The following is a 288,358-nucleotide window of genomic DNA, read 5'->3' on the forward strand; positions in this document are numbered from 1 at the left end:
GATGTCTTTTCACAGTAAAATGTTCCTTTGGTCCACGACAGTGGACATGCTCTAAAAAATAAAAATAAAATTTAAAAAGACTAAATTGTAAGATGTTTTTTCAACCCTAAATAGATAAGAAATCACACACACACACACACACACACACACACACACACACACACAATGGAAGACACATTTTTTCCTTGGGTCCCAGGAGGATATGCATAATAAATGCTCTGACTAATGTGTGGAAATACTATACTTCACTTTCTCTACTTCCATGGTGTGTGTGAAATGGAGTCCCAGGCAGACTAATGACTACTTATCTATCCATGAGGGTTCCACCAGGTAGATTGACACTACTGTGGCAAGTACAGTGGGTACAGAAAGTATTCAGTTTTGACTATTCAAATTTCTCACTCTTTGTTTCATTGCAGCCATTTGCTAAAATCAAGAGTTAATTTTATTTCTCATTAATGTACACTCAGCACCCAATCTTGACAGAAAAAAAACAGAAATGTAGAATCTATTAAAAAAGAAAAACTGAAATATCACATTGTCACAAGTATTCAGACCCTTTGCTCAGTATTGAGTAGAAGCACCCTTTACAGCTAGTACAGCCATTAGTCTTCTTGGGAATGATGTAACAAGTTTTTCACACCTCAATTTGGGGATCCTCTGCCATTCTTTCTTGCATATCCTCTCCAGTTCTGTCAGGTTGGATGGTGAACATTGGTGGACAGCCATTTTCACATCTCTCCACAGATACTCAATTGGGTTTAGGTCAGGGCTCTGGCTGGGCCAGTCAAGAATGGTCACAGAGTTGTTCCGAAGCCACTCTTTGGGTCATTGTCTTTCTGGAAGGTGAACCTTCGGCCCAGTTTGAGCACTCTGGAAGAGGTTTTCTTCCAGGATATCTCTGTACTTGGCCACATTCAACTTTACTTCAATTACAACCAGTCGTCCTGTCCCTGCAGCTGAAAACACCTCCATAGCATGATGCTGCCACCACCATGTTTCTGTTGGGATTGTATTGGGCAGGTGATGAGCAGTGCCTGGTTTTCTCCACACATAGCGCTTAGAATTAACGCCAAAAAGTTCAGTCTCATCAGACCAGGGAATCTTCTTTGTCATAGTCTGGGAGGCCTTCATGTGTTTTGTTTTTTTTGGCAAAATCCATGCAGGCTTTCATATGTCTTGCACTGAGGAGAGGCTTCTGTCAGGCCACTCTGCCATAAAGCCCTGACTGGTGGAGGGCTGCAGTGATAGTTGACTTTGTGAAACTTTCTCCCATCTCCCCACTGCATCTCTGGAGCTCAGCGACGGTGATCTTTGGGTTCTTCTTTACCTCTCTCACCAAGGCTCTTCTCCTACGATGGCTCAGCTTGGCTGGAAGGCCAGGTCTAGGAAGAGTTCTGGTCGTCCCAAACTTCTTCCATTTAAGGATTATCGGCCGCTTGTCTTTGGAACCTGCTGCAGAAATTCTTTTGTAACCTTGGCCAAATCTGTGCCTTGCCACAGTTCTCTCTCTGAGCTCCTTGGGCAGTTCCTTTGACCTCATGATTCTCATTTGCTCTGACATGCACTGTGACTCCAATGAAGGAGCAGAACCATCTCAAGGAGGTTCAAAAGAAATGGACAGAATGTGAGTTAAATATGAGTGTCACAGCAAAGGGTCTGAATACGTGTGACCATGTGATATTTCAGTTTTTCTTTTTTAATACATTAAATAACATTTCTACATTTCTGTTTTTTTCTGTCAAGATGGGATGTTGAGTGTACAATAAAAAGAACTTTTTTGGTTCATGCAAATGGCTGCAATGAAACAAGGAGTGAACAATTTAAAGGGGTCTGAATACTTTATGTACCCATTGTATATTTGTTAACTACTCCTAAAAGTAACATTTCTTCAATTTATTAGTTCTGGGTTTTATTATTGAGTCAATAAACATACCCTTTGTCATCATGTGGGTCTTTGAATCAGATTGGGAGTATTCGGGGCCAAGTTTGGATTTCTTGAACTGGGGTGGCTCACCTGAGGAACTGAATTATGCAGGGGTGGTATGAAGTTTATGAGCGCACACATTTATTTTATTTATTTTTTTTTACATTTTCTATCCCCAATAATGATATTTAAGTAACACAATATGGCAACATTTAAATCTTCTGATATATGTGCAAATCCCTGAAGGTGCAGAGGATTTTCTGACACAAACACCAAGTGACAAGGTGCATGAAGCGTGAAAGGCTTAGAAGTTACCCTGATGAAGGCCACGAGCTGAAACACGTCTATCTAATTTGTTGATGAAGTTGATCGTCTAACTGCAAGTTTTGCCAGAGCTTTTTGACCTTTCGTATGTGCAAATTCCCAATTCCCAATTTAAAGCATCATAAGATAAGTTCAACACAAGCAAGGATCTAGAGGGGAGGAAACACTGTTGCAAGTGCAAACAAACAGCTTTAACTCTGATCAGACACAGATTTTCCTCTGGAAATATTATTGAAAGAGCAAGGTCGTTATTTACATCTGAAAGTACTACCATTTGCCTGCTAAAAACACAGCAACAAGTTGATTTGGACTGAAGTCCCACCTTTCTAACACAAGCAAATAGCCAAACGTAGATTTGAATGTTGGGGTGGCCATTTTTCAAGGGGGACCAATGCCACTCTTCTGGACAAACCTCTGGAGTATTATGCATGGCTTTTGTTTCATTATCGGCTGGACTGCGGCGGACTCAAATGAGAACCAGTCATTTCCCTGGAATGAGACTAAAGCCTGGTCCACACGGCAGGATAATTACGCCGATTTTGGCCCCGATTCTCCCCTTCCGATAATCTTAAGGAAGCCCCGATCATCACAAAATAATCTTATAAGATCATCCTGCCGTGTGTGGTGTGTTAAGACCGCTCTCGTCTGGTCGGAAGAATGTCGGGACCGCTCCGATCTCAAATCGGGGATATTCAACATGTTGGATTGTTTTGGCCCGATCTCTCATCATGTGTGGTGTTCCCCGAGGAGAAAACGAGCACGAGCCTGTTGACTGTGACGCATAGCCAATCAGAAAGCGAGGTGACGTAGTATCAAAAACACCGGTAGCAAAACAACAACTTCTCACCTCCATATCATGTAGCAAGTACAGTTCATGCTCCCGTTGTCTCCACTCCTTTGACCTTTTTTTCAGATAAAAACAGCACAAACGATCCCTGTTACATCCTCTTCGTCCGTTTGTTGACTCTGGAATCACGTTTGATCTCAAGAGGTTTTGCGAGATTTCCCGTCTGATCAGGGGACGTTCGCGAGTGAAATCGGTTGGTGCGTGGTGTTTTGATGTTGCCGTGTGGCCGCACACCACACACTGTATGACCAAAACTGTAAAACCTCCGATTATTTATCGCCATGTGTGTGGTCTCTCAAGTTTGGGAAATCGGCCGACAATTTTAAAATTCTGCCGTGTGAACCAGCCTTAAGTCTCTAAGAATATGTCCATATTCTCCATGAACTGCCTTGGAATCCCTATTTGATCTTGGCCACTCTTAAGGTCAGTCTCACACCAACCATCCCCTGTGACTACTACAACAAAAGGTCTTTTGAGCTCTTCACACAACCTGTTTGACTTAAAAAGGCACACCAAAAAACACGGTGGAGGACACATACAGAAATGAAGCTACTGAAGTATCTACAGCTTTGATTTTCAACGAGTCACACCACTGATCAGTGTGATGGACATAATGTGTTTGATGAATTGGGAGTGAGAATGGCTCAAAAATTGTACGTCTTGTTTAATTTGATTGACTTCATCATACAACACAGGTTTTATAAATCATTTGTTTTATGAGTCTCTCTCCACCTCTTGGCAATATTCCCACTGTAGATCCATGGATGGGCAAAAACTACTTTTATAATTAACAAGCATGATGGATAAGCACCTTAATGTTAGAAATATAGTGCAGCCTTTGTATAATGGGAACTCTACCTTCTGTCACTGATGCATTTAGATTTATATGTCAGGACATTTTCAGGAGTTTTAATTCATGGTCTTACAATAACTGTAGGCACTTAATGTACTTGGCATTTTCTGCTGAAATGCAACATTGCAAAGTGACTATGTCCAACTGTGATAATATAAAGGGATAACTTTTGAACAAATTTCCCACATAAAGGTGACTATTTACATAGTTGGGTGCAGTTCTCTTATTAGACTTTTCTCGCTGAAGCCCTGAGGTACAAAGTGGGAGGCTTGTAGATGTATATTTTTTTGTGTATGGCTAAAATCAAAAAGCTGTTTAAGATGTCAATAGATGAGTTTACAACTTTCAACCACTGAGAGAGTTGCCTTGAGTAATGCAATTGTTATAACTTAACTTTTGTAAGGTTCAACAAGGCTGGTAAATATCGGTTGCATTTGTCAAATATACTGTTTTATAAAATTGTATCTGAATTGTTGAAGGAACAACCAAAGACAACATAAAATAACTATATGGCACAAAAGAGGGGATCACTTGATCTGAATATAGAGCGACAAAGTTTTCAGAGGCAGGTTATTCAGTCGGATTGATGCATTAGACCAAAGCGGCAAAATCCCACAGTTCGTCCAGTATCAACTTGAGGCTGACAACATGATCTCCTTGGTGCGTCAGAGCCTTTAAAACCTGCCTCAGCTCGAGCTCTAAGTCTGGCATTAGGTTCACTGAAAGTTAGGTTGAGACATTTCCAGCATTGTGACCGCCATCAATGAGACTCCGAAGGCCCCCAGTATCAGATAGTTGACATCACTTATGTTCTGTCCATTAATATTTACAGTCTATGCAATTAAATTGGGTCATGGGTGATAGTGATTTGTGTAAACCTTTGTCTCTAAAGCTTTTACTCTTTGTGTAGTGAAAGGCAAAAGTAAGACTTTCATGTTAATTTGCACCTGTTGAAGGCTTCTTTTGTAAATCATTTGAGAAACATGAAGCTTTTGGAGAAACTTGTTAACTTGTATTCTGACTTTGTTAATTGAAAGTCAGAATACTAAATTTGCTACTTTATAAGGAAGAGTAATCGTCTCATGGAAATAAAAGCTTTGGAAATAAAATAATGTTTTTAAAGCCTTAAAGAATATAGTGTTTAAATAAGAAAAAAATACATTTTCTTCACATTTGTACATTGAAATGTTTTTTATGAGTATGTTTTGTGTCTTTTTGGCTGAACTTAATTGAATTTAAAAATATCTTTCTATTGCTGTTTGGATGGAGGGTTTTCCAGGACAGCCTTTTCCTTCCAATTTGCTCTCACTTAAAAAAATTAAAAACATATTCAAATTAATGTCAACAATCTTTCATCAATATTTAACTTGTCCCAGCTTGTTTGTGTTCATGTTGCTGATGTTACCAAACCAACAGCTCATCATGAACTTCAGTGATTCCTTGAGATTCCCTATCACCATGGTGACCATTGGTTTATATATCCTCTGACTTTCATTTTATTTTTCAATTGACCAACAGTGTGGTTAGTGATCGAATACCTGCAAATCTACTCACATTCCTGAGATTCAGAATGCCTGCTGGTGTGTAAAAAGGTAAAAAAGAATACCCTATAAAAACAGCGAGAAGGAAAAAACTGAATTTGAAAAGCAGAATTGTTGAATTTATTCCATAATCTCTGAGCACTGACTCCGCATTTTTTGACAGCTGAAATTCAGTGGGTAGGCAGACAGATTGTCAGTCTGAGACGATTTGTCACGCAGAGCCTGGCAGGTCTCCGCTGAGTTTTAGACACTCTGGCTCAATGTTTGCACCACTTGCAGGATTGTCAGAGCTATTTGTCACAGCTTTGTTTAGTGATCAGATTGTTGTAGCCGCTGTGGCCTTTTCTTCTGTAGTCTACAAAAAAATGACAGCAGTTGAATCTGAAGCTCTTAATCAAATTATCCGCTCTGTACGGGTGTATGTTCCCCCCCTCTCCTGCTTTAATGACATATGAATACAATTACATAGCATTTGACAATTAAACTGACCAAGTTGAGAGGCTATCTACGCATGTCAATGCAGAATCGTTACACTGATATAACTTACCCTTTAAAGCTTGCATCTAGACTTAAACTGTAGGTAATGATTTCACAATGGCTGCTGTCGGAAAGCTTTTACCTGTAAGTGTGCAATTACATTTAATTACAGAGGGACCTAAGAAATACGCATAAACTTTGTTTTCAGAGGGTGATCCAGAATTTGGCAGTCAACCCTCTGCATGCATGGGATGCCCATCCACTGACGGAGCACAAGCAGCATCCTGTAAGAACAAATCAATGACTTATTGGTGAATATGGAACAGTCTTCTTACTTGAACTTACGCAAAGTAATCGCAAACAAGTTTGTGCAATATGACAACGGGAAGCAAAGCTAGAGCGTTAGGGCAAATAGTCCAAGAGACATTGCAGATCTGATTTGGGTAATAACTCCCTCTTTTTACATTAAATGTAATGGCATTAATTGGACCAATGGTTGTAGTCAAAATATTAATTATTGCAACTTCCTTTGTGATTTGCATTCGATTTTGGTTTGGTTATTTAATTCATTTCAACACTAATACTTGTGGTTGAAATAAAGCATTTTATTACCAGAACTATCCAGGAAGTAAGTGAATAAACTAATGAAATATAGATTGCCACATTACTAATTTAAAATTGAAAATGGATTTGTTGCCCCTTTCAGTTCTTCACAGTCCCTCTGTGAGCTAGACAGTCGGGTAAATGGATTGAGCTGCTTGTTTGCTCAATAATATCATACTCTGTTTTTTTTTAGCCTTTTTGTAACTCCTGTCTGTATATCTAACAAATTACACATTCATCTTTTATGTATTCCCACCTTTGCAGTATTGAAGGTCTCAAACAAAACCAAAAAAGAAATGCTGGGTTAATGGTTATACACCCATTAGACTGCTCCCATGCCACACCAGAAATGACAGATTCGGTGGAATAATAATATGTTTGAAAGGTAGTCGGTATTATATCAAAGTAGCAGCAGCTGCCATCAAATGCACAGCGTGTTAATATAAAACTAATGGCAACCAACTTCTTTTTTTTTTCCTTTCCAACTTCCTTCATTTATTTCATGGTCTTTATCTTTCTTCCATTGGCTCTCACTTCAGAAAAAAATTAACTGTGTTGGCCTCCACAGGGAAATCAATAGACAAAAGAGCCAAGCTTGTATAACTTCACTGTATGTATATGTTCTTATTGAATGGGGGGAAAGACACCTTTCTTTTATGGATTTTCTACCTCTTGATATTTATTTATTAATCTTTTAAAAACAAATTAAACACATTGACCTCAAACTGATTAACAAGCGAATGGATGATACAAAAAAGGCACTCTTTCACCTTGAACAACCCAAGCACACATGCCAAAAACACTCCAAATTACTTTTCTCACTATTAGTTGGTTCTGAAATCTCTTTCCCCGAGGGGCTGCTCTTATAAATGGGCTAGCAGAGCTTAGCTCTCCCTTTCTGTTATAATGAAGATGAGAAAAATACTCTTCAGATTCTTAAACAGATTTTTTTGCATTTTGGTTGAATCTAAGAAACCATACCCAATAGTTAGAACAATTAGATGACATGATCATCAACCAATAGGAGCTGTCTTGCCAGTACCAAACAGGAAACTGCAAACTAGTAAACACAACTAGGAGGCAAAGGGACTTGCGAACCACCACCTAGATAGTGGAAAAGAATGAGAAACTGGTGGCGTTATGGGGAGAGCAAGGATACCTCGTTGGCACGTCCTCCTCTTTGTAGCATGATAAAACAAAAAAAGGAAAAAGGTTAACAGAAATTGCTTTGGCTTTTGAAATCCCCGGTGAGTATACTATAGTTATCTATAGCCAGTTAGCCAGTCAAAGCATTCCAGGGAAATGACTGGTTCTCATTTGAGATTTCAACCATCGACATCCCCGGTGACATCCACCATTCAAGCTCAATCATTATTGTCTGGAATTTCAAGGCCACAGCAATTCCTTTTCCCTTTTTTTCCCCTTCTGAACTCTTTCGTGGTACAAGGAGGAAGACATTTCATTTAGGCTTTTTTGCTCTCTCCACAACTCAACCAGTTTCTCATCCCCTTTGATAATCTGCTCAGAAGTGTTTTTAATGCATTATTATACGATACAAATTTACAAAACATTAAAACTGACATTAAAACTGACGAGTGTAAATTACAAATGAATGAGGTAAACTAAAAGTAATCCAACTAAACTATTATACATTTAAAAAAATCTGGAAAAATAAAAACATAAAGACATGTACACTATGTTTCTGCTTAAAATATGTTGTTAGCAAATCTCTACCAAATGCATGATGGGAAATCATTTAAAAAAGTTGTAGTCTTGCAATAAGTGACCCTGCAAGATCCAAAGTGTTTGTAAAATCTTAGTATGTGACTAAAATCTCTTTGAGATCATCGTCTTTACATGTGAGAGGTAGTCAGAGTTAGTCTTTAAAATGTCTTTGTTGTTGCAAAGTCTTCTATTTAAGGCATAACTCCACTTAGTGGACTGATGGGAAGCAAGAGCCATGACATCACTTGGTTTGGGTTAACCCTAACTCCTGTGGGGTTGTCAAGGTGAACCCCCTTGAGCGGCGTTTCTTCTAGTTAGTCCCACGACACCTCAGTAAGGTCAAGGGGAAACTTCCTTCATAGGTTTTTCATCTCGTTAGTCTCATGATACGTCAGAAAGGCTGGACTGTTAGGATGGGTGTCCCAGAGCGACCCCCCTCTTTCTAGCTCTTAACGCATACTAGACATACACACATTAACTTCTTTTTGATATTGGATTATTAGGTTAAAACTGAGGAGATAAAAAAAACATGCAGCATTACCTGTAGCAAATATGAAAAAAAAAAAAGCAGTGAAGTCAGATGAGAGACTTTTGAAAAGAGGACGACAAAGTAAAGCCAAAGGGGGTGGCCTGTCTGGGGCGAGCACTCATCCTTGCCAGATTGACTGTTGCTCTAACTCCCCATATTCCTTCTTTTAATAAGGCAAGAGGGTTGGGAAGACAGAAGAACAAAGCAGATCAATGGTTTTCTCTTACCTTTGATTTGGCCCCAAACTTTCATTTTTTTTCTTCATCTAAATCAGGTTTTTTTCAACAGTGTCTTTTGACATCCCTTTTACCACCTTTTGCAAACTCTGTCCTCTCTCTCTCCAGCTTTCCAAATAAGGAACCCCCTTCATCCCACTTCTACTGTACAAACCCTCACTCTCCCTCAAAACTGTGAACCGAAGCTTCTTCCTTTCATAATGCTTCCTCTACTGCATCCTCCCGGGGAATGGTCAGTTCTATAAAAAATAAACTGCCCTCTCGACTTGCAGCCCAAAAAAATTTGTCCGGCCTCAGGTTAGTGCACACTATTTCCTGTGGAGCAACGATTTATTCCTCTCAGAATTACCTACATTTACCAATAATTAACACCCTTTAGAGCTTGATTCTAGCCTGCTTAACAACCTACTGCCTTTAAATTTCTCTCCCTCACAGACACATTGAATGGCTGCATTCTTTTTCTGAACACATCCTGAGCTCACTGGTTCTTTTGTACTTTCAATACCTGCTGCTAAGCTTGTCAAGACCTGGTTATGTCGCCATGTTTTTCCACTGTGAGACAGACTAATCTTACAGCCTGAGAGAAAATGCCTCAGAGTTGGTGTCTCTACACAATGGGGACAATGGGTCTCCCTCTACCCACCGCCTTAGGATCTGGGGTGATGGCAGCGTTTATTTGCAGTGTGAATCATACAGAAGCTGCAGGGCTTATAAGTGGCACTGATTACTCCTTGAGTTTGGCAGTTTTGGATGCTTGTGAGGGAACCGCTGCAGGAAGACAAATGTAGGAGTCAATGATGTCACATCTGACATGATATAACATTTCTGAAGTCATATGATGATGGAGGGTCTGTTCAAGATGATTTGTGATTTCAGATGGTGCCCTGGAAAAGACGAAGGTTTTTAATAAAACCCTTGTGGATTAACATCATGGCCTCAGTTTTACCTCAGCATTAATGTTTCTAGAGCTTCTTCTTAAGGAAAAAAGTTCTTCTGTGATGTACAGTATACAGAGTATAGAGCGTCTTTTCATATAATTTATTTAGTGAAGTACTTTGAGCTAAGAACATGAAAGCAGTGGTGTGAGAGCTAAACAATACAATCATGAAAAAGTGCCAAGAAGTTCTTAATGAAGTCAACTAGAAGTCACAGTCCTTCTTAGAGCATGTAGCGATATAATCTCATAGTGGCCGTTGGATCAGGGGCTCCTCAGCTTCAACAAACTGACTGTTGACCCCCAGCGAGTGGGTTCAAAGCTCCACTATGTGCTTCCAGGATGTCTGCTGAAAATGTGACTGCCTACTTAGTGTCAGATGAAAATTAATAGACACAGATGTACTCCACGGATTAGGATAATCACGGAGCCCATGGGGCAGTGTGGAAAGAAAACCACAGTCTAAATATCTCATTAATTCAAATTCAGGGAGGTCACAGCAAGGTTTTTTCCCTTTCCTGGCACTGACATTTTAATCAGAAGTCCGCCCAAGTATCCATTAATAGAGCAATGTAGATTATGATAGCAGGTATTGTGTAATAATAGCTTTTCACATTTTGAGGGAGGTTTTTAACGCTGCTGTTCTCGTTGGAATCCACCTGTGAGGTATGCGAACAGTGATTGCTGCTGATAGGCTACTAAGGAGAGTTTGTTTTTTCCATTCTGCCTGGCACAGCAAGAGATGTACCTCCTGTAGATTTAAATACCCTTTCTGCAACATTGAATTTATAGCCCGGGGTCCTGCTAAATGAAACACTTGAAGAGATTTGAGCTGCAAAGGAGGTGTCAATTGATTCAAATATCCAGTGGAACATTTTTATTTTGATCTCTTCGTCTGAAGGTGTTTTTTTTTTCCTACACATCATGATTTCCAACCTGTCAAATATGGCAGCTTGGCTGTATGATAATCCTCTGTTGCACCAATGATGAAATGTGAAGAGCTCTGAGGTGAGGTTTCACTGGTAAAAGTACCATGTCCAGGTACTCTATGAACTGTACATACTAGACTAGGGGTCTCCAACTTTTCTTCATCTGAGAGCTACTTTGAAAAAATGAAAGTGGCCAAAAGCTACTTCACATCACATGGCTTGCAATTATATACACAGCACACATCAGCTAAATTAAGCTTTCGTTTGTACACGTGTGAAATTGCAATAAGCCAATGGTTATCAATAATCTTACATTCACATCAAGGTCCACGAAAATAAAACTTCAATATGTTATGCTTCCTATTGTGCCACATAGTCAACTGCTTTATGTTACTGAAAATTCACATCAATGTCCGAGAAAACATTTCTACTCTACACTTGTTTATATGACTAAATATATCTAAATATATGACTAGTGGGAAGAAGTGCATTTGTGGTCACAAAACGTGTTGAAAAGCAAAGCAGGAGGACCCAATTGCAGGAACAAAAAAGAAATGATTTATTTGAACAAAAAAGACAAACAAAAACTTACTTCAATAATAAATCAGAAAAAATATCCAAATAAGAAAACACAGGGAGCCAAGAGGAACAGGAAACATGCAACTGCAACATGCGACGGGTACAAAAGACAATGAACCAACACAGAGGGTAAAAAATCTATCTATCTGCCGTGAGCTACCAGCCCCATGTTGGAGACCCCTGTGCTGGAAAGTGTCATTCAGACTACTTGATGATGATAATGCCACAATATCATGGATGTAGTTAATTTGCAACCAGAGTCTGAACAGCAGGGTTCAGCTGGAAGAGCTGTTGTATTGATGTCACAGCGCTTCCATTAATTAAATAACACATTGAAGTTTACAATAAATACTGCAAAAGTTCATTAGGTAGGTACAGTCGACAGCAGAACATATTGACATGTTGGTTTGACACTCGAGATAATGAAAGTTCATTAACTCCTGTATTAGCTATGGAACTAATTATTGTGGTAAACTCATTTTAAAATCTGAACACAATTGTGTAAAAAGATTCACAAATGCTCACACAGTTGCACAAATGTGTGTGGAAAGAGGAGTATGTGACTGGAGTGGCAGCAAATGGTGGCGTAGTGCATGAAGCTGGCAGGCCGCTGTGACACGTTGATATACATTTGTTTGCATTAAAATGATGTTCCTATCAAATTTACATGAGCGTATTATCACATTTCCGATATAGTTGTTTCATCAACACAGTGCTTACTTTTCATTCCTGGCTGAGCTGCGATGCAAATCAGGGACCTCCTGGCTGCAAACGATAAGCTTCTTCATAATTATGTATTCTTAAATTATAAGGTCTCTCATTCACTCCTACTTTTAATATATATATTTTTGTAAGTTGTAAAACTTGTTATTGGTAAACTGAATTGAGACAATAAAAATACATAAAATATACAATATGAAGAGCATGCAACCTTCATGCAGTGCTACTTTCTGATAACAGCAAGTGGCTGATGATATAATGTGTTGCAACACAGAGCATGAGAGGAATGTGGGAAGACTTCAGTGAGATTGAGGTATTAATTTGTGGCATCCTCAACTTCTGTTTAATTTCACAGTCTCAAAGCTAATTAGCAAGGCCGGTGTAATGTAGGCAGCAACTAATGGGAACACATTCACATATGTGTCAAACTGTAACTGAAAGAGGCCACTAATGCATTCAGTCGTTCTCTACCATCTGCTACTGCATGATCAATACTTCAATACATAAATAAGTCCCTTCAACAGCTTGAAATCGATCAGAATCATGTGCAATTCTGCTTCACCGAGGATACACTGTGACAATAAATCTGTGGTGATAAATGCAAGGTGTGGTGTTGGTGTATGTGCTCACATGCATGCACAACGTGTGTTTTTAATTAACAACATTAAACACACTCATGTTGACTTTGTGAATTGAACCCTAATGTGCATAAAGGAGAAATCGTGTCCTGACACACACAAATGGAGCCAGCGCAGATAAGGAGGAGATTAGAATAAAATTCATTCCTTTTATCGGGGCTGGATTATCCCAGCAGGAGTCTTGGGGGGCAGACCCTCATACTGTGCTCAATCACCATCCCACACCTTGAATGAACCAGGAATGTTTACCTCATCAAGCTCACACTATACTGTCATTTTATCCGCCAGGACTTGTTCTGATATCCTCTAATCCATGATCACTTTGGTGCGCTTCACTCATTCTCATGCAATTATCTGATTCATTTTTAGGGACTTGTATTACCAAAGGTCATTATTTGAACATTGTAATTCCTAAAACTGTATCATGGAGACCTCATTTTGTATAAATGAGAGTCATATGATATACAACTGAACAGCATTTTATTTACTGGATTGTTATTTGAATAAATCAAATAGTTTATCCAATAAAATCACAATGAATGTGCATGTAGTTTGGCCTTCAGGTATGTTTCTATGTGAATGTGATAAACAAGAGAAAAAATATCGGATGCTAACAGATTTCTACCATAGAGCTTCATCCTGCAGTGGAAGGACACAACACATGAAGCACTCTGGCCCTGAATTAACAATAATAGTAATCGTATATAGTAGTAAGGTTACACTGAATTACTAACCAAGGACAAAAAAAACCAAGAGGGGTAGGAAACTCATGGCTCATCTTTTTTTTAGGAATTGTGAAAATTAATCTGTGACGTTCTTATATAAAACTAACAAATTGCAAACATCTTTATGTCAAACACAACCCTGGGATTATTGTTGTTTAGGGCTTCCAGGCGTCTTCTGCCCTTGGCCTAATTGCTTGCAGCGGCCGACTAACCCCCACTCGAGTCAATCAAGTGTTTCCACAGCGAGTGCCGCGGCCCGTCTCCGGAGTGAGCCACCAGCACCACTACGCTGTGCTCCATTTCAAACACGCTGCCAGTCTATTTTTAACGGCATATGCTGCAGGTTCGTGTCAAGCTGAACAGGATATGACAACTCCGGACAGGAAGTCAGACATGGAGACACACAGAGCGTCCGTTTCATTTTCAAATAAAAAACAACAGACTCATTCCAGGAACATATCCAGTGGGGCAGGGCATGCGCCATCCGACGCAGCAAAATCATGTCACTGACGAACCGCTGTACGCAAGGAGTATGTGCATGGGAATTAGGTAAGGGAGACAGACCTTACCTGTTGCAGCCTCATTTTGAACATCAACGCTCCACTCTCTGTACCAGCTCACTCTGCTCGGTTCCAAGCATTCTCCTCGGTGTCGGAGGACTGTGCATAATCATAACAGTCAACAGGTCATAATCTCAACAGACTTTGTTACAAAGAACAAAGGGAAGCAATAAACAGTCTCACAGCCCCAAACATTGAAGTCAAGACACGTGCAATAGGGATCTGGCCAGTGGACCATCATAATTAATGTTCCTCTCCTTTGACTAACCAAAGCACATATTATGTTAATAAAACAGAAAACATCCGACAAGTCCTTAGAGTCAACAGAACAAATTCCTGGGTATATTTGGAGCAGACTTATGGAAAACGTAATGTTTAGGCTCAGTGGTCGAGTCAGTTGTCTGTCATTAGGAAGTTCGGGGGTTTTTTTCCCAGCTCCTGCAGCAACCTGTCCGAAGTGTCCTTGGCCAGACACATAACCCCGTGTTGCTCCCGCTGCTTTAGCAGGGACATACTGCATATGTGTATATAATAATAATAATAATAATACATTTTATTTAATGGCGCCTTTCAAGCCACCCAAGGTCGCCTTACAGTGGATAAAAACAATACATTAGGTTAAAACCAAACATAAAAACAAACAAAAGACAGGTGTAGTGTGGAGTGAACAGTTACAGTGAGTATGCCAGTTTAAACAGGTGGGTTTTGAGTTGGGATTTAAAGGTGGAGATGGACTCTGACTGTCGTATGTGGGGGGGGAGGGAGTTCCAAAGTCTGGGTGCCGAGCAGCTGAAGGCTCTGGCACCCATGGTACTGAGGCGTGGTGTGGGGATGACTAGCAGTCCAGCAGAGGTTGAGCGGAGGGTGCGTGAGGGGCTGTAGTGATGGAGGAGGTCGCAGAGGTAAGTGGGGGCTAGCTGGTGAAGAACTTTGTAAGTGAGGAGGAGGTTTTTGTAGTTGATGCGAAATTGTACAGGGAGCCAGTGAAGTTGGATGAGAATGGGGGTGATGTGATCAGATGATGTGGTGCGAGTAATGATCCGGGCGGCAGAGTTCTGGATGAGTTGCAGTCTGTTGATGAGTTTGGCGGGGAGTCCAGTGAGGAGAGCATTGCAATAGTCGATGCGGGAAGTGACAAATGAGTGAACTAGGATTTCGGTGCTGGACTGGGACAGTGATGGGCGGAGTCTAGAAATGTTATGGAGGTGGAAGAGGGCAGTCCGGGTGATGTTTCTAATGTGGGGAGCAAATGAGAGGGTGCTGTCCAGAATGACGCCGAGGCTTTTGACTTGGGGGGAGAAGGGTACAGGGAAACCGTCGATGATGATGGGTGGTACTGGGGTGTGTTGTGAGTTGGTGAGGGTGGGTTTGGAACCGATGAGCAGGGCCTCGGTTTTGTTGCCGTTGAGTTTTAGGAAGTTCCTGCTCATCCAGTTCCGAATGTCTTCCATGCAGGTGATGAGGGAGGTGGGAGGGGTGGTGGCAGTGGGTTTGGAGGAGATGTAGACCTGTGTGTCGTCGGCGTAACAGTGAAAGTGGATCCCATGATGGCGGAGGATTGTGCCCAGAGGGAGGAGGTAGATGATGAAGAGTAATGGACCCAAGACTGACCCCTGGGGAACACCCAGTGAAACACCCGAACACCCAGACTTGTGGTCCCTTATTTGCACGAATTGTTGGCGGTCAGTGAGGTATGATGTGAACCAGCGGAGTGCAGCACCAGTGATCCCAATGCCAGCCAGGCGGTCCAGGAGTAATGTGTGGGAAATAGTGTCGAATGCTGCGCTGAGGTCGAGGAGGATGAGTATGGTCAGAAGTCCGGAGTCAGCTGCACAGAGGAGGTCATTGGTGATTTTGACTAGGGCTGTTTCAGTGCTGTGTTTTGGACGGAACCCGGATTGAAAGGGTTCATGGAGGTTGTTTGTGTTGAGGTGGGACTGTAGTTGAGCGGCAACCACCCTTTCAAGTGTTTTGGAGATGAAGGGGAGGTTGGAGATGGGCCGGTAGAGGTTGAGGTCAGTTGGGTCAGCGCCAGGTTTTTTCAGGATGGGAGTGATAGCAGCTAGTTTGAGAGTGGGGGGTACAATGCCAGTGGTGAGGGAGGAGTTAATTATATTGGTGATCATCGGAGAGATGGATGGCAGACAGGCTTTGACGAGGGAAGTGGGAAGAGGATCAAGCTGGCAGGTGGTGGTTTTAGCTTTGCGGATGAGTTCAGAGATGGTGTGATCCGATACTGGGGTGAAGTCAGAGAGGCAGCTGATGAGAGGTTGGCCAGCAGTGATCATCCAAGTTGGATCATTTGAGGAGGTGCAGGATGATGCCAGTTGTTGGTGAATGGTAATGATTTTTGAGTTGAAGAAGTCCAGGAAAGCAGTGCACTGATCGGTGGATGTGTCTGGTGGGAGGATTTTAGGAGGCTGAATTAGGTGGCTGACCGTTGCAAAGAGGGTTCTGTTGCTGCCAGTACCAGTGTTGATGAGGTTGGAATAATATGAAGATTTGGCAGTAGTAAGCGCATTCTTATAGTGATGCAGGTGGTCCGAGTACATTTGGCTGTGAACGGTGAGTCCGGTTTTTTTGTACAGTCGCTCCAGTTGACGACCTGTGGCTTTGAGCTGGCGTAGGGCAGGGGTGAACCAGGGAGCAGTGTGATTGAAGGAGACTGAGCGTGTTTTCAGAGGAGCCATGGTCTGAAGGGCAGTGGAGAGACAGTTGTTATAGTGGGTCACCAAGTCAGAAGGGGAAGATGCTAGGGGAGGGCTGGGGTAGGAGCTGATCAGGGTGGAGAGATTTGTCGTGTTGATATGATTGATGTTTCTGAAGGAGATGGTCCGTTGTTCTTTGACTTTGTGAAGTTGGGTGTGAATGTCAAAAAGTACAGCTTTGTGGTCAGTAATGGGGAAGTCCATGATGTCAAGGTTGGTGGGGGTGATGTCAGTGCAGCAGATTAAGTCCAGTATGTGGCCTTTGTTATGAGTTGGGAGCTTTACATGTTGTGTGATTCCGAGACAGTCCAGGAGTGATGTGAAGTCGTTAGCTAAGGTGTTGGACGGATTGTCAATGTGTATGTTGAAATCGCCGAGGAGGATTACAGTGGGGGACATGGCACAAACAGATGTTAGTAGTGATGCAAATTCACTGAGGAACACGGTGGAGGGTTTTGGTGGCCTGTAGATGGTGACAATGATGGTGGGTTTTGGAATGGCATTAGTTAATAATTAATTCTGATGGTCACTTTGCATAGCAGCCACCACATATTTTTACTGCCATGTTCTCTTGTAATGGACACAGCTTTTCAGATAGAAATGGAGAGAGTGATCCTGTGTTTTAGATAGTGTCATTGGTTTATTTGTGTCAATAAAATGTCATAATACGGTGTCCCAAGTTCACATAAAACTACTTAACTTGAATAAAACCTTAACTGGAGTGCTGCCAGTGTCTTAAGTTCTATTGGCATATAAGCACAGCGAGCTGATGAAATCCCTCTGGAGGTAAATTACATCTCAGATTTTTTTTTTTCTTCTATTGGCTGCCTCCTAGACACAAAACCCAGACTCATTGTTTCCAGCCTTGGCAGTGACTCTGTGCCTCTAACAACAGGTCACTGTCAAGGATTCTAACAGTTCATCTGCCAGAGGCTCTATTTAAGCTCTCTAAAGAAGATTATTGTTGCATTCAGCTGCAAAATGAATGACTCATTAAAGCTAAGCTGGAGACAGGAACCGAGAACATTTGTAAGTCATTGAATTGTCTAGGCTTATTGATTAAACGTGTCCAAATCTGAGAGAAGATAGTCATTTGCACAGTACATTCATATCAAAAGAACCTGATGCTATATTTAAGAGGTGAGCAGAAATAGAGATGAGAGATGATATGTCGTCTATTCATAGAGACGCGCTACAGTAGCCTGTCGGGATAAGAAATAAGGAATATAATAGCTCCTAAACTGAGAAGGCTATAAAATGTCACTCCCAAAAGTTGTAAATTATTGATGTCATGATGTACAATGTAATTTAGCAGCCCTCTGAAAAGCTATCTGTTCATGAAAAGGTGCAATGTCAAACAAAGTTAAGAGACAGGTGGGATTTAACTAAGAGATGACATACCAAGAAGAAAGGACGAGAACATGTCTGCTGTATGTACTGTACATGTCCTTCGCCTTTATTTATTATTGGTTAAGATGCCACAGAGATCAGGATGTGTCCCTGTGGTTATCATTTTCATTGTGCTGGAGTCACAAAAGGTGATCAGACTGAAAAGTTTTGGTTTGTTGTAAACCTCTCACCCACGGATTCCACAGCAAAACCAAGCTGTGTAGCGTTTCTTCTCCGCCTTGGTTTTGCTCTGTACAATAAGCAGTTACCTAACACTTAAGCTTTTATTATTATTATTGTTTTTTTTTCTGAAGCTCATACACAGCGTAGCCATGAATCACTGGACTCACGAGTATACAAGTTCACAGGATCACACAGGAATAAAGAGAACAATTTGCAAGCAACAGGCTACTTTGCCTTTTCAAGGTAGTCTTGTTAATTGCCTTCCTTTTATGCCTCAATTTAATAAAACAGGTGAGAGTAAATTAATTACTTTCTTTGATACTAAGTTCGGATGATCTTCTTGAAATGTACTTGTTTGATAAAATGATGGGCTGTACGTTTATTTTGAAATTGACCAGATGCTCTACATGTTTTCTTGTCTGACTGTACGGGTTGATCTACTCTGCTTTTGAAAAATATGAAGAGGTGAGCTGCATAGCTGAAACAATGAAGCTTCTGATTCAACAACATGGCAACCCATGTGTGTATCCATCCTAGAGAGGAGGGGGCAAGGGAGATGGCTCTTTCCAATGTTTTGAATTTGAACTCTACTACACAATTTATATTGCTACGTGTCAGGGTTTCATATTGCTTAGTTAAACTCATTTGTTTCATTTAAACACTTTGAATTGCCTTGTATACCTGAAATGTGCTACATTAATTAACTTGACTTATTTGCTTTTACCTGAGGGCAAGCCAACCACAAACAAACACATTTGATACAGTATTAGCCCTGGTACAGGTATGCTGTGCTTTTGTGGTGTATACTGATATCCTAAGTGGCCACATGGTGTGTCAGAATGGAGGGAAATTGCTCACTCCTAAGCAGGGAACATACTTTGATATTGATTGCAGCGTATCGTCACTTTTCAAGGAGATTAGCTAAATTACCCTCCCCGTAATTGGGACTTGCACTTAAGTAGAACTCCACTGTGAGGGAAGATTTAAAATTCCATTAGTGTCAGTGACAGCTCGGCAGTGGGTTTAAGACAGGTCTCGTCTGATCAGCGTCCAAAATGTTCAAGGTAATTAATGAGGAAAAAATTAGCCTGCCACAGCAGCGTGATTGATACCGGTGACTCTGATTAGAAAGCATTGCCCATTTGAGCGGACCATGCAGTTATGCATTGTTTGAAAATCTCTACTCCTTTTCTCTTTATTCAAAGAAATAAAGACAGCTATCATAATTTTCCTTAACAGTCTAATCGCATAATAGCACCTGAGTCATCATATGATTTTGACTTGTTCTCCCTTCTCTTCACTGGGATTTTTTTTAGTTTGAGCTGGTTGAATCAGGAATATAGTTGTGTTGGGGTTTTTTTTGTTTTGTTTTTTCCACACTGAGTTCTGCAGTAATTGGCAACATTTTTATTTCATTTATTTAATTTGTATTTACTACAGAAGTGACAGCATTTTTTAAATTTCAGACAAATCAGAATTAACTCTATAAATACATAAACAGCAGTGTTAGAAAATGGAACTCGTAATGCAGGATTTCGTATCAATTAATTTTAATACTTGTTTTTGACATTCTTCTTTTGACTTTTCTTTATTTTTTCTATCAGTTTGCATGCAGTAGAGAAATTGATTCATCCACACTACGCAGTTCACTGCCAGTGAAGTCAATGATTGTGTTCCATCTCTAGAGCATGCCAGCAGCACCACTACGCTCTTCAGAGTTTTAAAGACAGTGCCAGTCTATTTTCAGTATGCTGCAGGCACGCACCAAGGACAGAATATGACAACCTTGACAGGAAGTGAGATAAGTTTACGCACTGAGCGTCCAGTCAATTTCAAAATAAAACACAATATACAGACCTTCAGCTCACTGCTTCACATGCGTCAACACCCTCCCTAAGTGTTCTCACTGAGTGCAGACGTTTACTCGACCGATCTCCATTTTAGACTTGTTGTCCAAAGTGGATTTCATTATCATCAGTTTGAAGTTATTCACACACAAGTTAAATACAAGTCTTATCTTGTGTGGGGAGTTGCTTCTCCTTGAATTGTAGTCTTGCAATGCCTCTACCCACAGCGTCCCTGAGTCGGCAGGGCCATTTCTCATTCTCCATGTTGGGGCAGCACTAACAGGTAAACCAGGAGGTCTTATTGTAAATGAAACATGTTTGGATCTCATGAAATGTAAAAATTCTTTAGGTACCACCATCTCGTTAGTATGAGCACAGACCTGAGAACAAGCACAGAGGGAGTATGAATTGACTCTTATTTAAAAAGATATATTTTGTAAGAATATATTTGATATCATTCTCCATTCATGTTGAAAATGTTGCACACTGTAACAGACTGTGTGTTTGAGTTTGAGATGTTCCTTAAGAGTTACGTCAACTGTTTGTTGTTCTACTGCTTGCTGTACATGTGGGCTCAAAAAGCTCCCAGTTTTTGTGCTGTTTAATGTTTTCTTATCAAATCTAATTTTTCTGACGAACCCAGAAAGCTCAGTTACACATATAAAAAGTCAAATTTATAATTGACAGCATAAAAATACTTCTTAGAAAACATGAACATGAACATCTGCACTTGCATAAAAAAAAACTTAAGTTTACATTAAAGGGCAGATCTCCAAAAAGAAATAGTTCAAATTCAGGAGGGACAAAACAAAAGGGCTTTACAGCACAGTGTATGTCTGCTACACTGAACTGGAGCTGGAGGGCTGAGACAGTGGACATTGTGCAACTATCGATTGATTATGGACCATCTCTCTGCAAAAAGAAATTAAAAAAGGAAACCAACCCAAACACAAATCCTCCCATAGAAGATAAGGCCTCTAAGCTCCATGTTAAGGGAGGTGCAGTTTGTCCTCCAGTAGGTCAATGTTGCTTTGCCTCTACTGCCAATATGTTTTGTGTGTGTGTGTGTGTGTGTGTGTGTGTGTGTGTGTGTGTGTGTGTGTGTGTGTGTGTGTGTGTGTGCGCGCGCACGTGTATGTGTGTGTGTGGCTGTCGTGTTTGTGTCACAGCGCACAAGGCGTGATACCTGTGGCTTATGCATGTGTAAATCTAAGAATGACTCAGAATTGGATTTATTTGAGAGGACTAGCCGGTCACCACTGAACAAGCTGAATATTGGATGATTCTGGTCACTCATCGGCCGTTTGATGCGTCTCTATACCTTACTTTCAAACATTTAGCAATCGGCCTTCACACTTTTTTTAAAGGTATATTTTGGGGGCTTTTGTGCACATATTAAAGAGATAGGACAGTGAATAGAGGCAGAAATCAAGAGGGAGAGAGGGGAATGACATGCAGCAGTGGAGCCACAGGTGGGATTTGAACCCATTTTGAGGACTGTAGCATCTGAAAGTAATAATAATAATAATAATAATAATAATAATAATACATTTTATTTGGTAGCGTTTTTCATTAAAATAAAAAAAACACTGTACACTTGGTTATGGTATGTGCAAACTAGCTACTAGTCCACCAGAGTCTTTCTATTTAAAAAATAAATATAATGCAGAATCTTAAAGGATGCCTTGTTGAAAAGGAGAGAAGTACATAGTTTTAAAGAGAGAAGTTCATGCATTGAATTTACTCAATTTGTATCCAACGTATCTGTCACACCTGCCCCCCGGGGACAAATAAAGTTTTTTGAGTTGAATTGAAACACCATCAACAGTGACGAGATCTCCGTCCATCAGCCTTTTTCATTACAACAAGAGGACAAGATCTCATCTGCCGCTTTATTTCACACTTCACTTGCCATATTCTTCATTGAGCAGGACCTCTGACTCATCAGAGCCCCATACCAGCAAGAGAAATGTTATGCAAATGTTCCTTTGGTCTTTGAAAAGTGGGTAGGAGGAGAAGAATATAATAAGAGCACAGCTCCAATCTACTCGATGCACTAGTTCTCTTTTTAAAGGGCACAGTACTTCTTGGACAAGGTTAAAATAAAACATCTTTATCTAAATGGATATGAGTTTCAGTGGAGGGAAATACCAACAGAGCAAAAAGGTAAAGCAAAAAACAGAATAACTTTAATCAAACCCAGATATAAGGAATGTAAGACTCAAAAAGTGAAATACAGTATGACTGTTTCACTTTGTGTAGTAACAGTAATGAAGTTCATAAATAATAGATGATTTTTTTTCTTGAAAGGCTACTCAATGTCGCTGCTGGTGAACTCAGTTCACTCTACAGTGTCACTGGGTGACCCGTTTTAAGATTAACCCAAGTCACAACTCTCACCACTTTGTCATCAATAAAATAGTGACTGTAAAAGCAAACTACACGGTTAAATATTTACAGGTGGAGTGTTTAACATGGGACATGGTCCCTCTCCCCAGCAGCATCCTATAGCTCTACCTTGGGATCCCTAGAAGTTACATGGTTCACATGAGATACGGTAGGTATCGAGTTCTGGGTTCTCTGGGGACCCTGGGGACCCTGGGGTCTCCTTCCACCTTGATGTTTCCAGAAGAGCTCAAACAATGAGCCAATAAGATTTTATCATTAGAAACCTTGAACCACCATGTCACATTTCAAGAGAGAAGAGCAGCAGTACCAGGAGATCGCTCTGGATACAGTATGTTAGCTTCATACAATATCTCTAAGCATGACAAATGCCACCCTGCAGGGGACAGAGACGTATCCCTACCAATAATCACCAACTTCAGTTAACAGAGAAGATTGCATACACTTGTGTCCTGTGTTATTGTGGACTGCAGATGGAAAATAGCAAACTGCTATAATCTGGTACGAAGCATCTTTTCTCTGTGAGATTGATGTTAATTTTTGTACATGGTCCCTGAGACCTAAACTAATGCACTACACTTGATTATAGGTCCTCCAGGGGCCAATTGTTACTGTACCATCATGGGGTCAAGACTAACAACTTCAATCATCCATAAAGTAGTAGCTATAGTGACACTCCAGAAACTTGGCCTCTGATCCAGAGCCAAACCTTGGACAAAAAGCTCACTGGTATAAGCATCTTGTGGCCCTTGTCTTGACTAATTGGGCATGACAATAGACAATAGAGTAAAACTTGGATATAGTCTCAATGACATCACACATTGGATTCTGGAGAACTTTGATAACGCTTAATGTTGACTCTTCCTAACTTCTGATCAATAGTCCTTGCCTTCATAAAATCCTAATTGGGATGTATTAATAAAATAATCCCCCAAGCAGTTTTCACCAATAATGAAATTAGATATTGAGACCACCACAGATTTTGAGTCAGGCTGTTAGCACGTTTATTCCTGCTATATAAATAGGCAAATTATTATAGGATATTTTGAGGATTTTGTGGGGGCTTTTGCAGCCAGCTTTTAAGTGGACACTCGAGGAACTAGATTTGTGTACTTTCCACTTTGCCTTCACTTTTCAACACTGGAGGTTGGTGTTTGGGTTTGACTGAGCTGACTCCTTCATAAAGCCAGCAGGGATTACCATTGAGTTTGGTTCCTGCTGATGCAAACCATCACACCCAGACAAAGACCTGACACTGCAGACAGAACCTGGTTCAAGAAAAGTGGAACATTCTGTTATTTCTGCCTGGATATTTATTCAGAAGTGAAATAATAGGCTACAGATACAAATACTTAAGTTTTGTATTTACCATGCCATGTCATTTAACTGCATGCTGTCTAGTCCCAATATATATACTGCATATACAGTTTCTTGATTTCTTTTTTGTGCCATTGGCATCTTGGCACTCGAGCTAATTGACTCAGAGTGGTGAGTCACATCAGCCTTATGTTTTAGCTCTCTGCAGCCAAACTTGCAACAGGAAAATTGAGAAAAAGATGAGTCACAGGGGGCTTTTTAGTTTTTTTCTATGAATTCAAAATACATCATTTGGATGTGGACAGGTAATGCAATACAAAAAGCCTCAGATTTCTTTCACACATCCCACTGCTGACAACATACCTATTTTTCCTCAGTTAAAGAACCATAAAAGAACCATCTATCCACTGAAAAACTGCTCTCGACTTAGCTGATACAGTGACACTGGTACCCATCCGAAATTGGCATAAGAATTTGAGGGCAGCCGCAAGTCCAAGCCAAGTCTCAAAGGGCAGAGACTTGCAATTTCCAATAACCACCTTTTAATAATTAATGACATATTTCTGACATGACAGACAGACTATGCGAACATTTGTGTACTCACAGGAAGCGTTAATAAGGCGGTCCATTAATCCAGGCAAAGTTTGATTCTTAGGTTGGCAAAAAAACAAACAATCAAGAACAGATCCAGGGGTGAGGCAAAAGGAAGAGTCAAGAAGGCAGGTGAGATCATACGGTAGAGGAAGATTAAAAAATGCTGGAACAAGACACACAAGGAAAACGCAAAGATACAAACTGGCAAGAAGAGGGAAAACACAGAGGGATGAAACACGCAGACAATCAGGGGATAACAAGACACAGGTGAGAGTAATCCGGGAGGGGCTGACACACGAGGCAGGAACATGAAGAGCAGAATCTGAAAGACAGAGACAAGGCTAAATGCATAAACACAACATGTTTCTTATCTTATGTTCAACATATGAACACATCAGGTCACTGTCTATGTTTATAGTTGTTACAGATGCATATAAAGACAGTTTCTACTCATCTCTGTCTCAAATCCAGTCTGAATTCAGCTGATTTGACTGACCCAGATGGAAGTTAATTGTCATACCCTTGGTGGAATCACGGAACTTAAGATATATGTCCTATCAATGAGAATGACTTTGAAAGCTTATTCATCTATTGCGCTAACACATGTCCCTATAGATTATAGGGACCTATACAGAATACTTATATAGGTATAGGTATTAAAAGTAAACACATTCCTGGAAATATAAAATGAGTGAGAAGTGGAGGATAGGATGGAAAGGTCAGTTATTAATTCCTTTCTCCCTTGGGACACAACTGCCAAGGTCATACATCACCACAGCCGGGAGAATTTCTCACCTCTGAGGCAAATGACCACCGTGTCATCTTACATCTGGAAGTGATGCCTTTTATTTTCTGAAAAGCCCCAACCTGCTGTCAGAGGCTACACTCTTTGTAAAGCAATACATTGATGCAACTGTCTAAGGATTTGCCGTAAAACTGCGTAATCCATGTGTGTAAATACAAAAGGAAACTAAACATGGTGAACAAAGATCCATGCTCAAGAAATTATTTTTTTCAAATCAATCTTTAAAAGAAAGACCCGAAACGCTCGATGAACCCAGGAACATCACTGAAGATGTGGCCAGAAGCATCACTTCGATGTATTTCCTCACAGTAGAACCTGATTGTATCAGTGACAACCAGGAAAGACTGGTTGACAACCACGAACAGGGTGGTGACGACTGGAGAGTCAGTGGCAGCTCGGAGAGACGGCAACCGGGGCAGTAAGGGCTGGCAACCCGAGCTGTGTCCTCTGAGAAGAGGGCTCCCAAAGCAAGCTACAAAGAACCTAATGGAAAAATACCCCCAGGGGTGCCCGAGAAGGGGGGAGGATGAGCACCCCATTCGGACGGATACAACGGCATTTGACCAAGGCAACGGACAAACGGATTTGAGAAAGCAGTGTGAGTGTGGCAAGATCTGTAAAAACCAGCGAGGCCTCAAGATTCACCAGGCTAGGATGAAGTGCCTGGGGGTGAAGGGACCAGCACAATGCACAGGTGTACAACCTGGTGAGACGCAGGAGGAGCCAGGCCCGGAGTTACCCCACAGAGCCCAGAACCTCCAAGTGCCGGAAACATTACCCCCTTGCATTAAGTCAGAGCGGAGGTGGATCAAGTGGCCAGCAGCTAGTAAGTCTTCACAGTGGAGCCAGTTTGACGACGATGTTGACCAGATACTGGAGGCAACTGGGAAGGGAGATGTTGACAAGAAGCTGCAGGCTTTAACGACAATCATAGTCAGCATGGGCGCAGAGCGATTTGGAGAAGAGGATAAGGAAAAGAAGAGAGCCCCTGAAGCACACAACAAGAATAAGAGAGAGGTGAAAATTCATAACATCAGGCAGGAGATGAAGTCTTTAAGAAAAAGGCACAAACAGGCTGAAGAAGAAGAACGTCAAGGATTGGCCCATTTGCTGAGTATTTTAAGAAAGAAGATCAGGGTTCTCCGGCGCGCTGAGTGGCATCGGAAACGCCGCAGAGAACGAGCCCGGAAGCGGTCAGCCTTCATCTCAAATCCTTTTGGGTTTGCAAAGCAGCTGCTAGGACAAAAGCGAAATGGAAAGTTGGAATGCTCACAGGAGGATTTAGACAACTACCTCCAGCAGATGTACAGCGATCCTGCAAGAGAGCAGGAGTTAAGGGAGTGCGACACCCTAATTGAGCCCCCTCAACCCACAGAGTCCTTTGATCTGGCAGAGCTGTAGCTAAAGGAGGTCTGAGAGGTGATCAAGAAGACAAGAGCAAGATCTGCCCCAGGGCCAAGTGGTACGTCATACAAGGTATACAAACACTGCCCAAAACTCCTGGTGCGCTTGTGGAAGATCCTTCGAGTTATCTGGAGGAGGGGCAGGATACCAGAGCTCTGGAAAGTAGCCGAATGTGTCCCAATTCCGAAAGAAGAAAACTCCAAACAGATTAACCAGTTTCGGATTATCTCCCTCTTATGCGTGGAAGCCAAGATCTTCTTTAGCGTAGTTTCCAACCGGCTGTGTGTGTATCTGGCAAAGAACAGTTTCCTTGACACCTCAGTCCAGAAAGGGGGGGTCCCAGGAATATCGGGCTGTCTGGAGCACACTGGTGTGGTTACGCAACTCATCAGAGAGGCCAGAGAAAACCGAGGCAATCTGGCGGTGCTGTGGCTCGATTTGGCAAACGCATATGGATCGATGCCCCATAAGCTGGTGGAGCTCACTTTGGAAAAACATCACGTTCCCGGCAGAGTAAGAGACCTTGTTGCTGACTATTACACCAACTTCAGAATAAGAGTCTCAACAGGAGTGACAACATCCAGCTGGCACAAGATTCAACTTGGGATCATCACTGGATGCACCATTTCTGTCATCTTGTTCTCTTTGGCCATGAACATGTTAGTGAAATCAGCTGAGCCAGAGTGCAGGGGCCCCAAGACTAAGTCAGCTCAACGGCAGCCACCAATTCGAGCGTACATGGACGACCTTACGGTCACCACTGATTCTGTCCCAGGTTGTCGGTGGATCCTACAAGGTCTCCAGAAGCTTGTGGAGTGGGCGCGGATGTGCTTTAAACCTTCCAAGTCGAGGTCGATGGTGCTGAGAAAGGGAAAGGTGGACGATAAGTTTCGGTTCATTATCTCTGGAACAGCAATCCCCTCCATAACAGAGATGCCTGTTAAGAGCTTAGGCAAGATGTTTGACAGCTCATTAAGGGACACTGCATCCATTAAAACAACCTGCGCTGAGCTGGACAGCTGGCTGAAAGCAGTTGAGCGATCTGGGCTGCCGGGGAAGTTTAAAGCTTGGCTGTACCAACACGGAATCCTCCCCAGAATCCTGTGGCCACTGCTGGTCTATGAGGTGCCTCTATCAACGGTGGAGACTTTGGAGAGGAAGGTGAGCAGCCACCTCAGAAGATGGCTGGGGCTACCCAAGAGCCTCAGCAGCATTCCACTCTATGGCAACAGCAACAAACTGCAACTGCCATTCAAATCCCTTGAGGAAGAATTCAAGGTGACAAAAACCAGAGCGGTGCTGCAATACAGAGACTCAAGAGATCCAAAGGTATCCAACGCTGGTGTTGAGGTAAAGACCGGGAGGAAGTGGTGTGCTAAGAAGACAGTACAACAAGCAGAGTCCAGGCTGCATTTCAACAGGCTTGTGGGGGCAGTGACAAGAGGAAGAGCCGGCTTGGGATCTGTTCCGACCAAGAGCGCACCAAAAGGCACGGAAAAGTGGCAGCAAGTCCAGGAGGAAGTTCGAGCTGGCCTGGATGAGGAGAGATCATGCAGAGCAGTGGGAATGGGCAAACAAGGAGCGTGGTTAAGATGGGAGAGTGCGATCCAGAGACGAGTGATGTGGGCGGAGCTGTGGAAAGCGGAACCTCAGAGGATTAAATTCCTGGTCCAAGCAGTGTACGACGTGCTCCCAAGCCCTGCCAATCTCCACACTTGGGGCATTGTGGAATCTCCAGCATGTGCACTGTGCTCGAAGCATGGATCACTGGAGCACATCATGAGCAGTTGTGCAAAAGCTCTTGGGGAGGGCCGCTATAGGTGGATGCACGACCATGTCCTCAAAAGTATCGCAGAGGCCATCTCAGGGGGAGTTGAGAGGGCGAGGCGCTCCCACCCTGTCAAGAAAACCATTGCCTTTGTAAGAGCTGGAGAAAAGGGAACTCCTAAAGCAAGAACTTCAGCAGGTGTCCTGTCTTCAGCAAACGACTGGCAGATGTTGGTGGACCTGGAGCAACAACTGAAGTTCCCAAGCCAGATCGTAAACACCAGCTTGAGGCCGGACATCGTGCTCTTCTCTGACTCTACAAAGCAGGTGATCATGCTGGAGCTCACCGTCCCTTGGGAAGATCGTTTGGAAGAGGCCTTCGAAAGGAAGCTCACCAAGTACGAGGGATTGGTCAGTAGCTGCCGGCAAGCAGGGTGGAAAGCGAGGTGTCTCCCTGTGGAGGTGGGATGTAGAGGCTTCACTGCCAGGTCCTTGTCCAAAGCCTTCAGTATTCTGGGCATCGTGGGAAGAGGCAAAGAAGTTGCCCTCCGCAAAACCACAGAGGCAGCAGAGAAAGCCTCAAGATGGCTGTGGTTAAAAAGAGGGGAACCATGGGGAAAGAGTAGCTAGGTAGCCATCTGGTCACAAGTTGGGGCCTGATCAACCCCAGCTGGGTCGCCTGGAGGAGAGCGTATGATGTTGAAAGACCCGAAACGCTCGATGAACCCAGGAACATCACTGAAGATGTGGCCAGAAGCATCACTTCGATGTATTTCCTCACTTTAAACATTAAAGCTGCCAGCAAGCATGAAACAGGCCACTGTCTTCAACAACTATGGGAATTCTTCAGCTGAATTTTGGTGTGCTTTGGGCTCTTTATTAATTACGTTAAATGTCACTAGAAAACATGCAAATCATAAATAATGTTCTTGTATACAGTATTAAGTGCTGACCAAGCGACAACCTCCTATGTTAAAAAAAAAAAAAAAAAAGCCTGTCTGCAAAAGCCAAAGAATCCCCATTAGGTATACAATTTAACTGTTGACAGCAGAAGTAAACGTGTTTACAACCTGATTCAAACAGGAATTTTGTATTAGTATCTCACTCTTCAACAGTTAAGGGGACAGTACCTCTGCCAATAAAGCATGACACTGGGGTTTCTTTTTTGCACTTTATATAGCCTCATGAGGCTTTCACATTTACCAGTCCCTTCCCAGACTTCCTGGAGGGACTGACTTTACACCCCAGATTTTTTTTTTTCATTTTTTTTTTCTTCACAGCAGGTCTGAACTGATGAGAACACAGAAGGATATCATCAGGAGAATTCACCTCAGGCCAGTGGGAGGGGGTAGTGTCATTTATATCTGTTAATGGAGTCAGAGCAACTACACAATCACTACGATCTCTCCACCCTTAATGCAGCACTGTGTGAAGTGCTGCAAAATGTTTTTAGTTCTGCGCTGGTTTTTTAATTTTGTCCATCCTTAGGAGAAATCTGTATATGTGAAGACTGTTTAATGGTCCCATATTCTGTTTTGATGCCCAGGTTTCTTGTGCATGTTTAGACATCCTGTGCATCCTGTTAGCAGTAGCAACAGCCATATAAAACACTCGGTCCCTGGCCCCCCTGGTTGAAAATGGGCAGACACACACACACACACACATATATGTATATATATATATACATACATATATATATATATATATATATATACTTTTGGGGTGTGGTTAAGTTGGCTGACAGGTGGGCTCTGGTTAGACAGCATTTCAAATATAATGATCACCATTCATAACAGCTCTTCAGTAGCCAACAGGTGACGTCACTAACACTACGTCCAGTCTATAGTTTCAACATGCGGTCCCTTGTTTGGAGAAGCTAGCCAGAGTATGATGTGGATGCTAATATATGTTTTGCTATGAACGAGTGTTGCGGTAGGGTGTTTCTTCTGGAATTGAATCTTATGACAGGCTGTGAATAATTTTAGAATATATTCAGCCGAGGTCATGCAGAACAGCAACAGAGCACGAATGGCTGACAGACGTTTCATGTTAACCGTCTTGCTTATATTCTGCTAGCAGGTACAGCCTAAAAATTCCTTTCTTTTTGGGTACACGCCTAAAAGGCTATTAAGATTACATTGCCCATACTTGTATATGACAGAAAACCTTGTTTCCTTTCTCACAACATACAGCTGGCTCCTCTCCGAATATAGATCTGCTGATCTGAGCTGTCTTACACATACTGTTACATCTACACAGACATAAAAGCAGAATTCCCTTGGATGGAAGGCAGATTCAAAATAATATATCCACTAAAACTTCCACAATGAATAAATAAAAATATACAGTATGTTACCAACAAGGCAATGAGAGATATATTCTTCAGAAACTTTAAAAAAAAATCCATGATATAAAGAAATACCTGAAATATCCCATGAAGTTAAAAATATGTTCATGCTCCGACACTTTGGATCTCTTTTCTTTTACAACACACACACACACACACCTTGTGTGTCCTTGATTTTAGATTTGTTAAGGATATGCCAATAACCTTGGAAATTCTAATAACAGAACAACCTTACTTCATGTTCATACTTCCCCTTGGTTTTTAAAGGGACCAAACACAGCCTTTCACACACTGATGGCAGAGGCTGCAATGTAACGTGACCATCAGAAGTAACTTCATCAATTCAAACACTATTGACAAACTAACAGGAGTAAGTTTGGTTTAAATGTTATGCCCAAGGATCTGGGGATCGAACCCCCAAACCTTCTGATTGAAAGGCAAGCAGCTCTACCCCCCCCCCCCCCCCCCCCCCCCCCCCCCCAAACTAAGCACAGTGAGTCTATGCTAGTCATTTAAAATGTGGTGTATAAAAAAAATTCACTGTCTGGAGTCTCACAAAAAAAGGGACAAAAAGATCCCTCTGCTCCTGATGCATGCATGTTGAGGTGTCCTTGGGTGAGTCACTGAACCCCGAATTATTCTCTGAGGCATCGACTCCAGCGTATGAATTTGATGAGGTAGATCCTAATGGGGAGATTGGCACTCTGCAGAGCAGCCTCTGTCATAAGTGTATGAATGTGTGTGTAAAGGGTCAATGCCAAGTGCAGTGTAAAAAGCCTTTGAGTGGAACAAAGTCAAGAAAAGTTACTATATTTACTTGGCCATTTACACACGTGCACTTTCATGCTGTTTATCAGGGAGGTTGTAATAGTCTGATGAAACATTTCAGTGATGATTCACTCCACTTTTAAGCCAATAAGTAAGAAAATCTCCTCCGTTTTCAAGAGGCATGTTTATAAAAGGCTATGATAGAGAGGTTTATTTGTAAGTCATGGCACCATTTACTGGCCAACGGTATTCCAGAAACATATTTATCTTGTATGTGTCAGTGTACCTGTAAATAAGCAGAATGTGTGTCCTCTGCTAGTCACTAAGCCTGCACTGTAATCTTATTATAGCTGCAGTTAAAAAAGAAAAAAAAAGTATATTAATCCTACATGGGGAAATTCGGTTTACACTCTGTTTTTATTTGACATGAACACACACATACACGCTCATGCACAAACAGGATCCAAGTTCATTAATGGAGAGGTCTCAGAGAGAGGGGGCTGCCCACAGCGAGCACTCCAGAGCAGTTTTGGGGTTTGGTGCCTTGCTCAAGGGCACCTCTGCACTGCTCAGAAAGTGGACTGGCACCTCTCCAACTACAGTATATAAAACATTGGCTGCAAGATAAGTTCTCTGTAGACCTTTCCACGACCAGTGGCTCCGTTTCAGAGGAAAAACATCTCACAACAAACTTCAATGCTTTGATTCTACAAGCATTGATATTTCTACATTCAGCTTAAGCGAGAAATATGTAGCTCTGACACGCAGCGTTTAACATCGGTACTGCAGTCCAAATTAAAAAAATTGGAGAGAGCCGTCTCCCCAACTGCCTGGAGTCAATGCGCAGGCAGGTTGGCACGTAGGAAGCTTCAGTGTTTAGGCAGCTCGGCATCAGTCTTGAAACTTTTCTGCGTTAAACCTCTCTTCATTCGTCAGGCTTCTCCAATATTTATCCTTGTTAAAGGTCAGGTAGAATCAGTTTGCTGACCCTCTTCTATTGCTGCAACATCTGTTGGTTTGCTGTGATAACTGTTCTTATATCTGGAAAATGGAGGAGGGTACAAAACAGCCTTGTGAGGGTGCCTTAAAACCACCTACCTTCTCTGGCCAAAACAAATACACCATTCACCCAATCGAACAATTAGAATGACATACTGGCTCTTCATCTCTTTTCAGAGAAGCCAGCACTTAAACATAGCATGATGAAGGCAAGATGAAATGAGCCCAGATCCCCTCATCATTTGGATGTGAAAAACTGCAAGGTTTGTGATGCTATGAAGGCTCATCAGTAGGACTAAAATATCTGATATTTGATTTATTATAAAAATATTCAGTTTTAGAATTTGATTTTGAACATCTGTCTCAGTGGTAGACTGGGTCATGCCTGATTTCAAAGGTGTTTCAGAGTCTAAGCTTCATGCCGAGGTGTCCTTGGATACTGAACCAAAAGTGTCTCCCAAAGGCAAAGCAATGGAGTTTGAATGTGTTAGCATGTGATTAGTACAGATGGTCAGTGCACAATTTACGTACAGTAGTAGCCTTTACCATCAGTATGTGAATGTATGTGTGACATTCCGATCATAAATGTCATAGAATTTAGAGTGGTCGGAAGATGATAAAAGCACTTTTAAATGCAGTGCTACTACTTAATATTTTTCCTTTTTTTTCTGCCTGGAAGAAAAACATTTAATTTTAAGTGTATGAATGGGGTGAGTTACTTCTTATCGTCTCACTATATAGCAACCACTTTCATCAGTGTGTGAATGTGACGTAGTGTAAAAGCTTTTAGTAGTCAAAAGACTAGAAAGCGCTATACAAGCTCAAGTGCATTTACCATAAGGAAATATAAACTTCTTCTGAAGTGTTTATGTGGGATTTAATTTATGTTAGTTGATGGTGTTGTTTATATCTGAATGAGTGCTACCCACTGTTACATTTCCTACATTCCGCATAGACAAGAACTCCTCCTTGAACTGCTTTTTTTCAGTGTGCTTGACCTTATTGTCACGTGTGACGTTCTCCTGTTGTGTACCATTAAGCTTTTGTAAGTTGATTTGTCAACACATTGTAATGTGTCAGGTATAAAAAAGCATCGAGCCTGGGAGGACATGATAATAATAGAGCGCCAAGGGGGACATCAACTCACCCACAAAATTCATTGCACTGATGGTTGTTTGCAGCTTTACATCACAAAGGAAAAAGAGCTGCTGCGAAGTCGACCGCCAAGAAACAAACTTGAGTGGATTAAATAGAGGGAATTAGAAAATGTGCACAGGGGGAAACAACATGACCACATTTATTTACCTTCTCTGTGCAAAGTTTATTTTAACGTCTTAACCTTCACATGTGGGGATTCTTTTTTTTTTTGTGACCAACTTTAAAAATGAATAAGAATGGCTGTAGATGGAGAACTTTGACTTCACAGAGCTCAACAGTGCTCCAAATTTAAAGCTGCAGAAGTAAAAGATACCTACTTGTGGTCATCACCAGAATAAAGCACAGATAACCAGTCTTTATTGCTACAGATGTCATAGATCATTCATAATTATTAGGAATAAATCAACAATCTCAAATTTGCTTCAGTCAAATCGTTTCAATAACTACACATCATTTAATGGGAAATGATGGTTACAGTAGCATTTTAAATTGATCTCAAGACTCCAGTCAGTCAAATCATATCACACAGGATACATTTGTGGTGAATCATAAATGTTTTTTACATCTTTATTTCACAAGATGCACGTTTAGTCCGTTTCTGCTGATGCTATAGGTTTCATAATAGTAAATGTGTGCGCTTACATTGGCTCTGCTGCAATTCGTCTGCACACTGTTTTGCATGATTCTGAATTTCCCTGAGGGAAGCCTCCCAAGGGATTAATAAAGTTTCTTTCTATCTCTCTGATTTTGTAATAACCTCAGGAACTCCTCGGTCTTGCAACTCCAACAGTCAAACAGTTCTGCTCTGAATGGATGCTAAAGGACAAGTGAGGGCGGAGCCGTACCAAAGCAGCACTGACACGCAACACACAAATCTGGTGGAAGAACTGGGTTACATTTATACAGCTGCAAATCAGACTATAGCAGTTACACAGGGGGCCTCTGTGAAACACTTTTAAAAGATTCATGTCGAATTTTATCCTTTACTCTCTATTTACATAATTGATCCGACTGTCTGCAGGTTGTATTAATGCAAAGTGACAGTTATTAAGATTAGAGGTTCTGCAGGGTGAAGCAGCAGGTTCACAAAGCCCAGCAGCTGATTTAACGCGCCACTTTTCCCCCCATGGCCCCCAAGTTTGGATTTTGTTAAAACCATCGGAGGGACTTAATGAGCAAATCCAGTTAGATGAATAACCACCTGTTCCCCATCACACAAGATCATTTCAGTTTTGGACTGAGCGTTCTGCGGCATCATTTATCAGCGTCCCCTTTGGCTAGCCGAGGATTTAACCCATTATATATCATCAGTGACCAATGTAAGGTAAGTTTTCCTGTCTGCAGGAGACACTTTGATAAAGTCAAACTAAAAAGCAATATGTTTGACAGTAAATACCAATTCCAGATGAATAATTTGTGATTAAGAAAGTATCTTTGTTTAGTAAAATGACCAACACACCTGTCATGATTCGATGTGTAAGAGTTCTATTGTATTGTTAATATTTTTCTCTCTGACAGTACCACAGCTGTGCAGAATCGATGTTTTCTTTACCTACAATTTGCCAATGGTAAAGAGACTGCATAGTGACGAGCAAACATGCTCTGACAGCAGAAATGCTGCTGAACTGATGTTAGCTGTTGGTTGAAGAGGGAGACCTTTGATGGCTAATTAGTGCAGGCAGCTGTCAGAACAGTAAGAGCACAGATTTGAGAGTTTTGATATTACGGTTATATTTATGCTTTCACAGCTCTCTTTGTTCTCTCAGGGATTATTGGGTTACCAAAGGAAGGTGCTGGTGAGAAGGAGGAGGAGGAGAGAGGAACATCAGATTTCCTCTTCCCGAGGTGGATGTGACCACATTAATTATAGATCTGGTGAAGCAGCGTTTAAGTTCATTGGGCATATTTTTAGACTATAAGAGGCTGATTTATTTCTTTAATCGAAACGACAGATGTCAGCTCAGTTCAGAAAAAAATTATATGGGAAGCTGCTTAAAGTTGTCAGACTCTGACATTTTGAGCTATTTATGAAAATCTGTCTAGCCAAAGGTGCAGGTGAGGGCCTGTATACTGTATTAATGGGTTTTCAGTAGAAGCAAAATTAGAAGACCACCTTTGTGGTCACGGTAAAAGGGGTAGAGGAATTAAGCTTTCGTCAGGTAAAAATCACAGTGAGAGAGCTCATTCTGACATTCTGGGGGAAACAAAGTTCAATACAACTGTGTAAAAGATTAATTTAAGTGTCACTAAAAGTGTCTGTGTGTGTGTGTGTGTGGGGGGGGGGGGGGGGGGGGAAACATTAACTGTAGATCAAAAACTCAGAGTCACTGGGAATCACAGGTAAGTAGACAAAACCCACATGGAGCACAATCACAATTAAACACACAGGGGTAATCAAACACAGATGAGACTAACAACACAGGTGAAGACAATGAGGGCAATCAAAACAGGGTGCGTTTGAAGTGTCCCTCTTATCTATTTTCACTATCCTCTTTACCGTAACCCTGTGGAAAACGTCATGGGCAAATAAAAGGAATATAAATTACCAGGATACTTCCCTTTGTTTTACAACATCAGCATCACCTTCATAGTTCACCTCTGGGTTTAAGATTGTTAAAAGTTGCTCATGTCTAATTATTGCAATTGTAACTTACATGACCTGCATCCTTTCTTTATTTTCTGTTTTTAATCAACGTTTTATATTACAATTTCTTGAATTAATCAACATTAAATAACACCAACGCATCTACACTAAACATGATACAAGGATGTATAAAAGCAATGTTCACCTTCTTCACACACAAAAAGTCAAAGGAAATGCAGATTGTGTTCAAATTTTTCCTCCAATGGTAATGCTTGAAAGCGCGAGCCACTTTAGATGATGCGGCTGCAAGGAGTTGGGGTGGCATATCTCATCGTCTTTCCTAAAGGATGGTCCAGTGTTTCCTATGCTAAAGGAGGCTATAAAGGAAGCATTGACCCTCCTTTCCTGAGCTTTAAGAGAACTTAAAAGGCTCTTTTCTTGACTGCCCCTTATACGCTTCCAGGTCATTTCACTCAGTTAGGAACCTTCCTGAGCAAAAAAAGACAATTTGAATGCACACAGAGAGAGGCAGGAGGAAATACGTGACACAAACCACTGGCGAAAAGAACAACAAAATAAAACAAGAAACACTAAAGACACACATAGCTCAAGAATGTACGAATACATACTGGAACTGAAACACAAGGACAAGAAATTACAAAACAAATAACTCCTTAGAAGAATGAGACAAAACTAGACCAAATCATGGCAATAACAATAAATAACAGCAGGTATTTTATCTGCATTTTGGGAATTTGTTATAAATTTGGGGATCTATGAATAAAGATTAATTGATTTGACAGGGTTGATTGAAACCAGGGTTGTCTTTGAGGACCAGACCTATGGAAGGTCCACACCAAGTATGTTCCACCGGTGTCCCAAGTACATCATGTTAAACAAATACACTACTCACAATAAGTTAAGGATATAATTATTTGCACAAGTGCTTTTTTAATATGTAATATATCTGTTTGAAATTACTATTAATGAATGAGAAGAAGCACAATTTATTGCAATATTTATTACCCCAACATTTTAGACAATAACAAAGATAGCCCCAAATGACCAAAGTTGAGTCAGTAGCGGGTGTTTCTACAATTTGCAAGAATGACAACTTCACAGCAACGTCTCATGCTCCTAACTGGCCTCATGAAGTTTATCTGAGGAAATGCGTTCCACTCCTCAACAAGTGCTACATGCAGTTTTGCCAGGTCACGTGGGGCTGGGGTACGAACATCCAGTTGCTGCTTGAGCTGGTCCCAGACATGCTCCATGGGGTTCAGGCCAGGGGACATTGATGGCCATACCATATGAGGCACTCCGACTTCCTGAAGTCGAGCTGTGACAATTCTGGCACGATGTGGTGAAGCATTATCATCCATGAACAGAAAGATGGGGATGTGCTGGTGGATTTGGGGGATGAAGATGGGTTCTAGGATGTCTCTGAGGTAAGGACGTGCAGTGACTGAGCCATCGACAATCACCAAATCTGTTTTCCGCTGGCTGGTGATGCCTGCCCAGACTGTTGCACCTCCTCCACCAAAGCGAACCCTGGGGACCATGTTGACCTTGGCGTATCGCTCACCTTGCCTTCTCCAGCAATGCTGACGACCATCATTTCTGTGCAAGGTGACCCGACACTGTGAACAGGCCAGTAGACCACTGCTGCATTGTCCAGATCACATGGTCTTGTGCCCACTGCAAACTGTCACAGCGGTGTTTTGGTATCAGTGGAGTCACCTGCAATGGTTGTCTGACAACCACAGCGGTGGGGTCGGTTGCAAATGGTTAGTCTGGAAACCCTAGTGCCCCTCATTTCTCGTTAACAGGCCTGTAGCTGTGTGGCAGTAGCATAAGGATGTTTGAGTGCATCAGTCCTTTGGTACTGGTCATCATTGCGGTCCATCTCGTGGGGCTCCACTCCTGGTTCTGTCACAAACACTGCCAGTAGTTCTGTGTCTTGCTGCGAGTCTGCTGATGACACTGAGACACATCAAGTTAACAGACAAACAGTAAGGTCCTTTACCTGCTTTTGTAAAGTGTCTTGAGATAACGCCTGTTATGAATTGACGCTATATAAATAAAGATTGATTGATTGATTGATCAAGTTCACATGCAACATCTGACTGCCTGCTACCAACCTGAAGGCACGCTATAGCCGATTAAATTCCTTTAGTACTGTATTTGTATAGGTAAAGTTTGTATAGGGTATTCTCTGTTAAGACTACTATTTGGGGTCAAACCACAAATGTCAGGATGCATTTTTAGCCTGAGAAAAATAAGATAAATGTAATCTCTTTCAATCTAGCACAACTACATATTTGTATTGTACATTGCTCATGCTGCTGTACAGGATTGGTGCCAACAATGATATGACTACAAATTCTTAGCATGTCTTAGCTTGACAGCTCATTTTAGCTTACATGCATGATAGAAATTTAGTGGGAACATATGCTGAATAATAACAATGCAAAGTGGGGAATTCATTAAAAATGTACTGTTTCTGCAAATGGCACCAACAATTACAAGTCAATTTCTCCTGCTATCTGCCCTTAAGGTCTGATTCACAAACTATTTTTGCATTAATGATATTCAAGCACACACACACATGCCCATAAAGTTGTCCTCCTCTTTGCAGTTTTCTCTTGTTTTGCCACTGATTGTGGAGTCAAGCGGTCGGACCGTTTCCTCAGATTGGTTCTCTCATGCTCACAGAGCTAATTTCTATCAACATATACATGATGAGCTGGGAGGGAAGGGAAAGGGTACCCTAACTTTTTTTTCAGTATAATGTGAGGCTAGAGGAAAACTTGTGAAATGAGTTTCATCATTTAAGATATAGCATCCTGCCTTGATGGAGAAGGCAAGGGAATCTCTTACAGAATCCTAACATCCCCAGGACTAACTCTGCACATGTGGATGGACTGTGCCTAGTCACAGTATGTACCTAGTCAAGCCCCTGACAGCCATTACAGCAAAAGACCAGGTTTTATATATCGCCACACTTTTTAGAGTCAAATTAACACTTTTGAAATATTTAAACATTTAGAGAGAGAGAGTTCAATTTTTAATTTGCTAATCCCACGGTGTTAAAATAACACTGTGGGATTAGACAAGTAACTCTGCTATGACACTTTTTTAACTCCCTGGCTAGTGTTCCTTTCACTCCTTAAGTCTAAGGCTATCTGCACTACAAAGTGCTAAAAATAATTGTATGAATAAATTCCAATAAACAGACAAAGAATGACATTTTTTTCTTTTCAAAGAATGACATTTATGTTGGTCGGTTCTCAGCAAATTAAAACATTGTAAATGAAGATACAATCACAAGGATGTGGTGTTCAAATGTTTCTCTGACGAGGGATGGCAAGAGGAAATACCTGGCCCAAATAGATCCCTGCAATACAGAAAATAAAACAAGGATATTTCAGGGAAGCCATTTAGCCAATACAATGCCAAAGCCAAATTATAACCCAAATAAAGGTCAATAAATGTATCACACATGCTAAAGTGAGAGGGCAAAGACGACAGCCATAATGCTTTAAAAAAAAAAAAAACACACATTGCAACATTTACGTCTATCTCAAAATCTAAAAATATAAATGCATACTTTCATTGCTAAAAGCTTTAAAAGTTACATATTAGACTTAGACTTATTTTATTGTCATTCTGATTTGAACTTTGCAGTACAGATGAGAACGAAATTTCGTTGCATGTGCTCGATGTAGTGCAGGATAAAAGAGTACAAGTTCTCCACAAATATAATATTTTACAGTTGTAAAAAGAGTTAATTCACTTTATTTCATTAAATTATGCTATATTGACTTCCGGTTTTGAGATGTAGGGAGAGGACGCACTCAAGAGGGCTCCTGGCTCACCTTTTGCTACTTTCTTATCTTACCGAACTTTCTCTTAGAACCTCGATATAATAGTTATCGTGAGATTTTTGCATGGTTTTTCTTGTAAAAATGAGCAATTCTAAGAACCTTAAATCGACTAACACCGCCCAAACTCCGGCTACACGTGCTGCCACTAGCGCTGCAGGGAAGTTAGCATCGTTTGCAGCTAGCAACCCGCCGACACCGACCAAAGCTTCAACGACACCCGAAGAACCCTCAACTGCAGCGCCCATTATCATGGACCAACTGTCTGCAGAATCTGCCAAACAGAGGACTTCTCTCCGGGATGACGTCTCATTCTTGATCCAAGAAGCTATTAAACCGCTACAGGCCTCACTGGATTCACTACAAACAACAATGAACTCTTATCAAAAACGCCTTACCTCCGTGGAGTCTGTAGCCGGGGACAATTTTGAACGTATAGCAGCAGCAGAGTCGACCATCACGGAGCTTCAAACCCAAAACCAATCTCTTCTGGACAGACTGGACGACCTCGAGAACCGATCACGGAGAACCAATCTCCGTATAATAAATATCCCTGAAGGCAGCGAGGACGGTAAAGACCCAGTCAAGTTCATGTCAGAGTTATTGATGCAAGCCATGGGACCCGACGTCTTTCCTGCACCACCTGAACTGGAGAGAGCCCACCGGACCCCGACCTCTAAGATCGGTCACGGGAGATTCCCCCGCACGTTCCTGGTCTGTTTCTCCAAATTCCAACAGAAGGAGGCCGCCCTGCGCTGGGCCAGAAACCACGAGTTGAAATATCAAGACACCACTATACGGATGTATCAGGATGTCAGCATGGCACTTGCTAAGAAACGAGCCGCATTCAATGGCGTGAAACGAGCTCTGTACCAGAAGAACGTCAAGTTTCACCTGTTGTACCCGGCCCGGCTGCGTGTCATGTACCGGGACGACGTGCTGACTTTTGACTCGCCTGATGAAGCTCAGAAGTTCTACGATGAGAAGTTCGGTAAAGAGTAGAATTTTTTTTTTCTCTTTTTTTTTGGACCGGACTGCACTGCGCGGAGACGCCAAATCTCCTGAACTTAATAAATATCCTTATCGCTTGATCCTGTTCTATCAGCATCCCTCTGATTTAAGGTACGGACACTGACTGGTGTTACTGCTGGACTAATTTCAGGTACAAGCATTTATCGATAAAATCTCCGTTATACATGCAAACCATATGCGTTTTCAGTCGTATGTTCTAATACGTTTGATTATCTGTTCTAGAGATGTTATATTACTCAACTATTATATATAGTAATTATTGCTGTTGTTCAGTCTGTTTGTTTTTCAACCTAAGTGTAAGAAGGTTCTCAGATAGGTTATTTTAATATTACTAGGAGCCCTCTGGAGCACAAGGATTCAGAGGCTGTATCACCAGAAGGTTTTGGTTATAGTGTGTAGCCTGCAGCTTGCCTCAGGGAGATGGACAAGTATAGGCTTAGTTCTAGCTTTAGTTTTGTTGTTGATAATGTGGGATAGGGTTATGGGAAGGGACACTCCTAGATTTTTGCAAACTTTATTCTCATCTGCACTCAGAAATGATGTCCATGAAGGTGTATGCTTTGTCTCAACCAACTATATATTTTTGTGTTGTTACTATCATTTTACCCCTTTTAGCTAAACATGGCAGATAATACCAATACAAGACATGCTGCTGCACGATTCATTAGTTGGAATGTAAAGGGATTAAACGGGCCTGTAAAAAGAGCTAGAATATTCAACCACCTTAAATACTTAAAATGTGACATTGCGTTTCTCCAGGAAACTCATTTGCTGGTTAAAGATCAAAACAGACTAAAAAAAGGATGGGTAGGGCAAGTGTTCCACTCAAATTTAAACACTCGAACACGTGGAACAGCCATATTGATACATAAGAAAATTCAGTTTAACGCAACCGCTATCATTTCAGATCCACAAGGAAGATTTGTGATGGTACCTGGGCTCCTCTTCCACAGACCTGTCATTCTGGTTAATGTGTATGCCCCAAACTGGGACGATGAGGAATTTATAAAAAAAATTATCTCCCGATTACCAAATTTGTCCTCTCAACAATTAATTTTTGGTGGTGATCTGAACTGTGTAATTAATCCAGCACTGGACCGTTCTAACCCTAAAGTTATGAACACCTCAAAAATGTCTAAGTTGCTTGCAACATTTATGGATCAAATAGGGAGTGTTGACCCTTGGCGCTTTTTGTTTCCACAAAGTAAGTCCTTTTCTTTCTTTTCCCCTGTGCATCATTCATTTAGTAGAATAGATTATTTTTTTATTGATCGAATCCTTCTGCCCTATGTTAGGAAAGCTGAATATTCCGCCATAATTGAATCAGATCACGCCCCTGTGTTATTGGATCTTGAATTTCCTCTTTATAAATTGGAACGCCCTCCTTGGAAATTTGACAAACATTTACTGTCTGACAGTGCCTTCTGTGAACTGATATCCCAGAAAATTGATGACTTTATAGAATCAAACAAAAAGGATGATATTTCCCCTTCTCTTCTTTGGGAAACCCTGAAAGCTGTAATCAGAGGTGAGATTATATCATACTCTGCCAAAATGAACAAAATGAATAGAATTAAACAAGAAGAGCTTATTAAACTAATTAATGTGGTGGACACTCAATACTCTATTTCACCCTCCCCTGAACTGTATAAAAAAAAGTTGGACCTCCAAACACAATATAATTTGTTATCAACTGAAAAAATCGAACGACTTTTGTTAAAATCACGGGGATTTGTCTATGAATATGGCGACAAAGCCAGCCGTCTTCTAGCACATCAATTTAAGAGCCGCTCAGCTGCTCAGCATATCCCACAAATAAGGAAAATGAATGGTGAATTAACAATTGACCCAGGAGAAATTAATGACACATTTACCTTGTTTTACTCAAATCTGTATACATCACAAATGACAACTGACAGTAACGTAATGGAAAATTTCTTTAACAACCTCCAGGCCCCTTCCATAAGTGCAATGCATAGGACTGAGACTGAACTTCCACTAAAACTCACAGAAATCATTAACGCGATAATGTCAATGCAAAATGGTAAGACATCTGGGCCAGATGGGTACCCAATTGAGTTCTTTAAAAAATTCTCCAACAAATTATCTAAAATCTTACTCGACATGTTTAATGATTCTCTATCCCGTGGATTGCTGCCACAAACACTGACTGAAGCATCGATTACCCTCCTGCTAAAACCAGGCAAAGTTAACACTGAATGTGGTTCATATCGACCCATCTCTCTCCTAAACAGTGATCTGAAGATTTTGGCCAAGGCTCTAGCCTTACGTCTGGAAACCACAATGCATGATGTGATATCTGAAGATCAAACTGGTTTTATTTTAAGACGTCACTCATTTACAAATATCCGTCGACTCTTAAATATTATTCACTCTCCTGCGTCCAGTGCGGTACCAGAGGTGGCTATCGCGCTGGACGCAGAGAAAGCTTTTGATAGGGTCGAGTGGGAATATTTATTTGCATGCTTAAAAAAATTTGGATATGGCCCTAATTTTATCTCGTGGATAAATCTAATACTCTCCTCACCCAAAGCTTCTGTAATAACAAACGCTAAACAGTCACAATATTTCCACCTGTCAAGGGGGACACGTCAGGGTTGCCCCATCAGTCCACTACTGTTCGCTCTGGTCATAGAGCCCTTATCCATTGCACTTAAATCATCTCCATCAATAAACGGAATTCATAGAGGAGGAGAGGAGCATAAATTATCTCTATACGCGGATGATTTATTAATATATGTATCAGACCCTGTTTCGAGCGTACCTCATATTGTCTGTGTTTTGGAGGAATTCGGCACTTTTTCAGGATATAAACTGAACTTTAGTAAGAGTGAATGTTACCCTATTAACGACCTAGCTCTTAAAATACAAGACGGCGTCTTGCCGTTTCATATGTCCAGAAATGGCTTTAGATACTTGGGCATTAATATTACAAGAGATATGCAGAGCCTTTATCAGGAAAACTATAGTCCTCTATTTGAGAAAGTTAAATTAGATCTGACAAAATGGAAAATACTCAATTTGTCCTTAGCGGGAAAAGTGAACTCTATCAAAATGAGTGTGCTTCCCAAATTCCTATATCTATTTCAATGTATTCCTCTCTATCTTCCAAAATCTTTCTTTAAATCTATTGATAGGGCTTTCATTTCATTCATATGGAATGGCAGGAGACCTAGAATACGATTAAATCTACTACAGAAGCCCAAATTGCAGGGTGGCTTAGCTCTTCCAAATCTCCTCCACTACTATTGGGCCACAAATGTTCAAAAAATCCTTTATTGGCTCCACGCTCCTGATACAGACTGGTGCCGCTTTGAGGCCACATCCTGTATCTCAACATCCCTTAATGCCCTGGTTACGTCCAGTCTTCCCCTGTCTATTTTTAATTTTACTAACAATCCAATTGTCATAAATACAATCAAAATATGGGTCCAACTTAGACAGAGCTTCGGGTTCAATAATTTTCTCCACATCAGTCCTATATGTAATAATCATTCATTCCCCCCAGCTAGATTAGACTCAGAATTTTCTCTATGGCAAAGACAAGGCATTTTTAAATTTAAAGATATGTACCGTAAATTCCGGACTATAAGCCGCTACTTTTTTCTCACACTTCGAGCACTGCGGCTTCTACTCCGGTGCGGCTAATGCATGGATTTTTTATGGGGGACAATGAGCTTCTGCCGCAAAAACATTTGACTTCGTCACGTCGGATCTTAATATCAGTCATTTTGCGCTTCATGCACGCACCCTCATGATGGAAAACACACGGAGAAATACATATGATGCAGCTTTCAAGTTAAAGGCGATCGACCTGGCTGTCAAAGAAGCTAACAGAGCTGCTGCACGTTAAGATGACACTGACAGCGACAACAGAGACTGAGGAAGTGAGTAATGAAGTCATTCTGAGGCAGTGGATGGATGGACTTTTTCTTGTGAAATATATTACGGTCATCTTTTTCATCAGCCGTGTTACAGACACCGTCGGCTAGGCTTCGTATTGTAACGGTTCATGTTGTAAAGTCAGTAGTTGATAATGTGTTCATAATTCCGATTATGTGGAGAGTCAGTGAATGCACCAGCGAGAACGTGTTGAGTGGCTGTATGAGAGAACGCTGGGGGAGAGAGTTGGATTGTTACGGCAAGTTATGTGTTGCTCTCTGCTGTAAACGGCGTGGTCACGGCCGACAGTGATCGGGTTATTAAAAGTTATTATTTGAACGCTCTCGTCGTCCTTTAACGTCCGTACGGACGCTACAGTATTTGCGGATGTTACCGGTAGCCTACGTCTGTGTAAATAGCTCTTGTTATAGCGTGGACACCTGCGGCTTATAATCAAGTGCGGCTTATATATGTACAAATACATTTATTTACTTATTTTTAGCCGCTGCGGCTTATATCCAGGTGCGCTCAATAGTACGGAATTTACGGTATATAAATGGTCGATTTGCTAGTTTTTATGAATTATTACATAAGTTTGACCTTCCACGATCCAGCTTATTTCGGTATTTCCAAGTCCGCCACTTTCTCCAGCACAGTGACCCCAACTTTCCGGGATTACCTTCACTTCCAGGTTTAGACGATATGTTAGATTTTTCTTTTAACAAAAAAAGACTAATTTCAAGGATTACTGACTGTATAACTTCTCTTGTAAGCAAAACCCTTGTAAAAATCAGAGAAGATTGGGTGAGTGAACTGGGGGAAGACATAGAGGAGGACATGTGGAATAGCGCCCTACACAGAGTAAATGACAGCTCCTCATGTGCAAAGCTAAGCATAATACAGTTTAAGGTTGTGCACCGCGCTCACTTCTCCAAGGCAAGGCTGTCTAAAATATACCCTAATGTCACTGCAAGATGTGATAGATGTAATAACGCCCCAGCCGACTTAACCCACATGTTTTGGTCATGCCCTGTTTTAGCTCCCTATTGGTCCACTATCTTTGAAACACTTTCAAAGGCACTTAATATTGATATGCAACCCAGTGCAGCAGCAGCTATATTTGGTGTTATAGACAGTAGACATTATACAATACCAAAAGGACATGAAAATATAATCGCTTTTACAACGTTGCTTGCACGGAGGAGAATACTTCTGCATTGGAAATCCAGAAAACCGCCTAAAGTATCTATGTGGTTAAGTGACCTCATGCAGTTCATACAGTTGGAAAAGATAAAATACTCTCTCAGAGGTTCTAGAGATAAATTCTTCTCCATCTGGGATCAGGTGTTGACATATTTGGATAAACTTAAAGTTCTGCCCAATACAACCTAGCAGCAACTCCTGTACTCTTCTTCGTGCAAGTCACAGTATGTCCGCTCAATAACAACACTGGTTATGATATTAATTTATTTTTCTTTTATTATTCTGTATTTGATTTTTCACCTTAATGGATTTTATGTTTGTTGGATATGCAAGTGTCAGATGTTGTATTCTCTATGCTAATCTAGTTGAGTGTTCTCCATATTCTCCTTTTTTTTTTTTTTTTTTTTTTTTCTAGGTAGGCAGGAGGGTGGGGTGGGTGGGTGGTTGCTAAGTTCACTGTGTGTGTGTATATGTGGAAAAAAAAAGAAAATGGAAATGTCAGGGACGGTACATACTCATTATACTCTCGTCAACATTTCTAAATAAAAAGAATATTCAAAAAAAAAAATTATGCTATATTTTACTTACCATGTAGAACGTCACAAGAGCAAAACTTTCTCAACTCTTCTTCAGACTCTCCAACCGACAAAATGAAATGAGACCTGGGTAGAGCTAAGATTATTACACTCTGCAGAGTGAGACTAACACTGACCAACACCAAGAGATCAACTCTGTGAAAGAACTCCAACACTAAACACCATTTAATGAGTGAAAACAACACATTGGGAGTTAAAATCAACTCTGAAATGTTTAACCCTGAAATTCCAACTCTCCAATTTTTGCTGTGATCATGTCATCATTTGACTCTAACTGTGTGTTGCTAAATGCACTGCTGTTTTTTTGTTTTTTTCCCCAATTTTTGTCACTCATTTGTATCATGAGGAGCAATATTTTCCCCAAATCTAAGTAAAATGGTTTAAACCTCCGTGTCCCATGTGTCCTTGTACAAGATAATTAAACCCAAGTTGCTCCAACTACTTTATTATGGATGTTTAGTACTTCTGATGGTCACACTACATATAAACCACTCCCATCTGTGTGAGTAGATCTGAATGGGTAGGTGTGATATGCAGTGGAAAAGCTTTTTAAGTTTTCAGAAGGCGAGAAAAACGCTTTAGAAGCTGAAGTCCATTTGCCATTTACATTACAAACAGAATAAAACGCTGGAGCCAGTCTTCACTCAGAGTATTTTTCACCAAATTAACTTTTGTTATTTATGTAATTTAGGGAAAAAAAATATTAATGAAGATACACTTCAAGCCCATAATGTCAGTCTTCCTCAGCATACCTTCCATATTTACTGAAACAACTCCCAGGCTGCTCTTGAAAGCCGAAACATGGTGTTCCTTTTTTAGGTCTCAGCATCATAAAGCCGTTATCAGTGATTTTAGTTATCACTATAGTGGCTGTCTCTGAGTGCTCCCAAGTGTCTGAGTGCTTCAGAGTGCTACCTTATTTTATTTTCTAGAACTTGAGTAGCATTTTTGTATTATCCTTTTTTCTGTGGCTACCTTTGGGAAGGTTAAATACAACATCACTTTTCAGATGGAGGCTTTTATAACCACACATAAAGAGCTTAATAAATGCCCCCAAGAAGGCTGTACTGACGACAAAAATGTCATTATTTCCATGTCATTGATATAATCAATATGGATTTCATTCCTTTGACAAGTAGAAACGGTTTAGCACTTGGTTTGGACAAAACAACCGATTGTGTTTGGCCATTGGTTTGTTGCTGTCAATTTGAGTCTCATCTCAGCAATGCCCATTGTTGTTGCTGTTGTTGTTGTAGTTAGCTCTTTATTATTTTGTATTTGACAAGAATTGAAAAAAATCAATAAAGAGCATATATTCAGAAAAATTAATGCATGCCAGCCATAGAAATGAGGGTAGGTTAGGGTGTATTGACACCTACTATGTTTAGTTTGCTTGAAACGAACTAAAACCCTGGTGCGGACCTTTTGGGTAGGTGTGAATACCAATCATCAAACTCGGATGCGCACCAAACAGCCGGACCGAGACCCAACCAAAGAGGTGGTCTCGGTTCACACAGTGGTACAGTTCCTTTGAGGTGTGAAAGCGACTGGACCTCAGTCCGACCCTGTTCTTAAACTCATATACCTTTTTGGACATAACATGGCTCCCGTTGCCACGCTCATTAAGGGAAATAATTGTTTGGCTAGCAGCACAGTGTTGTTGTTTGCTTATATCGCCTACTTCTTAAGACGCAGAGGTAATCGTTGGTCTATCTTTCAGACACTTTCACTGGTGTTTCATTGCTCTGTTCTTTTTTTATCCAATACTTTTAAATCACACAGACTATGAACAGAACAGCAGCTGTAGCAACGTTTTTGGCACTTGTTGTTTCCCTCCTCCTCTCCCCTGTCCAATGTACTTCATTGACAACCTCGGCCATATTCCATATAACACTGGTTGATTGCCCACACATAGGCCTACATTTGTTTACACAATGGAATATTTTCGGACCTATAATAAATGGATTGTTGCTCAAAATGTTCAATACCAGGACAGCAAGTGCGGCACGCAAGGTCTCCATGATTGTTTACTTTCAATTTGCGATTATCGCTTTGCACCCTGACCTTTCTGTCCAATGATTGAATAAGCTTTGCATACACATGGTTTTGTTCACGAATTCTGGGCTTCTTGCGAAAAGTGCCAGAACAAAGAAAGCAAACTAAAGGACTTTTCTGGTAGGAATACATCCTTAGAGTCATTTTATTTTGGCTTGGCTCTTACTTTGATAAAAGAAAACAAAAATAAGTAAAAAAAAATAGACATGAAGCAATCTGAGAGAAACTGCTTTGAATATTTAGCGTTACATATATTTTCTTATGTGACTGTAGTATATACACAGTATATTACCAAATACTCATTAACAAATATGGGTCATCTAAGAGATGTAAGACATTTACATTCATATTATCCAGTAGCACTATTGCATATGAAAAATTACATCAAGTCGTCAGCCTGACTGTTAGTTTATTTTATTTTTTTTAAAGTTTCAATTGTCAGACCTCTGTAGTCACAATTTAGATGCTGCTGTCCCCCCTCCCTTCAGTATATAATAAACCCGAAACAAGATTTAGGAGGCCCCCAATATGACTAAGAATAAAAAAATTACAAATTAAACCTGTTCAATTGAGAATAGACTCATACTTATGAAAAGAAATGTACAGAACCTGAAAATGTTTGTGCTGTTTAATTGAGACCTCTAAACAGTTAAGGAACCTCAGAAACAAAGTTCTGACCTTCTAAAAGTATGTGTTGTTTATGCATGTACAGTGGTGTTTGAGGTGGGGGTAGTGCCAGGGGTGTGAAAACAGATATTAAACAGTCAATGCAGACATTAGGGATGAAGATTAAAGTGGTTGTCATTAAGGTGTCCAGATAATAAGGTGAAACCAGGCATAATTAAGGTGATTGTCATTAAAGTGTCCAAACATCAAAGGTCCGGACAGGTCCAGGACAGCAATGCAGGTGAGAAATGAGGAAAAAAGAAAGGCTCCTGTAATTCTCTTCCTGTCCATCCCTGACACAAGCAGTGTTGTCTGAGTATTTCTCCTTGTGGCAGAGTTATACCGGAAGTCAGAAGTATACAGGGTGAACAAGACGGGGGAGAGCACAGTCCCCTGTGGTGCTCCGTTGCTGCTGACCACAGTGTCAAATTTGTAGTCATTCAGTTTGAAGTACTGTGGTCTCTCTGTGAGGTAGACAGTGATCCATCTCACCAGGAGCAAGTCCAACATCATCTCTCTGTCAGCAATACTTTTTTTCTGAAGACATTCTGGAAGTAGTTGTTGAGTTAATCAAAAAAATCCCTGCACTTCAACAACAATGATGAGAGACAAGGAGAACCTGTTGATCCACTCCACAAGATCCAACCATTGCTTTCTTATCTTACCTCAAAGCTGCAGATGATTTAAATGGTTGAGAAGCTGGCTGTAGACGGGCAGATGATCGATTTCAAGGAAAGAAGTAGAGTAATGCAATTACTGCCAGCAAAACCAAAGAAATGGGGCTACAAGATACTAATGTTGGCTGGCTCTGATGGTGTCCCGCATAATTTTGAGATATACACTGGGAGAGTTGTGCAACCCCTTGAACTGCCAGACATAGGGTTAGTGGCAACGTTGTCCTCCACCTGGCCCAGCCAATTCCCAGGACTACAAGCTGTTCAACAGGACTACAAGCTGTTCTTTGACAACTGGTTCACAGGTGTCCCTCTCATTCTCACACTCCCTCAGCATAGGATTCACTGCACTGGTACTGTTCATAGCAACCGACTACCAGGTGTCAACTTCATGTGTGACAAGATGTTGAAACAGAAGATGGCCATCGTTGGTGAAACCACTGATAGAATATTAGGCCTTTTTCTGCTTATAATCAATGTGTTTACTGCAATAAAGTTTCATCACCCGGTCCAAAGCAAAGGTTTGATATTTACAGTTTGAATGATGTTCGCTTACATTTATGTTATACCAGTTATTTTGTCATGTTTTATTCCAGGTTTGTGTGTGTTAATAAAATTGTCATACTTTTCAGTAAGGTGTTTGTGTGAAGAGGGCTTGCAGAAGTGAGTGCACATTTCATGTGTTTTGGGCCCTTTAAACTGAATCACTCACCAAATCAAACATAGGTTTAGTTTAAGGCCCTGAACAGTTAATTACTCACCCACTTTTATAGGTTCAGTGGGCCTTGATAGTTAATCACTTCAATGGTTTGTTGCTTAAAAGGAATTGGTTACTAGACTAGACGTCTGCTTGTGATAAGAAACAGGCCAGGTAGGATGTGTCTTCCCCTACAGAAGGTGAGAGGATTCGGGAATATGATGCACCAATGAGAGAAGGGGAACCACTCACCGAAGACGCATAATTTGGAAGTTGCCCCAATCAGAGGATGGAAACCGCACATTCTTGAATGCATAATTTGGTTAGATAATCTCTGTCTGGTGGATAAAAGGGTTCAGGGAAGGATAGTCGGGGCTCAGACTTCGCGAACTGACCAGGTATCTGTCTGTGGTCAGGGACACGTAGTGTTGAACCCAGAGACTCTGTAACTTCTATTCTTGATTCACCGGGTTAATAAACTCTGTTAACCTGAAAGAGACGCCTCCAGTCATTCCTCTCATCCCATCAAAAGAATGCGCAGAGATTTGAGGTAATTATTTGGAGGAGTCAGATTTCTATAAACAACATAGGAAAAGTGTTAAATACCAACTTTTATCCTTCACCACCTTGCATGCTGTAAAGTGGTATGAGAACCACTCAGTCCATCTTCTCAGTAATTACATCGGAGAACACCCAGTCACCGAGGTTGACAGCTGAAATCGCAAGCGAAAGGAAATCATCAAAGTCACCTGCCCTGCTGTGGTGAGAGAGTACAATAAGAATATTGGCGTTGTGGATCTACTGGACTCTCTCATTGCACTGTACCGCAACACAATCCGGTCAAAGAAGTGGTACCACCGACTGATATTCCACTTTATCAACATGATCATTGTGACTGCCTGGCTTCTCTATAGGAGAGATTGTAAAAGCATTGGCATGAGAAAAGACAAACAGATGAGACTTTATCAAGTCATATATTGTGGAAAGCTTTAGCAAAAGTGGAAAGAATTTGGAGCATAAGAGAGATCGTCCCAGTTACATAATTGCTGGGGAGTATGAAGAGGAGAAGTGGAATCACTACACCTATTTCAGTCCCATATGTGCACCTGGACGCCACAGCCCACTGGATGGTCATGAATGTATAGAAGGGGAGATGCAAGGTACCAAAATGCAAAGGTACACCTAAAACCAAGTGCCAAAAATGGCGTATCCAACTCTGTTTCACATCTACCAGCAACTGTTTCCTGAGGAATAGGACAGAGTGAGCATTGCAAAAAAGAAAGACTGTTTCTGACTGTTTAATAAACCATTTGTGGTTGTTAGAAATAGTACCCTCATAGCACCTTGTTGCCCTGCAGGGGGGGCAGGGCACTGGCTGCAGCGACAGGGCAGTCAAACCTGTTAAAAACAGGTTGAGCTGGTTTGCTCTCTCAGGGTCCCCATCTTCTGTGTTGTTTGTCTTCTTACAGCCTGGGATGGTTTTCATGCCCTCTCAGACCTCCCTCCTTTCCCTTTCGGCTTCGGACCTTGAATTCCCCCTGCACGCGCTTCAGCTCTTCCTGTTAAGGATTTCCCTGACATTACTGGGAATCGAGGGTTTGTTGTTCGGGAAGCAGCGCACAGTTCATGTTCCCCATAACTATCGCTGGAACAGAGGCCGTGTACTTCCACCAGTTAGCCGCTAGCCTAGCCTTTACCTTAGCACCAGCTCTGCAGCCTCTGTACCTCCGCTTCAGCTCCTCAGGCATCGGGTGAACGATGATGGCTTGTCCCGCTGTTTGAAGTGAGAGCAGCTTCTCACTTGAATAAACAAGTTTTCCGCTGCTATTTTACTGGGGGGAAAAAATCTATAGGATATATAAAGTTCTACACCATAGGTGTTATTGTGAAAGAAATAAAGTTGGCATAAAGCCAATAAAATACTATTAACATACTAAAACGAGTACGAAATAGACGGTGCTACTGGAAATGCCGACGTGTTTGGTGTTTCTGGAACTAGTAAGTGACACAGAGGCAAAGAGGTTGCACTTTGGCCATCTACAGTGGCATGACCTCCATCCATCCACCCACCTCACAGAATAATACGGTTTCTATGACTTGATTGCAATAAACTAGTTACAAAGTTGCCCAATACACTGACATGTAATTAAGCACTCATACTTTGACAGGTCCAACAACTTTTTAAATGAAAGTCCGATCATTTTCTGTTTCTTATGCAATCCTTGGATGTCAGAAAATCTGTGTTAATTGCCTTTCACCTCCATGTTCAGGAGTCCCTTGCTCTGGTTTAAATACTGTAACATGGCAAGAGCACGTCAGACACTTGATTCACACAATTTAGTCCCCAGTGTGATTTGGCATCTTGTCACATACATTATTTAAACAAAATTGCCAAATGTTTGCTTTGCTTGCTCAATTAATCAATCTTTACTTGTATAGCACCAATTCATAACAAATGTTACCTTAACACACAGATCGAGACCCCACTCTTAGTCACAATACTGTATTTACAAAGACCCAACAGTAAAGCAAAAACTTTACGAGAAACACTGTATTCAAAAAATACAGTGTTTCTCGTGACACCACAGGCCGCTAGGCTAACTGCACCACTCTAACTGTTGTGCTTGTGCGTATTTTACTAGTCGCAGACTAATACCTTTTCAATAGAAGTGAAGCAATCTCTGGGTCGATTTTTTATCCCCAAAAGTGATCAAAGCTCCCTACATCAATAAAAAAATTGGAAGAATGAAAGATTGACAAATCTGAATGTGAATGTCTAATTTTTAACACAAGTTCTCCGTTCTCTTACTCACTGTAAAAAAGCCAACTTGTATTTTTTGGCCTAAAACAGTCATTTATGTTGGTGAAACTTGAAAATGTAAATTATTGACATTTCATTTAGTTTGTACAACGTAGCACAATAGTTGTATGCTCCAAAACGCTTTGGTGAGTTGATAATACTCAAATCTTTAAATTCGCCTATGGGATTTTTGCATTGGATTTTGGATCATTGCAGAAAATAAGCTCTGTTCTGACGCGTTGCTGTTTTGCTCAGCGGGATAATCTTTACAGATGAACATCATTTATATGTGGGGTCTTAGCGCACGTAGTTTATCTCGTCTAACAAAACATCAACATCTCTTCAGCTTGTGTTAACCACAGACCTTATTTCAGGCGTCTAAATACAAGTCTCACTGTGGCTGTGCTGCCTCGAGCCTCCAATTTTTAACTAAATTAAGTTAAAATGATATGGGAATTTTATTCTGAATTGTGTTGTGCAGTATGTTGTATGTCATTTAATGGAGAAAGTGACCTACACATTTTCAACATTTAAAACAAACGTGTTTTCAGTAATTAGCGAAAGCTAGTGGCTAAAGGATGCTAGCGGAGCAGCATGCCTTGGCAAATACTGTTCAAACAGGACAGTAATGTTATTTTCCGACTGGTTGTATTAATTCTCGCTAACTGCTACAAGAGTAGCCATTATGGTATTAATGCTAACTTAAAATGGTGGTCGCAACATTAGCTGACATTTCATGTCATTTTATAGAAGTGTTTGCGGTGTTAATACACTAGGTAATAACACTTATCCGTCTCTGCAGCAGGACGGCAGCAGGTGAGCAGGCTGGTTTAACAGTTGGGAGACAGAGAGAGCGGAGCCGGTTGACAGACTCGGGGTTGGTCCGCAGTGCAGTTAGTTTGCTGCCTCTCTCTCTACTCGGTTCTCTACCGTCTGCTGGTCTCAGTAATTGACTGTAATATAGGCCTATATTGTGCACAGTTATGACTATATGTTCAATGATTTCCTTATTAGCCAGGTCACCAAAGTAGCAGGAAATACCATTTTACCTATCAAATATTGTGTTGGTCAGAAGTTACTGCTTGTCCGTTGATTTAAAAAAAAGAAAGAAATATTTTCATGTAAGACCCATTCTCTCAACAATCATCATCCATTGGTTGCGTACACAGTGGGAAGTGCTGGTGACTCCAAAAGTGTGCCTGCTCTATTGAAGTCACACAGAATGGTAAGTGAACTCTATGTTATATACAAAACTGTTGCTCTGACTCTCATTTTCACCCTTTCTCCCATTCCTACAGGATGCAGTCCCAGCTTGTCTGTCATGTTGTTTGAAAAAAAATTCTGTATGCGTTTCTGTTTAACTTCCTGTGTTTTCCCTCGTGAGTTGATTTCCTGATTTGCTTCACCTGCGTCTTGTTTAATTCACATGTGAACTGTTTTCAAGCAGCCCTGGAGGATGAAAGACTGGCTCTGGCTGAGGAGTTTAAAAAGAAGAACAAGAATGTTGCACTCATCAGACAAAAGATGGAACTCACTTTCTCCTTGAGGCGAGTCAGAGGTAAGCAGGTGAAAAGAGTAGAAGAGTTGGTGAGATGGTGTTGAAATTGTTTTGACTTTGTATTGAGGATTTCAATTTCCTGTTACATTTTTTTTACATCAACAGATTAGGGAAGTTTTGTCGCATCACAAACAACAACCTAATGGACAACTTTAGAGCAGCCCGTCATCAGCACACCTGCGGGTTCCTGAGACCGTGACAGTCAGGAGAAGCTCTTCAGGAACTGTCTTGTGAGTGGTTATAAATCTAAATTGTAAATGTGTTATTTTACTGTATTTATAGTGCTGTATAGTGCTTAACGTTGACTTCAACCAATACATCTCTGTCCTCCTTGTTCTCTTCCTCTTTCCCAATGTCCTGAGTGTCCTCAATAGTTGTACTGCCCTGATTATGACTTGATGTAGCCTAATTGAAGCCAGTAGATGTGTAAAAAAATGTGTTCCATTTTTGGTTGTGGGGTATGGGAAGAAAATGTATGTCAAACTCAATTAAAGCTCTCAATTTACCGGGCGATCTTCATTCCTACCCTCACCGGGCTTTGGGTCATGACCAAAAGAACAAGATCGCGGATACAAGCAGCTAAAATGGGCTTCCTCCGTAGGGTGGCTGGGCGCAACCTTAGAGATAGGGTGAGGCGCTCGGTCACCAGGGAGGAGCTCGGAGTAGAGCCGCTACTCCTTCACATCCAGAGGAGTCAGTTGAGGTGGTTCGGGCATCTGGTCCGGATGCCCCCTGGACGCCTCCCTAGGGAGGTGTTCCGGCCATGTCCCTCCGGGAGAAGGCCTCAGGGTTGACCCAGGACATGCTGGAGAGACTATGTCTCTCGGCTGGCTTGGGAACGCCTCGGGGTCCCACCGGAAGAGCTGGATGAGGTGTCTGGGGTGAGGGAATTCTGGGCGTCTCTGCGTAGACTGCTGCCCCTGCGACCCGGCCCCGGATAAGTGGCAGAAAATGGATGGATGGACAATAATTTGATTTATTTTAGAGTAATAGCTTATTCTGATTCACAGTATTTAAATCCAATATCTTGCATTCACAGTATTTAAAGGATTCACAGTATTTAAATCCAATGTCTTGCAATCCATGTTTTGGTCTTTACTTGTCTGTCAACACCAGGACCCAGAAGAGGAGCAGACGAAGGGCCTCATTGTGGGTATCCTCTCTGTGCTGGAGGATAATAGCAACCCAGCTCCTCAAAATGTTGTGAGTGTTGCTGTTGTTGTGGAAGAAGAGATTGTTCTTTAAGATCTCCCTGACCTGCCGACTACTGTTGCTTACCTCTTTGGACTGATCTAAGCTTTAAACCTAAAGTACTCAAAAGATCTCAGGTACAAATTTGAAACTGTTCAGAAGGTTTTCATGGAACTTGGTACAGACATCTCTGCAAGGGTTAGATCCCTCAAAAACAAACTCCTTCAGTGAATCCACAAGTTAACTGGTATTGTTGGGTCTGAAATGTTGACCTAAAAGTTCAGTTTTTTTCCAGCCACCACCATTTACAGTTAATACTGCAATACTCTTTCTGTTACTCACTCTCAACTCTTATGTACACTCTCCAACTCTTACATTTATTTTGCACTTTTATTGGACTTTTCTTAAACATGTTACAGAGTTACAGCAGTGTAACAAAAAAGAATATGCTGGTTATTTTGAGACTGGAAGTAACGGCGCTTAGTATCCATGTTTACAGATTTGTTGGATTCATAGCTGTGTATCATACTAGGTCTGTATGGTCTTTATAAATGACTCATGTTTGATCTGTTATTTAATGTCAAAGTTTGAAAGTATACGATGTAGCACAAGTTGACTGCTAGGACTAGGACAATTGGGTCTCATCAGTTTACATTTACTTGGCCCTGTTGAAAGTGATTGGATGCTGATTCTGATGACAGATGTTTTGAATCTACTGGATATCTTGCATCTGTAATTATTCATATTTGATTTCATGTTTTTGTTAACATTATATTACATTATAAACTACTGCAGTGTGCAATTTTATATTCCTCTTAAAGTATTCTGCATTACTAATTTAAGTTGATTCTGTGTAAGGATTAAAAGTTATTACAATGTAAAATATAAGTTAGTACAACTTACAGCTGAGTTAACAAAAATCAGAATTCAGAGTTGAGCAAACTCAAAAGCAAAACTTAAAATATTTGGTTTAGTTGCCCAATTTAAAATTTTATCGAGGTTTGTTGCATTGAAATTTTGAGTTCACCCAACTTTTCTTTTTTTTACAGTAGGCAATAAAACATGATTTAATGATGTGAAAAAGTTACATGTTGCTCCATTAATTTGACATGAGCACAGCACTGAGCAACATTTTGCAAAGTTGCATTGGCATAGGGAAAGTTGGCTCCAAGACGCAGAAACCAGAACCAGACTCAGGTCTGGACCAGGGTCTGAGAGAGGGCTAGAGGGCGATTGACACACCTACATCTCCAACTATTTGGAAGTTGTGTTCGTAAATCTAATAAATCAAACTTTTTTAGCTTTTACAATGTTATTTTGCCTATTTGACCATTACACATTAATGCACCATTTCATAAGGCAGTTGTACTTTCAAGCAGTGTTTGGATAGATGAGCCAAATAAGATATTTCTTTAGAAAACACACTTTTATTTGAGCTCATCTTGGGTATGGTTAAATTCTAACCAACTGCTTTTTTAGAAGAGAGACAAGTTAGCCTGTAAAACATTTTTTCATCAACACTGGAAGAATCTCGGCACACAATTTATTCGAGGAGTAAGTTGCGCTCTTCTCAAGATATTGAGATTTACTTTTTGGTTAAAAAATATTTGTTTTCATTAGCTAAGCAAGCAACAAGACAGTATTTTCCCTGCTCATACTGGTTTCCAGCAGGGCCTGTCTGTTCAAAGTGAATCCATTAACAGTGTGACTAATGGCTGAGAAAGCAACTTACCTGCCTTTTGTGGATGCATTTTACGAGGCAGTGCTGAGGGACTCTCCTGTTCTCGCATTGTGCTTCAGAAACGATGAGGCCATTAGGACTTGGCAGAGAACATGATACATCCTAAGTCTAATTTGTTTAGTCCAGGGATTAAATTAACTCATCTTTGAGCTCATTTGCAAAGAGAAGATTAAGTCCCAGCCCCTTCTCTGGTGTTTTTTAGTGTCACCTTGGGTGGAATTTCCTCTAAATGTGGTGCAAAATGATCAATACACTGAGTAGTGTAAAATGGCAGGTGACATCCTCTGAAGGGGAGATGTGATAATGGATCCCACACCACGTCTGATCCCAGCAGCATGTCAGAGGCCTCTTCCTCCAATCTCTCCTGCGGTCTGCTCGGGGTGTATCATATCAGCTGATTGTTTTCAATGTGACTTTGATTGATATCAGACCCACGCTGTTGTCTAGTTCACAGACCAGAAGCTGCCTCTCAAGGGGTATCGGTTACCTGCGAGTCACCACATTACCTTGGCTACAACTATACTTGATACACGCGATGGCAGTAAAGTAGTCCATCTATATTTCAAAGATCAGCCATCCTTCACCAATCACAGCAAGTCAGGAGAGTTATATAATTGTGACAAATAAATGTTGCAAACCCTCAGGAAAGTGATCTACAGTTTGACAGCTAGAGTCCTTTTTCTTGACATTTTATTTATTTAGATCTAGAATGGATGATACTGACTCAGTGCAGGCTTTATTTGCGTCAATGATGGTGAGTATTATCTCATTTGTAGAAGACAGGATTGAGGTGAATCATACATCTGTCTGGGTAAGAATTGTTTTGAACCCTCTTAAATTTAACGTGTTGTCAATGTATTTCTTGCTGATCTTTCTTTCTTGCCGTTCTCTTGTTTTATCTGTATCTTGTGCACCATTTCAAATGAGGGTTCTCCCTTGATGTGTTTCCCGAAGACTGAAATAAAAGAAATGATGAATGTGTCAGGATTACAGTTTGTGGGTCTGACCTTTAATAAGACTGTGGTCTTATTAGAGGTAAATTACTGTCCTGTCAAAATAGATTTTCCCATACAGTGTACCAAGTGGAATAGGAAATGGTTTTAACAGAGGCATTGAAGCGCTAGTCTTAACAATTTATGTTTTTTTATTATCAAACTTTCCTTCGATTAGTTTATTTTCTTGCTAATCTAACCTCAATTATCTGCAATAAAAACATATGTTCTTATGTAACTAAGTAACAGGGGTTAGTGTTGACAGATGTTTTATTAAAGATATTATTTTGGACTTGTATACCTTGACTTTTGCACAAGCTGCCATGTAGTCATGTCGCATGAAGACGCTGTTTAGAGTATTTAAAACTGTATGTAGATTGTGTCTTTTTTAGTCTGCATTTAAATCAAAACGTCATCTAGAAACTGAAAATTGACTGCACTTATGGGGTAATTTTCTATGTTAATGAACAAAGAATTATAATTTGCCTGTCATTTAAACCACACATGTAGACGCAAACACACACACACACTACACACATACAATGATGTTGGAGCTGCTAAGGAAAGTGCCTTGTCTCTTTCAAGGACACTTGAAATCACCTACCATGCAATTAGAGTACCACCCGTTCTGCCACCTGCACCATGCAGTATGTGCACTTACAGCACTCAATAATAGATTCATGGAATTTAAAAATACCAAATATATCATATTTCAAATTTGTACATGCAGGGACATTTAGCCTTAACGGCAGATGACACTGTGCAACGAATACAGAGAGACTTTGTGGAAATGATTGGAAACTGTCACAAAGTGAAGGTGGACAGGGAAAGAGGAACTAAATGCAGGTGCAAAACAACAGGAGGCAGGAAGGTTGATGCAAAACACAAAAAGATACTGTAACCGAGGGTGTTTATGATGCCTATACTTGGGAAATTATAACATAAAGAAGTACGGAGTCTTCGTAGAGTTGAACATACGTCTGCTCCTTTATTGCCGCACATGGCGAGAGACACAGCACAGATCCTCAACCACACTCTTCCGTTCCTTGAACCTTTCAAAATAAGAGCTGCCGATATAGGCTATACACTGCTTTACCAGGTAACTCAAATAACATAATAAAATAGCTTACGATACTTAATGACAAAAAAGGCATCAAACAGAAGTTAAAAAGCAAAATAGGTTCAAGACACACAAGAGTCACAAACTACAAAATAAAACACTGAACTGAGTCAGGACTAACTAGAAATTTGCAGGCAAAGAGTTTGTAAGAAACACAAGGATAGCAATGACAAATTAAAACTCCAAGCGGTGATGAAGGGCCCGAAGCACCCTGTGCATTTCGGCATGTGTTGCGACCGCGAGAGTGCAACCATGACACGTGGCCAAGCAGCAGGCCTGACAGTTTGATTTGTGTAAAAGTGAAAGTTTGACAGTACGCTGTGGCCACCCTCTTTTATGTAGCACAACGGGAGATGTTCAACTTGTCTAGAACCCACTGACATTGAGTTTGTAATGACCTGATGAACAAGGTCCTGGATAAGTATGTTCCAATAGGAAGCTTGATTTTTTTATATATTAAAAAAAAAATATGGCGGACTTTCTGTTGGGTTTTGATTATGGGTGCAAGAGGATTTTTTTGTAGGTCCTGACATGGTTAACATACAAAAAAATTGTCATGCATGTCGAAGAAAAAAACATCTGTAGGGAGGCCTTTTGGAAAGGTAAAAAATGATTGCGCAGAGAAATCAAAGTTTGATGGTACGCCGTTTCCACGCCCTTTAATGAAATAACGTGGTTATGACTATGGGTGTAGTCCTTCGCACTGGTCAGTGCTTTGGGCCCTAAATAGAAAACTTAATCTGAGCAAATGGAATATATTGTACTACTAAACTAATCAGTCAGAACTCATGGCAATGACTCACAATAAATCCAACAAGAAAAAAACCCATGAAAGGAAATACATGCTAAAGTGTACTGCTTTTACACTGCAGGTCACACTTTATAATTCACACACAGATAGCAGAGATTGCTATGTAAAGAGTACATCAGTATTGACACATCCTACTCACATTCATACGAAACAATACGTCTTTGACGTAACATCTGGCGTTTCCACGACAACTATAAAGGTTATGTCTGGAGTCTGTCATGGAGGCTCTGTCAAAAATAAAATAAATAAAATTACAGATTTCTCTGCTTTCTTAACGGTTGGACATATTTGAGGTAATGTAAGTACCCAACAAACAAACAAAAACAACAGAGTTGTAGTCATTTTAAATTCATTTATATATTGTAATGTAAATTTTATCATAACATTCAGCATATTTTAAGTTTAAAAATACATTCCTGAAAACAGATGCAAAAGTACAACTTCAAATGAGAGAAACAGGTAATATATTATTAGATGATATACAACCACATCCTGGCGCACACAGCAGCTGCTCATTTACATCCATGCAAAGCATACCACAACATGTCTGTTCTGACGTTTAGATGCACCTTATACAAAACTGTGATTATACAATCATATGATTCATTGGTTTTACATAACTGTCACATTGCTGCCTGCCGGTCTATTCTTGTCCTGTCAACTGGACCACATGTCCCTAAATTGCATCAGTGTTTCTGTAGACGGGCATGCACAAGTGGTAAATTAGCTGCATACCATTCAGCTATCTGGAGGCAATCACAAAATGAGTATGCTGACCATGCCGATATATTTTAACCAACCGGATTTGGGCTCTTTTCATAAAAATAGAAATAGATGTTTTTTTTCAGTGGGAGAATATAAAGGGGGGGGGGGGGGTGAAGTAAGTCAGGTGTTAGGGGGGACAGATATCTCTGCATGTATAAATGAGCAACCATGGTCAACAAAACATGCTGCGATTCCTATCAACAGAAAATGCAGGCAATTTGTGTAGAGGCAGCCTTTTTTTTGTCAGCTCTATTTGCTCGATTTCCATACCCCCGCCCCCGCTTTTCACAGCCCCCCCCCCCAATCTCCACCACCCCCACCTCGCACCGGGCAGCAGGAAATAGGCATTCAATGCTTTCTAGATGACTTCCTGAAAGAAATGAATCTCTCACAGAAAATGAGAACAATGAATAATGAAACGCTGGATGGGATGTGCCTGACCCATGCTATTCATACAACCTGTGTCGTCGCAGAGAGCCATGTATGAAATTGAAGGTTGTGATCACAGGGCTGGAAAGAGCCAGTTGTAGCACCATTAGAAAGAGGAAACAAATACTTTTTTTTTTCATGGTGCAAATATAATCATCTGATTTAGGCTAGATGCAGACCAGAGCGCTGCAGCCTTCTTGCATTTTGTAACTGTGCGATAGATTTGATTTTTTTTTTTTCATTCATAACATTCTGCATTTCTTCGCTGAACGATGGCATTTTCAATCACAGCGTTTGACAACAATTTCAGGCTGTGTAGGATTGAAAAATTGATATAAAACTTTACCCAGCCTGCGAAAGTGTACACCCCGAGTGTAACTGAGCATAATGCTCCTCAGGGAGTAATAATACAGTCAGAGTTGAACAGACCATTTCCACAGTGCGGAGCCACTTTACGGGGAGAAAAGTGTCTTAACAACCTCATAACCCCACAGAGAACGTAATCCACCAATGACAGCAAATACAGCTGTATAGGGCCAGAAGAAAGCAAAGGCCAGGAGGCGTTCTGGGTTTTGAAAGCCTTCTTCTCTTCCTCACATTACCCTCAGCAGGATACAAAAGTAAGGCAAAGAAAAAGTAGCTTGCCCCGTTTTTTTTTTTAAAAAACAGTCCGACCGCAGCCCTCAAGCTACTGCTGCAATCCTGACATGAAGGAGTCAGCTTGAGCACTTACAAATCTTTCTAATCCCTTTCAACATAGAGCAGCATTTGCCAGACCCCTGCTCCTCCAGGGTCTTAGAAAAGAAAGGGAGAGAGAGAAAGGGATGGAAAAAGAGCGAGAGAGCAAGCAAGTGTGTGTATGTGCATAGGTCTGTCAGTAAGAGTAAGTTAGGATGGGCAAAGGACTTTTGAGAGTCAGTGGTTGGAGAGCTGTGGCACAGCGGCTGCTCAGTATGAAACTCACACTGTGCTGTAGAGCTACCATTTACCCTTTGGGTGGCTTACCGCCTGTGTGTTACCAAAGGCTGTGAATTGTAAGATCAAGTAATTACTGAATACTGTCCAGGCTCCTGAGTGTGTGTTTCATGTTGCACTTTCTTATTGAAGTCAGTGCCTTCAGTGTTCATTTAGCTGTGTATAATCATATTGAACGTGGTTGCCTATCTGACACCCAGCGCCGACTGCTGTGTTTCGGGTCACAGAGTGCTGTTTACGAATCATTGATTTTGTTGTACAACAGCAAAAGACACAAGGCAAGGCTTCGCCTCATCACGGACAGTCCTTGCGAGGCACCAACAAACACGGGGGGGGGGGGCGCCATGAAGTGTCACTGCAGCCCAATTATGTTTTTGTAATAAGCCAGTGATGCCTGGCCAGTTGCAGGGCCCCCCGGAGGGATCTTCAACACTCCGTAATTGTATCGGAGTCGCCGAATCCAATCTAATCCTTGAAATGTTGGTATGGGTAATCAGAAGATTGATTGAAGGGAAGTGCTGTTCTGACAGAATACTGACATGGAGACAGCTGGCTGCCTGTCAGAGGGGGAAGCTGAGTGATATATGAGCATCCTCGCTTAAAACAAAAGCAAAAAAACCACCCACATTTGCAAGGTGATGCTGGTATCTGTGTTCACTCATTATTGAAGCATGTGAAGCATATCCTCGGACCTTTTTCTCCTCATGACTGTTGATTGTGTCTGAATATCCCCCCCCCCCTTCTCTGTAAACCTCTACAGCAAGGTGAAGAAGTAAGACCTGCCTTTGCTTCTCAACACGTATCCCTATTTCTGAAATATGTTGTGTTTTATCCAACCATTTACCAAAATTCCTACAGGGCACCCCTGGAAAAGAGACCTCGGTCTCAGTGGGTCCTCCCTGCTAAAATAAAGGACAAATAAAAAATAAATAGAAAAAATCCCTCAAACAATAAAAATGAATATCTTAACTTCACTATGCCAGAAAATAAACCATCCCAAAGTCAAATCACCATCTATTTCCTGCTGTATTTGAATGAAGCTTGTGACTGCAGTTCAGCAGAGTCGTATTGAAATGCAAGAATCCTCCCACTCACACACATTCTCATCGCTCATTTTTAGTGCAGACACAGTCATTAGGAGGAGAAAGCACAATAGAGCTACACTCCATTAAAGGTTAGAACAGTATAAAGCTGCATTTGGCCGGATGATTATAAAAGATACTGTTGTATAATTAAAGTTGGAAATGTTAAAAAGTATCTTCACCTCACAACAGTATTGTGTTATACAACCACACTGCAAACTAAAGTTAAGAAAACACTTACTGCTCATTGTAAGCTTATTGAATATAGTTCAAGAACTTTTAGACAAGAAGGGAAAAAAAGGAATGCATTAGTAATAAACATAAATCCATCACACCACTCCAATGATTTGAATGATGCAGAGGAAAAGTGGTATTGATTGATTTGAGTCTCTTTATCATGTCCATCGATTGGGATGAGTGTGCTGTGGATAACAGCCACATGTCCCCCTGCTTCAGGTAATGAAATATGAGGATCTATTGAATTGGAAAAATAAATGCTTACAAAAATATTGCTCTACAAAGTGAAGCTGACGGGCTTCTAAAATGATCATTATTTATGGGGGCACAAGCCGGTGAAGATGACATGGCTCATCTTGCTCAGCATTTTTCATGCAACACGATACACCTTTTACAAACGCTAGACTGTCTCCACATAAGATACAGGGCTAAGAGAAAAAGTGCATGCAGCAATATGCGCAAAGGAAAGCAGGATCAATAACCAATCTAGGGAGCAGAGAGGGTCAGCTTGAGCGCGGTGAGGTTATCATACACAGCGTCTCAACACGTGTAATGGAGGCCTCTTTGAAAGGTGGGCCGGCTTTGTGGGTGACAGTGTTGGATAGTACTGGAAAGGTGTTTTTATTATTATTTCTCATACAGGAGAAAGCATATTAACATACACAAACTGAACAAGCTCAATGAAATCATACTGATAAAAATATCCCGTGGATTTTAGCTCTTTAGTTTGTAAATAATATCCGTACATTTTTACATCAAACATTCATAGCCAGTTAATTCCCCATTTACACTCATGTTAAAAATGCTACCTTTTACAGCTAAAAATAAACATTCACAGTCTTGGTCTGAATCGCTAATTTTTCACACTGTTCTAGAAGTGTATTTTTTCACAACTCATCAGTTATAAATATTTAAAGGTAGTTATGCAGACATTTGCTAAGAGGCGTGGTTGGTTTGATTGAAAGATTATCGTATTGTAGCCAAGCAGCAACCGTTGGCCTTGAATAATGAAGCCAACATCTTTGGAAAATCCTGCAGTTCATTAAGTGTCCTCTTGAGACAGGCTCCAGTAACATCAGTAAGTTACATATGCCCAACTGGCACACAATAAAAGAGCCGTGTTAACAGCACAAATGTGTTTAAAGCCTGGCACAAAAAAACAAAATAGGTCTGATTAGTTATTGTCATCACTGGCACACACTGTGCAGGGTGAGATGTGTTTTCAAAGGTTCATTTTAGATTATGAAAATGATAAGTGTTATCCATAGTTAGGCTCGTTGCTGAAATGATTGACAGGTGGGTGCGTTGCTACAGTTCTTCAAGAGGCTTAAAACCCACCTCAGCTCTGGCTCGAAGCTTGTTATTAGGTTGACTAAAAGTTAGGTTGAGACAGGATAAAATGTGATTGAAAGGGGATAAACTAATTTCACATGATCTGACTACTGGTCTCTTGTGAAGCATCCACCTCAAGGCAAAATATTGCAATCCATTAAAGTTATAACACACACACAGACACACACACACACACACACACACACACACACACACACACACATATATATATATATATGATGTTTATATATAAGTATATGACTGAGCTACAAAACTACAGTTTACACCCTTGTTTTTTGTTTTTGCCCATCTTTCATCGTGACAGATAAATAAAAACTACAAAAAAAACCAAAGATCAACATGTAAACAGAGAAGCACATACCAATGTAAACCAAACAACCTTTATGTCACACTATATTGCAGGCTCGAAAATCTCAACATGAATAAGAGAAAACGATACTTGCTATTAAAAACAAATAAACTTCTAATACAATAAATATTAGCTATAATTCAATGTTTATTTTCCTCTGTAACATATAATTTGCTTCTGTTGCTACCTTTAAATTATCCACAGGCTTGCTCTTGTCAACACAAACCTGTTGTAAATATTCACCAGTGCACCAAATGTGTACTTATCCACACCTTTAAATAGTTCCCTCAACATGTTTTTGTTCCCTGTTGTGTTCAGTTATTTTAGTGCCCACCTGTTTCGGCAGATTAATGAGCTTTTTTTTTTTAGCATGTTTGTCAGATTTATTATCTCTATTAAATTAATTTATGTCATATTGGAATGGAAGTAGCTTGAGTTTTCAACTCAGAAAGAGCCCAAAAATCAATCTTCCTTTTCTTTTCTTTTTTTGCCAAAAAACAAACATTGTAAGTCTTATCCAGAAAATCTTTATTTTCCAAACAATTACATAAATTGTCATAATGGATTACTATTTGTTCCAAATTAATGTTCAAAGCACTACATTTCATGCATCGTATTGTTTTTGGAGGTCCTGTGAACAAAAGTGGTGATGTCAACACATTGACTTATTTTCTTTGTTTTGGAAGGAAGTAAATAAAGCTGCAACTTAAATTAGTTGGGGGAATTTGTTGACGTAGTTTTCATACACATTATTTAGACTTCAACCAACAGATTCTGGCTGCTAGTTTTGATTTTTTCAAAAGAGCCAGAGTTAATAACATTCCTCAGTTATGTTTGGTCTGTGTGATAATAAGCAACAGGAGTATAGAGATTCTTAAGCAAGGCCAACATGAATGTTACATCTGAAGCCAGTTCTGTTCAAGTTATTTCCACAATAACCTCCACTGACTGTCACACTGTGGGGGGAATACAATAGGAATAGATTGCAGCCTTAACAGCAATTCAGTCAGGACCACTTTGTCAAGGAGAATACTTTGACGCAATTCCGTATATTTGGCGGTATGGCTCTGAGGGATCTCCCTGCCCTTCCACGTGCTTACGTTGGAAGGCATTAGGCAGGAATAGCACACGTCCCTGCCCTTCCCGCGCATGCAAGGAACGCCATAAGGCTGGGAGATAAGCCGCAACCCCCCGAGCCAGCATCAATGCACGCATGACATTGATTAAGTCAGATATCATAAAAGGAGGAGCAGGGGAGGAGGTGGGTTGCAAATGCGCTTGCAAATGTGGCATGCAGAGGGAGCAGAGAAGTGTAGGCGGGCTAGAGCAGTTTAAATAAGGCGGCGTAAGAACTATTTAGCCAATAGGGTGCTTCAGCAGATCAGCTGGCCATCAGCTGATTAGGCTTGAGTGAGATCAGCTGACACGAATTCTAGCACAATATTAAGCGTGACTCCGTGACCTGCCGGAACTTACGTGATACTTCATTAATAACTCTGCATCATTTGATTTTACCTATCTAGTCATCCAGAGGTAAGATGTTGTCATGATCACTGGAAAGTTTGTGCACGACATCTTTTTGAAATACCACCGTGCAGTCACCGCCAACTTTCTAATATTATTGGCAACTCCAATATAATAATATCAACAAATTGCTTTAGCTAATCGTTTTCATTGCATTTACATTTCTAAAATCTTCATATCATTGTTCACATTGAGCCGGCAAAATAAGATTGCTTGGTTACATGCTACATGCTATAAAATCTTACCATAAAATAATACACAAAACATGAATGGTAATAACACATATTCATCAAATTTGACTTTCACCTCATGAGGCAGAGTTGTGTCTGGGGTCATTGCAGTATAAATAAGGTGCCTTAAGGAATGTAACACAGCAGCCCAAATAACTCACTTAGTTAATTAAAACTGGTAAAAGATCAATAAAGCTCCTGGTCCCTCTCTCCTAATTTCTCCAGTATTAATTAAAGATACTCACTTTGAAGCCTGTTTTTTCTCTCTTCTGTATCTAGTTAATTAGAAACTTTAAAGCAGTAAACGGCTCTAGAGATGAACGAACAACGGTAGATCAAATGAAGCCACAGGGTCTTAATCCAAATGAGCAGTGAGGCCTTTTGTTCTGAATTGACTAAGAATCAATATCATACGATCAGCAACTACTCAATATGTCACTGAAGTGCGGCCAGGTTGTGGCATTAGAGTTGGTGTCATTCCCCACACACTGATCCAGATTCACTGTGAGAATTTAAATGACATCTTCCGGGTCTGGGACAAAACAGCACTGCCCTGAAATTGTTCCACAGTGGCCTGAAGCACAGGAAAATGAGGCAAATGGCTTTCATTGCATCATAACCTTGACCGCTGCGGCTGCACTGCTTTGAGCTTTGGCCGTTGATGCGCTCGAGGGCCACTCTGTGCCAGTATTAACACTCCATGTCGTCCTGCCATCACAATGCTGCCAGCCCAGTGGCAAAAAATAATAAAATGAAATGTCAAATCAAAGAGAGGACAGAGAACGGTCTTTACCACAGGGCTTAAATTTGAGAGTGAAATAGAAATGCGTATTTACTGCGGCTTTTCTCTGTATTTGAGGGGAGATGCTGCAAATTGAGTCAATGAAATATGGTAGGAGCCAAATTCATACTCAGCTTTTGAGACACATTTCATCCGATGAGCAAATACATGATTTTCAGTGCTGTATAAAGACTATGTCTAAATAAAGAACTGCATTCTTTAGACATCATATCATATCATAGCTGTCTGCAAACAAACTGCATTTAAATTTAACTTTGCTGATTGCACAATGAAATATATTAAAATGCACCCTTGATGACTATAAATGCAATGGAGTATGATTATTCAGTGTTCATGTTTGTTTAGCTCAGCTTTATTCTAATTTTACTATCACTCATATTCTAATATAATAATAGGAGTGCAATAAAAATCAGTGCAATAGAATTAATTAATTAATGTTATACAGGTATATGTGCAACAGAAGGAGTGTGTGCATTAATTTTAAATGAAGTGATGTATGTGTACCTCGTGCTTTTAGGAAGCTTATGTTACATGTATACAGAGGTTTGTGTTGTGCTGTGTTCCTTGTTTGTTCTACATGTAACTTCTCTTGTGTCTAAAGCAAATTTTTCCTATACGGGAGACAATAAAGCACCTAACTAACTATTCCAAAAGTCCACACCACCACATTTCGGCAACTATACCATACTATACAGTATTGCAATAGCATTGCTAAATTCTTGGAAAATATTTCAGTATGCATTAAATCAGAGTACAGAGTACACCCTGGGCAGGCTACAAGGTCTGTTAGACCACAAACACAATGAACAAGTGTGACACCAATGCATCAGAACGTTTAAAAACAGAACTGCACAGACCTTAGTCTCAAACACTGACAACTCCTGTAAGCATAGTTTCAGAGTTTTCAGGAGGTTTTTTTCACCACCCCTCCCCCTTCTTTTTTTTGGACTGCCTAATATCAGTATTTACTGTTTCTGCATTTGTTTTTCTTCTAATTTCCACTTTAAGTTGTTATGTACAGTTGTTAACCCTGTAGCTACTTTCATTGAGCAAATAATCTAGGAAAGGCAGAATAAACTAGACCAAACAGTTAAGCGTGTTAAAATGGTTCAAAGTGGATAGAAACTGTGTTAGAAAGACTTTCTGGAATGACAGAGGCAAAAAGCTAACAGTTCTGGGTAACTTGTAAAAGACAGAGGACCTGATCAACAAAAGACCTGGGAGGTTTTTGCAGTTGTCCACAAGACACCTGCATGTAGCCCTCCAAACTAAGCTGCAGAGAAAACAGCCCACATTGAACTCTCTTTAACCATTCATTGGGTTAAAGTTGGCTAGTTTTAAAGATACCGCAGGTTACATATGGCTATGTATGTTGACGCTTCGGTGTGTAGCTCAGATTATACCCCTGTGTGTTTTTCATGAATCCATATTTCAAGGATTTCTTCTTAAAATAATTCATTGGGCTAGACCAGGTATTATTCTGCTTGTGGTTTTCTTGATACATAAGGTAATGATCTACTAGGTTTAGAAAAAGTAATTGATGATCTACAATTATAGAAAATAGAGAAAATTAGGAAATAGCAATCACAAAGTTATAAAATTTGAAACTTAATAAAAGTCAGCACAAGTTTGCAATGGCATTTAAGAGATTCAAATAGTGTATTTTAGTTCATACATCTGTTTTTAAATTTCAGTGAAGATAAAGGTAAGATAGCAAAGCAATTTAGCAAAAGAGGATTGTCGTAGGGCTGGCTTCTGAGTGTGTTTGGGTGTTATAGTCTGGCCAAGGGGGTATTTAATGTAACCTGTATTTAATGCACAGAGGTTTAAACAGAACGAGCCCAGGATATACCTAGAGTAGAAAACAGCTAGCCCCGTTTAACCCTGGGTACACTCTAAGGAGGGGGTATATTTTGTGCTGTTTTGCACACATTTTTAAGAGCTATAAGGAATTATTTTGGCGAAAAATTGGTCCTTCTCTTTTCTAGTCAGCCTCATTTCAAAACCTGCATTTGGAGTGTATAAATTGCTGTCTGCTGAGAGTAATACTCTAGTTTATTCACAAGAGATGTCCAAGCTCTCCAGTGATCTCAAAAACAATGCACCTTCTGTTAGACTTCAAATTAATAAAAACTGGGGTTATTTCTGTCCAGACTCAATCAGTGGACCAAATTGAGCTCCATCAGAACAATAAAATATTTTCTGAAAACATACCAAAAACCATATAGTCAGTATTCCATATGCGTTAAAGAAATGTCGCTCTGTCCTCTCGTCCACTCCTCTGGCTTCAACACTGGACAAAGGGAAGTGATATTGATGGACAAACATAGCTACTTTGAACTGGATTCTGTTCTTTTTTTTTTTTAGACGAAAATACTTTCAAATGGACATCTGTACATTTAGTAAAATAAACGTTTGTATTGCAAACTGTACACTAAGATGTGAGAAATTGAGAATCCTATATTGTGAGACACTCAGCCCTCAGAGATATGATTCATGTGAGTGCCCCTCACACTCTGTGCTCATACAGCGATATTACCAACAGTCCATGGATCAAGCAGTTGTGGCAGCCTCCTGAGAGTCCAGATGCTGCAGAGAAGACCTCTGTTGACCTCACAGCAGACCTGGGATCAGCATATACTGCAGGCCCACAATGATCATCCTAGGGCCCTTTTAGATGAGGTGTGCATAATGGGGAGGTTTCTCTCACTGAAGGATGAATCAATGTGGCATGAAGAAGAGAATTTCCAGCCCATTTCCCACCCTGATTACCCCACCACATACAGCTTCTTAATAGCTTGTTGTGTGTCATAAATCTCTTTTTACCACCATAGAATCGCAGATGTATTACAGTGTAGGCCTTACATATTAAAACCAAAGGTGTCAATGGTTTTTGGTGCTGGTGGCATGTTCGGAAAAGTACTTAAAGGATTCAGGTTACATTTTTCATCTGTCAGGTTTGTCATGTAATTGCGAGCCAGCACACAGAGGCTTCCTGTCTTGACACAGCTCTCTGGTTTATACTAAAACTGTCCATGTAGGAGATGGAGAGAGGAATGCTGCTTCTTCCTCCTCACAGGTGGGACGGGAGAGGACGTTTGGGCCCCGAGGCAATATAAACAGAACACACTGTGGGCGTACAGGGGTTTCAGGGGTCACAGTGATCAGGTACAAGATGGTTTCTGAAATGGAAAATATTGTTTTAAATGGAATTTGGATGAGATAGAGGAATAAAGACTTGATTTAGCAGTCAAAGTATTCAAAAGGTTTTGCTTAAAAATTATAGATACAAGGCCTACATTTATTGAAATCTTGAATATATAAATTAGTTGTATTAAAGCAATAATAATCAGTAGAATATGCATATTTACTTTTTTGTAGAAGTTTTGGTCTATTGGAGTTATTACAGCAATTTCTGAACTCACTATTGACATGTTAAGACCAACTGATATCAATATGGTGTTCTTAATCGTTTCCTAAATGTTGTCTTCTCTTGCTAATTTTTTTTGTATCCAGAGGCTCCTGAACATTTTTTTAGCTCTTCAGTTAGTTCACTAGCTGGCACTTGCATTGTTTGATTGGCAGGTACAGCAGTATACAACAGGTAAATAGTAAAGTTGTTAGTCCACTAAACAACTAAAAACTGCTTTTATACTATAGAACAAATTCACTCATTCACTTCACATTCAAACTGATGGCACAGGCTGATATATAAAATGCCCATCTGTTTTTATTAATCCCATTTATACAGAATCCACAAGCTGTGGGCGTAGCAGTGGGAGCAATTGGGGGTGAGGTGTCTTGCCCAAGAACATTTCAACATGTAACTAGAGCTGGGGATCAAACTCCAATCACCTTCCATTTGATAGACAACCAACCGTGGCCCTTTATATACACTAGACCAGGGTTTCTTAACCTTTTTGACCTTGGGGCCCAACATTTTCAGGGCAAGGTAGTCTGGGGCCCAATCGAGTGAATGGTTCTGATTAAAAAAAAAATTCATTTTTATTTAATAGCTATTTGTGTCACTATGTTGTAATAATGATTATTATTATTTCCAATCATCATATAAAACCATGTTTTAGTGCATGTTTGTCAAATAAGTAACACAATATAAACTTAGCAACAAAAGCAATAAAATTAGGTGCTCAATGAAGTTAGGTAGATTTGGTGAAATTAAAAAGAGCATTCTGTTTTGTGTAGCACTGCCCCCATTGCCGTCATTATTTTTTCGTTTTAAGAACCTCTCCATTACGTTTCCATTCAGATTCAGGCCCCGTTTACACGGAGACGCTGTGACAGTAAGACGAAACATTTGGACATGCGCATGGTTAAGAAACCCTGCACTAGACCATTATCACTTTATGACATTACTTTGTTATCATAACTGTAACTAAACAGCTAATACCCCCTCTACCACCTGTTTGTCCTGAAGTAAACTGCAAAAAAAAAAATTTAACTGTAAACTATCTACATTGTCATTGTCTTTTATTGTAACAGCTGCATACAAAGTTAAAAAAAAAGAAAAAAGTTTGGTCATTTAAAAAAAATATATTAATAAAGAATGTACGTCAGGGGGGCGCCGATAGCTCAGCGGCAGCGACAGCGCGCGTACCATGTTGCGAGGCTTTGCTCCTCGCGCGGGCGGCCCGGGTTCGCGTCCGGCCTGTGGCCACTTTCCCGCATGTCTCTCCCCACTCTCTCCCCCTTTCCGACTCTATCCACTGTCCTATCAATAAAGGCAAAAAGGCCAAAAATAAACCTTTAAATAAAAAAAAAGAATATACGTCAGATAATTTGCTCAACATACTGTGTTTTGCATGCAGGAAGTAGAAGAAACATGAATACTTAGTGTCCCATATAGAACTTGGTGTAGTGATGCATTTTAGCTATCTTGACAAACATGAATTATCAACAACAAACAGAAAATGTGATTTTTCTGCATTTTAAATAGACAAAAAAAACCGAAGAAAACAATTGAAACTTTTATTTGTATGACAAAAAATGGTAGCTTGTGTCATGTAAATAGATTTGGAAAAATAGCATACACTTATTAGATTTTTACGATTGAGAATTTTTTTCAATCATAGTCCTTGATGAACAGTACAACAAGGATGCTGAGATGGTTGGCTAATAAGCGGGTCCTCCACTCAGTGGTAATGACAAGGTCGATCCCTGACTCCCCGGGTCTGCTTGTGTCCTTGAGCAAGATGCTGAACCTCAAACTGCTCCTGAAGGTTTTGGTGTGTTGGTATGTTTGGATGTAAAATAAACAAGAGCCTGGTGTGCAGAAACCTTGCAGTGCAGCCCATGACATCAGTGTGGATCTCTCCAAATTTAAAGGCTGCATACTTTGAAGGGCACATTTAAAAACCAACTGCATCTGTGAGGCAAGTTGAAGGCTCTCTCATTGTTAAGGCTCCTTTAAAGGAGCAATATGTGAAACCGACACGTAGTGTTTAAAATGGGTGCTGCAATTTATAACCATATAGAGTGATGTCTTCTTCCGTCCCCTTCTCCCTAGAGACAATGCACATTTGGGTTGCTCTATCTCAGACATGGAAGCTTCAGAAATTCTGCATCAGTTTTTGCATTCTAACCTCTCTCCATTTTCAAAAGCATCTCCAATATTTATCCTAGCCTTTTTGCTTCCACCGCTAACCAGTCTGCCGTTTGATGGAAAACCGAGGAGTTTCCAAAACAACCTTGTTGGGATGCCTTAGAACTGCCTAAAATCTGTGTTGTTTGAGTTTTCAAAGTGAAAGCCCCAACAAGTTTGCTGTATGTACATTTGGGGCTTCAAGTTTAAATATCACTCTTGTATAATTATTATGCTGCCCTGGTGGAAACATGGCTGGTTTCTGTGATATCAGTTATCATGCCAATAAACCATCTCAGATTCAGTCGAAGAGAAGCCGGGTAAAGTAAAGCTAAAGAGATAGTTATACATATATATTGATTCAAACACTTTGTAGACATAAAGTAAATGCCAGGCCTTGAAAATCTGCATCAGCTATCTGAGGAGTAGTGAGAGTGTGATGCAGTAAGCTTAACCAATGTTTTCATTGAACCTCGGCCTCTAAGCACCGCCTAACAAATCCTCTCAGAGTGATGATTTAACAGAAGAGGCCCAGGGAGAAATGTTTATTCATCAGAGAAGATACGAAACAGACTGGGTTTGTACCTTACATCTGAATAGAGTCGATACAACACATGGCATGTCCCAGTGTAGCTGAGGTGTGTCAATGGATATCAGTATTCACACTTATCTCCAGTGTGAACGCACAACTTACTGTAAGTTGTTTTATAGTCAACCAATTACTGATGTGAGCAAGCCCTCCTGTTGCTTTAATGTCATCTTGCAAGACAGAAGTGCAAAGTCTGAACAAGAATACTGCAAACAGAACTTCGGCTACATTAATAAGCGTTGGGATTTTTCTTTGCTGTCAGAGCTACATATGCAAATGTGACAGCAATGTACCGACTGGTCATGAGGAGCAGTGGGAGAGCTCTACGCATTATTCATCCCTGCAGAATGAACCACACTGACAGAACCACTAATTAATGGTTAAAAAAAGATTCAAGAGTGATTTCCATCCAGCTCTCCTCCACCTAATCAGTTTATAATAGCATTTTCGTCCTCTGGGATGATAATGTCTCCTCTCAGATGTCTGCTTGCTCCATCATTAAGCTCTTTGCAGGAGTTTAAGTGGATTCATCTGTAGGTGTTTTTCGGGGAATCTAACATTTACTCTGGGATAAATATGACAATAAATGAAGAAAGTGTGATATGAAAAAGCTATGAATAACCAACAGGCTAACTTATGATTGACACCTATTAGGATAAAGACTTCATATCTAAACATTGCTTCATTCAGGAATTGATTTAAATGTTTCATTTTTTTGGAGGTATCAATTAATAATTAAAGCCCAGGTATTTTTGGTCTCTTCAATTACTTATGATTTAAACCCAAATAAGGCCAATGTTAAGTGCCAATAAGGAGCTAGAATGCACTAAAGGAAGTTTGAGAAAGAATTAGGATAGGATTCAGGGAGTAGGATAACAGTAAATGGTAAATGGACTTAAGCTTGTGTAGCTTTAGGACTTTTTGTAGTCCTCTGGCTACTCACAGGACTTTCTGACCGCAGGTCATACCTACATACTCACACACTGATGGTAGAGGCTGCTATGCAAAGTGTCTATCAGAAGAACTAGTCCCATTCATACACATTTATATGTTGTAGATGAAGCAGCTGGAGTACGTTGGGGTTAAGTGTCTTGTCCAAGCATACATCTGACATGTGGCTGCAGTATCTGGGGATCCAACCCCCAAGTGAGTCAATAGACAACCGACCCTACCAACTGAGTCACAGGCACAATACAGAAGACTGATTGATTGTGATGCCACACAATCAATATCATGATCTTGGCTATACAGTATCTAAGGAAAACTAAAGAGCTGTTCAATTTACCAATCTTTATGTGGAAACTCTTACACTGCTCTTTTAAAGTTCATCACGATAATTTAGCACGTTTTGGCTTCAAAATAGCGGGTTAAGTTTAAATTCAATTAGGAACTGCAAAATAAATAATACTGCCAAGGAATCTCCATTAGGTCCTATATCTAAAAAAACGTAATTTTGCAGCAGGAATTAACATGCTTACACTGGATCAAAAAAAAAAAATCTTATATTTTGCCAACATCTTTACACTATGAACTGTCTTTGGGGTGATTTTTTTTTTCATAGTTTATCAATTTTGTTTGTATAAAGCCCAGAGTAATGCATACATTTGCATTGAATGGTCACATGATAGCTGGTGGCATAGCTGTAAGTGCATGTGTTCCATGTAATGTACTGAGGCATGTGCATCCGAGTATGCAGCCCAGTTTGGAATCTGCCCTGTGGCTACAGTCCTACTTGTCATTTCCCAATCTCTCTGTCCCTGTTTTCTGACTTTATCCACTGTCGTGTCTCTAAATAAGAGCATATAGCCAAAAAATAAGCCTTTACCAAATAAATGTGTGCACAGGTAAGTTGACAGGTTGTCACATTGTAGCTGTTTTCTAAGAGGTTTAAGGCCTCAGCTTAACCTCTTGGCCCCAGTTCTTGATTCATCAAAGTTAGGTTGAGTTGTCTTTCCCCATATGCAGACCACCTACGTTTGGCTTCAAAACACCTCTCCAGAAAAGTCACAGAGAGTATGTCCATGCTTCATGCAGTCAAAACCACATAAAAACTCCTTCATCTGTTACTTTTCCATCTTTAATAAAGGTTATTTTTATTCTCTTAAACTTTACATTGGATTAACCTTCCCATAAATGAAGACACTGCACTTTGCTTTCAGATTTTTTAAGGCAATGCAAAGGCAGAGAGTAGTAAAAAGATCAAATCAGCTGTCATGGATTTGAGTCATAATATTTAATGATGTAATTTAAACAAAGATATTGTGTGAAATAGAAGTTACAGCAGTAAGGCTTTTTCGGTCATTATGTTAAATCAAAGCCAAAGACAGATATGTAGTTCAGTACCTCTGTGATTCACAGGAAATACGCTCTTTGTTAAAGCTTTATTAAAGTCAGAGTTTATGTCAAGGACATAGTAACACTAAGAACCTGATAATCCATTGGTGAATGATGGGCAGCTGAGCTGTAAACCTTTTCTGTTGTTTACATAGACGTTGTTTGTGCTTATATGAAAGGAAAGCGAAAACCAGTAACAGACTGAACATATAGATGTTGCATTGATTTGAAAACACTTGTTCAACCCAAGAGTTCAGGCTGCTGTTGGTGTTACATGTATGAGTCCATGTTGGCTTCCTGTTTAACCCAAACAGATTTTTTTTATAAACCTAACTTAGTAACAACGGTACCCAGCTATGACTGTTTATCATTGGTTGGTGGTAACGTGTGGACCATAATTTGGGTTGGAATATGACGACAGTGTTGTCATTAGGTGTCACTGAGGACCCAGAGAGCAGTCTCCTGGGTGAATGTCCTGGAGAAGACTCTGGGGCTTTTCTGGCCAATCCAGCACAGTAGGCCAGGATAAGCAAGAACATGGGAGAAAAAAAACAAAACATGTGTGCTTTAGGCTATGCCAGTAGTGGCCATGTTAACATGGACACAAATGATCACAATAAAAGCTTTTTATAAACATGTTCATCAGAAGATTATGATGTGATTGGAAATACATTTATTCCAAATGAGAGGGGTGGTTTGTGCTGATTGTTTTCTGGATCAATATCCATGTACATACATACAGTAGTGTTCCGATCATTTCTATCAATTTGGTGTAAAACTATTCTTACTGCACACGTCTCCCTATCTCTTCAACAGCACAGGAAGGGCTGTCAGGGAGAACAGCAGAAAATATGTATCAATTGCAGCGTGTACACTGTCAGTCCATACAGAAAAAAGGAGAAAAAAAATACAGACCTCCAATGTCACAGATGGGAGAAAGGAGGAGAGAAAAACATTGGTGGTGCAAGACAATGGGGAGGAACAGAGGAGTAATATGTGGAGGCATGCAGCAGCGGTGTCTGTTTACACACAGGCGACAGTGATTCTGGTGTGCATACCCGAAAAGAAAATGATAACAAAGACACAGCGGGGGCTCTGTTTGGCTTGAACTATAGATCTCACGCCAGTGAAACACTTTTACACATGCTTATTGACAGAAAGACCTGACTCGTGTACTTCATTGATACGTTAGCTTCTGCCACTGTCCAATTTTCCACAAGTGAGATACGTTATTCATTGATGTTAAAAGGACGGGACAGCTTCTTCTTCTGCTGTCTGTGACAGATTAGACCGTTGCGACAGCTCTGCCCGTCTTTTTCGGAATGGTAAATTATTATTATTATTCAGAGTCCATGCAAACAAAATGTAGATTGTAATCTCCAGTCAGTATCATTTTCATTGGGAAAAAGAAATATTGCACACGTTAACATGATGCATTCACTGCCCAAAAGTCATTTTATGGAGAATTACAACACTTCTAGCTTATGAACCCTTCCTTTTTCATCACTATGAATTTGTGTAACTAACTAAAACAAAACTATTAAAAAAAACCCAAACTAACAAATTTAATATTTTCATACATTTACTTTTTTTTTGCATGACCTTAAAGTAAAAGTGAAGTTTGTGTATTTATAACTGACAATGTGATCGATGGTGAATCTTGTTTTATTTTAACTAGGATTTAAAACAAATCTTTGTTATTTGTTTGAATCTGTTTTGCTCACAGATGAATTTCCATACAAAAATGAAAAAAGAGTTGTGAATGCCCATTGCGTCATGTTGGAAATTATTCTCACCCCTTTAGCCTAAAGAGCGACAACAAACCCACTTGTAATGGTAAATGGACTTGAGCTGATGTAACGTTTTCTAGTCTTCTGATTACTCAATGTGCTTTTACACCACAGGTCACACCTCAAGTGGACACTCCAGGAATTGCAGTTTTGGCACTTCTAAATTGGCATGATGTTTCAGCACTGGGCATTGCAGCTCGGTTATAAAAGACTGATTTCTTCCATTCACCCTCTTTTAAATCACTTAATGTAAAGGAAATCATCTTTAACATTATTACATCCATGAAAGCAGGGAGCAAAAAAAAAAAAAAAACCTTAAACATTTTGTAAACAAATGTGAGCTGAAGATAAACATACCTGTCCTTGAATTCACGTTTCGTCATTTTCCTTTTCCCAAGTTGATTCAGTTCATCAGAACAAAGCTTGACAGATTGGAGAAACACAAACAATTGTGATCAAATGAGCTTTTGGAAAACTGCGCCACAGCATCCCAAGAAAATGTATCAGTGAAGCAATGCATCAGCAATTCCAGAAGTTGATCCTTCCAACTTGAAATTGTTTTTATCACACAAAGAGGAAACTAATCTTCGTAGAAAGTGTGATAAATAAATAAATACATTCTGAACCTACTCTTGTTTGTGATTTAGGAGGAAAAACACATTTTCAGTTTGTAGTCCTCTCTTAAAGGAGGAAATAACTATCATACAGCTGTTGAATGATATATAATGTTGTTGTCCGTGTTTCCTGTTTTATTCTGTCCAAGTGTGAACTTCACACTCCTTCCTCGCTTCCTGAAGAAAAAGGCAATGAGGAGCAAATAGGATTTTTTTTTTTTTCAAAGTTTAAAGACTTTGCCCATAGGTCAGGAGAAGTGCAACCCATAATTGGCAAATAAATGGGAAAAATGTAAATGACAGAGGATTCAGCGTTAGCAGGGTGTATTTTGAGGGCATAGTTTATATTCTATTTAATAGGACTTTGGTGCACCAGGACTTATATAAATGTCACAATGAGATATTTGTTATTGACATACTTTCAAAGGGGTGTGTATAGAGTAGGTGTAATTACAGAGTGTGAATGCAGACCATTTGCTTGATAATTTCAGTGTTTAAGATGATATATCCTCTCTCATGAGAACGATGGATTATGAAAGCAACGGGGTGACGCTGAGTTCACTCATACCTTTGCTATGGAAATGAAGTCACCCGAACACTCTTTGTTTCCCCAGCCTTGTTTTTTAGTTTTTTTTTATAAAGGTGACTGAGGAGTAACTTGTTTATCACAATAGCGATTCAATCAAGTGTTTGTCATAGGCCGCTGCACTGACACTGCTTATTTGAATAAACTAAAATGAATCACCCCCCCACCCCCTTGTTGTGTAAATGTAATAATCATGCACTGTAAGTGAAAGGCTCAGCTGACGCCATGGAAACCGCTGAATGTTGTGAATGACACAAAATAAATCCTGGTCTGGCTAAAACGTCTGTTTCAGCTTTATGTTTTTTATTGATTGTTGGTTTGGACGAATCCATGTGGTTTATAAAGACAAATGTTTCCCACTAACTGTCTGAATGTCCTTAACAATAACACATTTGTCTTTTTGAGAGCTGAGCAGGATTATGGAGAATGTGGTCACTTCTCTGTATCGATCCAGAACATACATTTACTGGGAAAACTAATAGTCAATACGGCAAGAAACATGGGAAGACATGATGTCTGTGCATGGTTAGAACATACGGCAGGAGGTATCATTACTGTCTATTTAATACTACTTTTTCATATCACAGTGTGTGACAGGTACATGCAGAATACGTTAAACAGTTATTAAAAGACTCATATTTGTCATCAATTCTCCTGTGAAGCATAAGCCTATGGGACTGTAAAAATATAAAAATCATTCAAATTGCAGCAGATGGCTGTTCAACATGAACATGCTCGAGGTTTCTCTTTGTTGACAGGAAGACTTTTCTTGCCACAGTGATTTAGATGTTATCAAGTGCTGTGCTAATAGAGGGTTATTAAGGGTCAAATACTGCCCTATATGTAAAGTTGCTTTGAGAAAACATACATTATGAGCTTGCACTATGCAAATAAAGATTGATTAATTGAATAAAAATTGTCTACAATTGTTCAAAAGTTGAGGTATGCAGAGCTTTCAGGTTAATTCTTCACCCCTTCAAGGTCTACTCACTAATTTAGTTGTATCAGCAATAATTAACATGCATATTCAAAATAAATACTCTACAAATGAAGAGTCTTATATTGAATTCCGCATAAAATAAAAGAACGTGTGGACTGGATTTATTGCTGTGGTCATATCGTAGTGCAGGATTTCAAACATCATTCAGGCATCAGCACCATTTATCTTCACGTTTTCCTTTTAGCAGCAGAGACAGGAGGAGCAGCTGAGGGCTTCAGTCAGAGTTCACCCAGACTGCAGGAAAGCTCCGCCTGATCAGACTGCCATCACAGTGGAGTCCTCCTCTGGCCCTGCATGCTGAGCAGCCACCAGGCGACCTCTGACCCCCTGGCTAGTCACGGGGTTTTGATCCCACCGTCAGCCAGCGGCAGCACAGCTGTAGCAGCAGAGGGAGGCGTCCTCGGGCCCCAATTAGGATCCCGAATCGCAGCCGGCCCACTGCGGCAGCGCTCCTCCAGGGAGCCGGGGCCTGACACTGATGTGGCTGTACAGCAGCTGAAGGGGAGGGCAGCGAGAGGTGCTACCTTTGAGGCAATGCCAATAAGTGGTTTAAAAATGTATGGCACCCTTGTCAAACTTTCTTCATTTCACGCTGCCATAGCAACCAACTGTGGCTTATGGCGTGGCTGGCGGTAAGAAAAAGGAGGGTCACATTTGTTCTCCTTGTCTTTCTCTTAGTCGTGCATGCACACACTATTTATAATTCAGTGACTTCTGGTGTGGCTGTTACAGTGAGATGATGCCACAAAATGACAATGATTCAAAGACCAGTTTTGGTTGAGGTTGTGATTTGAACGTGCAGAAAAGAAGAAAAAAAAACAATACAGCTATCGCCTGCTGCTGTGGAGCTGCCGAACTCCAGCTGCAATATTAATATCAGCTTTATACAGCTAAATGTTAATCTTGGAACTGCATGACAGCTACTGTAATTATCAAAATAGTAATGTTTATATTGGAACAATTATTTCATAAAGGTTGGCTGTGGCTTAGTTAGTCGAGTTAGTCGTCTCCCAACCAGATGGTTCCCCAACCAATCCCCCCAGCTCCTGCAGCAAGATGTCCAATGTGTCCTTGGGGAAGACATTTACCTCAAACTGATCCTTCAGAGGCGTGGATTGGTTACTTCTAATGGTCACTTTTGAGAGCAACCCGTGCCATCAGTTTATGAATGTATGTGAATGTGTAGGTGTGACATGTGGTGTAAAAGCACTTTGAGTAGTCAGAAGACTAGAAAAGTGCTATACAAGCTCAAGTCCATTTACCATTTACTCTATTGTCACTGCTAATACCACACATACTGTAGATTTAGCATTATCACTGACATTGATGCTATTAATTTGTTTAACTTATTATTGTTTTTATTATAGTTTTTTGTTCTCTATCCATCTCTTTCTTTCTACATTTCCCTCCATCCCACTTCCAAAGCCCAACACTTTCTTGATGTTCAACATGAGTCGAATTCTGTTGAACTTAAATGATGCTTTTCCTTGCTGCTGTTACTTAACACTGTGCTTGTGGTGGTGTGATGTCGGGTTGTTGTAAATAATACAATAGAAGAGTAAAGTCTAGACCTGCTTTTAATGCAAAATGTCTTGAGCTAAAATTTCATTTAAATTGGTGCTGTACAAAAAGAAAAATGTACGCTTGTATTGTTGAAAGTAAAAAAAGAGAAAAATGCGTCCATGAGGTGCAGCTTACGGTTGTGAGTGAACTTAAATTGACCTTTAAAGCCAGCAGCTTTATAGCTTTTCACTTTGGCTCAATGGTTTCTGCCTATTATCAGTAAAGGACAACTTTTATTCCTAATGTGTTAAACAGAGATTTAGAGTCGGCCAATAGATGAGTCTGAAACAGCAGCTTGTGCCTCTAAATGAACGGCAAACACGCTAAGCTGACCGGTTCACAACACTTTCTCAATATGGTTCTTTAGTTACGTTCACACAAGCAGCTCAACCAGACAATGATCAGAACTGTTTTCACACATGCGTTCCTGAAAATGTCTCGAAGTTTCAGGTGAAGTATGAAGTTTTCCTTGTCAGTCAAAGGAGGAGGGAAATACTACGGGACTAGCAGGAAAGGATCTGGGTGTGAAATTCAGGTGTTTGTTTTCACACATTCAGTGAAAAAAAAAAAAAAAAAAAAAAAGAATAAGGACATCGTCAGGAATTTTCTGTATAGCTGTTTTCGCACAATGCACTCCGGATAATGTCGAGATAGTTATGGAAGGAAGGCTCTGAAGAATTTCCCAAACTAGCCATTCACATACGCTCCTCACAGCTGGAGACTATAACTGTCGGGCAGGGGATTTCCTGAGGTAAGACGTAAAACGTAAAAAAACAACGAGTCTGCTACACAACGCGATGGTAAGAACATTTCCCTTTTCTATCAATGCCATGTGTAGTCAAATGGTCTAAAGCCTGTATTTTTTCACAATTCTATGACTATTTTAATGACTTTTATGGCTTTTTGGATTCAGAGCCACGGGTTTCACTTCTCAAACATTTTTACACACTTCACAAATCCCAACTTAATCCTCGCTTCCATCCTGACTTGCTACAACTTTTCAATTCTATCAACCATCACTAATAAGGCTATACATTTCTATATCAAGCCAACCTGTCAACACTGAGCATACCTCGATATGGTCACATAATGAAAAGGAAAATTCTTTGCTGACAGCACTTTCCCAACTTATGTTAATAAGCATTTCCCATGTTGAACAGTGGCCAGCAGCGTGGCAGTGCGAGGGCGTGAGAATCTGTGCTGTCAATTATCCAACATGAGAGTAGCCTGGTAGGGACAGCTTGTAGCCTTGCTGCTCATCGACCAAATATAGTCCCTCTAATGCATGCTGCCTTTCCATCATCCTCTTAAAAGCGCCTGTTTAATGCACACCAAATCTTTTAAATGAAGTCTGAGCTCTGCATCATGAGAATCACTTGATTCAGAGCCATATTTGGTTTGCTTGAAACAGGCAAAATATTAGTTTTTCCCCACACTGAAAAAGAAAATGTGTCCATGAGAGGTTTTTGATCAATACCAAATGACTTGATAATTGTTTTGCCTGGAGCTGAGGTTCCTGACCCCCCCCCCCCCCCCCCCCACACACACACACACACACACACACACACACACACACACACACACACTGCTCCACAAACAAACACAAACCTTAATGCCACATATTGGCATTTTTTTTAAAACACTTTTCTATGCAGGACAACACTGAAAGCAGCAAAACAAAATCAATTATCAACTCCACGGTATAAAGAAAAATAGACACACTGAAGATACATTGTTTATTTAAGATTCATCACGGCTACGTAATTCCCCTTTACCAGACGTTTCTATCCGAGCTCTGCTCTAATTACCCAGCATGCTGCTCTGCACTGTCACATGTAAAGGGAGTGGGGGAGGTTTGTGCCAAACACCTGGTGATGTTGTTGGTTGTTTCATCTGCTCAACACAGATGACGCTATGTCCTTTAATTAAATCCTCAATCATTTATTCAACCTTGCAGTTCCTTTTCTGCATGCCACAAGTGAGGAAATTAAAAGTGATCAGCCTAATCCACACATTATGTGCATGTGAGGACACGTTTATGAAGGATAAAGTGTATGGTCATGGTGGCCCTATCAATTTCTTGCAGAGAGACTGAAGCTATTCAGCCTGCATGGCAACCTCTAAAGGGACTCTCAAGGGGTTCAACTACTGCCAATCACTGCAGTGCATTGTTCATAAGTAATCTTGCACTTTTTGTCATATTTAATTACATTTGAGAGAAGCAATTGTTTCTCTGGCCGTCAAATAATTACATTTTTCAGAAAATCCAAGCTTCATGTCTGAAGCAGTTCATTTGATCCTCCTCAGCTGCACACAACATGGGAGAAAAGATTGATGAATGGAAGCTGCAAACCACGTGCTAACACACGCCGCCTGTTGGTAGTGGTGAAGGTCAAGGCCTTTACAGTTTGTCCTTGTTGGGATCAACGACAGTTACAGCTAAAAGACAAAATAATCCCAAAGTTAACTGTTTTTTTTTTTTTTTAAATCTTTACTACTTCGTCAACCAAAAGGAAATGGTAACAGAGCAATCAGACCTAACATTAGCTACGGCTAGCCTTAGCTTGACGGGCCAAAATGAAGAGCAGCTCCCCTCATCGTTGTCGTTGTCAGTGAATGACACTGGGGCAACCCTCGAGAAAAATGAACTAAATGGCGATGATACTGTTTGTATGACAGACACTGCTCAGTTACTTTTACTGCATGTTTTTTATTTGAGATTTGAGTTTTTACCCGATCCAACACGGAGCAAAGAGGATGTGGGTACAAATTTGTTTGTTTTTAAACAGGGCACATGTGTGTTAATGCTCATTCATGAAGTGTACTGTGCCCAAGCACACGCCAAAGCCAAGGAAGTTCGCCGTGCCTGAGCACGGAATGGAGCGGTCACACTGGCTAAACTAACGACACTTTAGGGCTGAGGTGTGCTTGGGCACAGTACGGAAGGCCATGTGTTACCGGGCCCTTAGTTAATGGACTTTTAACTGCAGACTATGCTTCTTACACTGCAGGTCCCACCTACACATTCACACACTGATGGTAGAGGCTGCTATGTAAAGAGGTCATCAGATCATCAGAAGATGCTGATCCCATGCATACTCCGCTGACGAAGCAGCGTGAACAATTTGGGGTTCAGTGTCTTCCTCAAGAACACATCAAACATGTGGCTGCAGGAGCTGGGGATTGAACCGTTCTACCAACTGATTCACAGCCGCTTTGGCAAGCTAGTAAGCATGTTAATGGTGCATACTATGACCTAAATTTGAAGTACAACAAAAAACAGTTTTGTTTGTTGATTTGACTTGATAATGACTGAAAAGAGAAACGGACTGAACTATTCACAGTAAACGTTAAGTATTGTGACAAAAGTCAGATATTTGCAGAAGTAGCAAAGGAAGTAAGGTGATTCCCTTGATTCTCATGTTCTGTATTGTTCTCAAATTACAACACCAGCCGGTTTTAAAATGTCAAATCATTGATGTTGTGACGCTGGTTTTAAAATGTGTGATGTCACACCTTGTTTTTTTTATGCTAGGAATGGAAAAGGAGTGAAAACAAGGCTAAACCTGTGGGATAATGTAACATTATTAATTAACATTCCTCTCAGCGCATAGATATAATGTGTATAAAAATGGGGAGAAAGAAAAGAAAACTGAAGTGTAGGGATGGAGCTGTACTTTTGTGAGACAGTAAAAGCAAAGTGTTCCCTTGAGTATCATTAGGGGGAGTCATTTGAAGAAGCCAGTTTTGTTCCCTGCTTGGATAAAGACAAAAAAAAAATGCAAATTTTACCAGCTCTTGTACGAACGTGACACTGCTGGAACTCCAGGGGAGGATTTCTTGTCTAAGGTACCCCTGAGATGTGATATTTTTCCCCAAGTGATTTATTAAATGGGGCCGGCAGTAGAACAGTGGAGGGCTGTGATTGGGAGGGAGGTCCGCTATCATTTTCCCTGGGGACGTGTGTGCACACAGCAATGTGACAAATTAACATCAAAAAGTGCCTCTTGTTTCTGGAAGTGAGGAAGGAAACTTCTTAGAGCTGATTTATATCATATCCCTACTCCTACACACACACACACACACACACACACACACACACACACACACACACACACAGCAGCCAACCTGACCGCTTCCACAGCCCTCACATTAAATAGAGCCATTTCATTAAAGCTAAAACCAAACTACCTCATTGAATGTGCCCCAAATATGACCCGCCATAACATGTGATAATGTCTCAGGATGAGCAGCCACATGAGAGATTTCTCTGTCTGAATAAATTTTATGACTGTGGAGGTGAGAGAAAGCTGTGACCGTATGATGATTCTGAATCCCCACACTCTCATTTTAATTGACAGGTAGTGTAATAAAAACATTCAGAAAGATAGTTAAGGTTCAATTAAAATATTCTCAATATAATGCAATCAGTACCCGAAGAAAAACATGTTTCCTGGAAGAGAATGTAATTCAGGTTCCCCTGCTAATCGACATAGGTTTGACCTACAGTAACAAAAAGAGTCACACCAAAAATAATAATGTAAGAAAAATCTAAAGACCAGACTGACCCAGAGGAAAAACGTGTTTGAAAATCTGACCTGCCCTATGGTGAGATTTGAACAAAGGCACACAGGCGGACAATCCCAGAGGTCAGGAGGTCCATCTCTGTAACTTTATTCTGAGGGCAGAGAGAAAAGAGCAGTGACAGTTTCATCATCTCATCCAACACTGATCTAACGCTTAAGCTGAGTCGTGTTCACCTGGCTGCCCAGGGGATTGCCCCAGAACCTCGGACAAAATCGAACCACCAGAATGACTACAGACTGAAGAAAAAAACATATTCTGGAGTTCCACTGGCATCACTGTCTAATATAATAGGTTCATTAAAACTAATGGTTTTAATAATGTGTCATGAAAAATTTACTGACACTTCATATTTATTTATAAGTCATTTATACATGTAATTTTAATAAAGCAGTAAAAGCTTGTGCAGGGCAACTCTGTAGAAACACACCATTAAAACCATAACAAGTCACACATGAACATGCACTAGCTTACACAAGAGTCCATGAGAGAGAGAGAGGAGAGAGAGGAGAGAGGAGGGCATGGTGCTTCAGCATCCTTACTGACTGAATCAAACTATCTGTCCTTGCAGTTCGTGAGTGATTTACTAATCAGCTTTGGATGTGAAAGACTGATCGGACAGACAGGAGGGTGGATCCTCAGCACTGAACAAATACTGAGTATCTATTTCAAATTTATTTTTAAAAATTACATTAATGGAAAGCCTTTAAATGTTAATACAGAATTTTTATTTAACCAGTGGTCTAAATTGGTAATATTGCAATACATTGTCCCCATGTAGTCACTATAGCACTGCAGGCCTTTTTTAAGGAGATGTTTTGTCACTTTAGGATAGACAAAAAAGTCTCTGTCTGTATTATAATAACAAGATTAATAACTAATGTCACACCTTAACAATGGACTCAGTAGCTATGTGACTTTCATGTGTCCACAAAACCCAATGAGCCATCATCACTGTCTAACCTTCCTCCTTTTCCCACAAAACACACTGGTATTTAACAGCTTCAGTTAATATAGCATAGTGCCTTTCAAGGTAGACAATGACTCTTTACATCAGAACAGAACACCTATTTGTACGAACACACCTTAATGGAGGGGTTAATTGATTTATTTATGTTCATTTATCATCATTTATTCTGAGGGACATCATGCTACGTATCTGGTGTCATGTGACTGTCAGGAGAACATTTTAAAGTATGTCTGATTTAGAAAAACTAATCTTTTATTTGGTCAAATTGAAGGAATAGCATTTTTTGTAGTTTAAAAAAAACCTACTCAAAAAACATCTGCAGCAAGTATATTTGAGCTTTTGTTACCATGACACTTTTGTCATGTGTATTAGGGCTGAGGTTACCATGATAGGTTTCAATTAACAGTCACGCTCTCTACTTATTGAAAACTATTGAAACCAGATGCTGGCGCGTGCACTGAACAAGTACACATAAGTTGCTCAATTCCTGAACACACAGGTCTCCTCTCTCCTGCTCTTTATATTCCAAGTCCTGATCGCTAAATTGTCACAGGTGTGGTTGGCAGCACTGAGGCTGAGAAGCAGCACCTGGAGAGCACACAGGACAGAGAGAGAGAGAGAGGGAGAGAGAGATAACACAAAAACACTTTCACAGCAATACGGCACGTAACAGAAGTGATGAGTCAGCAAGATAACGCAAAGCCACCATGAATGTGATTGAACTGGTTATCGGTTAACTGATTTTAGGTTCGGTAGTTGGCTCTGGTGCATGCTGTTTTAAAGGGATAAACACTGGCAGCCACCCAACAAAGTTATAATTGGATTAAAGTTTTGAAGTTTTCATTAAAGATTTTAGTTTAAAGCAGCCTTTAAAGGATTTCAACTTTGGAGTCCTTGCACAGACACAAAAGTAACAATTTTTCAGGTTGAAAAAACCAGATGGGCTAATATAAATATAAAATATAGGCCTATGTAGGATAAATTACTGTGTTGAGACAACAATGGAGCTTCATTTATCAAAGTACCTTTCAGCTTGTTCAGCGTGCAACTGTCATGTTTAGGCTCTGTAATATTTTCTTGAAGCGGCTAAAGTTAATCATTCCTTAGTATTGTGTTTTGTCCTCATAATAATTAGCCAAATCAGTACACATACTTTTGTAGGCAAGGCCAACATAATGTTTCAAGTCAGTCCCTGCTTTGACCTCCATTTACTGCACATAGCTGTGTCTCACAATAAATGTCAGAAATAAAACACAAGACATATTGCACAGTTTTAAAGAATGAAGAGGTTTCTGATCATCGATGCCGGCGCTTTACACCCATGTGCCCACACACTTTCACTGGTAATTTTACACACCAAACTTTTAACTGTGTGATTTATTGATGAAAACTTTTTGGTCAAGTCAGACTGGTGACTTGACCAAAAAATCAAGAGTTTGGACAAAAATAAAGTTACATTCGTGAAGAAGAGCCTTCGAACACACTCACTTTTTAAATCGCTCCTCCACCCCTGAATGGATGATTTTGGTTTTTCGGCTCATGCCCTTAGAGTGCCCAGACATTTAGTCAATTAGTTATCTCAATATCTGATTCAGCCCTTGACATGTTCACTGTTGTTATCGAAAGAAAAATTCTGTTCAATCTTTTTAAAATGGCTAAATAGTACTGTGTTTGCCTTGTCTCACTGTCTGTGAAATGATCCAATGGCTGCAGTGACGGGCATTATGATCTACCTAGAAAAAGCCACAGAGCTCAACAATGGTCTGGTTTTATACAGAGACACTTAACAGTAGGTTGAAATGATTCATATTAGTGCTTAAGCTCAGTTCAACATGTGGACAATAGGGAGCTCAAAAAACAATCACCGTCTCCATTTTGAGGAAGCTCAGAGGTAGAGTCGGTCATCTCTCAATCATACTCTCATTGGTGGTTCAATTCCAACTCCTGTTGTCCATATGTTTAAGTGTCCTTGGGCAAAATACTGAACTCAGTTATTGAAAGGGGGAGGTGGAAGGGGTTTATTAAGCATCCTCTGACATCAATGTGTGAATGTGGCGTGTAATGTTAAAACAACAGTCCATTTACCATATACCCTGAAGAGACATAACCTCCCTGTGACAAGTCCTTTGATGCCTTTAAATACCTTCTTGTGGGGTACAACAGGGGTCTGTTTTTGGTCCCCTCTTATTCATAAGCTTTCATTCTTACAGTAATCTGACACTCAGCAGTATGTCCTGTTGAAGCCTGTAACCTCTGATCCGATCATGTGCCGTGCCGAAATTAAAAAGGTGGATGTCAAAAAAGGTTCAACGGCTCAATGACTCCAAATCTCACGTTTTTATTATTACATCTTCTGACCCCAATACAAGCTTCAATCTCTCCCCCCGTCTGGGTGTCCTCTCTAATAATGTTTTCAAAGAGGTCGGCAACCTCAGGGTCATCTTTGACCCACAGCTGTGTTTTGATATCTTGGTGACAAAGATGACGCCGTCCAACTAAGATAACTAACCAGAATCATTTGATCATTCTTTTCTCCTGGTGATTTGCAAAAAGTCATCCATACTGTATTTATTTCTTCTAGATTCCACTATTGTTATGCATTTATTCTGTCATTAAAGAAAAGAAACGGCAATTAATTCAAAACACTGCTACATGACTTAAGTAAATCAAGTGAAATGACCACATAATACATATCCTTGCTTCCACTCACTGGTTACGTGTGAGTTTTGGGATTTATTATTTTGATTTTGTTGCTTGTTTTGAAAACCTTAAAAAGACAAGGTCCTACCGTATGCTGTATCTATGATCTGCTAACTCCCTATGAACCTGATCACTGTCTGAAATCTTCCTGCAGGCCCCAACTGTCATGGTTTGGGTTTGTTATATTTGTTATATTTCATAGTTTTGAGTTCCTTATATTTCTTAGTTTCAGTCTTTAGTGTTTCCAGAGTTTTAAGTTGTATTCTAGTCTTCAGTGTTTCCTGTTTCTTTGTGTCCTTCTCTGTTGTCTGTAATATTGTTTCCTGTGTTACTTGTATGTGATTCCTGGTGTGGTTGCTTTGGTCTTTAGTGTTTCCCTGTTGCCTGTAAGTTTATTTCCTGTGTTGTGTTTTAAGTGTAGTCTTTGGTGTTTCCTGTTTTATTTTGTATATCTGCTTTTGGTGGTGTCAGTGTTGGGTTTAACTTTGTACTTGTCCTCTGGCGTTCTGGTCTTGTGTTCTTTGTTCCTTGTGTTTCCCGCCTTTGTGATTATCCTGATTGTCCTCACCTGTCTCGTTAGTCTCACCTGCGTCTGATTACCCCATGTCTATTTAGTCTCTGTGTTTTCCTCAGTTTCTTGTCGGTTCATTGTCTTTGGTTGCTGTTGTTTGTCTTTCATGCATGTGCCCTGAAATTTGGATTTGGATGTTCTCTGTTCTTCGTTTTTGGGTTTAGTTTTCAACTCGTAAGTTTTTGTTTTATCTTTTGTTAATAAATGTAGTTTTTCTGCACTTGGGTCCTCCCTCTCCTGTTTTCTACCCCGGAACGTGACACCAACTAGCAGTTCCTAAACTCGACTGGTCAGAAAAGGTGACGCAACCTTTGCATCCATCCATCTATTATCTATCCAGATCTTCTAATTCGGGCTCAGTCTCAGCTGTCATTGGGCAAGAGGCGGACTACAAGCTGAACTGTTCGCCAGTCAATTGCAGGCCTGACATTGGGTGCATCTGAATTGCAAAGTTCCTACTCAATCTGTCAGTAGGCAGTATATCCAGTAGACAGTACCTACTATCCGTGCTGTAAACTGTATACTGTTGGTATACTGTTATTAAGTAGACACGCTCAGTAGGATGATATTTGTTCCTACTTTTTTTTGTTTCATTCAGTATGGAACTAGCATCATTTGCGTTACCTGAACCAGCCGCTTCCATCGTCCTTTTTTTGTGTTGTTTTTTTATTTAGCTTTTGTATAGCTTTATTCCACACAACTAATGCATATACAGTAAGGTTACAAAAAAAAACCCAGTATCATAATGTGAATAAAGTTAAAAACGGATCAAATAATAAAATAACACAGGGAAGTACATAGAATGTAATATGCAGAATATAAACTAAGATAAACAATAAAGACGTATACATATACGTATAAACGTATAAAGTATACTTAAATAGAGGGGGAGAGGTTTTGTAATAATGCATCAGATGCATTATTACATCTGTTGTTAATTAAAAGGAGATTTTTCGGGCGCAGCGGTAGCGCACGGCCCATGAGGCTCAGTCCTTGCGCGGGCAGCCCGGGTTTGCGTCCGGCCTGTGGCTCATTTCCCGCATGTCGCTCCCCACTCTCTCTTCCTGATTTCCACCTCTATCCACTTTCCTCTCTATAATAAAGGCATAAAGGCCAAAAATGAATCTTTAAAAAAACAAAAAGGAGATATTTTCTAAGGGACTTTAATTCTAGATTAAAATTTGATTAAATTAATTCATGCTCATGTGTTTAGATTTAGAGGCGTTTAGTTTCACACAGCATTTTGTAAAATACAATTCATTTCCTGAAAGGAAAGAATGCATCCGATCCATACTGCATAAAATCTGGAAGTAAGTATACACTAAAATGTTCATTATACTGGTGTGGAATAAAAAAAAATGCATACTGAATGACCAGTTGCCTGAAACTCACTACTGAAAAGTCTGCACTGCATACTGAACTGTGACTATTTGGAAAGGGTCATTCACTCACATTCACACTGACAGGCAATGTAGAGTCACCAATTAACTTAACGAACATGACTTTGGACTGTGGGAAGAAGCCAGACTACCCGGAGGGAACCCATGCATGAACAGGAAGTACATGCATGGGTTCCCTCCTCCCAACTCACTTTAATTAGCTTTCTTAACACTTGGCGTTGTCATGTACTTCACCAGGTTTTTATAGTTATTAAAGTTTTTTTTTGGGGGGGGTGTTTTTTATTTGTTATGCTTTATTTATTTTATGAATTATGTATTTGTTTTAATATTGTTTTCGGAAAGTGATGTATTTAAAGTTAATACTTGCAATATCAATCATCTGATAATGGCACATCATAGAATTAATGTTGCAGGCGGCACAGAGTTCAGATCTGACCTATGACCTCCATTCCCTTGTGTCCTTCCCTTCTCTCTCTCTTCGACTCTATCCACTGTCCTGTCTCTAAGTAAAATGCATTAAAAGCCCCTAAAAACCTTTAAAAATGAGAAAAGAAACAACTTTCCCTTCAAAGTTTAAACTGTTGGCCATGATTCTGAAGCATTTCTTTGAGGGCAGGGATGGACAGTTTATAATGTGTTGGTTACAGTACTTAATCATGGCTAACACAGTTGAGTTAATAAGCTACAATTAAGCTTTGCCAAGTTTCATCAACTTTCCCGCAGAATACGAGAGCAGCACATCGATTTTCCCCTCTATTATTTCCTGTGTTCCCGGGCAGACTTGAGGTGAAGTGGCTGAATAAGGACATCTCAAATGCCAAACACGCTCATCCTAACAGAAGGCAAATGTCATTTAGAAGGTCAGTGTTCCATGAGTAGAAATAGGTGTGAAGGTGGTGTTAAGAAAACAATAGAGGTGATGAGCATTTAAATATCCTTATGACTGTGTCTCACTAATGTTCTCTTACCCTCTGAGTCTATTCATATTGAGCTGACAGTGATACACAGTAGGTCTTATGTCATTCTGAGTGCTCTGTCTGCTTATTTTATTACAATGCACTAGATTTACTGAGAGCAAAAGCATTGGTTTAGTATTCTGTTAGTGCTTTGTTTAATAAGCGGAGCTTCCTTTTCTCAGCTGTTGCAGCTAGAATAAACAAAGTGACCAGTACAGGTGGGGCCGGGTGCCATGAGAGTACATTAGCTCATACTCTCGCTGACCAGCAGCAGAGCCAACGACACTGCTGCAGTCTCGGTCTCCAGTTTATTAGAGCAAATAGAACATGCTGCTATTCTTGGCTGAAAGGGAATAAAAGAGGGCAGAAATATGTATGTGATACATATTTCACACAAAATATTTTTATATGACCAGTACACACTGGATGGAACCCCCCCCCCCCCCCCTTAAAAAACCACACACGCTAATATGTAATGGCTAGTATGTAGGTTGTCACAGCCAATCACACATCAATAATTTCACACAAAATATTGACTTGCAAATTATGTCATTGATTCAAAAACTATATATTTATTCCTCTACACAAAGTCTTTTAGAATTTACATGTGGTGAGGTGTCCATAGGCATGGTTAACTATGAACGTATTTAGCACTTTTTGAAAACAACAGTTGGATGACAGTGCTGTCAAAAAAAAAAGATGAGACAGAATAAGCACAGCGTGATAAAAGCAAAGAGGATAAAAGTGAATACAGCAGAAGAAGACTAAAAATACAGACAAAAACACTTTGGACCATTAGGACCATAGAATACTAACAGGTAGAATAGCAGTTATCTTAAGGGCACTGAAATGCATTATAAAACATGTGTGTCTTCAGTCTTACAGAAATGCTTACTGAGGTGGGAACACTTAACTAATAAAAGGTACGCTACTCTAGAGCTTCAGGACTGCTGCGGCAAATGCATGATGGTGCGAGCTGTTAGTACTCTAGTTTAACTTCAGAGTTCCACTATGGGAAAGTAAGACATGATGAACAGGTCAAAATAAAACAACTCAGCACCTGGATATTTGTTTTTAATAACTCTCTAGCAGTCTTTAAAAAAACAAACACCGTACCCATATCCAATACCATGCTCTATTATACAACTTATTCATGAGCCATCTTCGGTTTTGTAGATTTCGTCTGTCATAGTGTCCAGTTTTCCAGACGTCTTTCAGTGCACTGATGCAATTAAAGTTAGCACTCCAGAGTCTGTGATTAGAGCTGTGTCCCTAGCAAACATATTGTATTCATTTGTGCTGTTGCTGCATCACTGGCTAATCAGAATCAACTTGAACTTGAATTGAACACAACCCTGTGATAAAGTTAAAGTTTCCTGCTTTGGCGTTCTGACCGTGTTGAAAACCCACACAGGAGACTCATTGGTCTGCTCCAGGGCTTAACTTCAGGCTCAACTGTGCAAGAGCAAGTAGGAAGCAGACACACAGAGTCGGGCTTCTTGAAGAGTCGGAGCACATATTGTCACACACGCAGCTCAAACTACACATACTGTTTTGCTCTTACAGCTACCGTTAACTTGTTTCTCTTTCCCGTCGCTGCTCCAGTGAACTGACGTCAACAACGTTACTTGTGTTACCATCTTCTGAAGACACATATTCACTTCAGTCTTTTTCTCTCTCTTCCCCTGCTCCACCACCTGACACATGCACATGGATCTGTTCACAAACACACATGCTTCTAGTATCAGGAACAAAGACTTTTAGAAAAGGACACAAAAACAAGCTTTGGCAAAACTGCTGCAATGTCAAACAAAAATGACAGAACACTTGCAGTCTGAAGTGGCCTTATATGTCACAGGTTATTGATCCAGGGACGCTTTAAGTGCACATTATGATTTATGGCTCTACAATGGTAATGCCGCCTTTGGCCAATTAAAAGCAGCAAGCCCTTCTATTGGTCTCGTTTTGTTTACATGTGAGTATATGTATTGAAGGAGGGGTATGAACAGGCAGAGCTTTAATCTTAGATTCCACATAGCTGAGAACATCTTCAAAGTGGAAAGGCCTGAAGGATGGAAACAGTGAGAAAAAATGTGAAAGAATAAAGAACAGCAGCATTTACATGAGGAGAGAGATGTATCCAAGCAGCAGCAGTGCTGGGGAACATGCAATATTTAAAAGGTTGGAGATTGAGACAGACTTTGTAACACAAACATATTTGATCTGCAACTATTATTTCAAGGGCATATCAAGGTAAATACAATCCCTGCAGTGTTTTGTTTTTGAAGTAAGAAAAACATGCCAACTGCCAAAACTGAGCTTTACCCCCAAGGAGTTGATACAAATGTTTATTTAGAGCAGACCTCATTATGCTGTACATGTCTGTCTTGAAGAGTTAATACAGCAGAATTTTTTTTTTTTTTTTATGATCTGTTTCTGACATGACACACTGTGGTGGGTGAACATACTCTGACTTTGAAGTGTGTGTAAATCAAAGACGGAGGAGGTGCTCATTGTAGTCCGTGCTGCAAATTCAAGACATTTCACAAAAGAATACTAATCTTCTTTTTTTTTTTTTCTATCAACATGGGAAAATCTTTATTAGCCATCAGGATATCTGCAACCTCCACATGAGTTTTACCTTTCAACTCAGCACATCTGAGCTCTTAAGGAATGTGATGTACAATATGAACAATGCACAGTTTATACAGCACACGGTCGACAAGGACACATACAGACGTGGCTTACACATGAATAAAGAGGTTTTTTTTTGGTCCTGATTCTGTCTCATACCTGCAGCTCTCGACAAAATATTTTTTCTTTTAAAAACATTCCTGTCATTGTTCGTTCGGTCGTTGGACCTACTGGTACCCGTTTCTTCACCCTCTTTTGTTTGGTGTTAAACTACGATTACACCTTCTTATTTTGAAATCCCCATTGATTTAAAAAATCTCTGCTGATGCCCTAAAAGTCACTCAAATGATAATTGCAAAAAAGAAAGCACAATAACTCTGCTTCCCCGTTAGAGGAAAGATTGTTGATTTCTATTGGTCAACACGGTGGTACATTCTCTGTATTATTGCTTTTGTTGTTCACTCTAAGCCCCGTCATGATCGATTCCTCTAAATCTTACTTTGCAGGTGAAGCACGCTGACCTGTGTTCACGAGTGCCCACTTCTAAAGGAGACAGAGGGGCACTCCAACATTGATCAGTTTGTTTTAATCTCACTAGGATTAAGAGTCCTCTAGTTAATTACAGAACAAATGGCAGCCGCTTTAGATGTTGACACCTGATCAAGAGGAAAACAAGTGGACATTTAACTGTATCAAAAAGCCAGTTTTTAAAAGGAGCAGTTCTCACGAAGCAATCTTGAAATCGTTGAGAGTTTCAGGAAGGCTGCTCCTGAAATCCTCCTCATCTGGTTGTTCACACTTACAACCTAAAAGCTGGAGACTGCACTGTTCAGATGGGAGGAGGGGGGGGACTATAAATCGAATATTTACCATCATATCAATGAATTGTGCTAGTCCTACAGCAGAGGTCTCCAACCTTTTTCAGGATTAGAGCTTCTTATACTCCCCTTATGTTTGTTTTGTTTTTGCATTGTACCTGTAATATGATTTCTGACACTGCATGCTGTCGAGCAGGCATTGTAATCCAGTTTGCTATGAGTGATCTTTTGTTGAGTGGGATTCTTTTTCTTTTCTTTCTTTCTTTTTTTTTTTTACATTTTGGATTTGCTTAGCGAGCTACTTATTGTGAGCCCCTCGTTGGAGACCCCTGTTCTACAGAATCACAATATCACAAAAGATTGGAGAAGAACCCTACTGGTAAACAGATAATATAATGCAGCTTTTTCAGTTCGCAATGCTCAATGCGAGAGTCCCACTCGCTCATGGTGAATTCTCCTGATCACTGTGTATCCTGCTGCGCTCTCACATCAGCTCACTTCGACTTTCTACAAACAAATACTAGGGTGCTGGCAGTTTGCGTTCACACATGCTGCTCAGCCTGAAAACTTCAGGAGATTTTAGGAGTTTTGTGCAAGTTAAGTTAAACTCAGCCATTTACAGTTCATTTATCCATTTTCCAGTCTTTGTCTTTGATGGAGGTGAAGCTAAAACAATATGTGGATCCTTTTAAAATGTCTGACACAAAGAAACAGTGGAGATAAGACACTTTAGCAAACAGCAGAAGGCACCACAACAGTTTGTTTCTACCCCTGCTAATGGAACAACAGTAAGGAAACACAGTTACAGCAACATATCGACTAATTGTACATTTTTCATCTGTATTTCCAACAACTTTAAGCCATGACAGTATTTGAGAGGGTACAATGATTACTGTAGTGACAAAGAAACCTAATCTCCGTTTCTGTTGTTTTTTTGTAGAGCTAAGTTAGGATTGCTAAGAGTTTGATGGGAAAACTTAGTTGTCTGAAGGTAAAGATGTTTGCAGCAACTCCTTAATTTCACACATACATAAAGATAACATTTTAATTTGATTTATGAGACAATAAAATCAAATTATGACAACAATAACTAATCAGTTTGCAGGTACCTTCAGGAAGTGAGTGGACTGTGTGTGCGGTCGGATCAGATAGGACTGACATCACTGTAAACACAAGCATATGTCATCATGTAAAGTTGGAACGAGGTGATGAGAATACACAGTGTATAGTTCCATTGTTTACAACTATTTTTCCTGAGAAAGGAAAAGACAGACGCACACCAGAGATGTTCCCCAAACCACATTGCAGAGCAAACTGTGTGCTCCAGAGCTATTTGCAGAAATATTAGACCCTTCAAATTTTCATTGCAAATCAGCCTCATTACAAACAAAAAAGTCTCATTCACAAACGATGATGCTAGTAGCCACATAAGAGTGAAGTAATTGCCCTTTGCTCAGAGCTGGTGGTAAAAGCAGCACAGCATTTATTAGGGATGCAATGTGAAAATTCTCCACTGATTGGAACATCAGTTCCTCCTCCAAAATAAATTCAGTAAATAAAGCCCACCAATATTTCTTTGATATTATTATTATAAAGATAATTAGAGGTTAAATCAGTCCGTGGCTGGCAGTCAATTGTACCATCAAATATGAGCACATTTGCGAGACAGTCAGGATGCTTTATGTTCAGAGGGGATGAGAGGGTTTGACTTGCCCTTGATTGGTCTATCAAGGGAAAAGCTTTGTTATAAATGGTCAAATTAAAATCACTTTTTCTTTGTTCGTCTGGTCTCTTTGAAAAAAAGTCTCCCATCCTTTCCCGGCTCAACATCTAAATGTGGAGGATATTGAGCTCTGTGGGCATGACAGTGCAGTGAGTGAAGATGCTCTACATTCAGACTTTACGGGCGTGTTTGTGCAGGAACAACATGAGCGCCGTATCCTTTGTGAATTAAACCTCGACACCAAGAAGATAGTGGGGGGAAATGATGCGAAATCTTTTGTGCTAATAGCAGCAATACATTCCAATCTATTGAACCCACCACCCACTCCGAGTGTTCATGTAAGGCCTAATCATTCAAAATAAGTAGCTGATTGAGAAAAGAGACTTTCACAGCCTGTAATCTATTTCTAATAATGCTGAGATTCTCCTTTCAAACACCTCCAGTGGGTCTTGTAACAAACGTTAGTGACCCATCGATCTCCACTGTAAAACGGACTTGTCTCCCAGTGACTGAACTTGCAGTCCTCCTTTGTATGCATTCCTAATCAAATAAACTGCTCTTACTTTATTAAGTTTGACAAGCTCACTTCAGATAAGCCTTTCTTTTTAAGCCAGCGCAGAGGGGAAATCAGCCCCCCGGAGGTGATGAGAGTTGACTCTGGGTGCCTGAGATGCAAGCTTTAGGTCGCTGTGTTATTGTGTGAGGCTTGGCCCCGGGCTCCAGAGAGAATCACTTCCTCTAATGGAAAACTATTGTCTGCCACTGAGCACATACAACTGTGAGGAATACGGATCAGCCTATCTGGACTTATGCACAAGACAGAATGAAGCCCTCTCTCCCGGTGGAAAGCTATTTTGGAATTGTAATATCCACTGAAGTCGATTCTGATTAAGCAATACATCTGGGATGGACTGTACGTGTGTGTGTGTGTGTGTGTGTGTGTGTGTGTGTGTGTGTGTGTGTGTGTGTGTGTGTGTATGTGGCTGGGGGATGTTTTCCAGCTTTGGGAAATGCGTACCAGAAAACCAACAAAACAGCATAGAATAGGAAAAAGAAACAGCTGCTCTTTGTGCACTGTCCCATATTGTAACTCTGGCAATGAGGCTAAACATCAAAACCTGTCACAACAATGCATCAATAAGGCACTTTTGGGAATTACTTATTCATTGGAGTGGATTGAATATAGGTTAATGAGCACATAATATGAGATTAGCAGTGTCTCAAGAAATAGGACGTCATCTCCTCATGATTTATTGACTCATCCTTACTAGTAGGTGACGTTTAATGTCTCATGGAAGTGGTAGACTCGTTCTTTTTACCAACAGCCTAAATGAAGACATTCAGCAGGCAGGTTCACAGTCAGTTCAGAGCACTCCTGTGTGTATGTCAAATGTATACAGAACCAATGAAGCTCTGAAGAAAATATTCTCCGACAGATTGTCCCCGAGGATGTGGAACTCCATTTGCCTTACAGGCCCGTTTCCTCTCCCACCTCCTCACTCCAGAGAATGGCGATGTGTGATACATGCATTATATCCCCCCCCCCCCCCAACCTCTTTTTTTTTTGTATCTCCACAGGTCATTCCATTTTTGTCCCCTGAAGGTTTCACCTCAGTTCAGGCTGTGGAAAATTTGAGTCGGAGATTTGGCCACCGGGCGGCTCCTTTGTCAGGTTGGACGGCCTTTTTCTGGATTTGGTTTGACATTGTGTGGGCTTGAATGTTTGGAGGGAAGCTCCTGTGTGGGTTTTGTCAAGTCTATTAGGAGAGGAAAGAAGAGAGAAAGAGGAACAATGTAAGTTTTAGAAAAAGGAAATGAAAAGCACAGAAGGACATTTAGGGTACGTCCACTTATCACATTGTGATAGTCAGTCAGGCATTACGTTCCTTTACTTTGTATAAGCACATAACATCATTTCAAACTAGGGCTACAAGGACCGGCTCAGATGACACAAAATGCTCCAGACTGGAGTCCCCTTTTAAGTAGGTGTGTGGAAGGTCATGTTCGGAGAACTGAGGGTCAATTTCTAAAGGATTTTTCTCAAGCTTCAAAAAATATTTTCACATTAAACATCCGTCAAGAGAGCATCAACTTTCCTCAAAGTCACATTAATATTTGATATGTCATGATAACACTGTGTCCTCTGCGGAATATTGCATTTTGTACTTGCTTTGGTTTTTTAAACTAAACACCGAAACAGGCCACACCATCATTTGAGATTTCACAGAGGGTCAAACCTTTATGTGGTGGGGATTTAATTTGACTTCTTCTGACCCTTGGGACGCAGACGGTCTCGGTCTTGAACCTACCCCTCAGCCTAACAGTTATAAAAGTGCTTTTAATTCATGATCATTTGTTAAATACTTTCATAAATGAATAAATAGTCTGATTACTGATAGTTGACTGACGTTGTGCCTGTTTTGTTACAGACCATTTTTAAAGGGCTACTGTGATTAAATAACGTCATTCAAAATATTTTGACCCTTTCCATTAACTCATGTGATCATGTTTACACGGACAAAATCAGTCATATACACATTCATGTTTTGTCTATACAGTATGTAAAAAAAACTTTTTTTTATTTGAAGTCCTTCTTTCGTCAACTGAGACGATTTTTCCACATCAGCTCCTTCCTTTCTTCCTGGTGACTTATTAAAGGTTAACCATGCATTTACTTTTTCGCCACTCGGAAACGGTAGTGCCTTTTATTACAGCATCAGCAAGCGTAGCGTCCAAAGACTGCAATCAATTTAGAATGCTGCGTCAGGGCTTTTAATGCATAGAAAGAGAAGTGACAACATTACACCTGTGGTTGCTTCCCTTTCACTGTCTACATGTGAGTTTTCAGATTATTCAGGTCGAATTGCTTGTTGTACTTACAGTACAGACTTACAGTACATTTCCAGGCTCGACCCTACATCTGTGCTCTTTTTAGAGGCGCTGCTTATTAACAGGCAAGCCAGGATACTACTTGGGGTCACAGACCAAGCAACAGCCCAAATGTGCCAAAATGTGCAAATTTTGCAATGACATTAGGAAACCTCCCTCAATGGTCCCGTCCGACAGCTTGCTGTTTCTGTAGCTGTTTGGGTTTTACGGGGTGGAGTTGCTAGCCCCACGCCCAGCCTTCGCCCATTTGTTGACCCTTATTTCACCCTGATCTGAGATATTTGTCGCATTCAAAAACACAAAGTATGACATATAGCATGCGTCTTTGAACATCACAAAGAACTTTAAAATCCAGCACTTGACCATTTTTCTGCAAACAACTTGGATGCTCTTAAAGAATCCCTTAAGGTCCCTATTGGCTGTGCTTCTATATATTTGACTGTTTTTTGACCCCACACTTTCCTGAGAGTTTAAATATTAAAAGGAAAAAAAAATCACCTTTAACCTCTAATGCAATGTTCATAGAACAACATACCTTTAGCACCATCGGGATACTTGTATGGATGGCCTTGTACAGCCGGGTCATCCACCTGCAAAGGAATATAAAGACCACCGTGACCATGCAAGTTTACAACATGAACATAGTATACAGGTCATATCATGAAAACATCGCACAGATATCGTATTTTATGGTTGACTTATTATTACAGAGGATAGGTTTATCAAAGTCTTAGGATACAGTTATTTCACTACACAGTTTGTTAGAATATTACTGCTATTTATCATACTTGTTTACACTTGTTGTTACAGATATCTAATTATTCCCAGCTTTGTGGCTAGATTACGCACTAAACAGAGACAGGAATACATATTACATTTAAGTTTAGAGAGGTTTTATGTTAATCTATGTTAGGGGAGAGGTTAAACTGGGTCAGGTTGTTTACCTTGTGGGATGGAGGTCTTTTTAAACAGCTACTGCCATCCTCTCTCTGCGGAGGTCAGCTGAGGGTCATTTAGAGTCTCTTTAATGGATGGGGCAAAGGCAGGCTCTTTAAACGACTGGGAGAGGGTCACATGACCGGAGGAGAGCAGAAAGAGCAAAACAAGAAGAGAGAGCAAAAAACCACCCCCACCCCAACCCGCCCCAATGCCCATACCGATGTGAACACGTCCTAGAGGTCAAGGAGGCTTTCATGCAGCGCTACACGCTGTTTCTGTTGGGGTAAACACTTGGGAGAGTTAATGTGTGTTTACTGATGATGCCTGACGTGATCAGCGTCCGCCTCACATCGAATTATACGAACAAACAGAGTGGAGCCCGTTTCAAGAGTGGTGATGTTGTTATCGCTAAATCCTTTTAAATCTCAGTCGGGGAGATTTTCAACAAATTCATCACATGGTGTTCAAATACAAATAAGGAAGCATTCTTATCAGATTACAAAGGTCAATTACAAAGTCAAACATAGCCTGAAGTTGTAGGTAATACTGTCTGATACAAATTTGGATTTTTATTCAAACACACTGTAAATGTTGTCCTTTTTGGGGGCTTTCTTCGGAGGAGGGGGTTTCGATTGATTTAATGCTCCTGTCTTGTAGTAAATATGAGAAGCCTTTATCGTTTGGGTTTGTTAGTTTAAATTATAAAGCTTTTTTAAAAGTCCATAATTATTCTCTTGCAACACAAGTGTTTTCTTTCAAAATGTTTATTCAGCATCAACAAAGAAGAAAAATATTAAAGGGCTTACATAAGCTCAAAATCAATATGGTTGAACAAATCTCTATATGGGTATGATGACTAGTTCACCAGCGTGTGATGTAGGACCTTCAAATGGATTATGATGCAAACAAAGTCAAAATGTGTCTCGCACTAAAATCAAAATTACTGATTTAAAGCATCTTTAAAGGAATCACAAAATAAATGAACAGAAAAAGCTTCTCGACTGTTACGCAGCTCTGGTTTTGTTGGGTATACATAAAGTCTGAGCGGTTATTTATAGATGTTTTTAAGTGGATGTTTCGGGGGGCATTATGATGATCACAACTACATGTGTTTTTTTTTTTTTTTAAACTTCAGAATAAAACAGCTGACAATATCCACAGTGGCACACCATGCTTTTATAAGCCCTTTAACACTAACAAACTATTATTTTACAAAAAGGAGGAAACAGCAAAACAATATGTTAACATTTTGACTCATCTCATTTTTTTCAGTTGTAAATGTTTCATTTACAAAGGGACACAATTGCACCCATAACCCCTCAGAAAAGAAATATCTACAGTACTGCACTTTCCTAGAGCTAAGCTACTACATTTTTAAGTGATCAACCACGCAGATCAAGGTCTGAAGAATAGAGGGTTATAAATTAAGTCGTACTGACAGCTGTGTAGAAACACTGTATCGACAGCAGCTTCGACCAAGTCCTGACTGAGTAAAAGAGCTTGATACAATGTCATTCTTCACAATCACATAGCTGAGAGAGAAACTTAATGTACTATGGAATCAGTCTTCATCTCAACATCCAGTTGATTTGTAATAGAGGAAGGGATAGATTACTTCAATTGCTTTACATGTTTTTACCCAGTGAGAGTATGTTTTTTTTAATATAATAAGGGAGTAACATTTTTGAAAACAACGTTTGACTTATCTCAATTGCTCGCCGTTTCTTTTCTCTTATTTTAGTTCTCAATTCTAAAAAGGTGGGAATGTCCATAAAAAATCCATTACTTGGGTTGAAACAGCCATGAGGACTCTGGTGTTGGTTGTACAAACAGTTCAATATCTGGTGTATGGCTGATCTCTGTACACTCCCTTGGCTGTTCGTGCTGATGGTGCCTTGCCGCGATTATTTGCCCACTCTTCCACACCTGGTTTAGAAGACAAGGAAAATACACAGGAGGAAGGGATTGAATACAAATGTGGTCAAAACCATTAATTCATTCATTTAATAGCAACTTTACACTCCAGTCCCCCCCCCCCTTTTGCCCAATGAAAGCTGCTTGGATGTAGCCTCCTTCAACATCAAATGATAAAAGGTATAGATACTGGATGGATTTATAGAAACCCATGAATTGGTGTTTTCACACATGCACAAAACTTCAGAATTTTTCAGGGTTTTCTGTTTGTCTACATTTTTCAAATTAACTTTTTAAAAAAAAAAATTCTGCCCGTCCTCTAAACATTTCCGCAGGAAGTCTGGGGAAGTGGATGTAAGAACACAGCAGGGAATATTTAGAAAAAAACACTACTAAGCAACAGGAAGGAGGGGATATTTATAGCACATGAATGGTGCATGAAATGAAGCTGCTTCATACTCATCACCCACTTCAATTACATGAAGAGTTGATTAAGAATAAAAACACTGTCATAATAGTACCACCCCCCCCCCCCACTGCTCTCAGACAGGGACGAGTTCAAGCAAGCTGGTGGAGACACACAGTATGACAATAAGCAAATCAGGCTGTCCTGAAATCTTCTAGAAATTTCAGGCCTGCATATGAGAAAACAGCTTGAGCCTATTTAGCAAATACTGTATTGAGCACTGTGAATGTGAGGCATCAATAAAACTCATCTCATAACAAAAGCGCCTTTTTCATGTTGCGAATCAAACAGTGGTTCACACTAAGACACTTGACTTTCACCTGGAAGGATGCATCACAGATAATTGAATGAAAGGATCAAATAGCTACTTGAAAAGAACCTGTTTAGTGTCTCCCAGCAAAAAGGTCACAATTACCATTAGCCCAAATCAGCCCTTGTGTACCTCCTGGTACTGTCAATGTGAAAGTGCCAGTATCGATGGCACCCTTTGTCTGATCTTCAGCCAACACTGAGAGTTCCCTTGAGCTGAGTCTCACAAAGGGTTCTTGTTTTTTTCTATGTACAGGCTCTCTGTTGGCAGCACATAGCCAATACTCCTTAATTAAACCTGTCACCCTTTCACTGACAGACACTTTGAAGAAACAGACCAAGGTTACCTTGTGTTTCGAGAACAAGGATTCACATCAACGCTGTTTATCTGTTTTCCTTTGAACTGTCGCCTTTCGGCTGCGTGACCCATGTGGCAGCGCTTTTTATTTCATGTGGAAATGTGCAGGAACGCTGCACACTAATGAATCGAAGGTTCTTACTTCTGTCACATGTACCGGAAAGTTTGCTGAAGTTTTTCACAGCTTTCGCTTGAAAAAATATTTACCCATTTTTAAAGCATGAAATACACAGGCTTAATATACAGTATGTTTTATCCTTGTTATGCAGGCCAGTAGAATATGTTTCTTTTTATTCATGTATGTCTTTTGTGTAAAAAAATATGTCAACTTCACACCAGCTCCGGACATGACAAATAAAGCAACATAACTCTCTCTATCACTTTTATTTGATGCATCGATTGAGATCGATATGAGTTAATTGAACATTGAATATATTTATACAAAAAAAAAATCATAATAAATTAACTTCATCATTTCTGAATGATGTTTTCCAACCCTGCAGCAGGGAAACAATGCACACACATGCACGTTCATAATCGTGAAACATTTTTTTGTTCACTTAAAGGCTAAACTCAATAAATGCAGGTTGATCAGCTTTGAGCAATTCAGCAGTGGGGTTGTGATTGGTTGGTTGGTGAAATGATTGATAAACTGATTAATTGATTTGTTGTTGATTGATTTATGATTAAATGTTTGATTTACATTTGGACAAAGTTCGCAATTTGGCTTGAATCACATCTACATTGAAAACAGAAATGTCATAGAGATAATACATACAAACATCTGACTCAACATTCAAACAGCATACACGTATTTCGAGGCCTTCAACACGTTTTCATCTGGGTTTCAGCTCTTTAAAATTAACTTTAGGAGAGACTTGTGAACAAAAGAGAGCTTCAGTCCTGACCTTATTAAAACTCTGGACTGTGTATTTCAGGTTCCATGGTAGTATATCAACTGTTCAGGGCTCTAGTTAGGGTCAGAGACGATGCGGTTAGCAAGGCTTAACATGTTTTGATGGTAGGCTCATTCATGGAGTCTCTGAAGTGGTTGAGCAGATTTTTAATTGGCGGAGCAAGGCTATATGTGCTGACATTTGGTTTAATTTCAGAACTCAGTACTCATCATAACTCTCCTTATTAGCACAAATGTTTTGCTATTCTTATATTTCCATATTAATTGCAATTTATAAGAAGTTTTCATTATTTAGATTAATAGATTCCATATCTGTAGATAATTCCATGGTTCACTTTAAATAAGAAAGCAATAACACTGAATAGCACCATTGTTGGCTGTGCTGTACTGTATGCTGCCTAGAACTATCATTGGAGTGCACTCTGCAGCAAGTATGACCTTGGCCCATTTTTTTCTTTCGCCTGTCAGAAGCTGACACTGTATTGTCAGTGGTTTCAACTTTGACTGAACTCTGGTAAATGGAGCTATTCACTTCTCTTTCCAGACATGTTAAACTGTCTATGCACCAGACACCACTCATTTAAAGTGGAATTAAACATTAAAAAGGTATGTTTACCTTATTCCAGGAGCAAGGCATAACAAGAACGAGTTTAATAAGATGACCGTAACTGCTTGAGTTTTACTGCAAGTTTGAGGTCTCGCTAATGCCGAGCATATGAACACAAGTTTTAATGAGAGCATTGAATACTTTTTTATAATCTAAGCTAAGCTAAGATGACACAACACAACTGTTGTACATCCAGAGCTTTTAGAGTACAGCATAGTTTCATTTGTATTTTCCACCTGATTCAGTAGACTCTTTCCAACACCAACTTTGTATAGACCTATGTAATAATAAGCGACTGCCTCATAGACTATAGTTGGTCTAAAGTTCACGCTTCAGTACTTTTCTGTATTTGAGAAGAGCACATCAACATGGGCATTAAAAAGACTCATGCCCTACACAGACTGTGCTCTTTCTGTATTACACACTCTTTAAACACTTCGGCTTTTATGCACACAACGGAGAGCATACGTGTGCATAAAGCAAAAGCAGCAGCAGCAATAATAATAAGCAAATAACAGCATTCTGTGATATTTAACACATGGAATGCTAAGTCAACTTTTAATCCTGTCTGACCGTGCCAGGGTGTCTGGATATTTTACTAATTAATGAAGTTAGTCACACAGTGACCTGTGGGTATTCTGCGAGTTACGGGCACAATGGAAAGAGAGAAGATACATGAGCCGGTCAGAGCCTGGACCATTCATGAATAAATACTGAAATCTGCGCCTGCCTGTAGGCACACCTGACTCTTATGGCATGTAAGAGCTGACACTGTTTGTTTTAAATCATGTTACTCCCAAAACACACCTTTGCATAATCAAGCCACTGCTGCTGTCCGCACTCACTTACCACCCAGGCTGTGTGAAGCTTAACTAGGAAAAGTAGAGAGCTTATAAGGTAAGCGCTTTAGATCATTTAAATAGGGTCGTAAATGTCAAAGAAGATAGTTTCCCTATCGGTAATTTTCATATCGGTAAGTACTCAGTGGGTATTTATAAAGGCTTAAAATGCATACAATCTTCAGTTTCTAAGGCCTTTAAGAATCACTCCCATGATTCCCAGGAATCCACAAAATCTTTTTGTTTGGATTGAGATCCCCTGGAGGTAGAATTTATATAGCCTAATTTAATGGAGTAATGGATAAATTAAGATTACTCTTGAGATTTGTTTTACTAAGATAATATCCTGTCGTTGATTCATATACACAATACACATTGCATAATAACAAGAGGAATGAGAGTTACTGATGCATAAAAAGATGACTGGTTAGGGTTTTCAGTGTCATTGTCTCTCAGAAATCCTAAATAAAACCAAAGGATGACAGCTCTGATTAAATCAATTTAAACCTTGTTAGCCAGATGCTATGGCTATGGGATTAAGTCCAGCAGTGCGTGATCAAAACTAGAAACTGTTGCTCTGAGAATTGACAGAACAAACAGGTTGAATACATGTGAATAAGAGAGGTCTGCAACTCACCATAAGAATCATAGGATTCCCCACCCTGTCCATACTCGTAGTAGTCGTCTGAGCTGTGAACAGAGAGAAGAAGTGAAATGAGTACTGGAATGTGCATGAAATAAGAGAAAAACAGCACAAAATGCAGGACATAAAATGAAGTTATGAGCAAAGAATTGAAACACTTCCTTTTTTATCGCGGAAAATCAAAGTGATATTTAAAATGATTCTGTGGGATATAATTTATGCAGTAGCAATAAAGACAAACACATAGGAAGTGGCTCTGCACATAGACTCAGCTGAAAATAACACAAATAAAACACAAACTAGAGGCAGCTTTCAATCGCTCAAAGATTCGGCTGCATTTGTTAGTTTTACAAGGAAATTTCCTTGGGCATATTACTGCACAAACTTCCAGTTCCAAATCACTACATATTGAGATCTATGAGAGGAGGCATCTTTAATGAAAAATAAAAAGATGGGGAGGGCAGTTGCATAGCGGTTCATTTCTCCCTTATTTCTTTATTTGCGGTCGCAGGTGAGATGCTGACAGAACAATCCTGCGTCGGTATCATTCCGTAACAGCGCTATCATTCAAGAGAGGCAATTCATCATAAGGCTGCCACTGAGCCGACACCAGCCATCACAGCTGGGTCCTCTCAGCCTGCCTGTCAGTCAGTCTGTCAGCGACAGCAGCACCTCTCCGCTCGCAGGATTAGAGAGCTGAAGGCACCATCTAAAAACTAACACACCGCATCAACACCCCCCGACGGCTGAGGGCAAAGAGGTGACGGTAATGTCACACCACAGACCAAGTAACAGATTACATTTTTTGCACCAGTAACTGTAATGGAGTAGCATTTTTCGTAGTGTGATTTTAAAAGCCAAACTGGAGTCAGAGAGGTTGAGACACTCCGCTCCTCTATCAAATTACACCGCAGTTTGCAGCACTCCAGGAAATCAATTTCAACTAATTCTGTCTGCTATTACGTCTGCTTTTCACTGAGCAATATCCACTCCATAAAAAAAAAGAAAAAAAAGAAAAGAAGCTGCATGATGAGCAAGTAATTATCCCTCTTCACATCAATTTGTATTATTGTCTTTTTAGGTTTAACAAATTCCCTGACTCAAAGACGATGCATGTCAGTGTTTCACTTTATTAAAAGTGCTGCAGTCTTGGAGGAGCATTACATGAAGGGCCATTATAGCTTCAAGATCTGTTGAAAAGCTAAGAGTTGTGGAGACTTTGCAATATAAATTCCTCTTCATGTTTTGCAATCTCTGATTTTATGATAGTCAACAGATGTAAACAGCCATCTACTATCCTGCAAAGGGAGTTCAACATCATGCTGAATGCTACAATTAAGCCCGGTTATGAAGCTAAATTAGACCGTTGCTGTACTTTAGCTATGGCTATCTAGTCTGCTGTTCAAGCTGCAGCATGCTAAATAAGTTGCTAAGCAGAATGGGTAATTTTTTTAGACCTCCTTTGTGTTCATCATTGGCTCCAATTAGTTAATTCTCACAATATTACACAAAAAAAATAAAATGAAATAAACCTTCCCATTTCTGTTATTTGCAAGAACAGGTAATATGGATTTGTTTTTATCCTTGTAGGTTTGGATTCTCCTCCTGTCTAAGATTTTTTCCATCAATTCACATGAACACAACGTACGTAAATGTAGGTTTGACGACACCTTTCACAGCTTCAAAAAAACTGCATTAAACCCTCAGAGACCCACTGCTATACAATATCAATATTACAACATTAACTGTAAATGGTGTAAAAATATCAGTTTTTTTTCTCCTCATATACCACATTGACATATCAAATGGGTTCTAATGTAAACTTCAAAGTGTTTTCATGTTGGTAAATTAGCTCATTCAACAAGCTCTGTATTAGTCACAAAAAAATTAAGAGTCCGCGTGAACATCGCGGCACTGTTTGACACACAATACTTTGATCATTTGGGAAAAAAATTAAAAGGTATTTTGGTGTACCTTAATTGTCTTTGACTTCTATTTTTGTTGTAGCCTAAGAGTCGGGTCAAACAACGTCAAAAACACATTGATGTAATCATCTCCTCTGTAGTTTAGTGTGGATAAAAGTCTGTAAAACAGCTACCTGTACTGTTTTTGCACAGCTAAATATTAATGTAAAGTGAGAAAATGCTGTGTAATATCCTTTTTGTATGGTGGGAGAATGATCTTGTTTTGGCAGCTTCCTCTGCAGCTGCAAATGCATCCTAAGAGCAGTGAAATGACACACTGATTGGCTGTAGTAATGTGTTCTGTGACAATTTCTTCGTGAGGATGAACAAGACAACAGGACTAACTGAGGACAGTGGGAGGAATCGTTTTAAAGGGACTGTGGCGGCTCAATGAGACGTGAGACAGCTCCCTACAGAGGCTGGTGCCTTAAGTCAGGCTTAGCATAAATTTTACACACTTCATAATTCAACTGCAAACAATGCCAAGCCAGCAGAAGCAAACAAGGCTTTTCCCCCGTGCTAATAAAGTCTCCCTGTGAGGAGCCAGGCCAGCTGCTGGTGCTGCGAGCAGGAGGTTTCCAGTCAGCCCTCGCGGCAGAGGTGCCACCGTGCATCTGCCACAGATGTCAAGTCACTGAAATATCCTCGACACCTCTCATTGGCTGACAGAAACGGAGGAGGGGAGAAGAGGGGGGGAAACAGAGAGACAAGAGACAACTGAATGCATGTTTTGGCTCATCATGTTGTGTACCCCAAGACAAGAGTTGACAGGATACTAAATAATTAGGTTTCACATTATGCTAAAACGCAGTGTGTATTCCAGAGAGGTCACTTTTAAATAAACCGTTCTTTACGATATGAGAAAATCTATTTGGCACACTTCACAGGTGCTTGCAGAAATATGGGCTAGTGAGCTGAATACCTGGTAATTGTTGGCTTTTTTTTTTTTAAGTCACATTCAACAATTGAAACATCCAGGTAATGTGAAGCTGGATGCTGCACAGCAGGGCTAACACTGTTTCAGAGGCTTGCTTACAAGCAGTAGGCTGCCAGCATTTTTTCCTCTTCATTTATTTTAACTATGTTTATCTCACAAGATCTAAAAAAAAAAAAAAAAAAAAAAACTCAGTTTATGAAGTTTCTTGAGGCAGAGCAGACCAGTAATAGCAGTTTGCCTGGGTGAAAGCTTCCTGTGAAGACCTGCTCTTTGCACAAAGGAGAAGATTGCAACAGAAGCTGTTAGGCGCCTCTAATTTCTGAGGTGACATTTTATCAATATTGCTACAAAACTTCTCCCTTTAGTTACTTTCCCTCCTCAATTACAGAGACCGGTGAGTCTTGAGATGCACCCTGAAGGTCAAAGATTTCCTGTGAAGTTCTACTTATCGTGTTGAAAGTTCTGCTGCAGGTTTCGCATCAATCAGCACTCTGCAGAGTATTCACCTGAATCTAATCTTTGAAATTGAAAATACTATTTTAGTATTCTATTCTGTAAAGACTTTCATTGCCAGGACAATCGAGATCATTCATAACTATACAATACATTGGTTCAGGACATAAGGAAAGAAACTGAATTGCTCAAATGCAACATGCATGTGGTATACACATGCAAAATCTGCACCTCTTCAAATTGTCACTATCATAATGATCATCACTCCCTGACTTCAAGCTGCTGCATTCAGTCTGCAAATAAATAAGGCTCATCTTTCAGAGAATGATATAAAAGAGTATTCTGTATGTCACTGCGTATGACACAGGGTGTTTATCCTTTGCTAGATGTGCTGCTATGAAAACAAAAAAACATCGGGGTCTGCAACCCTACTGCAAACAAGTATGCAACAATCAGACATTAAGATGCTAATATAAGGTTATTATTATGCATTTTTAGTATCCTCCGCAAGTACTTCTTTATAAGGGTTATTGTAAGCTTATAAAAAGAAATCTGCATGCAAACTGGACTGTGTTTTGTTTTGCATAATCATAAATAAGACGAGCTCCATACACTTTCTCTCCATACACACGTAACATCACACAGATTAATCATGAAGGCTCATCGCTGATCACTGGCTCAAATTGCATGTTTCATGTTCCTTCAGAATAAGAAATAAAAACGTGTAAAGTTGAAGAAAGTGAAGAGGAGTATAATAAATAGATGGAAAAATGTGAAACTTGAAGCTGAAAAGCCTCTTCTTTGCCTAATACATTCTACACTCATCATCATTGATCCTAAATCACAGCTTCGCCTTGTCTGAAGTCCAGAGCTGGCAGCTGTAACACAAGCAGGAGATGAGGCCTCTGGGGTGCTTAGATTTCACTCGAGATTATTGCCCTGTCGTAGGTGTGAAGGAGCTCTGGCTTTCTAAATAGGTCAGCTTTTGATTTGACATTCATTAGCAGAAGGCGGCCGCTGGTTTGTGTCTCCCCAAACTTCACAGGCCAAAAATTATATATATATATATATATATAAGCTTATCTGTTTAAATTGCAGACACTGCAGGCAAAGCACTCCTCCGATTAGATAAGTGTGTCTCTTTCATCAGGCGTCTGATTCCAGGCCTACTTTTCCACAGGTAAAGACCCTACCTCTCTGGAGCATCTGTCATCTCAGTAAATACTTTGTCCTAAGCACTGATGTTGCCTTTCCTGGGCATGCGAAACAGATGGCGGTGTTAAATCTGAATGATGTACTACACGTCCCTCGTGGACTTTGTTTTCTTACATCGCCATTACTCTTCTAGTCCTCTGTGATAGATTAGAAGGAATCTTGTAGGGCATTACAAGGGGCTGCAGAGGTAATACGATGAAAGTCTGGTGTGGAGGGAAGCGGCTTTTCTTCTACTCGCCTACTTCCTTCGTATTGCACATTTTAACTCATCATGACTTACTTCAAATTATTTCCGTGACACAAGACTTAGTGGCGATCTCCACGGACACAATGCAATGAAAATGGCCAAAAAAAGGCTGCCCTACTTTTCTGTCGTTTTATGGATTTTGTATGAAATAAAACATGTGATTTCAAATGGAAGCCCTCCTTATGGATACACTGGTGATTGCTCAGTATGGTGGTTGATTGCAGAGCTATCTCTAATGCTGACCCCCTGTTGGAGAGCCACAAAGACAGACAAAATGGCCTTTGGCAGAGATTTAACTTTACAAATGAGTCTTCTTTCTGGTTTCGAAATGACCATGATGTCACTTTGCTGCCCTTATTTTGGAACAGACATGAAATCCTGCTTCGGGGGATGTACTCTCTCTTCCAGTCAAGTCAGTCCACAGGCTTTTTTTTAAATCCACCATTTAAAAAAAAAAAAATCTGTGGTGGGTTTTGTTATGTCTCATTGAAGGGACATTACATCTTGAAAATGCAGCTCTTTGTCAAGAGACTGGGAGAGAGAGTGATGTTAATCCCGCCCTCCTTCCCCTCAGTTGGTCTAATTCCAACCACAGCGCCTGTCACTCATCTTGACAAGCTGTGTACCATGAAAACAGCATCTCGGTACCCAGCATCTGGGAAGCACCGCAGGCATTACAGAGGCAGACAGCTAACACAGCCAATCTGTACCAAGAGTCGAAAGACACAACGTTGATATGCCTTTTGTACTAAATAGATGTCATCTGCCTTAGGGCCCAAACAAAACAAGCAAACCTCCAAGAAGTAGCATTGACAAAGGCAGGCGGATAATTCCAATGTCTCAACTGCCTTTTGAACATGATTGTTGCTGAAAGCCAGATGACTACCGACATGCATATTCTGTATTGGAGACCTAAAGAGACTCTGCACTGGTTATTGTGCATAGAAGAGGTACACATTCGCAGGAAATAATGATTAATATTCAAAACAAACAATGCACTCAATCATATACCAGAAGTTCTGGAAACAATGGAACACACAATAGGACATCATCATACATATCTTCACCAAATATCCATTAACATTGGAGAATCATCAGATGTGTCATTACGTTTAAAATAGGACCATAGCTCCTTGGAAACCACTAAAGTAATCTGCCATTTTAAGACTTTAAAGATGGAAAAAGTCAACCCCAGTATGTAGCAATTTCTGTAACTACTTGATTAAATATGTAATGTTAATGTTCCTGATGTCAGTCAGACCTGATACAGTTCAGTTTTGTCTGGATTTCAAGGACAGCTTAGAGAGTCTCATCGGCTCTTCTTGACATCTCCACGGTTGTCTGGGAAAACGTGTTGTTCACGCCAAGCTCCTAGACGTCACAGATGAGTCTAAGTGGGTCAACGTGACACAACCCTGATAATGATAATATCTTTTTGAATATGTGAGGAGCCTTTGGAAGTGTCCAGCAGTTGTGTTTTAGTATGACATCTGAGTTAGCATACCACCGGCGTCTAAAGAGTCTTATTGTGTGGAGTCAAGTCTTGATAGTTTCCTAAATGGCAACACTGTTTTTTTTTTTTATAGCAGTAAGCTGAACACTTTTGTCTATTTGGTTTTAGAGTGTTAGCCCCTAAAATCCTCTCTGTGTGTTGGTTTGAGATCTCTGTTGGAATGTAGAAGGTTTACGATGGACGAAACTGTCAGGACAGTTGACATTGTTTGGTACCTTTCTCTTTAGTATTTGAGCTATTTCTTATGAAGCGTCCCAATGAAATATTCCTACACCGACCCCTACAGACATGTTAGGTTTTTTTTGTGTGTGTAAAAGTGTAACAATTACAAAATAGCCCCCTCATACTTCAATGATCAACACTAAGACTTCAGGTTTTTGTGATATGGGACTTCTTTTCAGTAATCTTTTGGATCTTTCCAGCAGTCCAGTGCAAACAGTTCCATCTTTAAACATAGAAATCCAGCCACTCTTCCCTCTTTATCCATCCCTTGTACTAAGATTTACAGTTGTTCCTCAGGGATGTGTCTGCCCTTTAAAACACTGTCACACAGCTCGCCTTGTGCCCTCAAGCCTCTGGGATCCAGCCCGCGATATACCAAACCAAAACAGGATGCGAGGATAGGTGTGAGGTGTCAGCAGCCAACAGTCTCCGAGGTGTCAAGTATGAAATAACGCTTTGATCACACTCGAGCTGCTAAAGACGACCTCACTGTGACCTCCCCAAGTGTCCGGCCAGGGCTGTGCCACAGCTGTCATCCCTCTCATTTCCCTACAGAGACGTCACCTTCTCTGCTAATAAAATTAAAGAGGCTCTCCACACATGCAGCGCTCTCTAACCTCCTTGACCTTAACATTTGATTTCACTGCAGCTTCAGAAACCTCTTCTGAGGCGATGCTCTCTGCTGCCTCTCCAAAAAAAAAAAAGATGATGGCTCAGTTCTCAGTGTTGTATAAACACGGTGAGGGGAGGCTGTGATCTGGGAACTGGCGGACCATCACTTCCGTGGCTGTCATGCTGAGAGCTTCCTCCTCTTCTGAAACACGTGAATGTCGCTAAACGTCTTCAGGGTATCCAAAAACACATTTATAAGCTTAAGTCTCATGTCTGAAGATTGAGAGTGCCTTATTTGCCTTTCAAATTGAATTATGTCTAAATTACTCATTTCTGGCTGTTCTGTGTGACAGACTGTGTACAGTGTAATTACACAGGATGTCTCGTCTCATTTGGCAGTGGTTAGTGTAACAAGTACAACATTTTGTTCCACTTAAACCCAGCAGAGAACATTATGATTTTATCACTGAACTTGGCCCAAAACATAAAGTACAAAGAGTCTATGTACTTAAAATAAAATCAAGCTTTTAAAGGAGGTATATGTAAAGTTATGCTATTAGTGACATGTCAACTATATGTAGTTTGCACTGATTTTTTTATAAGGCAGTCCAAGTGAAAGCGAGGGTGTCCGTGTGTTGGACTCTACTATTGAATTAGCTTTCTAGTTTTGAACGATGCATAATACCAATATTGTTATAAATGTGCTATATAAATATAGTTGACTTGACGACCAAACTACTTCTATACACCTAGGTAACCTGTATGGTCCATTTATTTATGTATCTACTTATCAGATACAGTGCTGTCCTTCTATTTATTTATTTCTAGCTTTGCTTCTCATTCAGCGACCTGTCTGTCTCTTGACTTGTTGTAACTGTGAATGCGAATGTAATTGTCTTAACACTGCTGTAACTGTTTGTTTCCTGATTATCATCCTCTTCCAATCACTCAGTATACCGTAGAACTGAATTGCTCTTCTGGGATTAATAAAGTTGTCTGAATCTTTTTTTTCCTAAATACAAAAATACTTTTCAAAAAGACGTAATTCAAAACAATTGTGCTTGAGCTTAAAATAATTTTATGATTATTTAATGTGAGAGGAAACAGTTGATATGCTGTTTAAGTAAATCCATTAAGCAGTTAATATTAACTCTCTAATCTGCATCGAGTTATTCTAGCACAAATAGGGTCAGATTTGGTATTTAAATCAAACCAGTCTGCCTGCCCTAACACTTGTTTTGTTGCTTTTTGTGAAGTTCTTTTTGGAATATTTACACCTTGACTTTTGATTGTATTGACTAAAAGCTTTAGAAATGATAATTAAAAAAATCATTGATTCAAGTATGTTTTCCAACCAAATGCAGAAAAAGCAAATATTTGTCCTACTTCATTTTCCACCTCCCCACTCTGCTGAGCTGGACCTAAATTCATTCAGCCCACAAGACACCAACTGTCCAACTTTGACCAAAGACCCAACTGTAGCACACAGACATGCCAACAAACTAACTCCATATCTGCACTTTGTTAAATCATACAGATTTTCCTAAATGAAAATGACGACGGTTGAGAGGCTAATTCTGTTAGCAGGTTAATGTCAATTCCCATTATTTGTAAGCATCAAGCTATCAAACGAAGATGTCTATTTCAACTCCATCCGTGAAAAACGTTCAAAGTCACATAAAGATGCAAATACATTTACTGCTTTATCTATCTTATTTAATATGAACAATCACATTATCACATCATCTAGGATTGTGCGAGGTTACATTTATGATTAACTGACAAACCCCGCTCTGATCAACATCTATACCTTAAAGCATTTCAGTGTCATGGAAAACATATTTTCAAATCTAAATTAGGTATCAGCAAATCCACTGATGCAGCATCACAGTCTTCTTAAGAGCAGAGGCCTTTTATAACAATCCTCTTCCTTTCCTTTGTGTTCTCAAATGGCCCGCCTGTTTCTAGCATAAGCCATCGGGGTAATACCCTGACAGAGAGACTGTAAATTGTTCTGCTTGTTATCCTCCGGCAACTGAAATCCTGCCATGCAGTCAGAGCTCAGAATGGTGACTGGGAGCTCCTTAGGCTTCCAGAAACATTGTTAGTAGACTTCTTGTCCGCATGCCCACACGCGCGCACACACACGCACACACACACACACGCACGCACGCACGCACGCACGCACGCACACAGACACACACACACACACACACACACACACACACACACACACACACACACACACACACACACACACACACACACACACACACACACACACACACACACACACACACACACACACACACACACACACACACACACACACACACACACACACACACACACACACACACACACACACACACACACACACACACACACACACACACACACACACACACACACACACACGTCCAGACTCTCTCCCTGAGGGCCTGCTCCAGCTGGGACCTGCTCTGACTTTCCCCAATCTTGTGTTGAAAACAATGCACCTTGGTCCATCGCAGAGCTAAATAGGAATGTGACAGTAGACGAGAAGCCTTAGAAGGCCTCTGTTAAGATGCAGGATTAACTGCAGTTTTAAAAAATACAATAAAAAAGGTAATAAATGGATTACTGGGGAGCTGTGTTGTTTTATTCGTATATTAAGGCACACCGTTCCCTCTCTGTATTCTCACAGAGGACAAAGAAAGAACATAGACACAGATCTCACATTTATGCAAAAAATGTCCAAATTCATTCTGTCAAACATTAAACATTTCATGGGAATACTGGTTTAAGCCTCAGTTGTACACATGCACAATGTCAGCCTGCAGTAACAGTAACTTTTCAAGCAAATTCAGGACACTGGACGCACAAGGAGAGGTAAGTGAATCAGCTGTCTCTGGAGGCGTAGGCTTCGATGTCTGGGTCCTATTAGTTGCTTTGTCTCCCGCCTGATAACAGACATGAAAATCTCTTTGAGTCAAGCCAGCCTCCAGCCTTTACATGATGGACTCCATTTGTCTTTGCCCCCCCCTTGCCTTCCCACCCACCACCGCCGCCATTATTCACAAAGCTGCTTTTAAAACAAATAGCTGCAGATTCCTGAGGCGGACCTGTTTTCCCCCACCTCAGCATGCATTTCTACACCTAACCACCTTACACTCCAGACACTGCTCACTGTGCCACAGAGGGTGAGGAGTGTGTGTGTGTGTGTGTGTGTGTGTGTGTGTGTGTGTGTGGGGGGGGGAGAATCCAGTCCACCGAAAAAAGAGATAGTACAAAAGATGGATGAAGCCTGGGTGACATATATCCTGACACCTCAACAAAAGAAAACATCGACCACCCTGCTAACAAAAGCCATGGGACAGAATGATGATGGTTTTTTTCCCCTTCCGCTTTCCAGCTGCTGCCAATACAATACAATTTTTGACACACTAAATGTGGGAACAATCACTCTTTCTTTGAAGTAGGACAGGCAGGTATACATAAATGTTGCACATTGTGTGCTGGCAGAATACAGTGGGACACCAGCAAACCAAAGCGAAAGCCTTTGACCTTGTGTTGCTTGAAGAGTGTGATAGCTCCCTGGACATGAGGAAATCAATATTCTGCATTTAGCCGTGCAGGACCTTCTGTTAAATAGAGCAACATACCCCTAGGATTCTTCTTTTTTTAATGCACTGGCATGAGAAACATAATGAGCTAAATGCATCTTTGGAAAGATATTTGAAGTGCTGATTCAAACTAAGATAGTTTAATGTAATGAGCAGCAATTGATTGAAGAAATGTGATCACTGCGACTCTTTTTTGAGATACATAAAAACAAATAGAAGACTTGAATAAGAGATCCTGCAATGTTTACAGGCTTGTAAATCTTGTAATCCTTACTGATAGTTTCCAGGAAGTAACCTTCTATGATACGTTTCACCTTTTGAAATCAATCCTGGAGGGGAACCTAAAGGTCAGTCAAAACATTTCACACTTCACAAAATACTTTCATTAAGAGGAAGTGTTCTTAGGAGTTTCAAACGGGGCAGAAAATGAGCAGAGATGACTCTTAAGAGTTCACGCACCATAATCCAGCTGCTCTGAATCCAAAATCTCAATTTCACCTCATATTCTCTTCCATTTAATGTAGCCTAAACGACAAGACGGCAGCAAACTGGCTGCCTTCAAATGGTGCTCATACAGTAAATGTGTGATTTAAATGTGAAGACACACCTTCTAACATTTGAAGTTTAGAGTTTTTGGGTTACTGACAAGTATAAACTCTCCAAGAAAACATGATAACTCAAAAGAGAATGTATCAGTCTGACATATGTTTACACTCAGCTGCAAGTATACTAGATACACATAGCTAAAGCTATCCTTAATCTTGATGTTCATCTTAGTTTGTTAACTTGATGCTAACACATAATGGAAATGATCATTTATTAAAGGGCTAACATAATTAGCATGCGGTAATTTGGAAATTGTCATATAAAGAGCAACAAAGTCCACGTAAGGAGCAGCTGGGGATGAATAAAATATTACACTTGAAAACTGGAAATGAAGGTTTTAGTATCTTTTGTATCCCCAACACTGACCAATCAGCGCAACGGCAAACCTAGAGCTTGTTCAAAACCTAACCAAACTAATCGGTTTGACAAGGTTAGCTTAAGTAAAAGGCACCAAAACCAGAAGTACTTCATTTGTTTAGATCGAAAACGATGTGTCACGTCAGACACAAACATCGTTGATGTTGTATAAAAAAAGGGCAGGTTGATATTGTCATAAATCGAGGGTTAACATCGACGTACGACCTTGTGGTACTGTAAATGTGTTAGCAGACATTCACCTTCTACACATCAGTTAGATGCAGATAATATATGGTTTTGTTCTGTTTTTCATAAAAATGTCAGTTTAATATTATTTTGTATTTAGCTCTTGTTGTGGTCCCCTGAATTCTTTAGACAACTCCCAGGCTGCTTTGTGCTCGTCTATGTTCCACAGCTTGTGTCTTACTCTTTGCCTCCAGCTCAGGTAAAGAGGTTGATGAGAGCAGAGAGCCCAAAAAGGACCGGACCATGGTGCTAAAAGAAGTTAAACTAGTGAGTATAACCGAGGGAATCTGCACAATCAGATGATAGTTGTGTTCAGGTTTGCTAAACACTGTTCTTTGTACATCACAATAACTATTCTATGTACAGGTGATATCAAAACATTATTTAGTGGAGCTGAGACAGTTGCGACTTCTTGCCACAGTAGCCAGGAAGTCAGAATGCATGTTCCTGTCTCTTCTCTGTTCTGAGCGCAAAACGTACAATTATGCTCTGTTCAGACTGAATGTGACCTCTTGTGTTTACTGTGAATGTCACAGAGACGTTACGGGGGCTGAGTGATCTCCCATCATCAAACTAAAGGTAGTAACGGAGCACTACAGGGGTCAGGTGGAATCCACGGAGCCGGTGGGGGAGAACAGCTCTGTGTGTGTGAGCATGTTTATGAGTTTGTGTGTATTTGGAGCTCTCACTGTTTCCCTTCATGTCATGCCTCTCTTTGTGTAACACACTGTAAATTTACCGACTTGGGACACTGTAATATTTCACCATTGTGAATGTACAAAGATGGCTACATTTAACAACAGCGTTGTTGTTCAGCTGCACTCAGAAAAAGGCTACTGTTGCAAAGATGTCAAAAGCAAATATTACCAAAGACTGCTGAGCTTGTTTTAGGTTATTTGAAGAATAAAAACAGACGTACTTTTGTCCTTGATTACTGTAGTTGTTGTCATATGATTCATATCCTTGGTCATCGTAAGCTGTTCCGTAGCCGTCGTCGTATTCCTGTGACAAATACAACAAAGTACAAGCGTTAGATGAGGTGCAGAGAAGAGGACATTCAGCAGACATTTTAACATTCAAAACATGTCAATATTAGAACCTGAGAAATGTTATAAATGTGTTGAAATGTGAAGGCTGAGAAGCTTTACGCGCGAAAAATGGTTTCTATAGTTACATGATTTTTTTAAAACCAAAAAGTAAAAGTTGAACACATTCAGATTATGACCCCACAACTTTGACTGAAATGTCTGTTGCTGGATGAAGCATCTTTTATAAAAGCGTGGTGTCAAATAAATAATTTGTATCCATCAAATCCTTACAGAGTTGTTCGTTTCAACAACACATCGAAGCCTTCAGCTCTGCACAGATTTAGGTCAAACGGCTTCATCTGCTGCTGCTGCTGCTATGGCATCCATTAGAGTGGCAACTGCAGCCCTGCCCTTGTCTCTGTGTCAACTGACTGACAGTGGGATGTAAAGACTCTCGCTGAGGCAACGTTTCATCACCACCTCAAAGGATGAGTCTTGAACATCTGTTTGTGCTCCAGCAATCTGCCCTGTCCCCCCCCCACCCCCACCCCTCCACACCCCACCCAGGCCCCCGCCAAGAGGAACATCAAAGTGAACCAGCGCCGCACCCGTCCTAATTTGGGATAAATGGGACTTATGTTCCACAAAAGGCGTCGACCCCTAGCGACACATCTCTCATCCCCCACATACTTTGTGGCTAATTCCATCTGCCCCTGATTTGCATGCTTGAAATGAATGTCTGTAAGACAGCACATGCAGACGAGAATGCTCATCAAAACCATATTATTCTTAAGGACCTAATTCTTGATTAGAAACATATATTTGCCAAACGACAGCAGTTGAATTAAGTCTTTTACCATAAATCAGTGCAGAATAAGTGCAGAAGAACTACACATGACCCTCTGCAGAGGTGCTAAGTACTTCCTTGTATCTGAGTTAAATGCCAGGTGCATAATTAAGATTCTTTTTCATGACCAAACCTCGCCTTGGTCATCCCACTGGGCTGCTTTTAAGAGTTGTTTGTGATTTGTTTGTTGTTTCCATGTATGTGGGAGATCTGTTGGTTTTTGTGAAGGTCTTTGTCAGTTCTTGTCTATTTGTCTGGAGGTAGCTTGAAGGGAATTAAAGTCCCTTCTGACATTTGTAATTCAGCAGCTACGCGAGCTTTTTGCAAAGTCAACAATTCCCCAAGCTTATGCAAGGACTCAGTTTAGTCAACAACTTTACTTTAAACAATAATAATCCCCTGCACACCTTTGTTTTTTTCTTTAAACAATACAAGGAACAGTTTTCAAAGAGCAGAGCAATTTAGAAAGAAAGGATGTGATTAAACACACTTTTAGAAGCCACACTTTGATTTGCAATTTTTCATCATGACCCTTTCTGTCAAAGGACACACTGAAAAGAAAATAATTTCCCTGACTTTCTCAATAGTTTCCCTGAAAGATCACCACACAACTGCGGACAAAAAAAAAAAGAAAACGGAAAAAAAGGTCACATTTACAAGTGAGAAAAAGGTGGATAAAGATGTGACACAGTTTATGGAGAGCTTAAAAAAGCCACTTAAAACAGATGACTTTTCAACCTCTGGTATCATGTGGCCATATCGCCCTTTAACTAAATCAAACAAACACTGAAAGCATTAATACAGCTGTGAAAGTAGTTGATTGTTGATTTCTAGCTTCTGTATCTTAAAGATTTTTTTGCATGCAAAATATAAACCGATAAGAATTTATCCTGGAACTTTGTTGAATTAAAGGGACGTTATTGTACGATACATATACATCATATTACAATACACTCTGATGTGTCATACTATATGGACCATGATGCAATAAAATGTTAAACTCCTATTGTACTGTAAATGGTAAATAGTGTTGAACTTGTACAGCTATTTTCCAGTTTTTTAGACTCCTACACATTCACACACTGCTGCATGAAGTAAAAATCAGAAGTAAAAAGTCCCATTCAGACACACTCATACAACGCCACTGAAGCAGTGGGAGCAACTTGGGGTTAGGGACACGATGTATCTGCAGGACAGTCACCATTATGGCATGTTAGTCTTTTTCTTAAATATGTAACTGTGAATGTTCAGACTACAGTTGTAACAACAGCAGCTCTGTTTGGCCTCCTCCTCATGTAATTCTGCACTACATGCTCTTACTTGTCTATCCTTTTGCTTTGCTGCTGTAACACTGCAAATGTCTCATTCTATATACAAGCATTTAACTTATCTTAACACTAGATTTCTGTTAGCCTATTACAAGAATCAATTTTTCTTCGTAGGATAGTACCTTTGTTTTAACGGTGCTTCACTACACCATGGCAGTATGAACATGCTGCTGGCTGTAAAGAAGACTGAGGCCTGCAGGTCTGAGGACTCTGCAAACAGTGGTGAAAACCAAAGAAAACGTAGATAGTCTGATGAAGTGTTTTATGTTGTCTGTTTTATTGCAGGGCTGATTCTGCTAAGTGCAGCAACTGTTCCAACGTCCCCTGGTTCCACTTAACTGTAGGTAAGAGGCTGCGAGTAGATCTGAAAACGAGGCAACAACCCACCTTACAATTGCAGTTATTAAATAAAGAAAGACATAAAAAACAAATAAAAAACTATCTTATTTTTAAGAATCTCTCCTATGTAACACTTTTGATCTGCTTGATGGATGTGTTAACTTCAGTAATTGGTCCAGAAAGATAACACCAACTAGTCTTCTCATTAAAAAAAAAAAAGAAAATAGCCAGAGTTTTCTCTCATTCACAAACCATTAGAAAGAAGGAGCTTTTCAAAGCCACTTTAATTTTGTGCAACTGTTCTTTCAAAGCAATCATGCTCTTCTTCCAGGCTTTCTACTATTACAAGAAAAAGAGGGGCCATATCACCCCAGTTTGAGTCTACCAGGACAAATTCCTTTTGGTATTTTACGATCTGTTCTTTTACTCGTTTACACGTGTTATGATGGTTTTTAACAGACCAGCATTACTAAATCCTTATGATAATGCAATCCTCCACAGATTATGAAATTCTCCGTAGCCAGACTGTGACACCAATAAGAACACTTACTTGTACTTTACTTAGGACTAAACTTTGAAGATTTCTACTCAAATGTTTGAGAGATGCAAACTCTGTGATCATTTAAAAAGACAAACATGCATTCAACTATGCGTTAAGTAGCAGTCACTCTTATTCTGTGTTTTTCTAATCTGTCAGACATTCCCTTTGTCTTAGCATGTACTTTCTATTGCTATGTGTGCCATTTTGTTTGTTATTCATTTGATTGCTCAGTCTTTGTGTGTCTAAACACCCTAATATTTGGAAATTGAAGTTATCCTAGGTTTTTTTTTTTCTACTTCAGGCAAAATACAGCAAACATGGCTTGTGAATGATACAATGGCAGACACCATCCTTTATAGCATCTCGCCCGACCACATCAAACAGAACACAGACACAAGCATCAGGTTACAATTAGCTTTGGAAGAAAACAACTCAACAAACACTTTTTTTTTTATTCAAAGCCACGACTACAGTCTTTGAAAGTGAAACAGCTTTCACCAAAATGGTCTTTGGAAAGAAAGCTTGTGCATTGCCAGAAACATTTTCCCATTTGAAATTGAAATAATGTCTCTGTTGTTGTTGGAAAATGCTTGTTTTCTCACAAAAACTCTGGGAATGTTTCTATTTCATTCTATTTAAAAGCTGTTTTTATTATACCGTACCTACTGCAGCCTGGAATAAACAAGCACAGTTATGAATATTAAATGAAGCAGGGAGCAGACGTGAAGTAAAATAATGCTAGCTGTGATTGTGAAGGCAGCCTCAGTACCCATACGACATAACTCCCATCAGAATATAAGCTTTGATTTTCAAAAGCTAAACAATGACTTTGACTTAAAGCTTTGATATAATACTAATAAAAACAATATGAATGTTGAACAATTGGGAAATGTCTTTATTTTGATCAATAAGAATTGCAAGCAACCTTGTCTAAATTGAATCAAAAAATGTGCGTATTTCAGCACTTAAATGTTGTCAATAAATTTGTTGGCTATAGGAGCCTCTGCTCTCCGTCTGTTTGTAAGAGCGAAAAGTTTGATTTTATACATTTTCCGTCGTCATGACAGCAAAACGGACTTGAGAAACATCCATATTTTCAGACCTGTGGATTTAAGAGGATTATCGCTGCTCTAATTTCACTTCTGTCAGCCTTACATGAAAACTGTATTTCTTCAATACTTTTTCATTACAATAATGAATGTTGGTTGTACGAAAAAGGATTGACAATTCTGATAACTTTTTAATGAACTAATCAGTCGTTTCCTAATTCTGCTTTTTATACAAACAATATTATTACAATCAAACAAAGGAAGAAGAGTTAGGCTACATTCATTTTATACCTCTACAGGTTTATTCAAAACATGTAAAGGACCCCACATTTCCTCTTTTTCTCTACTTGTATTATCATACAATCACACTGGCTTTAACAGCTCACAAAGCTTTTGTTTGTGTGCTGTTATGCTGCTACCTGGAATACAAAACACACAAGGTTACATAATTAGCACCTTGTGTGAATTCCTTATCCAGGAGGTTGCATCTGAGTCCCTTTAATTAACCCACAATATTAAGTATTGTTCAAGCCATGAACTGTAGATGCAGGGCTCAATAAAGATAATGATTTGATTGGGTACTGTTCTTATTTAAAATGCTACCAATACTAGTATATGATATTTAATGGTTTTTGGAACATACTCCACAAACCCCCCACCCCCCCTTTCCCCTTTAAACCCATCACCCCAGCCTCCTCCCTGTCACAGTCTGACACCAGGGCATAGCGTGACAGCCTAGTGCTGTTTCTTGGAGGAAGCACCGGAGGTGTGATGCAGCTTTTTGTCTCCAAGTGAGGACATAGAATATAGCAGTTTATATAGGGTGTTGAAATTCACAAAAATTCCTTGAAGACCCCGCAATACTTAGGTTGATGTCCTGCAGGTCAGCACATAGTGTTGGTTGATTCATAAAGTCAGCTCTTGTATATAGTGACATGCAAAAAACATTCAGCCTAAAAATTTACAGTAGCTGAAATAAATCCATTTTTTCTCCAATTTAGAGCGAGCTAGCATTAGCTAGTAAAGACTTGCACCCCTACTTTTAGACAGAGGTTTGAAAAGGGACATTACATTATGTAATGTTGTATCACAAACTTCCTACTTCACCCCTTTTTTAAAAAAAAAAAAAAAAAAAGAACGCATGCACAGGGAGAACATAGCGACCCCACACAGAGAAGCCCTGTCCTACAAGGTTTCACAACAGGAACCTCCTGGGTATGACATCACTAATCACTGCATCACCATGCAACCCCAAGTAAATATCTGTTTTAATATTTTGAAAGGTTTTTAAATTTGGCCTAACAGACTTTATTTACTGCTGTGTAAGAAATGATAACACTTTTTTGTTATTTTGCTGAGCATCATATTTGTATTTACAATACATAATATGATGTGCTATGTAATATAAGATTCATCAACCACAAAACAGTGACAGGAAACTACCATGCCAGGAACTGGGCTGACCATCAGGTGCAATTGGGCTTCAACGTCCTGCTGGAGGACACTTTGACATGTGGACAGGAGGAGCTGGGGATCAAGATGCCAACAAGAGTTATTTTGTTCATCATGCCCAGAGGCCAAGTGTAGGACTTGATCTGTCAGTTTGTTCTTAGAGGTGCTGATGCATTACGAAAAGAAGCTGGAAATTTTCCACATTTTCTAACATCTTCCACCAGGCCTGGGACCAACAGAAGATCATGTCCCAGATGATCAAATGAAAACGTTGTCCTCTGAGGAGTGTTAATGTGCTCGGTGATATAATGGCAATTTGATGTATAAATTGAACATTTGAGTATGCTTGCGTGAAATTGGCGCAGGATGTTGGATTGAATAGATCCTCTGGGGAGCATGAACACTATTATAACTTGCACCTTTTCAATTGGATTTAAAGATAGTATTATAGAAAATACTTGTAAAAAAGGTAACTAAGTATGGAGGTATCCATCTCGTTTTGAAACTATCCATCTGTGGTTGAAACAGACGAGCTGAAATAATCATTATAGCCAATTTATTACCAGACAGGATAACAGGAGTGCAGATGGCACACAAGGCGTCGTCTTATGATTTGTAAAAAAGTATTGGGGACAGAATATTATGCCTTTAATGTAGGGCCCGAGCTGTTAGAGGTTTCAGGGTCCGATACTGATATAAGAGAGAGAAAAAATGTCGATACCAATATATCGACCGTTATCTTTCTTAGATCTATCTTGATAGATGCCACAGACCTTTTTTCAACTGATCGTTTCAGTGTTTTTTATTTTGTATTCAGTCTGGCCTCTCATTAGAGTCTCCTTCAGGTCTTATCTATGTTTTAACTCCTTGTGTAATCTGTTGTTTGTACGTCAGCATGTCTTTGTTTCTGTCTCATGTACGGGCTGCTCCCCACCAACTGCCCCAAGAGGGATTAATAAAGTTGTTTGAATGATTCAATGGATGATCTTCAATCTTTAGAGATTGAGACTGATTTAAATATACAAACACATTTATTGCGTTGATCCCTCAAATGCTGTTATCAAACACTTTGCAATTAAGCCTAGGGTTTCTTTTTCTTTCTTTTTTTTTACAGAACAAAATAATATATTTGCCAGAATATCAACAGCGCACTGAAACACTTTATTTGAAATGAACAATTATGAACATAAACTACATAACATTGAATAATAAATTCAAATAGTAAAACTGTTGTTATTGAATGTTTGTCAAGGAAAACATTTTAAAGTCTTATTGGATAAGACTAGCTTGTATCGATTATTGGCTGGCCCATTTATTGCTCTACTTTACTCCACTCTTATTTTCTTGTCAAATACAGTTTGGTAGCATTATGCACAGAGCAGTGTATGCGACGCAGGTCATTTACAGTGTTAGCAAAGCAGCTAGTAGAAGCCCTGATTAGTTTTCAACACAAGCCATTTGTCATTAGTCTTGACTGAGTCCTCCACGGGTCTGAATGGTGACTCTATCTAGGTGCTGTCCACTCACATTGGACAGCACTGCCTGGTATTAAGGACCACATTAAAGTTTAACAATGGCATGTTATTGCCATTTATTAGAGGAGCTACTCTATAATTGAGTTACAAGCGAGCAGAGAGGAGAAACATGCCCGGTTTATAAATCACGTTGACACATTCAAAATGATTACTTTCTTTTGAGATGGACACAAAGAAAAACACGTTTACAATGGAAAGCAGTGTTGATAGTGCGATTGAAGTCGTTGTTGTATCTGATGTGTTTTAAATTGATGTACAATTTACTCAAAATATCTTGGAGAGCACAAAAGCACAATTCTGCGTCAGTGCAGTGTTTCCATCACTTAACAGGATTACTGTGACAGTGAGAGGTTGGACGGGGGAGGAGAGACAGAGTGAGGAGCGAGCGAGAGCAGCCCCTAAGTGAGTCTTTCATTTGTATGCCAGCGGATGGCTGAGAGGCGTGTTGTTAAAAGATAAGGACCGGCCTCAGAGGCCACTGAAGACTAACAGAGGGCCTGGCACTACATGTTACGACAGCGGTATCACAGCCGCTCCACTGTGCTCTACAATACTACTGTAAGAGAAAGGATGCCACTGACACCCAGAGCAAGCTCTTCAGCCCCTTTAATTGTTCCTTGTATTAAATCCAAATGAGTTTAACAACAAATTGTCCTCACATTAAGAACTTTGTTAGAATTGCACATGCTGCCTGGTGTGCGCTGAGACCCGAAAGGTGTCAGAGAGGCAAACAACAAAGCGAGAAAATTAAGCAAATCAAAAGAAGATGTAAAGCCGTGTTCTCAGGCGGCTTGACTAGGATACCATCTGTTCAAAGATAAATGTTGCGCCTCCGCACAGCTGTGCCACACATTGCTCTTAACTTTTTAACTATAAAAGCAAAATAACACCCCGTGTTATTGCCTTAAGAAAACAAATAACCAAGCATTTGTAACCCCTCCGGTCGTCTGTCTTGGTCTTAAGAATTTCACAAAGCTGGTAGACATTTATTCAGTTCCTCCTGACGGTGTATTCCAGTAAGCCAAAAAAAAAAAAGAAAAGAAAAGAAGGGGGGGGGGGGGGGGCTTCATTTACTGAAACTTTTCTGCTGCAAGGGTAGAAATACAACTCAAGTGATCAGATTGAGGATGCCAAAAAAGTTGGCCCATGCATCAAGTTGAAGTATCACTACCCTGTGTTACACTTGACAAATGTCTTACTTTTCCTTCCTGTTATTTCTTTACAGCTGTCACATAAGTATTACCATGGAAACTCATGTCATACCCTTTCTGGCAAGCAGTGTAGTCATTTTGGGCCATGTTTTAAAAAGCACATAATATTGGCGCAATGTGAAGTGCGAAGTACACAGGAATTGTGTAATCTCTCTGAACAGATTGTTGGATGTTGGGTGATCCTTTGATTAAAACAATCTCCCGTACAATACATTATCCAGATGAGCCTAAATGATGTGCAGTGTTTGTCATGTGGAAGACGTTTATGTGAAAGGGGCAGGTTTGTGTCAGATATCTGGTTCATTTAACTCCTCACTTTCTCTTTTGTATTCATAGAAACCGAGCATGCCTCTGCACAAAGTTAATTTACACACTTATTGAGGCCCTGTAGCTTTTAATACATCAGGCACTACAGTGAAAATTATTTGTGTTGTTTAATTTAATCCCAAATTAAATTTAAAACACGTGACCATGAACAAATGTAAGCGACAGTCTGTGTGCTTACCATCAATGCAAATAGGACCATAAATCTTTGCTCTACTTGTTTTTGCAGCTAAAAGGTTGCTTGTCAATAGTCTCCACACAAGAAACACTGTCATGGATAAGATTGTCGTTGGAACTGGTAAATGTGTCTGAAGCCAATAGATGTACCTTTATATTACGTGTGTGTGTGTGTGTGTGTGTGTGTGTGTTGTGTGTATGAGAGAAAGCACAGCGCAAACTGCCTGTCAGGGTGTGGAAATGACATCTGGTGTGGTCATTTGACATCTGGACAGGCACTTTGCTAGACTCTAATCTAAGTGTCAAGTAGGAAATAAGTTGCACTTTAACGTATCACTAATGCTAGCGTGCTAAAATGTTCACGTTAAAAATAAAACCGTACTTAGCAGAAGTGCAAACATCAAAATACTGGAACTACTGACGGGGTTTTCAGATGATTCACTTTTTATAAGGTATGAAAAATGTTTCTCTACATATAACTAGTTTCCCTGTGTAAATAAATATCAATCTTATCTTTATGTGTGTGTGAGAAATATATTTTCCACACCATATTTTACAATTTAGATTTAAAAAAATAAATAAACGCTTCAAGGACGGCGGCGTAAAGAACATGATTCAATTAACAATGCCTGGCTCTCAGCAGCACTGGACAAGCAGAGAAGCGCCTGAAGGGAAGAGTTTATTTTAAATGCTCAGCGAGGACCCACAAGGCTCAGAAAAAAGATTACCGTGTCCAGAGGATTTAACATAAACACTAGAAGCCCATGTGTATTGCACATTTCATGGTCTGCTCACCTAAAGGAATAAAGCTTCTGTGCCAATACAACACATACTGTTGCAAGTACATAGAGGCTTTAGATTAAGGATAGAGGTGGAGCTCAGGGACTTTGATTAGCCTCTGAGGGTTTTTTGTAGTGGCAAATGATGTAACTGCACACAAAGATGACATGCAGCCTCATTTCTGAAATGAGAATTACATCCAGTCTAATTCTTCTCCAATGGGATTAGCAGCAGGTAGGATGGAGATCACAATGCACTTGATGATTTACATGAAATGAGATTTGGCGGCAATCATTGAAGACTGATGGAGCTGCCCAGGCTGGATCAGAGGATAATAACATCTCTGTGATTTAGTTTGGAAACAATCAGATTCCCAGTCATTTAATGCCTAAATAAAAGTTTTACCATGAGCGGACCGTGCAAACCAAAAACCATCCAGACAAAGATAATGTGCATCCATGTGTCTTAGTGACAAGATCCCTGAGAGGTAGCCTGGGTCTGCTGCTGTTTGTCAGAACAAGAAGAGGGGAAGAAAACGCCTCCGGCTGAACAAATGTTTTGGCCCATGGCGATGTCGAGCAGAAAAATGAGCATGGTGGGAACACGCATATGAGTGGATATAAAGCAGAGACACATGGAGGCCACAAATGTGAACACGAAACCTCTCTTTGTCATTTCATTGATGAGTACAAGAGCCTATTTGTCAGCGCCCGACGGAGAACGCTTGTCCTGGGAAAGTGATCTATTCAGATAACATAGAGTCAAACACATTCTGCCTCTAATTTGTTGTGATGTTGTTCGATTTATCATCTGGCAGATGTTGGGGCTCCTTTGTCTGCACCCACATACACAGGTGCAGGTGTTGGGGATGCGGTTACAACTGTGACAATGATGGGAAACAGCTGGTCGCCGAGCCATTCTCCACGACCTCCACACATTTGAATTGCAACCTCTGAATAAACCTGTCAGATGTGGTTAGGTATGGGACGCTGGGGCAATTTTCCAACGCAGGCCACCTCCTCTCCTCCTTCTATCTGCTAAATATGCAATGTTGATGCCGGGGTCTCTGGGGAAGTTGCATTGACAGGGCGGCGGGACTCTCTTGGCAAACGCACAAAGGCTCTGACTCTAAGCCTAATATATTCATCTCTGGTAGCTGTTGATATTACAGCCAGCTCCCATAAGGCTGTGCAGGTATGCAGGACCAAATAAGAATGGTAAATAACAAACCCATGCTATGCTTATGCTTCACATAGTAATGTACTTCATGTAGAAGGTACACTCATACAGACTATTATGCAAAGCAGCTATACTTTGTGTCGTATCAAAGGCAAACTTAAGGCAAAGGATAGCCACACATATTGCTACATTGTTGTATGGGAGGATGCACATCTAATGTGTATAGGCCACTAAAAAAGAAAAAAAAAGGCAAGGGTGTAAACATTCTCCATTGCACAAAATAATCGATTTCAATATTTTTGACTCTCTGGTGTTAGTATAGGATGATAATTAAAAAGAGCAGATACCCGAGTGTCAAAAATCGGTGGTATTTTCAGCATTATCTGGGATTTAATGTGTGAACATGTTTTTTTTTTTTTTTTTATAAAGTGGCATTAAGGCCAGAGATTCCCAAACAGTGGCACAATCCATCCTGGTGGAGTTTTCCTGTTTTGATATGATCAGTATTTGCAGTGGAAATGTGTCTGAGCTAAACAGTTCATGGGTAAACAATAAAGCTGAATACAATAGAGCTGAATTTGTGATGCTTATAAAATAAGACATTTAAACTGGGACAGTGTTCCATTTCTGCAGATGTATCAGAAAGGTTGATGTCCAGAGCTGTGTGATACATTGCAGCCTCATTTTAGACAAAACAGAGACACCAACAACCCTCAACAACCTACTTTGTGTGTTAGCAGTCAACCGTAACTCATGTCCAAAGTTGGCGTTCACATCATTTTGCTCGTTTTTCTTTTAAACTTTTTTGTTGGCACCCTTGAGCAGTTCACAATCAAGGGCTGTTATGTTTCCAAAGAAAACACATTAGTTACTTGGATCTTATCCAACTTCGACAGTTCTCAGGTGCTCAGTTGTTTCTGAGCTTTGTGATGGGGGTATGTGGTTAAAGTGTATATTATACCCACTCTGAAAGCATGTGATGTATTGTAAGATTCTTGGAGGGAATGATTTGGTTGTTTTTTTGGCACAAACTGTGACAATGTGACACAAAGGCAGTAGAACCACATATTATTAAAGCCACAAGCATGGGGTCACACATCCTGACATAGCAACAACGTTAGTGTGTGGTCGATAAAGCAGCTAAACCAATACAACCAACTTCAGGTTATTTTACAATACGAGAAAGCAAAGGACCCTCACAGCTCTGATTTTGTTTGAAATCAAACTGCTACCATTTCTTCCATCCATTATTCGATGGACAGGCTGATTATTTTCAAAGGCATCTGTAGATCACAAGAATCTAATAATAAAGCAGTCTTTTAAAATGTTTCTTTATACCAAAAAAAGATAATTTTGTGGTTTGGTCTAAAACCTGAAAAATCAACTCACAACGACATAAAACAGAGAGAACATTAAAAAAAAAGTAAATAAATAAGTGGGGAGTTAAAGTCCTACCATGAAGACAGTTCAAGTGTATCTGTGAATGTATATGATCTATTTGCTGACTTGTCTCGACCCCTTTTTGGATGCAGTTTATATGTACTCACATATTCTCCATATGTTTCCTGAACAATGGGAGGGGCTGGTCTGTATCCGGCGGTTGGAGGTGTGCCTCTGGCTCTCTGAACCCCCCTCCCTCTGGAAGATGGAGCCCGGCTGGGTGGGGCTCCTCTGGGTGCTGCTCCTCGGGGCACTGCTGCATGCAGGGGAGGAACTCCTCCTCGAGTCCTGTCACAAGACACAAACATTCGCCCAGGTTTAGATAAAAGAGCCAAACACACGCGTATCATTTGTTGGGTGAAAATGATTTCAAATCTTAATAATTGGAGGTGAAAGGTGATATATGTGCAGAGTCGGGATGTTTTAAAGCACAAACAAATATTATTACAAGTAGGATTCATCCGCATGCATTCCGTGTCTTTATGCTGAAATGATATATTTATTATGTATGGCAGTTTGTCTCACGCACTTCCACTCGTATAAATGATTTCCTTCACCAGCGAGAGCGACTTGGTGCAACCGTTGCTATGAATTTGATACATTCAGCTGCAGGTTACATGTGTAGGTGGACACAGCGGAACAGCGAGGGTGGAGGCCAAGTTTCTCCAGTCGAGAAAAAGTGAGTCACGTCGATTCGACAGCATGTCTTGTCGCTGAGCTGCTTTCCTGTGTTGTGAAGGAAAATGCACTGTGTCTCTATGCATTCGTTAATATTCAAATGTTCAGGCAAATTAAACCGTTGTTTTGGGACTCGGCAGAAATCAGACAAAAACACGTTTGCATGAGTCAGCGGGTTTGAGTTTACCATTATCATCTTTAAAATCTTTGCATCCTTTCTGATCCGAAAATGTTTTTTGATTAACATATAAAAAAAAAAATGTCAGCTCAAGTCAGGTGTGTCTCCTTTCCTGCATGTCGGTCACCACTCTCTCTCCCAAGTTCCTGACACTGTCCTTTCTTTTAAATAAAAGTTATAATAATCCCTCATAATTAATCTTAAAAAAACCCAACAAGAAACACTGAAAATCTGCTGTCTCACGATCTGAGCTACAGATGCTTGTTTATGCTTTTGCATCTTACTGGCTTCCCTCCCGCAACTGCCTATAAATGATCTGAAAAGCTGCTTTCAGGTTTTTAACTAGCCCAGCAGGTTAGTCACTTAAGTCCTGTCTTTTTTTTTCCTACAATGCCCTCAATCAAGCCCTGCATTATCAGGCACCTGCTCCCCAGTCGATCCCTCAAGTCTTCTGACCACCGACACGCTCTGCAGTTTCTACCGATGCTTTTCATGAGCAGCGTAAGACACGTGTTCGGCTTTTCGACCACTTGTAAGTTAGACGTCATTTTTGTGACGTAACAGTAGTGTATAAAAGACTATAAACAGAAACACTGGTGTTGTAGTGATTCTGTTTATAAGCTTTTATGATTTTATCGTCATCATTAGCTTGGTTATATTTTGTGAAGCTCTTTTTGACCTTACTGTCAAAAGACAATTAATAAATTAAACAAGACTTCCTTAAATACTAGTGTTTATACTAGGTACTAGGTAATAGTAGGTTTCTTCTTGAACCTGGTTATGAAACAGTCAATGTAATATGAAGACTCAATATTTGAATTTTTTTTTTTTTTTTTCATTTCTAAGTAATTGTTGCTCTTAAGACCAATGTAAGGAAATATATACAAACTGTATTTTGTGTGCAAATGTGTATACATTCTCATATATCTCATTTTAGGGTGTTTAAGATTTTACAGATTTGTTGTATTGCTTTTTGCAGTGGTGATATCTGATACCACAAATGAGGCTGTAATGTGTGTAGAACATTAGCCTGTGAGAAAAGGATCCAAACAAGATTCTCCTAGAGAATAATGTACAAGCACATAAAGGTCAGAATCAGCAGTGAAACACTGAAGGACAATGGGATGAAGATTAACAAGAACCAAATGAAAGGTAGGGAACATTGGCCAAAACCACCTGGACCAATCATTAAAAAAAAAAGGCTTTAAGATCGTTCATTTTCAGTCCTGATTTTGCACTCCTCTTCTTCGTCATTATGTATCATATCTATATGATTTTTAAAGAATACTGATCGGTGTTCAGTCCATGAACAATCAGACTGGCCTTGTTTCTCAGTTTTATCTAACTGTAAGCTTATGTTTATGAAGACATACAGTAACACTGCTAGGGGATGTCACACCTTTTGTTGCACTTGCAGCGCCTTTGTCTTCAGTTTCAGAGCGCTTCTCAACGTCCTGCTGCAACTTACAAAAGGTGTGACATGCGCTTTGAGTAGTTAGAAAACTAGGAAAGTGCTATACAGCTCAAGTCCATTGAATATCTGCTTTCATTCAAAGAAATGCTGCCAAAGCGCTGGTGGCGCAGTGAGCGCGCACGTTCCCATGTATGGAGGCTATATTCCTCACGTAGGCGGCCTGGGCTCACGTCCGGCCCTTGGCTCCTTTCCCGCATGCCTACCCCCACTCTCTCTCCCTGATTTCCACGACTTTCATCTCTCTATAATAAAAGGGAAAATGCCAAAATAAGTCTATTAAAAAAAAAAAAAAAACTGCAGAAGAAAAAACGCAAAAAAGATGTAAAGCATTCATCTCCTGGCTTCAGCAGCTCTAGATCAAGAAACTACCTAAAGGTCAGGTTAGTTTGTCTTTTACCGTTGTTGTTGACAAAGCTGATATCCCAAATCCTGCCCCTTAGTCATTTCAATTGGGAAGGGAGTGAGAAGTTACATTGACTGGCACGGCGATGTCTCAAAAGTCACCTGAGAGTGTGAAAATCTGAACGGCAGCGACGTTTTTTTTTGCCCTCAGGACCCTGAAGGCTGAAAAACACTGAGCTGCACCTGAGTGAGTAACTAAAAGTAGCTAAAAGTAGATGTTTTTTTCACATTTCCGGCACTTTTGAACACAGGCCCTCTTGACAGCACATCTTCTGTTTAATAGGAACATTTAAAGGAGGGTTCTTTTTTTTTGCTTTAAGAGCAAACACAGAACATTCAAGCCAAATCAAAAACAAACAAACAGCAGCTGATACAGATCCGTTTGTGTCATTGATGTCATCCAGATGAATTAACAGAGGGCCTGGAGTCTGTTATCAAGATGGAGGAAAAAGTCAAGCGGCTGTGTTGGAAATCAAAGGCAGTCTGACCTTGCGGTTTGGTAACATGTTGTCTGAGCTTCTTACGGCGGCTGAGCTTTCTGTTAAAAGCAGTCAACTGATCTGAAGCAGCAGCAGAAAACCACAAAGGTTGCTCTCTGGGTCATTTTCTTTTCAATGCTTTCCATTTCAGCCACGCGGCATTTTGGTGGAACATAACAGGTTTGGGGCCAGGAGGAGAAAAAAAAAAAAAAAAGGAATAATCTCTGTAGTTTTCTGACTAACAGGGATAGAGCAGGATGTTGACTTGATTGAAAGTAGACCGCCTTCAAGCACTAACACACACAAAAAAAACACAAAAAAAACACCAAAGCACTAAGAGTAAGCTCCTCTTTCAAAGCAGGACTATAAAAAAAGCAAATACAACATATGAGGAGAACAAAGTCACCATCCAGAGCATCGGTATGATTAACACATGCGAGTGTGAAAGTGGGCTTCCTGTTCAGGAGCCTGCAGGACCTCTGTCCTATCACACTCACATTAGGCATGGTAAATTTTAATTAGCGTGTAATTTAAATAAACTGTGACTCAGAGCAATACGCACACCCAATCTCAGTGACCTTGTTTATCTCCAAATCTGATGAAAGAAGACAGTTCTCTCTTCCAAACACAAAGACCAAACAACACAACTCTTTTCATTTGTGTTGGATTTCCTCATATTTGTTAGCACAGCATCGACACAGTGAATATGTGTGTAATGTGTGTGTATGTGGATAACAGTCTTCTAATGGCCGTGAGTGTTTTTATTTGTAGTCTTATGAGGTCTCGGAGGAGCTGGAATTAGCGTGGGTTCGCAGGGATAGTGAGCGAGGCGAGCGTCTACCAGGGATCATTTGCATATAAAGGCTGTTATGCAAATGTGGCTTTGCTTTGCTAATGTTTATGGACACCAGACACTGTATCACTGGCTACTACCAAGTCCTTCTGTTGTGGATATTTACTCCCTAAATGCCCAGTGTGAGCTGTTTCAGCACACAGAGGACGAGTGTTTGGGTAAATGATGACACAAGTTACCAAAAGCAAACACTTAGATTCACCAAAATAAGTCTTTGCCTAAGAGGCGCCATCCTTGCACGAATCAATTATCATCTATTTGAAGCAGTTTGAGCCAGAGAAACTATTTAACGATAACATTCATAAAGATTCTGTGTCTGATTTACAACACTTACCACTCTGACACTAGATTAAGTCTTTCGACAAAAAAGGCCCCATCTTGGTAGAAAATGCTAAATGAAGCATGAATGAAGAAGCCAATCCTTACAATGTTCAAGAATACAAGTAGAAGCGCAGGATCATTAACCTATCACTCAGTGTGAAGCCTTTGTTTGGCTACATATCATTTCACCATGAAAACTAACTGGAGAGGGGTCAGTATGGGGCTGCTACACTGCTGGGAACGTGTCACCTGTCAGGGATGTTAGGGGTTCAGTACCTGGACCAAGGGCACCTTGGGAGTACCTAGGAAGTGACCTGGCACCTCTCCAGTAACCAGATGGACTTTAATACTTTAATACAATGCCAGAACTTAAACCAGCAATCCTCCGGCTCCCAGCCCAAGTCCTTACAGACTGAGCTACTGCCATAATCTAATACGAGAATTTCCTTATCGGCCATGTGACAACTTCAGTGCTACTGATTACACTGGCAATTTTACAAGATCACAGATGACACGCATGTAAGACATGCATGCAATATAGCTCATTTTACCAGACAGCGTAAAGTCGTGGTTTGTGTTCATATTACAAACTATAAAAATGGAGGAAAAAACATTGTTTTATGTAAAAATCAGGATCTTCTGAGAACTTTACAGAAAGACGTTCTTGAACATCAAACAATTTTCAACTCAGCTGCACAAAAACTGAAGACGGCCGCTTTCTGCTGCCAATGCTTTACCCGTTGAAAACAACGCAAAAAAAGACGCTGGAGCTGAAAAAAATAAAAAATAAAAAAAAACACGAGGTGGACACGAGGCCTTACTCAGTAGAATTGCCAAATGGAGCAGCAAAAAATTCAATTCAGTCTCACATTGAATCATGAATCCAGAATCGTTTTGAATCGAACTGTGAGAATTTGATCTTTTTTTTTGGGGTCGCTGTTTATTATTTATATTCTAGTGCTCTTATTCTTTATTTTTCCCTTTGATAACGTATCTCTATTTCCGTCTCCCTCTTTCTGTATCTCCCCTCCATCCCCTCATATCCCCCGCACTGTTTCAGCAGATGGCTGTTCAACATGTCTGCTCGAGGTTTCTGCATCTTAAAGAAGTTTTTTAAAGAAGTCGCTTTGCTTAATGTTGCTTAGTGCTCATGGTGGATTACTATTTGGTCTTTGTAAATAGTACAAGCAGAACAGTACGGTATAGACCTGCTCTTTTTGTAAAGTTCTCGAGATAACAGTTTTACTGATTGATTGACATAAGCGGTACCCTCATTCATCATACCAATAAAATCAACAATTTATGCCTTTTTTTTTTTAGCTCAGCACTCTTTAATTCAGTTCCTCCTCATTCTCCTCTCTCCTTTGTTTGACTGTAATTGTTAAAGTATCTGTGCTACCAAACTTATCTTCCACATTCATTCATCACCGCAAACCTTTTTCTTTTTACTGTCAACCGTGTCACTGTGCAGCTTTTGTCGAATTTGTTTTGTTTATCTTTAATGTCACTGCTCTGTCATGTTTTGTCACAAATAGAAACAAACAAAACAAAACAAAAATCACAGTATGATGAAACAGCACTGTTCTGTTTTGACAAGACGCAGAGCTTGGAAATGGTTTACCTCAGTTTGCCTGCAAAATAACCATCGGATCAGCATCATCTCCACGTGAACCTGCTGCTCTGAGCTGATGGAGCTGCTTCTATATTTAATAAATCTGTTTGTTTTTTTACTTTGAAGGTCTGTTCCACTCCTGTTGCATTAATATTAGAGGTGGTAGGAGCATGTTTTGTTATAATGCAATAATGAAAAAGTACAATTTCTGTTTTTTTAATTACCGGTAGTTTTTTTCCAGTTTAAAATTCCCTCGTCTGTGTGCACTCTTTTTTTTCCCCACACTTCCAGCATGTTGTCAGGACAGCAGACCCAGGATCAGTGCAGGATTTGACTGAACCTTAGTTAATACACGTACATCTTAAACACACTGAGAACAACGCGGTAACATTTGTTCAGACACATTTAGCAAGGCCATAATTGTTTCAGGCATTTGAACTCAGAACAAAGCGCTCTCTACATGAAATAAGACCTAGAACGTGGAAAATATAAAGTGACATCCAATGTTTTCTCTTCTTCTGCTTTTATTGCAGCAGACAGAGGGAGTCTTTAATGTGCTGTAACTCTAAATGACACCATAATGCAAAAGGATACTGTAAGCGTCCACAAACCTTCCAAGCAGACCCTTAACTGTAAGGAATACCAATTCCCAAGCTGAACTAAAGTGCAAACAGAAAATCTAATACACACTCTTTCAGACACACACACATATACACACCCACACACATATACACACCCACACACACACACTTGTAAGCAGGTTACCTGGGAGGCCCTGGAACAGGTGTCCCTCTTCCACGGACGGCTGACTTGCCCCTCACCGATGGCACCTTGGCATCCTCGGAGCCTCCGTTCAGGTACGTGAGCTCCTGCAGCTGGGCCTGTCTGATCTCATCATTGTAGTCCTGCACACAGAGAGGCGGCGTGTTAGCGTCGGCACACACACGTAGACAGCAATAGACTCGCTTTCAATTACACTGTATTAAATTTCTTCCTTTATCTCCAGGGCTACAGCTCCGGGAATATCTAATTAATGTACTTTACAGTGCTGCCGTGACCGCTGTTCCTGAGGCAGCAAAACATTTCAGATCTCCCGCTGATAAATCCTCGAGACCTCGTTTGCCTTTATCTTCTCACTCAGTTGTTGTTTTGTTTTTTTTTGGTCGCTGAATTAAAACACATAATTAACTTGGAAATACGTCTTTTATGTCAAAACAATTGATATTTCTGTCATGTGTCCGTTTTATAAATTAATATGTTTTATGGCCGCAGTGGGAAAACAGACTGGGGGGGGGAAGGGTCTGCTCATGATGAATGCTAAGATGTAAATCATCATATCTCTGAGCGCTGGAGATATCATACATAATGAATGGAAGGAGAGTAAATAAGCTCCATGCTGCATGCTGGTGCCAACGAGGGTTTGGCCCATGCAGAGATTCCCTCCTGCGCTTTTTATTTTGTTATATCCACGACTTCCCACCAAAGATCACACACAATGAATCAGATGCTTTACACACACACACACACACACACACACTTATACACATACACACACATTCTAACTGCCCTGAGAGAATTTATAGCACAAGTATCAGACAAAGAGAGTGTGTGAAAGAGCAGGTTGTCTCTGCTGTTACTCACTGGTTTCACTGTGGACAGGCTGGAAATGAGTTTGCCGGGGCCAAAGAGCAGCTGAGCAGAGATACAGGAGGAGGGAAAGGCAAGGCAGAGAGAAAAATGTGTGTGTGTGTGTGTGTGTGTGTGTGTGTGTGTGTGTGTGTGTGTGTGTGTGTGTGTGTGTGTGTTTAAGTGTGGAAAGAAGAAAACTTACTGGTATGAGGAACTTCTTGATCTCCTCCAGAGCGTGACCCATCCTGGCGTAGGCCTCAGCCGGCGGTGCGAACACCTCGATGAGCACATGCAGGTCTTCGTTAAGGTGGTGATATTTGGCCTCGCCACTCTGTCGTAGCTCTTCCTCCTGTTGGTACAAAAAGAAAAAAAAAAGTTTGGTATTATATATCTTCTGTCTAGAGAATGAGCTGGGGTTAGCTGTCACAGTCAGGAACATCTATCTTGTTTTGGGTTTTTTTTCTATTTGGGTGAAGCTTTACTGCACAGATTTTCCATAACTGTAACATAATGAGGTTAGACGTGTCAGACTAACAGAAAAGCGGAGAGATAATATTTACGTGGGTTGGCGTAAACTTTTGTTTGCAAACATTCAATCCTTGTGACTGCGACTGTCAAATCAAAGCGATTGCTTTCGTCCCAGCACAGCTGCTCATCGTCGTAACGAATAAACAGATTGAGTTTGTGCTCTCAAACTAATTTGTCACCTCGTCAACAATGAATGAAGAAAAGACGTTGATCATAACGTTTAACTGGGGACACATCTGTATATTGAGCTGTTATATTACATACTATTATAATGTCAAGACTAATAGAAGAAAAGTGAAAAATGTTACAATTCTACAATTCATGCAGCACTCTTTTATCCAAGAGCAATGTGCATGAGAGAGTCAGAACAACTCAAGCAATGATCAACAGAGGAGGACATAACATCAGTCAGTGCAGCTAAAAGCTTTAAGTCCGATTGGACACAGGGGTAATGCACAGAGTCAAAGCACAACATTGACAGCTGTTCTTGAGAGTTCTAATCAGCATCCTAAAATCGTCATCAAACAAAACCTTCATCACTATTGTCATCAATGATATCACTGAGTGCAAAGGTCAAAAGTCATGAAAGAGATGTGTCTTTAGCTTTTTCTTAAAGGTGCAAAGGGACTCTGCAGATCAAATGAAGTTTGGTTGTTTCTTCCACCACCAGGGGGCGACAGAGGAGATGAGTGTTGGACCATATAAAGGCGGAGGGATATAAAAGTTTTACTTTTACCTAATTCTTTTTGGACACTGTTACTTTTGTTTTGTTTGCTTTTTATTAACTTGTTTTAATTTTTGATTTGAAATAAAGTCTTTCATAAATGTCAGTATTTTTGCTTTTAATCAAGTCAGACGTCGATGATAAAGAAAGATTAACAAGAAAGCGTTCTGGCGAGAAACTCGTAGATATTTCAGAGGAATTCATGTCAGTCTCAACATGTTACTTTCAAGTGAATTTAAGAATAATACATTTTTAATAATTATAAATTAAAATAACTGAACAAAAATTTAAAAAAATAAACTTCCTCCTTCTGTTTAAAATGCTACCGTTCACCCCAAGGCCCTAAAGTATTGTTCCATCTGTCAGCAATGTTACAACAGTTAGACAAGAACAGACCATATCCCCATTATATGGAATATCTTTTCTAATAACCTGCAACAGTATAACATTTGAAACACAAAACATTTTTAAGGATTAATATCTTTCACAAAAAGAACCAACAGATGATAGTTACTCTATCACACAATTACTGTTGGACAACGTCTGTTAGCAGGTCGAACAGGTTTCCAAACTTGTCCAGACTAAAATATCCCAATCACTATCACGATTTCCTTCAGACTTCGGTACAGACATCCATTGTGCCCAAATGATTCTGACCATCTGACCTTTGGTGATCCCTTCATCAGTCCTTATGCACCACAACATAATCCGGCAAAGACTTCCAAGATCGCGCTATGTCCTAAAGATTGATCGAAACCAGTTCATCATTTTGGTTTCAATATTTAAAGGGAACAAAATTAACTTTGGTGATCTTGACTTTTTAATATTATTTATTTAGTCCTGCACTTGTTGAAAGTTAAGGGTTGTTGTTTGCTATTAAACTTTGATAACAGGATTTGGCTAGCTGTAATTCCAAGTTGTCTAGCTAGCTAGCAACCAGTGGAGAATTCTGATCACTATCTGAGGGTCACATTTAAAAAAAATATCTGTGCACATATGATTAACAGATGGACTAATATGATTTACAATCAGTCGACTGCCTCTATTTGCCAGTTGGTTAACCTTTGCATTTCCCCGGTTAATGCTGCTACAGATTGTTTTATAAGCTATGGAGTAGCATTAATGCACTATCTGAGTCTTTTCTTTATAACTGCACTCAGTGAAATGAAATCAAAAACCAGACCATCAGATCAGCGACGAGACTGATTATTTCTATGTATTTGTTTAAATGTCAGAACCGCTGCAGGGTAGGTATAAGGAAAAAGATGAAGTAATTGACTTATTGCTGAAGAAACAGTCTGATTGCATTTTCCAAAGCAAAAATAAATAAATCATAGCAAAAAATAAAGCCGGGGATGCAAAAAAACAACTCGTCTGAAGGTTTCTCACAGGAGCTTTAACTATAAAATGAGACATAGAACAGAATTAACCCGGGCAAGCATAAAACATTTTATCAGCCATTGTTTAGAAATTCCAACATTGTTGTTCCACAGATTAAAACTAACTGACTGATGGATGATGCTGTGGTTACACTTCACACACACGATCGGTCTCTCCCTGCCCCTTCCTAGAGCCGAGGAGCATGCAGGTTGCCAGGTTAGGACACTGAAGCTTCAGTGTTTAGCCAGCTTTGCAGTGGGACGTGAAACATTTCTGGAACCTAACCTCTCCATTTTTTTAAAAGCATCTTCATTATTTATCCCAGTCTTACTACAATTCTGGCCATTGAACATTCTCAGGTTTTTTGGGTCAAGTAGAATCAGTTCTATTTGAACCAGTTTGCTAGCCCGCTTCCATCACTTTAACAGCTGTTGGTCTGCCTTTTCCTTGGGGACACTGAGGGGTGTCCAAAAATGGCCCTGTGGGGGTACATTAAAACTGCCTCTCTTCTCTTGTCAAAACAAAAACAAACTATTCCAGACCAGAATAGAAAACTTTGAAGGAGGACGCTCTGGCTGCTGTATTGTGGTCAGAGATGCCATCACTTCAACATGACATGTTTCCTTAATGACTGATGATACAGTTAAACATTGGTCGTTTAATTGAGATTACTGAGCATATAATGTCCAACAATCAAGTTTTGTAGATATGTCACAACAATAACGCGAAAAAATGAAAATGAAATGGGTTATGATAAATTGAATTCAAATGTAAAAAGGACACAAACCATCAGTACACATCCAAAAAGCAACACAAACAAAGTTTAGAGAGCGGATTTGTTGCCTCTTTATTTTCAGATATTTCAACATAAATAAAATGAATCATCCTCTTGTATGGTAGAGAAGCCAACACATCTGATGTTGATAAAACGAAAAAAGAAAAGTCAATCAGCTTGTCATGTCAGACATGTTGAGCCTGGTGCTGCCAATAAAGTCTGTTCAAAACAACTGCTGTCCCAGATTGACATTTCATATTGCGTCTCTCAGCAACATGAACTCAGTAGTATCTTGCTGTTTTCAGAGGATTAAAAAAAATAAAATAAAAAACAGCAGTCTTCATCGCCAGTGTTCCTTACATCGATGCAACCAGCTGTTGCCACGACAACAACTACAAAGTTACTGGATTTAGAATTTAGGTTCATATTATACATTATATTCTGACCTCCTGTTAAAGAGCATATGTATGTTGTTTGATGAGTGTACAGTCAAACCCCTGAAAGTACAGCATATGAAACTCGCTCCACTCACTCGTCTGCAAATGCACTCAACACTTAGACAGAAAAAAAAAGCAAACCATTTGAACAGTAAGGGGGCTGCACAGGCCATTCAGGCCCAACAGAAGCAGGCCAGTATAAAGTTATTGATGGCGAGAAATAGGACAGTGAAAACCCCAAATGTCTCCCCAACACATTGCACAAAGGAAACAACAGGTTCTGCGTCCCAGTTTCTTCTTTTCAACAAAACAGAAAAAAAAAAAAAAAACAGAAAAAAAAAAAGTCTTCTCTGGGGCCTCTCTAGTGATGGCAACTTCCTATCTCCCCTCTCCCTCTCCAGCACCATGCAAGCCAACATCTCTGATGTCACCTAATTATAAATAACCTTCCTCTTAAGAGAGCCTGTGATATGTTAATGATATGTTAATTTCCCTCAATAAATCTGTGCTTTACGAGCAGAGGTCTCCTTTGCGCACAGCAGCAGTGCTCACAGAGCTGCTGGTGTCGAGTCGGGAATGTGAGCAGGGTGTCGGGAAGAGATGGCTGCTTGCAGATCGCTTCTCATCCCTTTCATGTGTTCCTTCGTATATTTGCATGAAGAAGAGATATGCAAAATAATAATTATCTTGCGCTTTAACTGTGTGAAGAGCCAAAAAACCAGACAGTCCAGTGGTATGTCAGCGTGACTCATAAGTCATCTTTACTTCTAAAAGTGTCGGTTCTCTTCCTTCATCTTTCTGTCGATGCAGTCCATTTAACATGTTCAAGGGGTCGGTGTCATAGCTAGAGGCTTGACACCGACCTTTCTCGGTATGAAACCAATCTGTACGTGTGACCACATGATTTGCATAAGATACAGAAGATATAATAGCAGTTCATATGTATTGGGTGTCTCTCCCAGACCCTGATAAGGAGGCATCGCTGATCCAGCAGTGTCCTTTAGCAGCTGAGCAGCCAACGGTGAGAGATTACAGCTGTCTGTTTCGCATATCTACCGGCAGCATCTTCCTTCTGTTTACACTTTTTTTCATTTTTTTGCTCTATAAATCTGCTTATGAAAAGACGTTCATGGTAGGAACAGAAGGCCACGTCGCTCCAAGCTCTTGCAGACAGAGCCGAGAGGTAAAGAATAAAGTCGAGCTCAGAGCATTCACTTCCAAATGAAATTAAGGACAGATATTTGAAAACAGGTTGCCGACGTACATCATTCTGTCAGGGTGAGAAAGTAGATAACAACTTTGTTGATCTCCTTGTTCATCAACACTAGCACTCAAAGTGGTTTCCAAACACGAAGATCAGATTTCCACTTTAACACTGCTCTGAAAGAATCAAGTGTCTTCAAGGCAAGGCAGTTTTATTTAAACACATGCCAGGCAGAAACTTTCAAAAAGAGGAAGAAAAAAACACAAACAGAGGCAATAAATAATCTCAGAAAAGATACAATAAGATAGATAAAATCATTGAAATACAATAAACACAGTTTACACTGATTTGAAAAATAAAACGTAAAAAAAAGAGTTTTTTGTGTTAAAGTTGCAGTTATTGTCTAAACTTTCTCAGATAAATGTATGAAAAGTGTTTAATGAAAGGCAGCTAAGAACAGAGAGTTTCAGAGTTCTGACAGTTTGTCACATATCAGGAGCATAGAAACTGAATGCTGCTTCTACATGTTTGGTTCTGACTCTGGGGACTGAGAGCAGACCTGGACCAGACGACCTGAGTGGTCTGGATGATTCATGGATAATCAGAAGGCCAATAATGTAGTTTGGCCCTAAACCACTGAATTTATAAACCAGCAGCAGCACTTTAACTTCTATTCTCTAACAGACTGGGGACTAGGGTAAAGCTATTGGTGAGGACTCCAGCAGGATCAGCATAGAGAAAGGACATGTAGGGCCTGTAACTTGTGATCGTTCTCTGAATTGCCTCCTGGGGACAAATAAAGTTTTTTGAATTGAATAGTTTTCTTCAAGACTAATGTGGAAAAATTTTTTTAATCAATTGTTCATAAAATGTCAATAAGTTCAAATCATTGGCAGTAAAGTTTCCCCAAGACCAAATTCAAGTTTTTAAATTGTGATTTTTTGTTGAGGCAATTCTTCAAATTTTTAAGAATTTTCAATTAGAAATGACAAAAAGTAAAGGACCTTCGAAGGCGATGAAACCAGAAACCAATGCTTGCTTTTCTTGTAAGAAAAATGTCAAACCTACAAATTTCAAAATATTCTGTGATTCATTTTCTTCCGTTCGACAAATTGAGTTGACTTTGAGCTTTAAGATGAAATTATGTAAACAACTTTAAAAGTGAAAGAAAAAAATCATAAATTGACACCAATGCACCATTCAAGGGTTTCCACACGTTTCATGGATTTTATTAACCAATCAAATAACAAAACTGAAGAAAATGTGACCCACCTCATCTTCCCCTGATTCATAAAGTACAGACATTGTGTTGTCCACCATACTTTTTATTATCTGCTGACTTCAAGGTCCAGAGGACCTGTGCAACTAAAGACCTCTTACGCAGAGTAAAGACCGCTAACATTGGTTTTAAAAACATAGTTGTTTTGACAGGCTTCAATTTAAGCTAATCATTCATTTCTGGACTCAGATTCACTGATCGATCAGCGCTCTTCATTCATCACTCTGCTGTAAGGAAGCTTTGTGATGAAGGCTTTTATGTTGGTAACCTTTTCAAATGAAAAATTTAGTCTGACTTTTGTGACTTTTAAAACACATGTAGTTAATCAATTATTTGTTAGCACCATTCCATTTAAACATACAGAAGCTGTATGTACTGTAGATAATTACAGGAGGACTGCTCCGGAGATTCTCCCAACCTAGCCGTTCACACATGCTCCCCACATCACTGTCAGACAGGAGGGAGGGCCGGGGGATCTCCTGAGGTAAGATGTGACGTAATAAAACTATGCCGAAGTAGCTTTGTCCGCTACAATATGTGCCTTTATATCAATGCTAGGTGGAGTCCAAAAGAATAACAACGTCAACAATAGAGCTGAGAACAAAAAACTGGCAAGTAGAAAACTTAATGCAGCCGTTTAATTGCTTGCAGAGAGATCCCACTTTCCCTCCTATTGGCACGAGGGGAATTCTCTCGAGATAATCCTGTACATTCTCACGTGAGCATACTCGGACCTGCTGCAGAAAAAAATACTAGGGGTCTTGTAAGAAAAACTCTGGGTGAAGTCCGAGCACAAAATTGGGCTGTATGTGTAAACGCAAACAGCCCCTCTGGATAATCTCTGGAGTTCTTGTGGAGATTTCCTGATGTGTGAAAAGGTTATTAGTCTATATGAGCTAAAAGAGAAAATGAGACCAGAAGGAACAAAATACTTTCATAAGCAAAACTTTTTGGGGGGCTTCTGACCTTGACAATGACCATAAGAGTTGTACATAAGCCGGGTAAAAAAAACTCAACAACAATCTTTCATCAGAAAACACATAAGCTGAGAGACAAGAAGTACCACTTTGCCCAGAGCGTTTTTAAGACAACACAAAATAAAACTTCCTAAAAGTTGTAGTAGAAAGAAGCAATATTGGATATCTCTTGAATTGAATCACTAAATAACCTTACTATATGATCAGACTGGAAGGAAACATGCAGCAGTCAGTACATCATCCTTCTTAGTTTCTATCCTGATGCAGAATGGTCTCTATTTGTTTTGATCAGAGAAGGTAGACGGTGGTGCAGTGGTGTAAGTGGGGAAGCGAACGGGTTCAGATAAAACGGATTCTCCCCGACCTAAGAAGCCTCGCCATTCCTCTAAAAAGCTCCACGAGCAAAAACATGCTCAAACTAGGATTGATACTGGAGATGATTTTTAAAAAAATGGAGACAGTTTAGAAAAACAGAAATGTTTGAAGTCTGATGCAGAGCTGGCTAAACACTGAAGCTTCTGTGTCTGCAACATGACAACCTACATGTACTACATTGACTGGAGAGGATTATTTTGCTGTTAAATTATGACTATTTGACTTATTTTCCCAGTAATTACAATAATTACAGCTGAGGCCTTACACCTTCCTTTAGAGGAGTTTTCAAATAAGTCAATCTGACTCTTTAAAGATTACACAAGCAAACGAGACCATCAACAACAACACTGGTTGTTTCTATATCGTAACTTCTAAGGTCTAAAACCAATGAATGGCAGGTGTAAGTCGATGTGATTAACCTCACCCTGACACAAACAGCCTTTACATTTCCTCTGCTAAATTCTCAATGAGGAATATTTTATTGATAAAAGAAAGCAGGGTCACATTTTTACATTGAAAATACTTTGTCCTCAAGTGGCACCAAAATCAGTCTTCATCAATGAATCAATCTTGCTGTGTACAACATCAATTCACAACAAATGTTATATCAAGACACTTAAACCGTACAGCTCATTATATTACTTACAACATGAATCCACCATGACAACATTTATCAAAGCAGCAGTGGCAAATGAGGGAGGGAGGGCGATAGAAGGGGAAGCAGAGAGAAGATGGGCAGAGACAAACAACAACAACATACAAAAAAAACAGATGTATGACTACTATGCTAGTAATAAAGGTGCAGTATTATGTTGTTGTACGTAAGTATGTGTAGTATTAGCTGTAATAAAGTGTAATAATACACTGAACAGGCTAATACTAGCGACTGAAATGAAACGGGAAGGAGGACTGATGATGGTAATTATAACGGTTGAAGTTGAGCAGCTCCGAGATTCAGATGAATATCATGGTTCAAATCAGCAGACTATGATTAAATGCAACAGTGTCACTCTATTGTGATTGATAGGGCTTTAACTATAGAACATCAATATATTTGTGAATATCTTGTTTTCACTTGATTTTCCTCTAGCTGGTTTTTGAATATATATATATATATATATATATATTTTTTTTTTAATCAAATCATATATCCTAAGATTTCCTATTAATCACAGTACAGATTTTTTGTTTTTATTCTTGTGTTTTAGTTACTTCTATAACAGGGCTATTCCATAGAGTCATGTGCATTTCATGTTTTCCAAAGAAGAAGGAATAACAACCTCCACAGGGGATAAAGTCTGGACACAGGTTTAGGCAATGAAGTTTACAGAGATCCTGCACACGTTTGATCACCTGAAATGCACATCCTGGTTTACGTGAAGCAAACAAGACCTTTCCTACATCTTCAAATGAAAACAGACTGCTGATCTAGTTGCATGCATGCACAAGCTGGTGAATTCTTTGTTCTCTCACACACAGACCACTCCTCCTCGACAGAGAAGGTGTTTTCTCAGCAGCTGGCAATTAGAGCCGACGCAGGACGAAGCAAAAGTGAATCGAAGACGATGTGATGCTTTTGTCTATCAGGAAAATTAAAGAGGGAGTACAAGTCCCAGGGAAGGAAAATGGATGAGTTAATCACGGCGCTAACGAGAAAGGGCGCGGAACACAGATGCCTTTACATCATCCTGCTCTGACAGCGGCAGGACAGCCGAGGTGCCATAACCAGGCGGGGAGACTCTGACTCCGGCAGCTCGGTGCCTTTCAACCTCTCCGCACTCACATTCTTGTCAACACAAGATCAAGGTGCTGCGGCGGCAAATATCTCAGCAATTATCCCAGCTCTTTGCAGCGACTCCGCCATATGCAGTAGCTTTAAAGGGGAATGCGCTGAGAATTGTACAGTTTCAGCCTCCAACACGTCCATTGTACTGTATTCACTCAGTGGCAAGCCTGCCATTACATCTCCATTTAATGAGTTCTGCTGAGTGGAAATTGTACACTACCTTTTTTTTTTCCTGTTGGCTATCCAGACATACAGTACAGCATGTTAAGTATTTCGATAGAGACGTGTCTTTAAAGGCAACAGTGTCTTTTTCATAACAGACAGCTTTGTTTTACTGAACTTGAAAAAAGCCTTCAAAGTAGAACAGCTTTTTTTTCCTGCAGCTTCCTGACCTACAAGAGGCATTTCAAGGTCTGAAAACGACGATTACGCATCTCATGAAGCTGAAAGCAGAGAGTCAGCATCCAGCAGAAGATAAAACACAGTTTTTTGGAGTAAGGGTGTATCTCTCCCCCCCCCTTCAAAAAAAAAGAGGAAGCTGCGCTGCTCGGCGTGTCCTCGACAGAAAGCTGTCAGTCATAAATCCCGTACTGTGTTTGTGCAGACAGGTTAGGGCTGCCGAGGTCAGCACATCTCCATGACAGATCTTTTCTCCAGCTTCTCAAGAGGAGTCGACCATCACAGACTATTGATCACAGCAATCAAAAAGGAAGGTGTTGTATGATGTGGCAGATCAACGCTGCCAACAAATCAGCCCTGACAAACAGTCTGAGAGGAGGAATGCAGACCAGCCGAGTCAAGTCGATTTATTCTCTGTTAACCAGTCCAGTCTGCTATCAATTCTGTGGTTTAAGACCTGACATTTATATCCCCTCTTTATGTACCCACCACTGATGATCGAGGTCATTGAACTGCACTGTGTTTGAAATGTTCCAGCTTCAGACGTTGCTTCAGACACATCGTCTTTTTTTTTATCTTCTTTTCTTTTAATCAGAGGCTTTCTGAGAGAAGTGTGTGTGTAGCATCTGCTCTCTATATATGACTGTGTGTTCTCTATATGATGGGAGAGCAGCCTTTGAGAGATGTGAGAGATGTTTTTGGACTAAAAGATCATTCCCATTTACATAAACTTTTGAAACTTGTTTTCAACATGAAGCTGTTTATCAAAACCGTATGTGGTCCATGCTACCCGTGAGCTGTCAGTCAAATGTAGTCAGAGTTACGGGGGGGGGGGGGGGGGGGGCTTATCTAAAATGCAACACACATTAAAAGCTAAGAGAAACAAAAATCAAAAAGATGACACTTGCTCCATGTGTTCATATTTGTACGAGTAAATAACTTACAGATTCTCATTTTCAATTTCGTGTCATCTAAAATGTATCAACTACATTTCAGACTGAAAAAGGCTTCAAGTCAGATCTCAAAAACACGGAGCACACGGAGAAAAGTTACAACTTGTATACTTCAGAGAAAGTATCATTTTCCTCTGACGTGTTTTACGTTAATAAATAAGCAGAAACATCTTGTGTCACTTTAAACTAATGCATCCATTCGAAAAATAAGTATAACTTTGGTTACACTTTAAACTGCTGCTTTTGTATTATTTAAAGTGAAGCTAATTTTAATTTATAGTGTAACCATTTTTTTTTTTTTAAATCAAGATTTTGAAAGACCTTTTCATCTCTGTCAGTAAAAAAAATGAATTATGTTTTGTTATTGTACTTTTTTCACCAGAAGTCAGGTGTTGAACATGAACATTGTTATTAATGTGCTTTGATTAGTGTTGCCCTTATGAGGTAGACGTAAGCACAGCATATCAACATCATGATTCATCTACAACAACTTCCTCACAGTTAGCAGTAATTAGGAGGAGAATGAGCGCAAACTCTTAGTGAATGGTTTATTAGCTATACACAATGGTCATGTACAATACCTATTAAACGATCAATAATGCCTAATACGCAGCCAGTATGTTACTAATTAGCATGCTAATGTGCAAGTATAGTTAATGGTGAATATTATGACTTTCATTTAAAGTGTCAACAAAATGTTCTGGTTGATATTTGAGAATATGAGCTCATCGTCTTGCAATTAGACTATTTCCTTTTCTCTTCACGGAGAGAGCAGCATGTTGTGTTAACACACGTCATCTTGTCTTTATGTACTCGAGGTACTTGTACGAGGAATGAATACGTGATTAAAGAAAAGTAAATAATCATTACAGGTGTTAAATATGAATAAGCAAAACGTCATCTTGTGCATGGATAAAGGTTTTGTACAGTGCAGCAGGAGTGTTTTGCAGTTGTGAAAGGTGAGCTGGTTTGGATTTGTGCCTTTATGATTTTGTCATTGATGTGCTTTGGTTAAGACCGACAAAACGAGAGCGAGTCGCAGAAATTGTGGTTGGAGCTTTCATTGAAGGTGAGCATTGAATCACTCAAAGCATGCAAAATCCCATATCATGTGATTAAAAAGAAAAGAAATACAAAAGGTTAAATGTGTAAAATGGTGTAATGTAACAGAAATAAATACTACAATAAGAATATTGTGTTTTTGATATTTTTTAATATCTTATCTTGTTGGATGATGCGGTTGAATAAATATCTGTTAGAGCTCAACTGAGCAGCAAACTGTGACTTTGTATCGATGTGTTAGTTCATCTCAAAATGTGTACTTCAGCTGGAATTTCATTGGTCCTCCTTATTAAAGTTCCCCTCACTTCACTTGAAAGGTTGGTCCAGCCGCTCTTTGCTTCTAACCGTAAAAGACTTACCGCACCATGGAGAGATTAAAAAAAAAAAGATAACAAAAAAAAGATGTGGAGGTAGAAGAGTGGAAGAGCATCAAGAGCAAGGCCAGAAATGGAAGAAAAAAAAAACAGTCGAGTGTTACCTTTTCTTTGTCTCTCATGGATCCTTTCCCGAGAATTGACATCTTTGTGAGAGTGTCCTCTTGTAGTCTCTTTAACGAGTTCCCGCGTGGCCCGAGGAGTTTGCCGACAAAGTTAAACTGCAACAGAGAGCGAGAGCGCAGATCAATCAGAATCTGTGCGTTTGAGATAAAGAGCAAAGACATGCCTTATGTCAATCACTGCAGGCTCATTCAGAGTGTGAAGCTAATGAAAACTCATCAGCAGGTTTGACTGTCAGTGTGGATAAGAGTCAAAAATGGAAGCTTTTCTGAGGTGTTACATCCCAGGTTCACCGTGTCACCTTTCAGACGGGTTAAAGCTTTATAATGCACGAAGATAAGCTGCGAATGCACACAAAAAAATGGCTTTAAGATTGTTGTTATTGATGCAAATTATATTTTCTTGAGCTTATTAAGAGCTTAGCTGCATGTTTGTGAGGAAATTAAATAAATCCACATCATTAAAATAAATCTTTAGAATAATCCATTAAGTAGTTGTTGACCAGTCTCCTAATGTTTTTGTTGATGCTTTTATTGGACAGATGAGAGAGAAATAAGATCCCACAACCAAACCTAACTCACTTTGATTACATTTTTTTCTGTTCTTAATTATCAAAAAAATCCAAGAAAGACAAAGAAAATGGTCAAAATCCACGAAGGAGAAACAAAGAAATCCTTAATCTTTAAAGTTGGATTCATTTCCCACAATGCAGCAGTCATCAACGCGAGGTCATTCTCTGATGTTGTAGACTTTATATGCACGATTTCAACGCAATACATCTCATCGCTTGACCTGCAAATCACTTTTAAATGTTTAATTGGTGAACCCCTTTAAACTAAGTTCAGAAAAATATTGAAATACTGCGTATTACATTCATCATGAAATATGCAGTGTTCTCTTCCTCCTCATACTGTCCGTAGCTTCTGCAGATATCCCTCTAAGAAATCAGACCATTTTTAGTATCAGTCCAGAAGATTTCCTGCACAAGTTGAACTGCATGTTACCCAGCGCATGTAGCTAAACCTTTCAATCTGCAACATTATGATAATGTGACGGTTTGAGCTCACATCCAACTTGACCACCTCTGGCATGTCGCCATCCATCAAACACTTCCCAGCTTAGATTACCTCACAAGGTCACCGCTTTTTATACATGAAACCCAAATGTTATGCATTACTGTGTCCAGGAGGGAGGCCGTGTGCACTCACGCGTCTTAGTCATACAACCTTTACACCAGTTGAACACTTTCCCGGCAGCAGCTGCAGACAGTCGGGGAGACAAAAGGCCTGAATGATGCTTTTCTCCCTGTCCATGTTTTACTTGAACAGCTTTTCAGCTCTCTCTCCCTCAACCATCCAAGTCATCAATTAGCTAGAAGGAGGTAAAAGAGAAGCAGCCTGTTTGGCTGTACACCTCACCTATATCACTCCTGCCTTTTGTTCAGAAAGAGAGTGCTTATTAGGAGGTTCCTGCCAATTCCTGGGTGATGGATTTCAGAGTGGAGGTTTAGAGATTCGCTCTAAGGCAGAAACATACTGTTGGGTTTTTTCATTCCGGCCAGGTTGAAATGCAGCAGTTCTTCTCACTGTGTTTTCCTTCAGCTTTTACAATGACTACACTTCCTGATACTGTACTGAATCATAAAAATACAACATGTTCTCTCAGCTATCTTATCAAATATGGACTCATGGTCAGTGGCCGAGTGTTTGGAGCATTAGTTTTGAATGCGCTGGTCTCCAAGGTCACGTTAGCAATAGTCTAACATCCAGTGAAGTAGCCCATAAGGCCCAGTAAAACTTGCAAAGTAAAGCTTTGGTCATGACCTTGATGAATTGCAACTTTAATGTGGCTCATAGGTTGCACTTTAATTATGTCATGGATCGAAACATCTTCAGGAAAGGAAAAAAAAAAAATGCTTTTCCAGTCGTCAGCCTGCCATGATTGTAACTGTGCCTTTAAAGCAGGGGTGGGCAATTTTTCTTTACAATGGGCCACATGAGAAATCCCAATTTTGTCAGAGGGCCACTGCAATGATAACTTGAACTCTGCTCAACTTTCTCACTGTACAAACTTATATGTTTTAATAGCTGATACTGGCAATCAAAAGGATACAAATAGTCTGTAAATATGTGTAGAAATAGGCTTTGTTAAATTGTGGTGTACAGGTCAAATGAGAAGATACAACTATAGAAATAATAAACCAAAAAAAAAGTGCAATTTATTTTTTAACTTTATCTTCACAAGCAAAGAAAAACCTTATAACAAGTCCATACAACAAAAAGTAACTTTTAATGTTTTTCATTTCATCCATTCACTTCAGTGAGAATAATCCAGTCTGTGTTGGACTTCAACAGGAGCATTTATATCTGGCTGAATGTCTGAGGTGGCGCTGCTGAGAGGTGCTCATCATTAATAGAGGATCTGTGTTTGGATCTGTTGAACTTGTCTGTCATGTCTGTTCACATTATGTAGGTAGATCCAAGGAGGACAAGTATCTTTTGACAATTATTATAGTCAAAGTCGGCCTCTCGGTCCTTCAGCTGAGGCTCCAAGTTTGCAGCGATGTCCTCAACCCGCCTCGTCACAGTGTGTCGGGAGAGTGGCACGTTCTCAAGTGCTGCCTTTTTCTCCAGGCATATCAGTGCAACAGAGTCCAATAAACACTCATAATAAAGTTCAAGTCAGAAAAGGCCTTACTTTATCTGGCCATTTTATGAAAAAATAACGTAACTCGGCCTGACAGCTGGATCTCTCGCTGTGTAACGTTTTGTTGGGTTGTTGGCTTTGCAGCTTTGCAAGCAACGCCGTTCACCTTCACTCACGCGCGCGCACTGCATATGTCCATATGGAAGTGATATGAAAGGAGCACCTTTCAGAATAAAAGCATCAGAGTTGTATTGCATGCACAGCTTAAATATATATATATATATATATATATATATATATATATATTTGATTCATGATTGGTCTTGCGTGGGCTGGAGAGGAAAGCACAACGGGCCGTAGTTTGCCCAGGTCTGCTTTAAAGGAAACATGGATCATAGATTTTTCAACTACTTAAGAAACTACAACAAGCAGCTATAAAACTGAGCTCTTATTTTAATTTGAGTAGTCTCAAAAATCTGACTACAATAGTCTGTTAAATAGAACACTGCATATTTATACAACACTAAGTACATCAATATCACACAGAAATCCTTCGGTGAATAACAAGTCTGCTACAACCCACAATTACATGAGCTTTTCTTATTTGAGCTTTGACAATATTGGACGTGTAACATATGCAGCATGTTGTGTGAGTTGGACCAAAAAACAAATAAGAAGCGTTCATTTAGAGACTTGATGTTCAGTCGTTGGAACATACACAGTGCTGTTTAGTTCCGAGCTAGAGTAAGGATGTCAGGTAATGTCACAAATTTTAAGATTAACGGTGTAACGAGAATGTCAATAATAGCTGTTTAACTCTGTCTTGTATTTAAACTTAATGCAGATAATTCAACCCATGTTTTATTTTTAATAGACACTTTCAAATGTGTTTTGTTTTTCTGTACATATAAAAAACCTTCCAACGTAAGTCATGGCTTAAATTTTACAAAAATACAGGAAATGTATGTTTTGATAGAGATTCTTTTTTAAGCGGCAATAAGACAGGGCTTTGTCACCTGGGGCAGTTTTTAAGTTTTTCTCTTTAATAACGGTGAATTAAAAGTCTGTGATTTATTAGAACAATTAAATAGATTTTTTCTGACAGAAAAGTTCCAACAAATGTTTTCACTGCCAGAAAAAGTTCCTTAAAGAAAGAAAATCTGCCCAAATCAGTATTGAGTATGTTCACAAAAAAAGAATTGGAAATTGTCCAAAGACCTTGCAATCCATGCATCTCTGGTTAAGCTACTGAGTTTTGTGAAAGGAACCACAGCCAACGATGCAGTGAGAGTAAACAGATAAAAGTGAACACACCGTTACAAAGTTATCGTCCCGACGATTGGTCAAATTTGATCTGCTAAATAACTGGTTTCAAACCGCTGGGAGTGATCCATACATATCTGGTGCATCACTCTTAACTTACATTTCTGTCACCTGAGCTATTTGGTAAGGTGAGAAATAAATGGCCTTATCTAAGGAATAATGTTGCAAACCAGCATTTGTCATGACTTACTTGCACATTATTTATGTAACTAACAAAACTATTAATCAGTGATCACAAATAATGCTAAAAGGAGAATCTGCACAACATATTCTGAAGTGTGCCAGATCTGTCCTATTTGACTAATCGGGAGTGAGAACAACTAAAACCCAATGTCCTGCTGTGCTGAATCCTTTCTTTTACACTCACAATAGGAAGAGTGGCTTCTTGCAAAGTTGTGACCTTGGATTGATGAATATGTAAAACAGTGTTAGGACTCTGGTGCTTCCACGGGTCCATTTCATACATCACCAGAAATGTTCCAAAACAACAACAGAAAAGGTGCTGAGTAATTAACATTTCTGTGTCAGGAATGTTTCATTTAGATTTTTCTCTAAGCTAACATGATCGGTCCTGCCTCTAACATATTCACGTTTACAAAAGGATCATCAAAGGAGACATGGCTAGCGGTGCGAACAGAGGGTGTCAGGGAATGTTTTAAATGTGCTGAGTTTAACTGATGCCCCGTGCATCCATCATTTCCACCTGGATAGAGCTTTGATCACTGAGCTGTACCATCCCTTGAACAGTGATTTCACACATGCAGCAGCAGGCTTCTTATTTCTTTTTTTTCTTTTTTTTTGCAGTTTTTGAGCAGCTTGCTCGTACGTATCCCCAGCCCTCATTCTTCCAACGGTGTTCTGAATGCCAAAGAGTAAAAACACTTTGATAGAAGCTGTGTTTCTGATAATAACTAAGCACAACAGTGTTGCTTTTAAATTATAGAGTAGCAACTGTGCATACATGGACATCAGGCTGAGAGACTGAAAGAACTAATTTATATGGATGTAAAACTGTAAAAAGAAAGAAATTCTGTCATCTGCAGCGGTTGCATCTTTTAAAAAGTTCAGCCAATGTCTGCAGTCAGTAAGAGTTTTATAAACCAATCATGCCTGTCTGTCTCTCTGCTCGTTCTCTACCCCATACATGAGCTGAAATCTGCTTCTGGACCAATGGCTCGATAGTGCATGTAAGTGAGGGGCGTGGCTTTTGAGGAAGCACAGAGGGGAGGGGGTGGGTGAAGATGACGCAGAGGGAATGCTACTTTCAAAATCATGCTAGTTTTTTGAAAATTACCTACCCTGCCTTAAAGGCTCAAATAAATTTGCTTTTGAACCACCAACATACATGTTCAAATACCTGTGTATAACCAATTCTATACTGGAGGATTCATCGAGAGGGAGCACCATATAAACCCTACCATGTGAAACAGCAAAGTAAAGAATCTTGATTTGACACAGTTTCATGTAAACAAAAATGGCGAGACTTGATGAAATTCATCTCATGTTAACTCTCAGATCATGACTGTAGTTTCTGACTCGAACTAGTAACTTTTCTTAAAAACTTTCTGTCACCGTCGTAGTGGAAAGGGCTACCATTAGCCTTTTGAAAAACAGCCAGAATAATTGATTTGTACTTCCCTGGTAAGGTCCCGCCTCTGATTAGGTAAATAGCCAATCATAGATTTGGATTTTGGGGCACCATCTGGGGTGACCAATCAGGTTTAAGACTCTCTGGCGTTCCTGATTTTGTCATGTCCGGTCTCTTCACCATACAACCCCACACTGCCCCTGGTGGTTATATGTGTATTGTATCTCACAGTCGTAGGGTTAAATTCTGAAAAGCACAATTATTGCCTCTAACCACTGACAGATACGCAAGGCTGGCATCATGAATTTGTGTATGCATTTAAAGCAAATATACCACGGCTTTAGACTCTAATTGGTGGGTGAGTTGAGGATTAGAACAATCTACAGTACAATGTTGTCTGAAGTGGGCAGTTTAAAATGAGAGATCCGCAGATCTGCAGTGTTGCTTAATTCACATCCAGCACATCATGGTGTCGTAACTTCATTAAAACCAAATGATCCACAGGAACAGCTGAACGAAGTCCTCTTCTGAAAGGTTGTGTAATTAAAGATCCCGTTATTAGCTTGATTTTTTTTTTCAAGGACTGAGTGTAATTTTTTAAATAACATGTTAAATTAATGTCATTGAGGTCATTTCATTATGTTGTCACTACAAACAAGACAAGTGTAAAATGCAGAAAGTAACAGAAGACTTTCATGTTTGTTAGGGATGTCATTTTTCTCTTCTTCAGAGGTCCAGTTTTTCAACCTATTTATACAGGTACGAAATAAAAAAAGAGAATCTTGGTGAAGTTTGAGATCCCTTAAGGTTTAAGTTTTAAGATGGAGAACAGGTGGAGGACTACCTTCACAAATCCCTGGTGTCAGTCTGCCCAGGGACCTTAGTTATATCTATATCCCTCTTGTTTTTTCTGTTGTTGCTCAACTGTCTGAATATCCGCCCTAGAAACACTTTCACACACAAAAAACACATATTGGACAAATGGATTATTAATGTTCTGCATGTTGGTAACACCTAGATTCATTTCAAGAAAATGAAACTGCTCTGATTATATTTGAGAGCCCGTCTTGGCACTTCTCTGGAACCTTCTCTTTAACTCTGTCGTTGGGAAACTACATTGATGTACTAAAGCTGTTTGCCTACAATATTTTAAAAAACATATGTTAACTCCACGACAGCTTCACTTAGATCTGAAAGTCTCTCTGACGTTATGTGCTATGAGGATTTAATCCAAAGCCTAAAATCATGTAATTATAATAAAAGAGCTATTGTAAGTTGTATTGTTTGGGGGGCTCTTTAAAGTTGTCTTTGAAGAGGAAAAGTAGAACTTTTCAAAAGCTAGCTTTAATTCAGCTCAGTGTTTATCTGTTTGAATAATCGTTGCATGTAACTATTTTCATTTGGCTTTTAATCTTTTAATATTAAAAGAAGCAACATGTAATTGGAGCGCGCAGGTTGACATGTTGTGGACATAGAAGCTTCAGTGTTTAGCCAGTTTTACATCAGTCTTGAAACATGTCTGCATCCTAACAAAAACATCTCCCATATCGATGCTATGATATGTTATTTTCCACATTTCTGCTCGTGTAACTCATGAGAATAATGCCGCGGCTGTTTTGAGTCTGGTAGTTATATCTGAAACAAGTTTGCCCAGCAAACTGAAGGGCGAAGGGGAAAGAGGCCATGGAGGGGTGCTTTACAACCACCTACCTTCTCAAAAACGGCGTACTGCTAAGCAGTTTTCAGAGAATCAAGCACTTCAACATAGCATGTTTTTTTCAAGTCTAATGATATAGTTCTATGATTTAATTCAGTAGATATCTTACATATTGGGGATGCAATATGTGCATACAGTACATATGCATATTTGCTATGTGTTTTATTTGGTTAGCTTATATCTTATACAACTTACCAAGTAAGAGTTTCACTCTAGTGGGTCGCTCTAATTCTGTCCCTGGAGTTTTCTCTCTGTATAATAATGATATTTATAAAAGCATACAACACACTGTTTTTATTGAGGGCTAAATTCATGAAAAAACAAATTTACCCATGCACAAAGTATTTTTGAAGATCAGCTTTCATTATTTTATAAATATACAAATATCTCAATGTCCTGAAAGATATTCTTCATATTAAGTTAATAAAGATTTCATCATTTTACATTTTAGTCTAACAAGCCTGTACACAACAGACAGCGAGGGAAAGAAACAGAGGGTTAATAATAGATAGGCTCTGTAGCAGTTTAATCCAGCCATGGGAATACTTTTTTTACCCAGCATGCATTCTCTGGAGTCACTTCAGACAGTATTGTAGAGAATATATTGACACGATGTAATGGTATTTGTTTGGCACTATTTTAAGTTCCTGACTATTTAAACAGAGATCATGCAGATGTGCTTTCTATTTGTCTGACTAATGCCCGTAAATGTCAGACAGAAGTCTTAATCTCGACATTTCAACACATCAGCACCGAGTCGATACGTTTGCAGAGGCATACGCGTCTCCTCGTATGGACAATCCTCTAAGTCTTAGTGAACACATAAATGTAATCCCTTCTGTTTATCAGAAATCAAAATCCGTCTGACTCCCACTGTGATGGATGCTTTGGGCTTTTGCTAATGCTTTAGTTATCATGAAGGATTATGTGACTTACTAAAACCTGCCTGGGCTCCCGTACTGGTTCATGTCATTAGACTGCGTGAGAGGATTGTGCCACTGCTGCTGTAATCACCAGAATAAAAGCTGATGTGTTTAATCACAGGTCGTCTCGAGCTGCTCTGTTATGGTGTCAGTCCCAGCGAAAAAATGAAATACAAATTGAGTACGAAAGAGAGAGCAATTGACTGAGAACATACAAAAGATTTTCTTTTCATTCACTGTGTTCAGCTGATACATAACAAGCATGTGGATGATTAGAAAGACAGCCGACGTGAGTAGAGAAAGGAAGTATGATTAATCACACTTACTTTGAAAGGGGTTCAGAGAGAGAAGGGGGGGGGGGGGGGGGGGGGGTGCTTGCATCTGAGATTTTTTTTTTCATCATTCGCTGAATGTAATTCTGCCAGCCTGGCGAGAGGTACGCTCGCAGAGAACCAGCGCCGAGTGATTGTGCTGAGGACAGCAGGACAGGAACGACAGCAGCAGGATAAATCACCGCTCCCAGCGCAGAGAAAAGCCACAGTCTGAACTGGAAATAAACCAGTGGGACTCCTTACGCCTCGCTAATGGCCTGCGGCGCTTTCTGCCACAAGAATGCTCTCCGATAGCGGGCCAGCAGATCCGGCAAATTGTACTGATGAGTGCTGATAGTGCATACTTGTTCAAAAGGTGGGCTATTTTTAGATCCTGAGTGGGAGTGACATTGTGTGTCACACTGCTTATATCTTGATCTATATTCTTAGATTATACTTCCACATTGACAAGGTTTCAGTTAACCATGGTCTTATTTTTAAAACAGCTCTGTGTGCAGCATCAACGTGTCCATTACACAACATAACAACCCCATCCAACACCAGAAAATCATCACTCCTGCCAATATCTTGGAAAGTCTAAAAATTCATCAGCGTTGGGTTTAACGAATCACGGCTGGGGAACAGCTCCATTTTATCACAGGGTATCAGCAGCCTGGAACTTGCAGTGTGGCATCGTTTTTTTTTTTTTTCTTCCTCTCTCCGTTTTATTTTGATAAAATGCTATGTTTGTGGAGGATGGATTTAGCCTCTCCACGTGTGCTGCTCCTAAATGGCTATTTGGGAAAAATGTCTGCAGCACTTCAATGCCAGAAGCCAAGAGGTGATGCTCGCAGCTCAGGAGAAAACCCATTCAAGTCAGGCCGATCACTCTTGCCATTGCTGCCTGTCACATGGAACAAATTGAATTTGTCTTCCTTCGGTGGCTTGTTGGAGTTCTAAACAGCGTATTAGTGGTTCTACTTATCAAAGCTGTCAAAGCAAATCTGTTAAGCTGTGAACCTGGGAGACTCAGATCAGCCTCCAGATGACACTCCACACATAAATATATAGCCCTTAGTACTAATTAATAGAAAATACATACATCGAGCTTTTTATCAGTGGAAGTCAACTCCTGGTGGGAGTAATTACTTTCTTTCTCAAAGTTTAGGAAAAAAAAATAGTGTACTTTAAATCTTAGTTGTTGTTTTTTTGAAGAGTTTTATTAAGTAATCTATTTGTAACTGAAGTTGAAGTTTGTGTCAAAGAAACTCACACGAAACCCTGCCAGCCCAAAAATCAAATGCTTCAAAGCAGTTCGCAGCATCAGTGGCAAACATGTTACAAGAGTAAATCTGGTTCAGTGTAAAAATATGGTTTTTATCTAAAGCTCACTTTGACTCGTTATAACTACTCTTTTAATTAGAGTCAAAATAACATAAAAAGGGGAAACTAAGAAACTTTAACTAGCTAGATTTGAACACTGTGTATAACATTAAAAGACCATTAATATGGAATTTGACAGGATTTTTACATCCATTTGCGTGGGGGCTTTGTGGTTTTATTTTGATAAGGTGGCGGATAGAGTATGCATTTTGGAGAAGGGAGGGGGAGAAAAAGGGAGCCGCAGTTCAGACTTAAGCCCAGACCGCCCTCTTGGAGGTCTATGGCTTCCTTATGTACATGGGACACGGCCTAACCGCTAAGCCATCAGTGCCCACAATCTTCCAGGAACGTTCACGTACATGTAATATGTGTTCAGATAGGTTAGACTGTGTTTTATTTGATCACTGTGGTAGCTAACTGGTACTTACATGGCTGCCATTACAATTCATTCAAATGTGTTACAATCAAAAAAATAGAACATTAATTATTCTTTTAATTTGAGCTGAGTCAGTCTCTAAGAGTTAGACCAATCTTTCAGAAATGTTTCAGCCATGGGAGCAGCATCACTGAGCTGCTCCAGACTGAAACATTTAAACATATGAAGTTCTCTAAGTGACTCATGTAACTTTTTTTACGGTCATTCGAGGTCGAGAAATGTTTAAAAAAAAAAGAAAAAAGTTATTCTCTGACCTCTATATAAAAGGACTTCATCATCAGATCAAAGATTTTAGTTATAATACCTGACAGGCTAAAGTCACTATAATCCGCCTCAGCTATAGTTCATGTTTGGTGCTAATTGCTAATTTTAAATATGCTAATAGGGTGTCCGTGGACTTTCCTACAATTATGAAGTGTTTTATTTCTCTTCATACAAGGAGTGTGCTGACAAGTTAAGTTTTAATCTAATCTGACAGACGGTATGTCTGACAGGTTGCGTGGTGAGTCTTCAAAGTATAACATAGACGCCGGTTGTCAACTGGAGTTGCAGAGCTTATTAAATGTTATTTAACAGAGCATGTCATTAGACTTCTAACAATAAGGAGCAGAGACAGCATGTTTTGTGCGCTTTGTGTGTTCATGGTTTGACTCCAGACTGCGGCGTCTCCTCCCTTATGTCCTCTCCATCCACACACACACACACACACACACACACACACACACACACACCGCAGGTTACCGCTGTCCTTCCCTCCGGAGTGCCGAGGTGAAAACTTGAGTGATGTCCCCATCTAAGAGCGTCCCCCTCTCACTTTTACACCAACCTCCCCGTCCTGCTCCCAGCGGGAAATCCCTGTCATGCAGCGAGTGGGTGGCTCCGTAAATGCTGCGGCTGGGTGAGGCTCCTCACAGCGCTGAAGTGCTCTCAAAGGTGGCGACGGGGTTATCACTCAAAAACCCCCTCATGTGGAGGTCACAGCGAAGACGACTGTATAAGACTCTGAGCATATGACTTATGTGCTGCTTTGCAATTGCGCTCTCGCCCTCGGAAGCTATTATTTTCCACGAAAAGTAGACTTCTTGAACTTGAAAAAAAAAAGCCAGGAGGTGCATTATAAGAAATCCACTGCACACTCAAGAAAATGAAACCCACTGCGAGATAATTCTGCCGAATCATATATTCATAAATATTCATTGACAAATTAATATAGCGAGACATCAGAGCGTCATTGAGCAAGGTCAGTGTAATAGAGAGGTGTGTGCATAAGGGAGGAGCGGGAGAACTACAGTTGTAACATTAAGAAAAAGCTCAAACAATTCTTCAGTAGGTAACATCCCTAATATAGTTCTACCCCAGTTCTGTCAGCCGACACGTTGCATGCCTGTACACTGTCCTCGAAATATGCTACATCTAATATCATAAAGCATCAACAAAAAGTGTCAAGTGGCTGTTGTAAGAAATTTAAATCAAAAGCTACTGTAGTCGGCTTCATTATCTATAAATAACACCATCTAAAATTCTCTATCTGTGCACATCACATTCTCGGAGAAGTCTCTGGTGGTGTCAAGGATAGCACTTACTTTAGGAAACTGCTTAACTGGTATTAAAACTTTCTGGCCCAGTTTCATGTTCTTGTTGATGACGACGTCGATGAACTTCTCCTCTTCCTTCCCCTCTTCCTTCCCCTCATCTTTCTGAATTTTTTCGATCTCTAGAGAGGAGGGAGAAAGAAAAGGAATCAGTCAGTGTTGACAGCGGGCAAATAAACAACGAGCCTGTAAAATTAAACTGCGCAGATAAAAACCCAATCTTCGTATTCAAACGGCGGAATATTTCATTATTTTGGGAGGAACATGTCATTTTTATTTGATTTCTTTTCAAGGATGGGGTAAGAGCATCAATATTAGAGCTGGAGGCAGGATGCTGTTAGCCTAGCTTAGCATTAAGACTGTAGGTCAGTCAGTACAGGTTCAACGACTCAGTACTATGAATAACGTGATGAAATGATTTCTTCAAAGAAAACACTTTTCCATTGACCCAGTGCTATTCTGCATTGTTCACACGTGGCATGCTTTCTAAGTGCAGTTATTTGTGTGACATGCTAACCTCACAGTGACTGCAGAGAGTCTGCATACATGAAGCGACCTGCAGCGCCTCTCCAGCAGCAGATAACTACAGCACATAACTCAGTGTACACTGAGACATTTTCATTTTACAGCTATGTTCTTGCAAAGGTTTACAACACATAAAACGTCCTTTTAATCCATGGCCTTAAGGGATGCTGACAGACCGTCTTTTTTTTTATTTCTGAAAAGAACAAGGCTGAATGTTTTGGTTTTTTTTGCTGTATGCTAAGCTAGTCTAGCCATTTATAACTGCTCTTTTCTTCTTGTGTCTATTTTGGGCCTTTTGTGCTTTAATTTAGAGATAGTGGATCGAGTCAGAAATCAGGTAGTGAGAGAGAGAGGTTGGGATTGACATGCGGAAAAAGCAGCCACAGCTCGGATTCAAACCTGGTCCACCCCACTTTGAGGACTGTAGCCTCTTTCCACAGGGCATGCTCACTAACCCCTGCACTACCACTGGAAAACTCGCAGGATTTAGTAGTGAGAATAATCACAGAAACAAAGTTGGCATTTTTCAGAAAAAAATAATCATGACGCTTAAATGTTTCGAGCATTCTGGGATTAATTTGTCATTTAAATTAAGGAGGCTATAAGCAGATTCTCCAGTGTGTTAAATCGTTTCTTAAATAATAGACAGGGTAGAGTCTGAAATCAGAGAGAAAGAGAGAGAAAGAGAAAAAGAGATAGAGGAATGACATATGAGGAAGGAGCCTAGGGTCAGATTTGAACTCGGCCGCCCTCTTCAAGAACTACAGCCTCTGAACATGTTGCATGCAAACTAACCAGCGCCGATATTAAATTCACTATAAACTGCTGGTCTATAAGATGTATTGAAAAATGTCTTAATGCTCGGTAAATTTACCCCAGACATCTATAAAGAGATCTTTTTTTTCCCAAACAGAATATATCACCTTTACAGCGATGTAAAACAAAGCACCATGAGTTTCATTATCTTGACAACTTACTAACACTTAAACAATTATCATAAAACCTGTCGATGTTTGGATAGAATCACAATCCCGGCAGGTTTTTATTTTCCCTATAAGTCTTTGTTAACGAACCCTTTCCTGACTTCATGTATTGACAAACCATGATAGATCCTTTCAGCATCATTTATCACAAATACTGCTGGAGCCTCCATCGCCATAACACTGTAATTTAAGCATGGACACCAATTTACAAAAAAAATTAAAAAAAAATAAAAATTGATGAGGACACTAGAGCTTACACCTTCAGGCTACCAAAACATTGGCTGTCACGCTTCCTCTTTTGGGAGAAGTAGTCTTTGATGTATTTGGAGATGTAACCTTGAACGTTTAATCAGATGGATAACATCTGTGTTTCAGTGCCAGCAAAATGGTTTTTCAAAGAGGGCAGCTGAGAGGTGAGGGGAGGCTGTGACAAAGACTCCAGGCTAAAAGCCCGGCAGGGGAAAGGGTGAGGCAGAGGGCCAGCTCTATAATAGATTGATTTCTTGTGTTCAAAAAGATTTTTTTTAATGGAAAAGATATGATGAAAAAAGAGCGGACAGCATGCTTTGGCTTTACAGCTCGTCCTCAAATAGAAATCGTTTGGGGAGAATCAGATGCGATTGTGATTAGATTCCAGTAAAAGACGGTTTAATTTGAATGCGAAACCATGATAAACTAAAACATTTGCATGTTCAAACGAGAATAGACTAGATAAAACACACATCTATTTTATCAATGATTCGAGTCAGAAATGAGCCAAACGCAAGCGCTGCAAACCAGGAAGCAAAAAGACGATTGTGATCCCCAACAAAGCTCTGCAGCGTCACATTTACAGAAAGTAATTAAAACCCTTGATATGAGGTTCAACGACGGATAAAAGGACTTTGAGGGAGATGGAGATATCTTTAAGCTTCAGTTTATCCCAAAGGGGGGCAGAGAGTGCACACGCTCTGGAAAAAAAAAAGAAAAAGAAGACAACATTAATATTAATGCATCGCCTAGCAACATGCCAAGATGGAGTTTCCTGCTTTCTACCAGGCGTTGTCCTCAAAACATGCAGGCTCTGATGTGTTCAGAGATCGTGACTGAGATTGTGTTTCAACTGCAAAATCCCTCTAATTTTTCGATTAAAAAAAAAAGAAGAAAAAAAAAAAAAGCACACAGCACATTCTTTGGTCTTATTCACTGAGAACATTTTTCATTTCAGGTCCACATGAACTCCAAAAAGGGCACAGCAATCATTCAGCAGGTTTGATAAACAACAACACAGCAGCTTCAATGAGCTCGTCCTCTGAACATGGCAACACATAATCCGCAAGTGCGAATTAACCCAACCACAGTTTTTTTTTTCTTTTTTCTTTTTTTAAATCAAAAGCTCTTGTTTGTGCTTCTGTTTCTGAGAGAGACGATGTAGCAGCAGGAACTGAAAACCACCTCCGAGTCATTACAGAGTGTTCAAAACAGATTTAAACATGGATCAGTGACACAAGCGCACTATGCCTGTTGTTTTCCTTCATTTTCCCCTTCCAGCTCGATGAAACCCCTCGCTTCCAGCTGCAACTGGTTAGTGAATAACGTGATATTCTAATTTGCCCGTTTGGGAGGCAAAACCCTCAACCTTTGTTGAGTCTGAGCTGTACTGGTTCCTCTATATCACGACGAGTCTAATTGTCGTCCTTGTTATGTTGTGTTTTTTTTGTTTTTTTTTTGTTACATGAATACGAAGCTTCCTTTCTGCTCTTATGTTTTGCTCGTGCTATAAGAAGAATGAAAGACTTTGTGGGTTAATGACACTAATGTGTCTCAGCTGCTCAGAGAGCCGAATGGAGTGAAAGGATGCAGTCTTCTATTTAAAAAAAAAAATAAAAATTCCCTCAAGGCATGTTGTGTTTGACTCTGTGGGCTCTGAAGAAGCCACTTGACCTATATATTGTTGTATGTGTTGTACATACATTCTGGTCCCCTGCTGTGTAACAAGTTCCCTTTTGAATACTTTTGTGCGTGAATACTTTTCATTCTCATCTTGAGTCTTGCAGGCGTTTTTAAATATTTGATATTTGTCCTTAGGAATATTAAGCAATAACATCCTTGAATACAACTTCGAGTTCAGGATTAAGTAAGAGTTAAGTGACTAAAGATTGCAACACAATCAAAATTGATTGAATTGATGAGCAATTTAAATCAACGAGACATAAACATGATTCAATACTTTATTCAACCAGGAGAGAGCACCGTCAGTGTTTTTTAATAAATAGAGGAAAACGAGGAGGACACAAAAGAAATTGAGGTTGAGATTACATCTTGTTTAAAGCTGGGTCCTAAAAGCAAATTGAACTGTGAAGACAAACAGAGCATGTGTGATGGGTTGAATAATATAAATGTCCCTAAAGCTGAATCTATCAACAGACTGGATAATATTAATGCAGCATATCACGGCCGTGGTTCTAATCTAACAGACAACACTGAGACTCTGTACAGGCTGAAAGATAGACAATTTAATAATCAGTGTGGAGCCATTATATACAGTCAACAGATGTCATAAATTCCTTCCCACTTTGGATATTTCTCTACATGGTCTGGAGAATCACCTTTACTCTTTGAATATCAAACCTCTATTTGAAGAACAATCCCTCATTCTACTGTCAGCTGAGGCCACACATTATGCTTTTGGAATACCTCAAATGACATTCTTCTCAGAATAGATCGTAGTCTGCTAACAGCAAAGTCACCTCTACAACGTGTAACCAAACTGAACGTATTCACAGAAATGTGTACTATCAATGTGAATACTGCAAAAGACTGATGAACGACAGCCATCCATGTTTCTATTACAAGAACTGGATAAAAGGAACCATGCCGCTATTTAAATGAAAACGGTTCATTTGTGTGCAAGGCAAAACTTTATTTATTTTTTTCTCTCCCAGATTCTGGGTTGATGTCATAGAGCGACGCATTGCATTTCATGCTACTCTCACTACACACACACACACACACACACACACACACACACACACACACACACACACACACACACACACACACACACACACACACACACACACACACACACACACACACACACACACACACACACACACACACACACACACACACACACACACACACACACACACACACACACACACACACACACACACACACACACACACACACACACACACACACACACACACACACACCTCTACAACCGTGCATGTTGTATTTTGTGATACATCACCTTTGGTTTCTTTTCTTTAAGAGTCCAAAACCTTGGAGTGCGGCACACGTCAACCTTAAACGGCAGCGCAAAGAACAAAACGACTTTATGTTGAACTGAATCGAATTATACCGTAGCTCTTTGCAAAATCCAACACTTTACTATAAGTGAAAAAGGATCAAATTTTATTCTCTATGCATGGGATATTTGCAGCGCCTCTTTGGGCCATGATCAAATCAAACTGGAGGAATGAAAAGAATTCAGCTGCTCGGCTTTATTCGGAACTACCGACATGTTTCTGCAGCTAGAGCTCCCTCATCATATTCAACGACGCGTAGAGAGAGTGGCTTATTCTATACACAAAGACCACACAGCCAATCATTTTACAGAAAGCTGACACATATTAGCTCAAAATGATTTGACTTTCTTTGCAAATCTCAGTACCACATTCGGTTTATAAACTTGTAAAACACATTTTTATGAATTTTGAAATGTAAGACCGCCTCTTTCTTAAAGGTCTCTCTCTCGGCTCCTCTTGGAAGCGTTTCAAAGAATTCCCTTGCATCAAATAGGTCAACTATACGCAGCCTTTTCACACATTATGAATACTTTTTCAGTCTCTTAAATGTATCGGCCTTGAGAACAACACCCACCGAGAAGTGTCCCAGCTGTCTGCTTTTCCATTAAAAATGGATTTGCTTAACAGCAGCTCTGTGATTTAGGCCTCCCAGTTTAAAATTCATAAGCTGGGTAGATTTCGCGGGATTATTCTGACTTCAGCTGCGTGTTAGAGACGGGAGTTGATAACAGAGGCAATTGGGTCATTAAGACTACATGGAGGGCTTTAGATACAACAAGCACAAAGTAATTAGACATACTTACGTTTAACCTGCACCTCTCATCCCTCAAACAGATTACATAGAAACAGCTCTGCTAAGGCCAGGAGCAGCATAAACCAACCGAATCCAGCTGTTCAACGATGAATCTATCCCCCCCTCCCCCACTTCCTCAAGTATCACAAATGCATTATTTATCCGTGTGCTGTACACAATAATATAGCAGTAAGAAATATGAATATACTGCATATCAGAATGATATTGATATTGAGTGTTACAGATCTCAAGCTACAGTGCAGAGAGATAAAGAAATGAAGCAATGTAATGTATAAAATGTCAACATTCAACAGTTGAGACACTGCACTGAGGAGTATTGCACGTTGTGTGATGAATAAAAAGATTTTTTAAGATTTGTTAATGTAGAGACAGGACAGTGAAAAGAGTCAGAAATCAGGGTGAGAGAGCACTCTGGGAAACATAGGCAGGAAATGAGCCACAGGTCAGATTCAGATGCCGTCCTCCCTGAGGACTACAGCCGCCGTACACGAGGGCGAGCGCACGGTGCACCATGGAAAACAAAACCATCCAGACGTGAACATTAATGATGCTAGTCAATAAGATTAACAAACTGATTCATAAACTGCTAACCTTTAAATTGTTTATAATAAATATTGGAGGAAAAGCACTGATGGCCTAGTGGTTATATCGTACGCTAGAGCGGAGTCCTTGTCTCATCAGCAGTGGTTTTCTAATCCCACCCGGCCGTTTGCTTCATGTCATCCCCACTTTCATCTCCAGGCATTTCCTGTCTCTCTTCAACTGTCTCATCTTAAAAAGGTAAAACAAAAACGCAAACATTGTCTCAATATCTATAGCTTCTTTATTTAAATAAACATTTCATGGGTGTTTTTCTTTAGAGGCCCTAAAGTTAAAATGACCAACCCTGATAGGTTATTTAAAAAACTAGCATGATTTTGAAAGTAGCATTTGTCCAAGTGCTCCGACTGCACCCACCCCCTCCCCTTTGTGCCCCTTTCAGAAACCACTCCCCTCACTTACACGCACAAGTGCCGTTGCTTCAGAAGCGGACTTCAGCTTATTGCTTGCCTGTAGACACTTTGTGTCCTTATGACGCATTCAGCGCTAAGTAAACTGATAGTAATAACAGTCATGATGACTTTACATGCAGCAGCTTATGTAGTGGCCCTATTACAGCTGCAGCTGAGAGGGCAGGTGAGCTGATGAGGAGGGTGTGGCTGACAGGTACAGTGAGAGGGAGGCAGTCTGAATGGAAAAGTACTAAGAGGCAGAACAGGGCTGTAGCGGTTTTAAGGGGTCTTTTTTGTTGGGGTGCCAGCCGGTATCTCAACCGACAACAAACAAGTTTGTTTCTATATAATTTCTTTTTTCAACCACCACAAAGCTATCCTCTAGTTTTGTAGAACTAGACATAACTCCATATTAACAAAATCAACAATACACACAAACACAAGAATTTCACACAAAGACATGAGATGGAGAATAAACAGAAATGTATTAAAGGAACAATGTCTCAAGTCCAGCAAAAATAACTCAAAGTCAGTGTCTTTTCACAGTTCTTCAAAATGTTAGTTTCAACAAAAAAAACAAGAGCGGGCTCTCTTGCGAGTGAGTCAATCTTTGACTGCACCTTCCCTAATAACAACAAAAAAAAACCCGAGTGAGCTCTCGCTCTTCTTAACCCACATTAAGATCTTCGGCGTGACGGCCAGCGAATCAAAATAAAGAAACAGAAAGGACTCCGACAGGTCGAAGTTACCTGCAGAAACCAGGGATCTGTCCCGCCTCAGCGACTCTCCCTTCCCTTAGTTCCAGCCAGAAAGGAGGCACGATTGCAGAACCAGGAGCATGAACCCGAAACTCTGGGAATGACTTTACACAAACTTTTTCTCTAAGGCTGGGGCAGCCGCGGACTACAACACCGGTAACCGGGATTTACGGACGCCGCCATCTTGGTGTGTACGTCTCACTTTTATTACTAGGAGCTAATTGGCCATAGAGGAACGCGTCACAGGGGTGGAGCCGACGGGAAAAGCTATTTCCTCCTGGCGGATCGCCACAGGGCGATGACAATAATACCCCCCCACTTATCTATTGTTTGTAAAACTGGAGAAAAAAAAACAACAAAAAAACATTGCAAGAACTTTTGGTGAAATCCCTTAAAAAATATATACATATCTGTCTTTTTGAGGGGACAATACAACTCCTCCTTAAGCCTCTTCAAAAAATGTTTTTACTTTTGTCATCTAATGCAAACAGAGGGATAACCCGATGTGAACCGGGTTGAAGTCAGACAACACTCCTCTATTATTGTATAACACTATCATAAATAATTATATTGCATTCCATTTAAATAGTAATACAAGAGCAGCTATGCATGTTTCATATCCTGTGACTGATTACAAATAATATCGCAGTACTTAGAGCTGGCTTTAATTTAAATGTGAGAAATAGCACTGGGTCAGCTGTACTCTAATAAGGCAGTGTGAGCGCCCTCAGTGGTGCTCCTCTTGCTCCATACATATTGTTTACCAAGTTCACAGCTCACAGATATAATGAGGAGTGCATTTTCCCCGGTGTGTGCAATGATTCATACACTAATTATCACAGACCTTATACTGGCTTTGGGTGTTCAAGGGGTTTCTGACACCGAGTCTTTGCATTAATCCGACAGTTAAAATGATACATTTCAAGGTTGTCTTTTTGTCAGTGACGCTGCGAATGACTATATGTAAGCATGAAGCTCAACCTAACCATCTTGTTTTATTATCGGGGTTGATTTAGCTGATTTGAAATGTTCTTATACCTTTATAGGATATTTGTTTTTTAGTGGTGAATCTATATTAATTCATCAAGCAGCAACTTCAGGTGTGTGTGTGTGTGTGTGTGTGTGTGGGGGGGGGGGGGGGGGTGTCTGGCAAACTCTAAAATGCTATTTTACAGCAGTAATACAAATGTTTAAAGGCTGATTCAAACAACTACATTTGGTCAGAATGGCTCATGTTATCATTGGCACAAACTGGTCAGGTTTTTTTTTACAACTCCATTTCGATTTAATGAAGTATCATTTATTGGCTGATCTTCCATGTTGGTGTTCTGTTTTTTTAACGAGGCTTTAGGCCTCTGTCACTTTGCCTGTATTTAGACTGACAGAAAGTTAGCCTGCCAACACAACAATGCAGACCACAGGCGGTGCACCTCGAGCCAATGACAACTTTGTCCGCCACTTGCGCATAAGTGTGTTTGATTAGGGTACGTTCTAATTGATAACTCCTTTGTGCGAATGCGAGTGGTGAATGTTTGGAGGTGAAGCTTCAGAAGAGCCGAGGTGTCGCCAAACAGCAGTTTGTTTAGGTTTAATGCTGGTGCTGAAAAAGAAAGAATCTACTGGATCAAAGTGTCGCACATTCTTCCTTTAAGTTGAGGCAGCATTTTTAATACGGTGATCGTCACTGATGGGCTTCAACAGTCCTCTTCAGTAGCCAATGGGCAGCGTCACTGAGACTACATCCATGCTTTATACAATCTATTGATCGAGCTACCATTATGGGATGTCGTTTGACTACTTATCTAGCAATCAACTCCAATAATATAAGAAATGTTTGCCATTTACTTTAATCATCACTGTGTGGGATCTGTGTCTTTTATTTTAAAAGTATTGAGTTGAAATTATCTCTAAGTGAAGCTTCATGCAAAACTGATCATCAGATGTATACAAAACGTTTCCATATTCATTTGTGTTTTATGACTGTCTTTGTTTATGTAGAGTAAAGACAGGATGTACCGACAGAAAAACTAAGCTCGACCTGCATAAATAATTGATTTGAAAATTGGAAGACAGTGATTTTTATTTTATTTTTTTTTTCTGCGCCGGCAAACATCCGAGACGATGAAAATAAATCTGTTCTAAATAGTGCAATGTTAGTTTATCGGCTTCATTCGTCCACTTCCTTAATGAAGTTGATGCGACGCGCTGCCGTCTGTGCCAGACATACTCATTATTTTGTTGTTTTGCAATAAAGGTCAAACGAATGAAGTGCTCCAACAAGTATGTTATATCATTATTCCAATCTTCTAGATTCATTCCACCAGAACATGTTTACGTAACAGGTGAAGGGACACTGAGGGCAATGAGTTTATATTTTCAAGCTTTCTGTAAACGCCGGTGAATAAGACGCACTTTCAAGACCTTTTTTATCATCTTATTTTTTGGCTCTGTTCAATCAGTGCAACCAGTAATAAATATAAATAATATACCAGTGTAAAACTGCTGACGCGCACGGCATCATTCACGCGAGTACTATGCAACCATCACACAGTTCATCGTGTATTGCAAGCGCTGCTGGGATACATGGCGACACACAACTGTTTAACATCTGTCACAAGATCATAATTGTGCATTTAAAAGAAAAAACGACGGTCTACTGTTCAGTAAATAATCCTTGTGGAGTGCTGGTTTGATCGGAAGACTCAGTTAAAGTGACCAGCGCAGGTGGTCAGCACAATTTGTGGGCTGTTTTTACCACAGGCTGAGAGCTCAACTAACGTACCATACTATGCAGCTCATAAACTCACTTGGCTACAGGGCTGCACAGATATTGCACTTTGTGGACTTTGCGGAGCACAGTGGAAATATCAAAGCAAGAAGACCTTTTTAAACTATAGGGCTGTCAAACGATTCAAATGTTTTATTTAGAATTAATCTCTAGATTTCGGTCTTTGATCCAGATTACTTAAATGTTTACTTGCATGTTTGAAATTCCGTATCTTTTAAAAAGATAGAAGCGTTCTAACCCTTTTTTATTATTTAAGGTATAACTGAGGGAAACAGTCTAAATCCCTTTCTAAATTCTGAAATCCAGCATTATGTCATGTTACAACATGAGCTGTTTTCCAGTCTGAATGAATCCAGACAAACTGTGTTCCTTTTGACATGTTTGATGTGTTCTATGTTGTTGCTTCATCCCGTCGAGATGGCAGCACGCTAACTGACTGCTGAGACGTTCAGGCAGTATGGTCAGTGCCAGAAACAATTTGCCCCACACACATATCATGCGTGCTACCAGTGTGACCACACACATTTAGCGTGAATCATAGTGTCAAGGCTGTGACCCTTGAAAGAGAAATGCTAACGCAAAAAAAAAAGAATAGAGAGAGAGGAGGAAAAAAAAAGCGCCTCGACTCGGTCCTGTCCTGAAATCTCAATTTCACTCTGGCTCCTCCATTGCCTTGACAAGGTCAGGCTGGCAGCAGGAATTCGTCTCGCCCCCTAATCTGGAGATTACATTCTCGGCGGCCGGGCGAGGCCCTCCCTTCTTCCCTTTCCCTTTCTGCCTCTCTCCCTGCAACCCTGCCAGTCTGGCTCTCTACTGCGAGGTAACGAGCCAAGACCCGCTTACAGTGTAGAGATAATGTCCACGGATTAAGACAGAGAGCCCCTCGAGTGCTGCCTCTTTCATTTCAGCATCCGGCCTGCGAAATATCATAAATATATCCAGCCAGTCATGGACTCCATTCTGGTGATCTCTGTGGAAGTCAGACTCGCATGATCTTAATCCGACAAACTAAGTGGTAATGGCTGAAGCATTAGACAAATACAAAAGAACATTTTCACTGCAGAAATCATGGGATCTTTAGGAATGCTCTTGTCACCCTGAGGGTGAGTCGGATTTGAAACGGTTTGGTAAGAACATTAAAGTTCCCTGAAGATCCCCTTGGGTGGCGGGGTTGTTCAAAGTGCAGAATCTTGTTTTTTTTTTTTGTTTTTTTTTTTTAAGGCTTTAAGGGTGCGACTTTCCTCAAACATGCCAGAATCGCTCAAGGCGTCTACCTTATGTGGCAGCATTCCATCTACTTTAGGCCTGTGTTGTTTGCTTATCATCGGGATTGTCTCAAGGCACATTTATCTTGGCACCTGTTCATTTAAAGACTTGCTCACAAGGAGATTATCAAAGTGTTCTCAACCTGCCAGAGGATTTCGCTGTACATATTTACCCGCATCCGTGAAATCTCCGGCTGCTGCAGCGAATACAAACAGTCGGAGACGCGGGGTTTCGTGGGAGATGATATCAACAGGGGGGTGTCGATGTTGTTTTCCTTTGTTTTATTTCAGATCACCTGTGGTTTCAAATGAAAAAAAAATGAGCCAAAAAAGTGAAGTGAGGGAAAGTAAAAAATTAGGCCGAACACCAGACAACCATAAGGACAACATATTTGTGTTCTGAAAAAAATAAATAAATGAATAAGTTTCCATTACCTGTCTGCAAATGAACGTGATAAAAGCCGATTCTCTTATCATACTGGTTGATTCAATGCATTCATATTTTCACTGAGCAGTGTGCGAAGGCAGATGCAGGAAGCACAAGGATCGGTGCATGTTTGCTTGAGCACCATATTAATGCTGAGACCCTTTCCCTGCTTCCTGCTTATAATAAGACACAGATGTCAGCAGTATAATGGAAACCGCCTCAATCATCCAGTGACGTTACAGTATTACCAATGGAGTGCATTTCGAAACAATCGAAGTCTCATAACTTCTGTTTACCTGAGAAAACAAATACTGCTGGAATAAACTTGCATTTGAGCTGTCTCAGTGATTTTTGCCATCACATCAACTCCTGAGAGAAGTGTGAGGTTGTGTGTAAATATTATAATTATAAAACACACGCTTATCATTTGCTGACCTTGCGATATGGAGTGGATGTTAAGATCCAAATCATATCTATGGTGAACATTTTTTAATCTGTAGCCGATGTTGAATTTGGAATCATTAGATCCTCGCACATCCTATATGGGTTAATGTTATTCCCCCATACATAATTCATATTCTGTCAACAGGAAATATTCACACAATGCATCAGAAAACAAACTTTCTCGGAGGATTCCTGAAAGGCGCAGGGTGAAGCTGACACTTCTGAAACGGAGCATGGGCGTCAGACTTGCTGGTCAGTATGCAGTGTGTAATATGTGGGGGGGGCAGCAGTGGAACTCTGTGTGACCCCGGGGTCATCATTTCTTGGTAAGTGCTGAGGCTCTGTTTGGTTTCTTAAGCCGAGCTCGACTGACAGAAAGCAGAAAACAATATGAGTTTTTCTGATGCATGCCAAGTAAAAGCAAAGAAGATTTTAACACCCTCCGTTTCATTCTGCTGCCTTATCTTAAAAAGGACACGACAACCCAAATGATGGGTTTAAGCAAGCTTTTTTTTTTTTAATGCTGCACTTTTTTTCCCCCCACAATGGCTGCCGTCATATTGTTGTATGTGATTTTTGAAGTTGAGAAAAGGCCTTGACGTGTGGAAAACAGTGCAAGCATCGCAACTCACAAACTGCTTTAGGCTGAATCCCAACACTCCACACTCACAGACTCACGGGCTTTAAAGTGCAGTAAGTCCCGGTGGCTCACGGTGAGCGTCCCGCTGTGAAAATCTTCGAGTGTGTAAGGGCACTGAAGTGGACTTCCCAACACTAAATGACACACTTTCAGTACGTCTTCACACGAAATAAGTAAAAAGAGCAAGACGTTAACTGGCCAAAGAAAAGATTCGGCAGGATCAAAGAAGAAAATGTTGTGGACAGTGATACAGGAAGAAGCATAATACGAGGTTAAACTGACACCAAAGTGCAGTGAAAAAAAAGACTTCAATCTTGAACTTGATATATTGTATATTGTATTTGTATCACATAATATCGTATGTATTGTCTCGTATTCTTTGGTTCTGATCAGATTTGGATACAAAAGCATCAGAAAACAAACTTATACATATGTTGCTACTGATTCTGATATGTTGACGTCCTGACTGATGATATTATTGTTGTTGTTGTTGGGAGTACTTGTAAGGCGACTGGAGCATTACTTCAATGTCGGACCAGATTCTGATATCACACTGGATCGGTCCCATCTCTGTCTATTCTTGTCTGGTATTGTATGGTGACATATTGTGACTTATATGATGATAATGTGATGGTGAATCAGAGGACGAATGTCTTGCTCTACCAAAGAATCCCAGCATCATGATAATAGGATTATGGTCAGCCAAGAAGCCTGTATCATATCTTGTCGTTTCGTATGATATTGTGAACCAATGTATCGTATCTTGCCATCCTGAGAGCCTCTACAGCCCTGCTACAACCTCTGCTGCACAATCAACAGCGGGACGGACATATAAAGGGCTCATGATGGCGGCGGAGGGAGGCTGCTGGGATATCTGATAAGAAGGAATGCATCCACATATACAGTGAAGATTAACACGTGTAATGGGAACCTGTAACAAGTTTCTGTATGAATCTTTGGTCAATAAAGAACCCCCATTATACCAAAAGCTGAGCACATGACTGGCTGAGATGTGATACTTATTAAAAGCCTGCATAAAACCAATATGTCGGTCTAATGTTAGAAGACACCTATTCACTGTTCTCTGCTCAGATTACCCCTGAGATGAATCACAGTCTTTGTTTAGCATTCCAAAGTGGCAGTGCAGCCTGTAATGCTTTCTCTTCATTAGGCTATCTGCAGACCACTGTGGACAACTGAACACCAAGTCCCAGTCGCTGAGCATGTGTGTGTGTGTGTGTGTGTGTGTGTGTGTGTGTGTGTGTGTGCGTGTGTGTGTGAATGGCTAGAGAGGGAAGGAAAGCTTGGAGCTGCACAGATTAATCATTTTTAAATTAACAATAGATCATCTATCTGGTCAAATCCCAACCTCAACAATGTTTTTTGTGGACCTCAACATGAAAGGACTACAGCAGCAAGGCCACTTTTTCCCCGCAATTAACACACACTGATGTTTATCGGTTTGACATCCTTTTGCCTAATGAAGTTTCCCATAAAACTGTCATTAAGCTGAAAAAATGATTGTGGGGGGGGGGGTTGTATTATGAGATGAAAATGAAAACCGTGCAGCTTAATGTACATCATTATCTGGGACTCATCTCAGGCCGCATTATCAAAATACACTGAATCATCATAACTGGTAATGACGAGACCACCTTCATTTTGTATTTCAATTACTCATCACATGTCAATTAAAACTGCAGACAAATGCATGAAAGCGCGGAAGTGCCTCTTAAAAGCTTTGGATCTGTGCACGCTGTGTCTCACATTCTGCTAAACTCACTGCAACAGAAAGTCATGGAGCATTAAAGGGAAGCAGCTGAAATGGGTGTGTGCGCGGTTACGACATGATATCACGCGTATTATTTTTCTAACGCGGTGTTGAGCAAACACGCCGCCTCTCAGCATCACTTGTCCTGTGATCGCAACAAGCGCAGACATCCTCTGTTCCAAATCAATTAGATTGCACTTTGTCATCTTTTTCATGGTAGCGCGCATCAAACAATGGGAGAAGGAAGAAGATCAATATTGCAAATGAATTACGGCACTTGATGTTCTCCACCGGAGGTACACTCAACTCCACACAGAGATAGAGACAGTGTTTGGCATCCGCTGCATGCGAGGGGCTGGCAAATACTCCGTGGATCAGCTTTACAAATACATCCTCTGTTGTTTTATTACCACCGACTATCAGACAGTTTTGCGCCTGGGATTAGCAAGAGCATCGGCTGAGTACATGATCACTATACGCTGATGTGCACGCCTGGATTTTGTCCATTTATCTAATTGATTTGAATCTTTTATAAGCCATTCGTTGTATTTCCTTGTAAATCTTTAACTTCCCTGTGGGGTCAATGACGTCGTTTTTGATTCTGCTAAACGCCACACAAACGTCTCAGAGACGCGCGAGTCTCTCGCAGCGGATTCCCTTCACCTGAAATGAACTTCATCCCCTCCTTCTCCTGAAGTGTTATAATCAGACTCGATGCACACTGCAGTTGCTGTCTCAAAGCTCTGCTTGATGCACACATAATGTGCAATGTACAGGATTATAATATACACTGCGTGGCCACTTCTTTTCTCCAGCCGGCAGGGCATTATGTCTCAACAGTTGACTCATTTGATTTATGCTAAAGAGAATTCACAGCAGTCACTCAGGAAGCCAAAAACAATGATTTAATAGAGTGCGTGATCAGGACAACGCTTTGAGTCATTATCCTGACATAAGGTTAAAAAGGGGAAGTTATGCTGATTGGGTTTGGAGCACTTTATCAGGGTATGACATCCGTACGATTCTACATAAAGCATGCAAGTGTCTGAGTGAGAGTAAGACCTCTGTGATAGAAAACAACACAGTAAAGATGGCAGCTGAGACAACAGACGATGGTGTTTTTGCACCCGCACAACTCTTCGTAAATTTTGTATTTTCAGGGTGAGCTGCATGTGTGAATGCAAACGGACACAATTTCTCTCATCTCCTCTTCAGACATGTTGCTGTGAGGTTAGAGTGATGAGTATATCACTCCTAAAGCCCTGCACGTGTGATCGTTGTGCACATGCAATGATTCTGCTTCATAAGTTTGCCTTTCCTTCTCGTCTTTTTGTGTCGCCTTAGATAAATATATGCTGACGTTCTAGAGCCAGACTGTGTCACTTCTCTTTATTTCCATCTTATCTTCCTGAGACCCGCCACTCCTCCCATGACATCGAAGACACCTCACTGTGAGGGGACATCTGTGAATAAGCAACTCACTACGATACCAGGAGCTGGCTTTCCTGAAATCTTCTAAAAAATTTCCAGGAGTACATGTGTGAAAACAGCTAATGAGAAGAACTCGATCAGAGTCCTGCAACAACTCACTGCGTCAACTTGAAATGAAGAGGGAATCCAAATCTACCTGTATCTCATATTCTCCTTAAACAGCTGGATCTCATGGAACATGGAATACACAGGATTGAAAAAAAAAGCACCTTCACAAAACATCTTGGAGTTGCATTCATGTCGATGTGGTGGAACATCTTACTGATGAGTTTATATTTAAAAATCTTTAAATTTAATTACACTCTGAGGCACCAAAGCCTCCAAGTTAGGAGAGTCTGAGGTGACTCTTCTGGCCTCATTTTGTTATTAATTAAAAAGGCAGTGAAATTATGCACAACAGAAACGTGCTTCTAATGTTATACAGTTTGTTGTTGTGGTGCTAAAAAAAAGTAACTAATGAATTACTGACTTCAGGGTTTTTAAGTGAGTGTTCATCAAACATGGCTGACAAACATATATACATGTCAGGACTTTAAGTTCCAAATACACTTTCTATGACCACTGTTAGCTTGAATTAGCCTGCTCAGTGTACCTGGCTACGTTAATGCAAGAGACCCATAACACGTCAGAGCATCTTCTATGTAATGGGTTGTAAAGAGTTCACAATAGTGTAACACAAAAGAACGCTACATCCTGTCCTTGTGTTTGACTTTGACCCACTCTGGTGCAGGAAATAGCTGCTGGGCGGCGAGAAACTTAAGCAAAGAAAAACTCGACATACGATCTTACAGAAAATGTCTTGATTAAGCAGGGGTCAGACATTCTGAAGCATCCAGATGCCAAAAAAGATCCCAGTCTTACTGCTGAGGGAGCGGACCATGACGGGTTTTAGTGTTATGAGGGAGGTCCTAATGAGCCTCTGAAGACTCCGAAGAGGGAAGAGTGACTCTCCACTGCCTCGACAGAGTTGCTTAGCACAGCTGCACGGATGATATGTCTCCTATGAGGGGAAAAATCTCCTCTATCCTTCTTTAGCTCTTCTTTTATTTCTTTTTCCTCCCTCCTCCTCTTTGCACTTACATGATCCTTCAGTGGTCACATGAATATTTCAAGGCCAGGGAGCCTCCGAAAAACCTATGTGCTTCTTATTTTTGGTAGCTTGTGATCCAAGGAAGCGAAGATTTTATTTTTTATTTTTTCTACTGCACTCAAAGTTCGGTCATTCAGGATAGAAAAAAAAGTAAAAAGTCATAACTGGTGTAAGGAAGATGCCATGATCTGAGCTCCTAGATACACAGCAGGACAAATCTCAGGTCTACAGTTTATAGCGCGCTGGAAGAAAATGTTTAGGCCATGAACTCAAATCCGCAGGGAAGGCAGAACAAACAACTCTGTTTTGTGTTTGTTGAATACACTCAATTTCTTTTCCTTCTGCCCTGTGACAGCCTGTCCCTACTGAGGCTGTAATAAGACTGAGAAAAAATAAGCAGAACAAAATGTTTGAGCAGGTAAATCAGAATCCTTTCAGGCCCCCAAAAAATAGTCTCAAAGATATATGACGATTTTTTTTCAGCTTAGCTCAGTTATTCAAATGTGATTTATAAAGGAGAAAAAAAAGAAGAAGTTTTGGTGTTCAAAGTGCCCCTGCGTGTCATTTTCATATGAATCATCCAATTTAATGGCAATGTATATGCAGAAATACTCTAATGAGTTTTGGAACTAATTAAATAGTTATGTGATATTTTCCACATTTCTTTTTTGCCGAACCTCCATTACATGACTGTCAAAAGTTTAATTACAAAAGGAGATTAAAATGATTTCACAATGATCAAATATTAATACAGCTGGGGTGATCATTTCTCTTAGTCTCTTATTTCCTAATAATAACTTGACTTGTATGAGACTTTTTATATTTCAAGTTTAAATACATCTTCGCTCATTTGATAGCATGTATGACCACCCTTTAACTGGAAGCCATCAGATTCTTTTTTTTCCTACAACATAACTCTGGAGATTTATGAGAATAATGTTCACTTTCTTCTCGACAGTTTGGACGTTTAAACACTTGTTGAGGTTTTGGCTATGATCGATGACAAATGGACTTTTAGAGCGCTTTTCTGGTCTTCTGACTAATGAAGGCGCTTTACACTGCAGGTCACACCAACCTCATTCACACCCACTTATACTGATGGCAGAGGCTCAGTGGTAGAGTTGAAAGGTTTGGGTTCGATCCCAATCTACTTCAGTGCTACAGCACGCATTTTGTGGCGTTTCCATGTACTAAAGCATAGATCCCCAAATTACCGACCCGTACCGTCCTACTTTTTGTGACCCTACTTGGGGTGCCAAGTATATCGATCCGACCCTAAAAGGTGGAGCTAAACGCTGCAGTCTGTTGATTGGTCAAAAGAACCTTCTCTTCCAGTGCGACATAGGCAAACACAACTCTGCCGTGTTTAAATCACGCAGTCAATTGTTTTTTTTTTGTTGTTGTTGGGTTTTTTTTCACGGGGAGATTCATTTATTGTAATTGGCATTCCAATAGATTACATTACCTTTCAAATTATGGAGAGAAACTAAAACCAGAACCACCGCAGGTGTGTTTCTAACAAATAAACTAAGACGAGCATCGCTAATCTGTGCAACTCCAATTTAAACTGGATTTTTTTTCTTCAGTCAATTGTTTATTCGTCTGTATTTATCCTCTCGGTGCACAGCCTTCTCTGAAACAAAGCTGGATTTTGTAGTTTTTTGTAACAAAGAGCCACATGCCAGCGACAAAGTAGACACATTTCTTGGTGTCTTTTAATCGCTATTACGTAGCTGATGTGGCTATCGGCATCCAGATACACGGCGCCTACCAAATATGGCACGGTTGGCTGTGGAAACGCAAACAGGATCAGGCTTTACTGAACCAAACAGTACAAAACTGTACTGTTCCATACCGAACCCCTGTTTGGAAACAGGGCTAAAGTGACCTCTGATGGACACTTGACACAGTGTGTGAATGGGTATGAATGGATAGGTGGGATCTGTGGTGTAACAGCACGGAGTTACCGTTTACGTAAAGTGGCCATCAGTATCCGCCGCTATTGAGAATATCATTTAAGAAATGTGTTTTGTTTTTTTTTACACATTCATCATAAACATTACAGAAACAATATTTTTGGCCTCTTTTGTCAGGTACAGTTTCTTCATGTTACTTAATTATTGATGACTTTGCCACCTGAACAGTTCATGATGTTGTTGTGTACATTAAGGTTGGCACAATAACAGGATGTGTGCATGCCCTACGCTTCGAGTTTGATCTGTGGCTCCTTTCCTACCTATTCTGTCTCTCTCTGACTCAAACCACAGTCCTATATTTAAATAAGCCATAAAAAAGCCCCCAAATAATACAATCAGGAAATATTGATGCCACAAGTGGTGTGGACCTCAATATGGGCTAATTTTGTATCTGCACACTTTTTTAATCGCACAAAAACATTACGTTGCCAATGTTTTGTGCAATTTAGACAGTGTGAAGGAGTAAGTCTGCACATTTTGATGTATTAGTTTCATCAATTATCAATAACAAGAGATTGTATCACTCAAAAACATAGTCTTTAAGCTTTGTAGTGTTGTTATGAGTAGTCCAAGAGATATCATAAAATGTAAGCTTTAGTAGAAATTGAGCTTCATGCATAAGAAGCGACATGTTGTTTTATTAATGATGCGACTCTAAAAAGGTTCAAAGGTCAAGAGGGTTTCAAACTTTACATGTGCAGTAAGCTTCATGCATTATGTATGTATGAAAACGTAAAAGAACGTTTAAAGCCTTTTTAACTCTAAAGATTAGAACATTACTCCTTACAGCTCTGGACACAGTTTGGACAACATTTAAAAGTACTCCAGCGTCTACTCAGTGTCCCATGGCAGAGTTTAAAGTTACAGTAAGTGATATCTTTGAAAGGACAAGCACTTGATACACACTGCTCTCTTATTTCCAGGCATGGAAACACTGAGAGCCTCGTCCACTTTTACTTGTCTGTGAACCTTTCACTATGAAAACTCAGTTTCTAAATGAGGTGCCGAGAGCCGGAGTCTTACGCTATCACTGGGACAGCAAACCAAAGAGATTACATCCAAGGTGCAAGAGCATGTATTAAATCCTTAGAAGGAAGTTAGAGAGCTTCACATTAAACCATGAATCATTAATTCCTGAGTGGAATTACGTTAGCGCTAATTACTGAAGTTCAGCAGCTTAATTCATTTTATCTTCGCCTGTTTTACTTGCAAATATGGACAAATTAACTCCAGGTTCTCCTTAGGCGTTTCATCATCAACCAGAGAGGCTTCAAGTATTATCAAGGCATGATTATTCATCATACCGCACCTCTGGCAGGATGTTAGCCGTTTTGTTAGCGTTTGGTTATTTGATAATGACTGTGACAATGCTGAATGGCTGGGATATTTTTCATTTTTTCTTTAAAAAAAATCTAAATGTAATGCATGAACTAAAGCTGAGATCAGACATTGTAAATCATGAATCATGTGGCATCCAGACAAAATTAGCTTTTGTAAATTTTATGCTAATGATCCAATGAACCAATAAGCTTCAAGCTTGCTCGTATGTTCTATTTTTTTTCTTATTACAGAAAAGTTACTGTCCCTTAAAGTAGAGGAAAAGTCTGACATATTGGGAAGCCACTGTGGAAGTGAAAAAAAACTGCCATTTGACGCTGTCTGGTCTCGTATTATAATTACAGCAGAAATAAACGTGTTACAGCGTGGTACAAAACAACAGTTTTGGTATGAATAGCTTTTTTATTTTCTTGGTAAAAACTTTTTTTTTAATAATTTGTCTATTATGATTATATGAAGGATAAACGTTATTCAAAAATGTGCTCAATTAAGGGCTTGAACCTGATGAAGCCCAAGCACGTCGGTTTAAGCTGTTAATAAAGCTGATCTTCATACTTCAAGTGTTTCTGGAGCTTTTTGACCTTTTTCAAGGCTTTCCCTCTATGTGCACCTTGGTAGTTGGTGAAGATGCGCCTGAAAATCCCACACGGCTAAATCGAGGCTTAACCAACCTCAGCTCTGCCTTTTTGCTTTTTGTAGTTTGATCAAAAGTACTCTTGGAATGGCATTTGGGGACTGCTATCGTTTGGCTTTATAACTCCTCTTCAGAAACCAATGGTTAACGTCACTGAGGCATGTCATCCAACAAATAGATGCTCTGACTTACACTGTCGTCACGATTAATAACTCCTAATCAATCATATCATAAGTCCTGGTACACTAAAGTGTGTTTAAATCATAAATGAAAATAACTCCCCATAGATGAAGTCATTTTATTCCCAGCTTTTCTCCCAAATAAAAAGGTTTATTCACCAGTAAAGAGCATTTTCTAAACGTGTAAAATACACGTTATTAAGGCTTTTACTTTTTAATTGACCCTTTTAACAGTTTTAGCGATGATCGGGGAGAAAAGCTGAAACTGAGAGATGTTGACGTTTATAGGAAAAAACGTAAGGTTTCTGTAAAAGGAGAAGGAATCATCCTTGATGCGTTTTTTTTTGTTGTTTTTTTTAAAGTGTATGCAGGCTTACTACAAAGCACGTGTGTATATAATGTATCACTTAACATTAAATATTAGTACGGCGTCTCCATTTGCTGTTGTTAGTGCAAGTCAGCTAAAGAAAATGTGGTTTGATAAATTATATAAGTCTTGGAAGCTTTTAGTGTACAGAGGTAGATAGTGAGTCTAGAGAGGCAAAGAATGACAGAAAGAGAGATGTTGATAGAGGGGGGGAATCAGAGCGGGAGCGGGAGGTGGAGGGCTGGTTAGCAGTAGGCAGCTGGGGCCGGCTGTGCTGAACGGGCAGCAGCCAGGCTGATGGATTACACCGGCTCTCTCCTGGGTAAACGGACACCGCCACCCCTCCCCTTTTAACAATGCCTCAGCCTGTATCGTCATTGAAATGTCTCCAAAGATGGAGGTGAACATGCAGCTGAGCCACTTAATCTGAGAGGCTAAATCTCTACCACAAGCAGTGGATTTGAGAGACCCACGCAAAAGACCTTTTTTCTTTCTTTCTTTTTATTCTCGAACAAATCTGATACAATTTCATGCAGATGTGACTTTTCTAACAATACCAACACTATCTGAAAAACAAGACAACCCAGCCACTCATCGATTCAGTCAAAGCTAATTGCCGGGAAAGAAGCCCATATTGTTTTCCTACATAAATCATTTCTCATCATCCATGTGCAGATATGTGACTCTTCAGCCAAGGCCTGGCATGTGGTTTTACAGGTTACAACACCAGAGAGCATCACTAACTCTCCTCCTATGAATGAACCTTTAAGGGCCGGCTGGTAGCTACACAAGCCACTTCAATCAGATCTGTGCTAAAAGGTCACACTGCTTAAGAGCGTACTCTGACTAAATAAATAATGAGAAATGGGAACGGACAAGAGCAAAGCAGCGCAAATTAACCCACCCGGGCTAAATACACACACATGTGCCCTTACACATTTCCCTCCATAGTGTCCGTGTCGAGGAGCTGTCCTCGGGTTTCGTAGTAAGACCCTTGACATTTTCTCAACAACCTCATAAAGCTTTCAAGCAAAGAAATCCTAGAGTCACACCCCCTGGGTTAATGCTTTCGTACAACAAATTACAGTGAAAATAATTAAATCACAGGAGCTGTAATCCCTTTTCACAGCTAAACACTTACATAATAGGAAGATTTGTTTAGGCAATAACTGAAACGAAATATGGGAACATTATGCCTAAAAAAAACATTTTCCAAATTGTATTTCCTTAGAGTCATTGGAAGAGGCAAAATAGCTGTAAAATTATAGATGAAACAATTATGGTTGTAAATAATTATAGCATAACTCCCAGCAGCTGGGTAATTATAATAGACTGCCTTTCATGAGAAATTCTCTAAATGGCTGACATGTGTCCATTAACACTGTACATCTGGACATCTTATCAATAATCTACAGTTATTCGTCAATGCAAACTGCGAGTCCTTTCAGGGGCTGTAGACTGTTAGTAACCATGACAACAGTGCTGGTGTTATATCAATGAATCAACGTACCAACGTTCAAGTCATGTTTGAACATACTTTATTTACCTAATGAGGCAGATGGGTCTCACTTTACCAGGCTTTATTCATTAGTTTGGCGTGGTGTATTTAATGTAGTGATATGTTTATGTGATCCAGCAGAGATAATGATTCTGTCTCTATCATTCAAAGCCAGATACTTATGATGAAAAAAAAACATTTCTTTTTTTCTCAGAACTCTGAAAACTTCAGAACTTCTGACTAACAACAATGTTGAAGTTCAGTTTAGATTATAATGCACATAGTTTCCTCTAGAGTCTTCATCTCTTAACCAGAAGGTCGAGGTTATTATTTAATTATTACATTATTATGAAGATGACAAAGCAGCGGGACCAACTTGGCGTCTAAGTTAAGTTAAGTCTTGCCAAAAAGACACATCGAACACGAGGATCGAACCCACAACCTTCTGGTTGAGAGACAGCCAACTCTACCACCTGAGCAACCGTCACCTAGAAAAGGACCGCCCAGTTTCATATGTCACTTTCTATTTTTCTTTCACTTTTCTATTAAAACTGCTTTTTCAGAAGGTCCATTTACTTTACAGTTTATCACAGTTTTCTCTTTATGGGTGAGTAAAGTTTGGTCTTTTGCTTGATGAACAGACTGTACATTTACATGCACAGTTAAGTAGAGCTAAGGTTCAATCTTGATTAGGCCACTACTGTCCTTGTCCCACTATACAAACGCTTAAGGGGTTGTCAAATATTTGACTAAAGAATGTTTGGCTGTTACGCTAGGTGGAAATATGTCCCTTTCAGCTGGCTACTAGTAGACTTTTGCTTGGTTGACCTATAGGACTGGTTGTAACTGGTTGTTTTATTTGACTGTTAAACATGGTACTTTAAACACATACTCTCCCCTTTACTTTGGGTAGATAGACTTTATTTGGCATGGACATCACAGATACAATGGATGAACCAGGTGCACTGTTCCCAACAGTGCACTGTTCCCAACAGTGCACCTGGTATGTGGAAATGCCCGCTATCCAGCATGCCAATGGAGATATCTGAAGGCAGATGGCGGTGCTCACCATGTTGAAGCCTTTGTCATGTCAAAGTTCAGTGCGGGTGTGGAGCATGTTCAGATCTGTATACAGCATGCAAAATTAGACTGACCACCAACCGCAGTGTGGCTTAGATGTTTTCAGCTCAGTACCATATCTGTCTAACAAGTATTCCAGAAGTCCATTTTAAGTCAAAGACAATAAACTGACTTCATTATCACCATGGAAACACACTGAATGGAATGGCTAATGCATTAACAAAATACCTATAGAATTATTTCCATGTGTATAAATGATTAAAAAGCACTTTGTGTCAGTGCGTTCTTTCCTTTTGTTTTATGTTCTGCCAATTCTATCCCACATCTCTTCATCCATTTTCTGTCTTCTTGTTGAAGACATTTTGACATTAATTTCAAAGAGTGAAGACTGTGCCGAAGTGACCCAGTGGATGGCATTATTGATTGATTAATCTGCCGTCCCTTTTGAAAAATAACCCTTGCTACTTTGATAGCTCAGCTCCAGTAGGTCACCATATCTGATTAACCTTTTGTGCGTGGCCAAGCTTTTAAAAGCAGGAGGAGACATGAACAGAGCCTTGCTATATTCTGCTCCCATTCTAAGTGACTGAATCAATTGTGAGTGCTTAGCCTCGCTTCGGGCCCTTGCTGTAGGAGCGATAGTGTCGGACTGATGAATCCGTGTTCGCTGAGTCACCCGGTGTGCACTGCCAAGCACTTACCAGATCCCCGGGAAGCACATCAAACCTGGGATTTTTTTTTTTTTTGAAAGAGGATACCGCAGAGAACCACGATGGGGAGCCAAGCTTGGTGACAAGATCAAGGGGAAGAAAATGAGAGAACGAGAGAGACAATATGCGTCTTTGTTAGGCTCATTGTGTTTGGTCAAAGCCTTAAGCAGAGGGAACGCTTGTCCTGGGGCTACTCACACCCTCCAGTTTGTTGGCCTGGGGTCACCAGTTGCTTGAAGGCTTGAAGTTGCAAGGAGGTCTGCTATTAATCGCCCTACATGGTTCTTAACAAAGAGAGCTGTTCATCGTCTTTATTAAAGATATTGAATTACGGAGCATTTTTCATTTGTGCGGTGGATTTTTGTTCCCGTCTTTATCCGACCCCAAAGGAAGCGATATGTGTGATCGAGTAGCTAGCAAACTGATGGAAAATAATGACTCAGTGTTAGTGGACTGGCCTGTGGGCAGAGATTAAGGAAATGAAAAGGGCTTCATGGAGTTATTCATGCCGCTCTTCCAGTCTCATTATCGACCACACACCAGAGGGGATGACACTTGGCTCTCAGCACCTGCGTCCACACAGGCGCACTAACTTTGCCATGACTCCAAACAATATCATGACGGAGGAAATGAGAGCAGGAATGGAACGAGGCAGTGGGGGAAGTAGCGGGAGGGGAAAGGCTATAACGGAGCAGTGCTCGTCTGAACCCGACTGACTGACAGCTTAAATGTAGAGTGGAAATCCGCAGTGGAAATAAGTGGATGAAGCCTTTTATGTCCCTGAAAGTAGCTGAACTGATTGTGCTCACAACTAAGCAAGCATAAACTACAAGTAGAGATAAAGAATGAGTAAGATGCTGATCACATCTTCGAAGTGCCGTCTCCTGAAGCCTAACCTTTGCAACAACGGTCAAGAAGCTTCAGGTTGTCGAACATTGTGGTACACGTGAGCGATACTGACGCAGAAGCTTGGCGGGCTGCAAAATGAGCTCAAAATGACCTTTCAGTGATCAGTGTTCCCAAGGTGACTAGTGGTGCAGCATCTCACAGTTGGTCCATTCGGATCAGGGAACACGGCTCAGACTGCATGAGATCCACTGTTGGATGGTAAATGTAATATCATTGTGGAAACTGGACTCAACACTGCTGCAGGTGCACCGATGCACATCCATCCAACACATGAACCACATGTTTATGTAACATGTTCCACGCTGGTATAATGCAGTTTGAGCGAGTAGGAAATAGTATTTTAAACGTTGCTTTCTTTTTCTTAAATCGGTCTGATCCATGATAAAAAGCCTGTTATCCAATCCAAACTGTTTTATTTGTTTGCACCACTTAAGGTTACAAGGGGGAAATTATCTGCAGAGATCCTCCCATCTCCGGAACAACAATCCCCTCTAGTTAAATATGTGAAAAAACACTGAAAAAAGCGATTATATGTAACTTTGTCACATAATTAAATTGTGTTTTATCGCCCATTAGTAAGAGAAAGGTTAACTGATGTTAAAAATGAGGCATTCACTGTCTATCTGTGTTGGCTGCATAACTTTTTATTTTTTGAATTCTGGTTCGATTGTTTGCGAAAGCTGCGGGATGTGCACGTTCTATGAACGTTCTCCACGTCCTCCTCACACAGCTCTACTCACGGAGAACAGTTGTGCCTGACTGGACGGAGAATGAAACTGAGATGGAATCTGTCATTACTAATAAACATTCATGAAGGGAGCTTCGATCAGTTTTGGGGATAAAAATCAACCCATAGATCGACCCGGCTTCACGTTCGTTAAAAATTTAAGATAATTCCTCAAGACCATATTCCTCAAGGCCAACGAAGATGCTCGCTCGTGTACGTACGAGTAGGCCAGCGAGAAGGAGCAACAGGTTGCTGTATTTTTGAAAGTTACACATTGCCTCTTTCAGGTAAAAAAAAAAAAAAAAACGAGATCATCTCAAACCGTACATTGAGGGACTTTGTGGACTTCAAACTCACAGCTGCTCAGTTTAGCTCAAAGAGGATGTTAGTTACATACATGTGTCTAAGACATAAAACATGCGAGTCATAAAGGCTTACAGAGGAGTTCGAGAGACTAAACAGGGGAAATAAAAATACATTTTGGAAGCTTGCCAGCCAAATGGGATTCAGACGGGTACGGTCCTTGCTGCACTCCAGGTGAAGACAATGTAACTGTAGATTATTAGCAAAAGCACTGGAGTGTACTGTCTCTGTTGGCTTACACACTCCACAAAAGAGTGAATGTATGGCTTATGACTGTGCACATTGTGTTCCATTCAACGTCTCACTTAGTCACTCTGGGAAACAAACACATTTAAACTGATGTCTAACTAGAGTGGGTGGTTAGCATAGCATAGGTCAACGTAGTTTAAGATTGAGCTGCTGAACCGACTCCTCCACACATCTGAACGTTTGTTTTTTTTTTCTTCCAACATCTGAAGCAAAATGCTCATAAATACTCCAGGTCTAGTCGGCGTTATGGGGAAGCATTCATTCTGCAGATTGGAGTTTTTGTTCTACAAACATTTTTCAGACGGCGAGCTGCTCTGGAGGCAGATGGTTCGGTTCGCTCTGAATGTGCAGGGCTTAGGAAAAAAACAAAGCTTGTCAGGAGTTATTTGTGCAGGGAACTTAAATGGCAGTGGAAGAACTTTGTGAGAATATAAATAAAAGTACAATGATTGTGTTGTGGGGCTGCCAGTCTGGAAAGTAATTATAGCGTTATGAAAGTTATCATGATTTCTATAAGATTCCTTTGAGGTGCGGATAATCATTTCTGCACACATTATAAAGTCACTGAAGAATTGTTTTTGGGATGTAAGGCACGTTGGGTTTTGTACCAGAAGAAAACCTGATTGGTTGCAGAAGAAAACTAACACAGCACTGTTTTAGTCACTTATTGTATCTTTATCAAAAAAATGCTCACACAGTACAGTAGATTTGCATATCGTTTTTAGTGAACTTGCTTCTAAAAATTGTTCACCAATGTGTTTAAATACTGATTGATTATAAAGAAATAAAGGATGTTTGTCTTACTTAATTCTCACAAGGGTCGATCCTTGTGACATTCACTGCATGTATAAATGTTTCTGTGACAGAAATATGTTTGCATTCTACCAATGTTCTGAAGCTCATTAACCCTTTACAGGGCACTCATTGAAATACTTTGAAATTCAAAAATTCTACCTCATAGTGTTATTCAGGGACATAACAGAACTGTATTTCTGTTATAAATTTTAAGTGTAATAAACATTGACAAAGTTATCATATTTGGTTCAAATGCCACAATAGCAGGATCATTGGCATAGGGTTGTCTCTTCTGATTGGCTGAGTGAGGATCACATGCTTCTCGACCTTACCGAGGTGCAGAAGGCTGGCCATATGTAATGTTTGTGGAAATTACCAAAAATAGTCACTCTATCTATAAAGGGTTAAGTGCCCACAACCGTCCTTTTCACAGCGCTCCTCAGCAGTGCTCATTGTTGCTAGGGTAGAAAACTGAACTTTTGCTTCACTTGGTAATGTCCGCTGTGTCTTAGATCACTCTGTGTGCTTAATTGTTGCTTTAATTCAAGGAAATGTGAAAAAAAAAAAAAAAACAAACAAACATGAAAACAATATAAAGGAATCTGGTTCTGGCATTAGCAGGAGCTCTAGACGTAGAAATTATTGAGTCTTCAAGTCAAACTTACGTCTTCTCCACCATTGTGGTTGACAAAACTGATATCAGAAGTCCCGCCCCTTCTTGATTCTGATTCGTCTGTGAGGGAGAAGTGACACTGACCAGCACTGCTCCAAAGTTGAAGTTCTTTAAACTGAGAGCGCTGTGAGGGCACTCAAGATGATGAGAACTGAAATAGGCGTACTACATTGGTTTGTATTGGAAACAGGCGCTGCCTACCTCACACAATAACTCAATGCAATCAGTGATGTTTGAAATTTAAAGACTTTTTTTTTTTCCTTTTTTTTTTTTTTTAGTATTTTGTTGTATTCTTGTATTGTCTGTTTGTGTTTCGCTTTGGTTATTATAAATACTTGAGTGTGTTTTCATTCTTAGGAGTCACCCTGAAAGGGCTTTGTCATGTAACGTATAGAATCACAGCTGTGTGATGATTCTTTTCTAACGCTGTGGTTCAAACGCTGCTGAGCTGCAGGCTTGTAAGGCTCATTTGAGCTTGGAGGTTAACTGGCTAAGTTGGAGAGTTCAGTACAGTCTGTCCGCACTCTAATGAAATCCGGTGCTCGAAAATAGCAACAAAATAAGGCAAGTCCTGTATGTATGATGTAGTGGTCTGTGCACCAGCGGCTCGGCTTCGCCTGCAAACAGTAATGCGGCAGAATGTGCCGGCTGACACAGACCTCCATCTCCCATGGATGAAGCCGCAGCTAGGCTGTCAGGAAGATGAAAATATGCCTGGCTTCATTTAGTGCTGTGGGGATCCTGTGGAGAAAAGGGGCAGGTAGAGCTAATGGACTACTCTAGGACACAGTGGGGCTGTCGACTCAGCAACGCCGCCGGCTGTCTCCTCAGGACGGACCATTTTTATGACAATCTCTCTGAGGCCACAGCGGGCATACAGGAGGGCTCGAGAGCCGTCACCTCCCTGCCCAGATTGTGCAGGATTTACTGTAAACACGATCCATTTTCAGGGAATTTCAGATGATTTTAGAACCAGTCATGAGGGCATGTACCGAGCAGAAAACAAGTCGTTTGGCTTAGGAGAAAATACAATCACGGCTGAAATTGAAAGCCTGGCTAGAAATGGAGTAGTTTGATTTGCAGGATGAGCAGGTATGTGTAGGTCTTGCCTGCACATTATGCATGTATTTGAACGCTCCTGATAATGACACATTTCTGCTGCTAACCAGGGACTAGATCTATCATGTGTTGTCAGCCTAGCAGAGCAATAAGAGAGATACAGCAGCTGGCCTGATTGACGGAGAGGAAATTGAAGTGTCACATGAAACATGTTAAGCATATTTCGCCGCGTGTTGTCACCCACTGGCACGTCGCTTTACCCAGGCACCCAGAGAACAGAAAACAACAACAGGAGGGAACGTTCAAGGAGGGGGGGGGAGCCGAATAACAGGGATTGTTTCCCCAATTATTGAGCATCGTAAGAACCAGGTGAGAAGACACTTCAGTTTAAGCCCTGCACGTTAGCTCTCTGGGTTTTATTGTCTGGCAGTAATCTTTGACAGCGTTGTCAATGTCAGAGAAGTATGAGCAAATAAGGCTGTGAAAAGGAGAAGGGGGGGGGGGATGGTGAAGGGTATGCACATTCTTCTGGATGACAGTGTAACACATCGAAGACGTGTGTTAAGTCATTCGACAGACAGGATTTGTTCTCACACCATGGGAGAGCCATGTGTGATGCCTCAGTGTATCACCGCCCACTGCACATCATTAGCGAGACAGCTCGGAGTTGAAACACAAGACGGCACACAGCTGACCACCGCTGTCGTTAAAAGTCCTCGGCTCGGTGCTTGAAGCCGCTCAGATTTGAATTGCACCTCGCAGGGTTAACGGGTTATTTCAATCTGTGCGAAAACATCTGGACTGTTGTTGTGCTGTGACAATGGCTGATAATAGAAAGTGTGTTTGCTTGAGACTTGGCAGTGAAAACTCTCCATTAAATGTTCGCTGTGAAAGTCTGGGTGCAAAAACACGCTTTGAAGCACATACATGCCAACTGTGGGCAGGTGATAATGGGATGGATTCTCGGCGGATAAAGGTCACACACGTGTTATGTGCTGTTGGCGGAGAAAATCTTCCAGTCGTGTTCATCCTCGAATGAAAAGGCTTAAAATGAACTACCAAAACATTTAGAAAAAAAACAAAACAGTAGTCATAGTGTATGAAAACAATAACCTCTCAATATTATCTTCTGTGATTCAGTTTCATTTATCAATAACATAAAACATGTGAGTGTACGCTCTCATAGGGAGTATCAGTCTTTGAATAATATCAGCAAATGTTAAAGGCAGGGAAGGTAATTTCCTCCAGATACACTTTTTAAGTTTTTGGTTGAAATTCTCTTTTTGTTGACATTAATAAAGATCATATGTGCTCTGAAAAAGAAAGTAAAAAAAATCTGTCATCTGTAGCAGTTATAAACACGTGAAAACGTTGACCAATGTCAGCACTCCACCACGTTTTAAAAAATCAAGTCCAATCAAAATCCAATCAAGTCTCTCAACCCCGTGCATGCACGCATGCATGAATCCGCTTCTGGACCAATGGCGCTAGTGCATGTGAGTGAGGGGCGTGGCTTTTGAGAGAACACGGAGAACGGAGAGGACGCTACTTTCCAAATCATGCTAGTTTTTGAAAACTACCGACCCTGCCTTTAACTCCTCGGCTCAGACGGATCAAAAAGCAGTGCGGTGGTGTCGGCTGTCACAGGAACAGGGATGAATAAACAAAAGTATCTCACATTGATAATACATCATGACAACTTTTCAACTTTGACATGATGAAAGCCAAAATCAAACGATATCAATACCTGTTTTTAGTCAAGACGGCTAAAATCGAAGCCCTAGGCACAAACTATAGTGTTTGAGCACTTTACACAGTCATCTCCTCAGCTTTGGTATTTTTTGCATACTACTGATCATTGAAAACATTGACAAACACACTGTTTTGATTGTGGGAGAAAAGTTGTCGTTCAACTCAAATTATATGTTGACTTTTGTGTTAAAATATATCATTTGATTTCAAATGTTCTAAAAATCACTCTCGCCTTTTTTTAATTATTATTGAATCATAGCCCCTTCATTGTGATATTCTTGTGTCACCAGATTAACAATAATAATAATGTATTAATTATTATTCTCACATGGGAGAAATCAGTTTCTGTTAAATGAACATTTAAACACGTGTTGAAATACGCACACATGCACAAACAGGATCCGACAGATATGCATGAATGGAGAGTTCTCAGAGTGAAGGGGCTGTCCACAGGCTCAGTGTCTTGCTCAAGGGCATCTCGGCAATGCTCAGGAAGTGGAGTGGCACCTCTCCAGTTCCCAGGCCAAGTTCCAGACTTGGTCCATGCCGGGACTTGAACCGACCCAACCCAATCAATTCCCTACAGACTGAACTCCTGCTGCCCCATTCTTGCAAAAACTCAACCCACTTCACCCGAACCCTCTGCAACTTTGAAATTCTTAAACTCCTTCAGGAACTCGCCTCGGGACTAAACGTGCACAAGAATGTTGAAGGTTAGCTCAAACTACGGATAAGTTATTTTTAATCCACTGCATTTATTTATGAAGACACCACGTCAAAGTGGTGAAGTGAAACAGTGTTGATCAAGAGCCAGAAAACTGCTTCGAAAAACAATAGTGTTTATATGCAGTGCCAAATCCAACATTACACATTGTTATGCAAAAACATAGCATATCCTGTTTAGCATTGCCACGGGGCTTTAGTCATTGTGCGAAAGACGCTTTGTTGGAATTGTTGTTTTTTTTACCCTGCTTCCTGGAGCTTTACTGAATAAAATACAAGAGCAAAACATCTCTAACTCCACGCAGTATTGCTAGACAGCATGTAGTGAAGAGGATATCATTTTCTAAACATGCATTTGACTGTTGGTGCTCTCCCTCTACACCTTTTAGCACTACAGCTGGCTTCAAATTCACAGAATGCAATGCCAAGTCTCTCCATTTCCATTCCTGGCTCCGGCTCTCAGAGAGCAATTTGGACTGGAGTCAACTTTTACACATCGAGACCCGTGGTTGCAAAACATTTAACATGCGATGAGAAAAGTTGTGCTTCTCATTCGAAGAGGACGCACAAGCCGAGAGCTGAGTGAGTTTCAAATTCAAGGGATGTGAAGATCAAACAACCAGACATGACAAAAATGTTTCTCCAGGCGCTCATATGCAGAAAGAGGTTCAACAGCATGTTGTTTGTTGTTTTTTTTTTCCTAATTCGTTATTAAGGCAGGCAGAAAAGTTTTAGTGGAACATAAAAAAAAAAATAAAGATGGTTATAAATCGCGGATTTGCTCAGCCGGGGAAGGACTGAAATGTGCAAGTGTGGCGCCTGAACGTTAAAGTCTTCATTAAACTGCGGTCCACTCTTTATTATGTATTCAATCCTATCTGTTATGTCTGGACGTCCTCTCAAACTGTGTCTGTGTAATGTATTTACCTTTTTTAAATAATAAGTGATAAAATTGGCCATTAGAAGTTTGAAAATGGCTGCCCTGAATATTGTAAGAAAAAAAGTATCTATCTTGTTTTTACTGCCATGACTGATTCTCTGTGATTAAGAATGTCCCTTTTCAATCCAATGACTAACTCATGACTCTTTAAAAAGTCCAGACAAGCAAAAAGATCAATAATTAATCGACATTCACACATTTTCTTCTGCTGGTAAGACTCAAGACTCATCAAACTAAACATCATGTACGTGTTCTGATTCTGATTGATACTAAAATCTAGGACTCTGTTGAGACTACCCGTTATAGGCCCCTGTGACGTCTAACCTTCATTTATAAAAGTCACGGAGGCGTGATGGAGCGACAAAGTGGTCACCACCATTGGCAACACAGAGATCAGATATACGTGTATCTTACCACCTGAATGGACGCTGTGTCAGGTCTGCACAGGCTGTTTGTTAACCATTATGTAAGACCACATAAAGGCTCCTTGTGAAGTGTTCGTCCACTGTAAAGTTGTGATCTGGAATCATATAAATATAAAACTGACTTGACTGTAATGTATTTACACATTTTCATTTTCTCCTCACACTGCCTGAGTGCCTGCGGGGCGTTTTCTTATACATTTGACTTCTGAACTTTCGAACTTGACGTTTGCATTCTGAATTCATAAACTGGGGAGAACTACAAACAGGGGAGGTTATGCTAATAAATCCATGTGCTCGAGGCAGTCTTACATGAACCACAGTTCAGACGTGTAGTTGGAAGCCGTGATGTTAACGCACACAGGCCTTCGTGTTCTAATGAGGCCGCTCGTTTTTATTTCTGTTGAACAAAAGTTAAAAAACATATTGTGCTTCTCCTGCTGCTGCTGCACCTCCGAAGCTGCAGTAAGACTTCACTTCTCTTCCCTTCCTGCTGCTCTTGCCTCCTATACTTAGTCCCCGCAGACGTCTTCCAGTGTTCGGCTCGGAGGAGAGAGAACCAGACATGCACGTCTCATTAATTATGTCTCAGTTGAAATATCAGTCCAGAGCTCGCAGCCATTTGACTAAGGCAGAGGTAATGAAACCCCGCGCATCAGAGCTAAACGAGACAGTGTGGGGATGGAGGGTGGTGTGTGTGTGTGTGTGTGTGTGTGGTGGGGGGGGTTGCCAGGTTGGGAAGGAGCTAAATCTGTAGCTAAAGCCGGAGCTGAGGTTAAATCAATTTGAGGCTAAAGTTTGTGGCTGTAGGGCTGAGTGGGTTAGGCTAGGTATTCCAAAAGAAATCACACGGCTTTGGTATCTTAAATCCTTTAAGAAAAAAAAAAAAAAAAAAAAGCTATCGCCCCAACTCAAGTAGAGCATGGCAGTCTGAAACAACAAACCAGGGATCTGCTCCTCCATGTCGACGTATCATATCAGCATGTGATGTATTTAAAGCACAAGGAGCATGATTTTATCAATAAATGCTCACTGAATGTAAAGAATTGAGAAGGTCACAGTCAATTAGATGGATGAAATAACAGCGATGACATTCACGTTGTCACAAAAGGAGAGGCTTTGATCCCCGAGGACTTGCAGGGGCAGATAGAGTAGAGCCCTACTGCTGCGGCTTCATCTACAGGAAGTCAATGACTGATGCTATAAGAGACAACAATGTTTTTGCCTTTGTGCAAATTGGAGAAACATAACCATAAATTTGCAAGCGGTGGATCAATACACCCCCAGACGTGGCCAAGTCCTGAGAAAGGTATCCAAGGGAAACCATTCGATAACTCCGATCAGGGATGGACCGCTAGCCTGCTATTAATCTTCCATTACCAGCCAAAGGACGGTGGCCATTGTGAATGAGTTTGAGACGTTCAATGACAGAGTTGGCTATTAAAGGTTGCACTGATGTGAGTACCTGGCAATTGGACAGATTTCTACTTCTATTATTGGTGCAATCATGAACATCTATCAGATGTGGTCCATTAGAGTGGTCACATTACAAAGGACAGCACCCCGGCCCCTTGCCTTTCACCATCATGACTCTATGTAGTATATCACTAGCCACAGGGCAAACATATTCAGTATTTCAGCTCGTATTGCTTACATGACAGATCATTGATCGGATGAGCTGGATTTCCAGTATTCCCACATTGAAAGATCGAGGGCTCCTTTTTTTTACTGTCTGCAGCTCCGAGACTGTAAGTATCAGCAACAATGAAGTCATAGTAAACTAAAACAACGTTTGTTAGGAACACAGGAAGTCTTTCTCTTTTCACTTTAATGACAAGGACAAGCCTGTGACTATACTTAATAGTAATGTTCCCATTATGCACAGCAGCATCTCTGGAGACTCCCTTTAAATACGGGACTACTCAATCACGACGAGAGGAACCAATGCTGGAATGAAATGGGTCATACTATACTTTAAATAAATATGATAATGAGGCAGACACTACCAATTGCCAGGGGGGTTATTTGTGTTATGTGGAAAGCACAGGAGGTAGATGGGGAGCTGAGCAGCACTGGTGCAGTGGAGAGAGGTGGTGTGCGAGTGCAGTACAGCAGAACATGGGAGGACAAATGGGATGTGCTGGACTGTGGAAGTGTGAAGGAGTTTGTTGTGCTCAATGCGCTCACAAAAGATGAGCTGTATGAAAACAGTATAAGATATTAGTTCTGAGGAGTGTCCAAGTGAAATAAACTATCTGAAAAGATGGAGTGAATCAAAGTGTTTTACACACATGTATATTACAGTCGAATAAATAAAAAGCATTTACTGTTGCTAACAATTCAATACATTGCAGTTATTTGATTTTGAAATAACAGAAAATGTCATGCAACAATAAGAAGTAGGCATGCATGTGTAATAATTGCAGATCTTTAAAGGACCAATACATAACCTTACTATATGATCAGACTGTAAGTGAACAGGCTCTTATGAAAGGGCTGGCTCAGCTGTCCTTCTCCTGAGTTTCTATTTTGGTCTGGAATGGTCTTCTGATCATCGGGGGTTTTAAGGTCACATGGCCCTTTTGGAAAACTGTTTTTTTTCTGTTTGGAAGAATTCACAGAGGCTTAATCAATACTTAAAGTGAAAATGGGGCGCTGGTGGCGCGGCGGCAGTGTGTGCGCACCCATGTATCGAGGCTATAGTCCTCACGCGGGCGGCCCCAGGTCCGTGTATAGGCTGTGGCTCGTCTCCCGCATGTCTCTCCCCACTCTTTCTGCCTGATTTCCGACTAGTCTACTTTCCTCCCTCTATAATAAAGGCAAAATGCCAAAATAAATCTGTAAAAAAAAAAAAATTTAACATAAAAAAAATCTACATTTATAAAACAGGGATTAGTCATTACAAATCGAATACCATAGAGAAGTACATTTCATTAATACAAATCCAAGGACGACAGGTCAGATATTTTGAAAATAGTATAAGTCAGAATATAAGACACAACATATGTTTCTCTAATGGGAATGGCAGGCCATATTGCCTGCATAGTTTGATTAAAAAAACAGGGAAGGAAATGAATAGTGAATCTATTCAGGGCACTCCCTGCTTCTTGTAACAACTTCTAAACAGGGAGAGGTTTAAGACAAACATGATGGGGATAGGATTACTTTAATTTAGGAGCGAGAAGCTTGGCGATGAGCAGAACAGGGCTCCTGTAAGTTTGGCTCTTCCCTCTCAGCAGGGGTCACAATTATCTCTCACCGGGCGACCTGAGGAGCTCAGCGGGGGCGAGACAGTGAGATCTGTGACACACACTGTGCAATTTGTCCTTCAGCACTGCCCATTTTCAAGGCTTCAAGGCGGGTTTCACCTCTGTGTAGAGGTGCAAAGGAAGAAGTGTTTGGTGGGATGTCAGTCTACAGGTTGTCACGATACCAGAACTTTAAACTCAGAATCAGTTTTATTGACCAGGTACGTTTAACACACGAGGAATTTAACTTCAGTAGACTCTGCTCTCAAAACTCAAGGACAAATCAAACAACATTCATATCCAGTCTGATATCTCAAGTCATGCCAACAAAAATATGTATCCTCAGGAATCAATATTGGTAAAACTCCTCTACACCGTCTAAATGCACAAATACATTCACAACAGTTTAACGACTTGTGAATTTGGATGGACCATTACTGAATTCTCTTTCACTACCGGCGACTTTGGGTTACAAAGCTCCATGTTTCGTTGTTTGTGTTAAGTTTGGTTAGAGTGTGCGCCCCATGCAGGGATGCTACAGTCCTCAACGTCATCACGGATTGGAGTGCGACCTCCGACATTTGTCGTATGATACTCTCTTATTCTAACTCTTTGCTGTCACTCTTCATTGTCCAGACAGTTAAAGGGCAGCATCCCATTGACTGGTTGATTGCTGCTCTAAAACATGGAGGTTTGTCCAGACCGGACGCAAAGAGCTGAACAACACGATATACATGAGTGTTCTATGCTATCGACAGGTACGAAAACATCTCAAATAGATCTATCTTTAGTCTTTTTTCAAACCAAAGCTGCCACGCAGGTTGGTTTGACTGGACCAGAGCAGTTGAGTATGATAACAACACAAAATGGAGACTCTATGCAGGGGTTTTCCTGCACTTTTTGAGAATTAAAAACAACAGATTTACCAGTATCAATAGTGCAGAAGTTTTTTTCATGCAGTCATTGATCTCTTTAGATTTTGAATAGTATCGCAACCCAAAATGGATGTTTTTGAAGCTCTTTCAGAAACATTATATACTAACACAGAACAAAAATGCTAACTCACTGCAATCAGCCGAAATAATGACGATAAAGTCTAGTGTGTTTTAGACATTAGTGTAGGATATCTTAAAGAGCATCCTTTTGTGAAATGTGTTAATTAGCTGATGCTTCATTAAATCAGATATGTATCTGTACTAAAAATAGAGACGCCAGTAAACAAAGCAGCATTGTAAAAGCAGCCTATGCATCGAGGTCCCCTGTGTTTGTGTTTTGTTTTGTAAATCAATGCACTTGCCCTCATTGATTTTGAATAAGATGCTCGTCGAGCATGTAGCCGTTTCATTCCGACTACGTTACAAGGTTACAGCTGTGTTGCTCATGCACGCCACCTGCTCTGGTATGTTCTCCCTGAGCTTTAAATTATTACTGCAAGACTTCATCCTCCTTCTCTACTTCTCAGACGTTGGATTTGACCCAAGATCTTTAAGAGTGTTCCGGAAAAAAAAAAAAAAAAAGAATAGAAAAAAAAAATGGTCTGATTCCTGGAACTGAAATGCAATCCACTCCTCTGGGTGTCTCCCTGGATCCTGAGTTCTTATCAGCTCGTCCAGGATGAGAAGCTGTCAATACAACAACCACAAAGAAAGAAAACCATGCCTTGCCCTTCTTTTTTTTTTTTTTTCCCCCTCATATCAACGCCGCCAATCTTAACACAGAACAGACCTTGGTCAGACAGCAATTAAAACCCTGCCCCCCTCTGTGGAAGGGTGGGTGCGTGCGTGTGAACCACAGATCTATAAACTTGATTTCTATCCATTCACCTCTTGCTGCCTCCCATCGACGCACCAGCTTAGGAGGCGTCAGCTGTGTGGACTGGATGCTCGCTGTAATTACAATCATCTTCGCTTGAGATGCATTACGTATGACAGAGGAGAATTGAGCGGTTATATTTCTGTCACTAATGAATGAGCTGGGTATTAAATAGCTGTAGCTGAAGTGACTTGAGTTTTACTTTGGGAAAAACAATACGTCTTAACTGATGTTTCGCCCACGTTTGAGTCCTTGAAACTTTGGAATACAGAATCACCACTATGTCCACTATTTGGAGTAAATTTAATGTTTGCTGTACTGCTGTGTGAAAGGTCCAAAAGTGCAGCAAAAATCTATCAATCCTCCTCTGAAAATAGTCCCCAACAAACACCATGGTGATGTTGTTGAAACTACATCCTCCACCTTTCTGAGAGTGAATCAACAAGCCTTTTTTTCAGGGGAATATTTGAAGCTTTGTGTCATCAGTAGGCACCGATGAGCTTTGAACCTAATGCCCAAGCAAAGCTAGTGAAGTCAACAACAATTCAAAGAGACTAACATAGTGTGTTTATTCTCTTTAGATTGTACTGACACTTACGGAAGTCAAGAATATTGGCTTATCATTCAGACTTCAAACTGTGTTTGATGGTTTCATTTCTTGTATTTGTGCAATCTGAAACTTGTTACATGTTCTATCACCTATTTGAGTTCGGGGATTTTGGATCAGCCCAAAGAGAGTAAAAATGCAAATGAGTTCCGAGAATAAGTCACATTTATTAAAGAGCCTCATCTGTTTTATTTTATTCAGACGTTCTTTGTGAGAAGTGAAAGAAAGTTTTCCTGCATTGGGAACAAGCATAATTATCTGAAGTGTTTATATTTCCTCAGGTATTGTTCGAAAAAACGTCTTGTATTAAGTTTTTAATTTAAATATTAAGTAACATACAAATACCAAGAAACTACAGCTCCATGGCTCTACCCAATTAATTTCCTCCTGCTGAACATCTGTCCCTTTTAAATAAAGTATAATGAGCCAATCTGCTGCTTTATCAGGGGACATGCACTCCTCAGGACTCTGCTGCAGGGAATATGTTTTGTCCAGAATATACAAAAAAAAAATGAAAAAAGAAGACCAAATAGTTGAACCAAACATTTCCTGCGGTCTAATGATGGTTGCTGAAAGAGACAGAAATATAACAAGCAGACAGACAGAGATCAACTTCCAGGTCAAACTTTAACAAGCCTCTTATTGGACGAATCCTGGGTCTCACTTTTTAACAAGAAGTGCTGCCAAATGGCAGAGTGAAGCAGCGCATATGTGAGCCATCGGCTGGAGTGTCAAGTAGACGGCGGCACCGGTCGGATTTTATCACCAAGGTGAGAGTGGATAACTGTTGTTATGAGGGTCATATCTCCTTATTTGACCTCTTGTTTATGGATTGTCTATAAGACTTAATGAATGTTTTACAGCGGCAGCAGTGACTCGATAATAGGCTGACAAAAACAATACGCAGGCTGCATCTGGTCGCAGTGCTGTATTAATGAGAGAAGAGCCAATGAGATCGTGATGAAAGTCTGTAGAAAAGCAGACTTTTTCAACACAATCTACATGCTGTGTTTTGGTGTGATAATTTATTCTTAATGATTTCGGTTGTTAAAATATGACAGAGAGAGCGGCACAAGAAAGACAAGGACATGTCTCTAAAAAGTGAACACAATTAGGCTTTAATACGAGGCTCTTAAAATAGAGACGGGAGACACAGAGAAGCAAGCAGCCCAGCAGGACACGAGGAAAGGTCTCCTGGCTGTGGTGCTAAATGAGCATCCATCTCTCCTCTCCTCTATATGAACATTGGAAGATCTCTTTCCCTGCTCCAAAAACCCAGAAAACACACGTTGCTCTTAACATTTGAAGTTATCCCACCACTCTTACTCATTACTCAAGATGTATGCCAACCGCTACCAAAGCGTTGGTTTCTTTTCAGTTTTCAAAGGTGAGAAAAATATATGACTGACTTAAAACACGTTTATTGCAACTGAAATAAATTAAATTATATACAGCCAATCAGTTCTTCCATACAGCATAAACAGGAAGACAATGAATGTATCAGACACTGGATACTTCCTATTCATTCAGAGAACCGTCACGTGACCCCGTAGTGTTGTATGTTGCTAACGTCATGCTAAAAGTCGGGTGATTACACACAGTATGCAGCATGAAGAGCCAAACACACGTTCAGTTTCATGGAGGTGAAGAGTTACCGTAAATTTCAGACTATAAGCCGCTACTTTTTGTCGCGGTTTTTAACACTGCGGCTTTTAAAACGATGCGGCTTATTTATGGATTTTTCTTACGGGACAATGAGCTTGTGCCGCAAAAACACTTGACTTTGTCACATCGGATCTTAATATCAGTCATTTTGCGCTTTATGCACGCACCCTCATCATGGAAAACACACGGAGAAATACATATGATGCAGCTTTCAAGTTAAAGGCGATCGACCTGGCTGTCAAAGAAGCTAAAAGAGCTGCTGCACGTAAAGTTGACACTGACAGCGACAACGAAAAAGAGACTGAGGAAGTGAGTAATGAAGTCATTCTGAGGCAGTGAATGGATGGACTTTTTCCTGTGAAATATATATGACGGTCATCTTTTTCATCAGCCGCGTTACAGACACTGTTTGATAAAGGATTTACAGTAGGCTTCATATTTGCGGATGTTACCAGTAGTACGTATTTCATTAAAAGTTAAAAAAATGTCTTTGTGTCACGTCTTTCTGTGTAAATAGCTCTTGTTATAACGTTCACACCTGCGGCTTATCATCAAGTGCGGCTTATATATGTACAAATACATTTTTTTACCTATTTTTAGCCGGTGCGGCCAATAGTCCGGAATTTACGGTAAGTAAGTAGGCTGGGGAAAAAAAGTTAGCATCTCTCAGCTGCAGCTCACAGAGGGGAAAGTTCACCATGTGAAGTTTTGAAGTTGGTGACTTCTTGACCGAGAAAAGGCACACAGCAGAAGTCTTTTTGACTGATAAAAGACAACAACCCCCAGAATGCACAGCACTGCAGGTCACTCCCGCTGAAGTAGAGGAGTTTATGGTGCATTCACGTGGTGTCGGAAACATCGGGAAAACGTCATTCAGAGTTGTAAAAATACAAATGAAACACCTGCTGAAGTCGGTTATGTGTGTTGTTAATGTTCACATACTTTTTATTCATGCACTTATTGCACATCAGCTCTTTGCTCAAATATAACTTTTGACAGTAACATTTCTCCCGGGCGCCGCTTTACTGCGGCTCGTAGAAAGAGACACGAACATCCGAATCGAGCACAAAACCTTCAAAATCTCCTTCGTCCATATCAGAGACCCTCGGTTCTTATCAGCTTCCTCCAAAGAGCCTGTTAGCATGGCTCCCAAGCAAGATGGCGGACGTTAAGTTTAGATTCTGGCAGTGAGGTCCCGCCCACTTATCTGTGATAGGTCTGTTGCTTGTCATTATCTCCAGCAAATATACAGGCATGAGTCACTGGGTCTGGTTAGAGGTTGGAGTCTGTATTCTTCTTTAACATCAACAAACTATTTGAATTTTTTTTCTCTCAACACTAGAGCAGTCTACCAACAGCTGCCAATCAAACTCAGTCTCTCCAAAATGACTTCTATCTCCAAACGGCTTTTATCTTCTATGTTGACGTATAGTTTCCATGACGACGTTCACACGAGATGGAACCGCTCCTTTGACATGATCGAAAGTCAAACTCTTACACTTGAGTTTAAAAGATTTAATTTGAAAACCCTGACAGCTGTTGCTACTTCCTGTTTGAAGTCTGCACAATGCGATCCAATACTTGGTGTGTTTGTAGTGTGTAAAGCATTACAAACACTACAAACAACAACAGTATGAAGAGTATAGTATAGTATTATAGTTAATAGAATAGTAGTAACAGTATTAGTTTTGATGTAAAAAATATCAGAATCAGCACTGAAATCAGTGAATTTGTTTTGGAACTGGAAAGAAGTAGATCGATCTCGTCTTTACTGACATTAGAACGAGTTGAAAGTCTCCGGGTGATTAAGGTGAGTTGTTGTGTGTGTGTGTGTGTGGGGGGGGGGGGGGGGGGGGGGGGGGGGGGGTGCAGATGAAAGAGGAGCATTCAGAACAGTAAACAGAGCAGGGTCTCTTCTTTTCCTTCCATCCTCACTACATGTCGGCCTGTAACATCTGCTGCTCAGTATAGTCAACTACACACACACACACACTCACACACTCACACACTCACAAACATACACACACACACTCAGAGAGTCTGAGACTGGATTTCAGGCATTTTTCACCCTTTTAGAAATTCAGATAGAATTTTGACATCAGTCCCCTTAAGGCATAAATAAATTTAAACTTGGGGGAAAAAATAACACTGTTTGCCGCAAAAATTGCTACATGTCAAATTCTCAACATGGTCAGGCTATCTTTGAGCCCACTGACAAGAGAGAGCTTGAAAATACCATGGTGAGGCTTTTATTGTGAGCTTTTGAAATCTAATGCCAAGGATTAGACCCAGTGAAGTAATAAAGAAGGCCGTATATAGAGCGGCAACATAAATTCTCCAAAGATCAGAGGGGGCGAGGGATGGATGCTAAACGTTACAAATTCCCATTACAGCAACAACAACAAAAAAAGGAGGTTATGATCTTCACCTTGGATATTTATTCCATGTCATAAAGATGTTTGAGGCGAAGCTCTGAATCATAATATTGTGCCTAACATCGTATTTACTGGGAGGGTAGGTGACTTACACCATCTGTTTGTAAAGCAACAGGCTCAGGCAGACACTCTGCCAGCAGAAAGGCACAAGGTCCCCGGGCTTATCTCAGGCGAGGTGTGCTGCTGCTCCTCGGCACCGGCGAGGTGGAACGATAAACATAATTAAATTGAGTTGGATTACACAAAATGGATCGGATCAGTTGGGAAGGCGGAGAAGCTAATCCAGTGCAATCCACTCTATAGAGGTGCCAAGCACATAAAAAGACATGGGGGGGGGGGGACAATGGGGACATGAGAAGGACCCCATTCAAGTAAAATATAAACAAGCCTCACAGTCAAATATTAGCTCAAACATTACAGTTCAGTGCAACCCGCAGAAGAGCAATTAAAAGGCTGTAAATACGTCTCACTCCTCTTCTATTAAACTGACACAGAAATAAAGACTGCTCATATTAAAAAAAGGATGTTTGGAAAGCTTCCATCGTTGTCAAAATGAATATGCAATGAATTTCCAGCGCTCCTATCATCAGAGGAAGTGGAAAAATCACACTTGTGTTTCATCAGCTCTGACAGTAATTGAGTCATAGATGAAATGCAACACTTGTTCATTTCTCACCTGTAAACAGAGTAAACATGGGTGAATGAAAGAATGAGGCGATGCAGAGGTCAACCGACACTCAGAGTTTCTTCATTTGATTTTCAGACTTTAGTTAATGTATAAAATACGCCTGACAAGCCATCGCATAACTTCTTTTTTTTCTCTTCTATTTCAATTCACATTACATTCGCCACCATGATTTTTTTTGTCCCCACCTCTGAGATTGCATTTTCCCTTTTGTAACTGACTTTAGTACAATCCTCCTTACAAATAACCTTTCCCCGAGGAAAGAGATTCTTACTTTCTCTGCAGCCCAGCCGAACCATCAAACCCTCTCTCTCTCTCTCTCTCATTTTTCCATCCCCATCTCGCTCTGTCTCTCAGCCTCGGGCTAACCAAACAGATTGAAAAGCAGAAGAAACCCCTCAGACTGTATCAAACTAATCCAGGGTAATCCTTGTCCATGTTTGGTCCTGTCTCGGGCAGCACTGCAGGGTGCATTATCACCCAATAAAATGATTATTAGTGGCTCTCTGTAAGTGCTGCAGGGACGGCCAAAGCCAAGGCCTTATTGTCTAGGTGATGGCATGGGCCCTTTTCAATATCTCTACAGCAATTAAAGATCTGAAATGCCTGCTGGACGTGTCTCACACTATTTTTGGTCGGCAGACTCAATTAAAAGCGTCTTACCAGCCAATAAAAGGAAAAAGTACAGAAAGTCCTCATTCAATTCTCAATCCAACTCATTAAAGAAGGAAACAGGGGCCCAATCATTCCAAATGTGGCACTTCACATACCCCTGTAGTTCTTACAGATTCTTTTTTATCTTATCTGTCAATGTGCCGTTGAAGTTTGGTGATATAATGAGGAGAACATAAAAGTCTTCTGTAACAGACTTTGGGTTTGGATGAGCTAAACAAACACAGGTCTTCCATTCAAGAGACGGGACTTTGATTCCTGTGTGAATCCAATGCTTCACTTTTCTTTTCGGCACAGCAGAAACTTACACATTTCTAAATCTAAAACCTTTTCTCCTTTAAGGTCCATTGTGAGAGACTGCTGGATATTTACACGCACTAACTTGGCTGTGGAGGCCGCACGCAAAAAAAAAAAAAAAAAACTGACACCAGATTGGGACCCAGAGAGTCATATTTTGAAGCATAAGGCAACTGAGCAAGCTGCCACATCTGAGAAGTTCTTGGTCTTGTTAAAGCAAAGTAAAGTGTTGATGTTCTTGTATAAATGGTTGTCGAGTGATTTGATACTTATATTGATTTAAACAAAGCGTTAAAAAAAGTATGTTATTTTAATGATAGATCAAATGTAAGAGGACCAAAGCTTTAAGGAAACTCCACTTTGATGTTTCTGATCAAACGCCGTCATGAGCCAAAGAGAAACAGCGTGGTCGAAATCATACAAATTCATGAAAAGTTGACATTTTTGCAATGTAGAAAGTCTGCAGAAGTTTGCTTGCAATTATTAATAATAAAAAAAAAGAAACAAACACTATATTTAAGTTTTTTAAAAAAGCTGGTGTTGTGGCAACTTTTCCTCACGTGTTTGGCTGAAAGGGATTTAGGCTATGTTTTTGAAATGTAAAAAAAAAAGGATTGGAGGTAATACTCAAGATTAATGTATGATAAAAGCAAAGTTTTATTTTTGAAGCAGCGTTTTCATCCATATTCAGCAACATGAAAAACTTAGCAACACACACCTCTAAATGATCACCTTACAAGACTTTCCGAGTATCAGCTTTCTGCACACTGCTGCCTAAACAAGTGCACTTTGCATTATTTAAGCTGCCCTGGCTGCACGGCCACTTTCATCGAGAGTCTCCTCTTGGACAGCCGTCAGAGCAGACGGCTTGAGACCGACCCTCGGCTATATGCATGCAGAAAAAAAAAAAATGCACGTCTTTGTGGCATCTGAAATATGAATGCAGCATTATTTTTTTTACCCCGGCAGCATGTTGAACATGGAAATTTGACAGCCCCAACAGAAAGTGATCGAGCTGAGCCCGAGGCAAGCGCTGCACCAGGTGGAGACCGTATCCAGTGAAATATGGTGATTGAATGGACCATGATGGAATCCCTTTACAGATACAGGGAAAGACCAAACACAGTGGCAGCTTTTAATAAGATCTGATTGTTTCTACAATCTCTCCTGATATTGTCAAACAAAATATGCAATATTATTTGTGTTTTTCATATGTTCTTGTTGTCGTATCTTACTGATTAATATTACAGCTTAGTCTAAATCTGCTGTTTTTGCCATTTTCAATGCTTGATCGTTGACTTGTTGATTACTTTACCTCGTGAGGCACATATTCAAATGTTTACTACATTGCAGAACTGACGTCAACTCCATTGAGAACTTGCAGAACTCAAACGAGATGCTTCAAATCACAGACGTTTAGGGGCTGGAAGAAAACTCGATCCAGCTCATTTATCACCCCGTCTACACTATCGAGAAAACACAGAACACGTGTAGATCCATTAGACAGAAACCAGGTGGTGACAGGCCCAATCAACCACAACGGTCCTTTCGTATAGTGCAGCTATCTTACTGTACAGCTGACACAGCCGACATGTTTAACACCTAGTGTAGACGTCGCAGGAATAGCAAACCTGTGACACTGTTGCTGCCCGGGCTTGTGTGTGTCTTAAAATATGGTGCGGTCAGCTGAAAAGGTGAAGCATTTCTTTCTTGAGGATGCTGAAAATGAGTGAAAATGAAACTATGTTACATGCAGTGTGTCAGACATTAAACTGCTTATTTATTCATCAACATAATCTCTGTTTTGCGACTCTCTGGTTGTTGGACTAGACCAATTATGCTCATCCAGGAGAGGCTGGAAATGACTGCAAATGGCCTTCTTCCAAAAGTGGTATGCTACTTCTTTTTTTTTTTTTTGTTTACACCCAGAAGAACACAGATGACTCATGTTAATATTCCAGGTTTGACATTTTAACCATAACAAAGCACAACAAGCGCCGTGTCTGAGAGAGAGCTCGAGCACAGCTTCATCTGCTCATTATTGCCGCTGTAACATGCATCCCACATTAGCGGTGAAATCAATGCAGCCCAGTGACTTGTCGCGTCTGTAAACGAGGAGCTGTTAGCTTTTATAGCTGGGGGTCTGCCTGCATCAGTCCTGGCCTACGCTGATTCCAGTGGGAGCTGTAGCCGAGCAGAGACAGAGCTGTGCAAACACCTCTCCCCCACAGCACCGCAGCCTGCCACCGCTTGTCTGAATGCAGAGCGGCTTTTCTCCAGCTCCCCGGTCTGCCCTCTCACAGTTCACTTGCAAGTTCACTACACGAGCGGGTCAAATCACTCGCCGGCTCTCCGCTTCAGACAGAGGTTTCCCCCGAGCTGCGGCTGCGCCTCCACCTCACTGTGTGGCTCAGCGTGTCGGCCAGCCGCGGATCCACAGATCATTATCGCTATCAAGCACTGTTTCCCCAACAAAACGATATCTCTGCCTTTGATCCTCTGCCAGAGCTTATTTTTGCTCACTTCTGGGCATTCTAACCCAGGAACTGCTCGCACTCGAGGCAAAACCCGAGCACGGCTAAAAATACCCCACTGTGCTGTTGATGAGATGGAAATGTATGAATTAACGATGGGGCATCGGAGGATAGGAATGCCTTTCCACACCTGCTCAGTTTGTGCCGATAATGTGTGTGTGTGTGTTTTTTTTTGTTATTGTTTTTACTTTTATGGGGGGAAGCTAGCTGAGGCAGCTAATGTAATGCAAACATTGTGCCGGGCTCCTGCTGTGGAATATCCAATTAAAAAGCACTAGATGTGGCGCGTGTGTGCAGCGCGGAGGTTAGGACGTTCAAACTGGGCCAGAGGTCCTGAAACATTCAGAGCGGGGCCGCACGCTGCTCGACGGCCTCCTCTTGAACAAACAGAATCCATCTGGGGCAGACGGTGACTTTTCACTTTCCACACACTCTTTAAAAACACTCGTTCCTCTTTAAATGGCACAACATCTTCACAGCTGGAATAATTACAGAGATAAAAATAATATTAACGAGGATATGTACCACTCTATGAGCAATTAGAATAAAGGCTTTTTGTTTGTTTGTACAGTGCTTACATTAGTATTTCTCTGCTCTAAGTCATTTGTAATGCTTTAATTGAATTTGTATAATCTTAAAATGAACAACGATGTCCCGCTTGTTTGTTTTTTTTAAGGTTGATTTTAACAGAATTATTCAAAGCTGTCTGACGCATTCACTCCATGGAAGCCTCAGCTTTTGTTTACGTTCAGACTTTTTTTTACATTTCAAGATTTCTTTTTTTATTATTCATTTGAAACTGAATCTTGCACTCTGCCAGCACACGGCGAACTGTAAAGGGCCAGGTTATAATGTTACAAGTTTATAGTGTTCAAATTGTGCTTTTTTTTTCCTTTGCATTTTAAGGTAAAAGAACTATTCATTAACACTTCAGCGAACATTTATTAGAAAATGTTCCCACTCGTCTTTTCTTTCGCTTTCCAGCGATGACCTGCTCACGCAGCTAAGCCAGTTTTCAGTTTGGAAAGAGGACAACAATAGTCCAGAGTTTTCCCACATCGAAGGTTTTAAATACAAAGTGACAGCTAAGGATTATGATTCTCAAGGTCAAGAAGAACTTCTCCTCCCAAAATGGTGTAACTGCCTCTTTTTTTTTTCCTTCTTTCTTTTTTCTAAAAGTGTTGCTTGCAGCCCTCGTGCCCCCGTGTTCTGCCGAGCAGCGCTGATTTCATGTAAATAACAGATGCACTTCATGCCTCCGGAGGTGTTTTTGCACCTAGAAGCCTGTCATTAGTATTCTGCTGAGGATTTTTTATTCCATGCAGGCTGCTGGTCCTGCCTGCCTCTTATTTTTGGCTTGCTTCAGCTCCACGTGTCTTTCCTGCAGACTGTATGAGGCTCTTCGCAGCGGCAGAGATTGCGCTCCTTTTGAGAGAGGAGCACTGCGAACGACCCGAAACTTATCAAAGCAGCCCGCCCCTGTCCCCGAGCTCACAACACAACGCTCCCCTAATTTCTCCTCAATGGAAGTCTCTCCGGACCTGGAATAATCTCATAGTCACCGCTTGCATGCAGCAACTCCAGTTACTCTAGCTGTGTTCTCTGCATCCCCTGCCAATTGCATAATCAGGTCCAGAACTCATCAGCAAGATGGCAGAAGAAGTGCTCTATTAAGCCTCATCCTGTTCCATCTGTTGTGTAAGAGAGAGATAACAGTATTTACAGTTTTGGAGTTGTGGCAGACTGTTTCGGCCAAATTTTGTGCACCGCAGAGTTCTGCTTACTTCATGAAATGTCACGGATTAATTCTGCCGCTCGCGATGGTGTCCAACTGCAGCGTGAGCCCTCACCAAAATATATCACAAAACTAACTTTTTTTGGACGCGTTACATCGAGAGCTGCTGTCACATGAAACCATTTAAAATGAAAAAAACACAGGGGGAAACATTTACTCTCTTTTCGGCTGTGCAGCCTCATGCTCTGAATATTACATCACTTCTGCTGGACTTTTTGAAAAGGCCAATCTCACTGTCACTAAGAAGAGCCTGGTATGTGGATAACGTATTTTAACAGAGGAGAAAATGATTTGCTTTTAACTGGTGTTTAGTATTCCATTCTCTTTTTTTTTTTTTTTTAAGGTGAATATGTGTTCTTGGAGAAAAGAGTAACCCAGATTTGAGTCATAAAAGCAGCAGACATCAAAAAGTGCTGAGTAAAACACAGCCTTATCTCCCTCCCCGACTTGAATACATTCACCTTTACTGTACGTGAATCAGCTCGCTGAAAGATGCATTAACCTCGCTCTGTTCTTTCAAATGAGACTCCACCTGCAACTGATAGTGTCAGGCCATTACATCCATTACTCCAACGTACACTGAATGAACAGCAGCAGATTCAATGAGCACACGGACAGTTTCTGGAAATCACGCTATTAAAAAGTGATCACATGCTGTATGAAGGTGGGATTTTACTTGGTTTTTTTTCCCAAACAAAGAAGGTTTTCAAATGAGCACATTAAAAGTCAAAAATAGATCAAATTGACATGAATAAATACAGTTGGAAGGATTTATTGTGTTAGAACTGATCATCTTAATTCATTTCACAGCCAGCCACATCGATCACTTCATCGACATTCAACAAATCAGCAACCTGCTTTCACCATCGATAACACTCACATCATTTTAGGGCCAATCCTTTCCTCATTCCAGCTCGACGAGCACCAGCAGCAGCTTTTTAAACTGAGTACTCGGCATTTTAATGACCCCGTGTTTGGAAGAAGCTAGTGAGAGATCTTTTCAGTTTGTTCCCAAGTTGAGACGTAAGAGAGGCAGGTCACAGAACATTTCTATCACTCCGTCAGACTCTTTTTTTTTTTTAACTCTCTGTAGGAAGTTTTCTGAACTGCAAACACTGAGTCCCTGATACGAACGGATTGCTAACTTTAATCCTGAAACTGCTAAACGTGAAAATTGGTCTTGAAAAATTAAACGTGTACGGGGGGGCCGGATGTCTTGTGGTTATGTCGCGCGCGCCCCGTGTACAGAGGCTTGTGTCCTCGTCGCAGAGACTGTGGGTTCGAATCTGACCTCGGCCCTTTGCAGCGTGTCATCCCCCGCTCTCTTCTCACAACATCTCCTGTCTCTTTTCGGCTGTGTGATCCATTTCAGGAAAAAACAAACGCCAAATCATATCTTTCAAAACATTTCTTTGAATGTGTTAAATAGAAACACATAGGGGTATATGTGTACATATAAGGTAATTTGTCATTTTTTCAGGCCATTTCTACATTTTAAGTTCGAGTTAAATAAACTGCAAAATAGACTCATCATCACTGACTTCAGCAGGAACGCTGTACTCAAATGAAAGGTTCAATAAGTCTCATTATTTCCATCTCGTCTGTCACTTTTGTCAACTCCGAGCCAGTAAACAACATTAAAATTAAATCAATGCCTCACTTTGCCTCGCTTCTTTGGAAACCCTTTTAAGGATCTCCTGATGTTCCAAGTTTGGGAGGCAGTGACCAGAGGGGACACGGCTCACTGAAGAAACACCAGCGTGCTTCTAGGGCTGCAATAGAGTTGGTTACAGCGCAGCTGCTCTTTGCGTGTTGTCGTTTTTAGAGCCAACAGTCTTCCAGACTCTAGACAGAGCCCATGAGTGGTACTTGAAAGAGGCACTTGGATGCTATAACAGCGCACTTCCCACATGAGGAGCTCCACGGGGCTACGTCTGAAGGAGTGTTTGCAAAAATTCCGACAGCTTCAAAGCGGAAGGCTGTGCAACGGATTAATTAAAGCAGTCTGCGAGCTGCTCCATCCGTTCATGAATCCATTTCAGTCACGTCCACTTCTTCAAAGGAGGACACACATGTACATTTAAATAAAAGTGTGATTATTCCATCACAGCTTACACACATCTGCATGGGATAGGGATGACAGCAGCCTGCAAAGTCAGATGTCAAATGGTGTTTCACTGCTGATTCCATTTAGAAACTGATGGCTATACTTATTGACAATATGCACTATGATAAAGCTGCAATATTTCTTCGCAGATGTTAATTTGATAATTGTTTACCTTCCTAAGTATTTTTCCAGGTTTCTGTCAGATAAAAAGCAGCATCAAAATACTAATTTAAAGGCGTCATTTAAGTTTGTTAACCTCAGAGCTTTGACATTTAGCAAGGGCAGTCAAACCTGCAACCTCCCCCACCAAAAAATATATAAATAAATAAAGATCTTCAGGGAGGCTTCACATGGTCCATTTGTTTAATAACAACTTGAGAAAGCAGCCATGATGCTCAAAGGACCTCGCTATGTTAGTGTGACCGAACAGGAAATTGTAAGTAGACCCACAAACCTCTTATTTATAACTTGAAGTAGGCGGGCTGCTGGAGTCATGTAGCCTGCAGCCCATCACCAAGCGTTAAACCTGAACAGAGTGCTTTAGACTCGCACTGTATCCACGCAGCTAAACTGTTTACTTGAGTATTTAACCACGGTTATTTACCTTGATCCAGTAGCCGCAGGGAGTGTTGAAAAGACGGATCCAGCGTGTCCTTCTCTGCCATAAGCTCCGGCAAGTACTTCTCGCTCTCCATCTCGTCCTCGGCTTGGGATGCTCCAAGAAAAAGACTCAAATGTATTTCGAGAAAATAACAAACAAAACTTGTTCAATGTCTAAGCGCCTCCAAATAAGCTCCGAATATCTTTTGGGAAACAAATACACGGGCAATAGTGTCATTCGCGCTCGCGCTACCAGAGCATTGCTTCGTCCTCGTGCAACACACAATTAGCGGTTAAATGTGACCGGAAGGTTTTATCCCATGGAAGTGTTGTTTAGCCAGCAGAGCCCCGCTTCGCATCACTATACCGGAGTAAGGGTCCCTTCTCCTCTCTAGGTGGACAGGCTCTTTGAGGCTCACGCTGTTGTATCCGGAGCTCAAGTGAAGCAGTGGCAGCTATTGGTTGCCACGCGCGGCACGCAGCCGGTAGAAAGTGGAGGGGCGGAGCGACGCGCGAGAGCTGTCCACGGTGCTGATTCCCGTCATTACCATATCATTATCATAAAGTTATCGTGAACATGGGCGGCATTTCACAAACACTGAGCTGAAGAAAGTACACGAGTCTAATGTCTGCCAACATTAAGACTAACAAAGCATGTTTGAAAGTCTGCTACGTTGATGACACACACAATCTCTATGGAGCAGTTTCTTTAAACATGCACATAACAGGAGGACTCCTTCTGAGGAAAAGCTGATTTAATTATGAATTTTGACACAGAAGTGATAGTGAGCCACATTAAAGAAATGTACTGTCCTGAGAGATAGAGCCAGACACGAACAAGAACTATTGTTGGCATGTGACCTTATGAAAAATAAAGCGACATTAAGAACGTTTTTCAGTTATAATGTCACATACAGAACCCCTCTTAAAGACAGCCAGTGATGCATAGTGAACATCTCTATTGGGTGCTAATGCTTTACCAGGCTTGTTATCCAGCATTAGTCAGCTAAGAGTTGTTGTCTGCCAGCTCTAACTGGAATAGCAATCTTGAATTTGAAGCATAGCAGCCTGGCTTCCATATTTTCCTCATAGAGTTAAAAAATAATTGCAATTGCAAACCAAGATCAAGAAAACAATAATAGAATACCAGCCATTATCTCACAAAACAGATTCAAATGAAGGCTCAGATTTGATTTAACGTGTTTATAAGAAATATGCATTTTCGTGTTTAGTCTTGTCGACTATAATTCAGCATCCAAAGTAATTTCTTTCTTAAAGGAGGAATGAAAAAGTTTTCAGCAACACTGAAAAGCACGATGAAATATTACATCTGTAAACTTCTTGATGAGTAAGACAGGCAATGACACATCCTATTGACACAATGAGTCAATAGGATGATTATTTTTTCTTCCTATAGGTTCCAGGGTTGTCTCACATATAAATACAATATATACATACTTGACAGGTCTCATATCTTCAGATGATGTATGCTAATCGAGGCAGCGTTGTACCTGCTGTATTTCAAATGGGTCATTATAGTTACAGGAGCATCTCAGGAGGCCACATAATTGTCCTCTTTACTCATTTAAGCCATTGATTAGGGCTGCATGACTCCTTAGGTTGCTTTTACTTGTTAGGACAACCTGTCAATAGATATCAGCAAATCCATTCACCTTCTCAAAGGTCAAGCATGCGTTCCTCCCGGGCGTGTTTTTGAATTCATTAAATAAGAAATTTAACAAGGCCACATAAAGCCCCTGACATTATTACAGACAAATTTGATGAGTCTCCAGCTCTGCAACACAAAACAGACAGTGACACTGTGATTGCAGGAAGAAGGAGAAAAAAAAACAGATGTAGGGCTTATCCAGACAGCGGATATCTAACGATAGAGCCACAATGCACTTTATCAGACTTCCTGAGGCTTGCAGTTAGTTCCTGGAAACATACAATGAATGCAAAAAGACCATTGTGAAAAATTTAGGGCATTCACTGCTGGGAAGAACAGGATTTATATACAGGCATGATTGTTGGAAAATGTGGAAAAAAAGATAAGAGTTCTGTCAATATTTGTGGAGGATGCCGAGGTAGCCTCAGGTGGGCGGCTATCTGTAGGCTGATCAGCGCTGGTTATATAATTGAGATTTTTTTTCCTTCTCCATTCTATTTCAATAACTTGGAGAAAATGTGACCCAGAGGCTAACACCAAGATGGGTTTATGTATATTTATTAACGCTATATCCTTGGTGAACTTTCAAATGTGCTATTGGTTATTTAGCTTTTGTTGCATGCACTCTGGAATAACAGCTCCAGGCTCTAATGATGATTAATATATATTCATATGTGCTTTATATAAAAAAATGGGAGATGATATGCACATTTTGCTTGGTGAGGTATGCAGGGTTGTAAGGTCGATAGTGATGCGGAAAATGCAGACATTTTAAACATTTAAACCTCGTAATGAATGTAAGGAATCATGAAATTGCAACCGTGCAGAAAAGACATGTGCCGTGCTCTCCTCTTATCTATATAACTTCTCTTCTTAAGCATGTTGTGAGATTGTTTTCCACCGATCTTTCCAGACTCTTGTTTATGAGTGATTCAGTGCATAGAGAAACACATTATGAATCAGCTTACTTTTTAATCTCTCCCGGAGACCATTAAAAACCGGCTCAAATGCACTAATCTCCTATTCAGAAGAGCGACTTATTTATAGATATGCTTGCCATCTGTTGCTCCCCGTCTTCATAAACAAAAGCCTCACATTGCCATTGATGTTTGAATCAAAGTTGCAGGGCCTATATGTCATCCTCAAGATGCTTGTTTCCACCACTAAGTGATTGCAATACATCAGTTGCAATGAAAATAATGATGGTTTATGGGGTAACATTTTTATATATGTCACAGCTGACCACAAGGGCAGCAGCACTGGTGTAAACAACGCAATGAGAAATGTTCTGCCAGTGGGTGTAAAGGATGAAGAACAGTGGGCTATTACATTGACAAAGTGTTATTTTGATCATTAGAGAATGGCTGCCCCCTTCCCTCACCCCTCAGCCTGTCCCAGCTCGATAAATATGATGTTAACTACACCTAGAACTGGACAGCCAGAGCAGCGCCTCAGGGTGCTATATATGGTATATACACCCTTATTGTGGTGTCTGCACACATTGAGCGTCAGTGTTTCTTCCTCTCTTAACAAGAGGTGGGGATCCAATCAGAGCTGCAGTCTCCTTCCCAGTGACTTGATGTAAATCCTCACTGATTTAAATGCAGACACTTGTCTTGTCAGCTTTCAGTCTTCATAAAATCCCCCTTTCAGCCAGCCGATGTCATCGGGGTCTCGTCACCTGAGAAGTAATTAGACCTTGATTTGTCCACAAGCTAATTGCTGTGTCACTCTGTGTCACAGAGGGAGCATGAACTGGGAATCCAGAGCCAGAAAGCTTCCAATTTCCACGTTATTTTTGGCCCAATGGAAATGGACAGGATTACAGCGGCATATGAGGAGCACTTTTAACACCTTAAATAAGCGGGTTCCTTCCATCAACACATTCCAGTGCAGGCAGAAGGATTGTGAGGAGAGTGACAACACTGCCTCCTTGTGACCAATGTCAAATTATTTATGAAGAAGTGTGAAGGTAAAATGAAAAAAAAAATAGTTTTTTGTGAGCAGTTCCCCCAAGTAGAATTGAAAAATAGAAACAAAGTTAAGTGGAAGCTAATTTCCATAAAGCTTTGCTCTAAATGGTGCAGCTTGTTTGGTTTACAAGCAGCCCCAATAATGTGCAGCTCTGCTGGTAAAAGCATCATTATACAGAAAGATCCAGAGGTGCCGTGTTTACATCCAATATTGAAGGCATTGCGAGGGAAAAGTTGTAATTGTTTACAAGAAAATAAGAGCAGAACTATAAGAGGAGCAAACATGCAGAAGAAATTGTTTTTGCATTATTGTGTCGCCCTTTTTTCCCTTTATTTATCCTGAATACAAAAAGGTTCTGCACACTGCCTTCTTGCTATTTTAATAAAAAAAAAATTGCAAAGAGTCTTAATGATGCTTTATTGTATTTCCTGCAACACTATGCAAATGCCTCCAATGCGTTCCAATCCAGCGTGATGAAACACAGTTTCTCTCTTTTCTTCCTATGTAACTTTAACAAAGCCCTTCCTTCAAGATATTGCTTTCCTCTTCATACAGCCCCTCAATGCCGCCCCAGTCACAAAAGGCACCTTATTGTGGCTACTAAATGGAGCGCTCACATCCATTAAACAGCCATTCAACAGAATTATATTGCCAGCACCGATCTATCAGGTACATTGATCACGCATCGTCGGCTGTGAAGTGCAGACTCTGGGCTACTCTTCTGGAAGTGTTGTGCAAAAGAAACCTAATGAGAAACTGTCAGGAGCGCACAGGTAAACAAATCAATGGCACCCAACAGTGCTCCCAAGGTCGAGTCAGACACACACTCACCCATGCGCACGCACATGCACGGCATCAACACATCTAACAAACCTGGAGTTGGAGCAGAAACTGAACTGTCTGTGCTGAAAAGAGTTCTGTCAAGACTTAACTAAAAAAGCAGACAGGGTTCATCTGGATTATTTCATTAAAGGAAATACTGATTCATTTATCCAAACGTGCAATTTCTTTTTTTTTTTCAAAGCATTTATGAAAATAGCTATTCTGTAACAAGCACACACACACACACACACACGCACACACACACACACACACTCATCAACAGTGCAATTCCCCTCTGAAACAAGTGTGTATATTTTCCCATATTTTTGTACCTGTACTATTTTATACTTTTACCTCCACACATACTTTTCTCTCATACAAATCATGTATTTGTTATTGTTATATTGTAAATATTTTTCTTACATGTGTTTACATGTAGCTGTCATTGTAGCTGTCATTGCTGTCCTGCCTTTTGCCCTAAAGATGTCTGCGTGTAAGTGTTGTTGTTGTTGGTGTTCTGCTTGTTGTTTTTTATGAGACCAAAGAGAAATTTTCACACCGTGGACAATAAATGAAACTAACTAACTTACACGTTCAGACTATGCCACATTTATTTAGATTCTGTACTCTTGGCAAGATATTATGTTTACTGTTCAATATTTATTACCTGCTCTAAATACTTTCTACACATTCATCGCATATCTGACCTGAATGCAAGTTGTTTGTTGTTTGTAGCTGTGGAGGTTTGTATGTGTGCACACTTCAAGGTGAAGCTTTTCTAATTCCTTTGTACAATTGTATTGTCTTCATAGTCTTTTCTACAGTGGAACTACGCACTTCGCTTATGTGTAACAAAGACACAAACGATATGTTCCCTTGAAAGAGAAGGAGTATTGTTCTAAATGAGCAGTGTGCATAGTGTAGGTGATGATTGTGTCTGGTGTGTAACAAACTCTTGTGTGTTTCAAAATGTCTGAAATTGCACAAATTGGCCTTACAAGGTTAATTTCAGTTTGGATTTTTTGTGTCCATTTTGTGTCCATTTTTTTGTGACCAAAACACTGAACTCTATAAAAAGGAATAAACAAGACCTTACTTCTTTAAGTTTCAAAAGTTGATCAAAATCAGACAAAATACATTTGGAAAAAACTGGAATTGAAACACGAGGAAGACGGGTAGATTAGATGTATGAACTGACACAGGTGTGACTAGTGACACAGGTGAAGACAATCAGGGCAATCAAAACTGAACAGAAACAATGGAAAACAATCTTCAAACCAATTTGTGAAATCTTCTTATTCAAAAGTGATTTCATTCTTGGAGGAAGACTGAAAAAGTTTTCATAGACTGTGTCTTAAACTATTCACTAAATAGTGCACTATATAACACATATTATAGAGTATATAGTGAATGAGTCATTTTGGACACAGCCAGAGAGGCAGAAAGAAACACTAATAGGATGCACAGGAAAATATACTTTAAAATAAAAAAGGGAAACACTAAATTTAACTCAGGATAAGCAACAGAAAAATACACAGAGAAAACAGAGAAACTCAAGGATTTAAATGGCAAAATGGCAAAAAAAAAAAACAAGCAGGTAAGAGGAGGAATAAACAAACTGACAAAGTAAATGATGACAAACATGAGATAATATTTAAGTAACCAAGAATGTAAACATGAATTAGAGAGGGCAGTGAGTGGCAAAACGATTTTAGTTCTTGAAAGAAGAAAAAATGAAAAAGTAAAATTGTTCTACAGCGTTAAAGGTTATGTTAAAAATAAAACATTATCATGTTTTACATCTGGAAATGTTTCTTAAGGGGATCAGCTGTTTTTGCCTCTGACAGGGCATTTCTGTCGCTTTTCCAGACTTTGGTTTCTAAGAATTTACAAGTTCATAAGTAAGTCTTGTCTGTACCATATTACATTTAATACATAAAAAGAAACACTTGCTCAACTCATTTTCAATATAAAACAACTGGGTGCTGAAACAAGAAAAAAAAATAGGACATCGCTCCAAAGTTGTATTATTAATTGCCACATGGACGATTCGAGCAGACGCTCTTCTTCAGCGTGCAACAGGTAAGTTTCTTAAATGTATGCAGGTGGGATTACTTTTTACTAGTCCAAAATGTATTCACCATTCACTTATCAACGTGTTTTCTTGTAGCATATCAGCTGCTTAATTTTGTATTATTAGGCGCTAACTAAGAGCTTTCTCTCCATACACCGCTGAACTGGGAAATTGGGAAGTTGTCAAACATGAATTATGATAGGTATATACTTAGTTTAGTATTGCCCTCATAAAGTAATGGTGATCTTTAGGTGTTACAAAACAAATGCTTTATTTAAATTATAATTGAATGATATGAGTTTGTAAATATTGGTATATTAAGGATGCTTGAGTGCTTATATGTGGAATATTGTTCCATATAGAGGCACAAACAACAAAACAGTGGAGCTAAATTGCAGTACACTCTTTGTATAAATGAAATGAGAGTTAGCAATATGAAAATGTAAGCAATAAATGAGCTAATGTAATGGAATTCAAACATCAGAGTACACTGACATGTTCCATTAGGGCTATGTGCTGTGGCGAATTGTCACACTGTCTACACAAACACTGTGTTTTTACTCTTTTAGCCTACGTGAACATGACACAACAGATAATGAAAGTCCGTGTAATAAACAGCGGCTGGTGTCACAGAGGTTTTATTAGACAGATCATTTTGTTTCTACAAAAACAACATGAAGTCAGAGACTCTGTTTGCATATTTTGGTTGGTCTGTAATGAGTAAGAGGTTAATAGTGCAGCCTGAAGTAGTCCATGATATGCAGTGTCTAAATGTGTGCTGAGTGTTATCACAGAGCACTCACATACCACGCAGAGGCACAAGGTCAACAGCAGTAATTATTCTGTGGGAAGCGTGTTGGTCTTCAGTGCGTGATTTCATTTCCTGTCATTAGCCACAGCGATTAAGCAGCAGAACAATGATACTGTGATAACATCAGCAACCAGCACGCAGCCCCAGGCCTTTTTGAATATGCGACGATATTCCTTGAATGTTGCTTTGCATGGGTTTTACACTCCTGTCGCGATCAGGTAGCCTGATTCTTTAAGCCTGTCTGTGCTCGCCTCAATTTGCAAATGATCACTTTGGTTTGATAAAATCTCATCATGAGCACCATGCTTGTTACTCTGATGTGGGAGTCATTTCCATGCATCCAGAGGAATCTAGGATAAAAAGGTGCTATTCTTGTCAGACTATTTAGGACTAGTGGTAAATTTCCAACTTGTCTCTCAGACTCTTCACTTTTCAATCTCTAAAAAAGCATACAAGCACCAAATAAACCTTTAAAAAATATACTTATTTAGGCTCTAAGTGGTTTATTAAGAAAAGACGGCTGATTATCCAGCAGGGTCATCTTTCTTGAATTCTTTATCTTATTTTACATACACACTACTTTGCAAATTCTGCTATACACTCTGTTATTTAGAGACATGCCTCTCACACATGCATTTACATACAATGATATCGGACTGCGACAAACTGCTACGCAGGGGGGGACACACCAGGGCAGTTGGGGGTTTGGTGCCTTGCTCAAGGGCACCTCAGCAGTGCTCGGGAGATGCCCTGGCACCTCTGTAACTACTAGAACAACTCCCATGGTATGTTCCGCATTGGGGCTTTAGCCTTTCTCCAACCCAAGTCCCTACACACTGAACTTCTACCGCCCCATTTTATCCTCTTATCGCTGACCCGAAACACACGTTCAATCTATGTTTTTGGGTGCTGCATAAATGCTAAGTGGTATACGGATGTGAGCTCTTTTCTTGTCTTCTGACCGTGAGGCTTAAAAACATGGAGACCCAAAAAATATCAGACAAAAGACGCCACACAAGATTGGCACCTCCAAGCCTTATACTATGTCCTCCCAAAACCTTAATTGATCCATGTTTTAGTCTTTTTGGCACCACTGGTTAGAAGTACCTGATAGTAAACAAAATGAGTGTTACAAGGGACTTGAGGATCCATCCATCAGCTTTTTAAAGAGAATGAATAGACCAAGTAAATTAAGGGGACTCGAGGTCTGGCCAAAAAGAAATCCTCTCTCTCAGCTCATTCCCCTTACTACCTAAGAAATACAACCAATCTAAGAAAAACAAATGTGCAAAGGGACAAAAGAAAACCTGGGATCTCTCGCCCAAACTAAAATAAGAAAACCCAACAAATCTAAACATGCGTAGGAAAAAGAAAATATTGACCCAGGGGAAAAAAGTAATGGGGAGAAACAAAATATCGTTATCACACGTTACCCATAGCGTGTGTACCAGCCTTTCTACTCTACCTGCTCCTGGAGGTTTTCCTTGCACTCAGGGGGTCAGCAAACCGACAGAGAAGGGAGACCACAGAACCAGGGAGAGAGACAATAGGGCTGCATGTAACACATTCACACATGCGTTCACACACTGATGGAAGAGGCTCATATGGAAAATGTGCATCAGTAGTACCAATCTCAAGCATACACATTCATATGGCTGCAAAATCTCCCTGAGAGCAATTTGGTTTTCAGTGTCTTGCCAAAGGATGCTTCTACATGGACCTGGGATCAAACCACCAACCTTTAGCTTGAGGCCGAGTGGTATTTCTTTGGACCTGGCTATGTTTTATCCAGCCTGAAGTTGATGTAAATAATGAAGTGACGTTGTGGGCATCGACTCTTATTATTAATAGACTAAGCCTGAGTGACGTCACCCATCTGTTACTGCAGGGGGCTTTGGAGATCCATTGATGGTGGTCGCCAGGCTGGAAATGATGTCTCACCCTGACTTTCAGGCTGAGAGCCGGAGCTGAGGCAGGTGTGAAGCCTCCTGACAAACCACTACACGCCCGTCAGTCCATCAGGAGAGCTACGTGCCTTGTCATTTATAACGCTTATCCTTTATAAAATCAAAACGGAAGACTTCTCAAAAGATTCACTCCCTGATCCAGACAAGAGCTAATCAGACCTTTTTATTTTTTCAAACCAGGCTGTGAACATGTTAACATCTGCTGGAGAATATGGCTTTTGAATGGGTGTATACAGTATGTGACTTCAGTTGCTTTTGCTGCCAACCTCAAGCAGACACAATACTGCAAAATGTTGCACTTCCACACCGGCTTTATTTTTTATAAACACTGGAGGTTGCTGCAGGGCTGTAAAACTTCAACTGTTCCTTTAGGATTCTGAAACCAGGCCTCCAAAATCACCACTGGCAAATAAGAAAGTGTGTGTTGTCATGTTGATGAAACAAAACAGGAAAAATATGGTACATGGTTCTCTGGCCATAATGAAAGATGAATGGAACAATACAAAGACACTTTAATTTAGATTTATTTATCCAAACAGTTACCATATGCCCGGAAATCCAACATGTGTGCTCTCTTAATCATCGCATTTGAATGATAAGTCAGCTGCTAATGAAGCATTACAGGCCTGTGACATGCTAAATGAGGAGAATTCTGGTTTATCCGTGTGTGTGTGTGTGTGTGTGTGTGTGTGTGTAGAGTGGAAGAAGATGCAGGAAAGTAAAACGTAAAAAGTGGGAGCTGAAGATGTGAAGTCCTAGTTTAATGAGCCATTAGGCACAGTAATGGCAGATCAAAGATGGTGCCAAAGGCAGCCAGAAGAAAAGTCTGACAAGAGGATTTACTGACTCAGTGTCGTCAACTTCTCCTCCAAATCCTCCTTCTCACTTCATACCATTCCCGCGCTCTCATGCTTATTTCAAAAAAGCAAGAAACATTTTATGTTGTCTGAGAACAAGATGGACAAACAACACGAGTGTTGCTTATTTATCCTGAGCAAAGACCGAGTTTTCAAGACAAAACGTAAAAAAACAAAGATGGTTAAGCCGAGGAACACACATACAACAAAAAATGCAAAAAGGAAACGTGAAATATGGAAAAAGCAAACTGTAAGAGGCAGAACAAACCTCAGGACGGGTCAAGTATGGATTGTAGAACTCACCACAAAGGTTTCCTTAAGTGGCAGGGCAGCCTCGTGGTTCATAAGTTCATCCTGTAACTGAGAGGCGACAGGAAGTTCACAGATTCGATCCCCATGAATGTCAATATCCATCTAACACTGAGCTGTTCACTCACTGTAAGTATGTAGTGGGTATTTAAGAGTCTTACTGTGAAATGTTCTAGAGACGATGAACATATGAAGAGCTTCATTATGTAATGTTACATATTCATTTCAGGAGGACAAAAGCACATGAAATAATGTATGTAGGATGGCTTTTAATCCAGCATGTTTGGCTCGATATACATTTGGTAAAATAAATGTTTCATTTCCAGAGGTTATCCAATGTGTTGCAAGGAAACACATGTAGGCTTTGGTTGCAGGTTAAAGTACCAAAAGTACCAAATGTAGTACCAAAATGGGATGTTCTCGTCATGTATTTGTGGTAGTGTAGTTATAGGACCAGGTATTTTTATTCTCAATTAGCCTGTTTCATTTCACCATGCTCTCTCCCGCCCAGGATGTATGTGGACTTCTAAAACAAGAATGACCAAGAAAAGGATTAACCTGGAATACCTTGAAACTATTTTACCTACATGTTCTTCCTCTTCAGATTTACACTTTTGTCAAGACGTGGTGAGTTAAAGCTCTAAAAATGCCACGCTTCAATCTGAGAGTATACAAACCAATCAGTGACATCTAAATGGCTACATCAATACAGTGTGACTGTGACACGTTCAATCCACTTGAGGCATCTTCAAGTTCCTACCTATAGTTAGAGGCATCGTTTGAATTGTGCCATTTTGGAAAGTTGTAAAACATTATCAGTTGTTTTTAATTTAGTGTTCTGATTTATGACATTTTTCCAACTGTTCATAAAACCTGCAGAAAGGCACTTTGGTAGCATCTTCATGCTACTTCATCTCCTTTAGAATACAAAGTAAAGCTGGCAATAAAAAATAGCTCCAATCAAGCATCAAACAACAAACTTTAACATATTCCACATCCTTTATACAGAATCAATAGCAATTCTCTTCTTAAATCAGTGATCTATTTCAGCATCAGCCTTTACCAACCGGCACACACACCACACACTGTCTGAGAGACTGCTTCTCTAGTGTGAAGTTGCATTTGTGCCACCAAACAAGTTTCGATCAATATTCTTCTCTTAGAACAGTTAAATATTTCAAAAAACCTTTTCAATTATTGAATTTTATTCATGATTACTTGTTTTTATTGTCAATTAGACAAAACTCACACAGAATTATAAAATGGGTTTCTATCTCTTGAAAGATGCAACAGATATGAAACAGTAGTCTTGTTGAAATAAATAAACACGCCATTCATCCAAAAGTATTCTTCTCGTTTCTCTCTGGAGTCCTGTGGAGTTAATGATCGGTTCTTAAAGACGGTTAAAATGAACAAAATGAGAAGAGTAATTAGCGGTCGTTGAGGAAGAAAATTCTAACTTTTATTGACCAATTGCTAACTATTGGGTTGTGCAGGTAGTGTGCAATGTATTATTGCTTTTTTTTTCTCTGAACAGTTTCCTTCTGCAGGAAAGTCTGATGAGAACATCCATCCATACATCAGCTTTACAGCTTTTCCCTGTTCAGGGTCGTGGGGGCTGAAGGCGACCCCATCCGTCACCTGGCGAGAGGCGGGGTACACCGTGGATCGTTTGCCAGTCAATCACAGGGCTGACATAAAGAGACAGGCAACCAGCGACTCTCACTCTCAACCCCACAAGCAATTTAAAGTAACCAACCTAATGAGCGTGACTGTTGGAGGAAGCCGGAGTGCCCGGAGAGAACCCAAGCGTGCACGGGGAGAACGTGCTAACTCAAAACAGGGAGGATCCTGTCTGATGGGATCCCAACGAGAAACCTCCATATTGTGAGGCAACAGCACTAACCACATCATGAAACCCTTCATGAGAAGACATTTTTAGAGAAAACAAAAAGACAAAACAAAAAGCCAAAAATACAGAAATACTCAAAAGAGATGATACGAGTTACAAACTGTCACGTCACATAACTTTGTCTTTGTAATAGTGAGCAACATATTTAAACAAAAACTATATAATCTTATATTAAAAGTATTGATTGTGCAATAAAACTCTGCCATCGTGCCACTATGAAAAACATGTCAGGGCGCCTCAGATTGTTATTGGCCTTACTCTGACTATATCCTGAATGGAAAAGAAAATCAAGAGGCAAAAATGAAGTGAATAAAGAGTGATGCTCAGTAAACCTTAACCTTCTTCTCAAGTTCTTCAATGGTTATAAAGCAAAATGAAATGTCTTACATGAAGAATCGGGGACTTTGTGATCCAGTAGATGTCGCCCTTGAGCACCAGAATTAAACCAAAACAAACTGCTGTTTGGCCACACCTTCGCTATTCCGAAGCCTTCGCTCTCCTCCAGCGACACACCTCAAACCTCTCTCCAATCACATTTCATCTGCACGCATGAGCTATCATTTAGAGCTCACCGTAATTAAGCACCATTAAGCACAAAATGGTCATTTGATGGATCTGCAATCGTCTGTGGTCTGCATTGTTATGTTAGTAGGCTAACGGTAGCACACATTGGTGAACTCATGGCTTCCTATTGCATATAAATTGACACAGCATGACCGTCATCTAAAAACAATTCAAGACATCCAAATAAGTAGTGAGTATCTTTGAACAGTACAGCTGGCAAAATTCAAGCTTCTCCCTCATTGTAGACAGTCACGACTAAGAGAGACATTTTCTTTCTTTAAAATCAACATACATGTAGAGGCTTCTGTGTGTGTGTATATGGCATATTCTGAGCCATAGCGTTGACATCCATCTGTCCTCATGGATGAAGTCCATAGGAGGTTTCTAAAGATGAGAATAAACACTTTTACAAACTTAGACAATGAAAAAAAGGTTAACAATTTGTAGAATAAGCATAAAAAAAAGCAATATCCTCAAGCGATGTTAATAGGAGGGAAACCCACACAGTGCAGAGGCCTCTTTTTTGTCTTAGCTCCACTTCCTTTCACAAGGAATGAACATGTTTCACACTGAAGGAGATCAGGGATGGCAGAGACGTGCAGGTGCTTCAAGTGAAAAACATTTCTAAAGTAAGGATATAGGACATGTTAGAAGAAGGAAAACACTATAATTTAAATTTCTTGAAAATAGGCGGTTGATAATTCTGCTTTGACAATCCGTTCATTGATAACATGGATTTACTGCAAACGTTAAAGGAATCGGATGAGGGTGGGAGCCCTGTAGTCTCATGAACAAAGGATTCTGTTATCTCTGCCACAGCACACCTCCATTAGCTCCTGTTAACCAGAAATGGAAAAAAAAGACAAGTGTGCTGGGGGGGGGGGGGGGTGGGGTAAAAAGGGTAATTGGCTATGTCTGCCTCCAAACCAGCAGAAGTCAGTGTTTGAATGTGCAGCCGTCTGCTGGTACCAGGAAACATCCCTGTCAGCAGAGGCAGGAGAGCAGCTTATTACACAGGGAGCAGCTCTGAGTGGCAGGTACAAAGGTGGAGATCCTGGATGATAATTATCTTTTAAAGTGGGAATGCTGTCAACAAGCACTGAAGCCCCGAGGTAAAGACAGGTTGCCTGGCAATTTGGGAACATCGTTCTGTCGGTAAATGAAGCAGAAAATCAAGCAATGTGTACCTGAAAATCACATAAGGATTGTGAGCTGAAAGGGAATTAAAGAGAAAAAATATCAGCTCTGCTAAATCTGTTAAGGAAATGAATGAAGTATAATTGTTATCGCGTTTCTTACTACATGAATGAGCTTTCATGTTGCTGTGATGATATAATTAGTCAACAAATATAGTAGAACAAGAAGATCGACTTTATTAATCCTGCCAGGGGAAATTAAATTTGACATGTTGGTGTTGAGACACGCTACACACACAGGCTGAAATACACACACGTGCACAAACAGGATCCTATGACATTCGCTTATAGAATGATTATCAGAGTGAGGTGGCAGACCACAGCGAGCGCTCCTGAGCTGGTGGTGGTGGGCGTTTTGGTGCCTTGATCAAGGGCAACTCATCAGTGCTCAGGAGGTGAACCGGCAACTCCTCAGCTACCTGACCAACTTCCAGATTGGGTCTGCATCGGAACTTGAACTGGCAACCAAGTCTGGAAGTCGGTCTGATAGGTGGAGAGGTACCGGTTCACTTCCTGAACTGAAAAGGTGACTAAGTGAAAGTGAGGCGATAAGGATGGATAAAAATGCATTTAAATGAAGAGTAAATATTCCTACATTCAACAAAGAGTCTTTCACCTGCTCTGTTGTAAAAACGTAATTGAGATAACATTTATTTGAGACGGATTGACTGATACATCAAAATAATGTCAAAGTATCATTCTTGCCCTTGGAAACAGCTGTTGATCAGTGTTACACAAGGGACCACTCCTTGGCTGTATATAAAATACAGAATGAACAACCACCATGGACAATCACTCCTCAAAGGTGGAGTCAGTAACAGTGTGCGTTGCAGCATGTAAATCCAAAATTCGAACAGTGCTTTGTTAGAGCCCGAAATGTAACAACGACCTGAAATGTTTCAAAAGAAATTTAACAAAACCCAAAAATGTAATAACTGGTCAATAATGTAACAAGTTGTGACATTATTAGTAGAAACATATTTTTCCCGCCCTATAATGTAATAACTGACCCAAAACATCAGGCAGTGTGCATATCACAAGATTCACTAAACAGAGATCAAATATGTTTAGCTTTTATCAGGCAGTTGTTGCTTCAAATGGGTCAGCTCATTAAAAAAAAATAAAAATCTCCAGAACAAAAACATTACACCCAGATGAGTGCTGTCATGTAGAAAAAAACCATAACGTTTCATTTCAAATAAACTACTGCAACAAAATATGGTTGAAATGTTGCCTCTGTGCATAAAATAAGCACCACATTTTGAACAAACAATTAAGGCTGTTCACATTTGGACTGTAATGCTGATAGAGAACACACAATTACTTTACATGAAAGTCCTTCAAGAGAATGTGAAGCTGTGAAAAAGAGAAAAACAACATACCTATCTTTGTTTTCAGAGCTACTTGACATCACAGTTGATGAATGAATTCTTAATTCCCCCAACTGATTGTGAAGATGTGTCCTCTCATTTTGAGACAGAAGCCTTCCTGTCAGTTCCAGCTGTGAAGATACAGCTCGATTATTTTATTTTCCACAATTTCCTTTTGTTGATGGTGTAATTTCTTTCATTATGCCACTGTGAATTATCTCTTAACTGTTCGGTGGTTTCACTGAGGGACTTGCAAGCACACTCAGTGTGAAGGAAAAATCATTTGTCTGACACATTTCGTAATTGTCGTTGTGATTATATGTCTGAGCATGTGCTTCAGAACAACAACGTTTAAGCACTGCGTTCTGTATTTTCTCCACACTGCTGCTATACCTTAAGCACTTTTACACCACAGGTCAAACCTACTCATTCACACCCATTCACACACGCCGATGAAGCAGCGTGAGCAACTTGGGGTGTGTCTTACCCAAGGACAGACCGCACATGGGGCAAGGGATCAAACCTCCGATCTTCCAGTTGAGAGACAACTGTCTCTAACCACTGAGCCACAGCCGTTCCAAATAGCAGCCTGCAGCAACCAGTTACATTCAGGAGGCTTCCTGCAAATTGGTTGTGTGAAGCCATTCTATTTCAGTAACAGGACCAGATCAAGCCCACACAACAAGCTATGATAAAGAAACATATGTCCCCTCAGCTATGTGGCTGATCAAAGGAGCATGCAGCAGGGATGGACTTTGATGCAGCAGGAGCACAGTAACAAAGAGCTGAGTGCTGAACAACCTGAGCTGAGGCGTCAGATGGTACATGAGTAGAGAGAGGGGAACAACCTACTTATGAAAAGGCTCAGAAACAGGGTATCCACATGGCCCAATAAAAAAAAAAAAAATCATTAGACCGAGGAGTGAGATGGAGGCTTTGACATAGTACCAGCATATCCAACTGTGGATATGATGAAGACAGGGAGGAACACCGGGAGAGAAGGTGTGTACGTGCGTGGGTTTTTCTGTTTTACAATCACTACCTTTTTGAAGTCTAATCTCGTTTGTTTTGCTCCTTTTGTGTTTTTCAGATCATCCAATAACTTCGTAATAAGAAAAAAATAGTTGGGCGCAAATAGCCCAGTGGTTATTTCTTGTGCCCCACGTACAAAGGCAATAGTTCTATGTATATATCTGAGCTGTGGCTCCTATCCCACACACTCTCTTCCTGACTTCTGACTCTATCCACTGTCCTAGCTCAAAAATACAAGGACATAAAAAGCATCAATACTTACCTTCCTCACTTGCCATGAACAAGCAAAAATGGAGTTTCAAACGAAAGCAACTGGCATGAGGCATCTACATTAATGAAAACAGAAGGAAGAAAAACACAAATTGCAACAGCTGATAGACTATGATAAAACAATTCTGGTTCTGGTTCAAACAATTCAAATCACGTTTTTTTTTTTTTTTTTTTTATTGATGGAAATGTCAAGATTATGTGAATTGCTGATTGGCATTGCTACAAATGAAGTTAAATTCTGATCATTTTCGACCAGAAGATCCCAAAAATATTTTTGCATCAATATTTTGTGTTTAGTTATTGATTTATTTTGTAATTAGCAATGTTAAAAGGTGACTTCAGTAGGTCAATGTTGCAGAAACAAACTCAATCATGAAAACCGAGGGCCTGTATTTCTTTGTACTATAGGGCTTACAATATATTTGCTGTGACTCACTTGTTGCACATTGTCATTGCAGGTTTTAAGACATTGACTACAGATGAAACTCTTTATAGTTAACCTTTAGAAACCTAAGCATGCATTCGTCTTTATAGAGCTTTAGCCAAGATCTAATTGTAGTTCTGTGAGCAGAGGGTTGAGATCGGAAATGAAAGACAGGAAAAGAATAAATAAAAGATTGTTGTGTCTTTGAGTAGTGTGAAAATAAAAACTGCACTTCTTTTCTGAGAGAATTTGGGTTGAAAACCGTCTTAAGTGTTCAAACATCAGCAGTGCGTTGGTGGATCACAGAAACTGAAGGACTGAAAAGATTTGTATTTCTTGTTTTTTTCATAGTTCTGTTTCCCACCGTGTCTCATGTAGCATAACCAATTCAACAAACAGCATCATTGTAAATTAAATCACAGAATATATCCCCTATTGTCACTTTGAACTGCAGCAGTGTTTTTCTGAGCTCCTCCAGCCGCTGTCAGGAGGCCTGTCGGGCTATTAAGGCTGGACAGGCGGTTTCTGCTCTCCATTAGAACTGTCAGCTCTGCTGAATGACTCTCTTTAATCACTTCAAATATCATTTCACACAGTGAATTTCAATCCCCTCCAGAGCAACAGAGAAGACAAAGGCACGTCAAGCGAGGCCTTGCAAAGGAGCATTTGCGGGCTTGGCAGCTGTGAACGTCACACGCAAGGAATTGTGACTTTTCAGAGAGAACGTGCGAGACGGTTTTGAGTGTGAAGCAGATAAATGGGAAAAGATGAAAGAATCAGAATTTATTACCGTAAAATCACATTGAGTTTGACTGATATCAGGACAGCGCAAGTATCCCTTCTTTGATTCATGATGTGCTGCATCTCTAACACCTCCTCTGAGCCATGATTTTGATATGACCGAGCGATCCTCTCATGATGAAACAGATCAAAGACTCCATTTTCTGCTTGTCTGGTGTTTCAATGTCAAAACTATTTGCTGGGAAGGTTTGTTTCTGCGTTCTTGCAGGCTGACCACACACTGGAATAACTACACTGCCACAGAAGAGGACCGGTTTCTGTCAATTGGTTACTTCCTCTTAGGATTGCAAACATCCTGAACCCTGTATTTACACAATCCACATTGAGAATTCAAACCAAGGAGCTCCTACAACACCGGGTGTTACATGTCATTTCTTGGAATTGCTCTATTATTGACCTTTAGCTCTCACAGAGGGCAACAGTCATGAGGTTAGAGAACCTGCTGCTGGAGTAGCTTTTCTCCACAGGACATCTGTTCTGACATGGACTCTGTTATTTACAGCAGCAGGGTTGAAATACTTGGACAGAGCTTTTTTTTTTATTTCATTGAAGAGGTTAAAGGAGAGGTTTATGAATTGAGGAGCAGGGAAGTTCTACTTAACTTACAACAGCTGTCACGTTTTTGTTGAATCGGAATCTTAAATGCATTACACTCAAAACCTAAACATTACTTACATCCCAAACGTGTCCAATGTCCAAAAACGTCCCAAACGTGTCCAAATGTCCAAACTTTGGAAGGAAAATGCTAAATTCTGACATGGAGGCATCAACAAATGCTAACAATCACACATTCTAATTTACTTCAGTTAGTTTCCGTTAATGTTTTATATTGCCATGTGCATTGCTTCTTTGTCCTCCAACTTTACCTTGCAAAAGCTGAGCGTCCTTAATGTTTATGGCATAAATTGGACTAAGACAACGGTCTCATTCAAGAGTTGCATGAAATGGTTATTCCATAAATGTTGGATATATTTATTTTCATGGGCATATTTTGGATAAATACCAAATCAATAAAAAAAAACAAAAAACTTATTTTTAAAAAGAAAAATTCATGTCTGTAAAATAGAAGGTCAGAATCAGAATATTTTTTTTGCCAAGTACATTTACATATACTTAAATAAAATAAAATATACGAAGCAAGATATTTTCCACATTGTACCTTTTTTTAAAGATAGGAAGTAGAAAGTCCCCGGAGTCGTCAGGAGTGCCCAGGAAGTGTCAGTGCAGACAAGGGATCTGTTGCTGGGGCGAAACTAGTATTGACAGGCTCTCAGCTTCTGGGTCATTTGCATGGCTACTGATGGAGTAGTCACAGCAGCGTCAGCACCATTCAAAATGGAACCCCTGTCTGTCAGGTAAAGTTTCTTCCTGGTCCTCTGTTTTGTTTTCTGCATGTGTTTTATCTTTTTTAATAGGAACACAATTCAGCACTGTTTCTTTTGCATTAAGCCCGACAGAGACAGAAAGTTAAAAAGCCACAGTGTATTAAGGGGTCTGTATCAAGATTTGCGAGGGGTTGCTGAAAAATTGTTCTGATGGTACTTTTGGTGACAAAAATCCAAACACAGCACCATTCATATCCCATCTCCCCCTATCCCATTTCCAAACCAGCGCAGTTTAGCAGATGGCTGTTCTGTCATAAGCCCGGGTCTGCTGGAGAAATCAGACCGTTAATGGGAGCTTTTTTTTGCCACACTATGACGATTTAAGCAGGTTGCTAGTAATATAGCAATATGGTATTTTACTTGCTTTTTGAAACATAATAAATAGGTCTTTTTACCTGCTCTTTTGTAATATTAATAGAGAAACAGTAAGGTCCTTTACCTGCTTTTTGTAAAGAGTCTTGAGATAACACTTGTTATGAATTGAAGCAATAAAAATAAAGATTAACAAAAGGGTTGACCTTTGGTGTGCAGTACATGCACAAATTCATCCTTTCAGTAAATTGTCCATTAAATGTCAGTAACATAAATAGTAATAGTGTGGAGAGCTTTTTTAGTCTTCTGATTATTCAAAGCATTTTTACACTGCAAGTCACGCGTAACCATTCACAACTATGCATGCACTGATGGCAGAGGTTGCTATATAAAGTGACCACCAGTAGTAAGTTATCCAAGCAGGATTGATGGGTATGCCGAAATCCACATTGGAGATGTTGCTGCAGGTGTAACTGGACCCTCCACCTTTCGGATGAGCGACAACGACTCTACCAGCTGAGCCACAGCCATCCAACCAATGTTTGCTGGCATTGCCTAATGACAAGTCAACAATTTTTACTGGCCGTATCAGGACAAGTCAGGTATTGCTTATTGATTTATCATATTATTTATAATAAAAAACAGTAAGTTATTTTTAATTTCGTGTGACAATGTTCAAACTGTATTTCTTTAATTGAGAGCTACTGCACATTTCCAAGTCATAAATATAATTGTTTCTGACAGTCAATGACAGTCAGAGATTTTACTGTCATGAACTGGAGCTAGAACTATCCATTACCTCTGTCCTCTTCAACCTTTGAGGGGACGGTGGTCCATGTTTCTGGGTGAAAGGACATGGCTCCAGCATCAGGAAGCACATCCCTCTCTGTCTCTGCAGGGCCTGCTGGGACCTCTTAGGTGACAGCGTCACTCGAGCTGAGGTTGAGGGCTTCCTCCAGCCGGCTGCTTGGCTGCCTGCCTGCCCCTCTTCCTCCTAGCTGAATGGGCATTGATCCCTCAGCAGCGACACTGTGTCCCAGGGAAGGGTAAGCAGATCCACCTCGTTGCCTCCAACAATCATTCTGTCCCTGTAGGGACAGGTCGTGGTAAATTAATAGTGTGCTTGCAGCGACTAGATATTGTTAATGTATTTGCTATTGATGGAGTGAGATAACATGAGTAGCTTCAGCCTTACTTAACACAAAACATAAATCCTCCAAGGCCATGGAGGAGGAGGAGCACTATGGAGCGGGAGTTATTTCAGGCTTTCAGCAAGCTAGATATCAGATGTCTTAATTTAATTAATGTGAATAATACCATCTTCAGCATTACAACCAGTTAAACTAATTAAGTTTTACATATTTTGAAAATAAAACCAAATTCAATTGGTGAATAAAAACAGTACGGTTTTATACAGTGGGGTTTCATTTAGGTTTTTTTGCTCTCCAGACTACTGAACTGTGAAGTGGCAAACATCATTCAGTGAAGAGGAGTGTGGAGGGGAGATGAAAGTGAAAATAACCCACTAGACCTTGTAATTCTCCACTCAAAATCATGACAATCTTTCATTTCACTGAACGGGCATAAAAGCATTGAAAGCCACAAAGAATGCATGCTCTTGTTTAAAAATGGAACCCCCTCTGAATGACTGACTGCTCTATTTACTGTCCACATGACGCTCAGCAAAGGTCCTTTTTAGAGACTTTGTCAGGTAAACACTTACCACACACATTTTCATATCACTGGTAAAAATATCACCCAGGGATTCAGTTCATGAAAGGTGCACTTTACCTAAAACTTGCGGTATAATCCACTTGATCCTTCCTGAGAGCTGTCACAGTGCTACATATGCATGGTCTAAGCCCACTTTGAACTTTTGGATTTGACAGGCTTTGGTGAGCTGTAACATGACTTATACGGCTGAGCTACTTTCAACTTGCACTTAGCAGAAAGAAAAAAAGGCCCCTTGGTAGGTCCATTACTTACCATGTTTTCTCCACCGCTGACTGCATGCTGTTATAATGCATTTACATACAACTGTGGCAACCACTACTTTTTTTGACTTAAAGCATTTTCAGCCACATTTATGACAACCAGTGCCAGTCTGACATCCACTGAAGCCCAGGGGTTTATTGTTTGGGCATTCAGCTATCTATATAGGTCTTATCATTATCATTACTGTATTCATGCTAAACTAGCTTTATTTGTGTCGTAAACCCCTGGGCTGTTATGTAGCACTAGTGCTATTTTGCAATATTTTTCACAGATGCGCTACTGAAAATGTCTCTAAAATGTTGGGACAGCCTGTTCCTGAAATTTTCCTTACTTGCTTATTCAGGAAGTGTCCAGCTGAATTGCACACTTTACATTGTCCATAGTAAGAATTGCACTGCAGACAGAGCAGTACTTCCACGGGGAGTTATCATACATTCAAGTTCCAGTAAGTTCCTGTTGTGTTTCCCCTGCGCCAATTAGTCAGGTTTAAAACGTGCTTGATCTGTGAGAGTGATGATTATTATTATTTTTTTATTTTTTTATTTTTTTTGCCAATGCTGCAAATTCTAATGCTTCTCTCTTGACGTCTGGCATTTAACTTGGAAAAAATACAAAACTTAAATAGGCAAGAGAATGTAAAAGTTTTGTCAGGAGTGCAAGGCTGTGCCAGTTCCTGGAAGCAGTATAAATTGAACTTAGGAAAGTAAATCTCTCGCTCGCACTCCCAGCAACCCACTGCGCTTCGCTGAGCACTTACATGAGGCCTCTGTGCCCTCTTACGTCTGCTGGGTCAGAAGGTCTTTAAGCGATTTTCTCTGCTTATATTGCTAGTGAATATAAACTGTAGCTTTCTGGTCGCTGAATATCACCTACGCCATCCCACTCCCCAGCCAGCTCCAAACTAACCCAATTTTCTTTGAAGGAGAGTGAAGGGGACGCCAAGTTAAGGGAATGAACATCACACAGTATGTAGTATGTGTGAGAATGGGGAAGAGACCAACAATGACACCAAGGGAATTGCACCCCAGGAAATATTGTCTCCAGAAACTTGAATTTATTTTAGAATACGATAAGACACAGAATCTTTACCGACGTAATGTAGATTTTATTTAAACAAAAACCCAAGGTTTTACTGAAATAATAAAACAGTGACTAAATCCTTGATGCAAGAATATTGACAGACAATTAAGATCAATATAATCAATAAGAGCTTAAAAACATGGTTTATAACTTTACCTAAAAATGCTTTCATAGAAAAGACATCACAATAAGTCGGGTTTAAGTCAGTTTTGCATTAACTAAGCAAAACAGACAAACTGAGTTGAAGCCATTTTGTGGAGAGACATGCTACAGTTAATATAGTGATGCTATTGCTCACTACTTCTTTCCATACTTTTTTTTCTCATCAACAGGTGCTTCTTATCAACAGGCAAGGCAGGCTACTGCTTGGGGCCCCACACCGCGAGGGGCCCCTGCGGTCTGACAAACTTGATACCACAGCAGTTACTTCAAAACTACTTCAAGGATTGCATGCATTTTTCCTGTAAAAAAAGTGCGTCAATGAAAGTCAACAAAGAAAAATAAAGAGGAATTATCTGTCTATATGAGAGAAAAATAACTGGAAAAAGAGAAAGAGGTACACTGGCAGACTTACCCCCAATTCATTTTAGGCCTAACATGGATGTAGTTGAAGCGGAGTAGCCCACTGGTTTTTGAAGCAGAGCTTTAAAGACCAAAGATCGCAGTTGGCATATTGGAAAAGGTTGCTGTTTCAACTGACATGCAGGTAAACTTGTAACAGGTCAAGAGATGGAGGTGTGGTAGGCCTTCAGCCTCCTTGGAAACAGCTTAAACATCCCCACCTGTCAGTCAGATCAAAGATATCCCTTTATTGGTACTCACTCTGACTCTACCAAGGGTTAATATTTTTATTACGTACCTATCCGTATTAATGATATTAAAGCAAAAATACTTTTTTGCATTCTGATTAGGGGTGTGGCTGTTTTTAACTAATAAGTGAGCACATTGTCGCTACAGCCAGCATGCTTGGTGTCACTTCAAGAAGTCAGCTGAAGTTAGCCATGTTGAAATAGCCATCATCCATTGTTAAGCTTCATAACCTCCAGAAACCAATTGACATCACTAAGCCCATGTTTTATAAAGTCTATTGTCTAGTTGCAAACGTGTGTAATGAAGCTCGATACAACAAAAGGAAAAAATATAAGCAACTTTTTTTCCTTCTTCCCTGATCTGTCATTGTCTCGAATAACTTTTTTGGATGCAATAAATGTGAAGGAGGGTCTGTCAATCAGCAAGAAACTCATTTCAATTCAATTCAGAAGAAACTGTTATCATATTCTGGGATATTAAATAATGATTTTACAATCAAAAGATCATTAAATATAGATTAAACTATTGAATAAATGATATAAAGGCTATTTGCCTGAAGAAATGGTTCCTTATCCTCAAAATAGAACCCAATACTGAATACAGGCTGCAGGTTTTTCTTAAAGTAAAGGTGTTTGTTAACAGGCTCCATAGAGATAACACAGATACTTTGCCACTTATAACTGCTTGTCTTTATTAGCATCAGTGGAAAATGTGTGCAGCCAAGATGCCATCAGATGACTCTACTGCTGTTAAAGTGGAGAGACAGCTTATCCAGCTGTGGTTAAGAGAATGAGACATCCAATTGATTTTTTTAAAAATATTTGTCTTGTTTGTCTCAGAAATGGCAGATTTCATTGTGAACTCACATCACTGGAACAGACAGAAGTGTAACAACATGCATGAGATTCAAAATCAAAAAGATGGAAAATCACACTTTCTTTTTATGGAGCGAAGGTGAGAATCTGCTAACCAATCAAATTTAACAGTTTGAACCACTAATTGTTTAACAAACACTTTGTGTGTGATAATGGAAGTATAAATAGCATCTCAAAAACATTTACAGTTTTTATACTCTATGTAATCAGCAAAGATTTGAATTAAGCAAATAGGAATACTACAAGATCTAAATATCAATACAGTTGCTATGGTAACTCCTTCTTTAGGTTGAACAGAATGATTTAACCTAGTGGTGTTGGACAAATCCATTAATGCTATTATCAGTGGTCAGTATCTGTCCCGAAACAGTGGGAACGTTTTTGTCTCACAACACATCAGGATGGGCGCTCCAGTTTCACCTGACAGTCCAAAGACATGCACGTCATCTGAATTGGACACTTTGAATTGTCAGGAGGTTGAATGGCACTGCAGACAAATAGCCTGGAACATCTAGGTCATTTTTTTAATTCCAAGTGGCGTGATCACAAATGCATGAAAAACTTAGACTAATTACCAGTGGACAACCATTTTATTATACATGTTGAGAGAAGAATAAAAACATGCAATTAGGCAACAATATTTTTTACTTGAGCTTATTCTGACATTTAATTAGTAACATTAGCTTACATTAAAACACATTATCAGCCCTTTCTTTTACTTTAATTTTTAGTATGTATCTCAATGGGATTTATACAATTAATTCAGTGACTGTTAAAAACAAACCTGATTTGACCAAAAAGAGGAAGATTCCCTGCTAGTCAAGTGTATACATCGTGTAAGAATTAAAAAAAAAAAAAAGGAAAAAAAAGAAAATTTTTGGCACAGCTCAGAGCGGATTTAGTCTATTGCTAGTTTAAGTAGTGCTTTTTAACTTAAAATCTAATCCTGCTTCCTGATAATCTTAAAATCACTGGTCATGAACATGCTTGCTGTGAAAATATAAACAAAGGTTGTTTTTATAACATGCTGATAAAAACCTTGTCTGACATCTACCCCTACAGAAGCTGTTCCAAGGATTAATAATCACTACAGACAATTAATCTTGTGCCTAATGACCTTGTTTGCATTTGTGGCCAAAACCTCTTCACAGGTGCTTTAAAGTTAAAAAAAAGAAAAAAGAAAAAAAAAAAAGTTAAAATGAAAACACTTGATCAAATATTTAAAGTATACCATTTTGGCATTTCCCTCCTTGCAACTGAATTCATAATAAGTCTAGAAAAATATGGATTTTTTGGGGCAACGATAAATGTCTTGTATAATCTAAAAAGAAGCCAGAAAGTCCTTATAACCAAATATTTTGATCTTGAAAAACTTGTTGAAAAGTAAAGTGCAAATAATACCACAACCTGAAAAGCATTATTTCTACCGTTAAATGGGGCCTGGTAAACTTGAAGTAAACCAAGCAGGTAGTGACCTCCAATAAAAGCCATGAAAGCCTCAATTATTTCCAGCCTCCATAGTAAAACTATCCAGACGCACATTTCACAGGAACTTTGAAATTACTGAGAGCCAGTATTGATTTTTGCATTTATCACTTCACAAAAAAAACGTAGACTTCAAAAACGTTACTCAGACATTGCTGCAGAAATCAGCCTGAGGGCTTTGTTTGGTCAGTAAATCACATATTTTTTATATGTCAGCATTGAAATCTAATGATTATTTTCTCACAATAACCTCAAATTATGACTTATAATGTTTTAAACTTTTTTTCCAACATAATCCCATGTGGAAAAAACCTGTTGACATCATTTTAGAATACGATATATGCGTGGAATTAAACACACGTCTTTGTTTGCACATTTAATGAATACAGAGTTAAAGTTGTCATTTTTCTTCCGGTTAGATAATTCCATAGAGTTGAAGTTGTGGATATCTGGCAGAGCAGAGGACAGTAAAGCTCTTTAGCAGTACTGTTGCTTATGAATCTGTTCACATCTCACAAAAAGCTCTACAAGGAGAAAATGTTCCACTCCACTGCACAGAGAAAATCAGTCTCTCTTATAATAGCTCTGGGCAATTTCAGACCACACAGAATGACAAGGGAATCAATTTTCCTGGTTAGGTTATAGATGGATTTTCTTCTCCCAGTCTTTTCATAAGAAATGACTGAGATATGTTATATCAATTATTAAGAAATCTTCAGCAGTGTTACATTCCAAGGGCTCCTCTGCTCTCCTGAAACCTAATGAATATTGTTAATATTAAACTTTCACAGAAGATTTTAGAAATTAGCATTTGCTGATCTTGCTTTAAATTTAAGACCAAAATTGGGCACTTAGAGAAATCTAGACACATGGCCATGTGTGCTGAATGTTAAACCGTGAATAAATTATGTCTGATCCACCACAATTAACTTGGGCCCATGAAGTACAAAGAAACAGTCAGTAGATGGATCCAGCCTGACCCCATGTGGAGAACACAGTACAAGACAGTTTACATGCGCCACACAACAGTGCATACAGCATACAGTTTGATTTTTTCTCTGAAAAAAAATTTAAATGGCTGAATTTAACCCTATGATTGTTATTTTCTAGAATCTTTGTTAAAAAACTCAAAGGTAAAGAGGAGAGTCAAACCGCCAAATAGATCCCTCCGATGCATTAAAAGCAGTGGGAGTCATTAATTAGGATAATGAATGCGTCTCTTATGAAATATGACAACATACTAAGTAAAGGCTTATCAGCTGGTGAAAGCTTGCAGCTACAGGGTATTTGCACAATTCTTCACAGGTGAAATGTTGGATTGATGTTAATATTTAGTGACTGGGTGCTTGTGATTGTGAGGACACAGATCTTGTTTGGATGGATCCTTCGCCTCCAGCAGTGAATAAACCAAACACTGTACTTTGTTAGTTAAGAACTAAAAGTAAGAGGGAAGGGAAAAAAGCTTGGAAAAAACATTGTCACAATTACTTATTACTTTTGGTTTAATAAACCTATAATTATGTTATAATTTCAAATAATATCATAACAATACTAATAATAGTAATAATAGTCTGTAAAGAGTAATTAACCTTGAAAAGGATGAAGAGGGTTGAAGTAGCCTAACCAGTATAATAAACATGATTTTACTGGTTAGGGTACTGGTCAGCAGGTCAGATAAAAGTAGTTAATGATGACAAAGACAAGCTATGACGTTAACGATCGATGTTGTCTGTCTGTCTGTCTACTGTATAATGCACAAGGTTTTCAATTATATGAAAATGTTTTTTTCTGTTAACTGAGAGTGTTTGGATGAAAGAAATTAACTATATAGGCTACGAAACAATTAAAATTTTAAACTGACAAGGCATTAAAATTCTGATTAAATCTAATTTAAAAGAACCTGTTGCTATAAAATAAGCCAATGGCACACACTAAATCTGTCTTGCTGCAAAGTAACTTTTAACTGATAATAGGCTACTGCAAAAAATAGTTATAGCCTTGGTAACTTTACTTTACAATGATTCTTCTCACACTGTAGTGCTCCACACTAAGTGTAATATGGCTCCGCCAACTTGTTTTGAGGTTTTTATAGACCTATTTAGTTGATTCAGGAAACTATGAAAGCTTTATTTCCTATTTCCTTATCTTTGTGAAGTCTTTAACTTTTTATGTAAGACCATGACATGAGTTATAGGATGTCGTTATGAAGCTGGGTATAAATGGCTAACTGTCAAGAGTAAAGTAAATATATGCAATTATTCCCCGCCTGTAGGCTCACGGTAGGCGGGGCCCTGTTGCCATGACAATGACGTCAATGTTGGTGTCGAGTAACCAAAGGTCAAAATAAAGACAAGTGAATGGAAACGGAAGGAAACTTAACAGGCTGCAGCAAATTTCAAAGAACATTACCAAGTCGGCTCAAACTTCAAATCGATGAAGTGCAGTGTGTGTGGACGTTGTGTTTTCTGAGAATCGTCGTTTTATTCGCCGGTAAGAAAACGTCAGACATCAGAAGGTTAGGGTCACACACAAGCTAACAGGAGCTAGCTAGCTCTATGACACCGAGCTAGCTCGCCTAGGTCGTTGGCTAAAGTGAGCTAGTGCTAACAGTTACCATTACATTGTTTACTTTAGCAGGCAGCCTGACAAGACAAAGTTACTTGAAGCGTTCTGCTTGCGATACCAAATTACTTCCGGCATTTGCCTGTTGTTATTAAAGGCTACGTCGCTAATTAAGTTAGCTTTTTCAGTGTTGCAGAGTGTCAGGAGAGGACACTGTAGCTGGCCTTACTGTGAAACTTAAAGTGACATAACAATACCGTTATACTGAAACACTATTTCAACAGAAGCAATGTTGTTGTCAGTGTTATTTAACCTGTGCATCAAGTTAAAATGATAAAACAAGCAGGCTTGTTAATCTTTAAAAAGCTGTGAGTTTAGTCAAAGTTTAATTGGTTTATAAAAGATAAAAAATAAAGCTAGATGTTATTTTATCATTAGGCTTAACAGATGTTTTGCAGTGAGCTTGCTGTTGAATGTCTTTGTGTTGTCATTGAAAGTCATCCTCATCTGCATGATTACCCAGATAGGCTTGTACATTTCATTGGAAATGAGGTCACATATCCTTCTCTCCTTTTGCAGTTTTTTTTTAATGGAAAATACCTGACTGCAGACTTTTACCTGTGAAACTGGAATCCGGAGACATCGTCTACAAAAAGATGTGATTCTGTTCTCCATTTTAGAGGCTGATTTTCCAAGCGGACACCTACATGGCTCTCTGTGTTCTTGAGTCCTGCTCCTGCTGTCTGTTTTTAGTACTTGTCTACATTGTTCCTGGCACATTTTCGTCTGTGACTGAGGTTGCTGATACTCAGGGTAGTTTGTGGCTGTAAACATCCCCGACTGGAAGCTGTCTATCATCAGAGCTTTCAGTCTGATGTTTGCTGCTGCCGATTGCCTTCAGCACTGCAGAAATGGAAACATGATATACATGGGGCCATTTATCAGGTGTGCTTTTAAAGTTAAATGTTTGGATAGGCTGAATTATGAAAACTTGCAAACGTTGTGTGTAAGTTGTCTGTATCCTAAATATCACTCACCAAGGCAAACACTACTTTCCTTTTTTTTTTTTTTTTTTAAATAGTGTAAAAATATTGAACACTGAAATACACCTTATCATCAAAGAAATAATTTTAAAACATCGAAAAGAGAAAAGGATGCATCATTTTAACTGATTGTGCATATTAAATATGTGAATTTTCTGCTGTGGTAAATACTAGAGTGCAAAATCTAATTGTGCACTTACAAAACACAATTACATTGAGACAGAAGAACGGTGTATTTATGCTTCTGGCAAGCTGGCTTTACGATGTAAAATTAGCACAATGATGGTTCAAAGGCCCCTTCAATACACTGACAGAAACCCTGTTCAAGTGGGAGTTGAAGTAATCTGCTGTGTCAGTTTTATGTCTGTTTTGTTTTAGTTTTTCTCATATATGGAACCCAGCAGGACCAGCACACTTTGCTGCACCACTAATGGGATCCTAACAAATGAGCAGAAAAGAGTTGTTCAGACCCAGTTCATGTAAACATCCTACACTCAGCTGTAATCAGTTGCAGCAGAGGCTGAGAGAAGGTTGTTTACTTGAACTATCTGGAAGTGACACTACAACAGAAAGTGAGCTGAACAAAGGGACATGCAGGCATGAGGATCTGAAATCTCAGGTTTATTAAATATGTGAGTATAAAGAAAATGAAATTGATACTTATATTAATTCAGTCACGTTTGCATTAATGCATCATATATGTATATATGATGCATTAATGCAAATATATATATATATATATATATATATATATATATATATATATTGTGATTCACCTTTTAATTTAAGAATATTAACTTAGAGTTAATTATGCTACACAAGTCAATAATACTACTCGATTACATGCAAATGTGTTAGAATGCAGATAATGAGTAGCTGTTATTCTTGTACCATTATCAACCAGATCAAAATGAACAAAGTAAATGTGACTACATATTGACTAGGCTTCTACACCTGTGTCCTTTGTGTTTGTGCATAATGTTTCACTTCCAGTCAATGCAGAATAAAAAAAGAAAGCTCAATCAGTTTCTGCTTGTTGTGTTTTGTTTTCTTTTTACTTTGTGATATGATCATACTGTATGTTCAAACCGGTTGTATATCATTCAACCTATAAGAAAAGCAAAAACTAAAATAGTATTGTTAAGCATTAAAGGGTCAGTTATTACGAATGGAGTAGCTAATAATGGAGGTTGGGTACAGTAAGTTATATTTCAGTCCTGCTTTCTGCTCACTTCTTAAATGGAGTTCTATAAATAGTAGAGGCCCTCGCAGACCCTGATAGAGCAGTCTAATTTCTGGATTCAGTTATTAATCAGCGAGGGAAGGAGGTAGCTTAATGAGGAAAAAAAACATCCAAACAGACCACCACTTACATGTCTTCAAGTCTTGTTCATAGTGTTGCCATTTTGGCAAAATAGAAACATCGAATGCCTTGTAATGTTAAATCGGTATTCTACTTATTAAAGCTGCATGATGTGTATTGAAAATGTTAAAATAATTAAACTAATATTGGGTCATCTATACAGTTTTTCACCCGAAGATCATTCCGATGTTGAATTCAATGTAACATCTCAAAATGAGAGGATAAAGCACCATCAATAGAAACCTTAAACACATAAGACTATACATGGTAAAAAAAAACAACAAAAATGTTATTTTTTGAGCTTATATCACTTAATTAATAATGAAATGAAATGCTTAGTTTATTCACTCTGTATCAAAAACGTTGGTGGCTTTTTGGTAGTTATAAACATACATTGGCTTTAGATTTCCATCATGGACCTTGAAAGCAGAGCTTATACTACACTTCCACCACTAGATGTCAGACTAAGAGAGCACCTAACTGTTTTACAAATATGATCAATAGCCTACTAGAAAATATAAACATAAATCTAGCTCCCTTTTTTATTTGAATTAGTTTGAGTTTTTTTTTATTATTATTGAGCAGTCAAAACGTAAGCAAATGAAATAAACTGTTTCAATAGAAACATACCTCCTTTTTAAAACTATGCATTAGCCGATAACCGCTGATCATTAACGGAGAGAGTGATCAAACTGTACAGTCTACTTCTGAATGCATGTTGAAGGACAGGCCTACTAAATTTGCAGAGACAGGAAAAAGATCATATTCATTTGAATGTCCGAAAACACTGCTGCTGGGTGTGTCAGACAAAGTGAATCTATGTGGAAAACGAATACATTTGACAGTGAAAAGAAATTTGTTTAAACCCTTTTTGACACATTTACAGTCTATGGCCAAGTCAGCATAGATATAAGAGGTACTGCTTTGTCTGTGGGGGGCGCCAGAATCCACGCAAAGCAAAAGTTCCTCAGGAGTTTTGGAGACATTTCTGTAAATGGAGGCATAATTCACCCTGAAGCAGATTATTTATTGTGATTTTGCATCAGTAGTTTTTTTGTTATTACAGAAATGATAAATAAAAACATCTATTTTATTATTATTATATACAATAAATTCCCGAAATTGTGTCTTTTTTTTTAAGCTCTCATACTTTATTATTACAACACTAAGGGCCTGATTTACTAAAGGTTTGCTTTAATGAATTATCGTAAACATCATTTACTGTGACTGATTCGGGGCTGCTTTGGCTCAATAGTTCTGGTTCAGTTTCCATGACTGCAAACATGTCATGTAGAGTGTTTCCAGGTAGATCAGCGTTTGTATTTGCAACACTTGCTGTGGATTTCTTTTGAGGGGGATCATTTAAACGGAGTGGTTGATTCTCTTTGAGCTGTGGGCGGAATAGCTGTAGCAGTAAAAGCGTTACTCAGATTGACAGTGTTCACATTGTAAAATACAACCAGTGTTAACTCATAGTTAGAGGATGCTGCTGTGCCCCACATCTTGTGAGTCAAACTTGAGTTTGGTCCGTTTAAAAAGTTATCAGGAATTTAACAGGCCAATAAATTAAATTTGATTCAATAATTTCTAAGAAGAAATGGAGGAAATACATAATTTGTTTTCTTAAAATGCGCTATAACTGGTAAAGAGGAAGGGTTAGTTAAAAAATAATTTAATAAGCAGACGGAAGGAATGAATCCTCACAGCGCGAGTGCACCCGATGTATGAAGAGAGACGCACACAGACAGCTGGGGGGCAGAGGCAGACCGACAAGTTAATACGCTGAAATTAAAGAGAAAGATAGAACCACAAAATTATCTGCGCAAAGTTGATTGTCTACGACAAAACCAAAGAAGCCGCCGGTAAGCGTTTTATGTTTTGTGAAAGACTGTTTTGCTGGCATGGAAACATCCGCAGCGGTGCCGGTTCAGGCAGGCGCTGATATTATTAATAGTTTCCCTCCAGCCTCTTTTGTGTTTGTTTGTTTTTACTGTCTTTTAAACCAACTGTATAATAAAAGTAACATATTTTTTATAACTCGAACCACGTCTCCTGCCTCTCAGTGAAACTGACTTAAGTGCCTTATAAAATTGTTACCTTTGCATTCAATTAGTGAAACTCCCAAGTTATCTCCGTTATGCGTTTTTGGGGTTTGCGTTAATGTTAACTTAACGAAAAGTAAAGATGATTGCCAACTCCTAACGTACCCACTGCCACATAACACTGAAAAGAAAGCCTGAGATGCAGGTACAGTATGTGGCATTCATGAAGAAGATCTTTTCCAGTGGACATGCTGAGGTAGCACCTCCCCTGAAAGACAACCAGGAGTGCTGGTATCTTCCATCATTTGGGGTCTACCACCCTCGATAATCTGATCAGATCAGGGTCGGCTTGGATTCTAGCGTTCAATAAGTATTTCTTAATCATGTACTCCTGACTGGGCCCAACCTCAACAACTCCCTCCTTGGTGTCTTGTTATGCTTTAGGAAATATAAGGTTGCTAATATGGCAGACATTCAACAGATGCTCCATTGTTACTTAGTGCATGAAGACCCCTGCAACTTTCTCCGTTTTTTATGGCACAAAGACTGACATTAACAAGGAAGCCATTGACTATCGGATGATAGTCCTCTGTTGCCATCTATGTGCTGCGAAGAGCCATCAGAGAGGCTGCCCAGCAGCATGGTGCTGATACTGTCAACTTCGTGGAAAGGCACTTCTATGTTGATGACTGCTTGATATCTGTACCATTTGAAACTGAGGCAATCGACATCTTCAAACGTACCCAGGCTTTACTTGTGAAATCTAACCTCCGCCTATACATGTTTGTATCAAACTGTGAGGCAGTCATGGAAGCCTTTCATCCTTAAGATTGTTTACCAGTAAACAAGATAGATAGATAGATAGATAGATAGATAGATAGATAGATAGATAGATAGATAGATAGATAGATAGATAGATAGATACTTTATTGATCCCGAGGGAAATTCAAGGGCCTGGATTTGAGTGGAAAAAATGCACCTCCACAACAGAGCTTGGGACTGCTGTGGAAAATATCAACAGAAACATTCACTTACTCTGAAGCAACCACAAACAAACCGTTCACCTGGCACAGAATCCTTTCCACAATCAACAGCATATTTGATTGTATCTTTTGGCACCCGTCACAATCATGGGTAGGGCCCTCCTAAGGGAACTAACTTCTGAACTGTCTGTCTGGGACATGCTCCTCCCAGAATCCAAACTGAGTAAATTGGAAGCATGGAAAGACTCCCTACAAGATCTAAAGTAGCTTCATGTTCCATGAACATTTACAACAGTGGGTACATTGAGTAGTACATCTTCTCGGATGCATCAACCAAGACCATACGTGCCGTGGCCTACATGAAAGTAGTTCAGAAAGATTCATTATGGGAAGAGCAAAGTTGCCCCCCCCCTTCCCCAGTCTGAGCCTACAATTCCAAGGCTTGAGTTGCATGCTGCAGTCTTAGCTGTGAAGATGGCAGATCCTGGATGAGCTGGACCTTAAAATGGACATTACCTTCTACGTGGACAGCAAATGTTACAAGTCAAAACGATTCTACACCTATGTCCACAACAGAGTTTAGCAATTGCAATCTTCATCACCCTCCTGAGTCTCCTGGTCTTTTTCAAATACATCTTACAAACAATAGTAAAGACAGCAGCATGGTTCACATTATTGTAATAATAACCAAGGCCAAAAAAAGGTAAATCCAATTCAAACATGTCTCATAGTCACTTAGGTTCAGTTGTGAGAAAAAAAGGGATAGTATTCTTCTGTTAAGACATGTTATAATATATAATACCCAGATAATCCCATTAACCAGTCTTGAAATTAAACATGGAATTCAGAAAAAAAACAGCTTCTGATAACATTTCCTTCAACTTTCACCTTTTTATCTATTGATGATCTATCAATAAATCAGCAGTTGCAGTCCATCCCATATGAATCACCATTATGTGTATTGATGGAAAGGAAACAAACTGTTCAACACAACGTGATAATTCAATATCAGAAGAGAAGTTCAAAATGGGAACCCTAAAACAAGCGCACTCATCTGCTGAATGAAGATCAATGAAAATGAAGGAGTGCAGATCTACTTCAATTCATTTCTCTTGATGCACTTGGTGCTGCTCATGTTAATGAACGTAGACAGAAAGAGGCACAGAAGAAAAGATGATGAAATTATGTTCCTTTAAAAATCATTATTTTCTCATGCTGTGCTAGTTGCATAATCATCTCATGTTCATCTTTTCCTTGATGAGGCCCAGTTCTGAAGTTTTTGTTTTGAAGTGGTTCAAAGTAATGATTCCAGTTTCCATCTTTGTCTGCTCCAAATCCAAACACGCTGACCTGCGGACAAGCAAAAATGTACCACACATAAAAAAAACTATTTCTTCTGTAAAAACTTTTTCTTCTGCAATTATTTATGTGCATAACTAGACAATTGAAGTAACCTGTAAAGTCATGAGGTTTGTGTCATTAACGGCATAACTTTTTTGAAGGGAAAAGACCTTTTTGTACGACTTTTTGATCTAGTAGTTGTAAAGGAATTCCCGCGGTAATTAAATAGATTCACTTGTGATAGCGTAAGATTATACGATGTATGTGGTCTAAAACTTTATGTAATCCTTATCAACACAAACAAACACATATGATTGTTTTATTCTGAAAATAAATTGGATGTTTTAATATTGTGTTGGTGTCTGACTTCCTGTCCCGTTTGATCTTTTCTGTATTAATTGATGATTCGTGCGCCGGCATCCTGCAAAAATAGAAGCCTTGCATATCTGCTCTGGAGAGCACCAGACTGCTGGAGCTAGGTCAGAGCTGAGCTGCAGCGCACACATTGAATAAAGTGAAACCAGTCAGTTCCGCTGGAATTGAGGGGTAAGCCCTCAATGCGTATCTGCTCCGGAGAGCATTTACAGTACTAGAAACGGGATTAAAATTGTCTACTATATTCAAATAAAGCTGTTTTTACACATACATAAAACTTCTGATCGTTTCTCAAAATCTTTGCATTGGGCTTCATGTTTGAACTGAAAATGGCCAAATTCTTGACCACAATTTAAACCTGACTTTTTTTTTTCTAGCCTTCCCATCATAAAAATGTCAAGTGTTGAGCAGATGTGAGAACACAGCCAGAAATATGGGTAAATAACTGTAGTTTTCACTCTTCCATTTTTGCATACACAAACATGATTTGTTTCCTATTTGGTGATTTTTTTTTTAACATCTGGACAGGACCAATTAAACAGTTTCCCCAGTTCAAGTCTTCAACTAATTTTAACAACCTTACCTCTCTCTTCATTATTACAGTTAGTCTTGTCTAACTCTTGTCAAGAAAACGGAAAAGCTTATTTCCATGGGGTGATAAATGTTTTATTGACCCATAATGAACAAAATGCAAAATGTGGGGAAAAAAAGGCTTTTAGAGATAATGTTGTTGCATATTATTATACTTTTTTTTTATGTCCTGGAGCATCACAACATTTTAATCCATTACAGCAGCACTGTCAGTGGCAAAATTACTGTTGTGTGGTTCAAACATACCTCATCACAAATCTGCAGGCTGAGAATCAAAGTCATGAAACCGGTAGAAGGGTAATTTCCCTTGTTATGCAGCCATAGTTTCTGTGAATATTCCATGAAAGCTGGATTGATGACCATCACCTGCAATAAATCAGAGTTTCCCACTTAAATGTGTAGACATCCATTTTTTCTGCAGTACAATGCTTTAAATTTATTATTGAATGACTATATACAGTATATGACAGTATGATGCAAAACAATTGATTCTCACCAAATCCTTGTTTGCTATCCTGTTCGCGTTTCCTCTGATGGAGGCAACATGAATGATTAAATTCAGCAAAGAATAAAATGCTTTCCAAATATTGTTGAAAAAAAAAATCTTATAATATAACTAATAACTTATCCTTTTTAATTAACATTTTATTCACAACACAGGAACTTCTCTGTGGAGATAAGTTAAAAACAAACATTTCAACAATCAATTACATCATGTGACCATAATGGTGCGTCACGTCTCTACCTATTTATCAGGCGGAAATGGGCCGCCTCTGTTTGGCACAGAAATGGGACATAGCAGAGCACATACCTAATACCCTAAATGGAAGAGCTATGAATTGATATACATGTAAAACCAAAATAGAGCTTTCAAGTGTGCACCCTTGGTCACGCTATGGAACGGGAAGGGGGAGGAGGATGAAGGTGTGGTTTATTGCGTGATTAGGAGCATTGGCAGAGGGAAAACTTTGGTGTGTAAGTGTGTCAGCGTAATGTGCTGGTGTGTGTGCGCCTGCTCTCAGTGACAGAGCTGCTCCGTCACAATATTGCTTTGATATCTTGCCAAGCACTCTGCCTCTCTGGAGAGTCATTTTCGTCATATATGGTAACTTCTGGAGAGCCACCACTTAAGATCGTAGAGGACTTTTCTAGATGACAGGGTTTTAACACTGCAGGTCACACCTATTCACACACTGAATGTGGAGGCTGCTATATCAAGTATCAAATCTTTACATTGTCTAAAGCTTGTTGTTTTTCCTTCATAGTCCATGACTCGCGTTGTTTATTTAAGGACAGATTTGTACAGAGACAGGTGTTTTCATTGCACAGGTAACTGCTTTGTGTTGCACTTACTTTGGTTGAAGAGCTTTGACAAGCCACTCCAAATCACTTATCTTGAATATAAAGTGCACAAGATGAGTTTTGTTGTCCAAGTTGATGGCACTTTCTGGATACATGACATGATGAGTTGTTTTGGTCCCAACATCTTCTTCATAGCCTTTTGTACGGCCTCTGTTCATTCTAAATGAAACAGGTATACATATATAATATTATGCTGTTTGTTTTATTTAAAGATGGTGGTTATCTTTGTATTCAAGTCTGAGGATTTACCTTATGACAGTATCATGGGCGTCTATAAGCTGGCCATAATGTGATCCCTTCAAATTACCAGAGTTCCCCACCACAGCACAAGACCTGCAGTGTTGAAGACTGGCTTCTTCAACGACTGGAGGCGGGATGATGTCAAACAACTTGTCCAATAATGTATTCAAGACTTTTATGCCCCGTCTTTCATTTTGTATGCTCTGGAAAATTTGTGGTGAAAAAAAAAAAAAAGATTACTCTCAGTTCAGACCTTTATTGTCTTGAAGGGAAATTTGATTTACAGCACTGGGTTAAAAAAAAAAAGACAGAATAGTGAGAAAAAAAAATTTAACTGTTAAAAAAACAACTGGAATTATTGCAATGTAAATACTAATACCTGCTCTTTTATAATATATAATAAAGAGTAAGGTTCTTTACCGGCTTGTTGTAAAGTGTCTTAAGACAACACTTGTTAGAATTTGGGGCTGTACAAAAATAAATTGATTGATTCATTAATAGTGCTGCTGGAGAGGGCAGTTAAGTTTTAAAGAAGATCAAGTCCATTAATTGCACTAGGAACATACACAAAATTGTGATCATTGTTTCAATCCTATTGTAAATGGATGTAAATTCCATCAATGGAACTTAAAATGGACTTAAAGCCTGTCCTTACAGTATACCACACCAGTGATCGCTAAAGCAAAATCAGCCTAATTCTACGGGAGTGCCCTTATTCCTCGAAAGTGACACAGCGACGCCCCATTTGTATTTTCTCTCCGTTTGTCTCCCCATAGATGGACCAGGGGCGAGAAAGGAAGGGGCTCTCCCAGGCACTGACACTCGCTTTTCTCACTCAACTGAGGTTATTAGTTTGTTGTGCAAAGTGGAGATAGTGGGACTTTATTAAAATCCACATCACTGATTGAATCGTTGAGCTTGGGCTTGTGTCAACATTTGTGTAAAACATTTATTAATGTGATCCATAATCCTGACGTCACATCGGTTTACAAAATATAGAATGTGTAGAGAGGTGCCAATAAGGAAACAAGCAGACAAAGCAATCATTGTTTTCTCAAACAGGCCCTCTTTCAAGGTTAATGTTTCAAACCTACGTCATGAAGAAGGCTGTAATGGGGAAATTACCCAATTGTCCCTATCTGAAAGACCAGTACAGCCAGTTCTTTTTATGTCTACGAAAAAGGAAAAGATAGATGTGTTATATTCTTGAGCTGTAGTTATTGTTAATGCCACCAGAGGGAGGATCCCCTGAAGTGAGGGCTAGTTGTGGTAGCTTATAATTTCCTCATTTACTGTCAAGGTTGTCACAATTAAGTTGATCGTAAGAACATTGATACTTTTACAGTTCAACTGAAAAGTACATTACCTCATCATTTGTTTTAACCCCTTCACGCCTATCGTCGCAAATTTGCATCAAATCGCTTCTGCTCCAAAATGCAGCCAAAATATCGTCTGTATTCTTCCACTGCCGGTTGATGCACTTTCAATACATACCTCGGAAACTTTTGCAAGTATTATTTTGTTATAGGCCCAGTCGGAGACAAAACAACATCCTTTTGATGTTGTATTTTTATGTAATATCTATTTATGTGCTACTTTCAAGTAAACGTTCTCAACTTAATTTAGCATCTACTGGAAAGCAGAATCACGTAAAACTATAAAAGAGGGTTAAACTTGATTGACTTATTTTACCCCATACAGTACACTACAAGGTGTGCGTAATAGCAGATAGGCACTTGTTGACATTTACCTTCCACCAGTTGAAAGCATCCTGTTTAATTGTATAGTCTCTTGATAAAAAAGGTACAGGTGATGCATCAAGAATCGCACCAAACACAGGATCGAAATCTCGGACACATTTCTTACATGCACAACGGCTCGACTGCGGATATATTTTGAAATATAAATTTAACTTAGTCCCATATATGAACATCAGACCTATGGCAGAGAAAAAAAATATGAATATCAAATATTTTGGCCGTCCTTCAATGAATTTGAGGAGCATCTTGGCAGAATGAAGCTCTTGAATGAAGAACGGAAGGCAATCTGTGAATACAATGAGAACATAAAACAAATCAATCTCATAGCTCATCAATCCGTCAGGAATAAGCCAAGAGCAAAATATTGTCAGGTCATGTTTATTATAATTAATGTTCTGTAAACACATTCTGGATGTCGTTTGGAGACAATAAGTTACAAAGAGTATGATCCTACGTGCCACGTTTACAAGGCGGAAAACAGGGAAGGAGGACCCAAGTGCAGAAAAAACTTAAATTATCTATTTTAACAAAAAAAGGGAAGAAACACCAAAACAAAAACTTACTCAAAACTAATTCCAAAAATCCAAGATGAGAAAAACAAAGTCCCAAAATCCAGAGAGCACATGCACGAGAGACAAACGACAGCAACCAAAGACACTACAAAAGACAACGAACCGACAGAGGACTGAGGAAAAACACAGAGACTAAATAGACATGAGGTAATCAGACGCAGGTGAGACTAACGAGACAGGTGAGGACAATCAGGATAATCACAAAGGCAGGAAACACGATTAACAAAGAACACAAGACCAGAACAACTGAGGACAAGTAAAAAGTAAAACCTGACACTGAAAAGAAAACAAGAAAGAAATAAAACAGGAAACAGGCTTACAGACAACATAGGTTGCAACACAACAACAACACAAGAATACAGGGGAAACACTAAGGACTAAAGTAAACCACACATACAGAACACGAGGGAAAGGATGAAAACTTAAATTAAATACAGAATCAAAACCAAACCATGACACTACGTGCTCCAAAATGCCACACCTTTTTCCTTGCAGCTAGTGGTGAGACAAACATGTTTGATCTAGTCAGACAGGTTAGGTACATAAAAGAAAATAATAAAATAAAAAAGCAGAGCAAAACCTGCTGCTGGCTTTCATAACTACTTTACAAAGCTTCTACACATATACAGCATGAGAACATTGAAAGTCAATGTTTCAAAAAATGGACACAAGGTAAAGAGGATGCATCTGGAGTGATGTCAGACGACACAGAGGATGTTCAGTGTTGTTGCTTTAAGCTTTAAAGCCAAAATAGTCTTAAATGTAATTATTCAAATGATCTACAAGTATGAAACAATGTTATTTTCACTAAATGAACAACTTCAATATATTTGTGGTTTCTAATGTAAAAATGTCCAATCATAAAGAAATATATATTCCTTTGTCCTTTTATTTAACAAACACACCTGTTGTATATAGGATTTCTGGTAATGGCTAATTTGCAGTCCTTGTCCCTGGTTTGGCTTTTATGAAAAAAACACACATATTACAACAACACAGAAAATTGCAGCACACTGTCAAACAGAAAAGCAGACAGACAGGCAGATTGCTGATAATGACTAAGAATAAGACTTTGAATCAATTATTTCTGGAGCAAACAGACAGCCATGGAGTCCGGACATCGTCCCTGCATGTTTTTCTTTTTTCAAATTTAAATGCATGCAACATGTTAGATCACTATGTGTACCTACAGGACAAGTCAAATGTCTACAATACCAACAAAAGTTAAACATATTAATGAATAAAATATTTCTCTTACCTGAAAGTAAACCAATGAAGGAGGAATATTAAAGGAATGTCCCTAACGACCCTAAAGGCATAACCCACTGCGATCTGAGATACACACTGAGGCTTAATGCAGGGCGTCAGACAGACAAGTTTCATCACTGAACATTAAATACCGTTCACAGCATGCGTCACAAATTTTTCCGGTTTTAAAGTCCTCTAATAATAGTGTGGAGAATCATATTACCTTTACTCTTAAGAATGTCAAGTACCGTAACAGTAATCAGATCAGTGGAATCTGTCCCAGTGGATTCTGTGGAATCATAAACGCCTCTAACTGAACAATGAGTATGTTGGATCTGTTACAATCTTTTTAAAGGATCAGAGGATATAATAGCCACTGGCCTGCATTCATTGTAAGATTGGGGAGCAAACTATTTTGGGGCCAGGTAAAAAGGGTAAATCATGCCAAAGATTTGCTGGTTAAAGATTTTATTTTATTGCTTCAAGAAAAACATAGAATATGAGTAATAATGTATCGTAATAAATTGCATATATATCCAATATATGAGAAGGGTTGGGGGTTAGTAAAGAAGTGTCAGTAAAGCGATCCTCTCGAAGAAACCAACATTAAAATACTGCATTGAAGTGAAGCATCAATATAAATAATAACATGAAACAGCAAATCATAACTTTTATTTGTATGAAAAAGTTGAGAAATGAATTTAAACAAAAGACAACCAGATTATCCCAATAAACAGAGGGACGAAATGTGATGGCATCTGAAGACTAGCAAAAGGAAGACAGGTCAAAGTCTTTGTTGAGGCCAGGGAATCTGGAGCCTTTAAGGCATTGGTTCTCTAAGTGTGGCCCTTGGGCCAATGGCAGCCCGCAGAGACATTTCTGGCAGCCCGCCATTATTTTAGTTGTTATTACAGTAATTACAGGTGTGGTTAAGAACTCACTTGACTTCACTCCCAGAAGTCCATGGGTTAATGTTGTTGTTTTTTTGTTTTTTTTTCACAACTGTGATGCTAAAGGCGTCTCCCGCCTCAGTCACTCTCAGGGAAGACACAGTAACTGCAGCAGTGAATATGGAGTCGGAGCAGGAGCTAAGCCCCTCGAGGAAAAAACGTAATGTTAGCGAGGAGACTTTTTTTTTTTAGATAAGTTGACATACCTCACAGGTTCTGATAAAGTCCGGTGCCTCATGCTAGCAGGTTAATGCAATGCTGAAGGACTTAAACATAAAATGCCATTATGATACCAATCATGTGCAATAGTGCAATAGTAAGCTCCAACAACCAAAGAGGCTATACTGCACAGCAGTTATCTGGTGAAGCTGTAACACAGGCTAGCTATGTGGTAGCTCAAGACAGCCCGCTGGAGCATCATGTAAACTGATGACAAACAGTTCTACTTTACAGATCTCCAATTCTTTGAGTCAATCATTTTTTACCACTTATTAAACCATTCCTTTCACTTTAACAATACTCAGTTACAGAATATGGATTTGACATTTCAATGTCATCAGTGTACAGGATGATTTGATGGTATTGTGTCTCTGAGAAGATGCTTCTGTATTTTCTTCTTTGTTTTCAGATCTTTTATTGTTTTTATATTTTTCTTCTGCATCATTTATAAAGAACAGGATTCAATGATTCCCTTTATTTACTTTATGACAATTTATTAATTGAGAATATTGTGACTCCATTTGGACTTTTCTTCACAAACAAGGGATCCAGAAGGTTGTTGAATGACTCTTGATCTGTTACATGGAAATTATACACATCAGACATGTCAATAATCATGACATTTATGGTCACAGGAAAGTGACAGTGACTGTACCAAGGGTTTGGACTTTTACATCTGATAGACAACTCATTTGGACATATGTGGGAACTGTGTCCTCAGTGAAGTGTGTCAGTCTTCACGCTGCAGCAGTCAGTTCAGTTTCAGTTCAGTCTGACTGAGGAAGGTTTTTGTACGACGCTTTTTCACTGTGTGAACACATCCTGACCATTAATATGCTTAAAACCCTGACAGTAGTAAACTGCTGCATCTTCAGTCTGGACTCCACTGATGGTCAGAGTGAAGGCAGAGTGTGATCCACTGCCTGAAAAACGATCTGGAATCCCTGATGCTCGAGAGATAGCACTGTATATTAGCAGTTTAGGAGTTCCTCCATCTTTATGTTGGTACCAGTGTAAACGGTGTAAGTTGTTATAGAAATAAACATTCTGACTGGTCGTACATGAGATGGTGACGGAGGCTCCCAGAGCAGAGCTCACTGCTGCAGGCTGAGTCACTGTGATCTGTCCTCTGGACTCTGAGGATACAGAGACAAAAACAGAAAGCAGCGTCAGGGTTTAGTGGGCTTCATTTCAGAGGGATGAATGTTCATAGAGGAGAGGAGTTTGATTCTCTGGACTTTACCTGTGAAGCAGCAGCAGAAGAGGAGAGTCCAGATGAGGACACAGATCAAAGTCATATTTCTGATGAGGAGGACGAGTTTTTCTGTTATGATGAAGGACAGCTGTCAGTCATCCAGTGTTCAACTGTCAGGACTATAAACTCTCCCAGAGCACTGGAGCATGGTGCTGCTGATGCAAAGTGGCTCTTTATGGAAATGTTCCGACTGATTCCAACAGGGATCACTCTCATTCCTCTGTTTATCAATTTGTGAATTCATTATACAATTAATCAGAAAACTTTCAAAAGAAATATAATATGGTTTCATGTTCATGGTTCTAGAAAAATGTATTCTGATATGAATCACGAGTCGTAATTAATGATGTTCTTGACAAAATGGTTTAAAAATAATTCAAAGATGTAAATATCTCTAAGAAAGACATTTTTTTTAATTTTTTGAAATCCTGTTTTCATTTGGTGTCAGAGGTGTTGCAGGCAGAGACTCATTGAGGTGTCAGAGTCAGAGAGCTGTGTCTGTTTTTGTACGACGACTCCATCAGTTTGTATCACTGTGGCTCACATTTGGTGGAGGAACCAGACTGGATATTGGAAGTAAGTCACATCTTCAGCTTTTAAGTCAATCAGTAAGTTATTTTGATGTCTTTTGTCTTCCTATTCAAGCCTGGAGGAATAGAAAATACTTTACCTTTACTTTTTAAATAGCTTATTTTAGAAAGAATAAAGACAACATTTGACTTGAAAGGATTTCAGTTTGAAACCTAAACTGAATTGAAAGTGTCATGGTGAGATGGCGTAGAGTTGTGGTAGTTTGAGCTCAGTGTGTCTCTACAGTGAGAGGTTTTTGTACGGTGTCTTCCGCTGTCTTCTCTTTAGCTAACATCAGCTAACACTCGTAGCTGCAAACCAAAAGTCACCAAACTCTTTAAAGATAGACTACATTTTATAATTGTCAATGACTTTGTACCACTGTGGTGGAATTTTGATAGAGGTTTTATATTTGTTCCAAATGAATCACACTTTGACAATCTCAAAGGCAGCTGCTAAATAATGTTCTATTCATGAGTTTTTCTCTAATCAATATGGACGCCTTAATGACTCAAACAAGTGAATGAAAATAATCACATTTCTATGTAATGACCAGGACTTTAACATGTCTCGTGGTTTATATTTATCAAAAGAAAAGAGAGGAGAACATCTAAATGGATGTGTTTTAGCTCAAAGACATTTCGTAAATCTGTTCAATAAAACGTGATATCATCAGCATAGAGAGATTAGTGCTATTGCGTTTCAAAAACTGAACAAACAACAAAGTATATTTATCATATGATGCTTATTAGTAGGGAAACCAACCCCTTGCTTTACATATCAGACTTTGTTTCATTTGCATGTTTAAAAAAAACAACCTGAACCTGAATACTGTAGTGTCTTTTATACTATACTGTACTGTTACCATTTCCCCCAGAAATGTTCTCCCTGTGCTGCTTTACATATCAGACTTTTTTTCATTTGCATGTTTAAACGGCCCTTCTTAGGGTTAGGGTGATCTCCTGATGCAGGCTGATGCTGGAGAATGCTCAGTCCTGGTCCTCCTGGATCTCAGTGCCGCTTTCGACACTGTGGAGCATAGTGTGCTGACTGAGAGACTCCAGCAGTGGGTGGGTGTCTCTGGAAGAGCCCTAGACTGGTTCTCTTCTTATTTATCAGACAGATCATTTTCAGCCACTGTTGGTAAACATGCTTCATCTGTGGAAACCCTACTTTGCGGGGTTCCCCAAGGATCTGTTTTGGGCCCTCTGTTGTTCCTGCTGTATCTGCTCCCTCTGGGACATCTTATAAGATCTTATAAAGATGTGTCTTATCATTGCTATGCAGATGACATTCAATTGTACATGTCTTTTAGTCCCCAAAATGTTTCCAAACTGTCTGTTCTGCTTGATTGTGTAAAATGTATAAATGCCTGGATGTCAAGTAACTATCTCCAGTTGAACACCGATAAGACTGAGGTTCTTATCTCTGCTCCTCAACATGTTGTTCCTGAGGTAAAGAAATGTCTTGGTCCTCTTTCCTCGTCTGTTAAACCTGCCCTGCGTAATCTGGGGGTCCATATTGGTCAGGCTTTTAATCTTGACCACCATGTAAACATTTTGGTTCGCTCTTCTTTTTATCATCTGCGAAATATAGCGAAACTCAGATCGGTTGTGACCAGAGCTGAGCTGGAGATGATTGTCCATGCTTTTGTTTAATCAAGGCTTGATTATTGTAACTCTATGTTTACATGTCTTGGTGTCACTTCTCTGAACCGCCTACAGGTGATCCAGAATGCTGCTGCCAAGCTGTTGACAAGATCATCCAGACGGTCTCATGTGACACCTCTTCTTAAATCTTTACACCGTTAGTTTTCGTGTCCAGTATAAAGTCCTTGTTATTGTGTTTAGGGCCTTGCATGGTCAAGCGCCAGCATACATCACCGAGCTGCTGAGGCCTTATAACACCAGCAGGTCCCTGAGGTCCTCTGATCATGGTCTGCTGGCTGTTCCTCGCACAAGGTTAAAAACTAAAGGAGACTGTGCTTTTGAGGTTGTGGCTCCTAAATCCTGGAACGGTCTTCAACCAGAACTGAGAGCCCTGACCCTTGTGGAAATTTTTAAAAAGCAGCTGAAGACCCATCTGTTCAAATGTGCCTTTGTCTAATCTGTCTCTGTATTGTATTTTATTGTGATTGTGTTTTTATTTTTTTCAGATTTTTCGGATTGTGAAGCACTTTGTGACGTTTTATGCTCTTGAAAGGTGCTATATAAATAAACTTTTACTTACTTACTTACTTACTTAAAAGGAACAACCTGCATACTTTAGTGTCTTTTCCTGTAGACGTGCCCTGTAGATGTGTGTATCTATATTATCATCATTACTTGTATTGTGTGGTCACAAATCATATGTTTCTCAGTAAACTCTGTCTTAATGATGTTTCACCTTATTTAGAATGGTGTTTACAGCACATTATAACCTGTTAAGCATAATCCACTTTGATAATAAAATGTAACCTGCACCTGTTGTGCTTGTAATGAGCTGAGGGCCCGAAGAGCTCAGCCTGTAGATTCAGAGGCCAACATAATAGTAGCTCAGCCTAGAGTCACAGACAAAGATATCAGCAGCTCGTCCTGTACAGTGTCAGCTCTGTAAAAATGAGTAAGCAAGCGCAATAAGATGACAGTGAAGGCTCAAAGTACCAAAAAGACCCTGAGACAGACAGTGCACACGGAGAAAGAATATAGAAACTGATAACACCCTGATGAACAAAAACATGTGAATCCAAACATTCAACATGGGAAAAACTGCCCCTAGGAGGTTCTAATAAAATAATGTCTCTGACTACCTATAACAATCGTGCAACCCACTGCAATAAGGCCAAAAAGGCGTAGAGAAACTTCTCCTCGGGCTGGGTGTGGTGGTGGCTTTGTGGTTTTTATAAAAGGCTGCACCTATGTGAGGCATCCATCCAGTGGTATTTAACTGAGCAATGTCTCAATGCTGACTAGCATCTGCCAGTCAATCAACACAGGTTGAACAGGCTTTTTTCCCCTCCTGTTTTTGTCATGTTGTGTAGCCTGCATGACATAGGCAACAGTTGTTCCAGTCCGCAGCAGCACTGGTGCCATTTATGTACATACTTGAGTTTTTTTCTGTGCACACAGACAGAGAAAGAGAAGACATTTCAGATTCTAAAAAATGTAATATAAGTAGACTTCACTGTCCAGTTGTAGCACAATTTGGGTGAATTTCTAACTATATAACATAGTTTATTCCTTTGAGAGTGGTTGTCTTGATTCTGTAATTTTCATCGAGAAACACAATTTACTGTAAACAAGTACAGGACAAGATCAGCGAAGAGATAAGAGGTCAAACTTTGTCTGCATGGGATGTTAAGTATGATGCTTAAGTAAGTTTTTAGTTTTACGGTGTTACCACCCAGGTTCATATCCTTTAGGGGCCCAAGTTCCTCTACTAGAATGTATGTCTAATATACATATATCCATGCGTTGAGCTGTCTCTCTGTTTATTTGTAATATTGTAATATAATATAGAAGCTCTTTGAAATGTTTTTATAACATAACTCTTCTGATAGCTCTGTTCATATCTCATTCAGTTGTTTGAATGAATCAAACAAAACAAACATAAAGAACGCTGTTTGAAAATGTTTGTAATGTCTTTATGTGTCCAATTTAGACGTTTTTCTGAGGTGAATTCACATGAAGAACATTGGATTGTGTTCACTTGAGTCTCTGTGCATGTTTCCTTCAAATGGCAAACATTATTTGGATGGGAAATTGTTGTAATGTTTTAGATTAGATTGTAGTTTATAGTATAGTATATAGATTATAGTTTGAATACATTTTAGGTCTTTTGTGTGATTTTCTCTGTGTGCTGATGTGCATGAGAGGCTTCTTGAAGGGAAGTGAAACAATGTGTGAGTGACTGATCGGTGGAGCAGAAGGGAACATCTGACAGAAACCTCCTAAAAAAAGAAAATCAACTTTCAGACATTAAAGGTGTCCTAAAGGGTGTGGTGTTTGATTGACAGTTCCATGCTCCCTGTCCTTTAATCTGATTGGTGTCTTCTGTAGGTGATGTGCATCCCACCGTGACAGTGCTGCCCCCCTCCAATGAGGAGCTGGAGCTGGGGAAGGCCACGCTCATGAGCCTGTGTTTCAAGAGAATAAATATTAGCTTGTTGTTCATATCTGTGTATTGTTTCCTGATAATCTGTTCAATAACCAATAAAAAATGCTCACTAACCACGGATCCAGAAGGTTGTTGAATGACTCCTGACCTGTTTCGTGACAATTATACACATCACTGTTGTCATTAATCATGGCATTTCTTGTCACTTAAAAATGAAGGTGACTGTACCTGTGAAGTCTGGACTTTTAAATCTGGGAGTCGCCTCAGTTGGACATTTGTGGAGACTTTGCAAAGACAGATAAGATTTATGTGATTTATATTTGTTCATCTCAAAGCAGCGTCGTTTATTATGAAACTTAATTTACTGCAAAAATGGGCAGTTGCAGGACTCTAAGCTGAAAAAAGTGTAGGCGTGGGAATGTGTGTGTGTGTGTGTGTGTGTGTGTGTGTGTGTGCATTTGTCCTTAGTGATGTGCATCAGTTCAGTTTCTGTTCAGTCTGACTGAGAGAGGTTTTTGTATGACGCTTTTTCACTGTGTGAAAACATACTGACTGTTGATGCTATGTGAACTCTGACAGTAGTAAACTGCTGCATCTTCAGTCTGGACTCCACTGATGGTCAGAGTGAAGGCAGAGTTTGATCCACTGCCTGAAAAACGATCTGGAATCCCTGATGCTCGAGAGCTAGCTAAGTAAATCAGGAGTTTAGGAGTTCCTCCATCTTTCTGTTGGTGCCAGGATAAAAAGTTATTACCACGAACATTCTGAGTGGTCGTACATGAGATGGTGACGGAGGCTCCCAGAGCAGAGCTCACTGCTGCAGGCTGAGTCACTGTGACCTGTCCTCTGGACTCTGAGGATACAGAGACAAAAACAGAAAGCAGCGTCAGGGTTTAGTGGGCTTCATTTCAGAGGGACGGATGTTCATAGAGGAGAGGAGTTTGATTCACTTTACCTGTGAAGCAGCAGCAGAAGAGGAGAGTCCAGATGAGGACACAGATCAAAGTCATATTTCTGATGAGGAGGACGAGTATTTCTGTTGTGATGAAGGACAGCTGTCAGTCATCCAGTGTTCAACTGTCAGGACTATAAACTCTCCCAGAGCACTGGAGCATGGTGCTGCTGATGCAAAGTGGCTCTTTATGAAAATGTTCTGACTGATTCCAACAGGGATCACTCTCATTCCTCTGTTTATCAATCAATCATTTCATTATTCAATGAATCATATATGAATACACTTTAAAAACAAATGTTATACGATTTCATTTGCATGCTTCTTGCGACATTTATTTGTATATACATACAGATCTATATATATAACAAGTCATAATTAATGATGTTCTTAAAAATTTATTTCAAAAGAATTCAAAGATGTAAATTGAGAAATGTATTTTTTTTATATGACAAAAAAATACATTTGTTATGATCTTTTTAAATCCTGTTTTCATTTGGTGTCAAAGGCGTTGCAGGCAGAGACTCATTGAGGTGTCTGTTTTTGTGTCAGAGTCAGAGAGCTGTGTCTCTAGAGGTTTTTGTACGACCACTCCATCAGTTTGTATCACTGTGGCTCACATTCGGTGGAGGAACCAGACTGGATATTGGAAGTAAGTCACATCTTCAGCTTTTAAGTCAATCAGTAAGTTATTTTGATGTCTTTTGTCTTCCTATTCAAGCCTGGAGGAATAGAAAATACTTTACCTTTACTTTTTAAATAGCTTATTTTAGAAAGAATAAAGACAACATTTGACATCAAACAGAAACACAAAATGAATTTAAAAGAAGGTGAAATGTTTGAAGTCAGAGTTTTTATTTGTTAGGAGATGATTTTCAGTGTCATGGTGAGATGACATGTGGAGTTGTGGTAGTTTGAGTTCAGTGTGTCTCTACAGTGAGAGGTTTTTGTACGGCCGCTCAACGACTTTATACCACTGTTGTGGAATTGTGGTGGAGGAACCAGACTGGATGTTGGAAGTAAGTTTGTGTGCTGATATTTAATCTCTTTATCATCACTTACGAGTTAGAAAAGTTTCTCTGAATATTTGTAGAAGATTTTAAACCTGTAATGAAATTGTTGTTTTTTTATGTTGAAATTGAACTCAGAGCAGCTCTCCTTACTGTTTCTGACCATGTTAGGAAAATGTGAGAAAAGGAAAGACGAGATGAAAGATGAGATTTCATGAAAGATGATACAGCACTGCTTGTACTCAGGAATAGTTTTCAACGATGTGAAGATGATACAGATGTTTTAGATGAAAGTTGGACAACAGGTTTCTAAATTCTTGAATCTCTGTTTTGAGTCTGAACGATTTGAAACAGTCATTTTAAATGGCATAAAATCCTGCTGAATATCCTGGATAATAATTTTTCTTCATTCCGTTTCACTTCTTGTAGAGATTACTCTGTAGATTACTGAAGCCGTTTGTTTTCTTAGTTTGCCGTCAGAAAGCTTTTTGTCTACTGTGTTTGGACAGAGTGGATCTGGCAGACAATATTTCTCATTTTAGAGTTTAGATTTTTATTATTGAAATCTTTCAAGATAAATTTAGTTGTTGGCTTGAACTAAAATCTAGCGAAGTCTTCAATATGAACGTTTGAGTAATGATTCTTTTGGACCTGTGTAGTGTCTCATTTCTCAGGTCAGACAAGGTCTCTCTTACTCTGTGTGTTGATGTGCATAAGAAGCTTCTTGAAGGGAAGTGAAACAATGTGTGAGTGAGTGATCGGTGGAGCAGAACATCTGACAGAAACCCCTGAAAAAAAAAAAAAAGAAAATCAATTCTCAGACATTAAAGGTGTCCAATAGGGTGTGGTGTTTGATTGACAGCTGCATGCTCCCTGTCCTTTAATCTGATTGGTCTGTCCTGTAGGAGCTGATGTGCGTCCCACCCTGACAGTGCTGCCCCCCTCCAATGAGGAGCTGGAGCTGGGGAAGGCCACGCTCATGTGCCTGGCCAACAAAGGCTTCCCCTCAGGCTGGAGTCTGGCCTGGAAGGTGAACAGCAGCAGCAGCTGGGAGGAGAGCAGGAGCCCTGCGGTGATGGAGAAGGACGCTCTCTACAGCTGGAGCAGCACCCTGAGTCTCTCTGCAGACCAATGGAGGAAGGTGGGCTCTGTGACCTGTGAGGCCACCCAGGGCTCCCAGACTCCAGTCACAAAGATTCTGAGTAGAGACCAGTGTTCCCAGTAACAACTCACTGGGACTCTGCTGCTGGTTTTATTGTGATACTGCTCCAACTCTGTAGTTCTCTTTCTCTCTTAATGTTATGTTTCAAGAGAATCAATCTTATCTTGTTGCTTCATATGTGTGTGTATTGTTTCCTGATAATCTGTTCATTAAATCAATGAGAAATGCACTTTTTGTCTTTTTCAATTATTTCTAATGTGTCAAAATGACTTCACAGTGAGATCAATTCTTCACAATGTAATCCAACCTAAAAAAAAATTCATAGAATAAAAGTACAATTAAATTTTTCTTCTTTGTTTCTATGATGGTCACATTAATATGTTAGTTTCTAAAGTAAAAATGACATCCTCTTTTTCTTTGACTTTGGCTGGCTGGTAGTGGGTGGGGCTTATTAATTAACCGTTATACAGGTTTGAAAGATGAAGGTCAAAGAGTTGGAGTGAAGCGAGCAGCCTGACATCTAAACACCCAACAGACGGACGTCCACTACCTCCCGTTTTAGTACCCTTTTCCATTGACCAACTAATAAACAACAGAAGTTGAGAAATAGACTGTGTGCTTGTGCTGGCCGCTTGTGAGGAGTCTGACGGTCCAAGCTCGTCGCTGACTGCTGACTTTTCTTACCAATATGTTAGATTTATTTTAAAAGTCATATTAACCATAATCCTCTGCTGGTGTGCAGCGTTTAAGTGCTTTTACAATGAAGTTTAAAATCCAAACAGAATATTGGTTTGGAGAAACTTCCAGCTGCAGCAGTCAGTTCAGTTTCTGTTCAGTCTGACTGAGAGAGGTTCATGTACGACGCCTTTTCACTGTGTGAAAACATACTGACTGTTGATGCTATGTAAACTCTGACAGTAGTAAACTGCTGCATCTTCAGTCTGGACTCTACTGATGGTCAGAGTGAAGGCAGAGTGTGATCCACTGCCTGAAAAACAACCTGGAATCCCTGATGCTCAAGAGCTAAGTAAAACAAGAATTTAGGAGTTCCTCCAACTTTCTGTTGGTACCAGGCTAAATGGTTGCTTAGATGAACATTCTGACTGGTCGTACATGAGATGGTGACGGAGGCTCCCAGAGCAGAGTTCACTGCTGCAGGCTGAGTCACTGTGACCTGTCCTCTGGACTCTGAGGATACAGAGACAAAAACAGAAAGCAGCGTCAGGGTTTAGTGGGCTTCATTTCAGAGGGACGGATGTTCATAGAGGAGAGGAGTTTGATTCACTTTACCTGTGAAGCAGCAGCAGAGGAGGAGAGTCCAGATGAGGACACAGATCAAAGTCATGTTTCTGATGAGGAGGATGAGTGTTTCTGTTGTGATGAAGGACAGCTGTCAGTCATCCAGTGTTCAACTGTCAGGACTATAAACTCTCCCAGAGCACTGGAGCATGGTGCTGCTGATGCAAAGCAGCTCTTTATGGAAATGTTCAGAGAAAATAATTGATTTTCAGTTCATCATTTCAAAATGTGCTGAAAACTAATATGAATATGAGAAGTTTTTTAGGTCATCAGAAACCAACCACAGAGCATACAGGGTCATTGTGTGGTTTTATTGACATTCCTCGAGCTGCTGCTTAGACATCCTGCCAGTTTATTTTTCATTTCTTTGAAGGCTGTGCTGAAGGTTTGTCTGCTGGTTTGATGAAGCTATCTGTAACATCATTTGAGTTCACTGGAAGCTTTGTGAAGGTCTGAATGCATTTGTTCGGTGGTTTTGGTGAACAAGGAAGGAAATGTGTTTTTTTCTTTTCTTTTTTTTCGTATAAACTAGATCTATTAGATCTTTACTGTAACATATAGAAATGAAAATTGTACAAATAAAATCTGCTTCACACAAAGGATTTATATTTTGTGTATTTCCATACCCTTTATTTTGTTATGTTGTTTTGAGATATGTTTACTAAGAGCCTGAATCAACATATCTATATAAATATTTGTACATTTTCAATTTCGTTAAATTACCACAGTTCCTCTGATAACATGCAGAGGGCACCAGCATTTGCTTCACACCATCCCCATCTACTTGTGAGATCAAATATTGCATGGGTATCCATCATCATGAGGAGTAAAAGAATCATAATCCCCTGGCTTATTTAACAAATAGATCAATGTGTTTTAAGCATGCCCACTTTTTTCAAAGAACCAAATTGCCTGCAGCCTCACTCATAGTTTAAGACATTTAAACAGGAATGTAGTGCATTTCTATACTTCTCTGCAGACTAACAAGCACTGAGTTTTGTCTCTTCACACTCAACTCAAAATTAAGACTAAAACTCTGCCTGGTGAACTACTGTATATTGTTGAGCTGTTCAGTTCTTGTCACACTGATCATGTTACTCTGAACATGAAGACTGTTATGGTCCTGTGTTGTGTTGTATTTGTTCCTCCTCCTGTCTGTATGAGAGTGGGCGTGTCTGTGATAGGATGTGTCAGGTGGGCGGAGAAGGCGGCTGCTGACTGGAGGAAAGGAGTGGACAATGATTGGAGGAGCTGCATAAAAGGCCGTGGCTTCATCCTGCTCACCCCTCTCTGCTCCTGCCATCTCCAACTCGGCCAGCCAACTTGAAAGCTGTTGCAAATTGTGAATGTGCTATATTTTAAACCCCAGCGTGAGAGAAGCCCTACTTTTGTTTAAATATTTTTCTCCTGTTTTTGTGTTAGAAGTTAGGGGAAGTATTGTTTTTGAGTTTCCAATTATTATTTGATAGGTATGGTTGAGGGTACCTTATGTGTTTTGTTTGTTGTTTTAAGGGTATATTTTCTCTCCTTTGAAAATAAATAAGCTGTGGGTAACTAAAGTGGCCTGGAATGCTGGTTTCTTGTTGGGAGTGGGAAGAGTGGGGGCCGCTTTTATGTTGTGTCCAGGTTCCCCTAGACCGGGGACATAACAAAGACTAAGGGAGATTGTGTTTGCCCCTTTGTTAGTGGGTGACTCTAGGCCCAAGGTGATTCATAATGACTTTGTTGCTAACGTTAGTCACATAAAACAATTACAAAATCAGCCTGTATTACCTCAAAAACATGGATTCAAAAGATCTATACGTTAACAAAACTGTAAAAAAAAAAAAAAAAGCATGTTTTTTTTCTTCAGGGAGCTGGACTATTGTAACAGCATCCTCACAGATATCAACAAAAAAATCTATGAAATGGCTCCAGCATGACCAAAATGCTCCTGCCAAAGTGTTCACAAACACCAAGAAGATGGAGCACGTCAAACCAGTTCTTAAAACGTTTGTCAGACAGAGAATAAAAGAGAGAGAAATAAAAAAAACAACAGCTATGATTAGTGCCTGTCACCCAACAACAGCAGTGCTGATATTCAGTACATCACTCCCTCCCGCGTGTTTATGCCTACTGTGAATTTTCTGGAACTATTACTACCTGCTTCAAACCCCAGTTTAACTTAAAAGTCTTGTTCTAACCTTTTACTATAAGAAAATGTTTCAATGTTGGCAAGTTCATGTTAAAAAAATTTTATTTAAGTTTTTTTTGACATAAATATGCATATATATATATATTATATATGTGTTATAGTTTTCTTTATAATTTTCAAATCTACTCATTTACTACCAGGTGTATCATTCTCCTATGAAATCAAATTGTCAGGCCTGGACTCAAGTGCAGAGAACTTTAAAAAAAAAAGATCTTTATTTTTCTAGAACGCAAATGATTACAAGACAGAGAGCTGTCTATGGAAACCTGAATCCTAAAATAGAGCAAAACTCAAAATCACTGCAAAAAAGGCAGGCTAACAAAGCTAAAAGGTTTCAACACAAAATCACTTCATAAGGCAGGAAGGGAAAAAGGCTATAAAATAAAACCTAATCTCTATAACTGAAATTCTATCAAAAATAAAAACTATCATAAATACATAAATACACACTATCACTAAGCTATCAACAAAAAACAAAATTCACTACAAAAGGCAGGAGACTAAGGCTATGAAAAATCAAACTATTGCTATAAACAAAACAAACACAAATCGCTGCATACGGCAGTAGACAAAGGCTATGAAAACATTAACAAAACTTACAACAAAAACATCTCTCTCCTTGAGAGGCAAAAATGCGAAAACTAGAAATACTTCACAAGGACTGGAACGTGCCGAGGACTATGGGCCTTTCTCACTTCTCTTATTTGCACCGAGTGTCCTCCGAGTTGTCTCCTCCACTTGCGTCTTAGTCCCGCCCACCAGAGATGCACGGAGGAAACGAAGCCGAGGAGAGAGGACCGAGGAAATCAGCTTTAAGACACATGAGACGTCGTTTCCTCGACAGCGCCACATGACGCGACATCAGCTGATCACGTTCAGCTGTCAATCAGCCGAACAGCTGTTTATGTCCACACTAACACACACTGTATTATTTCTAATCAAACACACACACTGTATTATTTCTCATCAAATACAGTTACAGTGTTTAGTGTCTTTACCTGATAAAAAAAACACCTGAAGAACAACCTGCAGTCTGTTTCAAACCAAAAGGACAGTTTCTACTGACTAAAAGATTTCATTTTGAATTGTCTACAATTATTTATTATTATTAAACAATCAATGACTGATATACGAGAAGGGGGCGTGTCTGTCAGTGAAAAGACTTCCGTGAAGCCGGCTCTCGTGTCTCCTCGGATCAGCCTCCTCTTTCCTCGATCCTCTCTCCTCCGTTCGCTATAAGAGCTTTGGGACGATCCTCAACATGGCGGCTTTGGAACTACTTCCGGTTCGGCCGAGGACCGAGGACCGAGGAGACTGCAAATAAGACACTTGGGATCCTCACACCTACTCATTCACATACTTGTGACATAGAGGGGAGGGGGGACAGCGGGTGTGTATTGTAACTAATGTCTTGTGTCCTGCCTTTCTGTATACTGCTACTGAATGCCTTGAATTTACCTCGGGATCAATAAAGTATCTATCTATCTATCTATCTATCTATCTATCTATCTATCTATCTATCTATCTATCTATCTATCTATCTATCCATCTACTGTTGGTAGAGGTGGCCATGTAAATCCATCAGAAGCAACTAATCCTAACCTGCAGCTTTATATACCACTGACGAAGCAGCGGGAGCTACTTTGGGTTAAGTGTCTTGCCCAACGACACAGTGGACATGCGGCTTCAGGAGCTGGGGATCAAACCTCCAACCTTTGGTTTAGAGACAACTGACTCTACCAACTCATCCACAGTTGCAACATACAAATAAATTCATAAAATGCAGAAATTTCATTGAGTAAAGGCTTCCCAGCGTTTAATCACTGACTTCCAAACTGGTCACTCGTCACACAATGATGCCATCATCAGATGTTGTGGGGCGGCTTTGGCTCAGTTGGTAGAGTTGTCATCTCTCAACTACAGCAACATGTCTGACGTGTCCTTGGGCAAGACACTTAACCCCGAACTGCTCCCCCTGCTGCGTCAGGGGTGTAACAGGTCGCCGCTCTTGTGGTCAACCAGTTGGTGCTCCTCAGAGCCTTTGAATTGCCCCACGGGGATAAATAAAGTTTAAAAAAAAAAAAAAAAAACAGATTCAGACTGCACTAGTAGAGATGCCTTTAAATGCTAAAGCCTGTTAAAAACAGTCTTCATTGAATACATTCCAGTTCATTATATTTTTTTGTTTGCTATAAATATGGTATATTGGACTTTCAATATGTACAATCTTGATTAAAACATAATAGTAACATTTGGAAATTGAAAGTATACATCTCAAACCATCCAGTTCTATTACAGAGAGAGAGGTGGGATGTAGCTACTATACGTTTAAGCAATATAAATCCTGTGATCAATGTTATTATTGGTGAAAAGTCTATAAGCCATATTAGCATTATAAATTACTTTTGACTCATCTTTTAATGCAACAAAATATTTTGTTTTTTACACAAAAAAAATGAAGTTTTCTCAATGAGTCATAGAGACATTAACATAAGATGAGGGGACTTTGTCAGATTTTTTCTCTTAAAACATATCAGTTAAAGTTTACATTAAAAAAACAACATTCTTTAAGTTTTTTACATCAATATTTATCAGATATCAGGTTTTATATATATGTTATAGTTTTCTTTATAAACATGCCTTGCCAACTTGCCTAGAAAAGAGCTCAAGTCCATTTTTTGTTCTCAAGATCAACCAAAAATAATGGTGATTATGATTTCATAATCAAACAGCCTTTATTTTATTCGGTTTTTCTTTCATTCGCTTTTGTTTTGGTCAAAAGAAAAAGGCTCCAATACAGAAAAAATAATAAATCAATTTATTGAGGTCGAGGCTCATCAACCATTACCTGTAATTTTTTCCTTCCACATGAAAAAAAAAAGAAAAAAAGAAATGTTGTTATATAGTCAAGGTATAAACAATATTTGACAAACAAGGTTTGAGTCTAGTCGAGGTGAAGGCTGACAGAATTTTAAAAAAGACACTTGAGAGTTGGTAGATTTTATGGATGATATAAACGTACACCTCTAAGTATATATCATATAAAGTGGCAGGAAAGGTATTCACACTTTGCAAAGGGAGAAATGCACCAGCCAGAACAGTCAATATCATGCACCCAAGATCTACCTTTTCACAGGTGGAAAAGAGGGTCTAAATGAAACATCTGTGCTGTGCTTTGGTCAACATATAACATAAATGAAACACCAGAGGTTTGTGACCCTGTATAAACCAGCTGTCTCAGAACGCAAAGTTTTTTGTGTGCGTCTCTTTGAATGCAATGAGCTCCCCCCAAGTTGCCCGGTTGACATTTTTATTGTTCACTAGCGACAATAAAAATGGCTGACTTTCACAGAAGGTTGTCTCTAGAGTGGGGTTGCTTTTTTCTTTTTTTTAACCACAATCCAACTTGTGACATCACAAGTTGAGAACATTTGAAAAAGAGCCCTTTTCTCTGTATTGTAAGACTTTTGCAGACCACAAACAAAGGACCTGTTGGGTTTATTTCACATATTGTGGGTTGGTACATGTCCAGTACAGTACGTGTGTCAACCGGTAAGGTCCTTTACCTGCTTTTTGTAAACATAACAATGAGCATGGTCTTGTTACCTGCTCTTTCGTTAATGTTAAAAGACAAACAGTAAGGTCCTTTACCTGCTTTTGTAAAGTGTCTCGAGATAACGCCTGTTATGAATTGACGCTATATAAATAAAGATTGATTGATTGATTGATTGATCATGCTGTAGAATGTAAATATTAATTGACAAAGTCTAAGTGATGTTAGCCAGCGGCAGGAGGCTAACCAGTGATGACAATTACTAAACAGTCTTATTTTGTCTTTTGTACCAGGCTTTAAACATGTTAATTTATGCTGTAGAAACATTTTTGCTTGTTGTGTGCATGTGACTCCTGCTGTTCCGAGAGACAGCCTCAAGCAGATACTCAACTATAAGCAGGATTTTGCACTCTTGCATTGGCTTCATTTTTTACACCGGAGGTTACCACTTGATGTCAAAGTGGTTATTATTCAGACAGAAAAAAAAAAATGTTGATACATTTGTCAACACATCACTTATAAAATCCTTACTGGGAAAAATGTAAAAAAATAAAATAAGTTAGTTAATCACCTAGTCAGACACCTTCTCTATGGCAGCTGTTTCGGGCGTGAATAATATTGATATTAATATATACATATGATAGTGTTGCTTGCTTTAGTAGAGACATCAGTATTCATTTCAGTCTGTCTCAACCAGCTATGTGAAGTAATATGTATATTTGAAAGTGAACTTTATCCTGACATTGACCTTTAATGAAAATGACAATACGTAAACAGTGAAGAGAAGAGAAAAAAAACAACAGGCACAGCAGCTTGACAGTTATCCTACATTTTCAAGGATGTTATTATTTTTTGTTGTTATAAAAAATACATGAATCAGTTTAAAGATCAGTCACAATCATGCGGCGCCATTTCCATTTTGTCCTCATTGCGTAATTCTTCAGTTATGTGTATAATGGGAGTGAGCTAGAATAAAGCAGTGGCTGGGGTTCCAAGGCCTACCAGGATTGTCCTTTAAATGAGGAGCCGAAGCTCACCATCCTGTATAAAACTGGATTTTATGTTGCTGACTTAGTTTCAGGATTATTTCATACTCTTGATTTCCAGGATGTACTCCAGTTCTTAACTTTTTGTTTTTGAGTGTTTCCCAGTAATGACTCCAGTTTCCATCTTTGTCGACTCCATAACCAAACACACGGACCTAAGAAATCAAGGAAAAAAAACACACATAAAATCATTTATTTTCCCATCACTGATCTATTTTAATCTTCCACTTAGTAATCATTAACATGTTACTGGATCTCTGAAGATCTACACAAGCAAACTCTGACATAAAATATGAACTAACCTCATCACAAATATGGATGGCAAGGATCAGAGCCATAAATCCAGTGGAAGGATACTTGCCCGTCCCATTCAGCCATTGTTGATGAACATACTTCATAAAGGCTGGATTGATCACCATCACCTGTTTTCAGTCATAAACAACCATCAAACTTGTAGTTATGATTATTAATAAGCATTACCTCAACAGCCCCTAAAGTTTATTGAAAGTTAAAAGTACTCACCAAATCCTTGTTAGCTTTGACTTTTGATTTCACAGGCATATATGAGCTGTAAAAAAATGAATAAAATAACTCAGTTTCAAAAAATGATTTTATATAGACATTCAGTGAAATGTTATACAAGGCCTTCCAAATGAAAAAGTCTCCAGAGATTGGTCTTTCAAATAAAAAAGGAACTCTCAGTAAGAAGTTTCACTTTGTCAAATTTAAACTTCAAAGATTTGACAAAGAAATATAACTAATAGCCATCAGGTATGTAAATGGCCTTCAAACATAATGCATAAGCACCTCCTCTGTTGTTCCATCTCCTGGTTTCAACTCTGCAGGGAGGCGTGTCGTCAACACACATTATTGGCTTTTCCTTACATTTCCACAGGGTGGAGCTATTACAGCCAGATTGGCTGTACTCTCTTCTTTTTCTTTTCTGACAAATGGCATGCCCCAATCTTTTACTAGTGTTTATCAGCACTGTTTACTGGGCCCACAAGCACGCATGTTTGAATTGTTTTCCTGCTCAAACACACCCTGACCAAACAAAAGGATTCTCATAAAGCTTTGCAGAAGCCTGACAACATGTCATTTTAAAGCAGGCATGTTACAGGTGAGAAACATTGACACATGTAGTTTGTCTGAAAGACCAGTGACCAGAAACACTATACTAATTATTCTAACAAAATCATTAAATATTTCCAAAATATTTTGCGACAACAAAACAATCAAACATTTGATACTGCAGAATCAACACTTAGGGTCTGATTTACTGAGAGTAAGACTTTACTAAACAGTACTAAATTGCGTGTTCACTTCAAGAAATTGCACGTTTGGTTTGTGGGCGTTTTCTGGGTGATTTACTGAGAATATTTGCGTGAATGACGTCAGGTGCAAAGCTTGTGGAGGCGGTAGTATTTCCTTCAGGCTTTTGCATGTTCTACTGGTTTACATCACGGAGAGTTTGGACGGAGAGCAGGATGACTGCAAGCGCAAAATAGGTATTAGTGGGAGAGACAAATGAATGTCCAGTACTGTCGAGTGATAGCAGATAAAACTGAATATAACAAAATTAACATTTGGCTTATCAGAAAACCACAGCATTAAAAAAAAGGGCCTCCCTTTTCTTCCCTTCATATTATAAATGAATTGCCATACGAGCTGTAGAACAGACGCACCACTCAGACAATTGCATCTGATCGGACACACGGCTGCCTTTGCAAAAGGAGCACACCGGAGAAACGTGCAACACGAGAAAAAGGAAATGCCCCGTTGAAAATGTAATGTTGGCAAAAAGAGGGAACTAGGAAGACATACATGTCAATGTTGCAATTTTTTAGAGTGCAGAGGCTGTGAATATTCAGCTATATTAATTTAATCCTGGTGTTTCTTTTTATTAACAATTATTGAAGAAAAACCAACAATAAATGCATGTCATTGAAACACGTTAAGTGTGTGGGGGAACAAAAGCGATTTTTACGCTTCCTCTTATTGTGCGTATGTCTCCTCCTAACGGCAGCCTGTAGTGCGTAACACTGGGGCTCTTGGATTAGCACATTCCTTTAAAAGGTGTTAAATTCAGACACTGTCACAATCACCACAATATGTGCCTGGCTTGTTAAATCACATTGCGTGTACTAACTTAACTTCTTTACATTTTCTCCTCCCAGTATTTTGCACGCTGGGGCAGAAACGCCACATATTGCATATAATATATATCATTACGGCAAACATACTAAATGAACAATATGTGTTGTTTTACTCATATGAAAGACGCAATCCTCACTGCACGCTGTTAGTACATCGGGTAACACGTTTTTTGCTGGTGGTATCAAGTTTGCACACACGTTAAGAAACACAAACGTTACGTAAATCAGGCCCTGAAGAGTCTTACTAAAAACACCAGGGTTACACACTTCTGTATTTTCTGTTTCAGAACAACAGAGTTGTTGACTGAAATGAACATGTGATAGCCCTTCCACCAACCTGCGTCAACTAAAAATGCCGCTTGTGCCACTTTAAGAGACTGTCAGGTTAGCTACACAAATACTGATCTTATTAGACAGAAAATAAAAAAATAAGTCAAGTCAAATTCCGAAATCAATCAGACATATAACCTTGCACCGTGCACATGCACGAGCACGAGCACAAGCAGGTACTCAAAGTGTGCTCTGGCTGTATCTGACTAACATGAATCAAGATAAGACACAAAGTCAGTAAAGTATCCATCACGTCCTCTGTGCTGCTCTCCGATGTGCGCACCTAGTCTACTCAATAAGTACTTTTTTACTTCTCCCCATCAGCCTATCTTGTAAGCACACTTATGGACAAGAGGTAGCCGTGCTCAAGTCCGGAGTGGTGCAGGCCAGCTGGGCCTTTGCTTATGTGAATGCACCCTAAGAACTCAGACATCAATAAAAAATAAAGACGTTGGAGCTCTCCGTCTTATTCTACTGTAGATCAGTTATTTCTGATTAATCTATGGGTTGTGGATACAATTAAAGATGGTAATGGTAATAGACTTGAGCTTGTATAGCACTTTTCTAGTCTTCTGACTTCTCAAAGCAGTTTTACACCGCATGTCAATCCTACCCATTCAAACAATGGTTATGTATCAGAATTAACCAATCCCATTCATACACATTCACACAACCCTGACGCAGCAGAGGAAACAATTCAAAGTTAAGTTTCTTGCCCGAGGACATGTTGCTCGCAGGAGCTGGGGATCGAACTCTCGATCTTCCAGTTAAGAGACGACGACTCTACCAACTGAACACTGACTTTTTCAGCCCCCTCCCAAGTCAGTTTAGTGTATGTAAACTATGTGCTACTGGGTGAGCTGGCTAGGCGGGAATATATTGTTGAGTAGGGGCTTCTGGTCTGTCAGCTTTGAACTTGCTGGACAAGGGTATGCTGCTGAGTTTGACTCATTCTGCAACACAATGGGTTTGTACTGGGACAACTTGCTGGTTAAGATCACTGATCTAGTGTCTTTGTAACACCAGATGCTTACATTTTATGTTCACTCTTATAATGGTTGCACACTATCATCTGCTTTATGTTCTGCAGATCAGTTTTTCAAAGTGTTTAGGGGAGGGGTGTAAGTCCATAGTGTGAAAATTGGAAGGGGGAGCTGTTCGCTTTTTATGTAAACTAAGAAATAAAAATGAATGTATGCAAAGTTATGGAATCATTTTCTATCCTTGCACTTTTAAGGAATTTTGTTTGCATTATCTTGATCTCTTATATGTCCAAAGTTCAATTTATATCAATATTTCTTACACCGGTGATGAAGGTCCAGCAATAAAAGATCTGTGATAGTGTAAATACTGCTGGATCCATTTTTGGGTGAACATGCATGACCAATCTAATCTTATAGTTTACTTTTATGAAATCAGGGTGTTTGTTCTTTAGTAAATAGGCTGGTTTGAAGTAAAGCTTGGATCATAAATTAAAAGTATACCAATTTGTGAGGGACCACCATCAGCATCAAGTTAAATTGTATTTCTGAACGTGACACAAAACTCCTGAAAATGTCCCAACATTTCCAAGAGCTCCCGGATAAGCTGCATGTGTGAAGGCAAACAGCCTGAGGTTTCACACTAGCCCCAGTGGTATACCTGTGGTATTTTATGTTAAATTTAAATTTAATTTCAATATTTAAAAAAAAAATGTCCCGCTGTGCCCTGCTTCTACAACACTGAAACGTAATGTAAATTCTCAGACTGGGACACCAATATTACGCTATCGCAGAACCAGTCTGAGTGTACAAAGATGTGATCACAGCTGAGCTTAGTTCAAGAGTTTTTGCAAACAAGCAGCCACTGGTTTTAGATTTCATTGACTGAAGCTGCTTCATACTGCTCTGCATTATGTATGCTTTTGTGTGAAGATGTTTTTGTACAAACGTACACCTTATGGAGCTAGGACAACAAACTACAGCAAAACTCAGGTCAAGGGGGAGGTCTGCAGATGTGGGAACAGAAACCAGCACATCCAGGCCATGAGTACATTGACAAAAGAGAAGTCCATCGGAGTGAAATCTGAGAGATGAAAAACAGGTTTGTCCATCGTGCGTTAGAGTTGTAAAGAGTCATCTATCATCAGCTCCAGGAGACCATCCCCCATTCACTCCTGGACCAGAGACCGGTGTTACACTACAGATCTAAAGGGTCAAAAGTCACATCCCTTGACTGCTACATTAAAAAATATCAATCCAGTATTAAATTGTGTCTTGTATACAGCTATGATGCCCTTGTGCTCGGACCAAATGCAAATACATGAAATTTATTATATATTGGGATAGGCCCCTTGAGGTGTATCACCTCGTTTTCAAGGGGGTCCCATACAGCACATTTACAAAGAAACAAGCACAAAACAAAAAACCTTTTTCTACCAACTTCCTTTGAAACAGGGAACTGTGAAGAGAGACTGATCAGAGCTTCTGGAAGAATGACTTGGTGTGTAAATGACAAAAAATTGTTTAAGACAGTAAGAATAATTAAAATTAATACACTTGAAAATAAATTGAAACCAGTGATATTGACGTCTTGCACTGAGAGGGAGCCAGTTGAGTGTGTCTAACATTGTACAGTGATGTGTAAAAAAAAAGGACAACCTAGTATGACTCTGCAGATTCTATTAAATAAAACATTACGGGCATGGAGATCAGTTTAAGATGCCTTTTGGTAAACAATGTCAGCATAGTCTATTATTGGTAGTATGAGTTGTGAAACAAGTTTCTTTTTAACATTTAAGGTGAAGCAGTGTTAGAGCGGTATAAAATGCCAACACTAAAATGTACTTTTTTAAATGATATGATCAATGTGTTTTTTTAAAAAGGTAAGAGCAGAGTCAATCCACACACCAAGGTTTTTTACATGATCGACCTTCAGAAGAGCTCCACCATCAGTAAAAGACAAAACCAAAGCATTGGATTTTGACTTAAGGTTCTTTTTCACACCTAAAAGCATTGAGTTAGTCTTTGTTTTATTCAGCAACGATTTGTTTTCAGACAACCAAATCTGTAGTGAGTTAAAGTCAGTTTGCAAGGCCTCCTGGAGTGGATTAGTGTCGTTGAGGCTTTGGATGTGTAAGAGTATCATCTGCATATAATTGCATAGAGCAGTCGGAAAGTATGAGTGGAAGATCATTAATGAAAATAGAAAATAAAAGTGGTCCTAAAGTTGAGCCCTGAGGCACACCTGTCTGTTGAGTAAGCACATCAGATTTACACCCTCTGAAAACCACACATTGTTTTCTGTTGTGAAGATACGTGTTAAACCATATATCTTAGCATGACGAGACAGACCAATTTTATGGAGTTTATCCAAAAGAAGACAATGATCCACCAGATCAAAGGCTGTAGTAGGATCAATAAATATTGCACCAGTAAGCTTCCCATGATCAGAGGCTGAAAAACGTCATTGGTGAATTCTAAAAGAGCAGTAGTTGTAGAATAATTAGATCTGAAGCCAAATTGATGTTGGGAAAGGATATTATTCTTGTTGAGGTAATGTTATTGATTAGAGATAATCTTGAAAAAATATTTTGGCAATGGAACAGATAATTGAGATTGGTCTCTAGTTATTCGGATCAAGTTTGTCACCACCCTTAAGAAGAGAAGTAATACAGGAAGTTTTCCAGATAGAAGGTATTTCATGAGTACACAGTGATAGATTAAACAGATCGGCCAGTGGGTAAATGACTACATGAGATGCAATTTTGATGAACTTAGTTTCTATTCCTTCAAGTCCAGAACTACTACAGGCCTTTAAATCTAGAATAGTATTTTCAACATCTAAAGGAGACATTGTTTGAAAGTCAAAGGACCTTTCCAAAGTTGAAATGGGTTTCGGACACAAGTGTGGAGCTACACTACTAGGAAAGGAGTGAGAACAGACGGAGGCGAAGTGCTGATTAAAAGCGCATGCAATAAGTTCGGGATCATTCAAAATTGTACCAGCAGCTCTTAGTTGAGTGGTATTGCAATTGTCGGATGTATGGAGAATGTTTTTTTTATTTTGTTTCAGAATTGTTTAGGATTTCTGAAATTATTAGCAAGACATTCCTTGTAATAATTCAATTTAGCGTTCCTCACTTGAGTCTTGCTAACATTCCTTAATTTCCTATACAATTCCCAATCAACGTTATCCCTTGTCTTGCGAAATTTTGACCATGCTTTATCCTTCTGCCTAAAAAGGGATATAATTTCAGAGTTGATCCAAGGTAAGTGTCTGCCTTTCACTTTTGTTAGTTTCCACAGAGCATGTTTGTCGATTACGTTGGTGAATTCAGAACAAAATCCCAGGCATTTTGAACTTCGGGTATCAGTTGGAATCTTTCCCAGTTAATAGCAACTAAGTCATGAATAAACATGTCTGGGTCCATTTTCCTATACTGTCTTACGTTAACACATTTTGGTGGGGCTTTAGGTATTTTGATCTTCCACACACAATACACTATAGAGTGGTCACTATGCAATCCGACAGAACGCCAGCATTAAGAATTCTATCTAGATGTGAGACTAAAATCCAATCGAGTAGAGACTGAGAAGTAGGAGTGATTCTTGTTGACTCATTAATTAATTGTGTCAGGTTTAGATTAGAGAAAACTGTTGTATCTTTACTAGAAGACCTGTCTGACCAATCTCTGTTAAAGTCTCCTAAAATAACAATCTCATCGCTACATTCAATCGAGTTGATGGTTGCACTCAATGAGCTAGATGAATCAGCAGGTGCTGTTGGGGGCCTGTATACATTTCCGATGGTTATATATTTATTCTTATGGAGAGTTATTTTAACAAAAAGGCACTCAAAGTGTTTTGGATCCTCATGAGGTATAAATAATTCAGAGGCCAGATTTGACATAAATATGTGGCCACACCTCCACCTCTGGTACATCTATCAGCTCGATATAACATGTAGTTTGATAGCTTAATTTCCCTGTCAGTAATTCTGTTACTCAACCAAGTTTCAGATAGTGTGATAATAGCTGGTTTGTGAAGGGCAACCCATTTTTTTGGTAGGAAGCTCCTGATACGCATATATATTATTTTCAATCCTTTATTATTGTCCATTCTGCGATTGAGAGATAGTAAGCACTGACATAATGAAATCAAAATTGGGCAAAGGAGATATAAGAAAATTGTAGAAATCGAACACATTTAGGACAAATACATAAAAACATATAGACCACACCACAAACACAGAAACATTTAACTGCTGCCACACACAAGGCTCAAAACAAAGGACGGCCAGGGCATCTTAACAGACTCACAAAACAGGTCTCAAAAGGAGATAACAGTAGAGCACAATCTGGCTCAGTCTGCGAATGAAGGAAAGAAAAGAAAGACAAGAAGAGAGAGCTGACCAGCGAACCAGCCGCGCCCTTGCTGCGTTAATTGAAGAGATAAAGATGAAAGAGGAAAAAAAAAAAGGGTAAAAAAAGGGCAACACAAGAAGCTCGCCGGTAAGGTTCTGCGGTTCAGAGTCAAATATAGATGCACATCATTTCCATAAAATATCAAAGGATAAGAAGAGAAAGGCAAGGAAGGAAGATGAATGACACCGTTCTATGACTCTGACACCAAATGTAACTACAGGTCTGCGATCCATTATTGGGTATGAACGACACAGCAGACTGGAGTCAGTGTAAACAGTAACAAACTGCATCATATACTTTGAACTGGCTCGGATATAAAAGTGCTGTAACCTTCCTGCCTTGCTACATACAGCCGGATGTTGTGGTGTCAGATAACATCTCTGTTCAACATCAGCTGCTGTCTCCCCTTTGTGCCTGTACAGGTATAACAATTATCACAGAAAAATATGTAATGTATTAACAGGATGTGATATGTCCAGTATTTAGCACATATCTCACACGTATGCATTAACGATGTTTTGTACATGCTTAAAATGAGGAGAAATAATAAAATAGCAATATTATAGCAGGGAGGAACGGCAGTTGAATTGTCATTGGCCTGATTACAGAGAGCCCTGATGACCTGTGTGCACATGTAAAAATGTCTGATTGTTGACAGTTAACCCACAACTTCCTCCTGGCATAAAGAAAACTGAAACCCCTACCCCCAAAACTACAATACCCAGTCAACGTCATCTAACAGCTTGGTGTCTGCTGCTCAACCCTTGAGGCTTTTTTGGAAGTCCCTAAAGTCTGCATGTATTTCACACTATTTCAACTCATCTACAAAACTCCTGAAAACTTTTTCAACTGATGAGGGTAAGATGTATTGTTAGACCAGTTTTCGTGCCAACCCTCAAGTAAAACATTCTGTGTGACGTCAGTTCATGCTGATGTGGAGATGCATCAGATACTATTCAAATCACAATGAGGGAGTCAGCGGGCTGGCATTATGACATTTTGTCTTCTACTGCTTCATATTTTTTGGTGACAGTCTTCCCATATGGAAGAAAGAAACAAAGGTCACGGCATACACTGTCCGTACAAATAGTACTTACGTGCCATGAAAGCCCGTAGTGAGGGCCTTTATGAGCCACTGAAGATCCAATATCTTAAAAGGAAACAGCACGAGATGAGTGGTGTCATCCAGGTTAATGGCACTCTCTGGGTACATGATACGATGAGTTGTTCTGTTCCCGACATCTTCTTCGTAGCCTTCAGTAAAACCGCCGTTCATTCTAAACAGAGGGGGAATGTTTCATGACACTGTGCAGAAAGCCATTAGGGGATTGCTTGAGTTGAGACTGAGTTTATAATATAAAGGAAGACACATTCATGTTTTTTCCCTTACAAGTGACACATTTTTTTATTTTTTTTTAATTCTTCACTGAGCAAGAGGTTTTACCTTATGATGATATCATGGTAGTTTATCAGAGATCCATAATGGGATCCCTTCAGATTGCCAGAATTTCCAACCACAGCACAAGTCCTACTGCTGCTGTAGGATCGGGGTTCCATAAGAGCAGGCATGGATGGAAACACCTTAAACAGTTCTTCCACTGTTTTATTGTAGGCACCATAGCTTCCCTTTTCTCCCTGTAAGCGCTGACACACACACCATCGAATACCATCAGACCAGTTTAGTTACATGAATATTTGCATGACAAAAATTAGATAATGATGATGAAGCATTTGAAATTTTACACACTAAAGTGACCACTTACCTTCCACCAGTTAAAAGCACTCTCTGGGAGTTTGTATGTTGCAGACAATAATGGTTGAACAGATTGGTTGAAGCAACGATTAAACCACAGTTCATCTTCTGATGGCTTCCAACAAGAACAGCTCTGATCCTCACAGGAGCACTGATGCAGCGTGTATCCTCTTAAGAACACACATATGCCAGTCATACACAGCAGGACAAAGAGCACCTTCACTTTTGAAGTCATCTTCTGTCAGTGGGACCTGAACTGTAATGTGAG

At 39.8% G+C, this 288,358-nt stretch overlaps 4 protein-coding genes across 6 annotated transcripts in view; 1 reads left to right on the top strand and 3 right to left on the bottom strand.

The window, feature by feature from the left end:
* Window positions 1–40,607: 40,607 nt before the first annotated feature.
* Window positions 40,608–42,126, top strand: l1td1 (LINE1 type transposase domain containing 1). Its single transcript, XM_079368647.1, has 2 exons — window positions 40,608–41,445; window positions 41,593–42,126. Exon 1 carries the CDS (start codon window positions 40,680–40,682, stop codon window positions 41,307–41,309), a length of 630 nt encoding a protein of 209 aa, XP_079224773.1. The 5' UTR covers window positions 40,608–40,679; the 3' UTR covers window positions 41,310–41,445; window positions 41,593–42,126.
* A 60,821-nt stretch (window positions 42,127–102,947) lies between these two features.
* khdrbs3 (KH domain containing, RNA binding, signal transduction associated 3) lies at window positions 102,948–219,121 on the bottom strand. 2 transcript variants are annotated; one of them, XM_079368139.1, is made up of 10 exons: window positions 218,671–219,121; window positions 166,523–166,653; window positions 154,594–154,710; window positions 142,439–142,585; window positions 141,373–141,512; window positions 134,718–134,898; window positions 122,300–122,382; window positions 109,398–109,450; window positions 105,138–105,277; window positions 102,948–103,002 (listed from the first exon to the last, which is right to left on the bottom strand). In XM_079368139.1, the coding sequence occupies exons 1-9, from the start codon at window positions 218,759–218,761 to the stop codon at window positions 105,186–105,188; spliced, it is 1,035 nt and encodes a 344-aa protein (XP_079224265.1). In that variant the 5' UTR covers window positions 218,762–219,121; the 3' UTR covers window positions 102,948–103,002; window positions 105,138–105,185. The 2 variants fall into 2 exon arrangements, with proteins under 2 accessions (XP_079224265.1, XP_079224264.1); XM_079368138.1 differs by lacking the exon at window positions 102,948–103,002 and having other exon boundaries at window positions 104,508–105,277; window positions 218,671–219,120.
* Window positions 219,122–253,835: 34,714 nt separating this feature from the next.
* Window positions 253,836–256,786, bottom strand: LOC306839990 (CMP-N-acetylneuraminate-beta-galactosamide-alpha-2,3-sialyltransferase 1-like; the record flags this gene model as incomplete). The annotated part of the gene is made up of 5 exons (XM_079368964.1): window positions 253,836–254,003; window positions 255,207–255,326; window positions 255,457–255,490; window positions 256,314–256,481; window positions 256,572–256,786. Coding segments are annotated over 5 exons (705 nt in total), but the record flags the coding sequence as incomplete, so codon positions are not given.
* Window positions 256,787–278,290: 21,504 nt separating this feature from the next.
* LOC306839142 (CMP-N-acetylneuraminate-beta-galactosamide-alpha-2,3-sialyltransferase 1-like) overlaps window positions 278,291–288,358 on the bottom strand; it is an 11,180-nt gene continuing 1,112 nt past the window's right edge. The window contains exons 2-7 of one of the 2 annotated variants that reach the window (XM_079367662.1): window positions 288,101–288,341; window positions 287,782–287,981; window positions 287,435–287,614; window positions 278,970–279,015; window positions 278,750–278,869; window positions 278,291–278,602 (exon numbers count right to left, since the gene is read on the bottom strand). In XM_079367662.1, the coding sequence (XP_079223788.1) occupies window positions 278,435–278,602; window positions 278,750–278,869; window positions 278,970–279,015; window positions 287,435–287,614; window positions 287,782–287,981; window positions 288,101–288,325 (939 nt within the window). In that variant the 5' untranslated portion in view covers window positions 288,326–288,341 and the 3' untranslated portion in view covers window positions 278,291–278,434. Of the gene's footprint in view, window positions 278,603–278,749; window positions 278,870–278,969; window positions 279,016–287,434; window positions 287,615–287,781; window positions 287,982–288,100; window positions 288,347–288,358 lie in introns of both variants that reach the window. The other variant, XM_079367663.1, reaches the window with a different exon arrangement.

The sequence above is a fragment of the Symphodus melops genome, assembly GCF_947650265.1.
Source record: "Symphodus melops genome assembly, chromosome: 18".
Taxonomy (NCBI): domain Eukaryota; kingdom Metazoa; phylum Chordata; class Actinopteri; order Labriformes; family Labridae; genus Symphodus; species Symphodus melops.

Coding starts and splice junctions, on each gene's coding strand:
- khdrbs3 (XM_079368139.1), bottom strand. CDS start 218,761: ATGGAGAGCGAGAAGTACTTGCCGGAGCTTATGGCAGAGAAGGACACG. Junction 142,586..154,593: donor CCATGAGAGACAAAGAAAAG/GTAACACTCGAC, acceptor TTGTACCAACAG/GAGGAAGAGCTACGACAGAG. Junction 122,383..134,717: donor AGGAAACATATGGAGAATAT/GTGAGTACATAT, acceptor TATTTGTCACAG/GAATACGACGACGGCTACGG.
- l1td1 (XM_079368647.1), top strand. CDS start 40,680: ATGAACTCTTATCAAAAACGCCTTACCTCCGTGGAGTCTGTAGCCGGG.